Genomic DNA, 288,358 nt, shown 5'->3' on the forward strand with positions numbered 1-288,358 from the left:
CGGCTCCCAACGTTCACCTACAAGAGCCAGCTCTTAGAGCCGACTCGTTCGCGAACGACCCATCACTAGTAACAGACTGCCTCACTGCCTGACAGTCAGCAGCAGGTCACAGTGAAATATATATTTTTTAAGAGAAATTACATGGCAGCTGCGGTGCAACTTAGAAATAGCCCAAAAACGTGCAACCCGCGACCAATACATTTTCCCTAGCGACATTATTTTCAAAGTAGCCCAATTTCCCTGAGCTCAATGTATGCAATGTTGTTGATCCCTTTGTATTTTCAAGTATTGTGGTGGCAGCATCATGTTATGGGTATGCTTGTCACTGGTAGGGGCTGGGGAATTTGTCAGGATCAAAATAAATAGCCCAGATAAAAAGTTAGAGGAAACGCTGCCTCAGTCTTCAGAGGAAACGCTACCTCAGTTGTATTTTTCATCAGGACAACAACACACTTTTTCATGCCAAAGACACACCAGAGAGATGTTGAGTGTTCCTGAATTATCCAGTCTTACTGCTGGCGTACATTTGCTTGAAGATCAGAGACAAAGTTTGAATATTCCATCAATGACTCCCAACCAAATGTACTGAGCTTGAGCAATTGTGACAAAAACAATTAATAAATGTTGCCCTAAGACTTGTGCAAAGCTGGTAGAATCTTATTCAAAATAATGTACAACTAACTGTAATGGCTGCCAAAGGTGCTTCCACCAAGTATTAACTCTGGGATGTAAAGACATACACAATCATGACATTTAAAAAAAAAAAAATATTTGTATTAATTTGGAAAAGGTTCTACAATTTTTCTTTCACTTTGAAAATGTGGAGTTGGTTTTGCAGATCGTTAGAAACAAAACCCTTTGTAGATTTAATTAAGGCAGCAAAAATGTGAAGGCTGTGCAAGGGGACTTTCACAAGCGAGTGTATATCACTAAAGTTGAAGTCTTCCTCCATGTGAGGTTTGCTTGAGGACAACCACGAGTAGAGGCTCTGAAAAAAGGCCTGAGGCATACATCTTCCTCTCCTCATACCCATGACTGTCAATACCCAACTACTCACATGGCTGCCTGTAAGGCCCTCAGTGGCTAGAATAAAGGAGGGTGTGATAAGATGTTGAGAGGAAGATGAAAATAAACTGGTGTTCGTAATTGACTGGGACGACAGGTTTCTTTGTCGATACTTTACAAAAGGTTGCAGCATATGTTGTGTAAATGGTGAACTCATACAGCTGTCAACTCTTGTCATTTTAATCCGTTTCACATTTGCTAGCTACCTTTTATATCAAAGCCCAAATAGAATGATTGAAGATGATAGAAGCCCATCTCCTACTGTAAATAACCTACACACTGTGTGTGTGTGTAGCCAGCCAGCCAGGTAGAAAAATGGCAGAAAAATAAAAGACGGACATCAGAGTATTTTTCAATACACCAAAACACATAGTAAGAACCCTAGTAGCCTAATATGTCAAAGACTAGTTGATAAAATGTTCATAAGAAAGAAATGAAATTCTAATGGAAATGTTTCACAATGATGTCATTAGGCAGAGCAGGGAACAGATGGCACACAGACAGCAGAGTTGGGGACAGATATGCAGGGACAGACTGGCAGAGACAGGGAGTCTCAGGTAAGTTTGTTGAGTCTTTGTTTGGCAACATTATGAAAGGTTCTCATTTTTTTTTACTTGTAAAATAGGAACATAATTGGAAAATGCCATGGATACCCCCACTCTCAACTTAAACTGGTGACTGAACTAAGATTTGTTAAAGGCAATGGTATTGCTGTTGTGATTAGTTGTGTAGTTTTGGGTACCGGTAGTTAGGAGGCTATGTGTTACAGCACTACTTTTGGTGTCCCCCTCAGGAATTGCTCTTGAGAAAATTTCATGTAATTGTCCCCTCCAAAGTTGATATCAAATTTTCGCCCCTGACTGTATCTCAATAACAATGGAGTAAAACCCTATTCGCACGGGACTAGTATTACTGGAGAACGTTGGTTATGTAATTATTACCCCAGAATGTCTGTTATTACAGAGGACGATTCGGACGGGATTAGTTTTTTCCAAACTGCCCCCTGTAATTCTTTATATATTTTAAAATAAATTGACATTTATGACGGAAACCTGGAGTTTTTTTTCTAGGCCTGAAGTTATTTCAACAAGTCCAGGCGATAACAGGGCTACACTGATCACACGAACTTGGTTCCCAAGTTTCTAAACCATAGCGTCGCCATAATATTTGTATTGAAGAAGTGTGATCATAATCATTAGGATATTTTTGCGATCCGCTGTAGACGTCCTAAATGCCCCCAACCTTGAGATGTGAGCTAAACAGTGCACTTGCACTTGAGATGCGTTTTAAGGCTATGGATATGAAAGTGAACATATCATTTCCAAACGTTTAGGTCAGTTGTATGCTGCTTTGAGATCTATTGACAGCAAGGGTTACAATAAATAGGCGCAATAGTTTTTACTGATGCATTTGGAAATATTCAATTCATACGCACTAAACATATGAACAAAAGCATTCACTGTGAAAGTTGATACATGTAGGACCTTCATGTATAGGCTATGCGCAACACCTCATTCAATTGATCGAATCAGTTATTGTTTTCTTGCTCAAAACGTGAGAAACATCTGTCAAACGCAGACATCGATTCGCACGGGATTGGTATTATCAGAGGACCTTAGAGTTCTCCAAAAAAAACAGTAGGTTATTCTGGCTGGAATTGTTACTCTCTCGCCATGTAAAAAGTACTGACATGGAAGATTTGGGCGGGGACTACAACTACAGATGTGTTGTTTTGTGCTCGTGCACAGAAGTACACTACCGGTCAAACGTTTTAGAACATCTACTCGTTCAAGGGTCTTTCATTATTTTGACTATTTTCTACATTGTAGAATAGTGAAGACATCAAAACTATGAAATAACACATATGGAATCATGTAGTAACCAAAACAGTGTTAAACAAATCCAAATATATTTTATATTTGAGATTCTTCAAATAGCCATCCTTTGCCTTGATGACAGCTTTGCACACTCTTGGCATTCTCTCAACCAGCTTAATCTGGAATGCTTTTCCAACAGTCTTGAAGGAGTTCCCACATATGCTGAGCACTTGTTGGATGCTTTTCCTTCACTCAGCGGTCTGACTCATCCCAAGCCATCTCAATTTGGTTGAGGTCGGGGGATTGTGGAGGCCAGGTCATCTGATGCAGCACTCCATCACACTCCTTCTTGGTAAAATAGCCCTTTACACAGCCTGGAGGTGTGTTGGGTCATTGTCCTGTTGAAAAACAAATGATAATCCCACTAAACCCAAACCAGATGGGATGGCGTATCACTGCAGAATGCTGTGGTTGCCATGCTGGTTAAGTGTGCCTTGAATTCTAAATAAATCACAGACAGTGTCACCAGCAAAGCACCCCCACACCATAACACCTCCTCATCCATGCTTTACGGTGTAAAATACACATGCAGAGATCATCCGGTCACCCACACCGCGTCTCACAAAGACACAGCGTTTGGAACCATAAATCTCCAATTTGGATTCCAGACCAAAGGACAAATTTCCACCGGTCTAATGTCCATTGCTCGTGTTTCTTGGCCCAAGCAAGTCTCTTCTTCTTATTGGTGTCCTTTTGTAGTGGTTTCTTTGCAACAATTCGACCATGAAGACCTGATTCACAGTCTCCTCTGAACAGTTGATGTTGAGATGTGTCTGTTACTTAGCCCAAACAACTACCTCTTCCCCTACTGTATTTATTTATTTATTTATTTTGCTCCTTTGCACCCCAGTATTTCTACTTTGCACACTCATCTACTGTCAAATCTACCATTCCAGTGTTTTAATTGCTATATTGTATTTACTTCGCCACCATGGCCTATTTATTGCCTTTACCTCCCTTAACTCACCTCATTTGCTCACATTGTATATAGACTTATTTTTCTACTGTATTATTGACTCTATGTTTGTTTACTCCATGTGTAACTCTGTGTCGTATATGTGTCAAACTGCTTTGCTTTATCTTGGCCAGGTCGCAGTTGTAAATGAGAACTTGTTCTCAACTTGCCTACCTGGTTAAATAAAGGTGAAATATATATATATTTTTTAAACTTGAACTCTGTGAAACATTTATTTGGGCAGCAATTTCTGAGGCTAGTAACTCTAATTCACTTATCCTCTGCAGCAGAGGTAACTCTGGGACTTCCATTCCTGTGGCGGTCCTCATGAGAGCCAGTTTCATCATAGGGCTTGATGGTTTTTACGACTGCACTTGAAGAAACGTTAAAAGTTCTGAATTATTCCGTATTGACTGACCTTCATGTCTTAAAGTAATGAAGGACTGCCGTTTCTCTTTGCTTATTTGAGCTATTCTTGCAATAATATGGACTTGGTCTTTTGCCAAATAGGGCTATCTTCTGTACACCCCCCTACCTTGTCACAACACAACTGATTGGCTCAAATACATTAAGAAGAAAAGAAATTCCACAAATTAACTTTTAAGAAGGCCTAAATGCCCCCAACCTTAATTGAAATGCATTCCAGGGGACTACCTCATGGTTGTGAGAATGCCAAGAGTGTGCAAAGCTGTCATCAAGGCAAAGGGTGGCTATTTGAATAATCTCAAATATAAAATATATTTTGATTTGTTTAACACTTTTTTGGTTACTACATGATTCCATATGTGTTCTTTCATAGTTTTAATGTTTTCACTATTATTCTACAATTTATAAAATATAAAAAAAATAAAGAAAAACCCTTGAATGAGTAGGTGTTCTAAAACTTGACCAGTAGTGTATATTACCTAACCACCTCAGTAAAACTAATCCCGTCCGAATAGGGCTTTTGGGTTTGGGAAAAGTTTGCCATGTTCTCAGCCCAATCAGTAAGTAGTTATGTTGCACCTACCTGCATGCAGGCCATGGGAAAGTAAATGTAGTGATCTGTTCACTACCGTATGTTAAAGTTGCAAGTGCTTGGTATCAACTGGAATTTTGAGACTGGCATTTTTTATTTAGTCGTAGATAGAGCACCATCTAGAGGATAGTAGTAGAACATCTGTGACAGGTAATTCTCAATAGGCAGTGATTGATGATTACTTACTAAAGCATCGCACGTAAACCAAAGATAACATTATTTCCAGTCTTCTGTGGACTGACAGTGAAAATAACTCCACACCTGTTTGATGTATGCAACATTGTATCCACCAGAAATAACACTGTCATTATAATGAAATCCACTGCATCTGGGAATTTTAAAGGAATGCTGTCTCGATGTGAACGAGTTTCTACGACATTACTGACCGTTTCTGAAACATAATTTCACGAAAACTGTTGTTACAAAAGTTGTATTTACTTTATGGTTTATTCACTCAGATGTAATTACTTATACAAACAAAACCATCACTTACGTTTTGTATTATTTTCCATTCACCAAATTTTAGAGCAAAGTTAGACAATTTCCTGTACTTTTATTTAGCACTGCGATACTTTATTCACGTTTTTTTGTGTTATTATTGTCTGTCATGCAGGTGTCAAAGCATTTTATTTGACAATGGTACTGACAGCGTACAGTTAGCGTCACTGGAAGAAGTCGAGCCTTGTGCGCGGCGGAGAACGTGAAGTGGAATGTCAGTGTTTTGTCGGCTTGTCAAGTGAATGTTGAAGTGAGGGTGTGTTCGCCATTTACCTGGACGGCCATCAGTGCTCTTGTGACTACTTTACTAAACGAGGACACAGATACAACTGTACATTTGTATTTATTGTGTTAACGCTGGCTACTCTTCTGAAGAAAGCAGGGTCCGAATTAAAGGTATGCTTGTGAAGGAAGGGAGGGAGTCGTAAAAACGGCTTTTGTCGTTCGGGAAAACCTTTCCTATTTCCTGTATGATCATGTTTGGCTTTCAGCTAAAATAGTTAGCTAGCTAAAGTTAACTAGTTAGCCACAGACAGAACGTAGCTACTGTGGCAAACCAGGCATTTCCAAATGATTTCGAATTAAGATAATTTAGTAAAAGTGGAGGGTCAGTCTCACCATAAGAATTAACATGTCAACTGCTGGCTAACGTAACAGCAAGTGTTGTTACATTGGAATCTTCAGCAGCATCGTTTTCTATTACCATCACTGACATATTTTTTTTAGCTTTACTTGTTTGACAAGTGAGTTAACTAGATATGATGATTTGCATTCATTTTTCATAGAGCTATGTGGGAATTATTGGCTGGAAAAGTGACTGGAGAGCAACTAGTTTGCCTAGCTCACTACTACCACCACAGTACAAGCCATTGATCACAGATATTTCTAACATAGGCCAAGTTATGCGTGTAGTTAGTTGCACCTCCTTCCAAACCAATTTTCTCTTTGAGTGGTATGGTAATGTTATTGTAGCAAATAGAAGTTGAGGCTGACCAAACTGTATGATTGGTTCAGCAAAGATGATCAATACTGAGAATGAGTTGGTTCAGGCACCCAAACAAATCCATTGTCTAGCTTGATAAGATCCAATCATGTTTGTAGACTGTAAGTTACTGAGTTTGCAACATGTCTAACTAAGTGTCTTGCTCAGCTTTATGGAAAATTAAATTGGGGCATAAACATGTAGTCAGTTCCTCCTTATCCTTTTCCATGGGCCAGTATTGAAGGAATCCCTGGGTGTTGAATGCCTTTTTGTTTGGGTGTGGTGTGTGTGTGTGCATGAGTATCACTTGATGACAACGTGACATTCCTAAGAATAATGGACTCAACTGTCAAAGTACATCATCAAATTAGTTGTGTAAATAGATCTGGAAAGACTTGAGTTGTTGGTTGTCCAATTGGTAATGTAGTCATATAAATAGTTGCTTGGTTAGTTGTGCAGCCACCAAAATCCCATTCAGTGGATTACGAATTTAAATCACAATTACTGTGAATGTGGTGACAACAAGAATCTACTGCTCTACGTGTTGTCCCCTCCCAGGATGTGAAGAAGGCTCTGAGTCGGGGCTCCAAGATGAGTGTGACGTCATGGTTCCTGGTCAGCAGCTCAGGTACAAGACATCGGTTGCCACCAGAGATGATCTTTGTCGGCCGGGAGGAGTGCGAGCTCATGTTGCAGGTGTGTACGACATCTACAGCACCTTGTGTTTACACACCAGACACCATCAATCTGTCATGTGACCCTTAGACAATCAGCTGTCCATTCACCCTCTTGTGAAAGGATGTTGCCTATATTAGGGTCATAACTCAAAGAAAGCAAGTTAGGTTAATGTACTAGAAATCTGGTAGGAGTTGACCTGTGTGTACATGAGAAGTGTGTATTTGTGAGTGTTTGTGTTACGAGTGTTTATAAGATTAGTGCCTGCTGGGAGAATTGCCTCTGGCAACTGTTCAATGTCAAAGCAAAATGCAACTGATGCTTTCCACCCTGCTGTTTTTCCCCAAAAAATCCTGGTTCTAGTTACTGTTTGGAATTCTTTGGGAGTTTCTCCCTGTACTTCTTTCTTGCTTTATCTCTTTATTTATGCCACTGGGAAAAAAATAATGCTTCCTCAGTCTGTGGTTTGTTCAAAATGTCCTTCCCACCACATCTGCTTGCAGATTTGAAAAGCTGCTCTTGTCCACATTCAGGCATCATTGGAAATATTGCTTACTTACAGTGCATTCAGAAAGTATTCAGACCCCTTGACGTTTTCCACATTTTGTAACGTTACAACCTTATTCTAAAATGTAATAAATAAAAAAAGTATTTACAGTGCTGCTACTCGCTGTTTATCATCTATGTATAGTCACTTTACCCCTTCCTACATGTACAAATTACCTCTAACCTGTACCCCCGCACATTGACTCTGTACCGGTACCCCCTGTATATAGCCTCATTGTTATTTTATATATATATATTTATTTATTTATTTATTTATTTATTTTAAATCTTTTCTTAACTGCATTGTTGGTTAAGGGCTTGTAAGCATTACACGGTAAGGTCTATACCTGTTGTATTCGGCGCATGTGACAACTAAAATGTTATTTGATTTTAACCAGTGGTTACTATAAGCACCAGGCTTGCATTGGTTAATAGTGATTATTTGCAGGAATGTAAGCAAACTCAAAGGCCTATTCGTTCGGCTATGAGCACACTGTGTATCTACTGTACATGCATGTAGCCTTCATTGCAGATATTTTGTTGCACTGCTTATGACAGTATCCAGTCTGAGGTTTGTTAGCCCGTCAGTATGAGATTCTCAGCTTTGTTCTCTGTCTTGTTTTACAGTCGCGCAGTGTGGATAAGCAGCATGCTGTCGTCAACTACAACCCAGCCACAGACGAGCACATGGTGAAGGACCTGGGCAGCCTGAACGGGGTGAGTCCATGTCCCCTGCATACAAGTTGAATAAAGGATCCAGTCAGCCACAGCCCTCCCTGGAGGGTCCAGAGTCCCACTACCAGTCCCCCAGGCCCTAGCACAAAAGAGCCCCCTCTCAATGCCAGAGATGGTTGTTAGAGCATCAATGAGCACTGCATTTTCTGCTGTCCTGGTCCCTTTCTTCTGGTGTCTCTCTCCCGTCTTCTTCTTCTGGTGTCTCTCTCCCGTCTTCTTCTTCTGGTGTCTCTCTCCCGTCTTCTTCTTCTGGTGTCTCTCTCCCGTCTTCTTCTTCTGGTGTCTCTCTCCCGTCTTCTTCTTCTGGTGTCTCTCTCCCGTCTTCTTCTTCTGGTGTCTCTCTCCCGTCTTCTTCTTCTGGTGTCTCTCTCCCGTCTTCTTCTTCTGGTGTCTCTCTCCCGTCTTCTTCTTCTGGTGTCTCTCTCCCGTCTTCTTCTTCTGGTGTCTCTCCCTCTCTTTGTACTATTGCCACTTCATTGCACTGTTATTCCACAGGAATGAGGAGTGGGAAAGACTGCATTTTTCCCTGAAGTGTGTGTTGTGGCACCATCTATTAGAACACCCCCATCTTAACAGACCAGAATATTAGATGTTACTGACATGTATCATGGTGGCTGTTTCTTTTCTTATTTGTACTTTACTGTACAAGCACTGATAGGCTGTTTACCCACGTATCCCCTGACTGCCTTCCTGAGCCCTACTCAGCATAGATGGCCATTACATAACTGCATAATCTCATTAATGCCTTAACGTACAGGTAGGATAGCTTAACTTTCACTGGGAAAACAGCCAACTGCAAAGCATCTTAGCTTTGGCAAACCCCAGAGGCTGTGTGTGGAAGGGAAGGACCTGTTGCCAGTGTGACAACTAACTCATTTATCATCAGTATCTGTTATTAGTCCGATGGAATTGAACTAATCAGGATTGTTGTAAAAACAAATCATTTCTGTGTATACATTTTTCTGATGCTTTCAATGTAAACACACAAAAACAAACTGTTTATTTTCTCCCCAGACTTTTGTGAATGATCTGAGAATCCCAGACGAGACTTACATTACCCTGATGCTCTCTGATGTCATCCGCTTTGGATATGATATCCTTTTGTTTATCTGATTATGATTTTGTAATTCTCTCATTGTTTTATTGATTCTTCATTCATTAGGGATTTTCTTGATCGGATCAATAGGATGCATACTTTTTAACCTCTGAGTGCTCTGTTGTAATTATTTCTTACAAACAATTGGATTTCATGAAGTTTTGTCTACACTTGCCATTTAAAACACACATTTTCTTATTCCTCTATGGTTTGTGTGCCAAACTCTCCCAGCATGTTCATTTGAGTCAGGGGTTTTAGATTGTTTTAGATGTTCAACTCTGGACTGAACATTTCTTGGACTCAAACCACAAGGAATGAACATGCTGGGAGAGTTTGGCACACAAACCACATGAATAGTTAAATTGAGTTTAGATAACAGGGGAAAAATGCTGCATTTGTTATTTATTCTAACCCAGTGGCTCCTGTCAGAATATGCCTTCTTTAACTCTGCTTCCACATTCTCATGTGTACATCCTGGAGAGGAGTCAACACAAGGTGCCAGAGGAGGCTCTCAAAGTAAGTGAGAACTTCCACACATGAACATATCGTCTATGAATATGAGTGATAGTCAGGTAGAGGCTTCTTCATATCCTACTTTCCTCTTGTGTGTATTAGCATGAGAAGTACACCAGCCAGCTGCAGATGAGTATGAAGGCACTGGAGGCCAGGAAGAAGGAGAAGGAGAGGCAGCATGCTAAGGAGAAGACCAGAGACTCATCCTGCTTCCAACAGGAGAAAGTCGAGCATAAAGCTGCCCTCGCAGCAGGTAAAACCCTGTTTAACTCGCAACTTCAACTCTTCCCCAGTCCACCTCTTGTTGTCCTTTTCTTCTAGAGCCCACCCACAGTGTATGTGCTATCCTACATTTTAGACCAGGCCTAGGCATTTTCTCTGCAAGGTCAAAAATGATGGCAATTACAATTGATGAACTTAACTGTTTGTCTTGCCACAAACAGTACCAGCAAATACCAGTCTGTTATGCCTTAGGTAAAAGATGGCTGCTGATGTCGGTTTCAATATCTCATTTACATGAGGAAAAAGAAGCCTTTTATACCAAAAAGTGTTACAGGATCTGTAGATGCGAACCCCTAGTGTACGATCAAGTTACCTTTGGAGGGGATCAGGTCAAAGGTTCAATCCAGTAGGGTCAGACGAGCAGCATTACTAGTGTGGAACTCCAGTTGGCAGGAGGAGTGAAGTGATATTGGCCTGGCCTGTTGAGCTGGGACACATAAAGCCTTATGTCTGCCTGCCATGCCTCTGGACTGGGGCTCCAGATATGGGGAGTAGTGCTGAACCTACTCCTGGTGGTGCTAGCATGTGCACTAGAAGGATTAGAAGTGTATGTATGTGTGTGTGTGTGTGTGTGTGTGTGTGTGTGTGTGTGTGTGTGTGTGTGTGTGTGTGAGGCTGTGTTTTTCGTGCCAAGCGGGCACTGCTGTTAGGGAGGATTGTGGATTTGCTGTCTCACGCACCGCACAGTTACAATACTTACAGGTGTCCCTCTGTCCTCAGCTCTGCTCAGGGCTACTTCTTTTTGGATTGTATAGGATTTACAGTGCAGTTAAGTTCCTAAAGCACTGAGGGATGTTCTCAGCAGGGTAATGCAGGGGTGGACTAGTGGCTTTAACTACTGACAGTCACAAGGTTATGACACGACAGACACCAGCAATGAACACTTCCTTTAGAGGTTTACATTCAGCCTCTTCCTCTGCCTGTATGTGATGGGTTAATATAGCTTCTGACTGATTCCTTATTTCCTACTGAAGCAGCTGGACTGGTGAGGTGACCACAGTGACAGTACAGTGGCAGGGTCCGCACCCTGTTGACAGTTCAGACACTGAGGCTGTGAGCAGGATATGTCTGTTTTTCCTGCTGCCTTGCAAGGTGTGGACTGTGGAGCCTGACCTCTCCTTCTGCTTCCTGTCTGTAAAGCAGTCTGCAGGCTCTCTGAGTGTACAGTATGCCTGGGTGTGACTAGTCTAACCTGACAGGACCTAGGGCTACTCACTCTTTCCAACATAGACGTTACAGTAACTTTCCACTGTTTCCAGATTTCTATGAAATATGACCAATAATCAATTACAATATGAGTAAAAGAGTTTCCTTAATTAAGTATGTTAAAAAGCAGCTTTTCTGTGTTGGAATGGTGTGTGGGTGTATAACAGTCATATACAATATTAATGAGAATACACCGCTGATTGACATCATCCTCTATGAGGAAATAGCACATTTTTTAAACGGTCTGTTTGAGTAGTTTGAGGTGGGGGGTTTTTTCATGTTTTTTTTTCTCCAGTTTATACTTTATACTTGGTCACATACAAGTATAGGATGAGTCAACAACATTTTCATGTAGATGGACTTAGAAGCTCAGTTTTGGTGACTTTTTAAAAGAACGTTCTACTCCAAAATGAATTAAAATAAAAGTATGCTGACACCATGTAAAATATCATTTCCACATCCAGAAATGAACCCAATAACACATTGTAATTAACAAAAATGTTTTTTTTTTTTTACATATTTGGCCATATGTATATAGCCTAATCATGGTCCATATTATCAGGTAGCCTATGCCTGTGGCCCAACTGATGTAGCAAAGTGCAAATAAATAGGCTGAAGCATGGTGTTGCCTTTCTGCTTTTACCCTATTTAGCTAATCATTAGCCAGATCCCAAATGTGATCTTTTAACTATTGTAGTTATTACTCTATTGATCCCAGAAACCACTTAATGTCACAATTCCCAGGTTGCCACTACTCTTGCTCAACAAAAAATATCTATCTCATCACAAGTTAAGTCACTCCCCCAAAATTATTTTGAGGTAGAGTGGCGTTGTACTTCAAGCTACCCTAGAATTGACCGGTGTTCCGGTCCCCACTCTCCGCTATGCACGCACTGCAAATTGCTGAGCAGTAACATACTTAACCATTCTGCTGCTAAAATCTCTGGGTTTAAAATGGTGCAGTTTGCATATTTAGGAGTTGAGAAATAAATGAAGTAGGAATGGAAAGGCCATTAACTACTGTTTCCGCAATTGCAAGAATGGTTGTGCATTGACTGCTTGTTAGAATGCATGTTAGAATGCATGTTTCCCTCCCTATGGCACTTGTAAGTTGACTGTGCCACGAGAGGAATATTTATCTCATGTAGAACGTACAACAAGACGACTAGGTACGTAGATAAACTATTCTGCTATGGGGTTGTCTGATTTTTCTGTTCATTACTCATTTTGTTTGCAGAGGAAAAGTAAATGTGGACTGTTCTAGCATCTTCAAAGTGCGCGTCAGCATAAATATTTTTCAAGCTCCAAAATGAGTGCAGCAGAAACACTGAATCAGCTATTCCCAGGCCCTAGACCAAGCAGGGAGAGGGCCCTTCTGATATAAATGGGGTCATGTGATACACAATCCTTCTGGGAGGAGAATGAGACTGGACACTGCTAATCCTAATCTTCAATAAAGGGAGGAGATACGGTAATGAAAGTAAAATGTGAAGCTTTTCAAATAACAACACTGGCCTGCAGAGTTTAGTGACCCATCTCTCCAGAGCAGAACATTAAGACAAACTGCTATAACCTTTCATCTACAGTACACTGAGTGTATAAAACATTAGGAACACCTGCTCATACACAAGACAACTTTTTGGACAAGATGGGTCACATTTATGTCTGATGATAACCAAACACTGCATTCCACAGTAAGATCCTCCATACCAACAGTCAAACATGGCGGTGATGGTTTTGGGATGCTTTGCTGCATCAGGACCTAGACGACTTGCCTTAATAGAAGGAACCATGAATTCTGCTCTGTATCAGAGAATTCTACAGGAGAATGTCAGGCCATCCGTCTGAAGCTGAAGCGTAGCTGGGTCATGCAGTAAGACAGTGATCCAAAACACATAATCAAGTCTACATGAAAATGGCTTGAAAGCAACACATTTAAAGTTTTGGAATGTCCTCGACATAGTCCAGGCCTAATCCCAATTGAGATGTTGTGGCAGGACTTGAAACAGTAGTTCATGCTTGAAAACCTACAAATGTTGCTTTAGTTAAAGCAGTTCTGCATGCAAGAGTGGGCCAAAATTCATCCACAGCGATGTGAGAGACTGATCAACAACTACAGGAAGCATTTGGTTGCAGTCATTGCAGTTAAAGGTGGCACTACCAGTTATTGAGTGTAAGGGGGCAATACCTTTTCACACAGGGGAACTGGGTGTTGGAAAACTTTTTAAATACAATGTGTAAGATTTTTTGGGTTATTTGTAAACTCAGGTTCCCTTTAATATTAAGTATAACATTCAGTATCAAAAATATGCAAAAATTTAGAAAATCAGAATGGAAGCAAATATTTTTTCACAGCACTGTACATACATACATACATACATACATACATAATCATTTTGATCCATATTGTTTTTATCCATCTGACCATTAAGGGCATTAGGGCAGATTTCCTGTCACCTTCATTGCTGTGATGACGTTTAACAGCTGTCTGGCCAGCCCGGGATGCTAGCCTATGTGGCATAAATCAGATTATCCACATGCCTGGTGTCTGTGTGAAAACTAAACCGCTCCATTGGGGCTCACACACTGGTCTAAATAAACCAAAGCACTACAGCTCCAAAGTGCTGTTTCCCAGGACACACAATAAGACATCAACAGAGAGAGGAAGAAACAGAAGGGCACGTCTAGGGCTGCTGTTGTGACCGTATTACCGTCAGACCGGCGGCCACGAGTCATGAAGGCAGTCAAATTCCACATGACCGTTTAATCACGGTAATTAGGCTTCTCCAAGCTCTGATTCTGCTGCTGGTCATTAGTAGCCTATCAAACTTGCTAACTGCTTGGTACTCAGAACTCTATTGTCCCTCTAATCACTCTGACATCAATCCAAATGTATTTGGAAATCGAATCAAACACTTCATGAGAGCCAATGAGCTCATGTTGCACAACATTTCTATAGGCTATGTAATTGTGGGAGAAAACAGTATGATGGCTGCTAATAAAAAATTTAAAAAACGAGGATCCCATCAGCTTTCTATAGGCTAGGCCTACTATATTTATTTCTCAACTTTCCTAAAATGAAGCACATTGCTTATCTTTACAACAGGAGTATAGCCTACCTGGCTGGCATGAAAATAAACTATGGGGAAAAGCTTCCTCCATTCACTATTTAAGTGCATAGATTACATGTATTTTTTCCCCCCACTGCCCCTGTTTTGATACAGGTGCATGTTAATGGTAAATTCTAAATCAAAACAAATGTCACATATTATTTAGTATATGTACAGACAAGATTAAATCAAGAATAGTCTGATGCGTGACAATATTAGCCTATCACTTGTGAATTATATATTATCACTTTTGAATGATGCCCAGCATAAGAAATAATGGCTTTTTTTCCCCTAAACTTTTTCTAATCATAGTCGCACAGCTCGTGTAGCCTAGCCCATAGGCCTGTATGTTTAATGTTTGTATCACAACTAAAGTGGTCAAATAACTTCTTAATTAAGCACATTAATCCACTTTACAAGGGGTGTAGAGCCTAACTGGCATATATAATATATATATATATATATATATAACATGTGAGTTTCAAGTTTGGGGAAGATCATTTTCACCATAAATGTTCCTTTTATAATAAAAGCATTACATGCATAATTGCATTTGTGGTCACTTTTGATAATTGTGTGTCCCACTATGGAACATTCAGGCTTATAGCCTACTACCATGTTGCATTGCTGTGCTTATAATGTGAAGAAATAGCCTAATAATTTATCAACATTTTATGCTAAACATTCTGATATGTTGGGTCAGCTACACTGCATAATTCTTTATTTTTTTTATGCTAGTGGTTGAATTAATTTGGGATCTATCACATCCCACAACTGTCCCAGACTATGTTTGGAATATTTATTTATCGCACAGAATAGGTTGACGTTTGTACTATGAGGGATAGTAGATTGACATAGGCTAGTGCTTTTGCTGTTCTTTAGGACTACTCATCTTGTTGACTGACAAAGTAAATGTGGACAGTTCTTCAAATATCATCAATATGCACCTCGGAATTGGATAAGGACGTGCGCAGTTGCGTCCCCGATGTGTCGGTCTTCACTTGTAGCCTGTGAGAAAGACCCGATCACGTGACAGAGAGCTGTGTGAGTGAGAGACGCTTTGGATTGCACAGCACACACATGAAAGGCATGGATTTTTTTCAGGGTGCATTACGGCCACCGTGAAATTCGAGGCATTATCAAGTGCTTGTCAAATTGTGAATGAGAGACTACTGGAGTGTGTACAGCCTGCACAAAAAAAACTAAGTAGAGCTCGTGCCTTTTCAAGCGACTTTTTTTTCCAAATCATCATTAGTCTCATCTTGCAGCATTACAGTGTATTAAAAATCAAAACATATAGCCCAACGTTTGTAGAAAAACTGAAGTTACATTAGTAACTCTAAATTAAGCATAGAGTACCTATTTCTTTGTTAAATGCTCAACACAGAATAGCTGCATGTGCGCACTCCCTGAAATCGTTTGGAGAAAATATTTATATTTTATTCAGCTTTGTTCAATTATGTTCTTCATACAATAAAATAATGCCACGGAATTATAATCATATCTTGTCTGCTAAATGAACTAGTGTAGCCCACAGCCATTTGGCATAGCCACATCAGGACCTAACATAAGGACAACTCAGTGTATGCTATTCTTTTCTTCAGAAATAGACTACGTTTTCTTCATATCATGCTTCTTTAGTTCTGTCTAAAATAAATAATGGATTTATTGTGAAGGTGTAGGCTATATTACATGGATTTATTATACTTTTTAATTGGCTTGTAGGCTATTTGTGAAAGCCAGGAGATGCTAAATCTGTTTGTTAATTAACGGTCAATTACCGTGAGACCGACCGTTATTTGCTTGACAATCACCGGCTGACTACATTTTGTGACCGCCACAGCCCTAGATACTCCCCCCCCCCCCCCCCCCCCCACCAAAAAAAGTGTGTGGTAGGGTGACTTAACATTTTTTGATTAAACATATTTTTGTTGCGCAATAGTAGTGGCAACCAGGGAAGTGTTGCGAGAAATTGTGACATTAAGTGGGTTCTGTGAGAAGTACAGGCAGGGGTGTGTTACCCTAACAGGTCGGCCTACAGTACATTATATTCACTGTGTTTATGTACGTTTTCTGTAGCAGAAAATTCATCAATAGGATAATAACTAGTTAAAAGATCACATTTGGGATCTGGCTAATGATTAGCCAAATACGGTAAATGCAGATAGGAAACACCATGCTTCAGCCTATTTATTTGCACTTTGCTGCATAAATTGGGCTACAGGCATAGCCTACCTGATAATATGGACCATGCATAGGTTATTTACTTGGCCCAATATGTTAAAATAATTAAACATATATAATTTTACCAATGTGTTATTGGGCTCATTTCTTGAGGTGAAAATTATATTTAAAATGGTGTCGGCATACTTTTATTTCCATTTATTTTCTAGAATGATGTCCTTTTTAAAAAGCCACTAGAACTGAGCTTCTCAGTCCTTCTACATAAAAGTTATAGGAGGGACCCCCCCCCCCCCCCCCCCCCCCCCAGTGCTACACATTTTTCCAGAGGAAATGCTGAGCGGGTTCTTATCAAAGTTAGAAACATTTTCGTAGGACAAAATGCATTATATTATTCCTAATGTTATCTACTGTCACTGTTTTTGCTACGCTGTTTTGTAATGCTTTTGCATTGTACAGATGTTATGGTGTTTAGGCCTAAAGCTTTTGTGCAATCATTCTGCCATAAATAGTAGGAATAACAGTTACATCATTCAGTTGGCGCTATACTAATTCTGTTCTCTGATTTCTTTCACTCTCTGTCCGTGTGTCTGCTTCTGTTAGTGGCCAGCGAGGCTCCAGTGTCCAGACCCACTCCTCTGTATGGGCAGCCGTTGTGGTGGGGGGAGGATGATGCTGAACACAGTGAAGGACAGCAGCCAGCGGAGGACCCTGCAGGTCTGGAACAAACATTACTCTACTATTACTCTATCAATGAATTTGTTGATCAGGATATGTGAGAGTGAGTGTGTCACTTTGAAAGAGGCCTGGTATTTCAGTTTTCTTATTAGCTGTGCTGGCTCATAAAGGTTACAGCTCTTGTATTTGATTAGAGTGGCAAACATAACACTTTGTTATGGCACCACATCAGTGTTGGATGCAGTGTACTAAGAGATGAATGGTGTTTAGCTCTGGGCAAGCTCTGTAGTGCAAACTGGGGACAGGGAGCGGCCAATGTCCCACTGAGCCAAGCCAGTCCTGGACCATGTCAGGCCAGCAGCCAGCGCCTCGTGATGGATTACCCTGTAAGCCCAGGGGACGGGGTAGAGGAGGGAGGGTGACTGTCAGCCTCATGCTGCCCAGCCTGGCTGGAACAGATTACCTCTCAGCCGTTCTCCTTTGGGACACCAAGCTCCCACAGTGACATTTTTACATGTCCAGCTGGCCTGACACCCACTGATTGGCTGATGTATCTGTTTGTTTGCTCAGTCTAGCTGCTGGAGCTGTGTTGTTATTTGTGGCTTCAGTTTAAGAGTGAATACTTGGCAGAGACAGAGTTTAAAAAATCTGTTTTCCTTGAATGGTGTAGTATGCCACAGTTGTTAATACTCCCTTGTAATATTTCATTACAGTAGTGTCTGTGATTCTTACCCACCTCACATACTGCATGTCCTTTGTGCCTGCAATTTACAGTATTGGCCTATATAGTATTGATCTATATAGACCTACTGTCTTCCCACTGTGTCTGCCCTAACAGAGAATACTAAAGAGGGCTCCAGACATGAGGTCAGCGGCTCCCTGTCGGACAGCCAGGCCAAGACGATCTACTCACACCACAGGGAGCCCAGCTACTTTGAGATTCCCACCAAGGAGTTCCAGCAGCAGGAGCTCCATGAGGTTCCCACTAAGGACACTGACCCCCCTTCTGTCCCTGTTTTCCCTCCAGTCCCCACCTCCACACCCCCTGTGGTGCAGAGCCACGCCTCCTTCACCATTGAGTTTGATGAATGCACACCAAGCAAGATCAAGATCAAGGACCATGTGACCAAGTTTTCTCTCCGCCAGCAACGCAAGCTCCCGGGTAAGGAGGTGGTGACAGCGCCCACTGAGGTGATATCAGCGGAGTGCAAGGTGGCTGATTGGCTGGTCCAAAGCGATGTGAGCATGATGAGGTCGTCTCAGACAGAGGACATGTTCAGCTCAAAGAGTGGCCTGCCCATCTGCAACGAGGCTTCCACAGGTGAACTCTGACCATTTATTCACTGAATCCACGGTTACTATCCTCTGTTGCTGTCTGAGAGCTAACGTGTTTGTGTTTTTATCATCAGGCCACCACCATGAGGATGGGACTCGGCGTGACTCTGAGGATCCTGTTGTAAACGGGAAACAGGCTATCCAATTAAAGCCACCGATGGGCCCTCACACGTCTCTACCACCCCAGCTGGCCCTCCCTAGACCCTTCACCAACCCTGACTCAGAGGAGCCTCAGTCTCACTCCCCTCCTCCGAGCCAGGACATAGCAGACCCCCAGCAGGGCTTCGTCATTGAGTTCTTTGACGACAATCCACGCAAGAAGCGCTCACAGTACTTCACCAACAACACAGGCCAGCTCGACAGCCCGGCCCTCAGGAATAAGCCGGAGAAAAGGTGCGGCCCCAGCACCCCCACCCAGCAGTACACCATTCCCTTGAAGGGCCCGGGTTCTGGAGGCCCCCAGAGGGCCGGCTCCCTGAGGAGGGAGAAGATGGAGGATCGGACCAGTAACGGCATCTCCTCCTGCTCCGTCCCTCCCAGGCCGTTTAGAAGTGTGGGCCGCAGGTCCAAACTGGCCCAGGACTTCACGGCTGAGTTCCTGAGGGAGTCCAGACAGGAGTCTAGGCCGAGCATGAACACAACCTGGGAGAAGAATACGTCACCTGTGTCTCCTACCACCAGCCCACCACCAACAGTAGAGGCAACAGCCCCTCACCCCCACCAGACCACACCAAGCCCCCCTCAGCCCCCTGTCCCATACCTGACTCAGACCTCATCCCGTGCCCACCAGTCTGTGCCCCTGAAAGCCCCTCTGATTCCCATGGACCCACGCAGCCTGGAGGCCCCACGCAGCCTGGAGGCCCCACGCAGCCTGGAGGCCCCACGCAGCCTGGAGGCCCCACGCAGCCTGGAGGCCCCACGCAGCCTGGAGGCCCCACGCAGCCTGGAGGCCCAAAGCAGCCTGGAGGCCCAAAGCCCCAAAGGCCTGGGGAAAGAGGAGGATGATACCTTGAGTGAAGCAGGCACCTACACCATCGAGACAGAGGTCCAGGATAAAGAGGTGGAGGAGGCACGCAGCAAGATAGAACAGGCAAGTCTCTTTGCCTTACTTTCTGTAGTCGTCTGTCGTTCTCTGTAGTCGTCTGTCGTTCTCTGTAGTCGTCTGTCGTTCTCTGTAGTTGTCTGTCGTTCTCTGTAGTCGTCTTATCTCTCCAAGTTTGTTTAATATCACACCTTGTCATGCCATGTGCTTCACCATGAGATAGCATCATTGTCGCATACTTGACAAGGCAGGTTATCTAACACAAGCCAACACGAGTGTCACACAGGAGAGCCAGTGGATGTGGCAGCCTCCAGCCCTGCAGAGACAGCGTTCACACTCACACATCATGCTTTGTTTCTGACAGGTGTTTGGTGTTGTTGAGGGGCCAGAGCAGCCCGGCCAGACTGCAGCAACAGCAGCAATCGCAGCATATAAGCCTGTTGAGTTTCAGGACAGGGAGGAGCGTAGGGAGAGTAGCTTGGTGGATCTGACGCCAGGGCAGGGACAGAATCTGGTGCAGGTAAACCTCCCCCCGGGCTTAGTGTGGTGACACATTCCTACAGCTAACCAATCAACAATCAGTCTGCTGGTTCAATCAGCTATCAGCCTTGGAAACACAATTCTACTTGTTCTGATCTCATGATTCTCCATGGTTCACCTCATATCCCTCTTAGATCTTTAGTTGTCTCTGTTGGTTTCTGGGGGTGTTGGTGTGGTAGTTCTTTACTTCCGAATGGGTTTGGGTGTGTCCAACTGGTTTTCACTGGTGGTGTCCTTGGTTTCTATCTGGAGAGTGGAATGGGTTGGATTTTTGCTGTCATAAAATGTCATTTTCAGATATAAAAAATATCCCAACATCCTAAGCTGTTAATGTGTTTCTTCGCCTAATCGGTTTGTCAATCATCAAATATAATTTCTTGAACGTGATTGTGTTATTTTTTTCCTTTTATTTTAAGCCTGATTTGTATTTATTGACAGCTGTCAAGACATGTGAATAACTAGTGTGATCCTCCCTGCAGGTACCGGGTGGCTCTAAGTGGGTGTCTCGCTGGGCCAACCTGGCAGACAGCTACACACACTCTGGCCCTGCCTCAGGCCTCTTTGAAATCCCCTCACAGATGGACCTGTCAGGAGGAGGTAAGATACCTGATGGGAATTTGCACATAATTTAAAATGATAATGAGTTATAGTCCTGATTATCAACTTGAATAAAAATGTATCTTCCTGTTTCCATTCAGTTGGTGGGAGGACCGTCCATCAGGCGACGCTCAGTCGGAAAATCAATAGTGTGGAATCGGAAGGCCAGAGTTCCAGAACACAGCGTATTCCTTCTCAGGCACCATCGATGGAATATAATGAGACGCCAACTCCCAGCATTCTTATCCATGAGGACACTTACTCTACCTATGATATCAAAGAGAGGAGCTCCAGAGTCCTTGGACCACAGGAGGACCTCCACAACCTGTCTGTACAGGACGACCTTGACCAAGACAGCCTGAGTGATGCCAGTAAGTCAGACGACGGCTCCATCGTGGAGCAGAGGAAGATGCCCACACCAGAGAGAACAGACAAGATTACATCTCAGAGCAGTGAAAAGGAGAGGCCCACACTCCCAGCCAAGTCTACATCATTCTACATTGGCTCTAAGGAGACTGTGTCCAAACAGGAGCGGGGATCCAGACCCAATACACCCAAGATTGAGAGAAAACCACCACCACCTGCCAACACACCACAGTTCTCCACAGCCACCCTGACCAAACAACAGGGTGGACAAGACTTTCAGAAGACAGTCAAGCTCAACTCATCAGCTCCCAAGCTGGACTACCAGGGCAGAGTCAGCCCTCAGCCCAAGGAGATCTCAGTGTCTCTGGTCAGGCAGGAGAGCTTCATTAAGGACCAGCCAAGTGATGCTGCCCAGGTCACCAGACTCCCACACATCTCCAGCCAGCCTGCTCTGAGTGACCCTGACCCTGCTGAGGCGTTCCAGGGTGTTTGCAGCCAGGACACCCACTCCTACCTCAATGGGACCGAGGACTCTCTGGCTGCCCTGGAGGCCAAGCTCCAGGCCCAGCCACCTGATGTTGCTCCTCGCCCCATAGAATACTCTCTGTCTGGGGAGTCTGACATGGATTCAGCCAGCACTGCCAGCCTGTGCAACAACCAGACTGCCCCCAAGACCGGATCCAAGAAGCCCTTTATCACTAGTGGCCTTCAAAGGGAGAGGTCCTCTACCAGCTCCTTCACCCAGGAGCCCAGTCGCCAGCAGACAACCCTCGATCGCCTGTCAGAGAAGCGGCGGTCCCAGGGAGTGGACAGCAGCAGGAAGCCTGAACAAGACAGGAGGCTGGGGATGAGATGCTGTGTTGTAAAACATGGCACCATGGACCTGAGTGATGACCCCCAGAGCTTCAGCTTACCCTACTGGCCTGAAACCATCTCCTCAGACCAGGAGGGCTCCCGGCCCGCTGCATGCAAGAAGTACACCGTCCCCCTGCAGAAGGTAGATCCCACTAAGTCCTCCAAAGTGGCCCAGGCCCTAAGCCGATCCAACAGCATGTCTGCCCCACGTCCCACAAGAGCTTCAATGCTTCGCCGGGCTCACCTGGGCGAGGCATCCGACAACGAGGTTACAGAGACGGACAGAATTTCCCTGAACTCCCAGGATACCAGTGGGACCACCAAGGTCTCCCAGGACAGTAAGAAGCAGCTCTCCAGGCTGGACATGCTGGCTCTGCCCCGGAAGAGGACTAGCTCCTTCACCACTCCCAGTGATACAGAGTCCTCAGCACCCAGGACAGGCTTCTCCAACCGTAGCACAGAGTCCAACAGCGGCTCTGGCCTTAAGGCCTCCGTGGCCGGGCCCAGCACTAAACCTGCCCTAGGCAGGGCCTCTGGAGCTCCAGGCAAGCTCATCACCCGCTTCCGCTCCAGCAGTGCCAAATACACCAGCAGCACAGCCAGTGAGTAACAGACACGCATATCAGTCTCCCCTTTGCCTTTAAAATGTAATGTAATGTAGTACTGTCTTAGTAATCATTTATTACAGGTGTAAAAACCTGAAAGGTAAAACTGTTTAAATATGTCTCAGCCGTTCCTGAAATATTACATAAATGTAATGAACCATGAAAATTACTTCTTCTGGATTGGAGGCATCACAATTTAGGTCTGCGTAAAGGTGTCACGTCCTATCAATTATCTAGATGAATTGGTTCTGAGTGAGTTTGAGATAATTAGTTCAACTAACAAGTTATGAAGGTGCAAGCCTTGGTTTTATTCTTCTGGAGATTTGGCTTTAAGGGCCTCCACTAACTACACTAATGCTGTATTGCTATTTGCAATTGAAATATAATCCCTTCAATCATTTCTACTAGAATACCTGTGGTGAAGGTGGATACCATCTGCACAATGTTCTCATAATTATTATGCAATCTTCAATCATGATAACATAACTGTGTAGAACAATGTTGTGAGAATATTGTGGGTCAGATGTGGAATACCGTACTCTATCCTTTGAGCGATAACCGGTGGTTTAACTACACTTCACTACGTTGTGACTATATGACTATGGTCTTCAACAACATGACTTTGTGACAGTAGCCATTACTGTTGGGTTGAGTGCTCATTTCTGGTTGTGAATGTTTTTGTATCAAAGAAAATCCTAATGAATAGGATATACAGAAAGACTCAGTATATTTACCATCTGAATGAGCACAAAACTACAAAACCCTTCTATATGGGTCTATGGGGTATAGTTGGGTGTTTTGGGATATGTGGGGTTTGTAGTGTTTTATGGTGTCCTTTCATGGTGTCTCTGTTTTTACCTTCCTTCCTTTTCCTCATCACCCTAACTTTCTAAAACACCCTTGAAACCAATTCATGGCTGAAAGGCTCTAGACGACGACAGAAAGGCTCTGACTACACCTCCACCTCCGAGGAGGAATTTGACTCTAACCAAAGCACCCTTAAACACAAACGCTCACACACCCCCTCAGCTTCCCGCTCCCAGCCTCTCATCCCCCCACGCCCCAAACCCCGCTCACGAGACTCGGACCAGGAGAGTCACGAGGGAGACGCCTACCAGAACTGTTCCTCTCACAGTGCTGAGATAGCAAGGTGAATTGAGATGGCAAGGACACAGCATAAGCCAGTTCATGCTATTGCTGAGTGCTTTAATTATCTGCACAGTAATTGAAGTGGTTATTGAGTTCACAACAGTAGTGAGATCATTTGAAACTTCTTGACTTTTTTGCTCTTGGTAGTTTTCCTGAGGTATCCATCCCTATTTTGGTCTGTTCTCCCCTTCTAGACTGAGTCAGGGCCTGGCTAAAGATCTGTCCGTCCTGGCCAGGGAGATCCATGATGTGACTGGTGATGCTGATCCTCAGAGCTCTTCTGCAGTGGAAGCCAATACACCTGTCTCTACCATCACCGCCAGGGAGGTGGTATGTTAACCACACTGCCCAGTCACACTGATATTTCCCTTAGCACACAATGCAGTATATCCTCAGCTGTGTTCACTGATTCCTGTTACAATGGCTGGAGAAGACATACACAACATATCAACCAAGAGTCTTCATTATCTCCATGCTGTCAGACAGCGCTGCCATCTCCTCAGGCTGCCCAGCCTTCTCAGTTGCACATTTATCAATTAGTTGCTGTCATATCTGTGGCCAATGCAAAACATTAATTTGACTGTCATTAATGGGGTTGTATCCATGAATTCATCTTGATTGCTGTTTCTTCCCTGTTTCCGTATCAGCTACCTTATGATTGGCACATATGATAACCATCCTTAACTGTTGAGACTGTCTGACTCATGTTGTATTGCAGTTGGTCCATCCCATCCCAGAGGCTGGTGTGAACTACCTTAGAGTTCCTCCTGGATCCACTGCAGCCAGGAACCCCGACCAAACCATTATGAATGACCAGGAATACAACTCCAAGGACAGAGGATGGAACCAGGAAGTGGTTAGACCATACTATTATTTATCATACCACTTCAAGCCGTTTTGAGAATGTTGAAAATTATAAATAGATTCTGTCTCTTTTATAAGTTGCTGTTCAGCTTTGTTTTTGTAAAATTGAGAGTTGACTGATTGTTTTTGTCTGGGATCTCTCTCTCCAGGTTGTTGTGGATGATCTGATGTTGAATCCAGTGTCCCAGATCTCTCTGGCTATTCGAGAAAACACGGAGCAGCTTGCTGAGAAAATAAAGTATGAATTTATACATAAATGTGAAGCATGTTCAAAAGTTCACAATACCTTTTCTGTCCATTCTCCTCACATCTCATATCAGAACCAGATGAGAAGTTGTATTAGTCCTCTGATATGTAGTAATCTCGTTAGCTTTCCGTGACTGTCTGAGTGAGCTCAGCCACTTAGCATGGCTAATGGACTGAGACTGAGTGAACTGTGCTGGGCAGATAGCCTAACCTTAGGTCCTATGGGACCTTAAATATTCAGTATAGGAATTCCTCATTTGATATGTGGTTGCTCTGTCTGTACTCTAGAGTGTGTTTTTGTGCTTGCAGGGTACTATTCCACAACAAAACTGACGTTTGGGGGGAGATTGAATCAAAGCTCAATACTGAAAATGACATCCCCGTCCTGAAAGGCTCAAACAAGGTTGGTATTTCCTCAAGTTCCTCCAGTTAGTTTATAGTTATTTGTGATGATTTGCTGTATGTTTATTTCCCTCAGCAGTGTGGAACATGCCTATTTGTATTTCAGGAAATCACAGCTATTCTGAAAGAGCTCAGAAGAGTTCAGAGACAACTTGAAGGTAAGTGCACATTCATCACAATAATCGAGTAAAACCTCCATGTAAACAAGCATCACTTAAAATGTATTTTTTTTGCTTTTTGTTAAATCATTTTTTTCCCCTCAGCATTTTAGATGTGTTGACTTATGCCTGATTTCTCTGTCCCCTCCACAGTCATCAACACTATCATTGAGCCCAGTGGAAATCTTGAGCCAGCCAAAGCCTCCACTCCTAGTGCCCCCTCCTCAGCCGGGTTGAAGCCATCCAGGGCCCCTTCGAGATACTGGAGAACCTCAGGTTCCCAGCGGGGTGGGGTTCCCTCTGCCAGCTCCAGGCCCAGTGAGAGTGTCAGGAGATCAGTTGTGGCCTCTGAGGCAGAGAGCTACGTGGTCTGAGGTTTTGGAACACAGTGCCTCCCCTTCACTGCTGCACCACAATTCCAGGTGTTGAGAGAGAATTAGAGAGGGGGAAATAGGCACTGCTAGAGAGAACTGTGGCCCCACCGCACTAAGACACTACTGTACTGTGTGTGCACTACTAGACAACTGGAATGCGCATTGAACTGCCATGGTGTGAGAAAGGGGTTGTACGAGACTCATAAAGCCATGCAGTGGTTAGTTCAGTTGAAAATCCCTTTAAAGGCCCAATGCAGCTGTTTTTATATCAATATAAAAAGCAATCTGAATAACAATTAAGAACCTTACTGTAATAGATTTATATTCAAATTGACAAAAATAACTTTACACAAACAATTTCTCAAGCAAGAATTTTGCTAGGAGTGTCTGTGAGTGGTCTGAGAGGGGAGGAAAAACTGAAAACTAGCTGTTCTTAGCAGAGGTTTGGAACTCTGTTATTGGTCTATTAACCAATGTACCGCATGGTGATGTCACCATGGAAAGCCGAAATGTCCGCCCATGCAAACCTGCTGATTTAGAAGGACCTGTGTAGATTGTATTTTCAACCAGCAACTACCAGGATTAGTGTTAGTTTCATCAGCTGTTGAACAATATGATACAAAACACACAAACTGAATTTTGACTACACTGGGCCTTTTAAGACGAGGTCATTATTCTGCCATATACCCTTGTTGATCTCCCGTTCAGGAAACTTAAGCATACTTGCATTTGATTGATTGATTTCTGTAATTTTATTAATTGGGGAAATTTTGCCACAATCAGCTTAGAGCACAGTATATTTAAAAACAGCTTGAGTATATTTTATTTAAGGAAGTGTATATATTACTAAAGTAATTAACTAATACAGTTAAAGCATATTTTGACTTTAATTGATTAATTGTATAAGTAAAGAATTTATATAAAGGAATTCTCCAGGATTCCTTGATAGGTTTATTCAAGATTTCATCACTGCTTTCTTTGAATACTCACTTTCTTTTGACCACTTTCTCCCTCTATGGACCAGACCTATTGAAGAATGTCTAAAGTATTTAATTGTAATGATTTATATATTATTAAAGAGTTTATAAACTGGCACTTGGACACTTGCTTTTGAGCCAATAGAATAATGTTATTTTTTCTGGTCACTTAAGACACTGGGGCATTTTTTAAATGAAACGTAAGAATGGCTCTAGGAGTCATTCCTTTACATGGTATCTCATGTTGCCAGTAGAAACTTGTGCGTATTTATTCTCTAGAATCAAAGGTAGACATCAGGTCTGCTTCCTCATGCACTATCTGACACTATAGATTTCCTTGTTCTCAGAACTGAAAGTCTGTGTGGAATGTATGGTTGGGGGGGCAGGGCTGGGGGGCTTAGTGCTGGGGTAGAACGTTAGTTTTAATCACCTAGCAACAGCCAACTTTCTGGAGTATCTGTGTAGCTCAGCCCAGAGATTGTAGGCTTTGAACAGAATAAAACAAAGGACTCATTCAGGGCTTCTACCAGCTAGCACCATTTGGAAAGTGTGTTTGTATTGCTGATAGGTTTGATTGTCATAACTGGTCAGTTGATTGCACAGCTCTCAATAATGTGGTCAGACATACAGTGAGCTCTAAAAGTATTGGGACAGTGCCACATTTGTTTTGGCTCTGTACTCCAGCACTTTGGTTTTGAAATTATATAATGACTATGAGGTTAAAGTGCACACTTAACTTTAATTTGAGGATATTTTCATCCATATCGAGTGAACCATTTAGAAATTACATCACTTTGTACATAGTTCCCCCCATTATAGGGGACCAAAAGTGTTGGGACAAATTCACTTGTGTATTAAAGTAGTCAAGTTTAGTATTTGGTCCCGTATTCCTCGCACGCAATGGCAATGATTATATCAAGCTTGTGAATCTACAAAGATGTTGGATGCATTTGCTGTTTGTTTCGTTTGTGTTTCAGATTATTTTGTGCCAATATAAATGAATGATGAATTGTCATTTTGGAGATACTTAAAGAATATAATGTTTCTAAACACTTCGACATTAAATGTGGATGATACCATGATTACTGATAATCCTGAATGAATTGTGAATAATGAGTGGGAAAGTTACAGATGCACAAATCATCCCCCCCCCCCCCCCCAATGAAAATGCTACCCTCCGCTGATATTGTAATGGTGAGAGGTTAGTGTGTCTTGGGGTATGATATTATCATGGTAGCATCCACATTTTAATGTAGAAGTGTTTAGAAACATTATATTCTTATTTACAACAAGTGACAAAGCAAAATGACACCGTACATTATTTATCATTAATTTCTATTGGGCACAAAATAATCTGAAATGCAACCAAAATGAACAGCAAATGGTTTTGGTCCCCTAAAATGGGAGGACTATGTACAAAAAGTGCTGTAATTTCTAAACGGTTCACCTGATATGGACAAAAATACATTCAAATTAAAGTAGTCAGTCTGCACTTTAACCCCATAGTCATTGTATCATTTCAAATCCAAAGTGCTGGAGTACAGAGCCGAAACAACAACAAAAAGTGTCACAGTCCCAATAATATTGAAGCTCACTGTATCTCAGGGCTGTGTACTTTCTGTTCCCTTCTTGATTCCCCTTTCTTTGTTAAAATCGTCATCTGTGGCTTCAATTTTGCCAAAGAATACCAATGATACTTGTCTTGTAGAAGTTATTATTAACACTTTACTGACTCAAATTCCCTCTGACAGTTTTCACTGTCGCTTTCTGGAGATATTTTCTCCAGTCTCATTGCTGTACACTCCTTCATTCCATCAATAAGCACACCACACTACATGAACTCCTGTGATGTTGATGCCAGTTTTAAAGGACTGTATCAGGTGTCAACAGCAAGATGCACTTGCTGTTTCTTGTTTTGTTCTAGTCATTCATCATAATTGTGAGCAGAAATGTTGTGCAATTATACATTAAATCAAAATGTCATGTTATATGTACATATCTACTAAGACTTGTGATCTAGAGATGACCATTCCATCCTGTATTTTGCACTAGTGTAGTACCATTGGGACCCTTTAACCTTATGCTGAGAAGCTACACATTAAGCCACCTTTTTTACTAAGGGGGTTGCTTTCAATCTGTTAGATTGTATAAATTATATCCTGTCCAGAAGGAAAGGAGACTGAAAATGCAATAAAATAAAGGGACTACAGTCCACCACAAGTGCTTCTCCTTTTCTCAACAGTTTGTGTAGATGTATATGAATATGTAAAAGGAATTTCCCTCAGTGCCACAAAGCCTTTGGGGATATATGGTTTCATACCACAAAGTACAGTGCTTGTTTACACCCATGTGCTCAGTTAAATCTGTCTCTTTTTGAGCTTTTGATTGCTATGGCACGAAGTGCTGCTGCTATTCTGCTTTGTGAAAGTTTTATTTCTTCCATTTCTCCATCAAAAGCTCCAGTTAAACACTTTCATTGAGAAATATCTTGATGTCAAATGTTGTATACCTAGCTCATGGTTTGTTTTTTGGGTTGGTTGGCTCTTGCACCCTAATCAAAGTAATGTTAAGTTCCACATCCTTCAGCATCTGTTATTTATGTTTTCCAGAATGAATTTCTTGGAAAGGTTATACATTTTGTGCATAATTTAGAGAATGTGATAACATGTTGTAATAAAGAGATTTGTAATCAATTATTGTACTGTCATCTTCATTATTTTTATTCCAAAGCCACTTGTTTGATATAAGCCTAATATTGTAGCACTCAACAGAATCATGTTTTGCATGTACTTTTATTTATACTGTATATCCTGACCTCTCAAAATGGGAAATGAAAGAAAAAACAGGAACTGTGTGTTTTTTCCGGTGGACAGTAAATGTCATACCTAGTTTCATATCAGTTTCTGGGGATTGTAACGACAAATCACTTGTAGAAGCCGAGCCGCTTTACTCTGTTTGCGTAAGTTGTTGTTTTATGTTAAAGGTATGTTTAAAATGATATGCATGACCAATAACATTTTAGGTCTGGATTTCAGCAGTACATCAGGAACACCCATGCCAGAGATGTCCTCTCCTTACAATACTTTACATGGTAGCGATTTTCCCAACGGAAGGGTAAGAATTGCTTATCAGACTTTCCAGTAGATTCCCATCTATGTTGATACAACGGAAGTCTGTTCAAACTTCTGTTCACAGTTATATTGATCACATGGCTGTGTTCATGTTCTCAGGGCTCCAAACGGCTTGTGTCAATTGCTGTGGCAGTGGGATGTTTGACTGCATTCGGGGCACTGCTCTCCTTTTCTATGTATGAGAAGAGCACAGAAGAGCATTTCCAAAACTACAAGATCTTCCAAGAAATAAACACTGATCAAAATAACATTTCTGAAGAGCAAAGCCGGTGAGCGTCGTATACGTTTTTGCTTTAATACATCGAATTGACAATATAAAACAGTCAAATTAAGTTTTGGCAAGGGAAATGGATGTGTTGTCTCCAGTTTGTAATCCTCCCCAAAGACTAGAAATTGAACAGGTCCTGTTGTGAATTCCTCAGTATAATCCTCGTAGAGAGCATTCCCCTGTATATGAAATATGACGACAATGCAACCTTTGGGACCCCAGTGGACAAAGCCTGGAGAGATCTCCTCTCCATGGCAACCTACCAAGTCGATGTGGCTTCCTTCTACTGGACTCTTACTGGTGATGACATCAATATCAACTCTTCCACTGACTTGCCTGTGAGTTTAAAAAAATACATTTGAAATACGTTTGACAACTGCTGTCAACTAGTCATCCCTGTGAATTTGCCTGCACTTTATCTACTGTTATCAACAGGGAAAGAACATACTGGAGCAGTTTGGAGCTTTACCTTCCAGAAATGTGTCAGTGAGAGTTGTGACAAGTATTCCCTCGGTGCTGACAAATTCCACAGATCTTCGTGTTCTGAGACAGAAAGGTCTGAAATATTAGGAAGGTGTTCTTAATGCTTTGTACACAGTATATTATCCTACTGTATGTTTTATCCTCTAATCTCCTCTCATTGGTTATCTGTACTGCAGGAGTCCAAGTAAGAAAGGTGCCCTTTGGGCGTTTGACTGGGGGTGTACTCCACAGCAAGTTCTGGATTGTTGATAGGAAACACATTTTCCTGGGAAGTGCCAACATGGATTGGCGGTCTCTTACACAGGTAAAGGTCTAGTGATGATATAATAGAACTACCTTAAATAATCTCACTCGTTTTGCTCCTACATAACGGGTAACAATGCACTATCACCTTAGGTAAAGGAACTGGGAGTGGTGATCTATAACTGCTCCAGTCTGGCTGAGGACCTCCATAAGATCTTTGAGTCATACTGGGTGATGGGTCATCACAACAGCTCCATCCCAAACCCTTGGCCCTCCAAGTATGACACTGCCATCAACAAAGAGCACCCACTGCTGCTGAAGACTGATAATGTTTCAAGCAAAATCTACATCACAGTGAGTCCTTTCTGTTTCACTTCCCATTCATTGCTTTCAGAGTGCCCCGGATCATAAAACTATTAGCATCTGAATAAAACCTGAGAGAATTAAAGAGTGTCTATTGTCATAACACATTGACTGGATATTTTTTTCTCATCTAATGACCATCTCATCACAGTTCCACTCATCACAGCCCTCTCTTCCTTGCAATGTGATGTCTGTACTCTGTCTCTCCCAGGCCTCTCCTCCCTCTTTCTGCCCCGCCTCTCGGACGCAGGACCTTGATTCTATCCTCTCAGTGATCTCAGGGGCACATCACTACATTGATGTGGCAGTCATGGAGTATTTCCCCACCACACGCTTCATACACCCTCAAAGGTAAACATACTGTCCTACCAGACTCATAGCCTTTTTCAATCCACCATTGAGTTTTACTTACTTTGACTTCTTGTAATATTGAAAGATTAATTGAGTATACACTACCGGTCAAAAGTTTTAGAACACCTACTCATTCAAGGGTTTTTCTATATTTTTACTATTTTCTACATTGTAGAATAATAGTGAAGACAGCAAAACTATGAAATAACACATATGGAATCATGTAGTAACCAAAAAAGTGTTAAACAAATACAAATATATTTTATATTTGAGTTTCTTCAAATAGCCACCCTTTGCATTGATGATAGCTTTGCACACTCTTGGCATTATCTCAACCAGCTTCATGAGGTACCCCCCTGGAATGTATTTCTTAAAAGTTAATTTGTGGAATTTCTTTCCTTCATGCATTTGAGCCAATCAGTTGTGTTGTGACAAGGTAGTGGGGTATACAGAAGATAGCCCTATTTGGTAAAAGACCAAGTCCATATTATGGCAAGAACAGCTCAAATAAGCAAAGAGAAACGGCAGTCCGTCATTAGTCAGTCAATATGGAACATTTCAAGAACTTTGGAAAGTTTCTTCAAGTGCAGTTGCAAAAACCATCAAGCGCTGTGATGAAACTGGCTCTCACGAGGACAGCCACAGGAAAGGAAGACCCAGAGTTACCTCTGCTGCAGAGGATAAGTTCATTAGAGTTACCAGCCTCAGAAATTGCAGCCCAAATAAATGCTTCACAGAGTTCAAGTAACAGACACATCTCAACATCAACTGTTCAGAGGATACTGTGTGAATCAGGCCTTCATGTTCAAATTGCTGCAAAGAAACCACAACTAAGGACACCAATAATAAGAAGAGACTTGCTTGGACCAAGAAACACAAGCAATGGACATTAGACCAGTGGAAATTTGTCCTTTGGTCTGGAGTCCATATTGGAGATTTTTGGTTCCAACCGCCATGTCTTTGTGAGATGCGGTGTGGGTGAACGGATGATCTCTGCATGTGTATTTCCCACCATAAAGCATGGAGGAGGAGGTGTTATGGTGTGGGGGTGCTTTCCTGGTGACACTGTCTGTGATTTATTTAGAATTCAAGGCACACTTAACCAGCATGGCTACCACAGCATTCTGCAGCGATACGCCATCCCATCTGGTTTGGGCTTAGTGGGACTATCATTTGTTTTTCAACAGGACAATGACCCAACACACATCCAGGCTGTGTAAGGGCTATTTTACCAAGAAAGAGAGTGATGTAGTGCTGCATCAGATGGCCTGGCCTCCACAATCCCCCGACCTCAACCAAATTGAGATGGTTTGGGATGAGTCGGACCGCAGAGTGAAGTTAAAGCAGCCAGCAATATGTGGGAACTCCTTCAAGACTGTTGGAAAAGCATTCCAGGTGAAGCTGGTTGAGAGAATGCCAGAGTGTGCACAGCTGTCATCAAGGCCAAGGGTGGCTATTTGAAGAATCTCAAATATAAAATATCTTTTGATTTGTTTAAACCTTTTTGCTTTCTACATGATTCCATATGTGCTATTTCATAGTTTTGATGTCTTCACTATTATTCTACAAAGTAGAAAATAGTAAAAATAAAGAAAAACCCTTGAATGAGTAGGTGTTCTAAAACGTTTGACCAGTAGTGTACCTCTAACTTATCCTTTAGGTACTGGCCAGCCATTGATGATGCATTAAAGAGGGCTGCTTTTGAGCGGAATGTTAAGGTCCGTCTGCTGGTGAGCTGTGGACGGGATTCTGATCCAGCCATGCTTCCTTTTCTTCAGTCTCTAGCCTCCCTAAATTACCCTGCCCAGCACATCAGCATTCAAGTGGTAGGAAGACACATATAGCCCACTGTTATTATTATTCAACCAATGTGATGGTCTTTTCTGTACTGTAACGCCAGATTGTCTTCTTTTTCAGAAACTGTTCATTGTGCCAGTAGGGAACCAGTCAGAGATACCCCACTCTAGAGTAAACCATAATAAATACATGGTGACTGATAAAATGGCATATATTGGTAAGGGATAGATAGCTGTATCAACAGAAAATAGTTGAATATTATAATACTTTGATGTGAACAGACACAGTTGTCTACATGAAAGCATTACAAGTAATGAATAACGTGAATTCCCAATCCTTCTGCCCCTCAGGGACATCTAACTGGTCAGCTGACTACTTCAACACCACAGCTGGAGTGGGGCTGGTGGTTTCCCAGCATGCACCACACTGGGCCTGGAGGACCCAGGCTCTGCAGGGGCAGCTCAGAGCAGTATTTGACAGGGACTGGCAGTCTCAGTTTACTGTACATCTCGCTGACTTGGGTCATCACCCTGACTGTGCCCTCTCAAAAGGATAGGCGCTCTACTTACCATCCGTACACTCAGTTATAACAATGTTTACTTTAGAAAAGTCCCCAAAGTATTCAGTTATGGCTTAGGGAGATAACAGTAAGCCTGTTGGACTGCTTTTTTTGTTGTCTTTGGTTGTTTCTATGAGGGACGTTGCAACTGAACACTCATCATTTGCTTCATTATTTGTTTGTACTAGTTACCTTTTTTCCCCCAGTGAAAATGTAATTTTGAATGTTTAATATTTCACTGTCTATTAGGGTAAAACGGGGGGGGGGGGAAACGTACCTTAATACCTTTTACAAGCAAATAAATACTATTTCATGATATATACTTGATTGCTCATTATTTTTGCAACAAAATACTTTATTATACAAGATAATTCATTTAAAATAAAAGCTGCAAAAGACAGGTCTCGGTCTCGTCTATTCAAGTGTTTGTTTGATTTTCTCTACATTAGATGGCAGTAATGTAAATATTCATTGTGGATACTATAACATTAGGACATCGTCGTAAGACATTGGATTAAGGACAGACCCGACGAGGAAGTTTCCTTGATCGGAAATGGCTGCGAGTAGTGTGGACGAAATGGAGGAAATTGAGAAAAAGCTGGTGAAGCAACAACTCTGCTGGAATACGAACAATATGGGTGTCAGTTCTGATGGTGTGGAGAGGGAGGATGTGGGTCAAGGACCGGAATGGTCAGTAGTGGAAAGACATAGGAAGAAGAGAGGTCATGAAACAGAAAGAAGTGGGGCGTCTAGTAAAGAAAGCATTAAGAGGGCCAAGGTAGGAAACAAGAGTAATGATGTGTGGAGGGGAAAGTGGTGATAGTGTTTGATGAGACCGCAGGGCCTCACTTATCTGACTAACTAATGCTGTAGAGAAAAGTGAAATTAGCCTGATTTATTTGAAATGTTAGATTGTTAGTATTGTGTGGTAGCCAGGCTCAAGATTCTGCAAATGGAAAAGCTTAATGGGAAGAAGATTAAAAGCCATGTCCCTGGTGCTTATGCTAGATTGAGGGGAGTCATCCCTGGGATCCCGATATCTATGTTCACAGATGATGTTAAAGACAATGTGAAGGAAGGCAGTGATTGAGGCCAAAAGGTTGATCAGTAGGAAAGAGGGTCAAAGTGAAAGCTTATCAGAGATGCTGAGGTTTGAGAAAGTCTTGCTGGGAAAAGTACAGATAGGATTCCTCAGTTTCAATGTTAGAGGATATGTCACATATGCACTGCAGTGTTTTAAATGCCAAAGAATGGGACATGTAGCTGCTCAGTGTAAAGGAAAGAAAAGATGTGCCAAGTGTGGAGGGGCACATGATTACGGTGAATGTGGAAGCAATGTGAAGGTTAAGTGCAGTAATTGTGGGGGAGAACACAGGGCAGCATTTGGTGGATGCCAGGTACAGAAAGAGGCTCAAAGATATAAGATCAGTTATGATGTATCATTTGCAGAGGCCGTAAAACAGATTGGTGGAACTATAGTGCGGCCCATTGGAGCTGACATGGATGTACCTGTAGTAAGGACCTACTGTCAGACTGATGGATCTGACATGGATGTACCTGTAGTAAGTGGACCTACTGTCAGACTGATGGATCTGACATGGATGTACCTGTAGTAAGTGAACCTACTGTCAGACTGATGGATCTGACATGGATGTAGCTGTAGTAAGTGAACCTACTGTCAGACTGATGGATCTGACATGGATGTACCTGTAGTAAGTGAACCTACTGTCAGAGTGATGGATCTGACATGGATGTACCTGTAGTAAGTGAACCTACTGTCAGACTGATGGATCTGACATGGATGTACCTGTAGTAAGTGGACCTACTGTCAGACTGATGGATCTGACATGGATGTATCTGTAGTAAGTAGACCTACTGGTAGTTCAGAATTGGGTAAATCATGATTTACACAGTAGGTGGTGGCATGCACTTTAAATGTTTATTTGCAGACTGCCATGATATCATAGAAGAAGAATTAGAAGAAGAATATTCTGTGAGTGATGTTAGGATGTATAAGTTATCCTGTACAAGCTTTTATGCCGAATACATTGTTCTTACAGGTGTCAAGCTTATGGGCATGTGACAGCAGTGTGTAGGAGGGAGGTTCCTAGGTGTGAGAAGTGTGCAGAAGGGCATGAAACAAAGAAATGTGCAGCATTGAGGAAAGTAGAGGTTAATTGTAGGGGTGCCCATGGGGCTGGGGATCAGAAATGTCCGGTGGGAGAGAGTCAGGTTGAGTTGTCCAAGGTTAGTGTGTGCAAAAGTTTAGACAGTGAAGAAAGTAGAGGAAGATGTGTCAAGGGGCAGGGATCCTGAGAGGAGTAGTGTGAGTAGTAGATCTATACCAGTACAGAGGGATGGCCCAACAAGGTATGCATGTTTCAGTAAGATTGGATGTTTTGCATTTATAGCAATTGTTATCAATTCTACTGCAGGGATGGAACGTTGGCCTAAAGTAGGACTAAATACATTTAAATAGTGGAGTAGGGTGGTCGTTTTTTTGTGTGGTTTTTTTGTGTGACTGCAGTATTTAGAGTGTGTTTATTTTTTCAAGCAAAGTATAAGGGAGTTATACTCCAGTCTAGTAGGTGGCGGTAATGCAATATTTATTGGATGCCAACCGCCGTTAAACCTCATCGAAGAAGAAGTGCGTACTTGCAAGTTGAAAGGTCACGGGGCGGTATTTCATGTCTTACTAGCTACGTGTGCTTCTGACGGGCTAGCCAGCAAGCTAAAGCGAAGTAATTGCAGTGAACATCATGGTACTACTTGAAAACGACTCGGTAAGTTAATTCTACATTAGTCGATGGGGTTATCTTAGAAATTGACATTATTAGAGGACTGGTTTAATTTGCTAGGTATTGTGCATTGGCATCAATCACTGCTGCCTGTTCGCTGACCATACCCAGTAACGTTAGCTAGATAGCTAGGCACATTCGGCTGGCATTTGCTAACTAACGTTATTCGTTTGAATTGCTTCTGTGGTCCGCGTGATAGAAAAAGAAATCCATCTATAAATATGCCAACATTTATTTAGAAGTAACTAACAAGATAAAAAATATAGGTCGTATAGCTAACGTTATCTATGAACTACACAAACGGAGACATGTTGGCTAGCTAGCTCGCTCATTAGCCAGATGGCTACCACATTGTATCCTTTTATCTACATACCTCAATCGGATTATTTTCCTTCTAGTTTTTGACGGAGCTGACACGGCTGTTCCAGAAATGCAGGACATCAGGCAGTGTTGCCATCACGTTAAAGAAATGTAAGTTCGCACATTTTGTCAACTTACTTATTTGATGGCTACTGGGTGTTCTCTCCTTAACTAAATTATTCCAGGATATGTTAATAATCGGTTTATGTACTGTTTTTAGATTTCTGATTACCTGTAATGCAGGTGTCTCCAACCCTGTTCCTGGAGGGTTAACCTCCTGTAGGTGTTCACTCCAACCCCAGTTGTAATTTACCTGATTCAGGCTGTCAACCAGCTAATTATTAGAATCCGGTGTGCTAGATTAGGGTTGGAGGAAAAAATCTACAGGATTGTAGCTCTCCAGGAACAGTGGTGGAGAGCCCGGCTGTAATGTGTTGTCACAAACCTTACAGATGATGGGAGAACCAAACCAGTCCCCAGGAAAGGTCACCCAGGGAATTATGAACCAGCAGACAACAAGTGTCTACTCAGAGCGTCAGATGGCAAGAAGAAAATCAGCACAGTGGTAAGTCTACAGCATCATGTGGCGATGATGAGGTTTTATGCATTATAATACAATTGCATGACTATTTCCTAGTCATGCAATTAGTCCATCTCTACTTAGTAATCCAAGGTTGTCCATTGCTCTAACATTTTAGTAATTTAACAGATGCTCTTATCCTGAGCAGCTTAGTTTGTGCGTTCATCTTCAGATAGCTAGGTGGGACAACCACATCACAGGCATAGACGATGTACATTTTTCCTCAGAGTAGCTATCTATGTTGAAATAAGTCCATAAAGGAATTAACTGAAACATTATGTTGATATGCTATACTCTGCAGACAGTAGTGCTAATCAGGGGTTTCCTTGTATCTCCAGGTTAGTAGCAAAGAAGTAATCAAGTTCCAGATGGTAGGTACTCAGACATTGAGGTTTGGTTTTTCTAACAAATGGGTCACTGGAGCACTGAATGCACATTGTATTGTTTGTTTAGATGTATAATAAAAGGTATTATGCAAATCATTTAAATACTCTCCTCTTGACTTGAGAAATGTGTCTCAAAGTCTGCTCTCCCTCTTCTCAACATGCCAGGCATACTCTAACCTCCTGAGAGCTCACATGGACGGGCTCAAGAAGAAAGACAAGAAAAGCAAAAGCAAGAAAACCAAAGCCACCCAATGAGCAACAGACTCTTTCATAGCATACTGGGGGAACCCAGACTGGCCTGTACCACCTCCAAGGAGCTCCAACTATCACCTCTACCTCTATCCTTCCTGCTCTATGTTCCCTGAGGCCCACCATCCTCCACCTGGGGACAGCTTTGACATCATGCCATTGTTTACACAGCAATGTCTCATCCCTGGCCAGTGAATGGCATCGGTCTATATAGGAAGGGAGAGCTGAGGATATTTAACACTCAGAGGATACTACAAGGGAGCTGCCTTTTGATTCAACCCCCCCCCCCCCCCCCCCCCCCCATCATCTATGGTGTGGATCAAGGTTACACAGAGCTGCATTCATTTATGGAGTCACCGAAAGGATGGAGCACGTCGATGAAATGCCTTTCAAATCGTTTTAATTTCAACTACTAGGCCCTGTCTCTCTTTGTTTGAATTGTCCCTCAATTTGATTTGCTTGTCAATTTGATTACATTTTCACTAAAGTTCTGATTTACTTTCCAATTGGACCTTGTCTTAACCATTTGTGGATAGATTATTACTGTGTACTGTGAGTGAATATGCCATATACATTTGTTAAGGTTGGGGCCAAATGCTTTTTCTTGCTATTCAAATTAATATTATTTTTATGAGGGAAAGTGAGATCCTGAGTTTTTGTCTTAAGAAATACCAACAAAATTATTAAATGGTTGAGTTCCTTATTGGTCCAATTAAATTTTAACAGTCATGTCTGTCCACTAAATGAAGTTGGTAAATTCATAGTTGTAAGGCAGGCTGTAGAGGAAGGGCCCCAAAGTAAGCTGACACAATGCTGCTTTGGTACTTAGATGTGTCGTTGTTTCCTGTGTTTTATCATCTAATTTGTGGGATGGATATGTCATGATGAAATATTGAGTGAGGGGAAAGTATTTTGAAACTTAATGATATAGTATATTTACTGGCAGCTGATTTATGGATACAGAGAGAACCTTGTACGTTAGTGTTTGAGGTTAAACTATCACAACACCTAACCAGGGAAATGCTCTGTAAGGATTATAATTACTTTCCAGTGAATGTGACAAACGCAGAGCTGCCACTTTTGACATTCATCTGCCATTTATGTCACTATCAGAATGTCATTTGTGAGGAATACAGCTGATGTTACTGTAAATTGATCTGGTTCTTTTTCAAAATAAATTACAATATGGCAGTGGTTTGTTGATCTAAAGACAAATAGATTTTAAATAAAATAACAAGGAATGAACAGTTTGACTTTACATTGTAGGCTGATCACATGAGCAAAGTAGAAAAAGGTCACTATAAGTAATAAATACACTATATAAACACAGCTAAGCAACACGTCTGTGTGCATGTTCAACCATCTCTTGAGTTGAGGCCAGCCAGGTCTCTTATAAGACTGTTCCTCTCCTTGGGGGAGGCTCCCACCTGCTGATGTCTGGTCCTCTCCTCCTGGTAGCCTCGGTTCATAAGCCTGGTTAGGTACAGGAATAGGGTCTGGTTCAGAAACACAAAACAGGGAATTATGAGGACACCTGTAAATGTTGAATTATAATCAAGGTTTGTGTGTCTAATGTAAACTCAGTAAAAAAAAAAGTCAATTTTTCAGGACCCTGTCTTTCAAAGATAATTTGTAAAAATCAAAATAAATTCACACATCTTCATTGTAAAATGAAGTTACACCAGGAACACCAGCAACGGCCCGAGTTACACCAGGAACACACAATCCCTCCATCAGTGCTCAGACTGTCCGCAATAGGCTGAGAGAAGCTGGACAGGGCTTGTAGGCCTGTTGTAAGGCAGGTCCTCACCAAACATCACCGGCAACAATGCCTATGGGCACAAACCCACCGTCGCTGGACCACAATACAATGTATTACTAGTCTAGTGTTTGGTTGGCACTACAGCTGTAAGTACAATGTATTAGCAGTCTAGGTTTAGGGGAGTGCAGAGATGCATTATACTAGGAAATAAGTAGAGCCTGGAATGTTCCTGGTCAGGAAATACTGCGCACTCCACATAAATGATAAGTAGGGCCAGTAGTTTATCCTAGGCACAGGACTTGATCCCAGAAATAAGGTTGGAGTTGTAAGGGTAGTTCTCCATGAATCCACTAGAGGGCAATACGGACAGTTTCATTGGAACGTTAATGGTAAACTACAGAGCTTCCACTCATTTCATCTAATTTACATTAAACAAAAATATAAAAGCAACATGTAAAGTGTTTGTCCCATGTTTCATGAGCTGAAATAAAAAGAATCCCAGACATCTTTTATACGAACAAAAAGCTTATTTCTCTCAAATTTTGTGTGCAAATTTGTTTACATCCCTGTTAGTGAGTGTTTCTCCTTTGCCAAGATAATCCATCCATCTGACAGGTGTGGCATATCAAAAAGCTGATTAAACAGCATGATCATTACACAGGTGCACCTTGTGCTGGTGACAATGAAAGGCCTCTTTAAAATGTGCAGTTTTGTAACACAACACAATGACAAAGTTGTCTCAAGTTTTGAGGGAGCGTGCAATTGGTGAGGAATATTTATGTCTGTAATAAAGCCATTTTGTGGGGGAAAACTCATTCTGATTGGCTGGGCCTGGCTGCCCAGTGGGTGGGACTAGCTGCCAAGTGGGTAGGCCTATGCCCTCCAAGGCCAACCCATGGCTACACACCTGTAGAGTCATGTGAAATCCATAGATTAGGGCCTAATTTATTTATTTAAATAGACTGATTTCCTTAAAATCTTTGAAATTGTGACATTTTGCGTTTATTTTTTTCTTCAGTATATTTAACTTGGATAGTGCACTCAGTAAAACTTGCCCTGATTTACCAGAGTCCTGTGGTGCATAAAACCAATTTTTTAAAAACACAGTGACTGTCTAAAACACACTATTTACATCATACACACTAACACACAGTTAAATCTATGTGAGCGCAGTTTTACATTTTATTCAAACTGATATTTCAGTTGATGAGTGTAGTAATACTTTGCAAATTATGTCAAGTAGGGTTACCACACATGATGCTAACATGTAAAAGATCTTGTAGTAGCCATGATGTGACAGAGCCATGCCATTCTCAATATGGTCATTTCTGGTTCATTTTCATGTCAGTCACCTCTCTCTTCCACTGGTGACCATTTCCATCTTGACATGTGTCATTGGATGTGGAAAACTCTGGCACTGCAGAAAGCCAATGGACCTCTGGGACAAGAATTGATTTCAGATGTATTTCTCATGATTGACACCCACGTATTAAATCAAAGTGGTCGCCGAAAAAGATTGAACTGTGTACCTTCCACGCCTCCTCAAGCTCAGGGGTCCATCTCTCTTTGAGAATGGGTTGGACAGCACAGATGAATTCTGCTCCTACATACTGGAAATAAATCACATCAGAACAGGAAATGATCTATATCAATTTCTATAGAAATGCAAACTGTAACTTTGCTTAACATGCATTGTCAGTGTGTGTGTCTTACGCTGTAGTATTTGGGCGGGGCGTTGGAGCGGTAGTGGCTCCTCCCCAGCTCCACAGCCAGAACCTCCAGTCTCTCTAGCTGTTCCAGTCTGGCCACACTCTTCTCAATAAAGGACATCACTCTGAGAGAAAAGGAAGACAGGCCTGGTTATGAAAGACAGCCTGACTGACAAGCATACAGGCATACCTTGGACCATCACTGATCATACAGCAGACACCTATATGGTCCAATTTATTTTGTCATCTTTTATCCTCTCTGCAAACAATTGTTCTACAACATTGAATGCTGAACATGGTTTAACTGTTGCCTACAGGCCTGTATTTTACATTAAAGAGCATTTCACTGTAAGGTCTACACCTGTTGTATTCGGCGCGTGTGACAAATAAAATGTGATTTGATTTGAGGTTAAATGGGTGCGCTCCCTCTTAGCCTGGCCGCCGGTGAGGACATTTGTACTAATGTCCGTGTGAGTGGTTTGAGGGCCACTTGGCCTTCTCCTGGGAGGATGAGTGCAGAGGCTGTGTGGAGATGTTGTGTACATATCCCTGTCTTTCTCCTGTAATGCCACTGCAGCCTCCATACCTTAGATTTTAAAAAAAATCTCAATCATGTAGAAGCATTTTTTGGAACAGTGTTGTTGAGTTCAGAAGACACAGAGTTCACAAGACACAGAGTTCACAAGACACAGAGTTCACAAGACACAACTCTGTGGCCTTTTGCAAAACAGTAAATGTGTTTTTAAAATGTAGTTGCTTTCAAGTCAACAGTAGCTATATTAGCATTTTTGCGCTTCATATTCAAATCATCTATAAGTAACATCATTGAGTTACACAATGCATTTTTAGATACGTTAGGATGATTTGGACATTAAGTGTGAAAATGCTAATATAGGTACCATTGACTTGCATTGGATTTGTGGCACAAATGCTAAAAAGTTTGTATTTGAAACAGTGGCAAGATAAACAAAACCAAAGCATGGGTTGCTGTCATACCTTGTACATAAACTGCTTACAGGGTAAGGAAACCAATATGTAATTTTTCAATTTGGGTGAACTATCAAACTAACAAATTCAATAACTAATTTCTCTGAACAGTGGAAAAAAAAACATCAACAAATTCGTTGAGAATAGATTATATAGGATGAAGAAACAATACTTAGAGCCGCAGCTCCATACTACTTGTCAGACATAGAGAACTGATACTGTAAACTCAATGTTGGGGTGGGATTGGCCAATTTGGGTGCAATGAATTAGCATCATTTCTCAGAGATCAAATTGTATTTCAACAAAATAATGTTGCAGGAATGCTAATCTTATCTGTTTCTAACTACAGAAAGTATTTCAGAACAATCTGAGATGGTGGGTGTTATGGCTTGCTGAAATGACATGGAACGACCCTCGATCTTTCCTTATATTGTACATGGTATGACACTGAGGGGATGATTTAGACTTCTGTACAGTAGTATTTATTGATTGACAGAAACAGAGAACACAGTTGCACACATTTGTTTTCTGATGAAAACAATGTGTTATATTCTGTGAACAGAATTTTGTATTCACTGATGACAGTTGTATTGAAAGTTTTGCAAAAGGTGGTCTGATGCAAGTCACGTACTAAGGTAAGAAAAAGATCAGAAGTTCTGTAAATGTATTTCAGCATTTGATCATTTCTGTTCTGCTGTAGGTACGTTTCAACACAGATCCCAAAATTGCTTGTACGCGATTGAGAAAAACTGTAGGTGGAGACCTCAGGCTTAATTAGGTTTATTGGCCTTGGAGAAAAATCAAAGAGACTCAGAAAACCCAGTGACACAACAGAATGGAGTAATCACACCATTGGAGAACTGCATATGGAGGATAAGAGTGTTCTTCACTGGCAGCAGTGTATGATAATAGCCAGCCAGACATTGGATATGACAGCTCTTCAGTCTCAGCGAGACAAAAGCTCCCTTGACATTAACACTTATGTGATTATGTGATGTTCATTGTAGTTTGTTCTCATGTTACTGTCGTTTTTACATCTGATATAGGGACACAAACAGTGTTGACAGATCTTTGAAATAGGAAACAAATTGTACAGCATGTCATAAATTCCTTTGTTTCAATAAAATCAGTGATGCTCCATTGTAAGATTTTGACATCTGAAATGTAATAATACCAAATGGCTGTAGTGTATGGAACTTGAGAGTTGTGCAGTGTAGAGACTTCAACAGACTGCTGAATGGAGAGCTGGATGAAAGAGGAACCTCACATTGATATCAATGCAAAATGGACAGAAAAACAATCAGTGTAGTGTGGCGACTGACCGTAGGCCGTGTGCCCTCAGCTCCCGGCTGGTCCGTAACCTGTCAAGGTCCTCCACGTCTCGGAACAGGAAGAATACATCTTTGCATTCTGGATGGGTCTCAAACAACCTGTTACCAAGACAACAGACATTCATGAGCCTCCAAGAGCCAGTTTCATAAAGCCTGCCTTAAACCAAACTGACATATTCATTCCCTCACAAAAAAACATCCCTCCGTCCTCCAAGTTCTCCGACTGACTACATAACAGAGTTCAAGCAAGGCTGTAAATAAGGTGTTGAAAGTAATTATTAGTGTTGTAATGTAAGTGTTGAATCATCTGTTGATATTGTGATTTGGTTAAGCCTTGCCTGTCTCTATCCTTGTAAATATCTGTCTTCAAGGTGGCATTACAAGTCATCCCATCTGAGCCACGCAGTGATTTTAAGAACTTCTCCATTAGATGTGATTGTGCCACTGAGCCCCTTGTAGTTCTCAGTCCTGGCTGCGCTCTCATCATCAGTCCTTCCCTGCTGGGCTCCAGGCCTACTACGGGCTGCAATCACACACAGCATCAAACCACTCAGTGTCAGGGGTGACCAGTATAGCCTTCTCTCCTTCTCCCCTTACAGAGTTGTAATGACTTCCTCTGCCTTCTCAGACCCAGTCATACAAGAGTCAAATGGTACATAAGTTCCAAAAGCCCACAATAAGCTCAGATACAGTGCAGGCACAGAATGTATGTGTGTGTGTGTGTTTGTGTTTGTGGGTGCGTATAGGTATGTATGTGTATGTGTGCCCCATCCCTCCTCCTCACAGCCTCTACCTCAATCACCTCCAGCTCCAGTTTACCAAGATATTTCATTCATGCTGCAGTCCTATCAGGTAGCTATTCCAGCAGAGGCGTCTATCTTCAAATAGTCATGTAATCACTAAACCCAATGCCCTGCTGTGGCTTCCATAAAGCATACATCACTATATACAGTACATACCATTAAAGCTCTGTAGAATCTATAGGATCCATGCATGAATAACTTGGCTTTATATTGCTAATTATCTCCTCCCCCTTCCCATGTTTGTGTTTCCCCCCCAGCCCTCTGGTCCATCATGTTATGAAGTGGGGTACAAGAGCTTGCACCTACACTTCCATTTCCACCTCTTACTGCCTCTGTGTGAGAGAGAAAATGACCTTGTCATATTCACACTCACAGTTGTATCACAGCCAATTGCCACTGTCATAAACACAAGGCCCATGAAAGACAGATGAATAGGAGCAGAGAAGAGGTGTGTGAGAGGTGATTTCAAAATGGGTCTCTGAATGGTTGCTATGTTTTCCTAGCATTAACAATACATTATTTTCTGAATTTTGGCTGATGATACAAGAGACATGTTTCAGGGGACTTAAAATGACACATTCATTACACGGAATTATGTCAAAATTACTAGAACCTTAAAATAATATAATTAATGACAGAAAAGAAAAGTAATAATGCAAAAGAAAATAAACAAAAACATCTTCATATTCTAGACATATGCTGCACTGAATGTAGACCTGAATACATTATATTATAATTCTGTTACTAGGTGAGATGGATATCAAGATAAGTAGATTTCTAGATGAGCCCTATTGTTATAGGACCCAGAATATTCTTCACCGTGAATGCCGTTCTTCATTTATAGTCACGATGTAATTCATACCACACCTCATTGATGTAAGGGAAATTACCCTTGTCTCTGTTGCTCCCACACAGCTACAGAAAACAATAGTTAAAGAGCTTCACACCTCAAACTACAGTACATTTAAATCATAATAATAAATACACAATGATTAATGATAACTTGGATATATACAAGGGGTACCAGTACTGAGTCCATGTGCAGGGTTATGAGGTAATTGAGGTAGATATGTACGTATAACTAGGAATAAAGTGACTTGGCAACAGGATAGACAATTAGCAGTAGCAGCAACGTATGTGATTAGTCAAAACAAGTTAGTGCAAAAAGGGTCAATGCAGATAGTTAAATAGTTAACCAAATAGCTACCCGGACTACCTATTTAGCAGTCTTATGGCTTGGGGGTAGAAGCTGTTCAGGGTCCTGTTGGTTCCAGACTTGGTGCATCGGTACCGCTTGCCTTGAGGTAGCAGAGAGAACTGTCTATGACTTGGGTGGCTGGAGGCTTTGGCAATTTTTAGGGCCTTCCTCTGACACCGCCTGGTATAGAGGTCCTGGATGGCAGGGAGCTCAGCCCCAGTGATGTACTGGGCCGTACACACTACCTTCTGTAGTGCCTTGAGGTCAGATTCCAAGGAATTGCCATTCCAAGTTATGATGCAGACAATCAAGATGCCCTCAATTGTGCATCTGTAGAACTTTTTGAGGATCTGAGGGCCCATGCTAAATCTTTTCAGCTTCCTGAGAAGGAAGAGGTGTTGTCGTGCCCACTTCACCACTGTGTTGGTGTGTGTGGACCATGATAGATCCTTAGTGATGTGGACACCGAGGAACTTGAAGCTCTCGACCCGCTCTAGTACAGCCCCATCGATGTGAATGAGGGAGTGCTGGGCCCTCCATTTCCTGTAGTCCACAATCAGCTCCCTTGTCTTGCTGAGGTTGAGGGAGAGGTTGTGGTCCTGGCAGTCTCTGACCTCACTATGGGCTGTCTCATCATCGTCGGTGATCAGGCCTACCACCGTCATGTCGTCAGCAAACTTAATGATGCCGTTGGAGTCGTCCGCGGCCACGCAGTCGTGGGTGAACAGGGAGTACAGGAAGGGACTTGGCACGCACCCCTGATTGAGGGTCAGCGTGGCAGATGTGTTGTTGCCTACCCTCACCACTTGGGGGCAGTCCGTCAGGAAGTCCAGGATACAGTTGCAGAGGGAGGTGTTCAATCCCATTGTCCTTAGTTTAGTGATGAGCTTGGAGGGCAGTCAGGGCACTAAGGTGTTGAGCACTGAGCTGTAGTCAATGAACAGCATTCTCACATACAGTGCCTTCAGAAAGTATTCATACCCCTTGACCTGTTCCACATTTTGTGTTACAGCCTGAATTCAAAATGTATAAAATATATATTTTTCCTCTTACCCATTTACACACAATACCCCATAATGACGTGAAAACATGTTTTTAGATTTTTTTTTCACATTTATTGAAAATGTAATACAGAAATCTCTCATTTACACAAGTATTCACACCCCTGAGTCAATACTTTGTAGAAGCACTTTTGGCAGCGATTACAGCTTTGAGTCTTTCTGGATAAGTCTCTAAGGATTTGGCAACATTTGTACATTATTCTTTTCATAATTCTTCAAGCTGTCAAATTGGTTGTTGATCATTGCTAGACAACCCTTTTCAGGTCTTGCCATAGATTTTAAAATAGATTTAAGTCAAAACTAACTCAGCTACTCAGGTAAATTCACTGTCTTCCTGGTAAGCAACTCCAGTGTAGATTTTTGCCTTGTGTTTTAGGTTATTGTCCTGCTGAAAGGTGAATTCCTCTCCCAGTCCCAAGCCTTTTGCGCGTATGACTGTACATGTAGTCTACAGCATCCAGGCATGAATGGGATTCAGTGACATCCAGAGTGCCCGAGCACGTCATAAGAGTTAATCCTCTGTAACCTTGAGGGGCGGGGAACCATTTCTTTCCTAGAACAATCGCTAAAAGCGCAACGCTGCCCAGGCCTACTGTAGTAGGCTATGCATATAGATCTAACCGATTTTCCATGTAGGTGAATGACAATTAAAACAATGTGAAGAGATACGATTAATCAATGGCATCAAAATGAAGTTTTATAATATGTTTATCATATTTGTCACAATTGTCCAATAACTAGACTACAACCTTGTGTTTGCACCAACTGGGAGTCTTTAAATCCTCAGGGCAGCTAGGGACTTGCTATTATAACATTCAATTCAACCAACCAAGGGATTGATGATTGGTTGACTCGATCAGGTAGTTGAATCTGTGCTGGAACACAAGGCTACACACCCTGTGGGTCTCCTGGACCAGGATTGAAGAACCCTGCATTAAGTCAGTAGTCCTGTAATAAACTATTGGGTTTGATATATCCTGTTTATAATTTCTTCTGAGAGCAGCATTAGTTGTTCCGTTGTCATGTGTTACTGCTGAAACGTCAGGAACAGCATAAACTACCAAGTCTGTTAAACTTTAACCGTTGGTCACTATCAGATAAAGGATCCTCTATAAACATCTCTGCCTGAATTTCCCCCCTAATATGGTTATACATTATTTCCGTCATTCAGTTATGACCTAAAAAGGGTTTTGCAAAGGGATGTTAGGATATTGCAATAGTAAGACCCAGTCATTCAGAATAACTTAACTCAGCAAGACATGGAATCCATTTTTCATTTGATTATTTTTCCTACTGACATTAACCACAAATAATGATGTACTGTAATTTCAATAGCTCAGATTTTATTGAGCATATTTGCCATTTCAAGTATAAAATTATTCTGTGCCGTTTCTGGAATGCAAAGGTCTACGAAGATGAGGATCATTTTATAAATAACAAGAAAATAGATCAGAAAACAACTCCAGTGATGTATGGAAACAATCATAGTACTGAGGAGTAGCTAAATATGGCACATTTGGCTGAATAGTAGACAGCGCAGACATCTCCCATTTTAAACAACTGAAGGAAAAACACTTTGACCAAAGGTCAAACAGGGTTGAGTGAATCCTAATGGCTGTAAATCCGCAATAAATAACTTAAAAATGGTGGCCCAGCCTTCCAGATTTACTCCCATTTATATATTAAGTCGCATATCTCTTTTCACTATTTCCTTGCTTATGACCCTCACAATTGAATCACAAATAGAGGATGACCATTGCATCATTACATGGGGGGGGGGGGAAAATTGGGTAATCTGGACAGATCTACTTCAATATGCTGATGTTTTTTCTCCAAACCATTTTCCTTATATACATAGTCATTCTCTTCATGTAAACACATTTCATGATGGTGTAAGAACAAGACACATTTACAACTATTTACACATTTTACAAAGTCACAACATATTCTCTCATGGGGTGCTCTTGATTATCCAATATCCCTAGTAGGTAACATCAGAAGTGAGAAAAGAGACTGGATGTGCGATAAGGTGATAATACAGACAAAAAGTAGAAAATGAACATGAAAATGGTACTCCTAACACAGTAGCAGTAGTTACTGCCTAATAGACAGTATTTATATTCATATTTCTCAACGTCAATTGCATATATAGGTAAGAAAAGGCTTATTTCATTACAGAAAGCGATCAAATAGGCGTGGCATTTACAGTGTTTGACCCCAAGTTCTGGAATTTTGCTCGTAGTTTTTTTACCAGACTACTCTCAATCTTTTTGTCTGAAGTCAGTGCAGACCTCTTGGCACAGTACTGGTAGTCGAGGCTTTTTGAGATTTTAAGTTTGGTCTTTCCTTTAGCTCCTTGCTCCTCCACTCTCGTCTTCCCTCCAGTCTCCTCTGGCCCATCGCCAGCAACCCTCTCCACTATAATAACCTTGTGCTCGTTGGGCAGGGTAGCCTGACCAGCCATGTAACAGCTCCTCATTGTCTCCTGAAGGTTCTGCAGCTCCTGTAGAGGCAGTGTTCCTAGCAAGTGATCAAAAGAGTGCCACCTGCAAAGCCGTGGCTGAGCCTCTCCCACAGAATCCCCACCCTGGTGGTCCATGGATGACATAGTCTCAAGTGAGTCTGTTAGTCCACTGTTAGTGTCTGTGGAGCAGTTGCAGCTGGATGAGTAGCCATCGGGGCTCCATGAGGTACTGAAGCCCTCAGTGCAACTCTGCATCCTCTCTGGGACGGAGCAGCTATGGCTGACAGGTGATGGGTGGGAGGAACCAGGGTCCAGCCTGTGGTTAGTGTATTTGGAGCGCAGCTCCTGGACATCTGGCCAGTGGAAACTCTGTGTCTGCACTGGGTTGTGAGGACTGTTGGGACAGGGGGACGTGACCCGTGAGCTAGCCCCAGAGTTGAAACTTGGGACTGGGCTTGGGGTCCTCCGCTCATGCACGACCACCTGCTCATAGGATTTGAGTGACAGTGTCAGGTTAGGCCTACCTGCATACACAGAAAGACAGGGCAGAGATCAGGGACAGCAGTTTGATCATTTTAGCTTTGCAGATTAGAGTATCAAATCATAATGGGTCAGCAAAACATTAAAACAGATCCCTGACAGCTTACCCCAGTCTCTCCTTTGGACCTTCTCCTCATAGACAGCTGGCAGGTTCTTAAGGGCAAGGTGGTTCTCAGCCTCCATGTTTCTCTGCCTCACCACGGGCCTGCTTTTCTTGATGCGCTGGCTGTACTGGCGGGCCAGTTGGAAAACCTTGTTCTTCGTCTTCTCCATATCCTGCAGAATCAGGTCCTCTTCCACCCCTGAACGCAGGCTGATGATCCTGGGGAGGGGAGCTCTACTGACTGTGCCTCTCTCCCAGGACTTGGGAGTCTTATTCTGGCAGGACTCCTGCCCTGAGAAGGGGTCTGGGGAGGTTGTGATGGGTGATGGGGATTCCTCTGAGACAGCACCCATGTCTGACTCCTCCAGGATCCTCAGGGGCTCGATATACTCAGCTTCAGGGCTCTCGCTGCTGGTTCCCCCCTTCCGGGATAGATGTGATCTGGGATGGACAATGTCCTCTGTACCCTGGATACCATTGGGTTTCCCAAGGCTCCCATAAACCTCCTCCATCTCTATGTCTTGCCACACTTGGACCATGTCCAAGGATGGTCTGAAGAACTCATCCTCGTCTCCAACAGGAGCATCATTGACACTCTGGGACCTGGGCTTGACGTCTGCAGCTTTTTGTGGCTCCAGCACAGGGGTATTATTAGTCCTCTGCTCTTTTTCTAAGCCAGGAAGGTCGAACACTGACCAGGATGTGGGCCGGTTGTTCGGAGAGACCTTCCTGTGGCCTGGAACTGCTTGGTCCTGGGGTTTGCTGTTGAGCTGCCGGCTCAGGTGTCTGACCAGGCCTGCAGGAATATAGGACAGGCTCTCCCTGCGCTTGATGCTGAAGCTGGCATCCTGGTGCTCTGCATGCTCATAGTACCTCCTGATCTTGTGGATGAGTATCCGGTCCTGCTTGGAGAGAGTGGATCTGCGCTCCACCTCCATGAGGTGGTCTGGTCTAGGGGCAGGCGTAGAGGTGTTGCCTTTCAGGAGCAGTGGGTGCTCTGGGGTGGAGTTAACCAGGGTCTGGACCTCCTCCTCGAGCTCGGTGTTCAGACAGGGTGTGCTGCTGCTCTTGCTGCCTAGCTGAGGTGAGGGGCAGCCCAGGGAACACAGATCCTCTGAGACCACCAGGCTGCCGACAAAATGCTCAGTGATTACACTGCCCTGGTCCAACACAGAGGCAGGCAGGATGCGGCTGGTCTCAGTTCCCACCGCCGCACCAAACTCTGAACACACTCCATTTGTCACTGATGAGTTCATCTCGTCCTGTTGGACAGAGCAGTCACTCTCCTCTTCCTCCCCTCCCGCTTCCTCTACTCCTCCCCCCCAGATACCCCTCTCAGGCTCCAGTGTCTGAGACGTCTCAGGCTGTCTGGGAGGCAGGGTCGGCGAAGCATCAGGCTCTGTGTATAGGGGTGGGTTCGCCTCACTCTGTTCCATCACTACTACCGTAGGAGCACTGCTTTGAGGAGGCACCTCCTCCACATACACCTGGATAAGGAGGAAGGAAGATGAATATTAACATCAGGATGGAATAAAGCAATATGGATATGATAAGCCAACAGGTAGTTATAAATCACCAGTCATTATCTGACATTGGCTCAATGAGCCAAGTCAAATGATCAGGTTAAATCTGCTACAGCAGCCATGATCTCTGATCCATGTCTGGTAGTGCATGTAGTCGAATATTCTGACAACATGACAGAGTCACAGTAGAATGTGTAATAAAACGATCAGAGCATTTTGATTCCATTTTTATCTTTATAGATAATTCCTCACAATTGCCACCGGCCATTTCATACGCCCCTGCTGAACTCTGCTGTAAAATGTAGCACTTTAAAAAACAGTATAACAGTTTTAATTTCACAGATTTGACCCCAGTGTGCAGTTATAACAGACTCATTTCCAGCTGCAGTCTGGCTGTGGCAGAGTGTGTGTGTGTGTTGGGGAATGCAGTGGGAGCTGCGGGTAAGAAATAAGGGAGGGATCAAAACAACTTGTTACACTCGGCTTGGAAGCAGACAGAGCACCCAGGATCTATCAAAATGTTCCCTGTCCATGAGAGATGACAGGGGGCAACAGCACGGAGGGGACATTCATTTACAGGGCATAAATACACAACCGCAAAGTTGTATTAGATCAGAACCATTTTGGACCACCTACCAGTCTTCCAAAATTCCCATCCCCTCAAAAGATTAAGACTTTTCTGTTAGTATCCCCTGTATTTGAGATATACAGTACGACAAAAGAAAACATTAATCTGTTCAGAATCTCTTGAAGCCTAGTCTCATGTGACAGATTTGGTTCTGGGTGCCAAGCTCACCTTAACTTTGACCCAGCCAGTCCAAACTCTTCATACCTGGTCAGTGAAGGTCTCCTCTGTAGCCAACTCGCTGATCTCCTGGGCTGATGTCTCCATCCTCTCCCCCTTTGGTCCCTTCTTAACTAGAACCTCATGGTGTTCTTCATCCTGGGGTAGCAGAACACAACATGAAAGGGACTGCAGCATGCTCAGGGTGAACACTGGGTCTTAGATGGCCAAATCCATACAGCGGAGTATCACAAGACTTCTCTATCATCTGGTTCCAGACAGTCACAAGCTGGGCAGCACTGATTTGCATTTGGTTTTAAAGCACCTGTGTGACAATACATACATTATATAGACAGCTGACATTCATATTACAGGATGGTCAACACTCAAGCCATTTTAATGCTATTATAGCAATTAACCTTAATAAAGCTCCTCTATAGTTTTGGGAAAAATCAAAAGGGAAACCTTTTAACTAACGTGAAGACCAAAGCACATATTATCCTGACTCCCTGATTTGACAGCCAAATTCACCTTTGAAGTCATACATCAGCTCTGTGGATCCACTGACTCAATGCAAATGCACCCATCAAATAAGCACTAGGCTAATTGCTAACTTGTTTCCTCTATAATGTTGATTTTCAAAGCAAATTGTGTCACATGCGCTGAATACAACAGATGTAAACCTTACCTTTTAATGCTTCCTTACAAGCCCTTAACCAACAATGTATATCAATGATGTATGTATAGATCAATGACGGCGCTCTTGCTGCGGGTGATTCTTTGATCCACCTCTACGCAGACGACACCATTCTGTATACATCTGGCCTTTCTTTGGACACTTAAACTTTAAAACGAGCTTCAACACCATACAACACTCCTTTCTCGGCCTCCAACTGCTCTTAAATGCATGCTCTTCAACCGATCGCTGCCTGCACCCGCCTGCCCGACAAGCATCACTACTCTGGACGGTTCGGACTACAAATATGTGGACAATTGTAAATACCTAGGTGTCTGGCTAGACTGTAAACTCTCATTCCAGACTCATTAAGCATCTCCAATCCAAAATTAAATCTAGAATCGGCTTCCTATTTTGCAACAAAGCCTCCTTCACTCCTGCTGCCAAACATACCCTCGTAAAACTGACTATCCTGCCAATCTTTGACTTCGGCGATGTCATCTACAAAATAGCCTCCAACACTACTCAGCAAATTGGATGCCGTCTATCACAGTGCCACCCGTTTTGTCACCAAAGCCCCATATACTACCCACCACTGCAACCTGTAAGCTCTTGTTGGCTGGTCCTTGCTACATATTCGTCGCCAAACCCACTGGCTCCAGGTCATCTACAAGTCTTTGCTAGGTAAAGCCCCGCCTTATCTCAGCTCACTGGTCACCATAGCAGCACCCACCTGTAGCACGCACTCCAGCAGGTATCACTCACTGGTCATCCCCAAAGCCAACACCTCATTTGGCCGTCTTTCCTTCCACTTCTCTGCTGCCAATGACTGGAACGAATTGCAAAAATCACTGAAGTTGGAGACCTATCTCCCTCACTAACTTTAAGCGTCAGCTGTCAGAGCAGCTTACTGATCACTGCAGCTGTACACAGCCCATCTGTAAATAGCCCATCCAACCACCTACCTACCTCATCCCCATATTTACTTTTCTGGTCTTTTGCACACCAGTATTTCTACTTTCACATCCTCATCTACACATATATATCACTCCAGTGTAAATTGCTAAATTGTAATTACTTTGCCACTATGGCCTATTTATTGCCTTACCTCCTTACCACACACTGTATACAGATGTTTATATTGTGTTATTGACTGTACGTTTGTTTATCCCATGTGTAACTGTTGTTTTTGTCACACTGCTTTGCTTCATCTTGGCCAGGTTGCAGTTGTAAATTAGAACTTGTTCTCAACTGGCCTACCTTTAAATAAAGGTGAAATATTTTTTCTTTTATGCAGTTAAGAAAATATACATAGCCTCGTTATTGTTATTTTACTGTGTTACTTTTCATTTAGTAAATATTTTAACCAACAATGCAGTTCAAGAAATAGTTAAGGGCTTGTAAGTAAGCATTTCACGGTAAGTTCTACACCTGTTGTATTTGGCGCATGTGACAAATAGCATTTGATTTACTAAATAAACTAAAGTAAAAAAAGTGTCACAATAAAATAACTAAGCTGTATACAGGGGTACCAGTACAGAGTTAATATGTACATGTAGGGGTGAGGTGACTATGCATACATAATTAACAGCAAATAGCAGCAGGGTAAAAAAATGGCTCTTATGGCTTGGGGTTAGAAGCTGTTAAGGAGCCTTTTGGACCTAGACTTGACACTCCAGTACCGCTTGCCACGCGGTAGCAGAGAGAACAGTCTATGACTTGGGTGTCTGAAGGCTTTGACAATTTTTGGGGTCTGTAATGCCCCGCAACACACGAGAAAAGCATGGTAGTGTGCGTGTTAACCATTAGGACTGGGAACTGCCAGAGACCTCACGATACAACATTATCACGATACTTAGGTGCCGATACAATACGTATTGAAATTGTCACGATTCTATATGTATTGCGATTCAAAACTGTGATATGATGTTCCAAACATATTGCTCACTATATATCTGCTGCAGAGAGACAAGAGAGCATGACAACATTTGGTTTGATCAGTCATGGAAATAAAAGTGCTGATAACATGTTGGCTCTACTAAAAAAAGAGATGGAGAACAAGCTATAGGATGAAAAATACCAGAGTTTTGGCGCAGGTACAACCGACTAGCGCTAGCTAAGGCTACCTAGCAACAAAACAACAATTTAATTAAATCGATACTGAGTCAAGTATCAATATAATATCATCCAAAATTCTATTACGATGTAACTGTTGATTTTTCCCACCATCACTATTACCCATTCCATTCTAAAAACCTCAAATTCAAACAATAACAGACCTTTTAATAGTCACATTTTCCCCAACATTCAATGAAGTCACAAACATGATGATTTATAAATCTGATCTGTAGTGACCAGTCCATGATACTGATTGTTGTTACCATTCCTGGAAGGTTTAGTCCATGCAGTTATTATGTGAGTGTGAAAATCAGAATCATTCCATGATTATGGCAAATGGTAGCTGGGTTTTAGTGAATTGCATCAAGGCTGAGGTAAACAGAGAGGGAGATGGCTGATTGGCAAGCCAGTGAAATTGCAGAGGAAATGGGAGACCCATTGGTGGCAGTGAGCCTCACCGTTGTGAACCGAGCAGAAAGTAAAGCCCTGGCCCTATAGTACCAGCAGGAGATGGCTGCCAGCTTGGAGCTGGCAAAGTCGGCTACCTGGTTATCCTCCATCAGAATATCTGTGTTCATCTCCCCCTTCTCCTCCTCCTGCTGCTCAGTGCCCCCCTGGCAGGGTAAGGACCCTGGCTTAGGGTCCTCACTGGGACTCAGGCCGCAGGAGGGCATCTCCTCCGGGGCTCCCAGCACACCAGGCCTCTCAGCCTCACCTAGACTGGATCCCAGCATACTGACACTAGCAGTTGGCTGCAGGGAACGCCTGTCCCCCAGAAGAGCACCTTCACTGTCTGCGTGCTGTAGCTTCAAGTCACAGAGAGTTGAGGTGTTATTGCAAGGCCAGCATAGAGATGTTCCTTTTTAATGTAATTGCAAGGTGTTGAAAAGAATGGTATCAATGTGACTGCTTTAGCACGGCGTGAGATATGAAGGTACAACAATGTGATCATGCCAAGCCAGCATGCTGTGTGCCCCACATTGTGAACACATCACTAATCAACACAATCCTGAGACAGAAACCTCTGCCTTTATTAACACAATATGGTTCAGCCCAATAAGCTTAGAGTAGCAATTCCTCTATTGGGGTTAATTTCTCTCAGCAAGGTTTTTTCTGCATTTCCTTTCAGAGTCAGTGTCAAACCTGTGAGAACAACATCTCACTGGACCACATTGAACGGAGTCAACCGATTTCCCTTTCCTGCACAGAGGAGAAGAAAACATGGCAGGGAAAAATGTACTTTCATCATTGGGAAGCTTACCTTCAGAATGGCTGCAAGTCAGGAGAAGATAATGAAGAGGAGAAAATATGAGAATGTCAACAATGATGCCACAACAAGAAAGTAGAGTTATATCATACTGTAAACACACTAATAATATCTGAAAACTGGCAAGTTAATTGGATAAACTGAATGAGAAATGCCTCCTTTCAGAGACTCAGAAATGAGGCAATTCACAAGGACAGTCCTCTCTGAGGAAGATGAAGAACAAGAAAATCACAACGTCATTAGGTTTGTAGCTAAATTGATTTGAGAGGGCGTAAAGACGCCAGAGAGACAAGACAGAGGTACTTAGTTTATCCCTTTGTTGCTCTATATTTAAAAATCAGCAGAGATAACGAGGCTGACTGCACAGTCATGGCAGACTAACTGGGGAAGACACATGGAGACAATTTCCTCCAAAACCCATTAGTCTTTAATAGAACCTAACCACACTTATTTATTTCCTAACTTATTGCTGCGGTTCATATAACCATAACCACCTCTATCTCCCCTTCCATTCTCTCCCATCACTGCGGGTCAATTAGAAGGCATGAGAGCAGTGCGAGCCACAGATCTAAAGCCAGGACTGAATTTGACTATTGAAAAGAGCTCCTGCATGACAAAGCCTTTCAGTAATATGGCCCATAATTAACATCATTATGGGTGATCTAGGGCAGAGGAGGGTGTTGGGTTGAGAGAGGAGTAGGGGTCTGGCCTTTTGATCTGGCTGTCCAGGGGTCCAACTACAGCAGAATGACAGCATGGGGTGAATACTGAGACTGAGTATGGGCGACAGGGAACCTGAATCACAGCAGCAGTGGCTCCAGGGTTATGAGCCAGGCCAGCCTGTTAATCTGGTCTCAATCTTCATTTAACATACAAATCTTATCATGATAATGAATAGCCTCTAACAGGGACCTCTTTAACAAGATCGCAATGATAAGTAAATTAGTGGCATCCCTGTGGCCTTACCTTTGGTTGTCCTTACGATCTGTTTCCCTGGTTCTAAAATGTAAAAAAGACAGTTGAAGCATAGTGAATATATTTGTGGCAAACATACAGTATTCTCATGGACTGATATCACAAGCAATGAGCTTTTGAGACGCAACCAAAAACAAAGGAGTCCCGTTAAAAATAGCTTCAGACTGTAGAACTGTGGGGTAAGTGGAACCAATTGAGCCTGAAGAGATGGCTTTGGTGTTGTTTTCCATAAAACAAAACATTGGTTTTACTATGTGCAGGGGGGAGGGAACTAACTCACCTGATGTCCTGCGTCCGGGTCTCCCCTCTGCGGAAAAGTCTTCAGCCCGGCAGGATCCAGCCTTCTTCAGCCTCTCTGGGCTGTAGCGGTACTTCCCAGACCCTGGGTCTGCACACAGCACAGCAAGCAACACCATCACTCAGTCACTACCGCTCGCTCACTCAAAACCAGGTCAGTGAATTAAAGAAATCGTTCTCTACTCTTCAAATGGGGACGCAACAGTTAATAATTGTTCCAAATTTCCAGTGAAGTGATCCTCTTGCACTCAATGACAGCCTTTTCTGTTGCTTTGTCAACAGCCACGTTTAGTGCCTTTACCTTTTATTCATATTAACCATATTTATCTGGAATACTCACAGAGAGAATCCATTTCGAGGATGGCCTCTTTTACCTGGAAGACAGAAATCAAAAGAAAACGGTAGAGTAATTTTTATTAGACTTCAAATTTACAAATGCAGCATTGATACGTTTATTTTTTATTTTTAAACAAAGAACAGCCACCCTTCCTATAAGGTGCATAGGCCTACATGTAAACAACGAACATTAATTTGTAAGTCGCTCTGGATAAGAGCGTCTGCTAAATGACTTAAATGTAAATGTAAATCATCATGTCATAAAGGAGATTAAATGGAGATGCACACAAAAAACATTTATTTTATGCAGAAGTGTGTTAACAGACTAATAGTATTTGTCATAATATAAATGTATAATAAAAAAATGTAGGAATAAAAAAAACAAGAGATAACAGTAGTAGATAATTTAATGAGAATAATTTCTTTGGGTAATCTTAGTCAAATTAGAAGGAATAGTATATAGCGCCATAGATGCAGTCTAGGTCAACATCTTAAAACTGTATGGGAGTCAAGTCAAAGGTTAAAGCTAAATGTAATTGTTTATATTTAAGCGTGGTAACTTGTTCATTCAGTAGGAAGGGTAGCGAAATCTTCAAAGAATGAAATAAAGGGTTGTCAAAGGGACAATTTATCTGTATATCCTCTTAAGGTGAATTTGATATTTCCTAATTTAATAAAAAATATATCTTAGAGCCATACAGCTAGGGAGGAAGGGGCTGTGGATTTCCAATTCAGCAGAATCCTGCCACGAGCCAGAAGAGTTGTGAATGGAATAATATGAGCGCTTAGACAATATACCAGGGGGGTCTTCTACAGTTCCAAAAATAGCAACATAGGGAGATGGTTGACGTTGAATAGCTAAGATACAGTGACAAGATTTCAAAAGACGGAAGTCCAGAAAGCTTATCCATTTGGAGAAAGACCAGGACGGTTGTTAGGTTTGCAGGAGACTGAGCACAGCATTCACATTTGTCCTCTATAGATCAGGGTATATGTCTGCTAGTCTGGACTTGCTCATAATGAACTCGAAGGAGCACCTTGAACTGGATGAGTCCGAGTCAAGCACAGGAAGAAGACGAGTTTACCCTTTTTAATAGCGCTTTCCCACCAGTTTAAGTTCTATATTCAGCAGTTTATCTCATGGCAATGCCTCCGGCAGGTTGGGGAAGATCCTTCAAAGTCAACTCTGATTGATCTTATTTTAACGAATATGACAGATAAATATGTTTCTACTGGCGTCTTCGTCCAAGAGATTAGTGATCATTGCCCAGTTGTGTTAGAGATGTGAGAATACAAAAATCTAAGCCTCGCGCCATTACAAAGAGGAACGTCAGTCAACACAATCTTTATTCTAGTGACCTTGATTGTATTTCAGCTATCCCTGAACCTGATTTAGCTTTGCGCCTCTTTGCAGATGTCTTCAATACCCTTGTGAATAATCATGCTCCCTTCAAAAAAATGAAGGGTTAAAAAGGTAGATCCAATGCCTAGTACACGCCGGAATTATCAAGTCATTCATAAAAGGGATGATGCTTGGGTCAAGGCCAGAAACAGGCTTAGGCCCGTCAGACAAGCTTTTAAGCAACTGAGGAATCATTGTGTAAAATCTAAAAGGCTAAATCTGATTATTACAAAACTGCTCTTTCAGATTGTAATGGGAACCCGGCTAAATTCTGGAAATCTGCCTCCTCTCTGCCACAACAAATTCATTCATACACTGGCCTCATTACAGAGGAAAGAAATGCTGTAATTGATGCATTTCAATCAGCGGGCTCTCTTTGAAAGAACATCTAAGCCTATTTACAATGATATTGGGCTGGATACTGATAGGGAAAACTTGCTGAATGATCAGAGAAATGATGCTAGCAATAGACAAGAAATCTACTGAAGCCAGCAATTGGATTCTGGTCTGCTTAAGTGTGCAGCGCCCATCATTGTTGGCTTAAAAAAAAAAGTCATTATTTAACATTGTTTTCAGGAAATATTCCAAAAGTATGGAAATCACCTCGTGCCGCCATGCCATAAGGGCAGGGATCGTAGTGATTTTAATAATTAATTATCGCCTTATTTCAAGTCTTCCTTGTCTAGCTAACATTAAATATTTGGTAAATGCCCAACTTTGCAAAAACAAATCTGAGAAATGTACATGACACCTTTGTTTACAAGGCCCTACTTCATAAACAACTGTTGAAGTATAGACACCTGAGTTGCCTAACCCAGTCACAGGATTGGTTAACTCAAGGTTTCTAGGGTCTCCACAGAGCTAGGTAAATTTGCTTTTAAATTTAATGCACTGTATTGCTGGAACAAAATTCAAAATCCATTTTATCTTCTGGTGCCGTTTGTGCAATTTAAAGTATTGATTGGGGACTTATTTGCAGAGGAATGCAACTGTTTTTCTGGTTGATTTGTGATGTTTCTTGTGCTTACCATGATTATAAAAGTACACAAAATATTTAAAAATAGTATTATACAGGGCACATTTGGAAAGGAGACCTACGTCTCAATGTCTTCTGTCAAAATAAAGGTTAAGTAAATACAAAATAAATTAAAATAAAAGTATAAGCAATATAGAAGCTTGTATAAGTGGAAGGGAACCATTTGCTCAGGAATCACTAAACATCTACAAAAAAGTAGCCAGTTTATCAGATAATGTTTGGTAAAATTCTGGGGTAGCCGTCAGGTCCCGGAGCTTTGCTACTCTGCATTTACCAAAATTATTCTCGTAATTCTTGCAATGTTTTGCGTCAGATGAGCTGATTGTAGGGGCATTTCAGTTTGCCAAGAAGGAGTCCATTTTAGAGGCAGTGAGTTGGGGATTCAGACGTGTAAAGAGATGAATAGAATGACAAAGGTTTTGTTGATATCGGAAGGGGTCGACAACAAAGTACCATGGGCATCTTCAATATGTGGAATGAAACGAGAAGCTGCATTGCATTTTATCTGATGGGCTAATAGTCGACTGTCTTTGTCACCATCCTCATAGAAATAACCTTTGGATTGTAACAGATTTTCAGCTTTGGATGTAGCCAAATGATCAAATTGTGCCTGAAGATCATTGCTTTTTGTATAGCTCAGGATCTGGGTTCATAGCATATTGGTGATCTAGGTCTGAAATATATGTGGTTGTATATATGCGGTGATCTCCATTAGAGATCTTCATGCTTTATTAAGAGTGGCAGAGTAATAGTGGATATTTGGAGACTAAAAAAAAAACCCTCGACCTTGTGAGATATATATACACACACACACTACTGCTCAATAGTTTGGGGTCACTTAGAAATGTCCTTGTTTTTGAAAGAAAAGCTCTTTTTTTGTCCATTAAAATAACATCAAATTGATCAGAAACACAGTGTAGACATCATTAATGTTGTAAATGACTATTGTAGCTGGAAACGGCAGATTTTTTATGGAATATCTACATAGGCGTACCGAGGCCCATTATCAGTAACCATCACTCCTGTGTTCCAATGGCATGTTGTGTTAGCTAATCCAAGTTTATCATTTTAAAAAAGGTTCATTGCGCATTAGAAAACGCTTTTTCAATTATGATTGCAACAGTTTTCAGCTGTGCTATGATTAAAGAAGCAATAAAACTGGCCTTCTTTAGACTAGTTGAGTATCTGGAGCATCAGCATTTGTGTGCTCGGTTACATGCTCAAAATGGTCCGAAACAAAGTACTTTCTTCTGAAACTCGTCAGTCTATTCTTGTTCTGAGAAATGAAGGCTACTCCATGCGAGAAATTTCCAAGAAACTGAAGACCTCGTACAACGCTGTGTACTACTCCCTTCACAGAACAGCGCAAACTGGCTCTAACCATAATGGAAAGAGGAGTGGGAGGCCCCGGTGCACAACTGAGCAAGAGGACAAGTACATTAGAGTGTCTAGTTTGATAAAGACGCCTCAAGTCCTCAACTGGCAGCTTCATTAAATAGTACCCGCAAAACACCTGTCTCAATGTCAACAGTGAAGAGGCGACTCCGGGATGCTGGCCTAGGCAGAGTTGCAAAGAAAAAGCCATATCTCAGACTGGCCAATAAAAAAGATTAAGATGGGCAAAAGGACACAGACACTGGACAGAGGAAGATTGGAAAAAAAGTGTTATGGACAGACAAATCTCAGTTTGAGGTGTTCAGATCACAAAGAACATTCTTGAGACGCAGAAAAAAATGAAGATGCTGGAGGAGTGCTTGACGCCATCTATCAAGCATGGTGGAGGCAATGTGATGGTCTGGGGGTGCTTTGTTGGTGGTAAAGTGGGAGATTTGTACAGGGTAAAAGGGATCTTGAAGAAGGAAGGCTATCACTCCATTTTGCAACGCCATGCCATACCCTGTGGACAGCGCTTAAATTGGAGCCAATTTTCTCCTACAACAGGACAATGATCCAAAGCACAGCTCCAAGCTATGCAATAACTATTTAGGGAATAAGCAGTCAGCTGGTATTCTGTCTGTAATGGTGTGGCCAGCACATTCACCGGATCTCAACCCTGTTGAGCTGTTGAGGGAGCAGCTTGACCGTATTGTACGTAAGATGTGCCCATCAAGCCAATCCAACTTGTGAGAGGTGCTTCAGGAAGCATGGGGTGAAATCTCTTCAGATTACCTCAACAAATTGACAACTAGAATGCCAAAGGTCTGCAAGGCTGTAATTGCTACAAATGGAGGATTCTTTGAGGAAAGCAAAGTTTGAAGGACAATTATTTCAATTAAAAATCATTATTTAGAACCTTGTCAACATCTTGACTATATTTCATATTCATTTTGCAACTCATTTCATGCATGTTTTCATGGAAAACAAGAACATTTCTAAGTGACCCCAAACTTTTGAATGGTAGTGTACATGGAGGAGACAATCAAGCTAGTCATCTTGACTACTTTGTCTCTTTCTCTCTTGCATCAAAGGTTAAAAAACTTTTAATAGGAGAGAATGCAATCGGATCATCATTGGCCTTCACATAACTCTTACAGAATTTCCATGTCGATGGGGATATTGGAAATGTAATCAAAGTTTATTGAGGACAAAATAATTAATAACTGAATTTTTCCAGTATAATATAGGTTCAGCAAATATTGTTTGGGATACCTTTAGGGTTGCACATTTTGGGGAATATTCAGAGGTGAAAACTTTTTGTGGGAATATATGGGAATTAATATTAATACCATTTTGCATTGATATATTTACCATATCACGTGGAGACAGAAACATAAACCTTTTCATAAGTAGACAATAGCAAATGATTAAATCCTTCAAACAGAAATAAAACCAATTTAGTTACGAAGTGAACTTTAATTAAATGAGTTGACTCTTCACATGGGATGACTTCACTGAACAACAAGAGAGTATATTGAATGATCCCAATGAGCCAGCAAATCTCCCCAGAAAATGTTTAACATACATCTGTAAAATGATTGTCTAGAAACTAAAGCTTTGGTTGTCTTCCCCTCAGGCTTCCATGTCTTCTCCCTGGACCTCCTCAATGTTGACCTCTTGAACATCAGACTCTGAGGCCTCATCTTCACTGTCACTTTCCAACCTTGTTGAGGATGGCTCATTGTCAGGCTCAAAAAGCCTCAAATTTGCCCGGATGGCCACCAATTTTTCAACCCTTGTACTGATCAGCCTGTTACGTGCATTGGTGTGTGTGTGTTCCCAAACAAAGACCAGTTGCGCTGAGGCGGTTGATGTTGGTGGGATTTGGAGGATGGTGGCAACAGGGGCTCTTTCCCCTCAGATCCACAAAGTCCCTTCCACCAGGTGGCTGATGAGATATGTTGGCACGACTGCCATATTCCATCTCCATCCCAAAGCCCTTGCTTGGAAGTGTACTTCGCCAGACTGCCAAGAACCTTGCCTTCATCCAGGCCAAGGTGGCGAGACATGGTAGTGATGACACCATAGGCCTTGTTGATCTCTCCACCAGACAGGATGCTCTTGCCAGCATTCTTGGGGTCAAACATGTACGCTGCGGCGTGTATGGGCTTCAGGCAGAAGTCTTCATGCATTTCAGTACTGCAGTTTCCTCTGCTTGGAGCAACAGTGAAGTAGGCAGGGCAGTATGGATTTATTCTCTTACATCTACAAGCAGTCTGAACATCAGACAGGATGGCATTGTCTCCCTCAATCCGTGCAATGGCTACTGCTATAGGTTTCAGGAGTTTCAGGCTGCTTACTACTCTCTCCCAAAATACCTCATCCAGGAGGATCCTCTTGATGGGGCTGTCCATATCGACAGACTGATATGGCCATTTCTTGGAGAGACTCCTTCCCCTCCAGGAGACTGTCAAACATGATGACAACACCACCCCAACAGGTGTTGCTGGGCAGCTTCAATGTGGTGCTCTTATTCTTCTCACTTTGCTTGGTAAGGTAGATTGTTGCTATAACTTGATGACCCTTCACATACCTAACCATTTCCTTGCCTCTCTTGTAGAGTGTATCCATTGTTTTCAATGCCATGATGTCCTTGAGGAGCAGATTCAATGCATGAGCAGCACAGCCAATGGGTGTGATGTGAGGGTAGGACTCCTCCACTTTAGACCAAGCAGCCTTCATGTTCGCAGCATTGTCTGTCACCAGTGCAAATACCTTCTGTGGTCCAAGGTCATTGATGACTGCCTTCAGCTCATCTGCAATGTAGAGACTGGTGTCTGTTGTCCCTTGTGTCTGTGCTCTTGTAGAATACTTGTTGAGAGGTGGAGATCATGTGGTTAATTATTCCTTGCCCACGAACATCCGACCACCCATCAGAGAAGATTGCAACACAGTCTTCTTTCTCTATGATTTGCTTGACCTTCACTTGAACTCTGTATCCAGCAAATGAGTAGATAAAGCATGTCTGTTTGGAGGGGTGTATGCTGGGTCGAAGAACATTCAGAAATCTCTTCCAATACACATTGCCTGTGAGCATCAGAGGTGAACCAGTTGCATACACAGCTCAAGCAAGACATTCATCAGCATTTCTATGACTACGTTCCGCCATTGAGTAAAAAAAACAACTTCTGATTCGAGGACCATGAGCTGCTACTATCGATAAGGTGTCCGAGTCATCTTCACCTCGATAGAAGTAGAGGGACTTTTGTCAGAGGTTGCTTGTTGTGAGCACTGAGGGAACTTTATGCACTTAGCCAGATGATTATATATTAAGCCAGATGATTATATATTAAGCCAGATGATTATATTGCATCTTTGTTGCATTCTTCACATATGACTTGGCACAGTACTTGCAAATGTACACAGCTTTTCCTTCTACATTAGCCTCAGTCAGATCATGCCGGTGGCATTTTTCTGTAAAGATTAGTAAAAAAATTAGTAAAAAAAAATAAAAAATACAATTCCATGTACAAATAGATAACCAGTTAAACAACTCCTTTCTAAGATAAATGTTTTAAAATGAAACATGTATGGAAACGGGTGAATTAACACTCAGTTAGCAGGCTCAAGCAAGCTAAAACCCACATGGTAGGTAGCAAAAACTAACTAGCAGAAATTGTTAACAAGTTAGAAATGATTTAAACACAATTTGCTGTAGGCTACTATTTACTAGTTAACAAAAAATCATGTATGTCATATATAAAATATATTCACCCCACCCAGTATTGTAATCAAAACTTACCAGAAAGCATGTAGTCCTTGGCTCAGACAGTGTAGTAGTGTGGGCTCAATAGCACCTCAGTGTGCAAGATCCTAAGAATCAGCTGTACATGTGATGGAAGAATGCACTGTGCATGCAAAGGGTTGGAATTCCATTGAATTTGGGATAGTTTAACCAAAATATATCACAAGACCTAGAATTGCCTTGTGTATCCCACAAAAAAAGGTTCACTGTTATAAGCTAATGTTTTTGATGAATTTATGCAAAATGACCAAAATTCCAGGGCTTAACTTCCCATGGAAAATTTCCGCAAAAAGTTTCCAACCCTAGATACCGTTAAATGTACCTTCAATTCAATATTCATCAATAATAAAAAAAAGCTGTTTCTAGCTAGAGACAAGACTAAAAAGGGAAATGCATTAAGTAATATTACAGGTAGATGCAATAAAAATGATACTATAGACATACAAAATAAGTTAGAGGATAAACAAAAAGAACTGGAGGAACTTATTCAAGAACGATCTAACGTAATCTATTACACAAATAAAGCAAACTGGATGGAATATGGAGAAAAATGCACAACATTCTTCCTGAATCTCCAACACAGGAACGCTAACAAAAATAATTTGCAGAAACTCCTTAATGAAGACGGAGTCAGCTGATTCTCCGAATTATATTTTAAAAAGAGGAAGCTAAATATTTTAAGCAGATGTTCTTTTCCTTCTCATCCTCAACCACTGAATGACTATTTTAAACAACTCTCCAAATAATACAAAAAAAATGAAAATTAACAAAATGTACAGAAATATCTGTGCCAAGGCCAAATTACAGAGGAATAACTTTGAGGCTATTAAATCCTTTCAGTCTGGAAAAACCCCAAAACCTGATGGCATACCGGTAGAGGTATATCAAGCCTTTTTGATATACTCAAAGCTCCATTGCTAGCTTGTTTTAACTACTCCTATAGAAATGGTAGTCTGTCAGGTACTCAGCAGGAAGGTCTGATTTTACTATTATTAAAACAATGCCCAGATGGCAAATATAAAGATCCAGTCTAAAAAAAAACCAAAAGGCCTCTTACACTTCAATTTTGTGATGGAAAAATACCAGCGAAATGCATAGCACTCAGAATTAAAAAAATGTTTTACCAGGTATTGTTCATCCTGATCAGACAGTTGTTTTTACATGGATGATACATTGGAGATAATATTGGACAACTACTAGAAATAATAGAACATCATGAAACATCTAAGAAGCCAGGCCTGGTATTTAAAGTGGATTTTGAAAAGGCCTTTTTATAAATAAAATCTGGTCTTTATCAAATGCCTGGATCTTTTCAATTTCAGTGATTCTCTTATAAAAATAGGTAAAAGTAATGTATAACAACCTCAGGTGTAAAATAGTAAATAGCGGCTATTTCTCAAGAGAGTTTTGAATTGTCAAGAGGAGTTAAAACAAGGGTGTCTGCTGTCACCATATCTATTCCTTATGGCCATCGAAACACTAGCTATTAAAGTCAGATCAAATAACAACATTAGAGGATTAGAAATCCAAGGCTTTAAAAAAAAAAGGTGTCCATGTATGCCAATGACTCAAGTTTTATATTAAGTCCGCAAACTAGATCCCTGCAAGTCTCATTGAAGATCTAGATAACTTTTCAGGACTCTCTGGACTAAAACTTAATTATGATAAAGTGTACAATCCTTCCGGATGCTGGAGTGAGTCGTCGTGCTGCAGCTCGCTCCGTGGGTAATATTACATTTCATTACATTGGAACGATTTGATTAGTGTATTGTTAGCTAGCTACATAGTTGTCTCTGCTGTCTTTGTATCAAGGATAAAGGTGTAGCTCTGAGGAACTAACAAGGTTAGCTAGCCAGCTGTATTCGTTCGTGCCGTTTTCGAAACGGTGTCAACACCATAACACCACAGCTAGCTAGCCAACTTTACCAATTAGCAGTACTGTAGAAACTATATACATTACAACGGAATGATTTGACTAGTGTAATGTTAGCTAGCTACATAGTTGTCTTTGTATCAAGATAAAGGCGTAGTACAGAGTAACTATCGAGGTTAGCTAGCCAGCTACATTTTCTAACATAGTCAACAACGCGCCCACTGCTAGCTAGCTAACCCTACCAGCTAGCTGTATCATTTTTTGTCAATAAGATTTTTGCAACGTAAGCTTAACTTTCTGAACATTCGAGATGTGTAGTCCACTTGTGTAGCTAGCAGGACTGACTTAGCTAGCCAACGTTTAATTACTTCTGCGTTATGAACTAGACACGGACACGAATGATCCATTGGTAGCTTGTTGTTACCAAGTATTGGTGCTAACCGTGTGTTATAGGATGCTAGCATGCTAGTTAGCTACGGCGTCATAGGACACGGTGCACTAGGTGGGTTTTCACGGAAGAATACTGTACCAAGTTAACTAGCGGATTAAACTAAGTTTGAGCCTATTCCTGGAAACATTGAACCACTGTAGTTTACATCAATTTTAATTTCTAGTGGTAGCTAGAAAAGTTATATTTTAGCATTTTAGTGAATTGTTAGTGAGGGAGGCCCTGCTCTCTCGCTTCCCCAGTTGTTTAGTTAATTTTCATGCCAATCTCCTTTGCATTAGCGTAGCCTCTCCTGTAGCCTATCAACTATGTATCGGCCTATCCCTGTTCTCTCCTCTCTGCACAGGCCATACAAACGCTTCACATCGCGTGGCCGCTGCCACTCTAACCTGGTGGTCCCAGCGCGCACGACCCACGTGGAGTTCCAGGTCTCCGGCAGCCTCTGGAACTGCCGGTCTGCGGCCAACAAGGCAGAGTTCATCTCAGCCTATGCTACCCTCCAGCCCCTCGACTTCTTGGCGCTGACGGAAACATGGATTACCACAGAAAACACTGCTACTCCTACTGCTCTCTCCTCGTCTGACCACGTGTTCTCGCACACCCCGAGAGCATCTGGTCAGCGGGGTGGTGGCACTGGAATCCTCATCTCTCCCAAGTGGACATTCTCTCTTTCTCCCCTGACCCATCTGTCTATCTCCTCCTTTGAATTCCATGCTGTCACAATCACCCATTCAAGCTTAACATCCTTACCATTTATCGCCCTCCAGGTTCCCTTGGAGAGTTCATCAATGAGCTTGACGCCTTGATAAGGTCCTTTCCTAAGGATGGCTCACCCCTCACAGTTCTGGGTGACTTTAACCTCCCTACGTCTACCTTTGACTCATTTCTCTCTGCCTCCTTTCCACTCCTCTCTTTTGACCTCAACCTCTCACCGTCCCCCCCTACTCACAAGGCAGGCAATACGCTCTTCACTAGATGCATTTCTTCTACTAATCTCACTGCAACTCCCCTCCAAGTCTCCAATCACTACCTTGTATCCTTTTCCCTCTCGCTCTCCTCCAACACCACTCACTCTGTCCCTACTCAGATGGTATTGCACCGTCGCAACCTTCGCTCTCTCTCTCCTGCTACTCTCTCCTCTTCCATCCTATCATCTCTTCCCTCTGCTCAATCCTTCTCCAACCAATCTCCTGATTCTGATACTAACTTAAATGCACTTAATAAATAAAGATCTTTAGGGTTACGGTATATTTTGGAGTGTTATACATTTTCATAAACAATGTGGGATGGCAGTATCAAATGTATGTCAACTGGAGAATATTTACACAAATGAATCCGTCTCCGCACCACGTGCTCTCACCACTGGTGTCCCCCAGGGCTCAGTTCTAGGCCCTCTCCTATTCTCGCTATACACCAAGTCACTTGGCTCTGTCATATCCTCACATGGTCTCTCCTATCATTGCTATATGCAGACGACACACAATTAATCTTCTCCTTTTCCCCTTCTGATAACCAGGTGGCGAATCACATCTCTGCATGTCTGGCAGACATATCAGTGTGGATGACGGATCACCACCTCAAGCTGAACCTTAGCAAGACGGAGCTGCTCTTACTCCCGGGGAAGGACTGCCCTTTCGATGATCTCGCCACCACGGTGGACAACTCCATTGTGTCCTCCTCCCAGAGTGCTAAGAGCCTCGGCGTGACCCTGGAAAACACCCTATCGTTCTCCGCTAACATCAAGGCGGTGACCCGATCCTGTAGGTTCATGCTATACAACATTCGCAGAGTACGACCCTGCCTTACACAGGAAGTGGCGCAGGTCCTAATCCAGGCACTTGTCATCTCTTGTCTGGATTACTGCAACTCCCTGTTGGCGGGGCTCCCTGCCTGTGCCATTAAACCCCTACAACTCATCCAGAACGCCGCAGCCCGTCTGGTGTTCAACCTTCCCAAGTTCTCTCACGTCACCCCGCTCCTCCGCACACTCCACTGGCTTCCAGTTGAAGCTCGCATCTGCTACAAGACCATGGTGCTTGCCTACGGAGCTGTGAGGGGAACGGCACCTCCGTACCTTCAGGCTCTGATCAGGCCCTACACCCAAACAAGGGCACTGCGTTCATCCACCTCTGGCCTGCTGGCCCCCCTACCTCTGCGGAAGCACAGTTCCCGCTCAGCCCAGTCAAAACGGTTCGCTGCTCTGGCACCCCAATCGTGGAACAAGCTCCCTCACGACGCCAGGACAGCGGAGTCAATCACAACCTTCCATAGACACCTGAAACCCCACCTCTTTAAGGAATACCTGGGATAGGATAAAGTAATCCTTCAAAACCTTTTATATAAAAATATAAAAATAGCATAAATAGGAAAGTGTACCAGTTTCATATGAGGATCAGGATGTTGACAGCTGTGCCATACAGATTGCAAAATAGTTGGGATGAGCTTTTTGATGTACCGATTCCATGGTACAGGGTGTATGAGTTGATATATAAAACGACGCATGACTTTGTGCTTTTCAGCTAAAATTATTAAATAGAATTATTGCCACCAACAAAATGTTGAATATTTGGGGCATTCAATCATCAAAGCTCTGCAGATTTTGTTGTGAGGATACAGAATCAAGACCATTTATTTTGGTATTGCCCTCAGGTAGCCCGTTTCAAGTCTCAGATTCAGGAATGGCTGAAAATGCAGAAAGAACATTGATCTAAAATTGACCCTAGAAATAGTACTGTTGGGAGATCTGGAGAGACCAGGTCAGTCAATTAATGATAAATACTTTTACTAAGAGTATTAGTATATCTTAAACTCGCAATCTGTAGATTCTATTCGATAGTTTCAATCTATGTTAAACATCACTGCATAGTTGAAAGACGCATGTTGCGTAGAAATCCGAAGAGGGTGGCATGCAGAGATAGGTGGGAGGGACTGAGGGAAGCTGAGGGTTGGGATGTGGAATTGGAGACAAGTGGGAGTGGAGTTGCTGTGCAGGAGATTGACCGTCATTCTAAAGATAAAAGTATTTTTTTTTTAAAAGTATGTCAGAATGACACTGAGGGGCAGTGTTTTTACAGCTAATGCCAGTTTGCCCGAGGCTGATGCGGTGCAGGTGTTTGTACACATGCATATATACACAAATTCTCTTTCAAATGCACACATAACACAGACACACAGGTAAATAGTGCCATACATGCACACAAACAGTTGGCCTTGCTGTTGTGATTTTTGTTGTCCTTTTGCATTTTGTTTTCTGTTTTTCTTCATCTTTCTCTTTTGTTCATTTTGTTGGTGCATGGGGGGGGGGGTCTAGAGGAGGGGAATGGAATATTTTTTAAATAGTATTATTTATTTGTATTTCTTCTGGGGGGGGGGGGCTTGGAGGGCTGGCGGTTAGGAGCTTGGGCCGGTGGATCGCTGGTTCAGGCCCCTTTTTTTTTACCTTGTGGGTGATCTGTCGACGTGCCCTTGAGTAGGGCGTTGACCCTGGTTGCTTCTGTGTGTCGCTCTGGATGGGAGTCTGTTAGATGACTAATGTGATGTAGTTGAGCGGTTTCACTGCAAGTATATTGTATGTTTTAAGCATTCAATAACAAAAAAATTAAAGAGTGGCAGAGTAAGAAATAATTTGAACTCTGAGAAAAAACATTAAGGTTGCCCAAAGGAGAGACTAAGAAACAGTCTGACTTATTTGTTTCAAGAAAATGAGTAAATAGATTGAAATTAAGATGCAGAATGTTTCATCAGAAAGTAGGAAGTCTCCAAAATGGTCGATCCTTTTGACATAGCAAAAGTTTTTATCCAAAAGTAGAGGTGCATGGTCCGAAATGACAATAGCTAAGTATTCGCACAAGTCAACTGCTGGCATGAGTGCGTTATCAATGAAAAAGTAATTATACAGAAGGTGGTGGACATAAAAAAAATTGAAAACTCCTTTGCAAGAGCATTCTGTAATATCCAGGGGTCAGTGCAACCATTACATTGAAAACATGTGGAGAACGCTTTGGACATCATTGACTGATGGTTCTAGGATGTGAGCGATCAAATTTTCGATCTATGAAAGTTAATATCTCCTCCGAAGATCAAATAGTGACTGTCCAAGTGGATAAAAGATTGTTAGTAAAGTTTACATAGTCCCAGTTGGGAGCGTAAACATTCAGCAACACCACAGGTGTTTCACAAAGTGTACGGGTTACAATAATGCATCTTCCTTCTGAATCTGCTATGACGTCTGACGGAATGAAGTGTATCTTCTTATGATTAAGAAAGGCAGGCCATCTGGCCCTAGTGTTGATATTTGAATTATAAAAACTGAACCACCCATGTGCTACGGAGTCTATATATCAGTCTGTAGATGTTTAAGATGGAAGAATCATTTGGATCTCTTGATTGGTCCATTTAGCCCTTCGACATTCCACGAGGTGAGCCTCACTGAGGCACCACTTTTTAAATGTTTTTTTTTATTGAACCTTTAACTAGGCAAGTCAGTTAGGAACAAATTCTTATTTACAATGGCAGCCTACCCTGGACGACACTGGGCCAATTGTGCGCCGCCCTATGGGACTCCCAACCACGGCCGGTTGTGATACAGCCTGGAATCGAACCAAGGTCTGTAGTTACGCCTCTAGCACTGAGATGCAGTGCCTTAGACCACTGCGCCACTCAGGAGCCCTTTTGTGTTGGTAGAGTGATAAGTAATTCATTAATGATAGCGAATTTGAATTATCAGATGTCTCACAATCAGTTGTGATGTATTTCACAGAAAATAACTAGGCCAAACCTCAAAAAGTATGTCTATCAGAACATGACATCTGCCTTCTCTTAGCGTTCAGGCTAGTACGTACCTTGCCAATTCAATGTGCCCAGGCTAAAACCGGTAGTGAGGGGAAAACTTGCCCCAGATTCTTAGTGAAAAATTCAGACATGAATTTAATGACAGAGCCCTCTGAATTTTCTTCAATATTTGTGATTCGTATATTTGAACGGTGTGAAAAATTCTATCCTATCTATGGTTTCGGAGAGGAGCTAGTTTTTTTCCAGCGATGTGCACCTTTCTTCCAGTGCAACAATTCTGTCACTGTAGCCAGATGGATGTTGAACAAAATCTGTTGGCCATGGCCATCTATGGTTTTGCAACGCTATCGAGAGAAGCTGATATTGAGGCCAAAGCAGCGTCTATTGTCCCTTTGAGTTCTGAGAATCATGAAGCAAAGTTTGTCAAAGACGGTAGGTAGGCCTGGTGCAGAGTTTTCAGTCATCCTAGTCTCTCCGCCATAGGTACTGTGGGTGAGTTTCGTTCGGTTTTCTCTTGTTTTTTGGACGCAGTTTATGAGCTATTTTCAAGTAAGAAGTTGCGTTAGACTTTAGAAAAAAAGTTAGTGAACTAGAAAATGTATTTTTTGACTTCGTTGAAAAGAACAGAAGCCACCCTCACATATAACCTTCATTCACATGTTAACCCGGAAGCCAGAGCATTTGTTTAGAGGGAGGGATTAGAGTTGGCTGGTGCAAGACTGTGGGCTACTTGACAGGAGTGGAGAGGAAACACTTGTCGCTATAGGTTTACCTTCTGTGGGACAATGGTGTGGTGGTTCTCTAGAATCAGTTTCTTGATATGATGAGCCCAGAGGCGCTTCTCCTCAACAGTCTTGGCCTGAAAACGACACTTGTCAATTATACTGAGCTCATACAGAACTACTCTTATTACAAGAGAGGACAGGCTTATGATCCACACTCACCTGCACAGTGTGAGGCTGCTTGGGATGCTTGAAGTGGATCACACTGAAGTGCAGAGGGTCCTTGGCGCTGTCAAGCAGCATCAGGGTCGAGCACTGAAACCACAGGGAGCAACGTTATGCCAACCTAACAGAGCAAGCTCATGGCATTTGGGTTAAGTTCCTCTACTTTTTGCTCATTACCAATATGTGTGTCTTGTAGACATAGTGCTCTCCTCTCTTCTTGGTGATGAGGAGCATCTTGTCAAAGAGGAACAGCATCCTGGTGTTCTTGGCACGTTGGACCTGGAAGGTTCCCTCCAGCACCAGCTCTCCATACGTAGTGAGGTCAGGACCCTTCCAGTTGATCAGGAGAGACTGGATCTCCTGCACACACACGACACAAACACTCCTGATTGTATCTAGGTCTCCTAAACATAGTCTGGGTACACAACACTGACAAAACTGTACATGAAAGCATGCACAAGGGGAGCAAAGTCTGAAGAGAACAGTATTTTTTTTAATGCGACAACAGAAAACAACAGGTAGGCCAGGAACCAATGGGCAGTGAACTCACCATCTAATCGAAGGCATAAATTGAAACAAATAGAAAACCCAGCAGACACTGTGGCCCTGTGGTAGATTTATTGAGTCCCTACGAGGCCCCAAATCCCTGACCAAACTCTAAATAGCATTTAAACAGAGGTCGGGGAGACATGGAGCTTTGAGCCACCTCGGAGGCTTAGTGATCAATACCACATGGAGCAGGTTCACACATTTGCTTTGGACAATTTTTTTCTAAAGATTTAGGCTTCAGCAAACGTCTTAAGGTTGATTATGGAAGTTAATGGGCTGCTTTATTGGACCAACAAAGACTGTGCAACTAAACCAAATCATTTTTGGAATAGCCTGCCCCCACACAGTACAGTAAACTCAGTCAGGGAGTTACTGTGGGAGCAGCAGGACAGTAACCTGGAACAGTTGCTGGGTGACTAACAGGATTCCCCATCAACACAACCTCTGGCAAGTCAGTGAAACAGCATAATAAAGCTATGGCCATGACAGACAGGATAAACTATGAGCAGAGCAAGAGTAGCTACACTTCATTAACTGATATAAAACCTATTGAGAAACATTCACATACAAAATTAGCCCAATTAGATACACTATAGTGGTAAGTGGAAAGGGGTGGGCCAAATTCCATTCATCTCTCCCTGAGAGTAGCCACACTGACCTGCAGCCTGACAGCGTGCTCGTGTTTCCTCTTCATGTCATTGATGTACCAGGCCACCCCGGTCATGGTGTCAATGGCCTCCTGCACCACCTCATAGCCCTCCTCCTCAGGGTCAAAGTGCTTGGCGATCTCCTGTTAGAGGGCAAACAGCCAGAACATGAGGAATCAAGACCACTGGAATGAAGTTGAATGTGTTGTTGTATGCTATACAATGCTCCACCATTGCCATCTTACCAGGTAAAAAAAATAAATGAATTGGCCTCCTGTCAAGGGACCCCACAATCAACCTGCAATTGCAGAAGTACAATTCTATACAGCTTACTTAGACCATCTCTACCCATAGAAAAGGTAGTATGCAGTGAGGACCAGTGTACCTGCAGAAGCAGGTGGTATTTGAGGATTCTCTGGACGGGTTTGAGCAGGTAGGACCCCAGGGGGAGAGAACGCTTGAGGAAGGCCTGGCGATCCCTGAAGAACTTGGCCAGAGTCTTACTCCTCATGCAGTCGGTCAGTGTACCCACAGAGCTAGAGGGAACACAAGTCAGTCAATGGATCGTATCATATAACTTCCATTGTTATTTAAGGTTACAGATTCTTAACATGTCCCCCAAAGGTTTCAGAAAACCTTTACACTCTTCTACTTACTTGGGGTAGTTTGTGCAGTACTGTGTATAGATTTCAAAAGCGTCACTCTATAAAATCACAAAGGGAGGAAAAACACAAAACCAGATCAATAACACTCCAGCCTGTCCAGCTTCCCGATGATGGGTATCAATTCAGTCTGTGGAAGTGGCCTCCTCTCACCTTGTCCACGAAGCAACTGGCCACAGCAACCGGGTCATTCTCACACATGTCCAGAGACTGCAGCAGCTCACTGTGGAGAAAGACAAACCGACGCAAGACTAGAATAAGGTCTACGTCAGAGACCGCAAGAGAAATTCAGTGTAAACTCCATTCAGGTACTATGTTAGGTATGAAAACATGTTTATGTTTTGCATGGCGCTATGCATTTGTTCTGGTTAACTTCATTCTGCCCAAAGACTCAGCAGGGTCAGGTTTCCCACAGCAGAGTGGACACAAGGAGAGAGGGGTCACCATGCAAAAACATAAAAGGAGTACAAAACCAACAAAAGTTTTTTTTTTTTTTACATGGTCACACACAAAATCAAACACTTTCATAACTTACAAACACCCTTCAGCTGCATGGGCTGACGAAATAAAGGAACATAGCAATATGTCAATATGCTGAGTACAATGGTATGTCTTTATACTTTTTTGTTTGAGGTTTATTTTTGCCTGAAGACAAACATTTGCTTGACAAATCATGAACATGTTCCCAGACATTATTTCATTAAGCCAATATGTGGCCTACAGTGGCAGGGAAACATTGTTTGTTTTGAAATGGGAGCAGTACTGTAGCTTTAATAATAGCATGACTCAGAGGCAGTCACTAGTCAGTCATGCACATCTCTAAACTGAATGACAAGTCTAGGACCGTCTGAAAACCCTGTGTATGAAAATTAACTGTATTAAGGTCTGCTGCGTGAGACATTCATTCTCCAATACAATGACAAAAGAGAATGCCATTTCACATCTCCTCAGAGGTTCATACAGTTTCTGCTTGAATTAATATGTCCTCCATCACCTGGGAAAAGTGCAAGAGCTGCACATGTTATCAAACCAGTGCTTTAAAAGTATGCTTGGCTCTTGCGGATCAGCTCACCCTGGGCACTTCCTGCTAATTGGCACGACTCAGTCGCAGCGTTTAGCCGAGATGATGGGAAGTGTAACGCTGGCAATGTCACGCATCCCCAGGCTGTAGCAGCCATGTCTGGTTCAGACTTCATCTTAATAATCCAGTCTAACTTCATTTACTTTATAAAAAGAAGAGCAAACTCTCCACTCCAGTGTAACACATTGTATATTGATGCTGTAGGAGAGCCAGAGGGATGTACATGAACTCCCCCTGCTTTAGATGTAACAATCACTAATCAAAACCACTATTTTAGTAGTCTACACTGGTGGAAATCCCATACAGTTGAAGTCAGAAGTTTACATTCACCTTAGCCAAATACATTTAAACTCAGTTTTTCACAATTCCTGACATTTAATCCTAGTAAAATGTCCCCGTCTTCGGTTAGTTAGGATCACCACTTTATTTTAAGAATATGAAATGTCAGAATAAGAGTAGAGAGAGAATGATTTATTTCAGCTTTCATTTCTGTCATCACATTCCCAGTGGGTCAGAAGTTTACATACACTCAATTAGTATTTGGTAGCATTGCCTTTAAATAGTTTAACTTAGGTCAAACGTTTTGGGTAGCGTTTCACAAGCTTCCCACAATAAGTTGGATGAATTTTGGCCCATTCCTCATGACAGAGCTGGTGTAACTGAGTCAGGTTTGTAGGCCTCCTTGCTTGAACACGCTTTTTCAGTTCTGCCCACAAGTTGTCTATAGGATTGAGGTCAGGGCTTTGTGATGGCCACTCCAATACCTTGACTTTGTTGTCCTAAAGCCATTTTGCCACAACTTTGGAAGGATGCTTGGGGTCAATGTCCATTTGGAAGACCCATTTGCAACGAAGCTTTAACTTCCTGAGGTCTTGAGATGTTGCTTTAATATATCCACATTTTCTTCCCTCATGATGCCATCTATTTTGTGAAGTGCACCAGTCCCTCCTGCAGCCAAGCACCCGCACAACATGATGCTGCCACCCCCGTGCTTCACTGTTGGGATGGTGTTCTTCGGCTTGCAAGCCTCCCCCTTTTTCCTCCAAACATAACGATGGTCATTATGGCCAAACAGTTCTATTATTTTTGTTTCATCAGACCAGAGGACATTTCTCCAAAAAGTACGATCTTTGTCCCCATGTGCAGTTGCAAACCGTAGTCTGGCTTTTTATGGTGGTTCTGGAGCAGTGGCTTCTTCCTTGCTGAGTGGCCTTTCAGGTTATGTCAATACAGGACTCGTTTTACTGTGGATATTGATACTTTTGTACCCGTTTCCTCCAGCATCTTCACAAGGTCCTTTGCTGATGTTCTGAGATTGATTTGCACTTTTCGCACCAAAGTACGTTCATCTCTAGGAGACAGAACGCGTCTCCTTCCTGAGCGGTATGACGGCTGCGTGGTCCCATGGCGTTTATACTTGTGTACTATTGTTTGTACAGATGAACGTGGTACCTTCAGGCATTTGGAAATTGCTCCCAAGGATGAACCAGACTTGTGGTCTACAATTTTTTTGAGGTCTTGGCTGATATCTTTTGATTTTCCCATGATGTTAAGCAAAGAGGCACTGAGTTTTATGGTAGGCCTTGAAATACATCCACTGGTACACCTCCAATTGACTCAACTGATGTCAATTAGCCTATCAGAAGCTTACATTTACATTTTAGTCATTTAGCAGACGCTCTTAGCTTCTAAAGCCATGACATTTTATGGAATTTTCCAAGCTGTTTAAAAAGGCACAGTCAACTTAGTGCATGTAAACTTCTGACCCACTGGAATTGAGATACAATGAATTATAAGTTAAATTATCTGTCTGTAAACAATTGTTGGAAAAATTACTTGTGTCATGCACAAAGTAGATGTCCTAACCGATTTGCCAAAACTACATTTTGTTGAAAGTGGTTGAAAAACAAGTTTTAAATGACTCCAACCTAAGTGTATGTAAACTTCCGACTTCAACTGTAAACCAGAACCATTATTTTCAACCATTTGGTTTTTATGGCATTACGCCATCATTGGGAATCATGTGGGAGGAGCCTTACTGTGAGAGGATAAGGATGTTTATTTTTTCTCTTTTGGCATGAGGCTTGGTGAGCATATGCTGCACAACAGCTTCATATCTCCCATCTAAACATCCAAATGGGTGCACAGAGCAGGTGATCGTCCTGATAACGTCTGGAGCAGAATTGACACATACAGCCATATTGTAATTTGTCTGTTTCTTTACTGATCCCAATCTGCTGTATTGTTCTAGGCCAATCTGCGTTTGGTGTTAGTTAGTCAGTAATTTTTTATTTGTCCTCAAAACAGATTTAGACAGATAAACTCTCCAACACAGCCATAAAACAGATGTCCTGCCAGGAAGCCTTTGAATCTTTGTCAAAAGAGCATTCCACTAAAAAGGTCAATATGTCTTCTCAATGTCTGCTCCAAGGTTTGAGTGTTAGGTTGAGTTGTTTTTGTGAAGACTGTCTGGAAAAATAAAACAATTACATTTGCAGCTTACCTGTTGAACTCATATATGTCCTCTATATTCCCAAACAGGGAAGAAACCTGGTCTGGACGAATGGGAAGGTTGTCCATGTCTATGATGTGAGCCAGGTAATCCTAGAGAAACAATAACACTGGTTATACTGCACCTAAAATCTGCCTAATGAAGAACCATCCTGGCGTGAGTGTTCTGTAAACTACAATTTCTGATTATTTGCAGTAGAGGGAGCTTGTGTATCGATAAAGTTGAACATGCTCAAGTGGTTGCCTCCTTGGTGGATTCCGCTTCAATGTTGTTTCAATTTATTACACATCCTGTTCGCAGGCTAAAAAGACCACATAGACAGCAGATAGACTTCATCCTATTACAACAAAACTGTATGACTCATGATCAGTGTGTTCAAATCTAAGTGGTTGAAATGGTCCTTAAGGATTTATTACTTGTTACTGTGAGGTCAGTAGCTCTGTAAAAAACAGTCAGACCAGCACAGTGTTCTCCCATGACCCCTCTCTCATCAGGCTGCAAGACTACTCTGGCGTAGACAATATCAACTAAAAACAGAGGCACAGTTGCTCCTCTCACCTAATTACACTCATGTTTGTATACAAACATACACACACCCAGTCAGTGCAGAGTAAAGTAGTCTTCACACACAAGAACGTTTCGCATTCGTCTATAGCCTTCCAGACACTTGTAGAATCTATGCCAAGGTGCATTGAGGCTGTTCTGGTGGCACATCGCCCTATTAAGACACTATGTTGGCATTTCCTTTATTTTGGCAGTTAGCTGTATGTACAGCCTACTATTAGACTGTCAGCACAAGGTTAGGTCTAGGCTTGTGGTTATGGATGGGTAACCCATAAAGGGTAATGCCCTCTAGGGGATGGGAGGGGAAGAGGCATTTAAAGGGTTACAATACTTCTGGGCAGTTAAGTGACAGAGATGGCCTAGTGAGAAATGTTTGGGAAGAAGGCTATGGAACCTAGTAAATAGATATTGACCCTCAGAATTTCAGGACATCTGTCGAGGCAGAATTGGAGGTGTGAGTCCACCTGTCACACAGCTGTCTTAGAGCTGAGATTAAAAGGTTTCTGCTTTCATGATATGGTGTGGATGAGCATGTTCCTGGATAGTGTCTGCTCTACACATAAACTAACAGCTGTCAACTTCATAAGTGACAGTAACAGAACAAAACCAAAAAGATGCATCATCAAATACATCACTGAAGTGACAAGTTTAACAACGCTGCTACTGTAACTTCGCACAAGATGCCACTGCAGAGCAAGTCATTGGAATGCTGCATTTAGATTGGAGAGGTTGAACTTTTTGGGGGTTGAGAGAATTGGAGATTTTGTTCAAATTGTTATTGAAAAAAATGGGCCAGCTTTTTCCCACTACAACAGTATGTGGAAAAAAAGTTGCTACTCTATGTTTCTTCAGTTGGCATTGTGATGATTGTGTTTTTGTTGGCCGTTGCCTTCTAGGGGCCGGAGGGCTCCGTATCCTAGTTTGGGTCGCAGTGCAGCAGGCAGCTAGGCAGGGCTCACGGAAAAGTTGGAAGTCCAGTGGAAGTGTGAGAGTGTCTGGGGAGCAGGACTGTGTCATTACTCTGGCGGATGCTGTAGCGAGGGCTCGGTAAGGGCAGATCTCCCTTCAACACCTAGGGAAGGCGCCAGCAGCCCAGTCAGACAGAGACTCCGTGAGGAGTGCCAGAAACACACTACCTCTGATCTGTCTGCATCATGCGTTAAAGACATTATAACCTGTACTTAACAGGACTTACGCCACCATGCTCCTGTCAGTACTCATCCAAAGAGGATAATTATTCCAACCTGAAGGGTGCAATAGGTGAGGCTGATCAATCTGCACAGTTGGTAGTTGTTTTCAGACTACAAAGGCAGCAGCCATAAGAGACCAGTTGACTTGATTGCAGAGCGGATAATTAGCTCGGTCCCATTTGCCACAACCAGAAGATAAAATCAGTAGCAGCTGTTCACATCTCTGACCAAGATCATCAGGGGAGAAGTTTCTGCCTTGAGATGCTGTGTCCTGGCCCTGATTCTGCTTTAGAACTAAATACGTGAAAAGATCACAAGATCCCAGTCTCAGCTCTGTATGCTTTCACAGTAATGTAAACATATAGAAAGCATTAACCTACATACAGAAGCTTAACCACATATCAGCTACTCTACAATTCTAATCCGCTGGTCTTACAGGCTATAATGGTTACATACTATGGCATTTTCCATCTGATTATGAGAATGTCATTTAGAGAAGAAATGCAACTGCTATTGTGAGTTACGAAATACACAGGGAACATTTGTCTGAACCACATCTGTAAAAAAAACAGGAAATCAAACTAGATCCTGGTAAAACAAATCAACCCTAGAATATTTTATAGGTACCAGAGACACGTGGCTTCAAAGGCAAGCAGTCACTTGAAAAATTGAGAACCTTATTTGCTCTCTAAACCCATGAAGCCCATTCCTTTGTCTCATTACTGGCCAACTCCAATAAATCACCTCCATATAAGAAGGTACAGACATTAAGTCATAACTACATACCATTCCAAAAGAAACACTGAAATTACCTATTAAATGACACTAATCATATGGCCTATAGTGAGAAGATTGCATTGATTAAGATCACGTCCTAATAACCAGAACTGATTGGATGTAACCCTCAAAGCGACTCACCTCCACGATGCTGCGAAGGTCCCTGACGTACATGCGCTCCGTCTCAATTATCTCCATGACTACACGGTCCACGTAGCTGAGCTTAGGGTTGGGAGACATGGCTTCAGTGGCAAAGGGTGCGGTATGGGCCTGAGGTGCATTAGTCCTCCTGTTGGTGGTGGCGTTGTTGTTGCACTGGGACCTGGTCTGACTGTGGTCCAGCCACTGGTCTCTGGTCCCCCCCTGGCTGAGGCCCTGCATCTTGGTCTGTGGCTGCTCCCTGGCTCCCTCTGCAGGGCTGAGCTCCAGGTCAATGTCCGTTCCACTGGGGGGAGGTGGTGTGGAGGGGAGGGCTGAGGTACTGCCGTAGAGGCTGTGGCTGTCCCGGGAGGAGACTGAGGACAGAGTAGATACCAGGCTCACTGGACGCTCAGCCTCTCCCGCTGAGGGGTCAGTACAAAGCCGACTGTAGCTGTCTTGTCGCTCATGGCCACCACTGATGGAGAGGGCAGAGTACAACTGAGGAGATTCTGATAGAGAGGAGAGAGAGAGCGAGAATTTAGTCTCAGGGCACATGGGCAGAAACAGATTGTTAAAATTGGCACATTCCACTACATTTTAGATCCATTTAATCAAATACTGTAGTCAGATGATATGACAGTATGTCCCCAGTGTTCAGCATCCCAGCCTGAGGAAGAGTGCTCTACTGCAAAAGGGGCTCTCTCAAATCCTACGGACATGCCCCAATTACAGCGCTCCACATTCTCTGGAAAACCCAGACATTTCCTCCAACCTCCCTTACTGGTACTGGCGAAGTCTTGGAAAAACAGAAGGAAAACTGAGGGGGAGACAGGTTGGGAGAAGAGAGGGGAGTCAGAACCAGAGTCCTGTTTATACATTAATTTATTGAGCTACTTTTCAAATCAAGAGAAATTGATTCCATATTCAGTTTCACATCCTTCCTGCCCAGACGGGGAATGTTCCAAATATATGAAGTCAGAAAGTATTCTGAAGGTCAAAAGGTCAAACCCATTTTGCATTATTAAAAAAATACATATTCTTGCCAATAAACTGCACCTTCGAGAACAAATCCCTTAATTGGCCACAGCAGTGACTAAGCCAGGTCAGGGATATTGCCAAGTGAGGACAGAGTTTGAGAGATGGCAGTGGTACAGACATTTCATGGAGCACTCTTCAAAATAGTTTCCAACTACAGCAGTGTTGACACATTCTTAATGAAATCAGTAAGGCAGTCAGAAAATGTGCGTCGTTAGCAGACACCCCACAACTAATAACATGGACCTGTCACTAGGCAGCTTGGCCAGTTGACTGGACTTGGAAAGCGGGACAGAAATGTCATCTGTCAGCAATGACTTCAGAAGAACGGAGGCCCTTTCTATATAGTAAAGAATCACAAAAGTGATTAGGTATAATGAATGTAAAACAAAAATGATTAGAAATTGTAGATGAAAGATCTTTGAGGTCACTGGTCAGTCATTTGTAGAGTCAACAGATACAGGAAACAAAACAAGTGTCTCTCCCTCTACAGACCGGATGATGTCAGTGATCTCAGTCTGGGCTACAATCCACTGTAGAGCTCGTCTGCAACAACACCAGACTCACACATGTCAAGTCAGAGGAAGCAAGGGATGAGCCTGCAAGCAAAGGTTGACCTTGACCACTTCTTAGAAGCTGTTTAAAGTAGTTCCAAAACCATGTAATAGTACTACTTACAGGGAGTAATAGTACAGTAGGCCGTTGGTCTCTGCTGTAGTATCTGCGCAGACAGAAGCTCCTCCTTTTCCCATTTAATTTTGGCTGTGAAAATTACTACCTCGCCTGCTCTGAGCGCCAACCGCCAAGGCCTCCCCCTCCCTTCCTAGAACCGCTGTGCTGACGTCAATGCCCAGCCATTGGGAGGTGATACTGGGGGAGTAAGGACAGTTCAAACATACACCCTGATCTCCCGGTCTCCTAACAAACCCTAATGAAGTCTCAAAGGCACTCAGTTCTACAAGTGGAGAGCAAATTATATAACCTGTCCTAGGCTAATAAAATCGTAATATAGTTTTTACAGAATTCTGAAATGCATGGTGTGACTCACTCAACATTAGGATCACCACCATCAGGACAAGTCATGGCAGTGAGATTGGTCATAATCCAAATGCTGTAAGGGATGGGTAAGGCAGGAAACATAACTCATGAAGGCCTAAGGCACTAGCACCCAGACATGATATGGGACAAAAACAGCAATCGTAAACCAACGCTACTGCAACTTCCCCACCCCTTTCTTTACTCAGATTACCCACTGAAGAGAAAGTACTCTTCTTTGCCTGATACCACACTCCATTGGTTTGAGATCCTCTATGATTTCGTCAGCCACACATGGAGTGGCTTTGTTAGATTACTTGTTAGATATTACTGCATGGTCGGAACTAGAAGCACAAGCATTTCGCTACACTCGCATTAACATCTGCTAACCATGTGTATGTGACCAATAAAATTTGATTTGATGTAGCAGGCAATGCTAAGGAATGCAAATTAAATGCCCTGGGCCAGGTTTCCCGAAAGCTTCTTAAGGCTAAGTTCATCGTTAGGACCTTTGTGTGAGCGATTCTTTGGGGAAAACCATCTTTATTAACGTTGCACTTGAAAATGGTCGTAATCTAATGCCTGCCTCAGACCAAGTGCATTGTTAGATGCTTTTCTGCCCTCCCGTGTCACTTTATACACAGAAGCTTTCCGCTTAACATTGATAAACCATGTAATTCTGTCTCTGCGACCACCGATAACATCAGAACAAAGAGGACTACAAAGTTGTCAATGTCTTAGCAATTGAAACAAAACAAGCAACATAAAAATATGCTTAAAATGAAAACCGAGAGGATTCCATTAAAATAAACAGTACGCTATAGGCCCATTTCAAGCCGTGAAATAAATTTCCTGTTGAATCAATTGAGTTCTATTTGGCTATTTGTAGGCTACTGTCTAATTTGTCTCAACATATCCATGTGTAGCCTAACGTGCCAAATTGGTGATTGTGAATTTTTATTGGTTAAGCAGCCGTAGGTGGTAATATCTCTATAGGAGCTGAACCGTTGTCAGTATTGTGAAATAATTAACTGTTGTTAAGGAAAGATTTGAATGGAGAAAGCTGATCCGAGAGCAGCGGTCCCATTTCCGATCCTTTTAGTATCAACATCCTTCAACAACGCACTTAGCGACAATTCGCTCTTCGTGGTGTTTTGGGAAATGCATGTTACATCTTCGGCCGTTGCAGGAAAGATGCATCGTTAAAACACCAGTATGCCTAAATTCCATCACTATCAGGAAAATACTGTAGGCCTAGGTAAACATGTGGCACTGGCAATAAGGTTAGCACTAAGTTAGCTAGCCTACTGTGATGCAGGGCAGAGTTTCTATTGGGTCTCTGTGAACAAGGAAGTCAGACGCAGGATAAGCAGAGAGGAAAGTACACCGAATTATAAGTTCCATCTCTGGTACGTCAGTCATTTACCATGACGGACAAAATAGCAAAACAGAAAAGATCTAGACCTACTCTATATCCACAATATTATTCAATCCAAGTGACACAGCAACGCAATCAAAACTCAAACCCTCCAGCTTTAGCTCAGTCACAAACTAAAAGGTTTGGTAAAATTGTTTTAGTCCCATGTCAAGCTCTTTTTGCGGCAGCCATTTCAATACAATCATTAACCCAGCCAAACAGAAGTATTATCCAAGTCAAGGTTACAAAGACCATAGTATTTGGAGTACATTTTAGCCTACACTGCAACTTTAATAACTTAGCGTTACAAAGTATGTTTTCGGTTTCAAATAGTTACAGTATGACAATGGAATAGGTTAAAAATAAGTCACATTGTAAAGTAAGGTACATGCTCAGGGATTACATCAGATCAACTGCTAATGTCTGAACACAGTACTATGGGCTGTTTTATTAATCACCTTGTTGTTTAGGAAGAATAGTTGGGATTCCTGCTGTATTCATTCTGAACCCTTAACTGTAATTCTTTGAATTCCTAGTTGCTGCTGCCTGTTAAACTTCAGACAATGTAAATTCCACAAGCATGACTACTTCTGTTAGTTCACAGCCCTCCGGCCCTCTGGGAAGCTATAGTTCACCTTAGATTATACTGTTGAACAATGTTCTTCAATGTGAATGGGGCCTGCATGTTTTGGACCACTGAACAGACAGTGTCAGACAGTTAAACGAATGAGAACTCCAGGTCTATGGGCCTTCCCTTGAGCCAAGCCAGGTCTAGTTGGAAGAACAGAGCAGGTAATTAACGGAAAGTACATCAGCCCCTGGCATTGAGCAATAGTATAGCATTTCCACAGCCTGAGATGAAGGAAGCAGAGACATTCTAAAGGGTCGCTGAGTAATCAGACAGTTTAGAACAGATGTAATCTACAGACTTTTACAATTCAGCCATCATTTCTTTTGAAGTTGACAACATAAAACTGATATTACCATGTCTGCCTATGATGACATGATTGATGTGAACTACATACAGTACAGTTGACGTAAAGGATGTTCCACGATCATAAAACATCTTGTCTTCTCCACAACAACCATGATGTCCATCTCAGACAGTCTACTGGAATTAGTGACATGTCAAATCAAAGTTTATTGGTCGCGTACAGAGATGTTATCGCAAGCGCAGCAAAATGCTTGTTTCTAGCGCCAAAAGAGCAGTAATACCTAGCAATATACAAAATCCCAAACTATCAGAATGAGCAATGTCAGAGTCCGGCACACACACACTTTTTCTAATTTAGCACTCTTATCCAGAGTGTCTTACATTAGTGAGTTTTTGTACTGGTCCCCCATGGGAATTGAACCCACAACCCTGGCATTGCAAGTGACATGCTCTACCAACTGAGTGACACTGGACCAGGTGAAAGCTATGATCCCTTACTGATGTCACTTATTAAATCCACTTAAAATCAGTGTAATTGGAGACCGGTTAAAAAGGATTTTTAAGTCTTGAGACATGGATTGTGTATGTGTGCCATTCAGAAGGTGAATGGGCAAGAACAAATAATTAAGCTTCTTTGAACGGGACATGGTAGCAGATCGGGCTGTGGCAGTCAAAATGTTGTCAGCCGGTGATTGTTAAGCAAGTAACTGCCAGTCTCACGGTAATTTACCATTAGAAAGTGTAGTCCATTTCAGAAGAACAGAATAGCATACTCTTTGTCCTTATGTTAGGCCCTGATCTGGCCTACACTAATTTAGCAGACAAGATTTGCTTAGAATTTCATGGCAATATTTTATAGTATGAAGAATACAATTGACATACAGTTGAAGTCAGAAGTTTACAGACACCTTAGCCAAATATATTTAAACTCAGTTTCACAATTCCTGACATTTAATCCTAGTAAAAATTCCCTGTTTTAGGTCAGTTAGGATCACCACTTTATTTTAAGAATGTGAAATGTCAGAAGAGTTCTATTTCTTTCATCACATTCCCAGTGGGTCAGAGGTTTACATAGTATTTGGTAGCATTGCCTTTAAAATTGTTTAACTTGGGTCAAACGTTATGGGTAGCCTTCCACAAACTTCCAACAATAAGTTGGGTGAATTTTGGCCCATTCCTCCTGACAGAGCTGGTGTAACTGAGTCAGGTTTGTAGGCCTCCTTGCACGCCCTTTTTCAATTCTGCCCACAAATTGTCCATAGGATTGAGGTCAGGGCTTTGTGATGGCCACTCCAATACCTTGACTTTGTTGTCCTTAAGCCATTTTGCCACAACTTTGGAAGTATGATTGGGGTCAATGTCCATTTGGAAGACCCATTTGCGACCAGGCTTCAACTTCCTGAGGTCTTGAGATGTTGCTTCAAAAAATATACAGTGAGGGAAAAAAGTATTTGATCCCCTGCTGATTTTGTATGTTTTCCCACTGACAAAGAAATGATCAGTCTATAATTTTAAAATGGTAGGTTTATTTGAACAGTGAGACAGAATAACAAAAAAAAAATCCAGAAAAACGCATGTCAAAAATGTTATAAATTGATTTGCATTTTAATGAGGGAAATAAGTATTTGACCCCCTCTCAAATCAGAAAGATTTCTGGCTCCCAGGTGTCTTTTATACAGGTAACAAGCTGAGATTAGGAGCATACTCTTAAAGGGAGTGCTCCTAATCTCAGTTTGTTACCTGTATAACAGACCTGTCCACAGAAGCAATCAGATTCCAAACTCTCCACCATGGCCAAGACCAAAGAGCTCTCCAAGGATGTCAGGGACAAGATTGTTGGTCTACACAAGGCTGGAATGGACTACAAGACCATCGCCAAGCAGCTTGGTGAGAAGGTGACAACAGTTGGTGCCATTATTCGCAAATGGAAGAAACACAAAATAACTGTCAATCTCCCTCGGCCTGGGTCTCCATGCAAGATCTCACCTCGTGGAGTTGCAAGGATCATGAGAACGGTGAGGAATCAGCCCAGAACTACACGGGAGGATCTTGTCAATGATCCTAAGGCAGCTGGGACCATAGTCACCAAGAAAACAATTGGTAACACACTACGCTGTGAAGGACTGAAATCCTGCAGCGCCCGCAAGGTCCCCCTGCTCAAGAAAGCACATATACATGCCCGTCTGAAGTTTGCCAATGAACATCTGAATGATTCAGAGGACAACTGGGTGAAAGTGTTGTGGTCAGATGAGACCAAAATGGAGCTCTTTGGCATTAACTCAACTCGCCGTGTTTGGAGGAGGAGGAATGCTGCCTATGACCCCAAGAACACCATCCCCACCGTCAAACATAGAGGTGGAAACATTATGCTTTGGGGGTGTTTTCCTGCTAAGGGGACAGGACAACTTCACCGCATCAAAGGGACGATGGACGGGGCCATGTACCGTCAAATCTTTGGTGAGAACCTCCTTCCCTCAGCCAGGGCATTGAAAATGGTTGGTGGATGGGTATTCCAGCATGACAATGACCCAAAACACACGACCAAGGCAACAAAGGAGTGGCTCAAGAAGAAGCACATTAAGGTCCTGGAGTGGCCTAGCCAGTCTCGAGACCTTAATCTCATAGAAAATCTGTAGAGGGAGCTGACGGTTCGAGTTGCCAAACGTCAGCCTCGAAACCTTAATGACTTGGAGAAGATCTGCAAAGAGGCGTGGGACAAAATCCCTCCTGAGTTGTGTGCAAACCTGGTGGCCAACTACAAGAAACGTCTGACCTCTGTGATTGCCAACAACGGTTTTGCCACCAAGTACTAAGTCATGTTTTGCAGAGGGGTCAAATACTTATTTCCCTCATTAAAATGCAAATCATTTTATAACAGTTTTGACATGCGTTTTTCTGGATTTTTTTGTTCTTCTGTCTCTCACTGTTCAAATAAACCTAGCTTTAAAATTATAGACTGATCATTTCTTTGTCAGTGGGCAAAATCAGCAGGGGATCAAATACTTTTTTCCCCCCTCACTCTGTGTGTGTGTGTGTGTGTGTGTGTGTGTATATATATATATATACACACACACACACACACACACACACACACATATAAATAACACTGCTCAAAAAAATAAAAGGGAACACTTAGTCATTTATTTTAGTAATTTAGCAGACGCTCTTATCCAGAGCGACTTACAGTAGTGAATACATACATTTCATTTCATGCATTTTTTTTGTGCTGGCCCCCCGTGGGAATCAAACCCACAACCCTGGCATTGCACACACCATGCTCTACCAACTGAGCCACAGGGAAGGCTTAAACAACACAATGTAACTCCAAATCAAATCACACTTCTGTGAAATCAAACTGTCCACTTAGGAAGCAACACTGATTGACAATAAATTTCACATGCTGTTGTGCAAATGGAATAGACAACAGGTGGAAATTATAGGCAATTAGCAAGACACCCCCAATAAAGGAGTGGTTCTGCAGGTGGGGACCACAGACCACTTCTCAGTTCCTATGCTTCCTGGCTGATGTTTGTCACTTTTGAATGCTGGCAGTGCTTTCACTCTAGTGGTAGCATGAGACGGAGTCTACAACCCACACAAGTGGCTCAGGTAGTGCAGCTCATCCAGGATGGCACATCAATGCGAGCTGTGGCAAGAAGGTTTGCTGTGTCTGTCAGCGTAGTGTCTAGAGCATGGAGGCGCTATCAGGAGACGTGGAGGAGGCCGTAGGAGGGCAACAACCCAGCAGCAGGACCGCTACCTCCGCCTTTGTGCAAGGAGGAGCACTGCCAGAGCCCTGCAAAATGACCTCCAGCAGGCCACAAATGTGCATGTGTCTGCTCAAACGGTCAGAAACAGACTCCATGAGGGAGGTATGAGGGCCCGACGTCCACAGGTGGGGGTTGTGCTTACAGCCCAACACGGTGCAGGACGTTTAGCATTTGCCAGAGAACACCAAGACTGGCAAATTCGCCACTGGCGCCCTGTGCTCTTCACAGATGAAAGCAGGTTCACACTGAGCACATGTGACAGAGTCTGGAGACGCCGTGGAGAACGTTCTGCTGCCTGCAACATCCTCCAGCATGACCGGTTTGGCGGTGGGTCAGTCATGGTGTGGGGTGGCATTTCTTTGGGGGGACGCACAGCCCTCCATGTGCTCGCCAGAGGTAGCCTGACTGCCATTAGGTACCGAGATGAGATCCTCAGACCCCTTGTGAGACCATATGCTGGTGCGGTTGGCCCTGGGTTCCTCCTAATGCAAGACAATGCTAGACCTCATGTGGCTGGAGTGTGTCAGCAGTTCCTGCAAGAGGAAGGCATTGATGCTATGGACTGGCCCGCCCGTTCCCCAGACCTGAATCCAATTGAGCACATCTGGGACATCATGTCTCGCTCCATCCACCAACGGCACGTTGCACCAGACTATCCAGGAGTTGGCGGATGCTTTAGTCCAGGTCTGGGAGGAGATCCCTCAGGAGACCATCCGCCACCTCATCAGGAGCATGCCCAGGTGATGTAGGGAGGTCATACAGGCACGTGGAGGCCACACACACACTACTGAGCCTCATTTTGACTTGTTTTAAGGACATTACATCAAAGTTGGATCAGCCTGTAGTGTGGTTTTCCACTTTAATTTTGAGTGCGACTCCAAATCCAGACCTCCATGGGTTGATAAATTGGATTTCCATTGATTATTTTTGTGTGATTTTGTCGTCAACACATTCAACTATGTAAAGAAAAAAGTATTTAATAAGATTATTTCATTCATTCAGTTCTAGGATGTGTTATTTTAGTGTTCCCTTTATTTTTTTGAGCAGTGTATATTTTGATTTCTTTAAGACTCTTCAAAGTAGCCACCCTTTGTCTTGATGAAAGCTTTGCACACTGTTGGCATTCTCTCAACCAGCGTCACCTGGAATGCTTCACGTACTCTGCTTCACAAAGACAAATTTGGACTCATCAGACCAAAAAGGACAGATTTCCACCAGTCTAATGTCCACTGCTAGTGTTTCTTGGCCCAAGCAAGCCTCTTATTATTGGTGTCCTTTAGTACTGGTTTCTTTGCAGCAATTCGACCACGAAGGCCTGATTCACGCAGTCTCCTCTGAACAGTTGATGTTGAGATGTGTCTGTTACTTGAACTCTGTGAAGCATTTATTTGGGCTGCAATTTCTGAGGCTGGTAACTCTAATGAACTAATCCTCTGCAGCAGAGGTAACTCTGGGTCTTCCTTTCCTGTGGCAGTCCTCATGAGAGCCAGTTTCATCATATCGTTTGATGGTTTTTGCAAGTGCACTTCAAGAAAATCTGGAAAATTTCAAGAATTTAAGTTAAGACATGAAGGTCAGTCAAAGTAAAGGACTTGTTTCTCTTCGCTTATTTTAGCTATTCTCAACATAATATGGACTTGGTCTTTTACCAAATAGGGCCATCTTCTGTATACCAATCATACCTTGTCACAACACAACTGATTGGCTCAAAACGCATTGAGTGTGCGGAATTCCTGATCGAAATTCCACACACACACCTGTAAATTGAAACACTTTCCAGGTGACTACCTCGTGAAGCTGGTTGAGAGAATGCCAAGAGTGTGCAAATCTGTCATCAAGGCTAAGGGTGGCTACTTTGAAGAATCTCAAATATAAAATGTATTTTTGACTGGTTTAACACTTTGTTACTACATGATTCCATATGTGCCATTTCATAGTTGATGTCTTCACTTTTATTCTACAATGTAGAAAATAGTACAAATAAAAGAAAAACCCTTGAATGAGTAGGTGTCCAAATTTGAATGGTACCACCCACACACAAATAATGTGTATAGACAGTATATGCCTAGAAAAAGGCATGTACATCAGTAGTTATATAGGATGAGCCATGACTAGAATACAGTACACACACACACACACGCACGCACGCACGCGCGCGCGTAAAACAGTATGTAAACATTAAAGTGACCAGTGTTCAATGGCCCTGTACATAGGGCAGCAGTCTAAGATGTAGAGTAGAGTACCGGGTGGTAACCAGCTAGTAACAGTGATTAAAGTTCAGGCAGGGTACTGGGCGGAGGCCAGCTAGTCATGACTGTTAAACAGCTTCCATCTCCAGGCCATCAGACTCTTAGACTCTCGGTCCCAGCTTTGATGAACAGGCCGTGGCTCGGGTGGCTGAGGTCCTTGATCATCTTGGCCTTCCTGTAACACCGGGTGCCATAGATGTCCTTAGAAGGCAGGCAGTGTGCCCCCGGTGATGCGTTAGGCTGACCCTCGAGAGCCCTGTGGTTGCAGACGTCGCAAATGAAGTACCAGGCGGTAATACAGCCCGACAGGATGCTCTCAATGGACACATCTGTAGAAGTTCGTGAGGGTCTTAGGGCCAAGCCAAACCTTTTCAGCCTCCTGAGGTTGAAGAGGTGCTCTTGAGCCTTCACCACAATCTGTGTGAAGGGACCATTTCAGGTAGTCAGTGATTTGCATGCCGAGGAACTTGAAGCTTTTGACCCGCCCACTGCAGCCCCGATGATGTGGACGTGTGCTCTCTGCTGTAGTCTACGATCAGCTCCTGTGTTTTGTTGACATTGAGGGAGAAGTCTTTCTGGCACCACTCCACCAGGGCTCTCACCTCCTCCCTGTAGGCAGTCTTGCCATTGTTGGTAATCAGGCCTATCACTTGTATATTCAGCAACTTGATGATTGAGATAGAGACGTGCGTGGCCACACAGTCATGGGTGAACAGGGAGTACAGGAGGGGGTTGAGCATTCACCCGTGGGGCCACCATGTTGGGGATCAGCATGGTGGAACTGCTGCCTACCTTCACCTCTTGGGGTTAGCCCGTCAGGAAGTCCAGGACCCAGTTGCACAGGGAGGGGTTCAGACCCAGGTCCCTGAGCTTAGTGATGAGCTCGGAGGGCACTACGGTGTTGAAGGCTGAGTTGTAGTCAATGAACAGCATTCTTACATAGGTATTTCTCTTGTCCAGGTGGGATAGAGCGGTGTGCAGTGCAATGGCGATTGAGTCATCTGTGAATCTGTTGAGGCGGTATGTGAATTGTAGTAGTCTACGGTGTCGGGTAAGGTGGAGGTGATATGGTCCTTAACTAGCCTCTCAAAGCACATGATGACAGAAGAGAGTGCTATGGGGCAATAGCCAAGGTAACTGAACTAAATTACTTTATTGGGTACAGGAACAATGGTGGACAACTTGAAGTGAGGCCAGACATATGGAGACATTGAATATATCCGTAAACACTCCACCCAGCTGGTCTGCACATGCTCCTAGGACGTGTGGGCAGGCAGCCTTGCGAGGGTTAACTGGCTTAAATGACTTACTCATGTTGGCCACAGAGAACCAGGGTGCACACAGTCCTCGTGAGTGGCGGGGGCCCGCGTCAGCAGCTCAATGTCATTTTCCTCTAAGTAGTCGAAGGTGTTTAGCTCATCCGGGAGAGAGGAGTCTGTGTTCACGACCTGACTGGCTTTCCCTTAGTAATCAGTGATTGTCTGGGAGTCCTTGACACATACCTCTCATATCCTTGTCCCTGTACTGTCATTTTTCCACCATTGCCTTAGAGGTCATAGCTGGTCTGTTTGTACACATCCATGTTCCCAGTCACCTTGCCATGGTTAAATGTGGTGGTTCCCGCTTTGTTTTGCAAAAAAGCTCCCATCTATCCACCGCTTTTGGTTTGGATAAGTTCTAAAATCATCTCCATGGGAACATCTTGCACATACTGATAAACCCAGTCACCAAGTCAGTGTATACATCAATACTATTCTCAGGCGACCTGGAACATTTCCCAGTCCATGTGATCAAAACAATGTTGTGAAGACATCCCTCAACTGGACCTTTTCCTGACATGACATTTGTGTGGTCAACGAGTGGCAAATCAAAGACAAATAATTTCTCATTTCCCCACCATCCCCCAACTTTGTCTCGTGTTCTCTACAATAGGATTACATCTCTTCATCAGGAAGCTATATTCTTTTTCCAACATCAACTTTTCTTCATAAGACAGAATATGACAAGCAAGCCACAATTGTGTAACTTTTCAGTTGCAAAACATTGAGAGATGTTTCGAGATTGACATGTTCAGGTGGGGGTATGCAAACCAACCTGCCCTGGCTTCCATGTTCATATGTAAATTTGACACTGGACAAAGGGTTGTTGTTTTTGTCCTAGGCTATATTTATGGCCCAGTCAGTCAAAGCAGTTGCTATGGAGAGACTCAGTGCTTAACAGTTCTGTCTAATGCAACACATCCTGCTTTCAATAGGAGGAACTGACTACATGAGCTAAGGACTTCAAACCAAAGTTGAAAATAATTGTAAAACATAACAGCAAAGGATCTAAATCCATCCATAGAGATGTTGAAACATGAAAACCCAGCAACAAATCAAATTTGTTGAAATGTTGGTAATACTACCATACATTAAAACTACACCTTGGAATAAATACTCCAATAAGAAAACATTCTTAAATCTCGCCCATACTTTTAATAAAAGAGTGCAGTGATGAACATGGCCTTCGCCACCCAGGTGCTCACTATGACAAAAGGTGAGAAATTCCAGATGTTCTCTTACTTAGGTCTGAGAAATCCTTCCCTTGGGATGTACTGTACGTATAAACCTCCTCACCTAAAATCTACGAACACGCAGTAGAGTTTAAGAAACTCAGATTTTTTTAGATGCATGCCTGCAAAGCCACTACACATGAATTGCACTATAACAATGAAAAACGGTGCCCACAAACTGTTAGGGCCTAAATAAAGCTGTCACAACAGCAGAGCTTTCTTTTCAGCACCATAGAGTGAATCCTTACCACTGCTATACCTGGCTATCAGCGGAGCCTTGTCTGGTAGCGAAACAGTTCATTCAGCCCCCCCCCCAGAGTTTCCAGTTGTCTGGACCACAGCAGAAGTCATGCTGGATTGACAGCATGGCCAGTGTATTCAACCTTTTTTGGACCATGGTGTTGCATGTGAATGGTTATCCTTAAGCTTGGAAAAGAGACCCTTAAACCCAGACGACACACCCACTCCACTAAATAGCAGGCTTGTGATTGCTTTGCAATGCTTGCAGTTCGCCTCGGATTCCTTCAAAACCACTCATTGTTAAAATTTTGATTTCAGACTTGTGTAATGTTTATGTCCAATGGCCGATGAGCACCGATACGTTTTATCTATAATTTCTCTTCATAGGACAAGGATTGAAAAGGATTTTCCAGTATATTGTCAACGTGATTGACAACTGCTTGTATAGCTTGCTAGCGAAGATTGAAAGTATGATGTTGACATGATCAGTCCAATCAAAGCTACTGTAGATAACATGATTTGGTGTCATTTTATCTGTGGCCAATGACCTTTAGCCTTCTTGGATGGGCACTTCTAATGTAACTCTATGCAGCACCCAAGAGGCTAGATTTTGAGCTCTACCCATAGACTTGGCGGGGATGTAGTGTCCCCCATGAGTGACAGAACACTGAGCCAATCACGGCACAATGCTCCATATTTTCTGCTGGCTTGCCCCACCATAGAAAGCACTGAGCTAGGCTGAAACACCTGCATTTTGGATCCACCTTACTCAAGGCAAAATAATAAAAAAAAAAAAAAACATGTATGCGGCTTTATTGACTCAACGATATATATTTTTTGTTAGCAAACTGATAGGACACATTCAAAATGCAAAACAGGCACCTATGACTCCTGCTGCAGCTTATGCCCTGACATTTCCTTATGAACAAAAGGTGGACTGTATCAAGGGTACTTGGTAGTCTAACCATAATCCTCATCTGTTTGACATGAAACCCTCTCCATTAAAAAGTGACTGGTCTTCATCCTTTATATGATCCTTGAATGTTTCTAACCAAATCAGAAACTAGCAGAGAAACAAGACTACCTGTCTCTAACACCCAGCTTGCAAATCCCTCTCCCTCCTATAGTTGCATGGACACTTATGAAAACAAAGGATCATGAATACATCCTCTTTAGAGGCTGAAAGCCAATGAAAGACGACAACCACAGTTCTCCTGAACCCTGGACTTGTTTCCTGTTGCAGGTCTGATATTGGCATTCAAGTGGCATGTGTTCACCAGGATGAAAATGAACCATGTATCACGTCCTTCACTGTGTGAGCAGTGTCCTTCCTCCTAAGCAGGCACCAGCATAGTATAGCCCCACCCATCCTGTTAGTACTGCTGGACATAGCTGTTCTATTCACACAGACTCATGAAACAAATGAAGCTGAGTGATTACTTAAGACAGAATCATTTATATTTTACCAGACATATGATCTACTACAGAGCACTCTGCTGGACACAGAATGAATCTTGGATCTCATTCACACTGTTGTGTCAAACAAAAAGGTATTTAGCCTTTTATCGTAAAATTCCAAGAATTAGACAATTGTATTCCTTTGTCTTGCCTTGATTCATAATAGGTATAATCAAAAGATCATTTTGAAAGCAACCTGTAGGAATACTTGAGAAATGTACAGTCACGCTATTTACTTTCCTGATTAACTGCTACCAGGGCATTCCTGGTTTCTGTATGTCTCGACTGTGCATCCGCAAACCTCAATATTCCTTCTAGCAATAAAGCTGACTTTTTCTAGACACATTTAAAAAAACACACAAGCTGGAAGATCCACCGATCTAATTGGATGATTAGTACTTTTTGTATATATCCTTCACTTGCATCAAACTCCTGTGGATGCGAAGGCGCCCCTTAATAAGTTAACTTATCCTTTGAGCCAAAGGCTTGGCGTCATGCCGTTGGGGAAAGCCAGGACTTGCACTTTGCTCTACATCTCAAATGAGCGCTTCCTCTTCCCAACATCCCCTCCATTCTTTCTCCTTAAGATAAAATATAAAGGAACAGAGGGTGTAGTCTGGAGTTTATCCCCTTGGGAAAGACTGCTCCTCAGGAGGCAGACGCTAACAATTAGTCAGAGACTACATTATCATGCACCTTACAACCAAACACTGCCCCTAGTCACAAGGTCAGGAAAACCAGCTTCTCAGCCATGAATCGTCGCTAGCGACAAAAACACTGATTATGGTATTACAAGAATCTCGCTTCTAGCCTGTGTTTTATTTACACTTTTCTTTGACAGTTTTGAACATTGAAGGCATTTAGCTTAGAGGCCAGTAAATAAACCTGAATGGCAGCAGTGAATGAAGCTGAGCACACAACCTGAATTCCACAAGATATGTCAAGATCTAGCTAGGTGTCCTGTCCACAAGGGAAACTTTGTGGTTGACTTTTTTCTAAATAGACAGCTTAGTTGCCATAATGACAATGTGATTGTTGAATATACTGTATAGACGTGTTCTTAATACTTTGTAAGTTCAGCTGTGCACTTGCTTAATGTGCCTTCTGCCATTTCCGTTACCTTGTTTCTGAAAAGGAATTCATAATGGGGGGGGATTAAGTTTTAGAGACCTGATCAACAATTGTGTTAATGAAAAAAAAACTTGTAATTTACAGTGATTAAAAACTAAAATTGGGAAACATTTATCTGCACATACAACCTATTGTACCATCATTCCAATACTAATGAGGGGAAGAAAGTGGTTGAACAAGTGAAAAAGAGTTCAACTTTTTTAAGATGCTTATCTTTTCAAAGACCCTGATTTAATCCTGTAAGTTTCTACAAAGCAACATTTGAGTGCTGAAGGACCCAGCAGTGCCAATTGACCTCAGTGCACAGGCATGTGATGATCCACTTAAGTCTCCATGCAACACACCCCCCAAAGAGCTTTTTCAAAGGTCCATTTCCTCATGACAACACGCCATCTGACAGCAGTCCAAGCACATTGTAAACTTTACCACCAGGCTGTGTGTCCACAGATAGGCCAAGGGCCCCGTTAGCACTTCCCTGCAGAGTGAGTCCCACTGAGGAGGGAGGGCAACACTGGGGGACAGCTGGGCAGTGAGGTGGTGTTGAGTCTGGGGACTTCCGGAGTCCATCCAGGATGGCGTATCTTAACTGAGGGTCACTGACAAAGGAACATTTTTTTTTTTTTAAACAAGCAGCATCGTATCCAAGGAAACTAATGTGGGGGTTTCTAAATGGAAGGAGATTATCAAGAGCTACTTTTAGACAGGTAGCACAATAAGTGGATCCTCCCCAGATCTGGGAATCAGACTCAAAAGAAAGTCTGACTAATGTGTGTAATCCACTGGAAGAGTTCTGGGAGGAATGTCATTGTAAGAGACAGTAAAATCATTCCTACTAACCAGGTTTCCATTCAACCATTTAACACATGGAGAAAAAAAAAAAAAAAAAAAAAAGTCAACCAGGCTGATGGAAACAATTTAATAAAATGTTAACACAATTTGTTCGTTCGACATGGTGGAATCTGTGGGTTGGTAAAATTAATTATGCGAGAAATGGCGGTGGAAATGCATATATATAATAATCATCATATCGAAGTAAACTTTGAGACAACGATATGTTGTCTGGTCCTCCCATTACGACTGGTGAACGCATTCAGTTTATTAGGCTACAGATTCATTCATTTAATGTGAACTTCACAGGGTGCCGAGTGTCATTCTTTCCAATAAATATTGAGGGTCTTATTCTAGTGACACGATTGATGCTTGGCTGCCGTTTGACAAAAGAAAAATTCTCGCCCTTATCCATAATAATCTCATCATCATTAGCCTACCCACACCATCTGCGAGCTGTTGGCTAGAGCACACATGCCAAGACTAAAGTGAGCATATTTACCATATAAAATGAAAATGTGATGGAAACTGTACCAACTCTTAACTTATTTGGCACATGGAAATAAAATACAACTTTTTTTAAATGTACACTGTCATCACGCACCACCTTTAATCCGCAATAAGTCAGTTTGACGGAAACATCTCTGGTGGGAAAAAGAGCATATTGTTTTATGCAGATTTTTTAGCTATAGAAATGTATCAATGTGACTGTGGGGAGTGGGAGGCAGGGTACTGAGCAATGCAGTATAAGGCTGAATGTTGTGCTGTATAAAGGCATTGGCAACAAGAGCTTTGAGCTGATCCCTTTCACAAGTTGAAAAACATGAAAGTAGGTTTTCTGAAAATGTTGAAGACATGTCAAGTGACTACCCTACAGTTTCCTACATTGTTGCTCAACCTGGTCCCAAAACAGTAAGTTCTTCAGCCAACAATAGAAGTTCACACATACCGTAAAACTTCAATTATAATGCCTAAACGCAGAGGCTCAAATAGCAGCTGTTCCCTTTAAATATAAAACACCCATTTCAAATAAACATTGGGTCAAAATTGTTTGAGGTTTAATGTTTGATTTGTTACATGAAATAATCCAGTATAGACCTGAAAAAAAGTTATATATATATATATATATATATAAAAGTGGCAGTAAGAAATTGCTAGTGATTGGCTGCCAACAGCTGAGAACGGCTAACTAACTGGCAAACATAAAAACAGGCAACAACTTCAGGAGTACAGACCTTTAGTGGTGAAAATAAGAACTGCCAAAAATGAGCAAGGAAAATAATTCTGTCAAGGATAAAAAAAAACGTTTTTTTTTTTTTTTTAAATAGAGGCATACTAAAAGACAAAATAAATATGACAGTGCAGAAAATTAAAAGTATTAAAATGCTAGAAGTGAATGCTTGAATTAAACAATTAACTACGCAAATGAGCAAAAGTTGTGTGCTTTAAGAAAGACGCCTGGCTCAAATAGAAGGCAGTCTATAAAAAGTGCCTGTTGTGTTCAGTGATTTAAGCAAAGAAACGCCCGGGCTATTGTTTTACGGTACATACTGATCGGCGTTGCAGTCAATGGATCTAATGACAAGAGCATTAAAACCCTTACTATGCAGTCTCCACATGCACCTAGAGTGCATGTGACTGGATCTGGTGCAGCCAACCAGCCTATGACTGATAGAGGAGCAGAATGAGGGGTGAAAGAGTAAAGGTCTGGAGGTTCACTTAACAAGCAGCACTTAGAGGACCAGTCATTCCTGCTTGGCAGGGGCAAACTCAGACCAGAAGTCACCTGTGGCATTTCTAACACACCATCACATTTTTAACACAAATGCCAGATTGCCCCTACTGCCTGGCCAGATCACCATAGTCTGGAGCCCCATTCCAACACTCGGCTGGAACAGCTGCTGCTGGACTGGGTGGATCCCTCAAATTAGTACAACCCCTTTACAGCGCCATACATTCTGCAAGCACAGCTACTTTCCAATTTCAGCACTCTCGACTAAGTAGGTCAGGGGTAGCGCTGATCTTTGGCACCCTGGTCCCGAGGTTTGTTGGTACTGGGTTCAGCCAGTTTGCATGAATGGACTCCTAGATGCAACATTTATCAAAAAACAGAACATAAAACCAGAGAAAGGATTTACTTCCTCTATTATTCAGCCAACAGTCATTTTGATTAAATGACTCTAGGGGGTACTAATCTATCACAGCCTGCTTATTTTAGAATACTTTTTGTACATGTCTTTATAAAAAAAAGAATTTCAGCTGATACATCAAATGAAATAAAGCCCTCTTGGAGCAGTGCCAGACTATTTGACAACCATAGGTAGACAAGACCTGTCCCATGTTAGCCGTGTCTGATGTTATTGTAACGCTGTTGGCAGTAAAACAAATCCCCTGGCTTTTCTTTCAGCTGAGTGGTCACTTCAAAAACCTTTGGGTCTTTTAACCCCATTGATGCATTTGAGCTGGAAAGTCACGACAGCGTCATAGTTTTGTTTACTTTCACACAGAGTGGGGTCTTCCTTTCACACATTCCTCTTGGTTCTTCACTTCGACCAATTACCTCAGAAAGACAACATTCCCAACTGCCCGTTAATTTGTCTCCTGTGGCTGGATAAATGTTGACAACGTGCTTCTTTAACTCCTCTGGGTTCACGCGTTAGTTCAAATAAGCCACAAAATGTTAGTTTAACTTCAATTTGAGGGTGAAAACAGTTGGGAGATTTGTTTGAGGCTTCAATTGCTAAAGGCACCTGAATACAGACTGAGCTATACAGTCAGAGGAAATGAGACAACTCATGAGGACGGCACACGTCCCCCCTCCAAGCCACTGGCCTCTTTTGGCTGTGGTGGTGGCTAAAGGACGGGTGGAGAGGAAAAAGGGAGCCATTGACACATTGGCATTCTTCATCCAGAGTGGAAGCTCAGCGCCAAATGTGTTCAGTGGAGAAGAGAGGTTGGGGGGGGGGGGGGGACAATGTGGACACAGGCACAAAGGAGCACTGTGTAGAGTTCTTATTAAATATTATTTGCGAAGAAATGCATACTTAACAAAAACATAAAACACAACATTTTCAAAGATTTTACAGAGGAAGTCAGTCAATTGAAATAAATTCATTAGGCTTCAAATTTATGGATTTCACATGACTGGGCAGGGGCACAGCCATGGGTGGGCATAGGCCCACCCACTGGGGAGCCAGGCCCAACCAATCAGAGAGTTCCTCCACACAAAAGCGCTTTATTACTAACAGAAAAACTCCTCAGCAAACCCTCTTCAGACGATCCCGCAGGTGAAAAAGCCGAATGTCGAGGTCCTGGGCTGGCGTGGTTACATGTGGTCTGAGGTTGTGAGGCCGGTTGGACATGCTGCTAAATTCTCTGAAACGATGTTGGAGGCAGCTTACGGTAGAGAAATTAACAATTCTCTGGCAACAGTTCTGTTGAACATTCCTGCAGTCAGCATGCCAATTACACACTCCTTCAAAACCTATGACATCTGTGGCAGTGTTATGACAAAACTGCACATTTTAGTGGCCTTTTATTGTCCCCAGCACAAGGTGCACCTGTGTAATGATCATGCTGTTTAATCAACTTCTTGATATGCCACACCTGTCAGGTGGCTGGATTACCTTGGCAAAGGAGAAATGGTCCCTAACAGGGATGTAAACAAATTTGTGCACAACATTTGAGAGAAACAAGCTTTTTGTGCATATAGAACATTTCTGGGATCTTTTATTTCAACTCATGAAACCAACACTTTACATGTGGCTTTTCTATTTTGTTCAGTATAATTTAAGGAAGCACCCCCCCACCATGCAGGTCAGTTACACTGGCCAGGTAAAGCATAGGAACGGTTTTAGATTCAGACACATCCTGATCTTTGTTTGGGTTTGCACATTAAAGGGTCTGAGCAATGCAGAAGGGGCAGTCTAGCTCCAGAATCAAAGTTTTTCTGCCAGGCCAGCTCTGTGACTGTGGGCAGGGAATTCATGAGTTTGAGCTCTACTTTTCCAGATGTTTTTTATTCTGCAGTTGCCAGCCCTTTTCCACTTACCAATGCAGGACTCTGGCTGAAGGCAAATAACCTGTACATTAGAAAAACCCATCACTGTTACATTAGTTTGCCGATGTGACTGTAGGACGCCAAACAAACATTACTGCAAAAATCAAGTCAGAGGTTAGCAATGAACTTTCAGCTGTAGACTACCAAGTGATCATTGTTTACCAGTGCATCGGAGAATTCAGATCACACAGCATATAGCCTACTGTCCGACTAACTACATAGTCAATAAGATGTTAAAAAGGGCTGGTCTTACCTTCCCCCATTGGGCCCTTATGGAGAGCACTGTGGGACTCCTCTGGCATGGCACTCAGGCCTCAGGACCTGCCAAGACAACATATAAAAATGGGGTCAGTCTCAAGTCACATAATAATGCAAATCTGCTGAAGACAGCAAGAGGACAAAACACACGTTCCGCTGCAGTATGGCCAACGTTGTGATGCCCTGTTGTCAGTCAACTCAATCTAGATTCTGTACAGTATTGAGCTGCAGTACCTGCATCTCCCAGCAGATGAACATCTAGCTTCATCACAGCTTTAAACCTCTCCTCCTCCCATTGCTCAGCTTCCCCAGTGAACACATTTACCTTGTATTATTAAAATGTGCATGTTACACCATCTTCTGTGCCTACATTCTAGACGATGCTAAAGGAACTCATACATTCCCCACTCCTAAGCTTATGCATGAGTGATGGAAACTAGCTGGATTCTTATCAGCATGAGAAATTCCTCCCATTCCACTGATGACTGCATGGTTAGTCTGCGTTAGCTCGCACCAGCCACTCTCCGACATATGGAGCGCCATAGGCCTGTGTAGATATGTTGTAATCTCAGGACTGAGTTTATACCAGATCAGTGACTGGAAGTCTGCGGCAGTGACATGACAGAGCTACAGGGTCCTAGCTGGGATGAGACAATGGAATTCTGCAGCCACCTGAAGAGTGTGTGAAAGTAATGGTGAAATCCTGTCAAACTGAGGCCTTACATTAACCAAACTACCACAATCCACACAAATGCCATAGCTAGCTACCCTCTTCTATAATAGTTTCCAATTCAAATCAACAAGGGCTTAATTGAATCAAAAGCTGAGGCATAATTTTTCATAGGCTTCACATGTTGACAGGTCGGGGAGTTCAAACAGTGGCATGCAGTTAAGTTGGCCCTCATGCCAGAGTACTTTGGTCTTAATGATGTGTGTCACCTCCAGGCCCAGCCTCCCTGCCAGTTTCCCCACATCACTGCTTCTCTCCCTCAAAATTAAATTAATAGTGATGACTGGGCCTGAGAACTCATCTCCTGTGATTCTTAGCGAGCCTCCATCTTTCAGTTGCATTCTTCACACAGCTAGATCAGAGAGGAAGGAATTCTTCAGGGATTAGTGTCGGGCATTGTTCCCGAGTGCAATCTGTGGCCATTGCTACGAGCTGACAGGCTGGCTGGCTGAGGCCAAGCCAAGCCCACTGCCACACAAGGTTTGTCAATTAAGTTGCACAGGAACGCTGGGTGAAAACAAGAGCCCTGCTCAACACATTATGATCATTGGTTTAACAGCGAGCAGTGCTCCTGCAGCTGTGGAGTTGGTTGTGTATTAACACCATGGGGCCTGGGAACCATGCATCAGAGGCATTTTATTGGTTCTAAAGCATGAACACAGAATCTCACTAACGATAGCTACTCATCATAGTGAGAGGCTGTTCTTTCTCTGGCTAGAACAAAAAAAGCGTTACCTGCCAAGTGCCGACCAGGTAGCAACGAACCTGCCATTTCTACTTGTAGAATCGAAATACTCAGTGGCCAATAACTTTGAGCCAATCAGAGAACAACCCCCCACGTGGGGGAGCCATCAGGAGTGACAGATTTTAAAAAAAAATATATTCTGCCATTTTTTACATCCACGGTTAAATGTCATGAGCCAGTTACACTTTGGGATGGTAGCTAGCTTAGTGCACAAAACGAAATACTTCAAGCAAGCTAACCACTGTAGTCAGTATTGACAGTCAATTAGATCACAACAGATTCGTTGCCATGAAACAGCTGCCTGTGTTAGCTGTGGAATTAACTAGTTAAGGACGCTAGGCTGTTGTGCTAGATAGTGAATATGCTAATGTTAGCTAGCTAAACAATTGGTTATAAACTGGCATTGGGGGATTATAGAGAATGAATTAAATGTTTTTTTGTCTTCTTACTAGGTAGTCATCTAGGCATGGCCATCTGGCTAGTATCAACAAGGACTTTCTACAAAATAGCAACATTGGCGCAGCTAGCTAACATTGGAATCTAGACCATAAATTAAGCAACACACAAACATGCATTGCCAAACAAAGCTACTGCCACCTTTTGGTTTGGAATATTTTAACAAGGCTGACGAGATTAAGTTCTTTGCTGTGTGAACAGAAAAGTGTGACTGCCAACAACGTTCAGAGGTGCTAAGTACTATCAGCAGGCAAACATGTCAATCCTACTGGGGTGTCTGAACTATAAAAACATGAGTCGAAGAAATATAAATCAATTTACATGCTGTGTTACAGCCAGCTATCAAATTAGGTAACAGGTGCTACATCTAGAAATCATTGCATTGCAGTGAATGAAAGGCTGTAATTAGTCAAAAAAGGTTGCTAAAGCTCCAAGCCTCTTCAAAAAATACCCTTTGACCAAGTACAGCCAATTGATTTTGAAGTGGAGGACTTCACCAAGATTGTTCATGTCTAAGGCAAGACTTTGAACTCCTCCCCCAGTGCACTGAGCAAGTCCACTTCAGACAGGTTTGGAACTATGACATCAGAGCTATACCAGCTGAACGAGCACACTAAATCTCCAGTGATGGAAAAAGTACCCAATTGTCATACTTGAGTTAAAGTATAGATACCTTAATAGAAAAGTTACTCAAGTAAAAGTCAACCAGTAAAATACTACTTGAGTGAAAGTATTTGGCTTTAAATATACTTAAGTAAATGTATAAATACTTAATTCCTTATGTTAAGCAAAGCAGATGGCACCATTTTCTTGTTTTTAAAATTTAGAGAGCCAGGTTCACACTCCAACACTTAGAGATAATTTCCAAAAGATGCATTTGTGTTGTGAGTCAACCAGGTCAGAGGCAGTAGGGATGACCACGTGTTCTCTTGATAAGTGCGTGAATTTGACCATGTTCCTGTCCTGCTAAGAATTCAAAATGTAACGAGTACTTTTGGTTGTCAGGGAAAATGTATGGAGTAAAAAGTACAATATTCTCTCCAGGAATGTAGCGAAGTAAAAGTTGTCAAAAATATAAATAGTAAAGTACAGACACCCAAAAAAACGACTTAAGTAGTACTTTACACCACTGTTAGGCTCTCAGAACCCTTACTGGTCAATGAGCGACTAGACAAGAAATAAGAGCTCAAAAGGTAGTCCTCCATTAAAATGCCGGATCCACAAAATCATTTAAATAAAACTAAATCAGAAAACACACTTGAACGGAAAAAGAAAATGTATAAAAGGTTCTTCTAGCAAGAACAAGGTCAGCAGAGTAATTTATCACCCCCAACCTACAGATTTACGGTGTTTTAAACTTCTGTACCTCATTATCCATCATCACGTTTGCTGAGCTATGAAAACTGAAGTCAGAATCAAAACTTCCTTGAAATCCTTAGGTAACCACTAGCCAGGCTGACAGTTGTGGAGTTGGCCATTTGTGCTGAAGCCAGCCTTCTTTACACACAAATGGAGAGCATTTGTTCCCACAGCTGATAAGTGTGTTAGCCGCAACCTGAACCTCCCTTCTGGAGATCTCGACCTTGTTCTCTAAGTGGACACAGATGCCACCATGGATAATCTGAAGGTGGTTAAGTTAGAGCTGCAATAGATCACTTAGTCTGTAATATCCCTTTCAGCGAAGCAGATAACCCATAAGATCACAGGAACAAGGGTTTTTCCTGATCCAGACTGCCAGAGTTTAAATTCCAACAGGAACCTTTTTCTAACAAATGACAAACAGTTGTTACAGGCAGATGTTGCCATGAGATTATAAACTGTGCTCAGTTGAAGAGAGATTGGGAGATAAGGGAAATTCAAATTGGGTCATTGTGTCCAACGCCCCACCCCAAACGTACACAAACCATAACAAAAGGCTGACCCCGTCCTCCCTGTACTTCAGACCCAAAGCCTGGAATTCTTGACTGAACAGCTCCTTGGGGAGAGATTTGATTACTATCTGGGGAATATCATTCACCACTGACAGCTCCCAGTGTTACGAGGGAAGTGAAACCTTGAACTAACAGAGGGCAGACTATGGAGGGTAGTAAGACAAGCTCAGACCTCTCCTCTGGGGAGACAAGCCACACTCTGGGAAGATCTCAATTGCATATTCTTCACATCCCCTCGCAGTCTTATCAAAACCCATTGGATGAGAAAGCCAGAGGTCCCTCCCCTCTGATCTTCTCCGCCAATGGGTTTTGAGAAAGAGACTCGGAGAGAGGATGAGAGGATTATGCAATTGAGATCTTCCCTCTCTGGAGAGGGTTACACACAGAGGGCACAGACAGCGCAGGAAGGAAGTGACATTTACCAACCAGTGAATTTCCTATTGAGTGCCACAGATAATTATATTGCATTTGAACCCTAAGGAATCATTTGGTATGCCTTACTGACTCAGTAGTGCCTGGGGGAGATATCCATCAGAGATAACGTAAATGTGAATAACAGCTGAATCTGATGGTGAAATGATTGTACTTTTTGCTACCTCTGCATCAGAGCAATTTCATTGCTGCATATGCATAAGATGTGTGCCTTGTCATTCCCGTCTTGACTCAGCTGCCCAATCATGCAGAGAAGCCTGCTCCCCATTACATGCAACAGCTAACTTAACAAATTAACTGCTTCTGGGTGTGACATGAATCAATGAAGCATTAGATAGCGAGCAGGCTAAGAATAGTGTAGTAGAATATAAGCTGCTCCACCCCACAGTCAGCGAGAGACCACATAACCTTCTCTTGTCCCCAAACAGTCTACCCAACAAGACTCAAGGGATTCTGGGAATACTAAACAAGCCTCCGGGATGTCCTCATTCAGACAGGACACGGTCAGGATGTTTATATTCAGAAAGTGAATAATAGAAACCTAATTGAGCCGACTGACATCCAGGAGGTCTATAGACTGACAGACAAATGTTTTCCAGTGGTAGGGCTGTCCATCTTGTCGACCTCTCTTAGCCATAGACATTAAACCAGTAAATAGTGATAGGAATACGTGGATGATGTCAGCACTATGGAAAAATCCCAATGGTGCATAAAGTCTGAAGTATTTCAATTTGAAGCGTGCCATATTGCAGAATGGCACCATAAAACACTTAGGATCAAGTGTCCCCTTTCTTCACATGACTCCTGCACCATGTCCCTGACATAGCCCACAAGAAACCAACTGCCTTTCATTCATTGGAGAACACAATGAACCAGACACTCCAACTTAACTTCAATTAAACCAGCTCATTCTAGAATAGCATCTCCGCAACCTCTTGTGAGTCAGACATTTAACATATGAACTCTTCACTTTGGGCAGCTTTGTAATTACGATTCAGAGCTTGCTGCCGAGATGGGCCGATAAAAGAGCTGTCCCTCAACGCCCACGAAGATCGTGCAATGTGTGGGCACAGCACTTACACATTTTAGTCATTTAGCAGATGCTCTGATCCAGAGCGACTTACATTAGTGCATTCATCTTAAGTTAGCTGGGTGAAACATATCACAATCGTGGAAAGTAGTGATGTGACAAATGGAAGAATTCTGATAAAACTATAAGAAAAAAATGGTTCGGGTCTCAGTGTGTATTTTTCAGATGGTGAAGTAATGCACACGTACTACCATTACTGTACCTCAATTCCACCTGGAAAACGTGCATTTCACCACTTTCTCAAAGTATTCCATACAAGACTTCACTGCTATCACTTGCCTTTCTCTGCCATTTTTCCAACTGTTAATGACAATTAAGTAGTGGTGGAGTAGACAAATAGATTTGGCTCGTTCCACGTCTCACTCCCGGTGTCGACATCCATTTGTGTGTAAAGACTCCTAAGAGATTAAGTATTTCTGGAACGGGAGGAGACTAATTAGTTGTTGCACTTCCGAGAACAAACACTTTCATATCGAGCTAGTGAGGGACAGAGAGAGCGGAAGGGCACAGTATAGGCCGGTCGGCCACCAGGCAGAGAGTCAGAACCGTGCACTAGGCCCATCTATTGGTAAGCAAAAGCTGCATCTCACAATGGAATGCTATATCTCACACCTTCAGTAAAGCAGGGCCTAATCAATGAAAAGGCTAGGATATTCTACACGCAACAGACCGAAGACTGAACACACACTTGCATCATTAACGAAGAGAAAGAGCGGTTGAGCCGGCGTGAGGGAGAGGGTGCAGTCAGAAAGAACCATGGGCATTTCTTGGTAATCTCTCAATGTCGTCTTGCCTGACTCGCAAATTCAACTTTCCCCGTGCCTTTATAGTCCATCTTCTAGTTAGGCAAACATGGCAAAGAATCTGATTTATGATAACTGCAGTGGGATAATTCTTTTTTTTTTTATCCTAGCCGAATTAGCGATCCCAATTTTGTTTAAACGTTTACACCCCCTAGAAGCAAGCACATTTTCCCCCATAGTTATAAAAGGTGATTTAGAATGGTCAATTAAAACACCTAAGTGAAACGTGCCGTCTCCTTCATTGGCTATTGAGAAGTTAACCTTACAGTGCGTTCGGAAAGTATTCAGCCGTGACCTTTTCCACATTGTTACGCGATAGCCTTATTCTAAAATGCTTTAGTTTTCCACCCTCAATGACAAAGCAAAAGAAATGTTTGCCAATTTACAAAATCAAACCCTTTACTCAGTACTCTGTTGAAGCACCTTTGGCAGGGATTACAGCCTCCAGTATGACGCTACAAGCTTGGCACACCTGTATTTGGGGAGTTTCTCCCATCCTTTTCAGCAGATCATCTCGAGCTCTGGCAGGGTGGATGGGGAGTGTCACTGCACAGTGGGCTCCCAAGTGGCGCAGCAGTCTAAGGCACTGCATCACTACAGTCTGGTTCAAATCCAAGCTGTATCATATCCGGCTGTGATTGGGAGTCCCACAATTGGCCCGTCGTCCGGATTTGGCAGTCATTGTAAATAAGAATTTGTTCTTAACCGACTTGCCTAGTTAAAAAGGATAAATAAAAACATTTTAGGTCTCTCCAGAGATGTTCGATTGGGTTCAAGTCCGGGCTCTGGCTGGGCCACTCAAGGACATTGAGACTTGCCCCGAAGTCACTCCTGCATTGTTTTGGCTGTGTGCTTAGGGTCAATGTCATGTTGGAAGGTGAACTGTTGACCCAGTCTGAGGTCCTGAGCAGGTTTTCATCAAGGATCTCTGTACTTTGCTCTGTTCACCTTTCCCCTCAATTCTGACTAGTCTCCCTGTCCCTGCCACTGAAAAACATCCCTACAGCATGACGCTGCCACCCCCATTCTTTCCGTAGGGATGGTTCCAGGTTTCCTCCAGACGTGACACTTGGCATTCAGGCCAGAGTTCAATCTTGGTTTCATCAGACCAGAGAATCTTGTTTTTCATGGTCTGAGAGTCAAAGGGTCTGAATACTTACATAAGGTATTTCAGGTTTCTTTTTTATACCTTTGCACACAAAAAAACCCCTCTAAAATCCTGTTTTTGCTTTATCATGTTGGGGTATTGTGTGTAGATTGATTAAATTATAAAAATCCTCATCAATTTTAGAATAAGGCTGTAACGTAACAAAACGTAGAAAAAAAGGAAGGGGTCTAAATACTTTCCGAAGGTACTCAATATAGTTTACATGTCAATTTAAGCCAATCCAGTTTGTTTGGCCCCAAAGTTATACAGAACCAACCCAGAAATAGTAGGAATATTTCAGACTCGTTTCAAAGTTGCACTACACAGAAATCACACCGCCATTTCCTGGTTGCTAAAACAAATGTTAGCTTAATTTCAGTTTGTGACTAAATTAGCTAGTACCATCTAAACCGCTGTGAAATACACTGAACACATACATATAAAAATAAAATATTTTTTTGTTACAGTTCATAAGGAAAATCAGTCAACAAATACATTAGGCCCTAATCTACAGACTTCACATGACTGGGAACACAGGTATGCATCACAGATACAAAAGAACTGAAAAATGGTGACCATTTTCCTCATGCAGCGCGACACATCTCCTTCGGATAGAGTTCATCAGGCTTTTGGTTGTGGCCTGTGGAATGTTGTCGCACTCTTCAATGGCTGTGCGAAGTTGCCATCACATGTCAATCCAGAGCATTCCAAACATGCTCAACGAGTGACATGTCTGGTGAGAGTGCAGGCCATGTAAGAATTGGGACATTTTCATCCTCCAGGAATTGTGTACAGATCCTTGCAACATGGGACCGTGCATTATGCTGAAACAAGGTGATGGCGGTGGACAAAAATGGCACGACAATGGACCTTAGGATCTTGTCATGGTATAGCTGTGCATTCAAATTGGCATCGATTAAAATACCATTGTGTTCATTGTCCATAGCTTATGCCTGGCCATACCATAACCCTACCATGGGGCACACTGTCCAATGTTGACATCAGCAAAGCAATTCTCCCTCATTGCTCAGTTTGGCCAGATAGCCAGCTCTAGGAAGAGTCCAAAACCGGGTGGCTGGTCTCCAATGATCCTGCATGTGAAGAAGCTGGATGTGGAGGTCCTGGGCTGGCGTGGTTACATGTGGTCTGCAGTTGTGAGGTCAGTTGGACATACTGGCAAATTCTCTAAAACACTGGAGGCAGCTTATGGTAGAGAAATTAACATTCAATTATCTGGCAAAAGCTATGGTGGACGGGCCTCCCGAGTGGTGCAGTGGTCTGAGGCACTGCAGTGCTAGCTGTGCCACTAGTGATCCTGGTTAGAGTCCAGGCTCTGTCACAGCTGGCCGCGACTGAGAGACCCATGGAGCGGCGCACAATTGGCCCGTCGTCCGGGTTTGGCCGGCAGGGATGATCTTGTCCCATCGCGCACTAGCAACTCCTGTGGCGGGCCGGGCGCAATGGTCGCTGACATGGTCACCAGGTGTTTTCTCCAACACATTGGTGCCGCTGGCTTCCGGGTTAAGCAGGCATTGTGTCAAGAAGCAGTGCGGCTTGGCTGAGTTGTGTTTCGGAGGACGCACGGCTCTCGACTTTTGCCTCTCGAGTCCATACGGGAGTTGTAGAAATGGGACAAGACTAACTACCAATTGGATACCACAAAATTGTGTAGAAAAAGGGCAAAACTATTTTTTCAACTAAGCTATGGTGGACATTCCTGCAGTCAGCATGCCAATTGCACGTTCCCTCAACTTGAGACATCTGTGGCATTGTGTTGTGTGACAAAACTATACATTCTAGATTGGCCTTTTGTCCCCAGCACAAGGTGAACTTGTGTAATGATCATGCTGTTTAATCATCTTCTTGATATGCCACACCTGTCAGGTGGATGGATTATCTTGGCAAAGGAGAAATGCTCACTAACAGGATGTAAGCTTTTTGTGCGTATGGAAATCCTGGGATCATTTATTTCAGCTCATGAAACCAACACTTTAAATGTGGTGTTTATTTTTGTTCAGTGTATATTTTCCATAACCTAAAATATTGTTTCAGCTGGTGTACAAACCCGAAATTAAGACAAAAACCTGAACGGGAAACATAGAAATAGGTCACATAGAACGTATCTAGAGCTTGTTAGACTTGCTTTCAAGTAGAATGATAGGAATGTGAGTTATACTGTAGATCTGTGTACATTTGGTCAGGTTGCCCAAAAAAAGTTGCATACTGCCACTAAGTCTCAAAATATCAATCTAGTTTTTAGCCATATTTAGTCTCCCAGGCGACTATCCAGGAAAGGTGATCTCTGCAGCTGATCAAAGTTCAGTCATAGAATGTTCTTTTTTTAGAACACACACATAAATTATCAGTACCAAAATGTACTCTTAGCAGGGATCTAAGCTTTTAGCCTGACTCAGTGGAGTTAAAGACCTATGACGGTTTTAGATTATAGGTAATTTAATGGTCAATGCAATCCAGAATCCTTAAGGCATCCCTACCCTTAAACATTTCAACTTCAAAAGGGTAGGGAAGTCCCAAGGATCTCAGATCGCACACCGTTATTTAATCCACATGGAATTTTACTAAATCTCCACATGCAACAGCAGGTCCACCTACCTAGCAATGCAGTAGACTACCCTGTTGAAGTAGGGGAGCTTAATGGATATTTGACACTGCCATGTCATGGACAGGAACCCTAATTTTAACATGTTAAAGAAATAAAATGCCTAATAATATACCTACAGGCGACGTTTGTAATTTCAATAGTAAAGGTGCAAGAGCGGTGTGCTTTTTATAGCCTAAATAATACAACATAGCTCTTTAACCTCATCCTGTCAAAACAGGTTGGCAAATTTCACGTGTTGTGGTAGGTTCTGGGTGCAGAGTTTGATGGAGTTTCAGAGCAGTGAGGAACATCTCGAGAGGCAGATTTACCAAATCAATAACGGCTTTGACTGAATAAATTGATAGGCTCTACACCACAACGCAGCATGAACTCTTGAAGAAAAGCAGTGTTGTATCGACCATACATGCACATCATGCTGTGTAGGCTTTTCATAAGGAAAATCGAGAGTCGAACCGTTTCTGATTCACGAATGTTTCCCCGGTTATTAGAGTTCATTACAAACACTTACCAAATGTTTGAGTATGTAGTCGTCTGCCTGTGAACTTCCGAAAGTGTAGATCTAGTTTTTCTGTAGACTATAATTTCGGTTTTAGTTTTCCATAGATTAACTCACATTGTCAAACACATAAATCCTCCGCACAGCCCAGTTGTCGTCTACTGACTCCACAGCTGAGCCGCACACATATCAAAGTACAGCGAGCAACTGTCAAAGACCGCCTACTTCCAAAGCACGCAATCTAATCGAGTGGTAGAATTTTCTGGCTCAATTTGTCTAATTAAAGTCTGCGTTTAGACAGGCAGGCCAATTTTTATTTTTGTTTCACTAATCGGTATTTTGACCAATCAGATTAGCTCTAAAACAAAGATCTGATTGGTCAAAAGACCAATAAGTGGAAAAAATATCAGAAATGTGCTGCCTGTCTGGTTTATACTGCCTCAAATACTGTCTTTATTTGCCTCAAAGGGTGAGTGAATAATATCCCTGACTTTTTTCTTTATTGAAATAAATGTGTCCTTTTTCAGGTCATCACTGTGTATGGGCATCTGGAAAAATGTCCCAAATTCAAGTTTCTGCCAACCCCCTTTATTCAAATAAACACAAGCAAATATTTAAACTCAGCCCTTATCAGCCCATTGTAAACTAACAAACTTTAGAGCAAATTCAAAATCTTTCTTCCTCTCAATTGTGTGGATTACTCCTAGTCAGCCAACATGACAAGCTTATAAACCACTATCACAGTCTTTTTATTTAACCTTTATTTAACTAGGCAAGTCAGTTAAGAACAAATTCTTATTTTCAATGACAACCTAGGAACAGTGGCTTAACTGCCTGTTCAGGGGCAGAAAAACAGATTTGTACCTTGTCAGCTCTGGGATTCAAACTTGCAACCTCTCGGTTACTAGTCCAATGCTCTAACCACTAAGCTACCCTGCCGTCTTACAATCTATTGATGAGGGTCTCCGGCCCCTACACTGTCAAAGGTCCCTACAAAGAATGGCAAACAGATAACTGGAGTGAAATAATTGAAGGAACTGTTCACCTGTGGCTAGTAATAAAGGTAGACTACTATGCTCTGTATTCCCCTCAGAAGTCCCATTTTACTATCAATGGCAGTCACCTCACCTGTCAGACTTTCTTCTATTGATAAACATCACAGAGGCTGCTGCTGAGCTAACCTTCATGATGATGACTGAGGATGGCCGGTCCTAAAATGGACATCTTGCCAGCAGGCACTGTATTACGTGGATAATTATGGGGGAAATAGTTTAGGATGCTCTTGATTGACATGTATGACGGCAACTACGCACAGCCATTGAAGAGGAGTAGGACATTCCACAGGCCACAATCAACAGCCTGATCAACTCTATCCGAAGGAGATGTGTCGTGCTGCATGAGGCAATATCAGAAGTCTATGTTTTGCAGTGAAGTGTCAAAGAGTAATTTTATTCCATGGTGGCTGAGCAGTAGTCAATGTAAAGTCAATATTTCCATCTGCTGGTAGTGGTTGGTTAATGCATGGGAATAACAATATGCTGTAATGCAGGGCTCTCCAACCCTGTACTTGGAGAGCTACCCTCCTGTAGACTTTTGGTCCAAACCCAGTTGTAATTTACCTGATTCAGTTTATCAACCAACTAATTATTAGAATCGGGTGTGCTAGATTAGAGTTGAAATGAGAACCTACAGGATGATAGCTCTCCAGGAACAGGGTTGGAGAGCACTGCGAGCAGGGTTGCAAAGGGAGGGTATACAGTGGGCATCATAAATATTCATCCCCCTTGGATTTCTTCACATTTTATTGTGTTACAAAGTGGGATTAAAATGGATTTAATTGCCATTTTTTGTCTACACAAAATACTCTGTAATGTCAAAGTGGAATTTTTTGAGGAACATTTCCTACAAAATAATTAAAAAATGAAACATTAATATGCATTACCTAGATTTTAAAAGTATTTGTCCCCCCCGAGTCAAAACATGTTAGAAATACCTTTGGAAGCAATTACAGCTGTGAGGCTTCCTGGATTAGTCTATAAGAGCTTTGTACATCTGGATTGTGCAATATTTCTTCAAGCTCTGTCAAGGTGTTGGGTGTCCTGGCTAGATAGCAAATTTCAAGTCTTGCCGTAGATTTTTTTTAAACTGGAACATTCACTGCCTTCTTGGTAAACAACTCCAGTGTAGATTTGGCCTTGTGTTGTAGGTTATTGTCCTGCTGAAAGGTGAATTCCTTTCCCAGTGTCTGGTGGAAAGCAGACTGAAGCAGGTTTTCCTTTAGGATTTTGCCTGTGCTTAACTCCATCGTGTTTATTTTTATCCTGATAAACTCCCCAGTCTTTGCCGATGTCCAGCATACCCATAATATGATGCAGCCAACACCATGCTTGAAAAGGCAGTTACTCACTGATGTGTTGTGTTGGATTTGTACCAAACAGAAGGCTTTGCATTTAGGCCAAAAAGTGTATTCCTTTGCGGTATAACTTTAGTGCCTTGTTGCATACAGGATTCATGTTGTGGAATATTTTTACTCTGTCATTTAGGTCATTATTGTGGAGTAACTGCAATGATGTTGATCCAACCTCAGTTTTCTCCCTTCACAGCCATTGAGCTCTGTAGCTGTTTTAAAATCGAGTAGCTAATCTGCCATTGCCTTCCGTTCTGCTACCTAACGTTCAATCGCTGGAAAATAAATGGGACGAACTGAAAGTACGTATATCCTACCAACGGGACATTAAAAACTGTAATATCTCATGTTTCACCGAGTCGTGGCTGAACGACGACATTAAGAACATACAGATGGCGGGTTATACACTATATCGGCAGGACAGAACAGCAGCCTCTGGTAAGACACGGGGCGAGGGCCTATTCATAGTTGTAAACAATAGCTGGTGCACGATATCGAAGGAAGTCTCAAGGTTTTGCTCGCCGGAGGTAGAGTATCTCATGATAAGCTGTAGACCACACTAGTTTTCATCTGTATTTTTCATAGCTGTCTACATAGCACCACCGACCGAGGCTTGCACTAAAACCGCACTCAATGAGCTGTATTCCGCCATAAGCAAACAGGAAAACACTCATCCAGAGGCAGCGCTCCTTGTGGCTGGGGACTTTAACGCAGGGATAATTAAATCAGTTTTACCTCATTTCTATCAGCATGTTAAATGTGCAACCAGAGGGGAAAGAAATTCTAGACCACCTTTACTCCACACACAGCTCTCCCTCACCCTCCATTTGGCAAATCTGACCATAATTCTATCCTCCCGATTCCTGCTTACAAGCAAAAATTACAGTAGGAAGCACCAGTAACTCGGTCTATGAAAAAGTGGTCAGATGAAGCAGATGCTAAACCACATGACTTTTTTGCTAGCACAGGGATTCTTCCGATGGCATTGAGCACACAACATCAGTCACTGGCTTTATCAATAAGTGCAGAGGACGTCGTCCCCACAGTGACTGTATGTACATACCCCAACCAGAAGCCATGGATTACAGGCAACATTCGCACTGAGCTAAAGGGTAGAGCAGCCGCTTTCAAAAAGCGGGACTCTAACCCGGAAGCTTATAAGAAATGCTATGCCCTCCGACGAACCGTCAAACAGGAAAAGCATTAATACAGGACTAAGATCGAATCGTACTACACTGGCTCCGACGCTAGTCGGTTGTTGCAGGGTTTGCAAACTATAACAGACTACAACAGGGAAGTACAGCCGAGAGCTGCCCTGTGACATGAGCCTACCAGACGAGCTAAATAACTTCTATGCTCGCTTCGAGGCAAGTAACACTGAAACATGCATGAGAGCATCAGCTGTTCCAGATGACTGTGGGATCACGCTCTCCGCAGCCTGTGAGTAAGACCTTTAAACAGGTCAACAGTCACAAGGCCGCAGTGCCAGATGGATTACCAGGATGTGTACTCCGAGCATGCGCTAACCAACTGGCAAGTGTCTTCACTGACATTTTCAAACTCTCCCTGTCTGAGTCTGTAATACCAACATATTTCAAGCAGACCACATTGTCCCTGTGCCCAAGAACACTAAGGTAAACTGCCTAAATGACTACCGATCCGTAGCACTCATGTCTTCAGCCATGAAATGCTTTGAAAGGCTGGTCATGGCTCACATCAACACCATTATCCCAGAAACCCTAGATCCACTCCAATTTGCTTACCGCACCAACAGATGATGCTATCTCTATTGCACTCCACACTGCCCTTTCCCACCTGGACAAGATGAACACCTATGTGAGAATGCTATTCATTGACTACAGCTCAGCGTTCAACACCATACAGCCCTCAAAGCTCATCACTAAGCTAAGGACCCTGGCACTAAACACCTCCCTCTGCAACTGGATCCTGGACTTCCTGACGGGCCGCCCCCAGGTGGTAAGGGTAGGTAACACCACCTCCGCCACGCTGATCCTCAACACGGGGGCCCCTCAGGGGTGGGTGCTCAGTCCCCTCCTGTACACTCATGACTACACGGTCAGGCACGACTCCAACACCATCATTAAGTGGTGCAAGGACAACTACCTCTCCCTCAATGTGATCAAGACAAAGGAGATGATTGTGAACTACAGGAAAAGGAGGACAGAGCATGCCCCCATTCTCATTGACGGGGCTGTAGTGGAGCAGGTTGAGAGCTTCAAGTTCCTTGGCGTCCACGTCACCAACAAACTAACATGTTCCAAGCACACCAAGACAGTCGTGAAGAGGGCACGACAAAACCTATTCCCCTCAGGAGATTGAAAAGATTTGTCATGGGTCCTCAGATCCTCAAAAGGTTTTACAGCTGCACCATCGAGAGCAACCTGACGGGTTGCATCACTGTCTGGTATGGCAACTGCTTGGCCTTCGACTGCAAGGCAAATCAAATTGTACTAGTCACATGCGCCGAATACAACTGGTGAAATGTTTAGTTACGAGACCCTAACCGACAGAGGGTAGTGCATATGGCCCAGTACATCCTTCCTGCCATCCAGGACCTCTATACCAGGCGGTGTCAGAGGAAGGCCCTAAAAATTGTCAAGGACTCCAGCCACCCTAGTCAGACTGTTCTCTCTGCTACCGCATGGCAAGCGGTACCGGAGCACCAAGTCTAGGTCCAAGAGGCATATCTAAACAACTTCTACCCCCACACCATAAGACTCCTGAAAAGATAATCAAATGGCTACCCAGACTAATTGCCTTGCCCCCCCCCCCCCCGCTGCTACTCTCTGTTATCATCTATACATAGCCACTTAACTCTACCTACATGTACATCATTACCTTGACACTAGTGCCCCTGTATATGCACATTAACATCGACTCTGTACCAGTACCCCTGTATATAGCCCCGCTATTGTTTTTTACTGCTGCTCTTTAATTATTTGTTATTCTTATCTCTTACTTTTTTTTAAGGTATTTTCTTAAAACTGCATTGTTGGTTAAGGGCTTGTAAGTAAGCCTTTCCCTGTAAGGTCTACTACACCTGTTGTATTTGTGACTTGATTCTGGGAACAGCATTTTATTTAGGATTTGAGAGCTAATGGTAAAAGAGAAAACTGCATACAAAAGTGTTAATGAAAAGGCTGAGTATATAAAGAGTATATTTTCCTATAACATGTGACCACCATGATGAGGCACAAACTCACTGTTTCCCCTCTTCTGTTTCCTTCTGAAATACCAGTTTTAATAATCACAAAATAAACTACAAAAGTAAAATAACTTGCTCTAACTTCTACCAGTTAAGACAAAGGGTATCAATAATGTACAATATATTTCCAGCAACACATATCTTTTTTAAATGCCTCAAATATGATAAAACAGGATAAGAAGAATAACAAATCAATAGTTAGTTAGCAATATTGGAAGGTTTTCAGCTCCCACTATTCCAACAGTTTACATGAAGTCAGATTTGTGGATTTAATTGTAAGTCCATTATACACTGAGTGCAGAATTGCTGACTAACAATCTAAATTCTGACAGGTTACTGCAAGGAAGACAAAAAGGCAAGTGTAGTTTTGAAGAATTTCTGCCACTTTTGCTTTCCTGAGTGGAGTCAAACTCTAATAAAAAAGCTTAGGCCTACATTACAACAACAAGGTAAAGGTCTTATCAAACAAACAGGCCTATATTTGGGGAAAATAAAACATTATACTGGTACACAAAAACCCTCCAAGGTTCACATAAAATAGAATATTGATCTGAGTTCATGCAAGGATGATGGCTTGCACCTAGGCAGCTTCCGGGAGCAGAGGTTAGGGGTCAGATGGGCTTGGTGGTGGTGTTGTAGACCAGGCGCTCCGTGTCCTCCCTGGTGTAGACCTGGGAGCTGTTGACGGGTACCCGCTGGCGCTGAGTATGCTCCTTCTTGCCCTTCATGAAGCAGTAACACAGAACTACCAGCAGTATTATGATGGCCAGGCCAAGCAGTGCAGCTATCACTATGATTCCTGAGAGATGATGGGCATAAAGAGACACACACACACACACACACACACACACACACACACACACACACACACACACACACACCAGTAAGTCAATAACTATATGAAAGGATCCTGCATGTGCAGGGAAGCAAAAACTGGATAGACAGACAATCAATCATGTGCAACATTCAGTGTTTGAGCAAAGTGAGGAGAATGTGCAGGGAAAAACACAGCTTCATCATCACAAGATCTTTGTGACCAGCTTTGACCCCCAAGTCCCTTAAACTTGATGGGGTGGAATAATTGGTTTTAAAAAGGATTATTGTCAGGGTGTCTTTTCCATGGAGTCCTGAGGGACAAAAGGCTCCATCTTGCAAAATAAAGAAGAGCTAATTACCCATATGGCCGTCAGTGTCCTGGTATTCATATCGGTTCGTTATTTCAAAGACGTCCTTTTCTGAACACATGGTAAGGATAAGAGACAAGTGAGTTGTTACACACAGCTACAGTATTGTTGATACACACAATGTAGTGGTGCTGTCATAGGAACATACTTTAGCTCTGTAACATTTCATTATTATGATCTCAAAGGGTAATATAACAGTTAGGGATGCACTCTATATCAGTAAGCATATCGGAATCAGCCAATATTAGCTAAAAATGCCAACATCGGCTCTATGTATAGTTTAATGCCGATATGCAAAACCGATGTCAAAGCTCACGTGCATACCTGTATAACGTAGGTAGACGACGTAATGATGCATTCCTAACCTAGCCCACAATGTCTGCTGTGTGGATGTATTGAAGTTTCAAAGGAAGATGACAAAAAAGGCCAAATGCAACGTTTGTGCTGATATTATTTCCTGAGGGGAGAAAGTGCATCACCCCCAGGCATTCAGCGACTACTTAGTACAAAAGCAGAAAAGAAAAAAAACAAAACGCACTTTTCCAACAACGAAACAAGTTCAAGTCGAGCGCTCATTTGAATGAGTAAGAATATTTCTGCGAGATAACTCAAAGGCGAAATCCATTAACGCCAAGATAATGGAATTCATTGCCCTTGACAATAAACCGCTCTGTCGTGGATGTTGGCTTTCGCCGACTGGTCGAGCACCTCGAGCTCCGGTACACACTACCAAGTAGGCGCCAATCTACAGGTGTTGCCCTACCGGAGTTACACAGTATTGTTGAAACGCACATCCATGAGCTACTTGCTATGGGCTGCTATTAGCTTCACGATTGACATTTGGACCAGCGACATCAGCCCCATGAGCATGCCAATTCTGACAGCACAGTGGGTCGTCGAGGATTTCGTACTGAGGAAAGCCGTATTGCATGCTCAAGAATGTGCTGGGTCACATACTGCTGCTGCCATTTCAATGGCATTTGAGAACATGTTTGAAATACCCAAGAACAAAGTACACGCTGTGCTACGTGATAATGCACGTAACATGACAAAGGCTTTGGAAGAATGCGGAGTCGCCAGTTTGCCATGCATGGCACATACGCTGCAACTGGCTGTGAGCGAAGGTGTTTTGGCCCAACGCAGCATATCTGACACAGTGGAAACAGGTAGGAAGATAGTGGGTCATTTTAAACACGCAGCCGACTAGGAGTTACCTGCAACAGTCAGTACAAACTAGTGGACTCTCATTGAAAACATGAACACACTGCTAGCACCATTGGAACAACTGACTTGAGAAATAAGCTCATCAACTGCGTCTGCAGCAGACGTGATACTCTCTGTCATGGCATTGAAACGCCTGCTCAACAAAACTGCCGACAGACCGCGGGGTTAAAACTTGCAAAAGTACTCTACTAGAGGCTGTGAAGAAACGATTCAGTGGCATTCTCTCTAAGCCTCTTTACTGTGTTGCCACCATGCTGAATGCTAGGTACAAGTACCGCTACTTCGATGCAGACAAGAAACAGGGTTTAGGTGAAATGTTACAGACACAGCTGGACCAGATGGACACGGACACAGTGACAGTGCGCACCAAGGAAGAGAGGCCACGGACAGACAGAGCTGAAACTTCATTGCTTGACATGTATAATGAAATCCTGGTTGAGAATGAAAGGAATGAACAAATGATCAACGAAACAGCACAGCAAGTAAGTGAAAGAAATAGGTTTTGATTATGTTTTACCGGTAATGGGGACATACGTGGTCAGTGTGTGTGTGTGTGTTTCAACTGTACTAAAATTCTTAAAAGGCCGCTTTCTTTTTTATATCGGTATCAGGGGGTTTTTGGCAAGGAAAATATTGGATATCGGTGCATCCCTAATAACAGTGCAACAATTTTGAAAATCAGTTGAAAGTGTTGTAATGGCTAAAGCATGCAAACCTACCTGTTACCAGTTTGCAGGTACTCATACAAGCATCCTCAGTGTCAAATCTGTTCTCATTCCCGTAGCAGCCGCCATAGTTGAAACGGAAGCACTTCTGGTAGACAGGGTTGTAGTACCATTTGGTAAAACTCTCCCGACAGTTTCCTGTTTTGGGATGCTCTGTGCAGCGAACTGTGGTTGAAAGAACATGTGTGTGAGAGAGATCAGCGTTCGTAAGGAGAGCCAGAGTAGAGGTAGGCACCATATGTGACCAGTTAACTCAACAACAAAATCCTAGATTGATCCTGTTATTGTGAACATGTCTCAAAACAGTAAAACCCAACCTTTCTGTTCATCCACAGGAATTTGCAGTAGAATCTGGAAGTTCTCATTCACTGATGAAAGGAAGAAAGCAAGAGTTAAATGGATACTTCTGGATTTTGGCAATGAAGCCATTTATCTACTTCCCCAGCGTCAGATAAACTCATTGATACCATTTTTATGTCTCTGCATCCAGTATGAAGGATGTTAGAGGTAGTTTTGCAAGCCAATTGTAACTAACGTTAGCATTAACGCTAGTTACCAATTGCGCTAACGCTAATTAGCAACTTCCGTCAAACTGCTCGCAGAGAATGGTATCCACAAGTTCATCGGACTCTGGGGAAGTAGATCAAGGGCTTCATTGCCAAAATACCGAAGTATCCTTTTAAGCAACTTCACATGACAACAACTGAGCACCCCAATAGTATCACTTCATGACTGCACTTGTAATGTAAGGTCAGTGGTAAGGTAAGGCCAATGCAGTGTCGTATGTAAATTAGGGTTGGTTTGCATAGCCTGTACTCACAGTCCTCACAGTTCTCCTCATCTGAGCCGTCGCTGCACTGCTGCTCCTTGTCACACTCCAGGCCTCGGTCAAGGCAACAGCCGTTGGTGCAGGTGAACTGACCTGACCCACAGGGTACTCCACACACCTCTAAAACACAACAACACACACAGGTGAACTGGGGACCTCACACACCTCTAAACATAATACACAGGTGAACTGGGGACCTCACACACCTCTAAACATAATACACAGGTGAACTGGGGACCTCACACACACCTCTAAACATAATACACAGGTGAACTGGGGACCTCTCACACCTCTAAACATAATACACAGGTGAACAGGGTACTCCACACACCTCTAAACATAATACACAGGTGAACAGGGTACTCCACACACCTCTAAACACAACACAGAGGTGAGCAGAAGAGGTGAGGTAAAAGTGACTTGTACCCATAGATTCACCTTATAGGGTACACAAGTAATACAGGTAACTGATAAGTCTCAATAGATATGTATCCGCCAACAGATAGTTCAAATATACATATATTTGCTGTATGTCAATGACTGGGGGAGGCATAGCCAAAAAGCTGGAGCTTACAAGTACAGCTACTTTCCATAGGCATACACCTGAGGACAATAAATGAAATGTAAGTCAGTCTTACCTCTAGGGGCTGGAAGTGGTCCAGTTCTACCTCTGTGAATAACTACAAGAAAGGAAACACCAATCAACCAACCAATCTTCTCCAAAAACTGTTCTCAGAAAAACAAGAGGGATCTGTATAGTACCTGACACACCATCACAGGCGTTGGCACACTCCTGGAGGGAGAGGTAGTTGTTGAGGTTCTCTCTGCAGCCCCCAAACAGGAACTCCTCACACCTCTCTGAGGCAGCATTGTAGTGCCAACGGGGGAAGGATCCGCGACAGGGACCCACCTTCTTGGGGACCATGCAGTGATCTGAAGGATGAAGTATCAGAGAGTGGGGACACTGGCGATTAGATAAAACATTATGTAATAAAACAATACACACAAATGTCATGTGATTGTAATTTTATGTTGTGGTTCAGTGGTGGAAGCCCAGACAGAATCATGTGTAACACTTTTTGGGGAAAAACATTGCTTATAAACTGCTTACAGTGCTTATAAACTGCTTACATAATCATAGCTTCAAACAGCTCATTACTTCATGTGCAACGCTTAATTTTTTAAAACATTTTCTTATAAACATAACTCATAACATAGAAGTTTATAAACATATCTTCAAATAAAATGTTTAAAAAATTGTGTAGAATATTAGAGAGCCAGTCAATATTTATTTATTTTATCTTTAATTCTGCATTGTTGGAAAAGGACCCGTAAGTAAGCATTTCACCGTTAGTCTACACCTGTAGTTTACAAAGCATGTCACAAATAAAATAGTATTTTTGATTGGACGTGATGTGTTAAATAAAAAAAGGCTAAGTAACTTTCCCTAAAGCCAGGCCTACTTCATCCACTGAAAATAAATGTGGATGGTCTGGCTTGTGAACAGACACGTGGTAAACCCAAAGAAAGCAGACATAACTGTCAGAGGAAGTGGTTTCGCTTGTGCAATGCAAAGCTGGACGCCTCACAACAAGCTAGTTGATGCATCGGGACAACTACCCTGCATTACATTACCCAGCCATTACAACATTACAACATGACTGAGTTAATTGAGGCATTAAGAATAACCTTAGGTACAGAACCATGTGTGTACCACAGTCAATGGAAAACGCTAATAGCCATTCACAGTACATATAGTTTGCTGAGAGGGGGTTCATGTTGTCAGGGTATCTTTAATTGTGATTCTACTAGCATTATTCATTGTAATTCATCCAGCATTAAGGCATGCAGCCATTTAGCTGTACATGTGTTGTGTGACTCACATCAGGGGTCTCTATGCATTGGCCTTTCCACAGAGGAACATTCCTAGCACCATTCAGTAGAGACTAGTTAATGGGTAACTGGATCAATGAATGGTTAATAGTCTCTTCTCAGTCTGAGAGACCAACATGCTCCAAATTGTATAACTGACTCAGAAATAACTTCAAAGTGTTTGAGTATCAAGAGTCTGTGTTTACCATGACATTAAAAGGAGTTTGCTTAAGTTTGTGAAACCCAAGCTGAAACCAGACAGACAGGTTTCAAGGGGGAGGGCCGGGTGGGAAGGAAAGAGGGAGCAGAGTGTGAGGGAGGGAAATCACCACAGCTTTCCTGACTTCCTGTTTCTGCTGATAGCCCTGGAAAAGTGTCTATCCATTCCATACACACTCATGTAACTGGGCATGGCAGAGAAAACCCTTCCATTGTCTGATTTCTAAGTATTCCCTGTTACCCTAAAATGAACATCCAGGGAGCACTGTTGATCTACCAAGTATAAGCCAATGTGATAACGAGTTGTCATCCTGTTATGAGCCAATACTGTCATTCTTGGAGGACATATGGGTTTTTCAGTCTCACACAGCCATGGAGTAAACAGCTACTAGGAAAATAAGAATAATAAGCGGTTGTCTCTGGCGATTGAGCCCACATATAGATGTCCAAGCTGAGACAAATCTACTTATGAATGTGTTTTCTTAACTCTGGATATTTTGATTTCATTCTACGGGAATCAGAGGAGCTTGCCTGGACAGGTATTTTTGACAGTATTCTCATGCCATGTCACGTGGCATGAAAAGAAAAATGATTATGATATCAAGTCTTGTTGTAATCAACTGAACTTAAACCAGTACAACTGATAAGAGTCATCAGCAAGCATTTGAAAGTCATAAAAATGAGTTATGAACTTAACATGCTACATGTTTTCTGCTGAGTGCAGAAAACATTAGGAACACCTTCCTAATATTGAGTTGCACCACCTATTGCCCCCAGAACAGCCTCAACTCGTTGGTGCATGGACTCTACAAGGTGTCGAAAGTATTCCACAAGGATGTTGACTCCACTGCATTCCACAGTTGTGTAAAGTTGGCTGGATGTCTTTTGGGTGTTGGACCATTCTTGATATACATGGGAAACTGTTGCGAGTGAAAAACGCAGTAGCGTTGCAATTATTGACACACTCAAACTGGTGCGCCTGGCACCTACTACCATACCTGTTCAAATGCACTTAAATATTTTGTCTTGCCCATTGACACTCAATGGCACACATACACAATCCATGTCTCAATTGACTCAAGGCTTAAAACTCCTTCTTTAACCTGTCTCCTCCCCTTCATCTACAGTAAACTGATTGAAATGGATTTAACAAGTGATATCAATAAGGGATCAAGCGTTCACCTGGATTCACCTGGTCAGTCTATGTCATTGAAAGAGTTCCTGATGTTTTGTACACTCAATGTATACTTGTAATCGGGTATTTATTTTTCACATCAAAATTCCAACTGCAGAGACAGTTCCCTCAGTTTAGAAGGAAAACATTTAAGTGATTTATATTCCTAACATTGATTCACTTGCATTATGTGTTCAGTGGCCAATATGGTCAGAAGGGCATCAGTCCTTCTCACCTCAGTGACAAAGTTTCTCATAGTATTTCCACAATGTCCCTACTCCAAACATGACAGATCACTCGAATGTAGACCAATTCAAAGATCATTGTCACTTTAGTTTGATTTTATACACAGGCAACTGTATATAAGTGCATTGAAATTCAATAAATACAGCATGTCCCTTCACCCTCAAAACAATTGTGTTAAACTGTGTAGCTAGGTGTGCTTTGCAGGTGTTTCACATATACGTTCAGTATACTCACTCTCAGACTGCTCAGGGGTGAGCACCAGGACAGTGATCTGGGTTTGGTCGGACTGCCCACTGGAGTCTGTGACGGTCAGTTGGAACTTGTACACTCCAGACGCCAGGTTGGACACGATCACCTGGTCTTTAAATGTAGTTTTCTAGGAGACAAGGAAAGAAAATGTATCCATGTTTTCTTGTGTGGCAGAATATTGAAAATAGAGAAGCTTTAATTGTGATCCTCATCCTCTGGTGTTCCCAGGGTGACCTGTTCTTCTCATATATTTTTACACAGTGAAAGAGCATTCACGATTAACTATGATCAGGTAAACGCCCCAAACATCCCAATAAAGCCCGACCAGTGCCCCCTGATGCCCCGGTCATCGTCGCCCACCTCAATGACAGCAGAGGTGTTCCCTGACACTAGCTGCCACTGGTACGTGACATTATCGTGGTCGTCCTTGCTCTCGTTGCCATTCAGAGTTAAACTTTCCTGGGGCTGCACCACTCTGTCCGGACCTCCATTGGCCTCTGGAGGATGGTCCACTTCACCTGGAAGTTGAATACAACCTTCATCACGTTCAATACAACATATTCATACTGAAAATACATGGCGCTTTAAGATATCCCGTTAGGTTAAAGATACATAGATCATATAGCTGGTTCAAATTTGACTATGCAGAATATATTTTGAAGGGTTTTGAGTGTCAACACATTATCAACATAAGGTTCAGGAAATCTATTTGTTTGGTGGTGCTCATGCCCAATTGCTAACTACATCCTGTTGACATACAATATTCACTCAAGTCCGCAATCCATTACTTGACTCACAGCACATTACCAATCTTCCCAGTTAGAAGCTTTCTCAGCAGCAATGAGGTGAAAACTGAAACCTCAGACTGTGACAAGGGGCCTTATAATGAGCCATAGAATAAGCCCTATATTGAGCCATGGCGTGTGTGGGTAATGCTCTCCTCGAAGCAGGTGGTTTCATCTCCTCCTCCTTGTGATTCAAACCACAGACAGTCCAAGTGTAGTGGGTTGCTTTCTCTGCTCATAATAATATAGCTAAATGGTATGTGTGTTCATGTTACTTTAGCATGAAGTTCAATGGCAACATGAAGTTCATTGGAGACGTAATTAGTTAATTTGATGAGAGTGTCTATGTTGTGATGTGTGAGAGTGATACCTGGGTCTCCGGATTCAACCTGGACTCAAGGGTAGACATAACATAGTAAATGTAAATCCGGGACACTCCGTATGGTATGTATTCATTTGTGGATGTCCATTATCCATTTCGTATGTTTTACAAATTACAATTTGTATGACATGTTATGAAATGAAATTTGTACATGTTACAAATTGCAAAGACCATACCAAATATAACATATCATACTAATTTGAGTATCCCAGTTCCAATTCATCCCAAAGGTGTTCGATAGGGTTGAGGTCAGGGCTCTGTGCAGGCCAGTCAAGTTCCTCCACACCAATCCCCAAAAACTATTTCTGTATTGACTTCACTTTGTGCACAGGAGCATTGTCATGCTGAAAAAGGAAAGGGCCTTTTCCAAACTGTTGCACAGAATCGTCTAGAATGTCCTTGTATTATGTAGCATTAAGATTTCCCTTCACTGAAAGTAAGGGGCCTAGCCTGAACCATGAAAAACAGGCCCAGACCATTATTCCTCCTCCACCAAACTTGACAGTTGGCACTACGCAGTCGGGCAGGTAGCGTTCTCCTGGCATCCGCCAAACCCATCGCGTGATTCATCACTCCAGAGAATGTTTCCACTGCTCTAGAGTCCAATGGCGGTGAGCTTTACAACACTCTAGCCGACGCTTGGCATTGTGATCTTAGGCTTGTGTGCGGCTGTTCGGCCATGGAAACCCATTTCATTAAGCTCCTCGACGTACAGTTCTTGTGCTGATGTTGCTTAAAGAGGCAGTTTGGAACTCAGTAGTGAGTGTTGCAACCGAGGAAAGACGAATTTTACACACTACAGCACTCGGCAGTCCCGTTCTGTGAGCTTGTGTGGCCTACCACTTTGCGGCTGAGCCGTTGTTGCTCCTAGATGTTTCCATTTCACAATAACAGCACTTACAGTTGACCGGGGAAGCTCTAGCAGGGCAAAAATTTGAAGAACTGACTTGTTGGAAAGGTGGCATCCTATGACGGTGCCACTTTGAAAGTCACTGAGCTCTTCAGTACGGGCCATTCTACTGCCAATGTTCAAATGTTTGTCTATGGAGATTGCATGGCTGTGTGATCGATTGTATACACCTGTCAGCAACGGGTGTGGCTTAAATAGCCGAATCTACATACTTTTGGCCATGTAGTGCATCTTCTGACCTGGGGGAGATTTCTTGAGAGCCCTGACGTTTTTGGAAGCATAAGGAAACTGTTTCATACCAGCAATAAATACTTTTCAAAGAACTAAAGGTTAAATTCCTAAACACCTTTTTAGGGTTAGTGTACCCACACCACCATATGTCCATGTTACTTTGTGTATTTACAGAAGACAGAGGGACCACCTGTGCTAATTTAGCACGTGAACACATGTGTGTGTACCTGAAGGCCGCCAGAAGGCTGCAACTGTGATAAAGACAGTTTAAACAGTGCAGTAAGTGAATATTTAGCATTTGTGAAATTGTGATATGAAAGTAAAGCTTTATGTTCCTTGAACCGTATCGCATTTGAGAATAGATTCACGTTTATATGGAGTATTTGGCTGTTTTGGTTGCCAGTGCCAGTCTACCTCTGAAAATAGCATGTAAGGTCCTTGGACCTTAACGTAATGGTAAGCCCTTTAAAAAGGTACATATTGGGCAGTCTAAGTAAGACCAGTCTGTCTGTTTTACCTGGGAGGTTTTTTGTGGCCAGATCACTTTCATACACCGCGTCTCTGATGTAGTTCAGGAATCCCTTCTTCCTGACAAATCGACAGACGTACTTCTGCTTGTATAGACAGTCAAAGAGAAAGCATGACTTGATCCTTCCGTCACCGGACCCATTCTCCATGAAAGCGACATTACAGTTGGGATCTTTGCAGCACGAGCGTATACAATCATTGGTGCTCTCAACCTTCGGTTTAATGATGAAAGTCGCACCGTATTTCACCGAATCATCCGTGTCGAGAACGAAATCTTCTTTGCCCTTTTCGAAATTGTCCAAACACTGTTCCCCGAATGGCTGGGCCTCCGCGCGCCCCAGGAAAACAATCAAGCACACCAAAGCGACCAATAACAATCCAATTGGGAGAGTAGTCATTCTACAAAACAGTCCAGGAAAACTATTTCCCACAAATATAGGATAATCCAACAGATGACCTGAAAACAGAGCGATATATAGTAAACTTCAAATAACATATCATGGAATGCCTTGATTAAATATACATTATCATTCAAATAAATTGTCGTAACATGATCTAAATAACATACAAAACACCATGCAGCCTATCTTTATACTATACACACCAATCAATTGTATACAAACGTTCAGGACTTTTGTATATCGCAGTGTCTCTCTGTTCCTCTGATTTCAAAGGTAAGAATTACGTCAAACATACAAATAAATAATCAAAATCCAACTGTTCTGTAAAGATATAGATTCATATTTGTTCAAACAGCACTAGAAATGAACAAAAATGTGTCACCTGTAAAATCTGTATCTGTCGTCGATTATAAAGAAACGACCGAATTTCTTTACAATTCACAGGTGTGTCACTCTTCGGGTACCTGTTACATACAGGAAGTGAAATTCTACTCCCATCTACCCAAAGAGGTGACCGGAGGCGCAAAGCACATTGGCACTCCCATTTCGAGTTGTGTCGGAGTAGAAGACTTCATCAAACATGGGATAATGAGTTGCTTGAATCTGTAGAGTAACGTATATTTCATTGGTTATCTAAATTTCCCAATTCGTTATTATTTATAGGAGGGGACTTTAACATTACTATATATAATTCAACTGATAGATGGCCCCCAGGTAGGCCAACGAATCAGAATTTGGGTTAAATACTTTTTATGGATAAGTTTGATCTTACTGGCATATGGAGAGAGAGGTTTCTGGCTGACAGATCATTCACTTGGAATAATAAAACAGGTTCCAGACAGTCCAGAATAGATTTGGGTTTATATCGAAATGTGTCCAGGCTGTGTAAGGGCTATTTGACCAAGGAGAGGGATGGAGTGCTGCATCAGATGGCCTGGCCTCCACAATCACCCAACCTCAACCCAATTTAGATGGTTTGGGATGAGTTGGACCGCAGAGTGAAGGAAAAACAGCCAACAAGTGCTCAGCATATGTGGGAACTCCTTCGAGACTGTTGGAAAAGCATTCCTCATGAAGCTGGTTGAGAGAATGCCAAGAGTGTGCAAAGCTGTCATCAAGTTAAAGGGTGGCTACTTTGAAGAAACTAAAATATAAAATATTGTTTGATTTTTGATTTGTTTAACAATTTTTTTGGTTACTACATGATTCCATGTGTGTTATTTCATAGTTTTGATGTCTTCACTATTATGTAGAAAAATAGTAAAAATAAAGAAAAACCCTTGAATGGGTAGGTATGTCCAAACCTTTGACTGGTACTGTATATACAGGGGCAAGAAAAAGTATGTGAACCCTTATCTGGAGTTCTGCATAAATTGGTCCTAAAATTAGATATGATCTTCATCTAAGTCACAACAACAGGCAAACAAATTCTGCTTAAACTAATAACATACAAATTATTGTATTTTTCTTGTCTATATTGAATACATAATTTAAACATTCACAGTGTAGGTTGGAAAAAGTATGTGAACCGCTAGGCTAGTGAGTTCTCCAAAAGCTAATTGGAGTCAGGAGTCAGCTAACCTGGAGTAAAATCATTGAGATGAGATTGGAGATGTTGGTTAGAGCTGCCCTGCCCTATAAAAAACACTCACAAAATTTGAGTTTTCTATTCACAAGAAGAATTGCGTCGAACAAAAGAGATCTCAGAAGACCCAAGATGAAGAATTATTGACTTGCATTAAACTGGAAAGGGCTACAAAAGTATCTCTAAAAGCCTTGATGTTCATCAGTCCACGGTAAGACAAATTGTCTATAAATGGAGAAGTTCAGCACTGTTGCTACTCTCCCTATGAGTGGCCGTCCTGCAAAGATGACTGCAAGAGCACAGTGCAGAATGCTCAATGAGGTTAAGAGGAATCTTAGAGTGTCAGCTAAAGACTTACAGAAACCTCTGGAACATGCTAACATCTCTGTTGGTGAGTCTACTATACGTAAAACACTAAGCAAGAATGGTGTTCATGGGAGGACACCACGGAAGAAGCCACTGCTGTCAAAAAAAAACATTGCTGCACGTCTGAAGTTCGCAAAAGAGCATCTGGATGTTCCACAGCACTACTGTCAAAATATTCTGTGGACAGATGAAACTACAGTTGAGTTGTTTGGAAGGAACACACAACACTATGTATGGAGAAAAAAAGGCACAGCACACCAACATTAAAGCCTCATCACAACTGTAAGGTATGGTGAAGGGAGCATCATGGTTTGGAGCAGCTTTGCTGCCTCACGGACAGAACAGTTTGCTATCATCGGAAGGAAGGAAAAATGAATTCCCAAGTTTATCATGACATTTTGCAGTAGAATGTAAAGCTATCTGTCCGCCAATCGAAGCGCAACAGAAGTTGGGTGATGCAATAGGACAACGACCCAAAACACAGATGTAAATCAACAACAGAAAGGCTTCAACAGAAGACAATACGCCTGACCTCAATCCGACTGAGATGCTGTGGCATGACCTCAAGAGAGCAGTTCACACCAAACATCCCAAGAATATTGCTGAACTGAAACAGTTTTGTAAAGAGGAATGGTTCAAAATCCCTCCTGACCCTTGTACAGGTCTGATCCGCAACTACAGAACATCTTTGGTTGAGGTTATTGCTGCCAAAGCAGGGTCAACCAGTTATTAAATCCAAGGGTTCACATACTTTTCCCACCCTGCACTGTGAATGTTTACACGGTGTGTTCAATAAAGACATGAAAACTTATAATTGTTTGTGTGTTATTAGTTTAAGCAGACTGTGTTTGTCTATTGTTGTGACTTAGATGAAGATAAGATAACATTTTATGACCAATTTATGCAGAAGTCCAGGTAATTCCAAAGGGTTCACATACCTGTTCTTGCCAATGTATACATATATTTTTTATCATATTATCATATTTGTATGTTTTATCATACTTTTATTGTGTAATAGATCATAATGGGTTGAACAGGTTTTTCTCTCAGACTTAAATAAACAATTCCAGGTTAAAGCCAAAGGTCATAGCTTTCTAGGGGGGAACACTACTACATCAATAAAATATTGCCCTTTTGTTAGATTAATGACTTAAGCCATAGTGAAATAGTGCAAAACAGCTGTCAGCTCAAATCTGTCGTTCTGACCCTGAACAAGGCAGTTAACCCACTGTTCCCTGGTCGGCCGTCATTGTAAGTAAGAATTTGTTCTTAAATGACTTGCCTAGTTACATAAAGGTTAAATAAAAAATTAAGAAGTCCTGGATGCAATCAGTGATGAAACACAGTCTGGCTTCATAAGAAACAAACATATCTCTAACGATATCAGACTAGTACTAGATATACGTTATTTTATTTTTAGATATTTATAAAGCATTTGAACCAGTAGAGCATCAGTTCTTCCACTCCCTTATTAAGAATTACGGTAACTTTTTTTGCAGGGCTATTAAGTGTCTATATGAATTGTAACAGCTCTATCAAACTGAAACATGACACCTCACCTAGATTTGAGTTGAAAAGAGGAATTAGGCAAGGTTGTCCTATCTCACCATATCTGTTTTTATTAGTCACCCAACTTCTAACAAATTCTATGAATAATAGTCCTGTACAAGGTATTTCCATAGCTAGTAAAGAAATTATTATTAGCCATCTGGCTGACGATGCTACACTTTTTCTGTAAGACGCTAGTCAGATTCCCAATGTGATAGACAAGATGCTTTGGAAAAGGATTTTATGCCTTAACATTAATACATGCGAACTCATAGCTGTCAAAGATTGTGTGACACCCTCATATTATTGTATTCCAGTGGAAGAAGGACTTACATACAGTATTTAGGCATTCTCATTACTAAGGATCAGAAGTCTAGAGGCTTACTAAATGTTAACCCTGTTATTCAATAAACCCAGAAGAAGCTAAATCAATGGCTACACCGGGACTTATCTTTAAAAGAGTCCTAATAAAAGAGTCCTAATCTTTAAAAGAGTCCTAATAACCAAGGCTGAGGGTATCTCTAAACTAACATACACTGCTCTATCTTTTTAATCTTGACAGTAAAATAAGCAAAGAGATAGACCAGATGCTTTTCAACTTTCTGTTGAGAAACAGTACCCATTACATTAGGGAAACTGTTGTAATGAACACTTATGAATATGGTGTGCTTAATTTTTCTGGACTTTTCTACCTTTAATAATACTATTGAGATCAATTGGATAACACAATTCCTAAGAACACCCACTTCTATGTGGAAATGTTTTCTTCATCATGTCTTCTCTACTTTTGGTGGCCTTAACTTCATGTTGGTTTGCAATTATAATATTGACAGTTCCAGTGAAACTCTCTGCTTTTCATTGACAGGTTTTCTTGTCATGGTCCTTAATTTATAAGCATAATTTCTCTACATACAGATATTAACCTATATCTGGAATAATCAGGACATATTGTATAAAAATAAATCTTTTTTTTGTAGAATATTGGTTCCAAAATAATATCCTATTGGTAAGCCAACTTGTAAATGCAGAGGGTCTTTTACTTATCTATGAGGAATTATTATCACTTTACAAGATCCATGTAACACCTAAAGATTTTGCAGTCATTTTAGATACCATTTCCTCAGGTGTTGCTTTATTATTCAGGAACATGTCGAGACCTGACCCTCAGAATTTACCTTTGAATACCCCTGTTGACTCATCAGTAGGAACGATATGTATTTCTTTTGGTCCATACAACAACAATAGAACTACACGTGATCTGTTTCAACATTATGTTGTATCTATCTATACCTTATGTCATGCCTTATTGGAATTGTTTTTTGATAATATCTGTTGGAAAAAATATTGGATGTTGCCTCCCACATACTGTCACGCTCTGACCTAGGAGAGCTGTGTTTTCTCTGTTTAGTTAGGTCAGGGTGTGATAGGTGGGTGGGCATTCTATGTTTTGTTTTCTATGTTTTGGCCGGGTATGGTTTCCAATCAGAGGCAGCTGTCTATCGTTGTCTCTGATTGGAAGCCATACTTAGGCAGCCTGTTTTTCCCTTTGATTTCGTGGGATCTTGTTTTTGTGCAGCTGTGTGTGAGCAGCCCCAGAACGTCACGTTTGTTTCAGTTTTCACCTGTTTTCTTGTTTTGTTCACAAATAAAAGATGTGGAACTACCGGCACGCTGCGCCTTGGCTAATTTATGACAGGGAATACGAAGATAGCACTCGTGATACATACCTACTTATTAACAAAATTAAGGAAGTTTATTTTTAAATGATTCATAAATATTATCCTGCCAACCACTACATTAAGAAGTAAAAAAACAAAAACAAATTGTACCTTCTGTAAGGACCACCCAGAAACAGTGTTATTATATCTTTGGCATTGTATTCATGTAAAGCGGCTATTCCCAAGGGGTATGCGCAATGCCGTCGGTAGTACTCCAAATAAAAATGTGATTCACATTTTCAAACAGTCCATTTAGATTTTTCAAAGTGGCTATACATTTGGGTGATGTTTTTTTCTCACCTAAGTAGCCTCGTTTCACTGCCCAAAATAAAATTAAACCATCTAGTGTTCAGCGAAATAACAACACAGTGTTAAATACAGGTAATCTAGTCAAACAATTAACATCCAATCACATTAACCGTTACTCTCTCGCGGGAAACCTCCACTCTTGCGCAGACATTTAGAAATGAAACATGCCAATTTGAAAAATAAGCCATGGGAGTTTTTTGATCGAGAATTAAGACGACTTTCGAGTAGTAAGACATGTATGAAAGCAACATATACCATTATTAAGAAGAGGCTAGAAGCATCTTATATGGTGAGCTAACGATTGGCTAGGACATGCAAGCCCCATACTATCGTGGAGGACTTAATTCTTCCTGCTGCCGCGGATATGACTGGGACAATGCAGGGGGAAAAGGCCCCAAAAAACTATACAGGTGTGTTGGTATCGGTAATGATGGCACAAAAGCCATGACAGGGAGACATAGTGGAGTGGTAACGCGTGTGCAAGCAATTGCTCCCGATGCCACTTGGGTACACTGCAGCATCCACCGAGAGGCTCGTGCTGCCAAGGGAATGCCTGACAGCTTGAAAAACGTTTTGGCCACAGTGAAAATGGTTATCTTTGTTCAAGCAAGGCCCCTGAACTCTCGTGTATTTTCTGCATTACGCAATGATATGGGCAGCGACCATGTAACGGTTTTACAACATACAGAAGAAGTGCTCTGGTAATCAAGGGGCAAAGTATTGACACATTTTTTAATTGAGAGACAAGCTTAAATTTTCTTTACTGACCGTCATTTTCACTTGTCTGACCGCTTGCATGATGACGAGTTTCTCACACGATTGGCCTATCCGGGTGATGTTTTTTCTCGCCTGAATGATTTGAATCCAGGATTACAGGGACTCTCCTCAACTATATTCAATGTGCGGGACAAAATTGAGGCTATGATTAAAAAGTTGGAGCTCTTCTCTGTCTGCATTAACAAGGACAACACACAGGTCTTTCCATCATTGTATGATTTTTTGATTAACAAGTAAGGTTTTATATGTAAGATGGCTAAATAAAGAGCAAAATTATTGATTATTATTAAATTATTATTTGTGCCTTGGTCCTATAAGAGCTCTTTGTCACTTCCCACGAGCCCGGGTTGTGACAAAACTCATTCTTATGTTTAATAAATGTATCGTATAGTGTGTGTGTAGCAGACTTACAATGATGGCAAAAAACAACATTGGAGAGTGCGCTGACCCTGGTGCTAGAGGGGGTACGCAGCGGGAGGTTGAATGTTTGAAGGGGTACGGGACTACAAAAAGTTTGGGAACCACTGATATAAAGAATCTGTGGCAAGACATCAGTTGATTTACAATTGATCATATTTATGAAGATTTTACCCTATTATGGAGAGATGATGTAATGCTTGGATTCTTTACCTACAATATAAATAATTTGAAACAATTTCATGTAATTCATTTCATTATTCTTTTGGCCAAATTTCATATGCACAAATGTAAATTTACAAACAATACACCCATTTTTCTTACCTAACAAAATAAAATGTAAAACCCAAGATGTGAACAAGGTGTGAACGGAAGTAAGCTAGTAAGAATACTTTGACTTTATTACAAACTTTGCTATGATAACATTATATTTCAGTCAAAATGTTCTCACTTTTACCAAATGCTACCTGTTTATATCCACAAGATGGCAGTGTCAGACAGAAGATTATCCAGATCATCTGAATGATCAGTTTCTTGTGTGTGTTCTGAAATATTGTTATCAGAATGTCAATGACTCATGGCCCCTACTGTCTTATTCCTCTTTACATGAAGCTGATTCTGCATAGTGACTCCTGTACTGAGTCATTGCTGCTGCCTGAAACAAGTAATGTGAAAGTCAATAACCATTTAAGACACACAAACACGCGCACACTTTATGTTTGTTTTTGGCAAAGTGTTATGAGTAACTCACCGTTATATCCACAAGTCTAGTAAACCAGTAAAAACACAACAGCAGCAGGTGTACATACTACCTCAACTAACCAGTGCCCACACACATTGACTCTGTACCGGTACCCCCCTGTATATATTGTTATTTTTTACTGCTGCTCTTTAATTACTCTTATCTATATATTTTTTTAAACTGCACTGTTGGTTAGGGACTCGTAAGTAAGCACTTCACTGTAAGGTCTACCTGTTGTATTCGGCGCATGTGACTAATAACATTTGATTTGACTTAAAAACTCCTTTACTAGCTCATACTGGCTTACACAATAGTTGCAGTATAAAGAGAACCAATCAAGAGCCAAGTTCATGTGAGATTCAGCACTTATTTGAGGTGTGTCTAAAATGAAGTGACGGCCAGCCTTGGTCCCCTGATCCATTGGTCCCTAGCCCCAGTCCCCTTTCAGCCAGCCTGGCAATGCAGAACCAGGTTGCAGTGGATGTGATGAATGAATTTGTTTGTCTGGAAAGGTGAGCTGCCAGAGGTGCTCAATAATTCAGTGTTTGTAACAGACTGTGCATCAGCAAGCGAACACATAACGCTACGGCTGATTGATACACTGCCAAAACAAAAAGCAGCGTCTCATTGTTAATATTGTAATAGGATCTATGGAAACTCTATGGTGTACCCTTGTTAGTCCTCTAGTCTCAATTGTACTAGTTTGGCACAGAAAGGACAACTACGTAGTTTTGATCTTGACTAATTTAGTTGCTGATGATATTTGACCTTGTCAAATGAAATGGGTTAGTTCAGAGCCTTATCACTGGGTTTTGGGTTGTACCCTCTGAGTGATCATTAATAGCATTTACCGGCCCTCTATTTCTTTCATCCATCATTGATGGAGGTGTAACTGAGGATGCCAATTTGGCTTCAAGGCTGATTAAACGTACACCTGATAATAGCTGTTATAAATGACATGGAGGGGAGCTAATGAACACTGGATGAAGTCTGGATCACCTGTCAGGGAGACCCAGGTATTGTGATAAGTGTGGATAAACAGGGGCCCATAGTTTGAACACAGAGTAATACAGTCACTTCCTGATTGGGACACATGGGGAAATTTGAAGCCAAAAATCATTTGTTTGAATTTAGGTCAATAATTCATTTCTGGAATACAAAATTATGAAAATATAATTATTGCTAACAGCTGCCATACTCCTAGCTTTGGTTCCCTCCTCAACCCTTAGTCTTTATCACTCTGTAATTGACCTATGCTCTCCCACTTGAGAGAGAAGGATAGCAAGCACACCCAGACACACACCTACTGAGACACACACACACACAGAGGAGTATTTCATTACCATCCTCCACAGGCAGCGAGCTTGCAAAGGAGGGTGGGAGGGAGGGTGTGAGGGAGGGAGAGAGAGGGAAGGAGAGAACTAGAGAGAGAGACGAGCAGACAGAGCAAGCAAGCAAGATAGATAGGTACGAGAGCTAGAGCAAGAGAAGAAGAAATAGAGCGAGCACACAAGAAAGACCGCAAGAGAGAGGGTGGGAGTGAGAGCACCAGAGACAGAGGGAGAGATAGAACGAGAGAGACGGCTCTCTGTTTCGTCAGCTGTTTTCCCGAGGCCATGGCAGGCATGGCATCGGAGCCAGGCACCCAGTCCAGGGTGATGTTCCAGTCTGCAGACAAAACAGAGGAGCCTCCACATCGCAAACTGGGCAAGCTGACCGTCAAATACAACCGCAAGGACCTGCAGAGGAGGCTGGATATCGAGGAGTGGATCGACGATCAGCTGCACCTGCTCTTTGACTGTGAGGTAGGTCGTGCACGTCTGTTACAGGCACAGTTAGCTAGGTCCCAGGGGCTGTGTGGGTAGAGCGCAGGGGAGGTATGGAGCAGCACAGGTGCCTGAGGAGGGTTACACAACATGTGAAGCAAAAAGAGAGGGAGAGTGGAGTGTCTGTACAGAGGTGTGGCTGTGTGTGCATTGATCCAGGCTTCATTTACTGGCAGCAAATTATTTTCCCACAATGCTTTGGTGTTAAGCACAGAATATAGAGCTCTGATTGGTAGTTTTCTTGGGGGTTGTGTAACAAATTAGTGATAAGATACGCATTATATTACCATCATATTAGGATGATTATACATCATATTAAATTATTGTAAACCCTTTCCTGATCGCTGAATGGACATACATACAGCATTCAAGAGAACCAAACATTATGTAACATAAATATAGTCATTGGCAACCTCTGAAATCAGGAGATGAGCATCAACCCCCCCTGTGACATGGGTTCAGACAGGGAGGCAAATCCCTGTTGCCTCTGGCCAGTTTGCTATCAGAACACATCTAAGAACTTCAGGTTTACAGCCTAGATCTCGACAGAGAGGCTGCCTATATAACTACTTAAGGCCAGGACTGCACACCAAAAATGGAGACACTGTGCATTTGCATAATTGATTTAACAGATTATGACTGGGACACCTGTGTGGAGATCGTAGGACCCCCGTGTCATAACTGCACTGCTATTCGGAGGCTGCAACAATTTGCTGGGAATGCCATGGCAACAGAAGTCTGGCTCCCACATGAAGAGGAATGGTACAGCGGAGTCAGAGGGATGTCTTCAGGAGCATGGGCGTCCACCTAATGATGGAGATCATATGACAACACAGCAGTGGTGGAAAAAGTACTAAATCGTCATACTTGAGTTTAAGTAAAGATACCTTTAATAGAAAATTTGTCAAGTAAAAGTGAAAATCACCCAGTAAAATACAACTTGAGTAAAAGTCTGGAAGTATCTGGTTTTAAAATATGCTTAAGTACAGTGATAGAAAAAGTTCTCAATTGTCATACATTAAATTCCACATATTAAAGGCCCAGTGCAGTCAAAACGTGATATTCATGTGTTTTAGAAATATTTCCACAATATGAGGTTGGAATAATATTGTGAAAATTATGATAATGCCCTTTTTGTTTAAGAGCTGTTTGAAAAGACCACCTGAAATGTCAACCTATTTTGGTGGGACTTCAGCAGGTGGTAAATTAGTTAATTAGTTTCAAACCTCTCTGACAATGACAGGTAGTTTTCAGTTTTCCCCTCCCCACTCAGACCACTCTCAGACCATCTTAGCTAAATTCTGACTTGAGAAATTACTCTTTTTGTTTATTTTGGAGCATTTGAATTTAAAACAATCACAGGAAGGTACCTAATTGTTGTCCAGAAATGATTTGATATTGAGATAAAAACAAATGGCTGCATTGGACCTTTAAGCCAGCCAGACAACACATGTATATATTTTTAGGAACAGACAGTGGCACACTCCAACACTCAGACACAATTTAGAAATGTAGCATTTGTGTTTAGTGAGTCCGCCAGATCAGAGGCAGTAGGGATGACAACGTGTTATATTGATAGGTGCGTGAATTTGACCATATTGCTGTCCTGCCTGAGCATTCAAAAGTACTTTTGGGTGTCATGTAAAAAGTACATATTTTCTTTAGGAATGTAATGGAATAAAAGTAAAAGTCGTCAATATAAACAGTAAAGTACAGATACCCCAAACAAACGACTTAAGTTGTACTTTAAAATATTTTTACTTAAGTACTTTACACCACTGTAACAGCCTCTGTTTGAAGCTGGATTGGGGTAGGTGGGGGTGGAGGAGGGTGATGTTTCTCATTTTACTGTCCTGATTGAGGACAAACTGGAGGAGAAACTTGGGCTGGGGCAGTGAGTGACCACAGATGGTCTGAGAGCCTCCAACCAAAACATTCTCCTCCACTGCCAAAAAATACTCTGCATATGGCTTACTGATACTTCAGGGCATGAGACAGCATCACATGTGAGTGGTGTCCTCATGAAAGTTTTAGTTCCTGGGAATAGCTATATGTAGGGTTAAGAGTTTTTCCTGCCCATACTACTTGACCTGGAAAAACCTATAGTCTAGCAGAGTTTTTCCTGGTCAGGTCATGTGGTCTGGAAAAACTCAGGATCTTAGCTATAAAATTGAGATAAGAGGAGGGGAGTCACGGTAATATAGTGACCTGTTGAGTTTATGGTGAGGTCTAAATGAACATAGACAGCAGCATATCCTCAGTAGCAACACATTTCCAAATAAATGCATCGAAAGTGTATAGTTAGAGGGCAGTAACTGGGGCCTGTGGGCCAGGGCATCAGGTTCAACCAGATCCCATTCAACACATCATTCAATATACTACCCACCACTGCGACCTGTATGCTCTCGTTGGCTGGTCCTCGCTACATATTCGTCGCCAAACCCACTTGCTCCAGGTTATTTATAAGTCTTTGCTAGGTATAGCTCCGCCTTATCTCAGCTCACTGGTCACCATAGCAACACCCACCCGTAGCACGCGCTCCAGGAGGTATATTTCACTGGTCATCCCCAAAGCCATTTGGCCGCCTTTCCTTCCATTTCTCTGCTGCCAATGACTGGAACGAATCGCAAAAATCACTGAAGTTGGAGACTTATATCTCCCTCACTAACTTTAAGCGTCAGCTGTCAGAGCAGCTTACTGATCACTGCAGCTGTACACAGTCCATCTGTAAATAGCCCATCCAACCACCTACCTCATCCCCATATTTGTTTTTGTTTTTCTGCTCTTTTGCACACCAGTATTTCTACTTGCACATCATCATCTGCACATCTATCACTCCAGTGTTACTTTGCTAAATTGTAATTACTTCGCTACTATGGCCTATTTATTGCCTTACCTCCTTACTTCATCTGCACACACTGTATACAGATTTTTCTATTGTGTTATTGACTGTTCGTTTGTTTATCCCATGTGTAACTCTGTTGTTGTTTTTGTCGCACTGCTTTGAATTATCTTGGCCAAGTCGCAGTTGTAAATGAGAACTTGTTCTCAACTGGCCTACCTGGTTAAATAAAGGTTAAATAAAATAAATTAAAAAACACTGATATGGGAGGGAGAGACATTTATTACAGCCAGTCTGCACAGGAGGTTGGTGGCACCTTAATTGGGGAGGACTGGCTCATGGTAATGGCTGGAGTGGAATAGGTGGAATGGTATCAAATAGATCAAACACGTGGTTTCCGTGTGTTTGATGCCATTCCATTTGTTCCGTTCCAGCCGTTATTATGAGCGTCTCCTCCCAGTGTCTCCACCAGATCTGGCCAGTAGAGAGCCCATGCCTGTGAGCTAAGCCTGGGTGATTTTAATAAAACCACTGTAATAGTGGTTGGCATTTTGTAAGGTTTGCATTACCCTTATTCCTAAATATATATATATTATATTTGAGAGTCTTCAAAGTAGCCAACCTTTGCCTTGATGACAGCTTTGCACACTCTTGGCATTCTCTCAACCAGCTTCATGAGGAATGCATTTCAATTAACAGGTGTTCCTTGTTCTTTGTTTCTGGCCATTTTGAGCCTGTAATCGAACCCACAAATGCTGATGCTCCAGATACTCAACCAGTCTAAAGAAGGCCAGTTTTATTGCTTCTTTAATCAGTACAACAGTTTTCAGCTGTGCTAACATAATTGCAAAAGGGTTTTCTAATGATCAATTAGCCTTTTAAAATGATCAACTTGGAATAGTAATGGTTGCTGATAATGGGCCTCAGTATGCCTATGTAGATATAATAGTCATTTACAACATTAACAATGTCTACACTGTATTTCTGATCAATTTTATGTTATTTTAATGGATCAAAAACAAGGACATTTCTAAGTGACCCCAAACTTTTGAATGGTAGTGTATATATACCAATATAATAGTGTCATGACGTTGGCCTGTGGATAAGGTTTATGACCCCCCCATAAATACCTTTCCCCCTTCCCCTCTCTCTCTGACCCTACTGAAGGACTTGAATAGCCTGTGTTAAATATAGAGAGTCTGGGAACATCAAACAAATGGGGAAAAGGAACCATCTTTTGATAATAAAACCAGTTGGAAATATGCTTGATAACGTAATGAGTAGGTATGTCAGTTCATTGTTGTCTGAGACATTATGATTGATGACAGGACGACATAAACTGCACCTCAGAAAGTATACACCCTCTAGTTATCAGAGTCACATGGAATTGTTATGCAATTGAAATGTTTGATATTGAAATTGTTTGTTAGGAGATTAAATGTAATTTTAGCTTCCAAATGAGAGAATTGGGTTTTCATAAGGAAAGGGCCCTGCCCGATCAGTGGCCAACCCTGTGAAGAGACATGGGGTTATAAACGATGAAACACCTCCTTCCCTCCTCTCCACTATATAAGTCTTTGACGAAAAGACATTCACGTGTTCCAGTACGTGAGGACTGCAGCCTCTACGTTAGAAGGACAGACACATATCAAGAACAGAACTAAGCCAACCTCGGCGTGAGCTATGGTATGAACTGGTATGAACTTTGAGCTTATTCACTACAGAAGTGATACTTCCTAGCCGTTGAGTTAGCGCTGCTAACGTGGGCTAGGAAAGGACGGACGACGGATCCAGTCTAACAACCAGACGAAGATACCACCACCATTGACATTCTTCCACACTACAGGAAGATCTGTTGGCCAACCCGGCCAGCATCTACGACCAACCTACCGAAGCGCAGCTCAGAGTAAATATTTATTGCATTTTCCTTTTCCAAATGGGCGGTAATTTAGAATGCATAAGATAATGTATTTACGATAGCATAGCTGCTGTTTCTTTGTTCCTAAGTCTTCCCGCCCTTTCATTCAAGCCCAACCCCCTTCCTTTGTGTAACCAGCCATGATACAGGCTCCGTCCACCAGGACGTTTTCTGTATGACATCAATTGTATTCTGTGTATTTGTAATTCTGTGTGATTAGTTAGGTATTTAGTAAATAAATAATTAAACACAATTTTTGTATTGCTGATTCAACTTGTTAGCCAGGGTTCGTGAAGATAACCAAGAATTTACAACTTTCATGATGAGACTGAAAATAAGATAAGGGTTAATATTGACTGCTATCGATGTAAAATATTACTAAGTATTTTAAGAGCTTATTCGGAAGATAACTGCTCTATAAACGTTCTTCTGTGGTGCCACGACTTTCTAGTTCATTACATTTACATGATTAGCTTAATCAGGTAATATTAATTACAGAGAAATAATTTTATAAGTTAGCATGTCATATCACTTAATCCGGCATAGCCAAAGACACGACATAAGTATATATATATATATATATATATATATATATATACATACAAAGATCCCTGAAATGGGTCATGGTATACTGTTGTGGAATCTCAATGAAGTCAGTCTTGCCTGCTATTTATCATTTTCATGCCAATGTATAGAGTTATTATTATTGTTATTATCATACCATTATCACAAGTATCACGTACAGCAGATGTTTTGAACATATAATCAGTACAAGACCAATGTTATTAGGTTTAACTGTTTGAGTTCCAGACTGTACAAATTCGTTTGGGGGAATCCCTGAGAGAGAAGGCCCTTCATGACTGAGGGATGGGATCCCTGCATGATTGATGAGATGATAACAGACAGTAGCAGTAACAGTACCTTGACAGTACTCCTTTGTTATTGTAGTTATGGGACCTGCCATATGAAACAGACCTGTTGTCTGGTAGATACAGTCTTTCTGGGTTTGTATTTAAATTGTAGCACAGCCCTGTATGGATAAAACAACATTTAAACAGTATGACTAGGGCCAGCAAGGTTTCCTGGGCAGGTCACACAGTCAGAAAAAAACTCATGACCCTAAGTATGTCCTAACTCTATGAGGATTTAACCAGCTATGGTTTTCATGTCGGATTTCAGTGGTGTCTTGACAAACTCCAGTCTATCTGAGGTGGATTAGTTGTTTGGTAGACACCACCCACTGGTGTGGCCGGGGGAGACATGATTGGTCCATGTGCCTTGGCAAATGGCATTAATTTCGCATGAACTCAGGGTAAGGCAAGTTTCGCTGTGGTTGGGTACTCTGACTCTTCCGTGTAGAAGCATTTACTGTCAGCCCCCTGTGTCAATAGCTGAGCTATTTAGAGACATCTCTAATGTATACAGGTAGCCACCTGGTTGGGTCTGAGTGGCAGTGGCACTGAACCATATTGCTGACTTCACACCTTTAAAAAATATATATTTAATTTTTTTACTTTGTTTATTGGATTTTCAACACCAGCATTTACAAAATAATCGCACTTGTAAGTTATTTGGTAGTAATATAAAACAACAAATCAAAGACAACAATACAGCAAAACAAAGAGTGAGACAGAAATATAACAACACAAGAAACTAAGACAAAAAATATATTTGATACAGTTGTTACAGGTCAACTAGCACAGATAATACAGTCCTCCTTAACATCAGAGATACCGTATATACACATACTAGGCCTCTTACATCACTGATTTATAAATATAAATATATATCACTCTGGAACTGCAGGGAAATGTAGTCATTTAACATATGAAAAAAAGGGAGCCCACATTGCATAGAATCTGTCTATAGACCCATTGAGTGTGTGTTTAATTTTTTTCCAACTTTATGCAATTCAAAACAGATTTAATCCAAACCGCATTAAGAAGGGGGTACAGAGGATTTCCATCTAAGTAAAATTGATCGTCTCGTTAACAAAGTGACAAAGGCAATTACAACCTTATTCATTTTGGTCAGTTGTAATGTGGGTAAGGAAACCAGAAATAATGCAATAAAAGGGTCTGGTTCGTTCTGTGTCCCGCTTAATTCTGAAAGTGTGTTAAAGATGTCTTTCCAGAAACCAACAAGAGATGGGCAACACCAAAACATGTGTACATGATTAGCAGAAGACTGGTTGCATCATACACAATTAGGGTTCACATCCTTGTAAATGTTGGATAATCTTGCTTTGGTCCAGTGAGCCCTATGAATGAGTTTGCATTGAATAAGACTGTGCCGAGCACAAATAGAAGAGGTATGTACCCTTTTGAGTGCCCCTTCCCATAGTTCATCAGATATTTCCTCACCCAGTTCCTCCTCCCATGATGATTTAATATTGTTTAATGAGGTGGTTTGTAGTGAGCAAATTTGACTATAGATTATTGACAAGGTGCCTTTCAGAGTAGGAAGTGGGATAAGAAATGTGTCAAACTGTGTTTCACCAGGAAGGGTGGGGAATCGGGGATCTTTGCTTTGGACCTAACTCCGGATTTGTAAGAACCTAAAGAAATTATGTCTGCGGAGACCACATTTAGCTGATAATTGTTCAAACGTACTAAATGTATTGTTAATATAAAGATCTCTAAATCTTTTAATACTAAGACTAGACCATTTCGAGAAAGCACCATCAACCATAGATGGGGGAAAAGCTGGGTTTGAGGCTACTGGAGCAAAATAGGAGGTTGTCTGAAACCCAAAGTGGCATCTAAATTGATTCCAGATCTTCAATGTTGTTTTGACACATATATTTTCGGTGAAGGAGGAGGAGTAAGGGCCTGTAACGGAGGAGTGAGGGAAGACAATGATGCCGGTATAAATGAGGCGGCCTCCATCTCTAGCCAAATTGGGGGTGGGAATATCTCTCTGCTCTGCAACCAGTACAGAATGTTCCTAAGGCTAGCGGCCCAATAATAGAATCTGAAATCCGGTAGAGTTAGACCGCCGTCTTGTTTGGGCCTCTGCAAAAGCTGTTTTCGTATCCTAGGGGGCTTTTTGTCCCATATAAAAGGAAGAATTAGGCCGTCGATCTTTTTGAAAAACGTTTTGTGAAGAAAAATCGTTAGGCACTTATAGAGATATAAGAATTTAGGGAGAGTATTCATTTTAATATAATTATTTATTGTGACTAAGGAGAGGTGTAGCAAAGACCAGCGTTCCAAATCACCCTTAGTACGGGTTAAAATAGGAGCAAAGTTGGCCTGATAAAGGTTTTCAAATCTGATTGTGACGTGCAGCCCAATATAAATAAAACTACTGTGAGCAATTTTAAATAGCAAGTTATGTAAAGGGACATTTTTGGCAGCCACATTATGCTGCATCAATTTGCTTTTACTGAGATTCAGTTTTTACCCTGATAAGTGACCGAAGGATGTGAAAGTGGCAAGGGCAGCAAGAACAGAAACAGAACGGTCGGATGTGTATAATAATAAATAAGCTGCATATAAAGACAGTTTGTGTTCGTGTCAGTATCTGACAATACCTTTGATGAGGGGGTTGGAGCGAAGTGCTACTGCAAGGGGTTCTATGGCGAGGGCAAACAGTAAGGGACTTAAATGGCAACCCGATCGTTGCAAAGGGAAGCAATCTGATTGAGAGTTATTAGTCCTGACAGAGGCTTGAGGGGATGAGTACAGAAGTCTTATCCAAGTAATGAATTTGGAGCCAAAGCCGAATTTATTTAGAGTGCAAAAAAGGTATTTCCATTCCAACCGGTCAAAGGCTTTCTCTGCATCCAGGGATATAATGGCTTCAGAGGCATTGGTGACAGAGGGATTAGATATAATATTAAATAATCGTCAAAGATTGAAGAATGAGTGTCTATTTTTAATAAATCCTGTTTGATCCAGAGAGATAATTGATGGGAGGACTGTTTCCAGACTCGTTGCCAGAAGTTGGCTAGAATTTTGTAGTCGACATTTATCAGGCTAATTGGATGGTATGATACACAGTCAAGAGGATCTTTGTTTTTATAAAGAATAAGACAAATGGTTGCCTCAGTGAGAGTCTGTGGGAGAGCAGCATTTACAAATGCTTCATTGTACATTTCAATTAGAATAGGTGCTTTTTTGGAGAGAAGCTTTTTATAAAACTCTGCTGAGTAGCCGTCAGGCCCTGTGCTTCTCCCGGATTGAAGGGATTTGACAGCATTAGACAATTCTTCAACAGTGATCAGTGATTTTACCAAATCACAGAAGGCAGAAGGCACAGCAAGTGAATGGAAGATGTCATCCAATTCCAACATATCCACTTTACTTTCAGAAGTATATAAAGACTGGTAAAATCTCTTGAACTCATCACTGATCCCCCTAGGATCTAATGATATCCCAGACGATTTACGAATTTTAGGAATCTGGTGTGATGATGATAATTGGCGTAACTTGTGAGCTAATCATTTACTGGCTTTATCTCCTTGTTCGTAGTGCTCCTAGACTTGACAAGCAGTTCAGTAACCTGGTCTATTAAAAATGTGTCAAATTCTGCTTGCAAAGTTAAACACTCCTTATAAATATCTTGAGATGGTGAAATGGCATAAATGTCATCTAATTGGGCAATACAGCGTGTTTGTTCTCATGTGCGGTGTAGGAAATAATTTCACCTCTGATATAAGCTTTCAAAGTTTCCCAGAGAGTAGACGCAGAGATGTTTTGGGTTCTATTTGTGCTCATGAAAAAGTAAATTTGACCCAAAACAAAATTGACAAAGTGTTCATTACTGAGCAGTTGAGCATTTAGCCGCCAAGGCGGTCGCAGGTTGTCAACAGTTTGAAAGACCACTTCCATAATAACAGGGGCGTGGTCAGATACATTGGATTATATGAACATGAAGACAAGGAATGGAGAAGTCTGTCATCTACAAGGAAGTAGTCTATGCACGTAAAATTGTGGTGAACCGTTGAGACAAAAAGAGTATGCTTTTCCAAATGGATTAAACATTCTCCAAGGGTCTGAAACTGCGAATTCAGACATAAAGGTTCGGACAACTCTAGCTGATGTTGACAAGGTAATAGGTTTAGTGGAGGATCGATCCAAATGTGGGTCTAACCAACAGTTAAAGTCACCACCTAAGATCAACATATGGGAGGGCATGTCGGGAGTGTAGACAAGACTGATTTGAAGAAATCACCATTGTCCCAACAAGGAGCATAAATATTAACAAGAAGTACATTCGTATTGAGCAGCCTACCACTGACAATTATGTATCTACCATGTGGATCTGCGATCACATTAGAACATGTAAAAGGTACCGATCTGTGAAGTAAAATAGCCACCCCTCTTGCCTTATTCTGAAATGAGGAATGGAACATCTGACCCACCCATCTGCACCTAAGACTTGAGTGTTGTGATACCTTCAGATGAGTTTCTTGGAGAAAGATGATTTGAGCTTTCAGTTAATGAAGGTGGTATAGCACCTTACTACGCTTAACTGGGTTATTGATGCCCCTTCAAATCCAAGTAAGAAAATTAAAACCATTCCCTCCAGCTGGATGGGCTACACTAGGCTGAGTCATGTCTTAAGAAAGAGAGGACGTGTAAAGGACAAGGTACAGTGTAAACTAAAGATCGTAGTTGACCCTAATAGCGCATATTTAAAAAACAAAGACAAGCGACGAAGCGCAAAAAAACATTCAAAACTATATACAACCTCCCTTGCCGAAGCATCTCCCCAACTGAGATGCAAGCAAAACTCTAAATACAAAAAAAACGTTTAGAGCAAAGCATGAGAACTCTTACTCTGTGCTACCTGAGATTTGTGACCATTTAACCAGAGTAAACCAAACATGCATAGATTGGTCCCCAGTAGAGTGTAAGGAAAACTAACCTTGGTTAAGAGAGGTTTAAGACCAATAAAAGTGGTAAAACTGTGACTGAACCATGAAAACAGCCAGATATTGGTAATAGATAAAAAAAAAAGAATAAGATCAAGGCTTAAGGCTTAGATGAAAATAAAATAGTAATGATACAAATTAAAAGCAATAATGTGAGTGGAATAAAGAATATATGTATGCATATCTGCATTGTATCACATTATAGTAGGAAGTCAACTGTATACTCACCAACATGGGTTGGAAATTAAAAGAAAAAAAAGAACGACTTTCAAGTGTCAATGAACCCAGCAAAGTTGGCTTCGCTAGCCAACCAGTCTGCCAACCGGCCTGCTAACTAGCCTGCTAACAAGACCAGCTAACCAACCATTTGTTCCACACCATGCGGTACAACAGCCGCTTTCACGTTCTTGTTGATGAAATCGACCGCTAGAGCTGGGTCCTCGAATCTGTGCGTGGAGCCGTCCGGTAAAGTCAGACTCAGAACTGCAGGGTAGATGAGGCCGAACTTCACGCCCAGGCAGGCGCGTAGCTGGTGCTTCACAGCTCCGAAGCTAGCCCGCTTCTTAGCCACAGCCGTGGTGTAGTCCGCAAATATCGAGACTATTTTACACTTGTAGAGGAGAGGAGATGCTTCTCCCGATCTACTCAGTATGTCATTGTAGATGTGAAAGAAGTGCAACCTGATGACAAATGGTCATGGGGGTTCTCCATCCCGGGGTCGGCTACGCAGGGTGCGGTGGGCCCGGTCTAGCAGCGGCTTCTTCTCCAGGCCGAGCAGCTCCTGAAGCAGCTGGGCCATGAACTCTGTCGGTCTTGGGCCCTCCACTCCCTCCGGTATTCCCAGAAGACGAATGTTGTTCCTCCGCATTCTACTTTCCATATCTTCGCATCTATTGTCAAGGTATGCCACTCTAGTTTTTAATGAGCCAACTGTCGTGTCTTTGGCTATGCCGGATTAAGTGATATGACATGCTATTCTATAAAATCCTTTCTCTGTAATTACTATTACCTGATTGAGCTAATCATGTAAATGTAATTAACTACATTTAAGTACTAGAAAGTCGGGGCACCACGAAAGAGTGTTTATAGAGCTGTTATCTTCCGAATAAACTCTGAAAGACCTAGTAATATTTTACATCAATAGCAGTCAATATTAATCGTCTCCTTATTTCAGTCTCATCTGAAAGTTGTAAATTCTTCACGAACCCTGGCTAACAAGTTGAATCAGCAATACAAAATTGGGTTTAATTATTTATTTACCAAATACCTAAACTAATCACACAGAATTACATATACACAGAATGCAAATTATGTCATACCAAAAACGTCCCTGGTGGACGGAACCTGTATGATGGCTTGTTACACAAAGAGATGGGGTTGGGCTTGAATGAAAGAGCGGGAAGACTGAGGAACAAAGGGAGAAGCTGTGCTATCGTAAATACAGTATCTTATGCATTCTAAATTACCGCCCGTTTGGAAAAGGAAAATGCAATAAATATTTACTCTGAGCTGCGCTTCGGTAGGTTGGTCGTAGATACTGGCCGTGTTGGCCAACAGAGATCTTCCTGTCCTCGGAAGAATGACTCTGGTGGTAAATTGGATACGTTGTAGTATCTTCATTGTGTGTTAGACTGGTTACGTCATCCGTCCTTTCCTAGCCCACGTTTACAGCTGCTGTTGCTAACTCAACGGCTAGGAGGTCTCAGTTATTTAGTGAATAAGAGTTCAAAGTTCATACCATTCACAACCAAAGCTCACGCTGAGGTTGGCATAGTTCTGTAGTTGACATGTTAGTCCTTTTTAACGTATGGACCGTCATCCTATCGTCCTCGGAACAGGTTACATTTTCGTCAAGGGCTTATATAGTGGAGGGAGAGAAGGGTGTGTTTCATGGTTTATAACCCATGTCTCTTCACAGGGGCGGGCCACTGATTGAGCAGGGCTCTAACCTTATGAAAACCCAATTTTCTCATTTGGAAGCTAAAATTACATTTAATCTTATCACAAATAGTTTCATATTCAAACATTTAATTTGCACAACAATTCCATGTGAATCTGATAACTAGAATGTGTAGACTTTCCCAGAAACAGTTTATGTTGTCCTGTCATCAGACATAATGCCTCAGATGACAACCGAACAGACATCATATACATTAAGTACCAATGCATATTTTCAACTGGTTCTATTACCGAAATATGGTTCCTTTCCCCCCACTTGTTTGATGTTCCCAGACTCTCTATGTTTAACAAAGGCTATTCAAGAGTCCTTCAGTAGAGTCAGAGAGAGAGGGAAGGGAGAAGGGTATTTATGGGAGGGTCATAAACCTTACCCACAGGCCAACGTCATGACACAACGTTAGCCTCTCGCTCGCTAATGCAAGTGCTGTGGTCTGTAGCACCGCGCTCCAGCTCCGATAAGGCAGCTCTGTAGGCGTCAAGCTTATTCTGTATACTCTCTATAGATTTTTTAAGTTTGTCTTTGACCATTGATATCTCTGACCTGAGATTGGTAGATAGAGTCAATTTTGAGGCTGCCCATCACGGATTGTAGCAGCTCCACAGTCAGTGTTCCCGTGGGGCTGACATTAGCCGTAGCATCCGGTGGCGGGGGTGAATCAGGAGAGGGTGCGTGCTTGCTGCGGCCTGCTCTTGCATACTCCGTTTTTGGCCGGGTAGATGACATTACAAACTTACATTTCTCAGACTTGATCTGAATTGTTTAGAGGTCTCTTCAGATGCCTGACCAAACAGAAATATATAACATTTTGCAAGGTTAAATATATACATTTGGTCACTAACTCAGGAACGATAGGGAAACGCGTTCTACATTCTTGGCTTCCAACAGCGCCCCGAAATAGTTGCTATTCTTATAGGTGTGACAAAACACTCATTCAAGTGTAGGGAAAAAGATACTGAAACACACTTCAAATGAACATATTGTCCTTTACTCTTTATAAATATAATTCAGAGTGCAGTTGGGTCATTACTAATTTACAAATGTAAGTCAATATGGCTTGTATTTCAATGTATACAGTACTAAATGCTTGATGCCTCTTTAACTCGTTACAGCCTCTGCACAATGCAGATGACCTCAGATTAACAATATGCGTATGACTTGTGACCCCTCTGTTTTGGTATATTTTGATTGGTCGGCAGCACAAGCCTCTTAAATCAGTCTTGTCTGACTTCCACATCATTCTCTTTTCAGAACAACTTGGTTCCTGGGAAAGGTTTCCTTTAGATCTCTGAGTATTATCAACTAATAACACTGATTGGTTTAGGTAACCTAGTTCTGTCTAATAACGATATGAACATTGGTTTGTGATGTGGTCATAGTGTTTCTGGGATCCAAGCAAAGTGGAAAATGTAACTTGAATGAGTACTACTGGACTATGATGTTTCCTGTTGTCAATGTTTACTTTAAATGGTAATGAATCCTCAATTCCACAAATTTTTTCATTAACAACGTAGCTACCAACATTCATTTTAATGTCAGACGAGTTTTACTAAATTCAAAAGTGCTGTCGAGGCATTTTCAGTCCCAGCTCCAGTCCCAGATAAAACATTTCTTTGACTATAAAAAATGACTCTATCGAAAAGCATCAACCACACACAATATGAAACATTAAAGAACTACTAGAAAGGTTGCAAAGGCATTCTCCTGACAATAACAAATGTATAATTTTTCCTTCCCTCTGACGTTTTTGCACTCATTGATATTCTGTTGTACTGTTCGTCTCCCTGTAGTCTCAAGGCAGTCAGACAGAGGGAGGATCACTGCATCAGTGGTTTGCTGGCCCCGCACGGCACGGCCCTGCTTTCGTTGAATAATGCCAGTCTGCAGCAGAATCACAAACAGTCAGACCTGGCAGCATTTATCAATTAGAGGGACACACAGGGGACCCTGGTCTGGGCTGTAGATCTCTTCCACCACTCAGCAATAGCCTCATTGATGAGCTCTCTCCTCATCCAGAAACCTGCCATCCTCAACAGTCCTGCCTTTAAAACCCCCAACTGGAAAATTATAAAGGGCCCCCACACTATACCTGCTGACTCCAGATATTTTCTTGCTCAGCCATCCGTGGCCTGAAGTGAGCCATCATCATTTCCTCTCAGTAAATGGTCTTCAAAGGGGAGATATCAGCCAGAATATAGATTGATTACCATTACATTAGTATATGTTTTAGTTATTTTGGTCTGAGAGTGGATTTGCAATGTTTCTCAAAGTTGGCAGACACTCGTATATATTGGGTCTGAAATTTGCATTGCTAGGAGATTACTGAATTACATTTTGGAATATTTTAACACAGTCTACTGAGTTAATAAGATAATTATATTTCCAGATAAGCGTCAAGTTACATTAATCTAAGACAAATAAGGAAATCTGTAATTAATTTAGATGTTTTTGCAGAGGAGATCATAGTCGTGCAATTTTACATCTAGCTAAGGTGTTTGTGCAGTATTTCTCAAGTAAAAAAATATGCATGAAAAACAAGTCAGTGCACTGCATAGTCTATCGAGTCGGGAAAGTCTGGCTGTGCACTCAGGACTGATTTCGGAACAATAACATGTCTTCAACTTCATAAAATTGCAAGCTGTCAAACTATCTTAAATAAAGCACAAGCTGCACACTGTTTATCAGGGGCGGCAGGTAGCCTAGTGGTTAGAGCGTTGGGCCAGTAACCAAAAGGTTGCTAGATTGAATCCCTGAGCTGACAAGGTAAAAAAATCTGTCGTTCTGCCCCTGATCAAGGCAGTTAACCCACTGTTCCCTGGTAGGCCGTCATTGTAAATAAGAATTTGTTCTTAACTGACTTGCCTAGTTAAATAAAAGGTTAAATTAAAATTAAATTATTAGCAGGGTTGGTTAGTTTACTTTCTAAATGTAATCAGTAACATAATTTTGTATTACCCAAACTTAGTAACGTAATCTGATTACATTCAGTTACTTTTAGATTACTTTCCCCTGAAGAGACATTAGAAGAAGACTAAAAATGTATGTTACCAATTGAACGACATCTATTGCAGGATAAATCAATGTTAAAGTTTACATAGCTGGCCATATATGGATGTTACATTTGCTTTATGGGTTGGTTATGTAGGCTTCTTCCAACCCATCACTTCTACTACACATGATAATACAATAAAATGATATTTTTACATTAAAAACCAAAGTCTATCAGAATTCCAGTCATTCCAATAAATGTTATCGCCCTTGATCTTCAAGAATAGGACTTGGAAATATAGAAGTATAGATTAGCCAAATTGTTTTACCTGAGCATGACCCCAAAACTAAGGATTTATTAGCCAGCCCCTACTCTGCTGATTATGATTTTGTTGTCATGGAGGACTGACTGGGCTCATGGAATGCCATGCTTTGAGCACTACTGAAAAGTGCTATTTACATGTGAAAAGGGAATGCCATACGCTGCATTTGCTGTAGGCCTATTGTTTACCTTTTTGTTGGTGACACTTTGATATCTTGAAAATGTGCAGCTGTTTAAAGGGCAAATCCACAAATGAAACAATAACAAAATGGTCGCCCTGCCTCCGTTTTGGTAAAAAGCTGAGGGATGGTACTGGATAAATGTAACCACGCTCAGACTAATAGACAGAGCTATGGATGCAAGGACTGCCCATCCATGATATCAAAAGTATTGTTTTAACCATGGTATGAGGCTATACCGTGTTTGTTTACATTTACAATGTTTACAAACATTGGAGAAAAACAAGCTTATATTTTGGGTTCTCATGGAGTGTGACAGTTGGACTAAGCTCATGAGGCATTTAGAAGTTATATTCTAAAAGAATCAATGGATATATACAGCACCAGTCAAAAGTTTGAATACACCTACTCATTCCAGGGTTTTTCTTTATTTTTGACTATTTTCTACATTGTAGAATAGTGAAGACATTAAAACTATGAAATAACACATATGGAATCACGTAGTAATCAAAAACGTGTAAAACAAATCAAAATATATTTCATATTTTAGATTCTTCAAAGTAGCCACCCTTTGCCTTGATGACAGTTTGCACTGTGATGCAGTGTCTTAGTCCGCTGCGCCCTCGGAAAGTTCCATCCACAAAGTTTTTAATGCTTATCAATTGCCTTGCACAAAGTATGAAAAAACAAAAATACTACACAGGACTCTTAAATAATTTAAATGTGAATTATATTTTTTTTATCACAGAAACAATAAGGAAAATATGGAAAAAATAAAGAAATAATGAAATGTTAATTATATAAAGCAGCCCGTATAATCATCTGCCAGAGAGTAGCCCCAATCGGCCCGAGCCCCAAGTAATATATTCGGGCCAGATAACTCTCACTGGAATCGGCCCGAGCCCCAAGTACAGTAATATATACATTTGGGCCAGATAACTCTCACTGGAATCGGCCCGAGCCCCAAGTACAGTAATATATACATTTGGGCCAGATAACTCTCACTGGAATCGGTCCGATCCCAAGTACAGTAATATATACATTTGGGCCAGATAACTCTCATTGGAATCGGCCCGAGCCCCAGGTAATACATTTGTGCCAGATAACTCACACCGGAATCAGCCCGAGCTCAATGCCCACATCCTAGCCATAAGTAATATTGCTAGAAGGTGGCCCAGACTCGGGCCACTTGACGTCGGCCGAGTCTGACTCTCAGCCGAGTGCCCTGACTCTCAGCCGAGTGCCCCGACTCTCAGCCGGAATCGGCCCAGATCCACTGTGCAAGCTGGGTAGCGATTCCTGTGGCGGGCCAGACGCATGCACACTGACACGGTCACCAGGTGTACGGTGTTTCCTCTGACATTACCTTTTTTTGGGGGTGAATGGGTATAATTTGAATGCATAAAATGTATAATAGTAATATTTAAAATTACTAAATCGGGTAATTTTGTATACATTTATTTAAATTTGCATCGGGCCGCTTTTGGGGGGATTCTGGTAGATGCCGGCAAAGCCGGCTGAATTCCGGTAGACTGAAAGGACCCGATGTACTTGGGCCGATTATGGGCAGTCATTCATTTTTCTTTCCAGGCCGAGTCCGACACCCGATTCCCGGACGATTTCAATCAGAGGGCTGCTTCTGGGCCAATTCTTCATTGCTAGCTGGGATCCCCAACCCTGTTCATCAGTGCCCAAAATCACTTGCTAGCTAGCTAGATTTCAACTTTGTGTTAGTAAATGAAGCTAGCAAGTAGTAATTTGCTAATCTGATATGATTGTATAGCGCGTGCACAGCTGATAGAGCGCAATCAGCACAGCTGCTTCTCTTGTGTCAGTGGGCACTGGATAAGTGGGCATGATGGTAATCTGTATCCAACCCTCTAGTAAATCGAGACAAACTCACTTACAAAACTGTGTTTTGGACGAGACTGACTTATGACCACAATTATCCTATTTACACTTTGTTGTCAATTTTGACACTAGAATTAATGTTTCTGACTCGTATAGATGCCACATAGACAGTTTAAAACCAGATAAGTTGCGGGCAGTTGACCTTAAATACACCATATTATTTCCCATACAGTGCCTTCAGAAAGTGTTCACACCCCTTGACTTTTTCCACATTTTGTTATTTTACAGCCTGAATTTAAAATGGATTAAAATGGATTGTCACTGGCCTAAACACAATACCTCATAATGTCAAAGTGGAATAATATTTTTTTTTAATTTTTACAAATGAATTAGAAATGAAAAGCTGAAATGTCTTGAGTCAATAACATTCAACCCCTTTTTATGGCAAGCCTAAATAAGTTCAGGAGTAAACATGCTTATTTACAAGTCACATAATAAATTGCATGGACTTACTCTTGTCACGCCCTGACCTGAGAGAGCCATTTTTCTCTGTTTGGTTAGGTCAGGCTGTGACATGGGGTGGGCATTCTATGGGTTATATTTCTATGTTGTGTTTTTTCTTTTCATTGGCCGAGTATGGCTTCCAATCAGAAACAGCTGTCTATCGTTATCTCTGATTGGGAATCATACTTAAGCAGCCCTTTTTCCCTCCTTCTGTGTGGGATCTTGTTTTTGTCAGCTCAGTAAGCCTGCAGAATGTGACGTTTATCTTTCCTTGGTTTGGTATTTTGTTTGAGTGTTCTGAGTTACTATAAATATGAGCACTTTCCACGCTGCACCTTGGTCTACTCATTATGATGATCGTCACAACTCTGTGTGCAATAATAGTGTTTAACATGATTTTTGAATGACTACCTCATATCTGTACACCACACATAATTAAGGTCCCACAGTCAAGCAGGGGAATTTCAAACACATATTCAACCACAAAGATCAGGGAGGCTTTCCAATTCCTCGCAAAGAAGAGCACAAATTGGAATATGGGTAAAAAAAACAGACATTGAATATCCCTTTGAGCATGGTGAAGTTATTAATTACACTTTGGATGGTGTATCAATACACCCAGCTACTACAAAGATACAGGCATCCTTCCTAACTCAGTTGCCGGAGAGGAAGGAAACTGCTCAGGGATTTCACCATGAAGCCAATGGTGACTTCAAAACACTTACAGAGTTTAATGGCTGTGATACGAGAAAGCTGAGGCTGGATCAACAACATTGTAGTTACTCCACAATACTAAACGAAGGAAGCCTGTACAGAATAAAAAATATTCCAAAGCATTTATCCTGTTTGCAGCAAGGCACTAAAGCAATGCTGCAAAAAATGGGGCAAAGCAATTCACTTTTTGTCCTGAATACGAGGTGTTATGTTTGGGGCAAATCCAATACCTTACTGAGTACCACTCTCCATATTTTCAAGCATAGTGGTGGCTGCATCATGTTATGGGTATGCTTGTAATCAGTAAGAACTGTGGGCGTTTTTCAGGATAAAAAAGAAACAGAATGGAGTTAAGCACAGGCAAAATCCAAGAGGAAAACCTGGTTCAGTCTGTTTTCCACCAGACACTTCACCTTTCAGCAGGACAATAACCTAAAACACAAGGCCAAATCTACACTGGAGTTGTTTTTCTGTGTTTTTTTTACCTTTATTTAACTTGTTTACCAAGAATATTCCTGAGTTTCAACTTAAATCTACTTGAAAGTCTATGACAAGACCTAATCAACAACCAATTTGACAGAGCTTGAATTATTTTGAAAATAGTAATTGGCAAATGTTGCACAATCCAGGTGTGGAAAGCTCTTAAAGACTTACCCAGAAAGACACAGCTATAATCACTGCCATAGGTGCTTCAACAAAGTATTGACTCTGGGGTGTGAATAAGGTATTTCTGTTTTTCATTTTCAATACATTTGCAAAAATGTCTAAAAACATGTTTTCACTTTGTCATTATGGGGTATTGTGTGTAGGTGGGTGAGAAAAAAAAATATTTAATCAATTTTGAATTCAGGCTGTAACACAACAAAATGTGGAATAAGTCAAGGGGTATGAATACTTTCTGAAGGCACATTAGGCCTAGAGACTAATCTGCGCAGGACATTTGCCATATAAAGGAATGAGCTGTCACGTCCTGACCAGTATAAGGGGTTATTTGTTATTGTAGTTTGGTCAGGACGTGGCAGGGGGTGTTTGTTTAGAGTGTTTCGGGGTTTGTTGGGCTATGTTCTTATTTAAGAGGGGTGTTTGTTTAGAGTGCTTCGGGGTTTATTGGGTTATGTTCTTGTTAGTCTATTTCTATGTTAGTTCTAGTATGTCTATTTCTATGTGGTGTTTGTTGGGTTGACCTTCAATTGGAAGCAGCTGCTCCTAGTTGCTTCTAATTGAAGGTCCTATTTAAGAGGGGTGTTTTTTCTATGGGATTTTGTGGGTAGTTGTTCCTTGTATAGCTGTGTGCCTTACAGGACTGTTTATCGTCGTTGTTTTTGTATACGTGTGTTTTGTTTTTGTTTTTCCTTCTTTCTGCCTAATAAAAAGAAGATGAGTATACACACTCCCGCTGCGTTTTGGTCAAATCCATACGACACCCGTGACATGAGCCCAGTATAAGGAAGCTGGAACTCTTGCAATCTTATATCATAAACATTTAAACCAGAGTGATTCTTACTTTATTGGTTGAGCAAAATGCCAGCTGGGTAAATCATCCATGAAATTAGATGGCGGTTGCCTACCCTTCGCCCCTGGTCTCTCATTCTTGTCTGAATGCTTCTATCATCAATCTCATCATTGTTAGTAATATAATCATTATTATTTTTATACCACTATGTAATACCTATGTAATAACATCCACAACTAAGTCGTAGGCTTGTTGACTATAGTCTTGTAGATCTACTTAGAATACATTGAAGACCTTTAAATGTGGAAAAATTACAATTTAACATAATTTTAGGTTACACGTAAATGATTGTTGTAGTGGTACATCATAAATGGCTTTTAAACATGGTACTTGGAGACTCATTCTCTTTGGTACCGTTAAGAATGAAATATGTTAAACTGGTTTGTAAACACTGTGGGGTGGCAGAGAGCACCAGTCATCTATGTCTGCATGGCTGGTAAAAAAAACAATGTTCCAGTGTCTGTGGTGGTATGTGTGTGTGTATGATGTGTGTGTGTATGATGTGTGTGTGTATGGGGCTCCAAAGAGGTTCATTGTCTCTGACCACTTGTGTCTGTCCCTCCCTTCCCTCCCTCCCTCCCTCCCTCCGTCTGTCTATCTGTCTGTCCATCCAGGAGGAGGAGATGCCAGAGTTAGAGATTGACATAGATGAGCTGCTGGAGCTGTCAGACGTGGAGCAGAAATCCAGACTGCAGGTCAGTACACTACAGACAGGTTGCCCTGGGAGGAGCTCAGCTCAGGCACCAACACAGTGTTGTCAGTTAGCCCTGCCCATCATTTACTCCAGAACACAGAGACATCCAATCTGACAAATCCAGAGTCATAGTTATCCAATATGAGATAAGATATTATTTCAGTAACTTGTTTCCGCATACATTTGTCTTGAGCCATATAAAGCAATCTCATTTAAAGAAAAACATAGACAGAGAAAAGATACTGTAGACATTTTCCAGTCAAGAGGCCATTTTGTGGGTCACAGTATGAGCCAATACTTACACTTCAGCCATGCCCTTGTTTATACTTTACACATAAACCCAGGAATATTCAACAAAGTAGGGTAATTGCTTTACAAGCACTTGACCCCAGTTGGTGTGCTTGCACAATATTTGATGTGAAAGAGCAATGTCCACATCAGTTACTGAGGCCATGTTTGTTTCTGACCATTTACAGGAGTTACTGCAGGAATGTGGCAAGCCTAAAGAGGTGAGACAACAATCAATCGTTATAGCCTTGGTCATGTACTCGAAAACGAAACAAAAGTCTGCTAAGTGTACATTTGTTCTCTACAAAGAAATAGTTGCAATTCAATGGTTCACTGCTCCTACACAGTCTCAGAAAGAGTTTTACAGTCAACTGCTTAAACATGTAGCGTTATCTAGTTTTTTCTTCCTCCCCTCAGGACTTTATTAATGGGCTGCTTTATCGGATTAAGGGTCTACGCAAAATGTCAGGACCCCTAAAGAAATAATGAGAGGTCAAATCAAGAATCAAGACAATGTAAAGCTCCCTCGCCATTACCTTGTATTCTGGATGTCTGTCCGTGCAGTTACATGTTGATGGGACCCTCTCTCTGCACACGTGGGTCAATGTTGGTCTGTAAAGAGAACAGTGGCTTTTGATTAGTGTTTTATATCACTTTTTTTTTTTGGACCGTTTTAACATTTTTGATTCCCCTCAATACAAATAATGCACCAGTAATAAAATGTATTGTCTATTACCCACATGGAAAGTTTTTGTGTAAGACTGTATATTTTTGGTTGCCTATTTATGTACATATATTTTGGTTCTGTTAACAGTGTTGTATGTCAATAAAACTTAACATTTTCAAGACAAGGCTTTGGATGTCAACCTATTGTATATGGCTGACTTGTCATTTTGTAGAAGGATAAAGCTAGTCAGTGTATAATAAACATCAAAACAGCATTGTTCTAAAAGCTACATGCTTCACATTGAAAACTCCATAAGAGACGAGAGAAAGAGATTGAATAGTCAATGGCAGCAGAAGTAGGGCAAAGGGAATGGCAGCCCCCACAGCCCTAAGGCAGTTTTGCTACACGATGGTACTGCCAACCTTTCCAATACTGTTTTCACCCATCAAAATATAATTCCACTCAACACCCGTGGAAAAATCAGCATTATTGAGGGGCAATGTTACGTTTTAAGCACTCTAAAATCGCTCTAACAATTCTGCATGTTTGCACCTTAACACACCAATGTTTCTACACATATTACACATAAATTCATGTTTTTTTTGTTAAATTACATCACTCTCCCTCCTACGCTTATGAAGTCATATAGATTCTCTTTCTCACTGTGAGTCTGAAATTCCTTTTTTGTGATCAGAGGTAGTGTCTAATTGAAACATAGGACTTGACTGAAAATGACAGCATGTCAGCAGCACAGGCAACAACTAGCATAGAGGTGGTCCATTATCTCTATCTGCATCCATTATGACTGTCCATTTCCTTCCTGTGGTCACTGTGTGGGATAACCAAGGTAGGCAAACACAGAGCGGGCCTTTATCTGGGCCTTAATGGACTAAATCCCTGGAGGTGAGCTTCATTATGGCTCTCCAGAGTGAGCCAGACAGTAATGCACCCTGATAAAACTGCACTCTGCCCCTCTCTCTCTCTCTGTCATACACTAAAGGTAATTTGGCAAAGGGCTCCATTAAAGTAATTCTCCTGATTTTTCATCCTCCTCTCCAACCTTTCTGAAACTGTGGCTGTCCTAGTATATGATTGGAGAACCCCTAGAGGGGTAAGCCCATAGAGATCCTATTAAATTCCACTGAGTATACCAAACATTAGGAACACCTTCCTAATATTGAGTTGCAACTTGATACACACAGGAAACTGTTGAGCGTGAAAAACCCAGCAGCATTTCAGTTCTTGCCACAAACCGGTGCGCCTGGCACTTACTACCATACCCGTTCAAAGGCACTTAAATCTTTTGTCTTGTCCATTCACCCTCTGAATGACACACATACACATTCCATGACTGAATTGTCTCAAGGAATAAAAAATCCTTCTTTAATCTGTCTCTTCCCCTTCCTCTACACTGACTGATGGGGATTTAACAAGTGAGATCAATAAGGGGATCATATTCTCACCTGGATTCATCCCGGTCAGTCTGTCATGGAAAGAGTTCTTAATGTTTTGTATACTCAGTATTCTAATTCTATGGGTATGCCAAAAGAGTGACAACGTTTAGTGGTTATATTAGTGGTGGGAGAAGTAGGCCACACAGCAAAAAAGCCAACAGGAAATCACTTTTCATCAAATCAAACTTTGTCACATGCGCCGAATACAAGTGTAGACCTTACCGTGAAATTCTTACTTACAAGCCCTTAACCAACAGTGCAGTTCAAGAAAGAGTTAAGAAAATATTTACCAAATAAAGTAAAAAATTATTAAAAGTAAAATAACGAGGCTATATACAGGGGTACCAGTACCGAGTCTATGTGCGGATGTACAAGTTAGTTGAGGTAATTCACTTCAAATCTCTCAGACATTGTTCACATCCCTTATATCTACATTACATGCAGCTACAGGAAACAACAATAACGTCTGAGACTACCCTGCCTGCCAAAAGAAAACAAAGCCTTCACTAATCCTTTTATACTAACTCCTCTGTGGGCCTCTAGTGAGAAGCTGACATCATCCCAAATGAGAAACTTGTGTTTCTGCGACATGTGTGCATGTTGTTGTTGTCGTGTTATTGTCCCCAACTCAGCATCTATCTCAGTATCATGACAACAAATAAGATATCTGCAAGCCAATTAAAGTGCATTATCAAATCAAACTACACTGCTCATAACTATGCCTCTGAGACAATTGAGGTAGCACAACAAATAGCCCAAACACCTTTATTTAATTGGACCAAAATCCAAAGGGTTAGGGTAACATTAAAATACAATAACGTTTAACAATTGTGAGAGTAAGTTAGACTTAGACAACATATTAAAGGGAAATTGATATTACACAGATCCTACATATTATTGGCAACAGTCCACATGTGAATGACTGACATTACATCACATCATGTGAATCTACAATAGTTATTCTGTTGCTATCTTAAGCATTGAATTATGCTGCTGCAACCCCATAATGTTACCCCCTAGAATAGCTACTTTGAAGCAATCTTTAACTACACTTGATAGATTGCTGTGTATTACACTAGATTAGCAACATAATCAGGGTTTCTTCTTGGTCTCTTTGTAAGACAGGTAGTAATGTTTGGATCAGCCTTCGCTTTGTGATCTTGCAGAATTCCAAGAAAGCTGTCCAGCCTCTTAAAGATATAGTACACATCTCTCAGGAGTGACCATCCAGATAGTAGTGGTGCCAGCCCCTGCAGTCTCACGTCGTCTTCTTCTTAGGTGCCGTGTAACTAGCTGTGCGGTGCTCTTTCCTGACATTCTTATCATGGCCCTCCCTGGGAAAAAACATTACAAAAACACCAGGATGAATCGCAGGCAATATAATTTTCTCGTAAATCACTGCATAGATGTCAATGCAATGATTTGCTTGAGTTATGTGGCCATAGTAGTAGTATTGTGCAGTACCTGAAGCAGCGGTTGCAGTACAAATCCCCATCACAGGTGTGACAGCGGATGGAGGCGTCCTGGTTACAGATGCAGCACCAGGGAAGCTCATCCTCGTCACTGTCTGAATCCTGACAGGTTACGACAGCCGCTGGGGTTCTCGACGAATTTGAAGGAACTGGTGTCTATAACATAGATTAAACAAATATATATTTAATTTTGTTCTTTTACTATCTGCAATTTATTTGTGGAATTCTATGAAGTGTGTGTATTCAAGGAGGACTGCAGGTTTAGTACCGGTTTCTTGCGAGCGTCTGTCTTCTCTATGTTCCTAGGGCCACTGTGCTCAGGAGGTATGTTGTAGCCACTGGCCTCATCTAATGCAGCTTCTTCCGTGAGCTGAGAATGAGTAAACAATGACCACAGTTTGCTTTATCATTCATATTCACCTTTACCAGATCACAGCTTCAATTGTCTCTTTCAATTATGACTATTATAAGTAAAATGGTAAAACAGCAGCCCCATGTGGTTATGAAAAGTAGCACTATCTTAAAAGAGGTTGATATGCATCGCCACTATGGGTAGGAATGTAAAAGAACAAGGACTCCGTTGAGATAAAGTACATATTCAAAGTAGGTTCTGCTTTTAGTTGCAGACCTTTTTCAGTATCCTCGTCATGGCCTCTTCCTCAGTCTCGTCCTCGCTGTCAGGGTGTTGGAAGTCTTCCATTGTGACTGAAACAACATGACATAATACTGTTACAGCACAACATTACAACACAGATGACACATCACATAAACAAGAACACAGATTTGACCACACTGAAGCATTCCAGTGACTGTTGAAATATGGTTTCCTCTCCTCTCTTTCTCTCATAGCTATGGTGTGATTCTGTATGAAGTATTTATGGGGGGGGTTAATATCTACATTTAGTAATTTACCCTTGTCAGGGTCCTGTCCCTTGAGCTGGGCCAGCCTCTTGGCCATCTGTAGAACCTGTTCCTGGGAGCAGCGGTCCCGTCTCAGGTCCTCCATGGTGTCTGCCAGCAGGCGGTTCTTTTTATCCTCCAGCTGCCTGGCTGCATCCTGCAGCCCACTCCCATTATCTAGGTTCTCCTCCAGCCTGTCCCCCTCCTGCTTATTCAAGTCGTTCATGGGGCCATCCACACCTGGAATGGAAACATGGTTGGAAAATAGATTCAGCATTTACAACAGCTTGAGTAGGAAGCCATTGAATTGTTATTTTTCAATAAAGACTAATCTACAGTAATATCTCACATAAGACACAACACTTTTTCATTCAAGTTGGTACAGTTACAGATGGGAAGAATCCAAATACCTTCAGGATTTGGTTGTTGGGTATCTATGACAACTTCCTCTGACAACTGAGTGATCAGGTCATTGGCTTGTTCTGTTGGAGTCCGAACATCAGGGGGCTGGTGTACCTGCACAGAGCCACAAAACTGACTTATTGCAATAATGGGACTTCACTAAGACCTGAAGGATTTGGATCCAGTATGAATATGAGGTCAAATAGTAGCAACACATAAAGTGTTTGCCTAATATGTATAGTCTAATGCTCAGACTCACAGGTAGAAGGGCTTGAGAGGGAGGAGGTCTTCCCTGTAAGGCTGCCAAGCGGTCCTCCATCTCCCCTGCAGAGGGTACAGGCTGGAGAGGAGCCTTCAGGGCAGCCAGACGGGATTCAATCTCTTTTTCCGACGGGATGGACTCTAAACAAAGGTTGGCCACAGATATAATTTCAGGTATCAGTAAAGATATAGGCCTATTGGAATATAGTGTCTTAGACAATGCTCACTTGGTTTGGTGTCCTCTTTCAGCTTTTGCAGCCTCTCAGCGATGGCCAGGTCCTCTTTACTCAGACGTTTGGTTGGAATGAGGCCTAGTTTGGCATTTCTGCTGCCCCCTGTTTCAGGGGGTGGTATCAGTTGTCCTTGTTTGGCCTCAAGAGCAGCAACACGTCTGCGCAAACACAATATAAAAGGCGTTATGATATCTACCAATAAGCAACACATAGCAAACAGTCGACTGACTCATCAACCCACCTGTACTCACTTTTTGTAGTTTTCAGGAGGGGACCATCTTGCGGCAATATTTTGGTTTTCTCCACTGCCAAAACAGTATTCAGAGAGCAAGCAAAACCAGTGCATCAAATAAAATGTTATTGAATAGGCATAATGTTTTGGTAGAAAAGCAAAACTACATCATCACTCCACCTTGTGAGATTCCCATGACATTGCTTGCAGACCTTCTGCTGGATGTTGCCACAGCGAGGCACCACTGCGTTGAAAGTCAGGCAACCCGAGCAAAATGAACGCCCACAGTTCTTACAGCCCAACTGTAAAAGATGACAATCAAAACATAAAACAAGGAGTTCGAACCTGTACCAGATGATTTGACAATTATAGGCAGTAAAATATTCAGATAACTACAGCAACTGAAAATGAGTAACGTTACTAGGGGGTAGACACATACCTCCTTCCTGAAGAGAGTGAACTTTGATGCACAACAATAGCAACGGTTGTCCATTTCGCCGCATTTAGAGGAATGTAATCTGGTTGAACAGCCACTACTGCTATCGTCTTGCCATCTACGTATGATACAGTCATTTGTCAAATAAACATAAAACTAACTATTTCATAGCTAGATTTATTTAGACTATCCCGGAAAAAATCCATTGATCAATCAGGAAGTCCACCGGAAGTTGCCTGTACATTAAGTCTAGGTTCAAAATATAACTGGCCATCTTCAACCTAGCATTCCGTATAAATGTAATGCAAACATATTTTTTTATGGAAGATATTATATTTTAGTGGTTTTCGAGTCCACCGTAAATAATATACTATCAACGAAAAATACATTTAATTTTTCAAACGAGTTTCTCGTTTACTAACGTCGTTGGGTGTGACCATCCAATCAGCTTTGTCCAAATCTTCTCGCGGTTCGAGTTCAAAATACACAGAGCAACCAGCATGAGAAGGACAACGACCCAGTCCACTGTTGTTTAACTTCGACAAAAAATATACATATTTTGTCAAGAAAGTTGTTGAAGAAAAAATATATATCTAGCGATCTAACAGGGTAAGATATTTTTGATATAACGTTAGCCTAATCCGATTTGGAAACCTAGCTTTGTAGTAGCTAGCTAACTTGGCTAATGCTAGCCACCTAGCTAGTTATTGTTATGTAACTACTGTAGCTTGCGCTTTTGCAAAAATATTTCAAAGCGTGATACCTTGCTTGTTACTTGCCTTGTAAAACATTAGAAGTTGTTCAAGATATGTACTTGTGTGGCTTGTTTGTGTCTGCTGTTATTGTAGCTAGCTAGCTGACTTACAGAACCAAAATGGCAGAAGGTGGAGAGGCAGACTGGGAACTTTGCAAAGAGAACATCCAGCCCTTGAAGAAAGGTCGGACCATATCAGTTTTACACCAGGCACTCAGTCAACAGCAAGAGGGTTCGAGCTCTGCCACCAACCAACACAAACAGTAAGGATGCCTTTGTTAAAGTACTTAACTATCTACAAACAGGGATTTGAGTGCCGTGCTTAGGCTGGGAGGGAGAGACAGCATAAAGTGGGACTTTTGCTTACTAGCTACCTAACGTTAAATAACCCATTTTGGGGCAGTTCCAAAAGGCATTCTGGTTCTTGGCTGAATGGTGTGAATTTACAGTGTTGCCAAATATGCAAACAGGCCTATTGTTTTGTGTTCAACCAATGTGTTTGTTGTCTTCAGGGCTTTTGAGTCTGAACTGAGAGTGTATGATGGAGATGACCCCCTTGATGTTTGGGATCGGTAAGATGAAGGATTACTCTGGCCAAGACTGTAATCATACCTGAAGGAATATTACATTGTGAATGTCTTAATGTTCATTGATAATGTTATTATTGTAGCCAGATAACATGGTTCCTTTTGAACAGGTATGTTAAATGGACAGAGCAGACCTATCCACAGGGAGGAAAGGAGAGTAACCTTAATGTGCTTTTGGAGAGAGCTGTGATGCGCTTCACAGAGGAAAATAAATATCACAATGACAGCCGTTATGTTGACCTATGGATCAAATTTGTAAGTAACCCGTGTCCTTTTTTCATACAGCTTTATCATGTGACAAGTGTCAATCAAACAAGTTGTATTCATGACTATGTATGTACTCTGTCTGCCTGTATTAGGCGGAGAGCGGTCACGAGCCTTTGGATATCTACAGATATATGCGAGCCCAGGGAATAGGAGTACAACAGGCTTCCTTCTACATTGCCTGGTCTGAGGAGTATGAGAATCAGGGTAACTCTCGAACAGCAGACAGTGTCTACCAGGAGGGCTTCAAGCGTGGGGCTGAACCTCTGGAGAAACTCCTGCAGTTTCACAAGTATGGATCTACTTTAATATTTTTTTTTACTGGATCTACTTCCATGCTGTTTGAGGTGGTTTTAGTTTTCCTACCATAATTCAATGTTTTGTGTCATCTGTTGCAGGGCTTTGCAGGCGCGTGTGTCCCGGCAGGTGTTGTCTGGAATGGTGAATGACGAGGAGGAGGAGGAAGCTGAGGCAGCAAAGCCTGAGCGGGTTTCTCTAGTGGATCTAAAACACAGGGGGAAGAAAAAGGCTGTTGCACCCATTAGTAGAGTTGGTGCAGCACTGAGCAGTAAGCACATGTCTATTTTCAAAATGATAAGTCATTCCAGGTTAAAGTGTCATTTTGGGTTGTGTAATGTCATAAAGAAGAATTTATTTATGATTTTTGACTCTATATTACTTGTTTGTTCACAGGTAATTCACGAAGCCTACAGTTAGAAGGCCCACCAGCTCTGGCCAGCAGTGGTCAAAACAGTCACCTTGTGATCTTTGATGAGAACAAGGCTGTCAGTGCTGTGCCCTCTGAACCAAAGTTGGAATCTTGGATGGCCCCACCCCCATCAAGATCCAAGGAGAATGAGCAGAGGCCTGAGAAATGGAGCAACGTAAAGGTATGAGACACACGGTAATGGGACTTAAGGCTTGTTATAATTTATGACTGAATTTGTGTGTGTGCTCTATTGTAGATGCCAATGAAGTCCAGGTTTGGTCACAGTGTTGTGGCTCTGCCCAGCAAGCCAAACTTCCAGCCCTTTGTGGAGGAGTCGGATCAGCCTCCAGCTATGTGAGTGTAAACTGAGATCATCTTAATCATAACTAACTGAATTAACTACTGCGGCTGGAACAGAAATTTTTCTATTCAAAGAAATGTAGTTCTAGCAATAAGTTATTTCACAATTGTGTGACTTAAACCCAGCAGTAACCCTGAGCTGTATGCCTTTGGCATAGTTTGTTTCTGCTCCAGCTGTGTTTTAGTTATTTGTTCTGACACCTTATTCCTCCAGGACACCGTGTAAGATCAACCCAGCAGTGAATTCAGTGTTGTCTGCACGGAAGCCCTGCAGGGATGAGACTCCTCTGAAGAGACTGCAGCAACAGCAGCAGGAAGAGGGGAAAGCTCTGGAGCAGAGCATGTACTGCAAGGAGCTGCTGCTCAGTGGCGCCTCTGAGTTCTGCTTTGAGGAACTGCGGGCTGAGCGCTACCGACAGAAGAAGGCATTGGAGTCAGGGGGCAGTGGCAAGGAAGAGCAAGCGGGCTCTGGTCTTCCAAACTGACACATTTCCACAAGGACATGTTCAGTGTTTTATCATTAGGTAGCAGACTATCAGTGTTATCATGTATGTATTTTAGCGTTTGTGTGTATATAAACCGTTTCAAACTTATCCCCTGTGGGAGTCAAACCCACAACCCTGGCGTTGCAAGTGTCATGCTCTACTAACTGAGCCAGACGGGACCACTAATAACACACTATGTATCTGTCTTTCTTTCCTCTTTATTATTTATTTGCCTACTTCATGTAACCTCCCAGTGGAATTAACCTTTCAGTGGTGTAGGCAGGGTGTGAGAATGACAGGGAGAAATCCAGAGGTGAGAATGACAGGGTTCAATTCATATCGATGCATAGCTGTGTGTATACGTACGTACATACAGTACCAGTCAAAAGTTTGGACACGCCTACTCATTCAAGGGTTATTGTTTATTTTTGCTCTTTTCTACATTGTAGAATAATAGTGAATACATCTAAACTATGGAATCATGTAGTAATCAAAAAAGTCAACATACACAACAAATCAACATACACTACTGTTCAAAAGTTTGGGGTCACTTAGAAATGTCCTTGTTTTTGAAAGGAAAGCACTTTTTTTTCCTCCATTAAAATAACATAAAATTGATCAGAAATACAGTGTAGACATTAATATTGTAAATGACTATTGTAGCTGGAAACGGCAGAGGTCCATTAGCAACCATCACTCCTGTGTTCCAATGGCACGTTGTGTTAGCTAATCCAAGTTTATAATTTTATAAGGCTAATTGATCATTAGAAAACCCTTTTGCAATTATTTTAGCACAGCTGAAAACTGTTGTCCTGATTAAAGAAGGAATAAAACTGTCCTTTAGACTAGTTGAGTATCTGGAGCATCAGCATTTGTGGGTTCGATTACAGGCTTCACAGAACAGCGCAAACTGGCTCTAACCAGACTAGAAAGGAGTGGGAGGCTCCAGTGCACAACTGAGCAAGAGGACAAGTACATTCATGTCTAGTTTGAGAAACAGACGCCTCTCAAGTCCTCAACTGGCAGCTTCATTAAATTGTACCTGCCAAACACCAGTCTCAACGTCAACAGTGAAGCGGCGACTCCAGGATGCTATTTCATATTTTTAATGTCTTCACTATTATAATGTAGAAAATAGTCAAACTAGAGAACCCTAGAATGAGTAGGTATGTCAAAACTTTTGACTGATTCTGTCGGTTTAAATGTACCCCCACAGCTATGTGGTGACAATTGTTTATAAATTAGAAATAATGGTTATGCTGAGTCCTGTGATAATTGTTGCCTGATGAACTGGAGCCTGTCGTATGACTCACTGTCAGTAGAGGGCATGCATGAGGTCTAGACCGCAGAGTTCAAATATGGGCTACTTTGCATGTTTTTCATCTGAGGTTATTTGAACCTCTAATTGAATATGAGACGAGTATTTGTATTTATTTGTTATGGATCCCCATTAGCTGCTGCTACTCTTCCTGGCGTCCAGCAAAATTAAGGCAGTTATACAATTTTATAAACATTACATTCATAACAGATTTCACAACACTGTGTGCTCTCAGGCCCCTACCCCACTATGACACAAAATCCATGTGTACATGTGTTTATAGTGTGTATATTATCATGTGTATGCATGTGTCTGTGCCTATGTTTGTGTTGCTTTACAGTCCCCGCAGTTCCATAAGGTGTATTTCTATTTGATTCTACTGCTTGCATCAGTTACCTGATGTGAAATAGAGTTCCATGTAGGCATGGCTCTATGTAGTACTGTGTGCCTCCCATAGTCTGTTCTGGACTTGGGGACTGTGAAGAGACCTCTTGTGGCATGTCTTGTGGGGTATGCATGGGTGTCTGAGCTGTGGTAGTCGTTTAAACAGACAGCTTGGTGCTTTCAACATGTCAATAGCTCTCACAAATACAAGCAGTGATGAAGTCAATCTCTCCTCCACTTTGAGCCAGGACAGATTGACATGCATATTATTAATGTTTGCTCTCTGTGTACATCCAAGTGCCAGCTGTGCTGCCCTGTTCTGAGACAATAGCAATTTCCCTAAGTCCCTCTTTGTGGCACCTGACCACACGACTGAACAGTAGTCCAGGTGTGACAAAACTAGAGCCTGCCTTGTTGATAGTGCTTTTTAAGAAGGTAGAGCAGCGCTTTATTATGGACAGACTTCTCCCCGTCTTAGCTACTGTTGTATCAATATGTTTTGACCATGACAGTTTACAATCCAGGGTTACTCCAAGCAATTTAGTAATCTCAGCTTGCTCAATTTCCACATTATTTATTGGGAGATTTAGTTGAGGTTTAGGGTTTAGTCAATGATTTGTCCAAAATACAATGCTTTTCATTTTTGAAATATTTAGGACTAACTTATTCCTTGCCACCCATTATGAAACGAACTACAGCTCTTTGTTCTGTTTTGCAGTAATTTCAGTTGTTGTAGTAGCTGAAGTGTATAATGTTGAGTCATCCGCATACATCGACACTCAAAGCCAGTGGCATGTCGTTAGTAAACATTGAAAAAGTAAGGGGCCTAGACAGAATTCCTGATTCTACCTGGCTTACATTAAAGAACACCCTCTGTGTTTTGTTAGACGGGTAACTCTTTATCCACAAAATAGCAATGAATGTTAAGCCATAACACGTATTTTCTTTTAGCAGATAATGTCAAAAGCCGCATTGAAGTCTAACAAAACAGCCACCATAATCTTTTTATCATCAATTTCTCTCTGCCAATCATCAGTCATCTGTGTGAGTGCTGTGCTCGTTGAATGTCCTTTCCTATCAGCGTGCTGAAAGTCTTGTTAATTTGTTTACTGTAAAATAGCATTGTATCTGGTCAAACACCATTTTTTCCAAAACTTTACTAAGGGTTGGTAACAGGCTGATTGGTCAGATATTTGAGCCAGTAAAGGGGCCTTTACTATTCTTAGATAGCGGAATGACTTTTGCTTCCCTCCAGGCCTGAGCACAGTAGGCTTGTAGTAGGCTTAAATTGAAGATATGGAAATATCGTCCGCTATTATCCTCAGTAATTTTCCATCCAAGTTGTCAGACCCCGCTGGCTTATCATTGTTGATAGACAACAATTTTTTCACCTCTTCCACACTCACTTTACGGATTTCAAAATTACAATTCTTGTCTTTCTGAATTTGGTCAGATATACTTGGATGTGTAGTGCCAGCGTTTGCTGCTGGCATGTCATGCCTAAGTTTGCTAATCTTGCCAATGAAAATATCAATAAGGTAGTTGGCAATATCAGTTAGTTTTGTGATGAATGAGCCATCTGATTCAATGAAAGATGGAGCTGAGTGCCTTTTTTCCCAAAATGTTGTTGAAGGTGTTCCAAAGCTTTTATCTTTGTCTCATAGTGTAGTTTCTTCTTTTTATTCAGGTTAGTCACATGATTTCTCAATTTGCAGTACGTTTACCAATCGGTTGTGCATCCAGACTTTTGCCTCATCCCTCTCAACCATAAAATTGTTCAATTCCTCATTGAGTATACTGCTCTACACAAGCCCTTGCTGGAGGCTAAAGGAGTAAACACTGCAACGAGCTGCACTGTCAAACTGTCATAAACTAACTCAGTTCACCATATTTGATGCGGCCACATATCTTAATTATTCAAATGAAATTATTACATTCTCTAACTGGAGGATGTTCTTGTATTTTTCTATTATGGAGAATGCCCACAATGATATAGCTACTTGTCATATTGTATCACAGCCAGAATCTTAATTTTAACTTCATATTTTTTTAATTGTCTGAGGGAGGTCCAGTCTGACCCTACTGATTTAGTAACAAGTAATCCACTGTGATGATGGGATACATAGCTGCTCAGAGGGCAGATTTGATGACTGGGTGGGAGATCGGTGACTAATTAGCAAGTTAAATCCAGCCTCCTTAGTTGGGTTGTGTGAGCAGCAGAGCAGGCCTAGTCACTCCCCTGAGACCCCTACCACCAGGCTGCTGCTGCTGCTGCTGCTGCTGCTGCTACACCAAGGAACTAGAGGGAAGGACATCCTAAATCACATTTACTGCTGGAGGAATTCACATAGAAACCCACCCTCAAAACACTGTATGGACCTCACCCTTCATTTTGACTGGATCTGAGTGCCTCTCAACTGGTGAGTCCCCGAAAGTAAAATGTTGATTTTGTGAGAATAGATGCACATACAATGTTTAGTGTTATTGCAATTCTGTATCTTAGTTGAATCATTTGTATTCTTACTGGCATGTTTGCTGCAGGACTTATTAAACGCTTATTCCATGAAAGCAGCTACCTACTGATCCAGATAGTTCTTGATGCAGAAAATCCATACCTCTCTCTTCTTAAAGCCAGCTGTGGAGAGGCTACTATCTATTGCTTAATAGGGTTTTGCAAGGCCCTAGGAGGAGGACTTTTGTCTGGCCCGGTTATTTTGATAGGCAAACACAGTCAGGCTATTTTGACCATGTCTCACAGCTGGTGCTTTTAAGCTACGTCTGGTTTTATTTACAACAGCAGTTAATAGCAAAGTTCCTGCCCAAGCCATTACTTCACTTAGCAGAAGTCCTTGCAAGACCTGGCGTAGCTCATTGTAGGGTTATGCTGAACTAGCCCTAGAAAAGGGACAGGCGAATGACAGCTAATCATTTCAGAATAATGCCATGTCATGCTTGACAATGCCATGTTAGGATGTGGGCTCAGAGGCTGCTGCTCAGGTCCTCAGGTCATAGAAATGATGTGGGCTCTGACCACTCACCACGGTCAACACTAAAGTCCTAAGGCGCTCTACCCCATTCTTGAATATTGCCCAGGCCAAATCCTGAGTAACCCTACTAAATGTAATTGAAATTGAAATGCAAGCAATTTAACTTGTCTCTTATGAAGAGAAAGGATTCCTTTGAATTACTATACCTACAAAAGGTTAAAAAGGCCTACTTTGTAATGCGTGTATCATTACCCCCAGTTTATCTGGTGACTCAATATTTTAATCAGAAGCAGTAGCAGCCTCCATCAAGCGTGACAATGCATGACAAACAACAATATATGTGTACTGTTCAGCCTCTGGCTAGCACAGCAAGTCACTATCGTTATTGCTTAAATGCAATGTGTCAGTCTCTTTGACGAAAGTCACATTTTGAGGTTTGTATTGCCTCGTGTTTGATTTTGAATTATATTACAATCTTAGCCAGATAAATAACATAGAGGCCATAGACAGAATGCATATTGTTATAAATAAAGGGAGGATTGCTACTCTCTGACTTTTTTTTAACCCAATCAAGCCAGGTCCCTCACACTATGCAAGATGTCACACAGAAGGATAAGGGGAACAAGCAAACAAACTGGTGTCTATTAACAAGCAGCAAAAGGACCAGAGACCTCCAGATAGCCTAAGCAAACAGAGGCATTTATTTGTGTTATTGTGGGATATTAGTAGGAGACCTATACTATGGGATAAGGCTGTATAACTGCCCTGCCCACCCAATATGACCAAAAGCACCACAATAGTACTAACAGAAGAGACCCAGCAGTGGGCAGGCCAATCAATATCAGCAATAACAGCGATGACAACAAAGAGAACAGCAAAGGGGGTCACATCTGCCAAGCCCCCAAGTGGCCATAATCTGGATCATTGTTATGCAAATTGTTGAGTCTTTTGCCCAGGTTTATTTGATGTGGGGTTAAATAACATTATTTACGGTTGTTATATAGCCTGTGCAAAGGTATTTTCGAATCAAATGACCATGTATTACAGTGTTCTAAATGACCATGCATTACAGTGTTCTAAATGACCATGTATTAGTGTTCTAAACGACCATGTATTACAGTATACTACATTTTTTATTTCACCTTTATTTAACCAGGTAGGCCAGATGAGAACAAGTTCTCATTTACAACTGCGACCTGGCCAAGATAAAGCAAAGCAGTGCGACAAAAACAACAACACAGAGTTACACATAAACAAACGTACGATAAAATGACCATGCATTACAGTGTTCTAAATTACAGTGTATTTTGTGTTCCAAATGACCTTGTATTACAGTGTTCTAAATGACCATGTATTTCCGTTTTCTAAATGACAGTGTATTACTATGTTCTAAATGACCTTGTATTACAGTGTTCTAAATTACCATGTATTACAGTGTTCTGAATTACAGGGTTGTAAATGACCATGTATTACAGTGTTGTAAATGACCATGTATTACAGTGTTGTAAATGACCATGTATTACAGTGTTGTAAATGACCATGTATTACAGTGTTGTAAATGACCATGTATTACAGTGTTGTAAATGACCATGTATTACAGTGTTGTAAATGACCATGTATTACAGTGTTGTAAATGACCATGTATTACAGGGTTGTAAATGACCATGTATTACAGTGTTGTAAATGACCATGTATTACAGTGTTGTAAATGACCATGTATTACAGGGTTGTAAATGACCATGTATTACAGTGTTGTAAATGACCATGTATTACAGTGTTGTAAATGACCATGTATTACAGTGTTGTAAATGACCATGTATTACAGTGTTGTAAATGACCATGTATTACAGTGTTGTAAATGACCATGTATTACAGTGTTGTAAATGACCATGTATTACAGTGTTGTAAATGACCATGTATTACAGTGTTGTAAATGACCATGTATTACAGTGTTGTAAATGACCATGTATTACAGTGTTGTAAATGACCATGTATTACAGTGTTGTAAATGACCATGTATTACAGTGTTGTAAATGACCATGTATTACAGTGTTGTAAATGACCATGTATTACAGTGTTGTAAATGACCATGTATTACAGTGTTGTAAATGACCATGTATTACAGTGTTGTAAATGACCATGTATTACAGTGTTGTAAATGACCATGTATTACAGTGTTGTAAATGACCATGTATTACAGTGTTGTAAATGACCATGTATTACAGTGTTGTAAATGACCATGTATTACAGTGTTGTAAATGACCATGTATTACAGTGTTGTAAATGACCATGTATTACAGTGTTGTAAATGACCATGTATTACAGTGTTGTAAATGACCATGTATTACAGTGTTGTAAATGACCATGTATTACAGTGTTGTAAATGACCATGTATTACAGTGTTGTAAATGACCATGTATTACAGTGTTGTAAATGACCATGTATTACAGTGTTGTAAATGACCATGTATTACAGTGTTGTAAATGACCATGTATTACAGTGTTGTGTTGTAAATGACCATGTATTACAGTGTTGTAAATGACCATGTATTACAGTGTTGTAAATGACCATGTATTACAGTGTTGTAAATGACCATGTATTACAGTGTTGTAAATGACCATGTATTACAGTGTTGTAAATGACCATGTATTACAGTGTTGTAAATGACCATGTATTACAGTGTTGTAAATGACCATGTATTACAGTGTTGTAAATGACCATGTATTACAGTGTTGTAAATGACCATGTATTACAGTGTTGTAAATGACCATGTATTACAGTGTTGTAAATGACCATGTATTACAGTGTTGTAAATGACCATGTATTACAGTGTTGTAAATGACCATGTATTACAGTGTTGTAAATGACCATGTATTACAGTGTTGTAAATGACCATGTATTACAGGTTGTATTACAGTGTTGTAATGACCATGTATTACAGTGTTGTAAATGACCATGTATTACAGTGTTGTAAATGACCATGTATTACAGTGTTGTAAATGACCATGTATTACCGTGTTGTAAATGACCATGTATTACAGTGTTGTAAATGACCATGTATTACAGTGTTGTAAATGACCATGTATTACAGTGTTGTAAATGACCATGTATTACAGTGTTGTAAATGACCATGTATTACAGTGTTGTAAATGACCATGTATTACAGTGTTGTAAATGACCATGTATTACAGTGTTGTAAATGACCATGTATTACAGTGTTGTAAATGACCATGTATTACAGTGTTGTAAATGACCATGTATTACAGTGTTGTAAATGACCATGTATTACAGTGTTGTAAATGACCATGTATTACAGTGTTGTAAATGACCATGTATTACAGTGTTGTAAATGACCATGTATTACAGTGTTGTAAATGACCATGTATTACAGTGTTGTAAATGACCATGTATTACAGTGTTGTAAATGACCATGTATTACAGTGTTGTAAATGACCATGTATTACAGTGTTGTAAATGACCATGTATTACAGTGTTGTAAATGACCATGTATTACAGTGTTGTAAATGACCATGTATTACAGTGTTGTAAATGACCATGTATTACAGTGTTGTAAATGACCATGTATTACAGTGTTGTAAATGACCATGTATTACAGTGTTGTAAATGACCATGTATTACAGGGTTGTAAATGACCATGTATTACAGTGTTGTAAATGACCATGTATTACAGTGTTGTAAATGACCATGTATTACAGGGTTGTAAATGACCATGTATTACAGTGTTGTAAATGACCATGTATTACAGTGTTGTAAATGACCATGTATTACAGTGTTGTAAATGACCATGTATTACAGTGTTGTAAATGACCATGTATTACAGTGTTGTAAATGACCATGTATTACAGTGTTGTAAATGACCATGTATTACAGTGTTGTAAATGACCATGTATTACAGTGTTGTAAATGACCATGTATTACAGTGTTGTAAATGACCATGTATTACAGTGTTGTAAATGACCATGTATTACAGTGTTGTAAATGACCATGTATTACAGTGTTGTAAATGTTGTTCGGCAGGCTATTTCTGCTATGCATTTCATTTTCTCATTCTTCTGCTTTTTTTTTGTTACTATAGTCTTTCTCCTTTTTTTCCCAGATATGTTTTGTTTGATAAAAATAGTCGATCTTTATGCTAATATATAGCTGGGGCTGAATGTGTATTATTAAATGCAATGGAGTCTACAGCTAGGTTAGAAATTGTGCAGAAGGGAATAACGATAATGGTAATCCTAAATGATTATGCTGACATGAGGATTTCCCTCAGCGTAAATTTAATGTTAACATGTTAATCCTTAGGTCATAAATTCAGAGAGAAACGGAGATTGGATCATATTTGAGATTAGGATGAGTCATAATAACCAGCCACAGAAATAGCCCTCTCTGGTCACGCTCCCATCTCTGACCCTGTCATTAACATGAATAATGCATCCGTTGACCAGGCAAGGAGAAAACATCACCTTCAGTTACTGCCACTGTTCTCATATCACCCCCTCATGTGGGGCAAAAGGGCAGGGGGCCAGGTGGATGAAATGTATCCCAGATGATATATACAGCAGCTCTCCTTTCCTTTCAGTCATTGGAAACCAGCCTAAACAGACACGCACGGCACACTGCTATCAATTTAGGGCCACTGCAAAGACAGCCCAATGAGAGGGTGGGAGGAGGGAGGGAGGTGATAAAGGGAGCGAGAGAGAGAGAGAGAGAGGGAAGGGATGTGTGTGTGAGAGAGAGAGAGAGAGTGGGAAGGGATGTGTGTCAGAGAGAGAGAGAGAGGGGGGAGGGATGAAGCTCTCTGTATGGCTGTGATAGTCTCTCATCCTGGATACTGCCTTTCCTCTCTTGTTTTGTCTCTTTCACTGGCCACTCTGTGTCCCCAGGAGCAGGCAGCGGTGTAGCGGCACACGGACAAGTTGTTAGCCACGGAGGAAGCTGGGGATGAATTATCCACCAAAAAGAGCCATTGAGATGGCAGTGTGTGCGTCTGCCTGGAGGGAGGAACGCATCATGCTTTCTCAAGCAAGCAGCAGCCTGCAGTGTGTGCCTGCTTGAGAGCCAGCCCTCCTCGGCTGTGTGTGTGTGTGTGTGTGTGTGTGTGTGTGTGTGTGTGTGTGTGTGTGTGTGTGTGTGTGTGTGTGGGAGGGTTTGTGTGACGGAGTGTGTATAACAAGTGCTTGTGTACAGTGTATGTGTGTGTGCGCACTCTTGCTCGCAAGTCTCTTCCCTTCCTGGAGGAGAGGCTCTCCTTTTCAGCGAACCGCAAGGTAAGGAGCCTGACGTTTTTACAGCACTAATTTCTCCCTCCACAGACCCTGTGTATTCCCTCTGGGGAGGGGGGATGGGGGAATGGGGGAGAAAAAAGGAAAATAAGCTTAGCTCCATTGATAAAGAGCGGGCTAGTGTGTGTGTGTGTGTGACGTCTGCAGGCAACAGCGCTGGTGGAGGTGATGCAAATACAGAGGGAGAGAGTGACAGAGAAAGAGAGAGGGGGAGGGAGATATATATATATATATATATGAGAGAGAGGGCAGAATGCAGTATGCCCAGGTGGTAATAAGGGAGAGAAGAAAATACTATGAAAAGCTGATTGGGTGACGTGCTGGATTCTGGGAAAGGCTGCATCTCAGAAAGGAGCTGCTTTCACCTTCTGCCCACCCGCCCCACGTCCTCTCTCTCTCCCTCCATCCCTCTCTCTGTCCTCAGCTTCTGTTGAAACGATGTAACCTCAGTTTAGCTGGTGAGCAAAGAGAGTTTTGACAGAATTAATCATGTGAAGATAATACAGACAAAGCTATAGCATTTAATGCTGATTGCATGTATGCACTGAGAATAGAGGTACTTATTGTTGTCACTATGCATCTGTCCTTATCTGTGACTGTGAGCTGAGTGCTCAGGTGAACTCTATAGCTTTATATCAGACGAACACTGAGTTGAATTGGACCAAGTTCTGTATGTATAGTTATGCTTACGTGGATGCCGAGGGAGGGCATACATATAAGCTTTTTTCTTCTGCTCTGTGACAACATGCACAAAACGTGTTCCTTTTGTGAGTCAGGATGGTTGTACTGTACACAGTGCTTGACTTGGGCAGGAGCTCTGCTGAGGACCGGCACCTCAAATGTTATACTGCTTGAGCTCCTGTTCCTCTTGTAGAATATTAGCTCAAAAGTATTGTGGAGTTCCTGCACCTAAATATAAACTGTACCGGCACCCAAAATGAGTCCCGGCACCTATTTCATTCTAAGACAAGCACTGACTGTACTGTACTCTGTGGAAGAGATGATACAGAGAATACATGTTCAGGGAATAGCAGAGACCCAGTGGCAGACTGACAGTTAAACAGTCATGTCATTTCACAAGGTCTTATACTGTAGATTGCATTATTGTAATAGTCTACGCCATACTAGTCTTGTTTTAAGTAATTAAATCAATTCGAGAATATAATGGTATATAGTTTTCATGGGATTGCTGGTAAGGTCAAACATTGATGGATTTCTCTTTACTGTGACCAGTGGTTAGGACTCTAACTACATGCCCTGGAGGGACACACTGCCAATTATGTCTTAAAGTAACTGTCCAGTGTTTCCAGATTTCTCTGAAATATGACCTATAATTAATTACAATATAGGTTAAATATTTTTTTACTTTTTATTTTATTAAGTATGTTACAAAGCAACTTTTCTGTGTTGAAATATTGTGGGCGTACCCAAACAACAGAATGGCGTGGGCATATACCGGTCATTCAAAATATTAATGCAAGTAGACCACTTATTGGCTTGCTTGTCTTCCTCAGGAGGATGACATCATCCTCTATGAGGAAATAGCAAGCATTTTTTAAACAGTCAGTTTGAGGTTGGTTTTATGAAGTGTTTTTTTTTTTGGCCATAAATACATTATTTGGGTATAAGTTAACAGAATATGAACTTTTAAAGTGAGATTTTCACTGGACAGTTACTTGCGGCTAGGTGTCCCGCTAGCGTTCCACTACGACAACATCCTGTGAAATTGCAGAGCGCGAAATTCAAAATACATAAATCGCAATATTAAACATTCATGAAAATACAAACGTCTTACATCATTTGAAAGCTTAACTTCTTGTTAATCCAACCGCGTTGTCAGATTTCAAAAAGGCTTTACGGCGAAAGCATACCATGCGATTATCTGAGGATAGCACCCCACATCAAAATACTTTTTCAAACCAGCACAGGCATCACAAAATCACAAATAGCGATAAAATAAATCATTTACCTTTAAAGATATTCCTCTGTTTGCAATCCCAAGGGTCCCAGCTACACAATGAATGGTTGTTTTGTTTGATAAAGTCCTTATTTATATCCAAAAAGTCTGTTTAGTTGGCGCCATTGATTTCAGTAATCCACTCGTTCAACATGCATACAAACGAATCCAAAATGTTTCTGGTAAAGTTCGTCCAAACAAGTGAAACGATGTTTCTAATTAATCCTCAGGTACTGTAATATCTAAATAAATGATCATATTTAAGACGGAGAATAGTATGTTCAATAGGGAAGATAAATAACCAAGAGCGCGCACCTCATTCATGTGCGCAACAAGACTACTTTTCTAATGAGGGACACCTTGGATAAACTACAACTACTAAACCTTGTCTAAAGACTGTTGACATCTAGTGGAAGCCATAGGAACTGCAATCTGGGTCCTTTTTTTGGTATATCCCATAGGCTAGCATTGAAATGGCCTGTGACCTCAAACAAACAAAAAATCTGGATGGATTTTCCTCTGGTTTTCGCCTGCCATATCAGTTCTGTTATACTCACAGACATTATTGTAACAGTTGTATAAACTTCAGAGTGTTTTCATTATTATTATATGCATATCCTAGCTTCTGGGCCTGAGTAACAGGCAGTTTACTTTGGGCACATCAGTCATCCGGAATTCAGGATACTCCCCTCTAGCCTTAAGAGGGTGTATTCCCGTCTGACTGCAGTAGTATGACATACAGCACTTACCTCTCACACCATTAATAAAGTTGTGAGTAGTTGACCCCGTTTGACTCAGCTGAATGGCCCCTGTGCACCTGCAGCACAGCACAGGTGTCAGCGTGTGCGCAACTGGTCGAAATAAGTCAGGTGCAGGAGAGCAGAGATGAGTGAACAGGCACACTTTAATCAGGCATAGGAAAATAGCCGGACGCAACTGCGTCACAACACTCTGGCCCAAGGAAAAAAGCGAATGCGCACAAGTAACACAAACTGGTACAAAATACAAAACCACGGGTTACAATAATACCCGGCGCAAAACCAGCCTTTGGCGTCACACACCGACAGGTGCGACCATGGCCTTTGTGGAACGGGTAAGGGGTGTAGCTTACCTCTGGGCAGGTGCCTAGGAGCCTTACACTGGGCACACACTGAGCAGGAGGAAACATAAACCCTCACGTCCTTGGCCAAGGTAGGCCACCAGTACTTCCCACTCAAACAGCGTACCGTCCGACCGATGCCTGCTCCATAGGCACGGGAGCGGTGGTGCTGATAGAGGGAACCGACAGAGCCCTCTCTGAACGTCCGCGGGTGGCCAGCAGGTTATCCAGCCGGATGGACAGGTCCACCAGCTGGTCAAAGGTGAGGGGGGGATACCCTGCAGGCCAATTCCCGACGGACATCCTCGCGCAGGCTGCAGCGATAGTGGTCGATAAGGGCCCTGTTGTTCCATCCCGCTCCGGTGACCGCTCCGGAGTCCGAAAGTCCAGGGCCAACTCCTGGGCGCTCCTCATCCCCTGCCTCAGGTGGAAGAGACGTTCACCCGCCGCTCTACCCTCGGGCGGGTGGTCGAAAACTGCCCGGAAGCGGCGGTTGAACTCCTAGAAGTGGTCCAGCGCCGCATCACCTTCTACCCACATGGCGTTAGTCCACTCCAGGGCTTTCCCCGAGAGGCACGAGACGAGGGCGGACACCCTCTCATGTCCCGAAGGAGCCGGGTAGACAGTCGCCAGGTACAGGTCCAATTGCAGCAGGAAACCCTGTAAGCGTGCCGCCGTCCCATCATACTCCCTGGGAAGGGCGAGATGAACCCCACTGGGACCAGGTGCAGGAGGGGCGAGTAGTGACGACCCCTGTTGTGCTGGTGGAGGCGCTGGAGGGACTCCCTGTCTCTCCCAGCGGTCCATAGTCTGAACTACGCGGTCCATAACGGCGCCGAGATGGTGGAGCATCGCCGCGTGTTCTCGGACGTGCTCCTCAACCCCTACACCAGGGGTACCTGCTCCTGCTGACTCCATAAGGTGGTGTGGTATTCTGTCAGCGTGTGCGCAACTGGTCGAAAGAAGTCAGGTGCAGGAGAGCAGAGATGAGTGAACAGGCACCACACTTTAATCAGGCATAGGAAAACAGCCGGACGCAACTGCGTCACAACACTCCAGCCCAAGGAAAAAAGCGAATGCACACAAATAACACAAACTGGTACAAAATACAAAACCACGAGTTACAATAATACCCGGCGCAAAACCAGCCTGTAGCATCACACACGTAACGACCGAACAATACCACACACAGACATGGGGGGAACAGAGGATAATATACACGAAGAGTAATGAGGGGATGTAAACCAGGTGTGTGGGAAAACAAGACAAAACAAATGGAAAATGAAAGGTGGAGCGGCGATGGCTAGAAGACCGGTGACGTCGACGGCCGAAAGCCGCCCGAACAAGGAGAGGGACCGACTTCGGCGGGTGTCGTGACAACAGGGATGTGTCTGTTACCTAGCAGGCTAATGGCCAGTTAGAGCCATCAGACAGGGAAGCGCTGCTCTGGGACATCCTGGATCAACAGATCTATAGAGCTCAGCTCCCCCAAACCAGAGAAGGTTAGGAGTGGCAGAGGCTCCACCCCTAGATGCTGGAGGATTAATTGAGGTTAATCAATAATCAGCACTCATGCAACTTGATCAGTCATTAATTTACCCCATTTCTACATTTTGTAAGTATGTTTAATTAATTGGTGGGGGAGGCTACAGCTTGGTCACTCTGTATACCACACCCAGAGGTAACGAACACGCCATGTGTTTGTGTCTCAGGTTTCTCACTGATATTCAAGAAGGCCAGGTAGGGAGGGAGTGAAAGAGCAGAGGAAAGGAGAGTTTTAATATTCCACACAGAGCCAGGTGGACATAGAGAATGTTAGCTGAGGGTGAGTGACGCTTCATGCACACTCATGGGTCCTCTTCTCACTTCATTACTTCTTTTGGAGCCTTTTTTATCATTTTTTCCTTCACGGTCTAGCACTGCATTAGAGTGCTGTCAGAGCGATGACAAATGATCTGGCCTGTCTCAGGTACAGCTGGGATGGTGACAGACGGACCCCATGGAGGAGCACATAGGTGCTGCTGGGACACTTCTTCTCATACTGTATATATCCTTACCATACAGCCCAGCTCTGTGTGCACGTTGGCCTGCCAGAGGAATGCTTGCTTAGCAGTCATGTCCGCTAGGGGTGAGGAGAGGAGAGCTGAGGAGAGGAGAGTGGTTATTAAAAGCTTACTGTGGCCAATGTCCATGACCAAGTAAAATGAGGACAGGGTGCCCAGCAGTCACATTGCGTGATGAGACAGCGGTCATACTGGATGAAGGAAGAAGAACTGAGCTGCCGCAAATTGACAACATGGGAGATTAAAAAATCTTTGTCATTTTGTCTCTGGGAGAGGCGCGCTGAGGATGGAGCGGCGAAAGATGAATCATGGCTTCATAGGGAGAAGGGTGTACAGTGAAGCTCGCTAGGGAGGCCCAATGCATCAATAAATTAGACCCCTGAGAGGCCATTTGACCTGTTTCATTGATCCGGCCAGATGATACGTCTTTATCTGCTGAGAGTCAGATTGTTTAAAGGACTGGTGGAAGCCAGGAGCATCATAAATTAGACAGAGTGCGGGTTAGTAGTACACTTCACTTCCCTACTGCCTATAGGCCTGTGGTACAGTTAGAAGTACAATATATGGCCGGGCGGTTTGGGGGCTAGGACTCATTAGTGCACTCATTTGGTACAGGCATGTGTCAGCAGCATCCCTGTAGACATGCAGTGAATAGCACATCAGAGATGACGACTTGAGAGGTGCTGCATTTACAATGTCATTATGTCAAAGTTCTTGGGGTAGATACGAGCTAACTTTTAATGTACATGGCTCGTACATGTTAGTGTTTCATCGACTCTGGCCTAGTGGAGAACAATGATATTTTCTCTCACACTTACTGGGCCTGGAGAATCTGTGCCAATGTAATTCAGGAAGAATGATGTATGTTCTTTGTCAAGCTCCCCGTCCTCTTCTCAAATCCCTCTTATCACGGCTTGTTTACAGCCAGCGAAGCCAGTCAAGGTTGACATATAAAGACATTGAGTCTCTTGGTGTTGAGGAGGGATGACAACATGCGGCAAGATAATAAAGTGAGACAGCAAAACAAGTGAAACGTCAGTGGCAGGCAACAGTGACAGCCCTCACTCAATAACCCCCTTCCCCTCTCTCTCTCTCTCTCTCTCTCTCTTTGGTCTGTTCCTTCTCTTAGACTATTCCTCCACTCCATACTATAAACATTCAACCAAAAGTGATGTGCAGTCATGCACTGTGTCTACCCTACAAGCTCAGAAAGGGCAAAGTTGTCGGATAAGGACATTTATGTATTGTCCTGTCTCTGGCTCCATATCCGGGGCTGTTTTCTGTTCACTGAGTGACTAAAAACATGATGAATAATCATTCAGGTTTTTTTTCTAACCAGAATTTCCGTGGTTGATGCAGTCTAATGACTAGTGACCTCATGGGTGGAATGTTTTTCATATGTTTCATAATTAATAAACAATAAAAAAATATTTCTGTCTTCTGTGATGTATATAAAGTGTAATATTGGGATGAAAACTCAAAATGTAATACATTTCAACTCTATATCTGACATGGTACAGGTGTCTTATTTGTTTTAGACCCATAACCATGTGTGTGAGGTGTATACTTTTGTTTCAAAGTAGATTTGTATAGGACTACCAAGAAACACTGTGTGACCCTGATTTAGCCCACTGCAGAAGAAGGTTGAAACAGTTCTGTCTTTCTTACTTTACAGGAGTCTATATCTCTTGCAGAGACAGATGACGTAGTTCAGTGAATTTTACATTCTCACTTTTTAAAAATATTGTTCTGTCACACCCTGACCATAGAGAGCCCTTGGTTATCTATGGTATAGTAGGTCAGGGCGTGACTGGGGGTGTTCTGTTGTTTTTTTCTATGTTGGTGTGCTTGGTATGGTTCCCAATCAGAGGCAGCTGTTTAGCGTTGTCTCTGATTGGGGATCATATTTAGGCAGCCATTTCCCCACTGTGTTTTGTGGGATCTTGTTTTTGTGTAGGTGCCTGTTTGCATTTCACTGTCTTCACATTTCGTTTGATTCATTTATTTACGTGAAGTTTCACGTTATAATAAAGATGTGGAATGCTACTCACGCTGCGCCTTGGTCCAATCATTACGACGAACGTGACATGTTCTTTTTAGAGCCCCCAAGACTTTACTTTAAGAAACTGCAGCGTGAATGTGAAATTAATCTGGTTCTGCTCCCAAGTGTGATCTTTATTTGAGCTAGCGATCCAATAATACGGTTGGGAAATGCTGTTGTTGTAGCACTAACTCAAATAAAGACCACACTTGGGAGGGGTAAGCAGCAAGCACAAATTAACCTTCTTTATTTTTATAGCATTTTATTTTTGTCTAGCTCTTATACCACATTTGATGTGTGTAATTCATCTCCTTGAATATGCTGTATTTTATGTGTCCTTGTCACGTCCTGACCAGTATAAGGGTTATTTGTTATTGTAGTTTGGTCAGGACGTGGCAGAGGGTATTTTGTTTATGTGGTTCGGGGTGGTGATTTATTTAGTAGGGTGTTGGTTTAGTTAGTTCCGGGTTTTTGGGGTTATGTTCTATGTTTGTATTTCTATGTGGTCTCTAGTCTTTTGTATTTCTATGTCTAGTTTATTGGGGTTGGACTCTCAATTGGAGGCAAGTGTTTTCTAGTTGCCTCTGATTTAGAGTCCTATATATGGGTATGTGTTTGGTTAAGTGTTTGTGGGAGATTGTTCTTGGATTGCTGTGTTGCCTTCGAGACTGTTATTTTGTCGTTCATCGTTTTGTTATTTTTGTATACGTGTTTGTTTGGTTTTTTCCTTCTTTTCCCATCAATAAAGAAGATGAGTATACATGTCCCTGCTGCGTTTTGGTCCTCTCCTTACGACATCCGTGACAGTCCTGTGCCCTCTGCTCAAGTAGCTCCTGTTATATTGAGTAATTGTAACATGATTATTGATTATCAGCAAATAAAATCAATTTTCCCTCTATGAGGAAGGTCTGTCCCTAGTGCCTCTACTGTCTAGCATGCTATAACACTGTGCTGGCAGCACAGTCACACAGTCACACTCTGGCAACGATTAACTTAGTGCAGGTTCTATAGCGTGTCTCGCTTTTTGCTTGCACACGACTTGCATGATACATCAGACCACCTATTAATGTAGGGAGTGTGTCTTTTTGTCTCATGAATCTAGCTTCATTACACCTGTTTAACACAATCATCACGCTATTGCATGTTGACTCATCTATCTCTGTTATTGCCTCTAGAAGTGACTTTTTAGAGAAAGCAGGCAGTCCTGCTGAATGAAAGGACAGCATCAACCACAGTCATAAACACTGAAATTGTCACGTCCAGTTCTTGTTTACCTTTCTCTTAGTGTGTGTGTGTGTGTGTGTGTGTGTGTGCGCACGAACGTGTGTGTGCACTGAGAAGACAGACCCCTCCACCCCCGGTCCCCTTGAGGGACAACACAGTCTCATTACACTCAAAGGGCAAAATGGTCATCATAGTGAAGCTGATAGAAGGGCATAGCACAGATCCAGCTGTGCTATTTAGCCTTGCATTATGCTTATTTCTGCATTGACAAACAGAAAGAGGATTACCTTCTGTCCTTTCTCCCACCCACACCTCACAATTTGACACAAATATTGTGCACAACAAACATGCGTCAGGAGAAACTGTAGCCTAAAATTGGACACGCGGACAAGCAACTAATCCTACAAGCATAGTTACCTACACTCTCCATACATCAGTACAAGCCTGCCAAAACAAGATAGAAATGGAATCGGGGCAAAATAGGGAAAATGTTCACTTGAGCTTGGCGGACTCAAATCCAATACTTCTCTTATCTCTCTGTATCTCTTTCTACCCCCTCCCACTCAACATCTCCAAATCTGGCTGATATAACTACGGTAGGTGGGTGCATAAGCTATCCCTCACCAGTCCTGTCCATAATGGATTGACGGGATAACTGAGAGGCTTGTCTGCCTGTTAAAGCTGTTCACAGGGAGTATGGCTGTTGTTAGATCTGGAGATGAGCGTAGGGTGTGAAGGCATGTTTGGGCTCTGAGGTATGTTGTTTACAGGGCCACTGACATACTAGAATTATAGGCTGTCTGTTTGAAAAATGGGGCTGTAATTCATACAAATTAGAAGTGAGAAAGGCTAAATCTCAGGAGTGATTATTGGTCAGACTGTCACTGTACTACTAGAGTAAGTATGCCTTCTAACCAAAGTAGGCCACTACGACTGATAAAGATTTTGCATGTGTCCCTTTGACAAGTGATTTTAAATGATTGTTTGTTCTGAGCCATCAATCGTTTAAAATTAAATTGTCAAATGGACACATGATTGGTTCTGTGTTCATGGCAGATATTTTGATACATGCTATATTGCTGATGTGTTCATGGAGTTAGAAAGAAATAAACCAGTGTAGCACAATTTACAATTGCCTCATCCTCTTTGGCTTTTGATATCCTTGACAGCATCTGCCCAAGTTTTGCTTCAGCGCATTGTTAGGATTCAAGCCAAGCTGCTGAGGCATGGGGTCAAGTCCCTGTAGTTCAGATGTATGTGAGCAGAAACCATTATTACAGCAAGTGCAAGTTTAGCTCCACATGCATGTATACTTCTTTTCCTATGGGCTGAGAAATCTAGAAGATATTGTTATCTGGACATTCAGAAGTTTAGTAGATTTGTGAGAGGTCGGTATAAGTGCAGATACATGTTATTACAGCTTGTAAACCAATATCCAGCTCCTACTTTTCAATGAATTTTGTTAAACATGAATCAAGATACTGTGTTTTTTTATTTGGGTCCAAATACTTGGTTCTTTACTTTGTAATGTCCATGTATTCGAATGGAAACACATAGAAGGAATACAGTGATGTATAATGAATGCTGTTGTGTTCTGTTATCTGCAGGCCTGCATGGCAATGATGCCTCATAGAATAGCACAGAGCAGTAAGAGCAGCTATTCTGTTTGTGACGGTATCATCCCATTATCACTGGCATCGGATGACTGTAGCAGTTTGCATTTCACTCATGAGTAAATATTGATTGATCTGTTTGTACAGGAAACACAAGCGTAGTGTATAAATATTTGGCTCAGTACTGCCAACATCTGCACTTCACAGTACTGAACAGACACAGAACCAGAGAGCCGGGCATATGGAGTGAAAAAAACAAAAAAAACAGTAGTGTATTTTCTGTCTATTTCGAGCCTTTCGTTACTCAAACTCAAAAGACAAACAGGCCTTAAAAGCCTTTTCATGTTTTAGAGTGAAGAACTAGGTCCATGTCTGAAACCACAGCCAGGTTTACCCTGCTCTGTGGTCCCACCTCCATCTCACCCACCCCCACCTCCCGACAGCCTCCCTCACGCCATAGTGTCCCTGTCAGATGGAATTCAATTCAATTCCTTCTCAGCTCCACATTATGTACATAGGGAGAGCACAGAATGATACGCTTATGCAACACTTAGCACATTAGCCTTGAGATGGAATTATCCTTGGTGGGGGACATGTCCCTCCCAGCATTGCTACTCTACTCCCCCAACCTTGTCCCCACCTTCCCCCCCCATCTCTCCCTTTATAAATCAGGTTTATCTGAAGTGTGACTGGTGCCAGGGTGAAGACAGGGCTGTTGGCATGCAGTGGTTAGTCATAACAGGGGTCACTACAGCTGATTAGAGGGCTGTCTGGGGGAGGAGAGCAGAGGAGGCTGCCAGGGTGATTGCATGCCGACTTGGAGAACGCTGCAGTAGTGATTTCCTCAACTCCCACAACGCATCATGGCAGATGTTGCGTATTCGACTGATGGCATCTTTGTTGTGTTAAATGTGATGGCGTGTCATGTGAACTTGTTACAGTGGGCCACCAGCCATGTTCCCATTTGATGTTCTGACAAACATTCATCAGTTCTCCAACAAGACTTTATCAAAGAGCAGCTCATATGCAGCATTATATTTTCAACTAGTTATGGACACATAAATGTGGGTGAATTATGTCCAAGTACAGCTAAGGAAATGATATGTAATATAATTGATTACTGTATCGTGGTACAGTAGATACAGTGGAGTCCGAAATTATTGACACTCTTGATGAAGATGAGCAAAACTTATGGTATGAAATAAATCATTCAAATACTGAGCTCTTTTGTATGCTCCAAACAAGTATTTTATACTAATACAAATGCTCAGAGAAAGAGATTTTGTTGAAAAAGGAATAAAACATTTTCTCAAAAATGTAGGGGTCAAAATGATTGACATTCCTGTTTTCGATACCTTTCATTTACATTTACATTTTAGTCATTTAGCTGACGCTCTTATCCAGAGCGACTTACAGTAGTGAATGCATACATTTCATACAATTTCAACAACAAAAAAAATTCTGTGCTGGCCCCCTGTGGGAATTGAACCCACAACCCTGGCATTGCAAACACCATGCTCTACCAACTGAGCTACAGGGAAGGCTACTGAGCCTTGCGAGGATAACAGCACTGAGCCTTTTTCTAAAATGTTTTATGAGTTGGAGAACACACTGGGAGGGATCTTTCAGATCCTTGATATCCTTCGTCTGCACTTATGGACTGCTTTCTTCAATTCAAACCACAGGTTTTCAATGGGTTTCCAGGCCAGAGACAGAGATGGCCATTGCAAAAGGTTATTGAAAGGTATGTCAATAATTTTGACCCCTACCTTTTGAGAAAATAAAATGTTACTTGTTAAACAAATCTCTTTCTCTGAGCAATTATATTCGTATTAAATAACATAATTTCCGATTTGTCTTGTTGTATACAATATAGCTCAGTATTTTTTATTATTTATTTTATACTGTCATATTCACTCGTCTTTATCAATGGTGTCAATAATTGCAGACCTCATTGTACATATAAGATTCATGACAGCAGTGTCCCTAGCTTACACTATGCCACTCATTTTACACTAATATAATTGCTCAGAGAAAGAGATTTTGATTAACAAGTAACATTTTATTTTTTCAAAAGGTAGGGGTCAATGCAGTGCAGAGGTCTTTATAAACAAAACTTGAGAGGTCACATTCCTTAAAAGCCAGAGAAAGTTCTGCTTCTTCATTAGCATAAGGATGGGGATGAGGTTATAGTGGACTCTACCAGTATGGTGGGTAGACTCCAGCATATGGACTAGGGGTTATGGTGGTAGACTCCAGCATAGGGACAAGGGGTTGTGGTGGGTAGACTCCAGCATAGGGACTAGAGGTTATGGTGGTAGACTCCAGCATAGGGAAGTTAGAGATTATGGTGGTAGACTCCAGCATAGGGACTAGGGGTTATGGTGGTAGACTCCAGCATAAGGACTAGAGGATATGGTGGTAGACTCCAGCATAGGGAAGTTAGAGGTTATGGTGGTAGACTCCAGCATAGGGAAGTTAGAGGTTATGGTGGTAGACTCCAGCATAGGGACATTAGGGGTTATGGTGGTAGACTCCAGCATAGGGACTAGAGGTTATGGTGGTAGACTCCAGCATAGGGACATTAGGGGTTATGGTGGTAGACTCCAGCATAGGGACTAGAGGTTATGGTGGTAGACTCCAGCATAGGGACATTAGGGGTTATGGTGGTAGATGCCAGCATAGGGAAGTTAGAGGTTATGGTGGGTAGACTCCAGCATAGGGAAGTTAGAGGTTATGGTGGGTAGACTCCAGCATAGGGAAGTTAGAGGTTATGGTGGTAGACTCCAGCATAGGGACATTAGGGGTTATGGTGGTAGACTCCAGCATAGGGAAGTTAGAGGTTATGGTGGTAGACTCCAGCATAGGGACTAGAGGTTATGGTGGTAGACTCCAGCATAGGGACTAGAGGTTATGGTGGGTAGACTCCAGCATAGGGACTAGAGGTTATGGTGGTAGACTCCAGCATAGGGACTAGAGGTTATGGTGGTAGACTCCAGCATAGGGAAGTTAGAGGTTATGGTGGTTGACTCCAGCATAGGGAAGTTAGAGGTTATGGTGGTAGACTCCAGCATAGGGACATTAGGGGTTATGGTGGTAGACTCCAGCATAGGGACTAGAGATTATGGTGGTAGACTCCAGCATAGGGACTAGAGATTATGGTGGGTAGACTCCAGCATAGGGACTAGAGGTTATGGTGGTAGACTCCAGCATAGTGACATTAGCGGTTATGGTGGGTAGACTCCAGCATAGGGACTAGAGGTTAAGGTGGGTAGACTCCAGCATAGGGACTAGAGGTTATGGTGGTTGACTCCAGCATAGGGACTAGAGGTTATGGTGGGTAGACTCCAGCAAAGGGAAGTTAGAGTTTATGGTGGTAGACTCCAACATAGGGACTAGAGGTTATGGTGGGTAGACTCCAACATAGGGACTAGAGGTTATGGTGGGTAGACTCCAACATAGGGACTAGAGGTTATGGTGGTAGACTCCAGCATAGGGAAGTTAGAGTTTATGGTGGTAGACTCCAACATAGGGACTAAAGGTTATGGTGGTAGACTCCAGCATAGGGACATTAGGGGTTATGGTGGTAGACTCCAACATAGGGACTAGAGGTTAAGGTGGGTAGACTCCAGCATAGGGACATTAGGGGTTATGGTGGTAGACTCCAACAAAGGGACTAGAGGTTATGGTGGTAGACTCCAGCATAGGGACTAGGGGTTATGGTGGTAGACTCCAACATAGGGACTAGAGGTTATGGTGGTAGACTCCAGCATAGGGACTAGGGGTTATGGTGGTAGACTCCAACATAGGGACTAGAGGTTATGGTGGTAGACTCCAGCATAGGGACTAGGGGTTATGGTGGTAGACTCCAGCATAGGGAAGTTAGAGGTTATGGTGGTAGACTCCAGCAAAGGGAATAGAGGTTATGGTGGAAGACTCCAGCATAGGGACTAGAGGTTATGGTGGTAGACTCCAGCATAGGGACATTAGGGGTTATGGTGGTAGACTCCAGCATAGGGACATTAGGGGTTATGGTGGTAGACTCCAGCATAGGGACTAGAGGTTATGGTGGTAGACTCCAGCATAGGGACGTTAGGGGTTATGGTGGTAGACTCCAGCATAGGGACTAGAGGTTATGGTGGTAGACTCCAGCATAGGGACTAGAGGTTATGGTGGTAGACTCCAGCATAGGGACTAGAGGTTATGGTGGTAGACTCCAGCATCAGGACTAGAGGTTATGGTGGTAGACTCCAGCATAGTGACATTAGCGGTTATGGTGGGTAGACTCCAGCATAGGGACTACAGGTTATGGTGGTTGACTCCAGCATAGGGACTAGGGGTTATGGTGGTAGACTCCAGCATAGGGAAGTTAGAGGTTATGGTGGGTAGACTCCAGCACAGGGACGTTAGGGGTTATGGTGGTAGACTCCAGCATAGGGACTAGAGGTTATGGTGGTAGACTCCAGCATAGGGACTAGAGGTTATGGTGGTAGACTCCAGCATAGGGACTAGAGGTTATGGTGGTAGACTCCAGCATAGGGACTAGAGGTTATGGTGGTAGACTCCAGCATAGGGAGTAGAGGTTATGGTGGTAGACTCCAGCATAGGGACTAGAGGTTATGGTGGTAGACTCCAGCATAGGGACTAGAGGTTATGGTGGTAGACTCCAGCATAGTGACATTAGCGGTTATGGTGGGTAGACTCCAGCATAGGGACTACAGGTTATGGTGGTTGACTCCAGCATAGGGACTAGGGGTTATGGTGGTAGACTCCAGCATAGGGAAGTTAGAGGTTATGGTGGGTAGACTCCAGCATAGGGACGTTAGGGGTTGTGGTGGTAGACTCCAGCATAGGGACTAGAGGTTATGGTGGTAGACTCCAGCATAGGGACTAGAGGTTATGGTGGTAGACTCCAGCATAGGGACATTAGGGGTTATGGTGGGTAGACTCCAGCATAGGGACGTTAGGGGTTGTGGTGGTAGACTCCAGCATAGGGACTAGAGGTTATGGTGGGTAGACTCCAGCATAGGGACCAGAGGTTATGGTGGTAGACTCCAGCATAGGGACTAGAGGTTATGGTCGAGACTCCAGCATAGGGACTAGAGGTTATGGTGGGTAGACTCCAGCATAGGGACTAGAGGTTATGGTGGGTAGACTCCAGCATAGGGACTAGAGGTTATGGTGGTAGACTCCAGCATAGGGACTAGAGGTTATGGTGGTAGACTCCAGCATCGGGACTAGAGGTTATGGTGGTAGACTCCAGCATAGTGACATTAGCGGTTATGGTGGGTAGACTCCAGCATAGGGACTACAGGTTATGGTGGTTGACTCCAGCATAGGGACTAGGGGTTATGGTGGTAGACTCCAGCATATGGAAGTTAGAGGTTATGGTGGGTAGACTCCAGCATAGGGACGTTAGGGGTTATGGTGGTAGACTCCAGCATAGGGACTAGAGGTTATGGTGGTAGACTCCAGCATAGGGACTAGAGGTTATGGTGGTAGACTCCAGCATAGGGACTAGAGGTTATGGTGGTAGACTCCAGCATAGGGACTAGAGGTTATGGTGGTAGACTCCAGCATAGGGACTAGAGGTTATGGTGGTAGACTCCAGCATAGGGACTAGAGGTTATGGTGGTAGACTCCAGCATAGGGACTAGGGGTTATGGTGGTAGACTCCAGCATAGGGAAGTTAGAGGTTATGGTGGGTAGACTCCAGCATAGGGACGTTAGGGGTTGTGGTGGTAGACTCCAGCATAGGGACTAGAGGTTATGGTGGTAGACTCCAGCATAGGGACTAGAGGTTATGGTGGTAGACTCCAGCATAGGGACATTAGGGGTTATGGTGGGTAGACTCCAGCATAGGGACGTTAGGGGTTGTGGTGGTAGACTCCAGCATAGGGACTAGAGGTTATGGTGGGTAGACTCCAGCATAGGGACCAGAGGTTATGGTGGTAGACTCCAGCATAGGGACTAGAGGTTATGGTCGAGACTCCAGCATAGGGACTAGAGGTTATGGTGGGTAGACTCCAGCATAGGGACTAGAGGTTATGGTGGGTAGACTCCAGCATAGGGACTAGAGGTTATGGTGGTAGACTCCAGCATAGGGACTAGAGGTTATGGTGGTAGACTCCAGCATAGGGACTAGAGGTTATGGTGGTAGACTCCAGCATAGGGACTAGAGGATATGATGGGTAGACTACAACATAGGGACTAGAGGTTATGTTGGGTAAACTCCAGCATAGGGACTAGAGGTTATGGTGGTAGACTCCAGCATAGGGACTAGAGGTTATGGTGGTAGACTCCAGCATAGTGACATTAGGGGTTATGGTGGTAGACTCCAGCATGGGGACATTAGGGGTTATGGTGGGTAGACTCCAGCATAGGGACTAGAGGTTATGGTGGGTAGACTCCAGCATAGGGACCAGAGGTTATGGTGGTAGACTCCAGCGTAGGGACTAGAGGTTATGGTGGGTAGACTCCAGCATAGGGACCAGAGGTTATGGTGGTAGACTCCAGCATAGGGAGTAGAGGTTATGGTGGGTAGACTCCAGCATAGGGACTAGAGGTTATGGTGGGTAGACTCCAGCATAGGGCCTAGAGGATATGGTGGTAGACTCCAGCATAGGGACATTAGGGGTAATGGTGGTAGACTCCAACATAGGGACTAGAGGTTATGGTGGTAGACTCCAGCATAGGGACAAGAGGTTATGGTGGTAGACTCCAGCATAGGGACATTAGGGGTTATGGTGGTAGACTCCAGCATAGGGACTAGAGGTTATGGTGGTAGACTCCAGCATAGGACATTAGAGGTTATGGTGGTAAACTCCAGCATAGGGACTAGAGGATATGGTGGGTAGACTCCAACATAGGGACTAGAGGTTATGGTGATAGACTCCAGCAAAGGGACAAGAGGTTATGGTGGGTAGACTCCAGCATAGGGACTAGAGGTTATGGTGGGTAGACTCCAGCATAGGGACATTGAGGGTTATGGTGGGTAGACTCCAGCATAGGGAAGTTAGGGGTTATGGTGGGTAGACTCCAGCATAAGGACTAGGGGTTATGGTGGGTAGACTCCAGCATAGGGACTAGGGGTTATGGTGGGTAGACTCCAGCATAGGGACTAGAGGTTATGGTGGTAGACTCCAGCATAGGGACTAGGGGTTGTGGTGGGTAGACTCCAGCATAGGGACTAGAGGTTATGGTGGGTAGACTCCAGCATAGGGACTAGAGGTTATGGTGGTAGACTCCAGCATAGGGACTAGAGGTTATGGTGGGTAGACTCCAGCATAGGGACTAGAGGTTATGGTGGGTAGACTCCAGCACGGGACTAGAGGTTATGGTGGGTAGACTCCAGCATAGGGACCAGAGGTTATGGTGGTAGACTCCAGCATAGGGACTAGAGGTTATGGTGGGTAGACTCCAGCATAGGGACTAGAGGTTATGGTGGGTAGACTCCAGCATATGGACATTAGGGGTTATGGTGGGTAGAGTCCAGCATAGTGACATTAGCGGTTATGGTGGGTAGACTCCAGCATAGGGACTAGAGGTTATGGTGGGTAGACTCCAGCATAGGGACTAGGGGTTATGGTGGGTAGACTCCAGCATAGGGACTAGAGGTTATGGTGGTAGACTCCAGCATAGGGACTAGGGGTTGTGGTGGGTAGACTCCAGCATAGGGACTAGAGGTTATGGTGGGTAGACTCCAGCATAGGGACTAGAGGTTATGGTGGTAGACTCCAGCATAGGGACTAGAGGTTATGGTGGGTAGACTCCAGCATAGGGACTAGAGGTTATGGTGGATAGACTCCAGCATCGGGACTAGAGTTTATGGTGGGTAGACTCCAGCATAGGGACCAGAGGTTATGGTGGTAGACTCCAGCATAGGGACTAGAGGTTATGGTGGGTAGACTCCAGCATAGGGACTAGAGGTTATGGTGGGTAAACTCCAGCATATGGACATTAGGGGTTATGGTGGGTAGAGTCCAGCATAGTGACATTAGCGGTTATGGTGGGTAGACTCCAGCATAGGGACTAGAGGTTATGGTGGGTAGACTCCAGCATAGGGACTAGAGGTTATGGTGGGTAGACTCCAGCATAGGGACATTAGGGGTTATGGTGGTAGACTCCAGCATAGGGACGTTAGGGGTTAAGGTGGTAGACTCCAGCATAGGGACTAGAGGTTATGGTGGTAGACTCCAGCATAGGGACTAGAGGTTATGGTGGTAGACTCCAGCATAGGGACGTTAGGGGTTTTGGTGGGTAGACTCCAGCATAGGACATTAGGGGTTATGGTGGTAGACTCCAGCATAGGGACTAGAGGTTATGGTGGTAGACTCCAGCATAGGGACAAGAGGTTATGGTGGTAGACTCCAGCATAGGGACTAGAGGTTATGGTGGTAGACTCCAGCATAGGGACTAGAGATTATGGTGGTAGACTCCAGCATAGGGACGTTAGGGGTTATGGTGGGTAGACTCCAGCATAGGGACATTAAGGGTTATGGTGGGTAGACTCCAGCATAGGGACTAGAGGTTATGGTGGTAGACTTCAGCATAGGGAAGTTAGGGGTTATGGTGGGTAGAGTCCAGCATAGGGACTAGAGGTTATGGTAGGGAGACTCCAGCATAGGGACTAGAGGTTATGGTGGTAGACTCCAGCATAGGGACTAGAGGTTATGGTAGGGAGACTCCAGCATAGGGACCAGAGGTTATGGTGGTAGACTCCAGCATAGGGACTAGAGGTTAAGGTGGGTAGACTCCAGCATAGGGACTAGAGGTTATGGTGGGTAGACTCCAGCATAGGGACTAGAGGTTATGGTGGGTAGACTCCAGCATCGGGACTAGAGGTTGTGATGGGTAGACTCCAGCATAGGGACATTGGGGGTTATGGTGGTAGACTCCAGCATAGGGACTAGAGGTTATGGTCCCCCTAAGACAGGTTATAAAGCACAAAAGCAAATGACAGACAGAAAGCCAGTCTGGAAGATGGACATATCACGGAGAGAATATTTTTTAGACAGACAGATTGGAGTTTATTCACTTATATTTTGTTTTCAAATGGAAGTGTCTGATGATGGCCTTCCCTGTGGCTCAGTTGGTAGATCATGGTGTTTGCAACGCCAGCATGGCGTTGATGGATAATTGATGGATAATTGACTGTTCATAGATTAAAGAAGCTGTAAGTGACTTTATCAATGGGAACAACAGTAGCTGCTAATTTAGAAAAATCATGTCTTGAATGTGTCTATTTCTTGTCTTTGCAGGGCCGTCTTGAGTTTGGCAAGCTGTCAGTCTTCTGGACCTGACGATGTTTCGTAAGAAGAAAAAGAAGAGGCCAGAGATCTCAACACCAAAGAACTTTGAGCACCGGGTGCACACCTCGTTTGACGCCAAGCGGTGCTGCTTTGTGGGCCTGCCAACCCAATGGCACAGTCTGATAGAGAACCTCCGTAGGCCCAAGCCTATGGTGGACCCCTCCCGGATCACCTCCGTGGAGCTCAAGCCAAAGAAGGTACTGGACCTTATTCTCAGCTCACTTTCCTGTTTGCACTGAGTTTTTTTTCTCTGAACGTATTATCTAACAGACATAAAGAGCTGAGAATGTATAGGATTTTATTTCTGAGAATATTCCAGTTTTAGTAAGCCTCAAAACCCTCCATCAAAAGTGTTTTTATCAGAGGCTATAACGCCCTTTAGATCTTCAGCAGAGTTACCCTGCTTTTGTAGTCTAAAGTTTCCCTAGTCCAGCAGAGTTACCCTGCTTTTGTAGTCTAAAGTTTCCCTAGTCCAGCAGAGTTACCCTGCTTTTGTAGTCTAAAGTTTCCCTAGTCCAGCAGGGTTATCCTGCTTTTGTAGTCTAAAGTTTCCCTAGTCCAGCAGAGTTACCCTGCTTTTGTAGTCTAAAGTTTCCCTAGTCCAGCAGAGTTACCCTGCTTTTGTAGTCTAAAGTTTCCCTAGTCCAGCAGAGTTACCCTGCTTTTGTAGTCTAAAGTTTCCCTAGTCCAGCAGAGTTACCCTGCTTTTGTAGTCTAAAGTTTCCCTAGTCCAGTGATGGCAGTGGGGTTGACAACACTTGCTGTTCTCCCTGTCATATTGCTTTCTTATCTATCACGGGGCTCAGCTAATGACCCTGCTGTGCACATTGACTCTCCAAGATTTATTACTCCATGCAGGAAAATAATAACGATCCATGGCTGAGGGATTGAAAGTGCAGGTACAGCAGTGGAAATGCCAGTGAGCGAAAAAGCCTGCAAATCTAAGGCTTTCTGCACTAGGCTGAATACTCATGCCGATACGCCCCTTATAAAAACACAACACATTTTCATTACCACCATTGGATAAATTTCAGTTTTGCATTTCAAAATCCCAGTGTCAGCTTCTGAAGCAAGGTCATGGTTTTATCAGGATCATCAGGATTGAATTGGTAGTACAGGGGAGACTTGTGTTCTGTAAATAATGTAGCGTTTACGGCAGAGGCAAAGGTTGGAGAGGTTACAAAAATAATTATTACATTTGAGACATTTGTACAATAATTCTCAATTTTGTCATTTGTAAAGAGTTTGCAGTGGGATGTTAATTAGTTTGATTAAGTTACCTGTGCAGCTGTGAGAGCTGACCAGAGCACCATTCCAAAGACAGAGAAACATAGGAGACTCTTGTGATGATGATCAGAACTTTACTTTAACCAGAGATTGAGTAATCAGCCAGTTAGCCTTTTCTCTAATAGGTTCAACTGGAAGGCCCTTTGCCCAACACATTTTTTAAGTCTGTGTCATCTTGTTCTGTCAGGGCAAGGTAATGCTCTTTTTCTACGCCACTGCGATGTGTGCTGCTTGAGATTTCACTCTTCAGAAAGAATCTATCCTTTTATTACAGTTTTTATACAAGCCACATTTCAAAATAGAAGTGTCTGTGTGCAGTATGTTACAATCATTCCAGGTCAGCTGAACATTACTGCTTTCCTTTCAGACCATCGTGCGTGGGAGTATGATCGGTCATGGAGACTACATCTCAACCATGATCTCCGACATGAGCAGGTTGTCTGTGACCAGCTCCAACTCCCTGAGTAAGAGCAGCCCTTCAGCTAGGAAAAGGGCCCAGTCCCTGGGCAGGCTGGGGGAGGTGAAGGAGGGGGACACCTACCAGTACGAAAACCTGGGAGAAGATGAGCTGGAGCAGCATCAGTGGAGAGACAGGGTGAGAGTGGGACGACAGGGTGAGAGTAACATCCACAGTGAGAGTGGGACGAGTATCACCCTACAGCCGAACGGAGTTCTCCCCAGGGCCAAGTCCACCTATGAAGTGAGCATCAGCTCTCTGGAGGGACCCCTGGCTCCATCCCAGCCAATGCAGGTGCCGATTAAGGGGGCTTATATCAGCTGTAAGGTGGGTAGCCCCACAGAGACACCGATGGTTAAGAGAGACTTCCAGGTGCCCAGGGTTATGCCACAAAAACAGAGGCCCATCTCGTTCTTCTACAGCCCAGCCATGGCTGTCCAGCATACCGACCATGGGGATCACCCCCCTCCGGAGTACAGCACCAAACTCTACATCCACTCCCACAACAGCCCTGGCTCCTACGACCTGAAGGTGAGCATATCACTTAATCATAATCTCTCATCTATATTTTAGATGGACATTGTCATAGGCCAGCCCGTTTGCTGCCATAACAGCCTCCACTCTTCTGGGAAGGCTTTCCACTAGATGTTGGAACATTGCTGCGGGGACTTGCTTCCATTCAACCACAAGAGCATTAGTGAGGTCGGGCACTGATGTTGGGCAATTAGGCCTGGCTCGCAGTCGGCGTTCCAATTCAACCCAAAGGTGTTTGATGGGGTTGAGGTCAGGGCTCTGTGCAGGCCAGTCAAGCTCTTCCACCCCGATCTCGACTAACCATTTCTATATGGACCTCGCTTTGTGCACAGGGGCATTGTCATGCTGAAACAGGAAAGGGACTTCCCCAAACTGTTGCCACAAAGTTGGAAGCACAGAATCGTCTAGAATGTCATTGTATGCTGTAGCGTTAAGATTTCCCTTCCCTGGAACTAAGGGGCTTAGCCCGAACCATGAAAAACAGCCCCAGACCATTATTCTTCCTCCACCAAACTTTACACTTAGCACTATGCATTGGGGCAGGTAGCATTCTCCTGGCATCTGTAAAACCCAGATTCATCCTTTTGACTGCCAGATGGTGAAGCGTGATTCAACACTGCAGAGAACGCGTTTCCACTGCTCCAGAGTCCAATGGCGGAGAGCTATACACCAGTCCAGCCGACTCTTGGCATTGCGCATGGTGATCTTAGGCTTGTGTGCGGCTGCTCGGCCATGAAAAACCCATTTCATGAAGCTCCCGACGAACACTTATTGTGCTGAAGTTGCTTCCAGAGACAGTTTGGAACTTGGTAGTGAGTGTTGCAACTGAGGACGCGCTTCATCATTCGGCGGTCCCATTCTGTGAGCTTGTGTGGCCTACCGCTTTGTGGCTGAGCCATTGCTGCTCCTAGACGTTTCCACTTCACAATAAAAGCACCTACAGTTGACCGGGGCAACTCAAGCAGAGCAGAAATTTGAATGAACTGATTGGTTGGAAAGGTGGCATCCTATGACGGTGTCACGTTGAAAGTTACCGAGCTCTTCATTAAGGCCATTCTACTGCTAATGTTCATCTATGGAGATGGTATGGCTGTGTGCTCGATTGTATACCCCTGTCACCAACAGGTGTGGCTGAAATTGCAGAGTCCACTAATTTAAAGGGATGTCCACATACTTTGTATATATAGTGTAGTCAACCAATTTCACATTGGCCAGTAGCTAACCTCTCTGGGCTAGGGGGCAGTATTTTCACATCAGGATGAAAAGCGTGCCCAACCAATTTCACATTGGCCAGTAGCTAACTGTGGTATAAACTGTAACTTCCTTTTGCATAATATGGACAGTGAGTTACTTCTTAAACAGTTTTTTTAAGGTAAAACATCTTATAGCAGCCTGCATTCCTGCATTCTACAGTTGATTGCTCAATTAATGCTGTTGGTATTTTCGGGATGCTAAAATATGATTTGTGACTTTATTGCTTCAATGTGCTTGTAAACATTGAGAGATGCTATGTTTGGCATAATCTCAAGGGTACATTGAGGTACCTATGGCAACGTTTTAGCAGGGAGCGCACCAGGTGAAGTCAATGCATAGTGTGAGAGTGAAGCACTGTGATTTACATCCAGTAATAAAGCAAGCCAGGGACCCTGGGAAGACAGCCAACTCTACCCCCCCCCCCCCCCTCTCTCTCTCTCTCTCTCTCTCTCTCTGTTGTCGTCCAGGCAGAGTCGGCTCTCAGGCACCACCAGTCAGGCTTCCTACCCAGCACCACCAGTAGTCCCTTCATGAGTGGCATCAGACCCCACAGGACGGTACGCTCCTCAGCCAGCTACACCCTGGGACTGTCTCCCAACATGGGCCTGAGACCCAACGGCCCTGACCCCTTTCTGAGACACTCAGGCTGCCCTAATGCTCCCTTCCCCGGGCAGGACAGCCCTTCCCAGCTCCGGCCTTCCCCCACCGGCTCCCTGGCCACCAGCCCCCCGGGCACATGTTCCCCTGCCTTCAGACCCCCTCAGCACCCACAGAGGCCGCCACCAGACCCCCCCAAGGTGACCCATAAACAGTTTAAGGCTGCCCTGAACATGGTGGTGGACAAGGGAGACCCTCGGTCGTACCTGGAGAACTTTGTGAAGATTGGAGAAGGGTCCACAGGGGTGGTGTGTATCGCTCGGGAGAAACACAGCGGCAGGCAGGTGGCCGTGAAGATGATGGACCTGCGGAGACAACAACGTAGAGAGCTGCTTTTCAACGAGGTATGACGACCTCCAGTCAACACTATCCTCAATGACCCCACTCAAAACACCACCCGAATCACCAATAAATCATGCTGGCATACATCATATAACAGAGCCCAGATGTTATGTATTTGTTGCCGGGTTTAACATGTTTATGCATTTTAAATACTATAAAATACATTGAATCTGCTGGGTCAAATGCCCCCTTAGATCCATCTAGTTCTAGCGTAGAGATAGATAACATGTAGTCACTGTTTTGGGACACTGTAAAGTCCATGGAGAATAAGAGCACCTCCTCCCAGCTGCCCTAAAGATTGGAAAGCTGCCTCGGTCATTCCCCTCTTCAAAGGGGGTGACACTAGACCCAAACTGTTACAGACCTATATCCATCCTTCCCTGCATTTCTAAAGTCTTCTAAAGCCAAGTTAATAAACAGATCACTCACCATTTCGAATCCCACCGTACCTTCTCATCTGTGCAATCCGGTTTTCGAGCCGGTCACGGGTGCACCTCAGCCACGCTCAAGGTATTAAACGATATCACAACCGCCATCGATAAAAGACAGTACTGTGCAGGCCCTTCTGTGGACACTGTGTTAACAAACCTCCAAACGAGCTTCAATGCCATACAACACTCCTTCCGTGGCCTCCAACTGCTCTTGAACGCTAGTAAAACTAAATGCATGCTTTTCAACCGATCACTGCCCACACCCGCCCACCCGACTAGCATCCCTACTCTGGATGGTTTTGACTTAGAATATGTGGACAACTACAAATACCAAGGTGTCTGGCTAGACTGTAAACTCTCCTTCCAGACTCTCCAATCCAAAATTAAATCCAGAATTGGCTTCTTATTTCACAACAAAGCCTCCTTCACTCACGCTGCCAAACATACCCTCATAAAACTGACTATCCTACTGATCCTTGACTTCGGCGATGTCATTTACAAAATAGCCTCCAACACTCTACTCAGCAAACTGGATGCAGTCTATTACAGTGCCATCCGTTTTGTCACCAAAGCCCCATATACAACCCACCACAGCGACCTGTATGCACTAGTCGGCTGGCCCTCGCTACATATTCTTCGCCAGACCCACTGGCTCCAGGTCATCTATAAGTCTTTGCTAGGTAAATCTCCGCCTTATCTCAGCTCAATGGTCACGATAACAACACCCACCCGTAGCAGGTATATCTCACTGGTCATCCCCAAAGCCAACACCCCGTTTGGCCGCCTTTCCTTCCTGTTCTCTGCTTCCAATGACTGGAACGAATTGCAAAAATCGCTGAAGTTGGAGACTTATATCTCCCTCACTAACTTTAAACATCAGCTATCTGAGCAGCTAACCGATCGCAGCAGCTGTACACAGCCCATCTGTAAATAGCCCATCCAATCTACCTACCTCATCCCCATATTGTTTTTATTTACTTTTTTGCTCTTTTGCACAACAGTATTTCTACTTGCCCATCATAATCTGCACATCTATCACTACAGTGTTAATTTGCTAAATTGTAATTACTTCGCTACTATGGCCTATTTATTGCCTTACCTCCTCACTCCATTTGCACACACTGTATATAGACTTTTTTTCTATTGTGTTATTGACTGTACGTTTGTTTATTCCATGTGTAACTCTGTGTTGTTGTCTGTGTTGCACTGCTTTGCTTTATCTTGGCCAGGTCGCAGTTGTAAATGAGAACTTGTTCTCAACTGGCCTACCTGGTTAAATAAAGGTGAAATAATATATATATTTTTTAATTAAAAACTGTTTCCCTGACAATAATACCCAAATAACCTTTTTTTCCCATGAGTACCCTCTCGAAATCATCAGGTACGTTACATGACACCTCTGTTATCAACTGTATGTGTTTGTCCAGGTGGTGATCATGAGGGACTACCAGCACAGGAACGTGGTGGAGATGTTTAAGAGTGCCCTGGTGGAGGAGGAGCTCTGGGTCATTATGGAGTACCTACAGGGTGGAGCACTAACCAACATCGTGTCTGAAACCAGGTATGGAGACACTGCACAGACTTGACCTACACATCCAGAAATAACTGCTGTCATACAGGGGGCAAATTGTATTGAGGGGTCAATATAATGTCAAATATAGGCATTTTCAAGAGACAAGACTTCAAGGACATGTGTGACAGAAGGATGGAGCAAAATTCTTGTTATGTCTTCAGTACCTATTTTCACCATTAAGGGGTAGTGTGGTACTAATTAGTTGAGTGGACAGGCAACTACACACAGTCACTCATTCTCACTGCCACTTTAGCAAAACACTGTCCTCCTATGGGAAAATATAATCTAATAACATAATTTGATTTGTGTATGTTCAAATGAAATGTGGTGAAATGAATTTAGTCCCAATACACAATTTTATCTATGCTCTCATCCTGTTCAGTACTGTATATCAGATACTCTAGAAATGCATAAACAAAAGCAAGAAAATGGCTCACTCGATATCAGACATGAGGAATTGTGAGGGAATTTTAACTCTACCTGTCAATGTATTTTAAATTCCAAACTGAAAGTTGGCTCATTCACAATACAGAGACAGGAGTTGACCTCAGAGCCTAGAGACATGGGGACTGAGTGCATTTCCAACTGACATATAAAAATGGGCCAGATCACATTGGCTGTCATTTTCAGTTTTTGTCAGCAGTACTCAAGATTTGCTAAATTATACCTCCATCATACTCCAATCCAACCCCAAATAAGTTGTATTAAACAATCAATAAAGCTATTAGCCATAACTCTTTGCTGGGGTGTTTCTGTAACACAGTTCTTCAGTGTTCAAAATCAGCTAGGCTATATTTTCATAATGCAAACACGAGATACTGTGAATGCATGTAGTTGTCTGAACCTCCCCTATACCACCCACCACTACACTCTTCGAAAAAAGGTTATTTCTATTACCTAATAGGGTTCTTCGACTGTCCCCATAGGATAACCTTTTAAAGAAACCTTGTTGGTTCCACATAGAAATGTTTTGGGTTCCATGTAGAACCCTATCCACAAAGGGTTCTACATGGAACCAAAAATGGTTCTACCTGGAACCAAAAAGAGTTATCCTATGGGGACAGCCAAAGAACCCTTTCAGAACACCATACATCACCTGGGTGATGTAACAGCAGCCATTTTGCAGTGCAGGGAAATACATTCTCCCAAACAATTGTGCTATTTTGTTAGTTTTTTTGTGTTTTGTGTAACTTATTTTTTTACTTATTTTGTACATAATGTTGCTGCAACCATCTCTTATGACCAAAAATAACTTCTGGACATCAGAACAGCGATTACTCACCGCGGACTGGAATAAACTTTTTCCTTTAACGAGTCTGACGACAAGGATATACTGCTTTCACTGGAACAGGCCCAGATTCCTGTAATTTGCTTGAAGAAAAGACGCAGGAAAAGGGGCCGCAGATCGGCTGCCTTCTGAGAATCCATAGGCGAGCGAGTAAACTCCCACTACTATCCATTCTTCTTGCTAACGTGCAGTCATTGGAAAATAAAATTGATGACCTACGATTAAGATTATCCTACCAACGAGACATTAAAAACTGTAATATCTTATGTGTCACCGAGACGTGGCTGAACGACAATACGAATAATATAGAGCTGGTGGGATTTTCCATGCACTGGCAGAACAGAGAAGCTACGTCTGGTAAAACGAGGGGTGGGGGTGTGTGTCTATTTGTCAATATCAGCTGGTGTGCGATGTCTAATGTTAAAGAAGTCTTGAGGTATTGCTTGAGGTAGAGTACCTTGATAAGCTTGATAAGCTGTAGACCACACTATCTACCAAGAGAGTTCTCATCTATATTATTTGTTCTATTTACCACCACAGAACAAAGCTGGCACTAAGACCGCTCTCAATCAACTCTATAAGGCCATAAGCAAAGAAGAAAATGCTCACCCAGAAGCAGCGCTAGTCCTAGTGGCCTGGGACTTTAATGCAGGCAAACTTAAATAAATGTTTACCAGCATGTGACATGTGCAACCAGAGGAAAAGAATCCTAGACCACCTTTACTCCACACACAGAGATGCATACAAAGGTATCCCCCGCCCTCCATTTGGCAAATCTGACCATAATTCTATCCTCCTGATTCCTGCTTACAAGCAAAAACTAAAGCAGGAAGTACCAGTGACTCGCTCAATATGGAAGTGGTCAGATGACGTGGATACTACAGTACAGGACTGTTTTGCTAGCACAGACTGGAATATGTTCCGGGATTCATCCCATGGTATTGAGGAGTACACCACCTCAGTCATCGGCTTCATCAATAAGTGCATCGACGACGTCCCCCCCATAGTGACCGTACGTACATATCCCAACCAGAAACCATGGATTACAGGCCACATCCGCATTGAGCTAAAGGCTAGAGATGCCACTTTCAAGGAGCGGGAGACTAATCCGGACGCTTATAAGAAATCCTGCTATGTCCTCAGACAAACCATCAAACAAGCAAAGCGTCAATACAGGATTAAGATAGAAACCTACTACAGCGGCTCTGACACATGTCGGATGTGGCAGAGTTTGAAAACTATTCCATACTACAAAGGGAAACCCAGTCGCAAGCTGCCGAGTGACGTGAGCCTACCAGACGAGCTAAATGCCTTTTATGCATGCTTCGAGGCAAGCAACACTGCCTCTTGATGACTGTGTGATAACACTCTCAGTAGCCGATGTGAACAAAACCTTTAAACAGGTCACCATTCACAAAGCCGCTGGGCCAGACGGATTACCAGGACGTGTACTCAAAGTATGCGTGGACCAACTGTCAAGTGTCTTCACTGACATTTTCAACCTATCCCTGACTGAGTCTGCAATATCTACATGTTTCAAGCAGACCATCATAGTCCCTGTGCCTAGGGAAGCGAAGGTAACCTGCCTAAATGATTACTGCCCCATAGCAATCACATCGGTAGCCATGAAGTGCTTTGAAAGGCTGGTCATGGCTCACATCAACAGCATTCTCCCGGACACCCTCACCCACTCCAATTCGCATACCGCCCCAACAGATCCACAGATGACGCAATCTCAATCGCACTCCACACTGCCCTTTCCCACCTGGACAAAAGGAACACCTATGTGAGAATGCTGTTCATTGATTACAGCTCAGTGTTCAACACCATAGTGCCCACGAAGCTCATCACTAAGCTAAGGACTCTGGGACTAAACACCTCCCTCTGCAACTGGATCCTGGACTTCCTGACGGGCCGTCCCCAGGTGGTAAGAGTAGGCAACAACACATCTGCCACGCTGATCCTTAATACTGGGGCCCCTCAGGGGTGTGTACTTAGTCCCCTCCTGTACTCCCTGTTCACCCACGACTGCGTGGCCAAACACAACTCCAACACCATCATTAAGTTTGCTGATGACACAACAGTGGTAGGCCTGATCACCGACAACGACGAGACGGCCTATAGGGCTGGCAGTGTGGTGCCAGGACAACAACCTCTCCCTCAATGTAAGCAAGACAAAGGAGCTGATCGTGATCTACAGGAAAAGGTGGGCTGAACAGGCCTCCATTAACATTGATGGGGCTGTAGTGGAGCGGGTCGATAGTTTCAAGTTCCTTGGTGTCCACATCACCAATGAACTATCATGGTCCAAACATACCAAGACAGTCGGGAAGAGGGCACGACAAAACCTTTTCCCCCTCAGGAGACTGAAAAGATTTGGCATGGGTCCCCAGATCCTCAAAAGGTTCCACAGCTGCACCATCGAGAGCATCCTGACCGGTTGCATCACAACCTGGTATGGCAACTGCTCAAGATCTGACCGTAAGACGCTACAGAGGGTAATGTGTACAGCCCAGTACATCACTGGGGCCAAGGTTCCTGCCATCCAGGACCTATATAATAGGCGGTGTCAGAGGAAAGCCCATTAAATTGTCAGAGACTCCAGTCACCCAAGTGTGACTGCTACCGCACAGCAAGCAGTAGCGGAGCGCCAAGTATAGGACCAAAGGCTCCTCAACAGCTTCTACCCCCAAGCCATAAGTCTGCTGAACAATTAATAAAATCGCCACTGGACTATTTACATTGACCCCCCCCTTTTGTACACTGCTGCTACTCGCTGTTTATTATCAATGCATAGTCACTTCACCCCTACCTACATGTACAAATTACCTCAACTAACCTGTACCCCTGCACACTGACTCGGTACCGGTGCCCCCTGTATATAGTCTCGTTATTGTTATTCTTATTGTGTTACTTTTTATTATTATTTTTTACTTTAGTCTATTTGGTAAATATTTGATTAACTCTTCTTGAACTGCACTGTTGGTTAAGGGCTTGTAAGTAAGCATTTCACGGTAAGGTCTACACCCGTTGTATTTGGCGCATGTGACAAATAAAGTTTGATTTGATTTGATATATCAGTGTCACTCTCCTATGCAGGCTGAGTGAGGAGCAGATAGCCACAGTCTGTGAGGCTGTGCTGCAAGCCCTGGCCTACCTTCACTCCCAGGGGGTTATCCACAGGGACATCAAGAGTGACTCCATACTGCTAACACTGGATGGGAGGGTAAGTCTCTCTCTCATAAGTATTTTTAATTCAGTTGAGAAAAACACACCTGTTTATAATTTCATTTTAATGTCCCTGTATAGATCAAGCTGTCCGACTTTGGGTTCTGTGCTCAGATCAGTAAAGACATCCCCAAAAGGAAGTCTTTAGTGGGAACACCCTACTGGATGGCTCCGGAGGTCATCTCTAAATCACCATACAGCACTGAGGTGAGAAAGAAGATATTCAAAACAACTTTGTATCCTAACAAACTGTACATGTATATTACTGCATACTAATGACATACTAGCTGTATCCAAACAAATACTCATGTTGTCCAGTATTCATGTGCATGTCAACACTGACTGAAGGTGAGGTTAGAATATACTGGTTTGTTGTGTCTGCCAGGTAGATGTGTGGTCTCTGGGTATCATGGTAGTTGAGATGGTGGATGGAGAGCCCCCCTACTTCAGTGAGACCCCTGTTGCAGCCATGAGAAGACTGAGGGATGAGCCAGCTCCCACTGTACGGAACGCAACACAGGTCAGAGGTCAAACAGAATATATACATAGAGGGCCTCCCAAGTGGCGCAGCGGTCTAAGGCACTGCATCGCAGTGTTGCTGCGTCACTACAGCCTGGGTTTCGATCCCAGGCTGTGTCATTACCGGCCGTGACTGGGAGTCCCATAGGGCGGCGTCCGGGTTAGGGGAGGGTTTGGCCGGGGGGGCTTTATTTGGCTCATCGTGCTCTAGCAACTCCTTGTGGCGGGCCGGGCGCCTGCAGGCTGACTTTGGTCATCAATTGAACAGTGTTACCTCCGACACATTGGTGCAGCTGGCTTCCGGGTTAAGCGAGCGGGTGTTAAGAAGCGTGGTTTGGCGGGTCACGTTTTGGAGGATGCATGACTCGACCTTCACCTCTTCCGAGCTCGTTGGGGAGTTGCAGTGATGAGACAAGATCGTAATCATGAAATTATGAAAAAGGGGGGTAAAAAAATATTTAAAAAATAAAAGAATACATACATGGAGAGATACACACCTTTTCTCTATTTCAACATGTCTGCTGAATTAACTTGGACTTTACACTTTGTGTAGGTCTCCCCGGTGTTGAAGGACTTCCTGGACCGTATGTTGATCCGAGACCCAGTGGAGCGGGCCAGCGCCACAGACCTGCTAGAACACCCCTTCCTCCTACAGAGCGGCTCCCCGCAGTGCCTGGTGCCCCTGGTGGAACAGTACCGCAAGCGCATGTCCCGCTGCTGATTCTCCCCCCCTTGATGGACTCTGATCTCTGATTACTACTGTACCCTGAGTGTGACCTGCCCAGGCCCAACCCAGCCAGCACCCATCCCAGTGAGGGAGCAGCACCAGAGAGCAGACCCAGAGAACCTGGTGCTGCTACAGAGCTCATGCAAGCAGGCCGGTAGGCTTGGTAGACAGTGACACAGCCTGGGCCTGCAAATCTAAGAAGCACTTTAGCAGTGAGTTGGCGTAGTGTTACGGCAGCATGCAAATAAACAGTAATCCTCACTCATCTCAACAACGTCTGGTCCTACCTGTGATAGACGACATCCAATGGAATTCCTCTCGACATAACACCAATCTAGCATTGGTGCATTATATAAAACTTGAAATCCAAGGGAACTGTAAACTGTAGCCTTATTGTGAACCTTTACCGTAATTGAGCAGTTTCCCATCGTAGTGTTTGGATATTAGTTGTGTATTTTCAGCTTGTGCTATAGGCTCAAGCTATGGTAGCTCATGACTTGGAGAGAAGCGTGATGTTACATACCTCTACAACCGTATGGGACTCTGACTGAAGTTCAGTGAAACCTTGCACCTTGTCAGTGAACAATTTGCATGGCCAAATGAAGGCACACCTGGCCTGATCGGAATGTTTAAAATGTGCTGCTGAGAAAAGACATGAGAGAAATTCCTCCAACATCACCATGACAAATGTGTAGATGAAGGGTTGGCTGTTTGTTTTTATTGGCCTCAATGAATCATATTCCTTTTAATATTTATTCTATTTTGCTTTTCCGAAAAGGGTTGTGAACTGTTTGTAGCCTAAGATGTGAAATTGCAAATAAGTTTAAATTTTAGATTATCAACTTGAAACGTAGCAGTTGAACAAATAATGTAAATACAGATACTGTATATTAGGACTTACTACTTGCAGAGCCATTGTATAGTTAGTTATATGGGATGAATTTTACTTAATTTTGAAAGTGTGTGTGTGTTTACGTTTGGATGCTGTGTTAGTGTTGCCTCAAACATCCCTTCCACTGTGTTGTGACTGACTTTTGAAACTACAGGATGTGTGTGTTGCTACTGAACGTGTGTGTGTGTGTGTGTGTGTGTGTGTGTGTGTGTGTGTGTGTGTGTGTGTGTGTGTGTGTGTGTGTGTGTGTGTGTGTGTGTGTGTGTGTGTGTGTGAAGTATTTGCATTGGTTTGAATAGACAAAGCACACAGGCTTGGCATGTGATGCTGAAGAACGTCCACCAGCTGAGAACACATTGTCTTTGTATTCTTACCAGTGACACAACATATTTCATGTATTTGTATTTCTATGTAGGACATTCATGAAAAAGAGAATTATACATTATTTACATTTTCTAAAAATCAATAAATAATGCATATTGACTCTTGATCTTGATAATCTAAGCACTGCAATTTTGTTCCAATTCAGTTTGATGTTTAATTAATGCCCCCTTTCACACCGTTGTATCTCTCCCTCTCCTAGCTCTCTCTCTCCCATCTCTCTCTCTCTCCTAGCTCTCTCTCTCCCATCTCTCTCTCCGAGCTCTCTCTCTCCCATCTCTCTCTCTCACATACACACATCATATCAAATGCAGAAATTAGAATTCTGTCACATTTTTTATATTTTAATAAATATATGACAAGTCATATAGCATAGCTTGTGCATATTAACATCATGATTCATTGTAAATAATTATACATGACTGGCTTACCTAGAATATAGGCTACATATTCCATAGTATAATAGTATAATATAACATTATTTTTGTCAAATACAAGCGACACTGCCATCATTACGATTGATGCATATAGCACATGACTGAATCGACAGACAAAGCAATGGGCTATGTTCATTAGACTGAAGAAACACGAGTTTAGCTAGAGCTATAGGATTATCGTTATTTTACAATCTAAGAATAAAGGAGATAAGTTACCACACTGCTTGAACATGTGGAATCTAAAGTGCTTTATCAAATCAACTTCTCCTAATTCTTCAAATTGAACAATTGGTTTCCCTGTTACTCCAGGGAGACAACTTGGGAAGTGCTCTCAAATTCACACTTCACCCCGCTAATGCTGTCCACGCTTGGCTGACTGTTAACTCTCTGGTGCGTGTGTGAAAAGGGAAAAGTCTCGGACCGGGACATCCTCCCTCTGCCCTGTGAGGAACCGGAGGAACAGTCAATTACCAGTCTCATGAACTCGGGGGCAGTGAATCGCCGCAGTAATCTGGTCCCCAACCCGGTGAACCCCGGTGGACGGACAGGAATCTTCTCCGGCTCCATCTCTGCTCTGTGGAAGAGGAGTTTGTTGAGTCGCCCGTTCGGCGGGAGGCTGCCGCGCTTCTGACTCCCTCTCCTGCTTGATTGAGCGACGTCATTATTATCATTTTTTGGCGCCCTGATGGAAGCCTCAGGTGCTCTCTGAGATTTATTTTTACCGATTAAAAGTGCTTTTGGTGCCGTGACGGTTTTGTCAGTGTCGTTTGTCACCTCCCAGGTGCTCTTTTGACATTCAATCTTGGCTATCAGGGATCTCTCGTCCTGCAGCGAGGCTCTCTTTAATTTACTGCCTGATAGGCTCATGTCACACACATCACCCTGATAGGACTGCTTTCTGCTGCTCAGGAGGTCCAGGTTAAATGGCTTTGCTTTGTCCCAGAGTGGAATACTCTCTGGCTCCTCCTGTTTCATTCCTCTGTGTCTGCTGACATCTTTCTGGCATGGCTCTGGGTGATGGCTCAGTGTTTTAACCCCCCTCATGTCCCATAGCTTATGGTTCTGTATCTGTTTGGCTGTGAATAAGTCATCCTGTTCTTCTTCTGACTGGGCCCTCTCAAGGTGATTTCTATCTAGAGACTGATTCTGGCATCTGATGCGTGCCCACAGTTTGTTACTGTCCCCGACCCTCAGCTGTCTCTGGAACACACCAGGGAGATGGTCTTCATCCTGGTTCTGGAACTGTTTAGAGAACCTCTCCAGAACCTGCCTGGGGAGCTTGTTGGGCTGCTGCCGCTCTGTCCCGGCCTCCATCCCAAATCCGACCTCCCCTAGTGGGTCATCTGACACGACCCCCCTCCTCCTAGAGTTCAGGGCCTGGACACAGTGGTCGTGCCCAAAGAAGTTGGCCACCTGGATGGCAGAGTGGCCAGCCTGATTGGTGCGGTCCAGTCTCAGGCCCATTCTTTTGAAAGCCCTGACCAGGAACTCCAACACGTGGCTGTGGCCGGTGTAGGCTGCGTACATCAGGGCGCTGTTCCCCCAGGCGTCAGATACATCAGGGTCGGCATTGAACTGCACCAGGAGTTTGACCACGTCCAGGTGGCCCAGCTCACAGGCCAGGCTCAAGGAGGTACGCCCGTGCTCATCCTGGCAATTCACGTCGGCCCCTTTTTCCAGCAGCAGGCGGGTAAACTTGGCCCTGCCCCCGGGGTCCTGCAGGCAAACGGCGAACATCAAAGGGGTACGGCCATTTTCCGTCTTGGAGTTGATTATGCGGTTGTCCAGCGCATCCAGGATGAAGCGCGCCAGGTGCACTTTGCCATCGTGCATGGCGTCCAGGAAGGTCTTGGTGCCAGAGCCCTGGCGCAGATCCTTAGGTCTCATCATGCTTGACGGTAACTTCTGGAGGTGAGCCTCAGACTGTGTTCTGAGATAGGAAGGGAGAATGAATCAGGGCCCCCTCTGTGTTGACAGTGAGTGTATTTACCTCAGAGTGAGCCTCAGAGAGGAGCTGCATGTGCTTTTATACCTCTCTCTCCACACACCCTCCCCGCGTTGTCAAGGAAACAGCCATCTGAGGTCCATTATGCTGCTGCAACATCCATTCAGAATAACCTCCCTCCGCCGGGAGGAAATATATGCTATTTGAACTGAATAATTACTCAAGGAGAAAAACATTGCTGCGTTTTTGATGTGTGCCAGGTTAAAACGGCTGAGAAAGAGGTGCTTAAATCACTCTTTTCCCCCCCAGGTTTAATACCATTCTTTCACATACAGCTCTAATTAAATTTAGCAGCCTCTCTCACATGGGTCAAAATAGAAAGCTTGGATTTTCTATGTATACCATTTCGTTGCTAAAGGTCAGCTAATCCTGCATGATATGAAAGGTTTAAATAATGTATTATATTATGACTTATACATATGCATGATTATAGTTTCTTCTCTTACCAAAGGTTTCAGAGAATAATATAGTATAGTCAGGTTTGGAGCACTGATTTAGCTTTTTAAGACAGAATGGAAATGTGATTATTTTCAATGAGTTTTCATCACTGCACAGGTGCCAAAATCACCATCCCACCCCTATGATACAGCTCCAGTGAATTGAGGTATTATTTACATACTGTAGCGACTCCCCTCTGCTTCCTTGTGCCAGGAAACCTGGCCCTCTCACTGCCTTTGATCCCTTTGATCTCTGTAATCAGTGACAAGAACTCTGTTTGTACGACAACGTCTATTATTTTCCCATGTAACCTGCTGCATGCTGTGATACTAATAATGTGCCATGTTCTGTCCACGTGACAGGAGAGAGGTCTCTGAACATGTCTACTGTGATGAATACTGTATTGAGGAAAATGTTTTTTCAATGCTTTATTTGTCCTGTTGAAGTGTTTTGCAACCAACTGTTTTGTAAATCACTGTTATTTTTTGTTTTTCATATACACTGAGTTTAAAAACATTAGGAACATCTGCTCTTTCCATGACGTAGACTGACCAGGTGAATCCAGGTGAAAGCTATGGATGAATGGGCAAGACAAAATATTTAATTGCCTTTGAACGAGGTATAGAAGTAGGTGCCAGGCGCACCGTTTTGAGTGTGTTAAGAACTGCAACACTGCTGGGTTTTTCACGCTCAACAGCTTTCCGTGTGTATCAAGATGGTCCACCACCCAAAGGACATTCAGCCAACAGCAGGCCAATGGTAAAAAAATTGTAATTGATGAAAGAGGACAAAGAAGGCTGACACAAATTGTGCAGCGCAACAGACTTGCTACAGTTAGTCAACTGACAGTCCAGTACAACATTAGTGCCCAAAGACCCATAAAAGAATGTACAACTCGTCGTACCTTGACATGAATGGGGTATGGCAGCCGACGACCTCGCAGAGTTCATCTTCTTTCAGCAAAAAACAAGAAATTGCGATTGCAGTGGGCTAAGGAACGAAAACACTGGACACTGGAACATTGCAAAAACATTGCCTGGTCTGATGAATCCCGGTTCCTGCTGTTTCACGCTGATGGGAGGACTAGGGTATGGAGAAAACCACATCCATCATGCCGCGCGTCGACATTGCAGGCTGATGGTGGTGGTGTGATGGTGTGGGGTAGTTTCCATTGCACACATTGGGCGCCTTGATAAAAGTGGAGCAACATTTGAATGCCACAGGATATCTGAACATCAGTGCCAATCAGATGCATCCCTTCATGAGAGCAATATATATTTTTTGGGGGATAATGCCAAATGTCACAAAGTTAGGATTATCCAGGAATGGTTCTGTGAACATGATGGTGAATTCCGCTTACTGCAGTGGCCTGCCCAGTCACCAGATGTCAATACAACTGAGAATCTGTGGGATGAAATGGAACGAGCTATACAGTATAGAGATCCACTGTCGGCCAACTTGTGGGAAGCTTTGGAGCATTGGAAGCATCGGAGTCAACATGAGCCAGCATCCCTGTGGAACGCTTTCAACACCTTGTAGAGTCCATGCCCCAACGAATTGAGGCTGTTCTGATGGCAAAAGGGGATGCAACTCAATATTAGGAACATGTTCCTAATGTTTTGTACACTCAGTGTACATAGTTAATTCATTTGATGGTGCTGTTCAAAAACCTTATTCACGTTCCCCTCAGCAATTCCTTTCAACAAGTTTATTGTTTCAGGTTCAATGGCATTGACCTGTAAGAGAGCAGCAACCAGGCTCCTGGAAGAGGAGATTTAGAGGAGGGAATGGGGATGAATCAGCCCATTCTCTCAGCCCCACCAACATCACCAGACAAGCTCTTTCCTCGAACCTGCAAAGCCAAAGGAAACAAGTGTGCACGCTGAATACCTAGTAAAGGGAGCGAGCATGAGGCAGACAACACCAAAAGAACCAGGCATGCTGAGGACTGCCCAAATTAGGGTGCAATGGAGAGTAGCGATGGGCCCAAGTAAAGTGAACTTTCATTATACTGTGACCATTCCAAAAATGTGTCAACTGCTGTAGCTAACCACCCGCAGTATAACATGTCTCCAACACACTAACACAACTTGTCCTGAATTCTAGTTAGTAGAAAATGCTTAAGGTAAAAAAGGCCATTTTTAACATGTCCAGCAGCACCCCCCTCCACGCCTTCTGATGATTTTAATGAGATTTTAATTGCTAATATAAAAGACAGCAGGAGCAAAGCCGGACCCAGATAGTGTAGGTGAGAGAAGCAGCACTTCCTTACTGTTCACCAGCCGGTCAACATGTCTCTTCATCAAAACCCACAGCAGGTCTCTGATGAGCCAGATCCATTATCTCACCATTACAGCTAAGATTTCCCTTCAGATAGATTTGATCAGAGGCAATGTGATACAAATAGGACTGAAGCTTACTCATGCAGCGACTGACAGTAAGAGTTTATATCTGGTTGTATTTGTATTTATTATGGATCCCTATTAGCTGTGTATAGTGCACATGCTATCATGTGTGTGTGTGTATGCATGTGTCTGTGTCTATGTTTGTGTTGCTTCACAGTTCCTTTTTCAGATGGAACTGTTAGCAGGTAGAGGTGTGTCTGTGGTGGCCAATACAGCACGGCTTGGAACTCTGCTTGTCCAATCCGTATCCAGGATCAAACAACCCGTTTTATAATATATCATTGTAGTGCAGGTATGTAATAATGTGTTCTTAGCAAATATTTGTATAAATATTTGAATTATGGTTCTACATTCACCCTCTTGATTTCAAGGATATATTTCCCCGTCTACCCTCAAATATTTTAGGCTTTTCCCTTCAAAAGAAATCCTCAATAACCGATCCCAAGGGGTAACTTAACTCCAGAGGACCTTAGTTGTATTTTCTGGTAAAAGCGCAGACTGAGTGGTGTGTCAGCGCTGAATGTCCTCAGAGACAGCTGATTTATCCCTTTAGCTCCAGGACAGCCAGTGTCTCCGCTTCTCTTCACCATCCTACTTTAATTACTGATAACGCACGCTCTCCATACCAACAAGCCATTGTGTTTATGATGCACCTCTGTCTCCTCCAATGCTGATAACCACTCTTAAACTCATAGACAGAGCTATGGATGCAAGTACTGACCAACCATGATATCACAATTTATAGTTTTAACCATGTTTTGAGGCTGTAGAGTGTTCTTTTTACATTTTCATTGTTTACAAACATTAGAGTAAAACAAGCTTCTATTCTGGGTTTTGATGGGGTATGACAGTTGAACTAAGCTCATGATTAATTAATAAATTATATTCTTCAATAATCAATTGGTATATAAACTGTATCATTAATTAGTAAGTCCAAAAATAGATTTAGCAACTAAGGTAATTAAGGTAATTATATGAGTCATTGATAAACCATATATACAAAAGTATGTGGACCCCTTCAAATTAGTGGATTTGGCTATTTCAGCCACACCTGTTGCTGACAGGTGTATAACATTGAGCACACAGCCATGCAATCTCCATAGACACACATTGGCAGTAAAATAGCCTTACTGAAGAGCTCAACCTTCAACGTGGCACCGTCATAAGATGCCACCTTTTCAACAAGTCAGTTCGTCAAATTGCTGCCCTACTAGAGCTGCCCATGTCAAATGTAAGTGCTGTTATGTCTAGGAGCAACAACGGCTCAGCCGTGAAGTGGTAGGCCACACAAGCTCACAGAACGGGACTGCCGAGTACTGAAGCACGTAGCACGTAAAAATCGTCTGTCCTCGATTGCAACACTATTGAGTTCCAAACTGTCTCTGGAAGCAACGTCAGCACAAGAACTGTTCATCGGGAGCTTCATGAAATGGGTTTCCATGGACGAGCAGTCGCACACAAGCCTAAGATCACCATGTGCAATGCCAAGCGTTGGCTGGACTGGTGTAAAGCTATCCGTCATTGGACTCTGGAGCAGTGGAAACGCGTTCTCTGGAGTGATGAATCCCGCTTCAGCATCTGGCAGTCCGGATTATGAATCTGGGTTTGGAGGATGCTAGAAGAATGCTACCTGCCCAAATGCATAGTGCCAACTGGAAAGTTTAGTGGGGGAGGAATAAAGGTCTGGGGCTGTTTTTCATGGTTCGGGCTAGGCCCCTTAGTTCCAGTGAAGGGAAATCTGAACGTTACAGCATACGATGACATTCTAGACATTCTATATTCTGTGTTTCCAATTGTGTGGCTACAGTTTGGAGAAGGCCCTTTCCTGTTTCAGCATGACAATGCCCCTGTGCACAAAGCGAGGTCCAAAGCGAGATCCATGCCCGACCTCACTAATGCTCTTGTGGCTGAATGGAAGCAAGTCCCCGCAGCAATGTTCCAACATCTAGTGGAAAGCCTTCCCAGAAGAGTGGAGGCTGTTATAGCAGCAAAGGGGAGACCAACTGCCCATGATTTTGGAATGAGATGTTCGATGAAAAGGTGTCCACATACTTCTAGCCATGTAGTGTACAAACAAGCCCACCTTGTAGATTATGACTTAGTGGAAAGTTGCACAGTAGGCTGCTTGATAAAAGTTGTGCTCTCCATGCTCTTATCTGGTATTCCAGTGGAGTGCTTGCAGCCCTTGGCGGCTATTTCAGAGCTGGGTTCCTCCAGAAATAGACTTGAGCTCTCAGACTAAAGTGAATCCTAGCAGGGAGTCTGCAGGCTGTGCTTGAGTTACTGTGTTGGCTCTCACACTTCTCTCCAACTCCAGATAATCTGTAGGCCAACTTGTTGATGTTTCCAGCTGTGCCTTTTGAGGTGCATAATATCACAAATATATTTTAGGAGAGGTCGAAATGTACACAATAGTTACCTGGAGGAAAATGGGGGAGTTTCATGCTTTTTCAATTTCAGACAGGGAGGGTTTAGTATTTATTTTTTTAGTCTAGGGGAGGTTCATGTAATTTGTAATGAATGAAATGTCATATTGCTCAGGGTTTGATAATTAGTTGCTTATTGTCTCATGTGTGCTCGATGATGCCCCTAATCCCTGATTCTCTGCTGGGCGTGCAATATCAAGTGCGCCTAGTGTGGTCTCAATAAAATTATCCATAGCCTATAAAAGCCCTTCTCAAACCCCGGTCCGTGGACCAACACCAATCTGTTGAGGAATGCTTGCTGGTCTGCAGCATACAGTGCATTCGGAAAGTATTCAGGCCCTATTGGAGCTGTCCTGTGACCAAGGCCTGCACGCTCGTTTTAATGAGATGCGCCTATCAACATTCTAGCCTTTCAGCAGCGGAGAATACCAGCAACTCTGCGAGATGGCAGTGAAGACGTTAATCCCCATTCATTCTACCTACTTATGTGAGACCAGTTTCTCCTCTCTTGCTGCAACAACATCTAAATATCGCAACAGACTGGCTGTTGAAAACACCTTGACACCTCTGGACTGTCCCTAGCACAAAAAAGTTTGAGAAAGGCTGGCCTTATACTGTAGATAAGCCATATTCAAATAATTTACATGAAGCGGCCACCGTGGAGATGGACAGCACATTGGTGCTGAAGGTAGGCTAATTCGAGAAGAGTCTTCATTTTAATTTGACAACAAGACGGCTTTGTGTTGGACCCTATTTCTTCCTATTCAAGAAATAAGAGGTAGGCCTACCTGTTTGACAAATGAAATGATAATCTACTATCCAAAGATTTTGTCAGCCAATTCAGTCACCAAGAACTCCTTAAATATCTCAGTGTCAGTGAAGAGCTTGGTGTGTTAAGTTAAAACCAGTGCTCGAATTGAAGGAGTATGTGAGGGTATTGTGTCTTTTGTTAAAGAAAATGGCTAAAAGCATAGGCCTACCCCTTGTTAACTTAACATTTTGAAAAAAATGTAATGGACCTGATTATATAAAGTGATCTGTAACGACGCTTTAATCCGCAATGCTTTATGCTAGAAACAAGTTGTAAAATGCTGGGGAAAGATGTGATTCTGATGAATATGGGATATATTTGGTTTGTTTCTATGACATTCAGAGCCTTCTATAGCCGATGAGGAGACAAAACATGTACATTGTATGGGAAGTAATGATTCTGTTTGACATTGATTTTCAACATTGACGTTCGACCTTTCAACAGACTGTTAAACAACATACTAACTCTAAATCAGTCAGGAGCAAGCCAGGTGGCCTAAGGAATGACAAATAATTATTTAGGCTATATTATTATTATTTCAAGGCTATAGCCTGCCATTTAAGAAATCAATTGTAAAGCATTTGTGACACGCTACAGGCTGGCAGGAACGCTCAGCCTTTCAACAACACATCAACAACAGCACTTTAGCAACATGCCTATATGTTTAGCATTTATGCTATATACAATGACATTTAAAAAAATAGAATTACTTAGAATTAAATAATAATGAAACGGAAATGCCTTAATAGGCTATACAGTCATTCAACAGTGCCTATTAATTCAGTTTTAGAAACTCGAGTTTGGCCAGTCTTTGGTTTGAGGATCATGTGGTGAGCTATGCATGCCTAGTTTGTTCATTTAGCCTAGCAGATGCTCTTAAATTCCCATGGTCTAATCACAGTCAACGCACATCTATTTTGTAATAACAATGTCATGGTATAAAATAGAATAAATTCAAAAATGAAAGTTTCCCAAATGATTTTTTTTTACAAGTCAATATAGGCCAACCTGATGATATGTGGCTGCTGTGTTAAACAATTACTAGCTTTTTCATTGATGATCAGATACTTCAGTTGTAACTGGTTCTGTTGCGCTACATTTTTACAGCTGATAGACAACTTTAGCACTGTCCCAAACTTAGACTATCCTCTTTTTTAACAATATCTTGTATAGAAATCACAACTTCTCTGGTGCTGCAGCATGCACTCATTCGTTGTCATCCTCTGCTGTGGTATTAAAAAAGATTCCGCTTGTCTCCAGTCATGTAAAATGAATTGCATGAAATGCGTTTATAAAAGGCATGATTGATTCATGCAGTGCTTTTATTATAATGTATATCTTTTCACCCTTGTCCGCGGTGATCTGCAAATCCACAACCATCTGGCTACTTTGTCATGTAATGCTTACAAAACGAAAAACAGTTTCTAAAACTGTGATTAGACCATGGGAATTTCACACCCTGATCTGTTTCACCTGTCCTTGTGCTTGTCTCCACCCCCTCCAGGTGTCACCCATCTTCCCCACTTATCCTCTGGGGATTTATACATGTGTTTTCTGTCTGTCTGTGCCAGTTCGTCTTGTTTGTTCAAGCCTACCAGTGTTTTGTGTCTCAGCTCTTGCTTTTTCCAGTTTCTCTTTTCTCGCCCTCCTGGTTTTGACCCTTGCCTGTCCTGACTCCGAGCCTGCCTGCCCGACCATTTTTTACATTTTAGTCATTTAGCAGACGCTCTTACTGCCCCCCCCCCCCCCCCCCGTGGGAATCAAACCCACAACCCTGGCGTTGCACACACCATGCTCTACCAACTGAGTCACAGGGAAGGCTGGACAGCCACTCTGCCTGTCCTTGACCCTGAGCCTGCCTGCCGTCCTGTACCTTTGCTCCTACTCTGGATTATCAACCCCTGCCTGCCTTGACCTGTCCTTTGCCTGCCCATGTTACAATAAACATTTTTACTTCGCACAGTCTGCCCTTGGGTCTTACCTTGATCCCTGAAAAAGCGGCATATCTAAGACTCTGGTCTGTCCTAAGCGTGAGGATAAGCAGTAGCCATGTTATCTGCTATCCATTTTATGTTTTAATAATTATTTAGGGTATAGGGGAGGGTCAGATGTTTTTTTTCAAGCACTCAGGGAGGGTGGGGTAAAAATATATTTTACTAAAGGGAGGGCCATCCATTTTCATTTTAGAGGGATCTGATTTTTTCCAGGTATTCCTTATTATAAATAACGTACAGTCCCTAATACAGAGATAGCTCAGTATCAGTGCGTGGCATGTCATTCTATATGTACATCATTTTCATGTATCATTTTCCTAGGCTTTGACAAAAAGTGCAATTGCATGTGGTTAGAATTTTAAGTGATCCAAAAGAGTGCAGAATAAGAATTGTCATTGAATATGTTTAGAGATGACAAAAATGCACAGGGATTGCATTTGTCATTAAATACACTATACCTTCCATTCAGATAATAGAATGGAAGGGATATAGTTTAAATATGCAGAGTCTGAACGAGCAGGACCCATGAGGCTGACTAATTGAACAGATGTATGCGGAGAAAGCAGAGATGCCAGGATAAATACTCTATCTCCCATTCCCTGCTCGCTCTCACCCAGCTGCAGCCCCCTAGAATGGCTGATCAAAAATTAAGGCTCATGTAAAGCCAGTTTGTTATTATCATTCATAATGACTGAATTAGTCTCTAGGGAGAGGACACGTCCACAGATACTGAATCAACAAGTCTCTCAAGGCACAGCAGAGAAAAATAATATAGCTACTTGTGGATGGTAAAGAATCCTCACACAACTTGTATGATCATTTTTTTTATAGAATTCATGAACAGGAGTTAGTCTGGGACCTGATTAAACCAGACCTTTTCATTTTACCTGTAAATTCCAAAAGGCACACAGCCCATTAGGAGTGTTTCAACATGTCTGTCCTAATTGGAGCACACCTGAGGATGCCTGCCTGGGTCTGGGATTACTCAGATCACACTGAGGAAAACAAGATGTACTCCTTCACTATCATTATTCTGCTTCTCCCTCGACAACTTCCCGACGAGAAAAATAAGACAAGCCGGGCCATAACGAAGGGTCCTTCAGATTAATTAACTAAGCTTCCTATTCAGACATGGTACAGTATTAACTCCCTGGGATGCATATAACCATCGCAGTTCTGCAGATTTTGTTGCGAGGAAACAGAATCAATAGACCATTTGTTCTGGTATTGCCCTCAGGTAGACTGCTTCTGGTCTCAGGTTCAGGAATAGCTGAAAAAGAATAACAATTATCTAAAATTAACCCTAGAAAAACACTACATGACCAAAGTATGTGGACACCTGCTCATCGAACATCTCATATTAATGGGAATTAATATGGAGTTGGTCCTCCCTTTGCTGCTATAACAGCCTCCACTCTTCTGGGAAGGCTTTCCACTAGATGTTGGAACATTGCTGCGGGGACTTGCTTCCATTCAGCCACAAGAGCATTAGTGAGGTCAGGCATGGACCTCGCTTTGGACCTCGCTTTGTGCACGGGAGCATTGTCATGCTGATACGGGAAAGGGCCTTCCCCAAACTGTTGGCACAAAGTTTGAAGCACAGAATTGTCTAGAAGGTCATATTATAGTGCATTCGGAAAGTATTCAGATCCTTTACATTTTCTACATTTTGTTACGTTACAGGCTTATTCTAAAATTGATTAAATAAAAACAATTCCTCATCAATTTACACACAATACCCCATAATGACAAAGCGAAAACAGGTTTTAGATTTTTTTCAAATGTATAAAAAAAAACTGAAACACCGTATTTACATAACTATTCAGAACCTTTGCTATGAGACTCGAAATTGAGCTCAGATGCATCCTGTTTCCATTGACCATCCTTGAGATGTTTCTACAACTTGATTGGAGTCCACTTGTGGTAAATTCAATTGATTGGACATGATTTGGAAAGGCACACACCTGTCTATATAAGGTCCCACAGTTGACAGTGCATGTCAGATCAAAAACCAAACCATGAGGTGAAAGGAATTGTCCGTGGAGCTCCAAGACAGGATTGTGTTGAGGCACAGATCTGGGGAAAGGTACCAAAACATTTCTGCAGCATTGCAGGTCCCCAAGAACACAGTGGCCTCCATCATTCCTAAATAGAAGAAGTTTGGAACCACCAAGACTCTTCCTAGAGCTGGCAGCCCGGACAAACTGAATAATCAGGGGAGAAGGGCCTTGGTCAGGGAAGTGACAAAGAATATATTTATTTATATTTATTTAACATTTATTTAATTAGGCAAGTCAGTTAAGAACAAACTCTTATTTACAATGACGGCCTACCCCGGCAAAACCCTAACCCGAACGATGCTGAAATGTGAAAGATTAACAGAGCAAAGTACAGAGCGATCCTTGAGGAAAACCTGATCCACAGTGCTCAGGATCTCAGACTGGGGTGAAGGTTCACCTTCCAACAGGACAACAACCCCTAAGCACACAGCCAAGACAACGCAGGAGTGGCTTTGGGACAAGTCTCTGAATGTCCTTGAGTGGCCCAGTCAGAGCCTAGACTTGAACCTGATCGAACATCTCTGGAGAGACCTGAAATTAGCTGTGCAGCAATGCTCCCCATCTAACCTGACAGAGATGGAGAGGATCTGCAGAGGAGATTGAAACTCCTCAAATACAGGTGTACCAAGCTTGAAGCGTCATGCCAAAGAAGACTCAAGGATGTAATCGCTGCCAAAGGTGCTTCAACAAAGTACTGAGTATAGGGTCTGAATACTTACAGTTGAAGTCGGAAGTTTACATACACTTAGGTTGGAGTCATTAAAACTAGTTTTTCAACCACACAACAAATGTCTTGTTAACAAACTATAGTTTTGGCAAGTCGGTTAGGACATCTACTTTGTGCATGACACAAGTAATTATTCCAACAATTGTTTACAGACAGATTATTTCACTTATAACTTACTCTATCACAATTCTAGTGGGTCAGAAGTTTAGATACACTAAGTTGACTGTGCCTTTAAACAGCTTTGAAAATTCCAGAAAATTATGTCATGGCTTTATAAATTTCTGATAGGCTAATTGACATAATTTGAGTCAATTGGAGGTGTACCTGTGGATGTATTTCAAGGCCTACCTTCAAACTCAGTGCCTCTTTGCTTGACATCATGGGAAAATCAAAAGAAATCAGCCAAGACCTCAGAAAACAAATTGTAGACCTCCACGAGTCTGGTTCATACTTGGGAGCAATTTGAGAGATGAACGTACTTTGGTGCAAAAAGTGCAAATCAATCCCAGAACAACAGCAAAGGACCTTGTGAAGATGCTGGAGGAAACAGGTACAAAAGTATCTGTATCCACAGTAAAACAAGTCCTATATCGACATAACCTGAAAGGTCGCTCAGCAAGGAAGAAGCCACAGCTTCAAAAGTGCCATAAAAAAAGCCAGACTTCGGTTTGAAACTGCACATGGGGACAAACATCGTACTTTTTGGAGAAAAGTCCTCTGGTCTGATGAATCAAAAATAGAATTGTTTGGCCATAATGACCATCGTTAAGTTTGTAGGAAAAATAGGGACGCTTGCAAGCCGAAGAACACCATCCCAACCGTGAAGCACGGGGGTGGCATCATCATGTTGTGCGGGTTGCTTTGCTGCAGGAAGGACTGGTGCACTTCACAAAATAGATGGCATCATGAGGGAAGAAAATTATGTGGATATATTGAAGCAACATCTCAAGACATCAGTCAGGAAGTTAAAGCTTGGTCGCAAATGGGTCTTCCAAATCGACAATGACCCCAAGCATACTTCCAAAGTTGTGGCAAAATGGCTTAAGGACAACAAAGTCAAAGTATTGGAGTGGCCATCACAAAGCCCTGGCCACAATCCTATAGAAAATTCGTGGGCAGAACTGAAAAAAGTGTGTGCGTGCAAGGTGGCCTACAAACCTGACTCAGTTACACCAGCTCTGTCAGGAGGAATGGGCCAAAATTCACCCAAATTATTGTGGGAAGCTTGTGGAAGGCTACCCGAAACATTTGACCCAAGTTAAACAATTTAAAGGCAATGCTACCAAATACTAATTGAGTGTATGTACATTTCTGACCCACTGGGAATGTGATGAAAGAAATAAATCATTCTCTCTACTATTATTCTGACATTTCACATTCTTAAAATAAAGTGGTGATCCTAACTGACCGAAGACAGGGAATTGTTGCTAGGATTAAATGTCAGGAATTGTGAGTTTAAATGTATTTGGCTAAGGCGTATGTAAACTTACGACTTCAACTTTATGTAAATGTGATATTTATGTTTTTAATATTTAATACATTAACAAAAAATTCTATAAAGCTGTATTTTCTTTGTCATAATGTGGCATTGTGTGTAGATTGATAAGGAAAAAAACTATTTAATCAATTTTAAAATAAATCGGTAATGTAACAAAATGTGGAAAAAGTCAAGGGGTTTGAATACTTTCCGAATGCACTGTATGCTGTAGCGTTCAGATTTTCCTTCACTGCAACTAAGACATCAAACCCGAATCATGAAAAATAGCCCCAGACCATTATTCCTCCTCCACCAAACTTTACAGTAGGCACTATACATTCGGGCAGGCATTGTTTTCCTGGCATCCGCCAAACCAAGATTTTTCCGTCGGACTGCCAGATGGTGAAGCGTGATTCATCACTCCAGAAAACGCGTTTCCACTGCTCCAGAGTCCAATGGCCGCGAGCTTTACACCACTCCAGCCGACGCTTAGCATTGTGCATGATCTCAGGCTTGTGTGCTGCTGCTCGGCCATGCTCAGCAATAGCCGTTGTTGATCCTAGGCGTTTCCACTTCACAATAACAGCACTTACAGCTGACCGGGGCAGCTCTAGCAGGGAAGAAATTTTTATGAACTGACTTGTTGGAAAGGTGGCATGCTATGACGGTGCCAAGTTGAAAGTCAATGAGCTTTTCAGTAAAGCCATTCTACTGCCAATATTTGTCTATGGAGATTGCATGGCTATGTGCTCGCTTGTATACACCTGTCAGCAACGGGTGTGGCTGAAATAGTCTAATCCACTAATTTGAAGGGGTGTCCACATACTTTTGCATATGTAGTGTAGCATTTTTGGAAGATTCGAGACCTGGTCAATCAATCGATAATATATTAATACTTTTAGCAAAAGTATTTATCTTTAACTCACAATCGGTGGATTCTATTCGATTAGATACATTAAAATTGTATGTTAAAAATCACAGCATATTTGAAACATATATGTCTCATAAAAATCAAAAGAGGGTGGCCAGCGGAGATAGGTGGGATGGGTTGAGGAAAACCGAGGGTTGGAATTTGGAACTGGAGATGAGTGGGAGTGAAGTTGCTGAGTGAGCAACCTGGTCTCAGAGCATTTTAGATTATTATGTTCGTAAATCTGAGACGTGTGGATGTCTATCACCCATTTCGTATGATATGTTACGAATTTACAAAACGTACAATATGTTACGAATTTGCTAAACTTAAGATATGCTACGAATTCTAGCTAGGCTGTTAGTCTAGAGGTTAGGGTTACTGGTTAAGGTTAAGTTTAGGAGTTAGATTAAAGGGTTAGGGTTAGGGGAAGGGTTAGCTAAAAGGGTTCAAGTTAGGGTTAGGGGAATGGTTAACTAACTTGCTAAGTAGTTGCAAAGTAGCTATAAAGTAGTAAGTAGTTGAAAAGTTGTTAATTAGTGAAAATGCTAAAGTTGTCCGTGATGAGACATTTGCGTTATAAGCCCACCCATCCACCTTGACCAACCACCCTACTTTCGTTTTTTGCCTTAAGTAACCATCTGTTTTATGTAACCATACCAAACGGAACACACTGTATTCACATCCTACCATACCTTTGTCTGTACATTATGCCTTGAATCTATTCTACCGTGCCCAGAAACCTGCTCCTTTTACTCTCTGTTCTGAACGTACAAGACGGCCAGTTTTTTAGCCTTTAGCCGCACCCTTATCCTACTCCTCCTCTCTTCCTCTGGTGATGTGGAGGTTAATCCAGGCCCTACAGTGCCTAGCTCCTCTCCCGCTCCCCAGGCGCTCTCATTTCTTGACTTCTGTAACCGTAAAAGCCTTGGTTTCATGTATGTTAACATTAGAAGCCTCCTCCCTAAGTTTGTTTTATTCATTGCCCTAGCACAATCTGCCAACCCGTATATCCTGGCCGTGTTGGAATCCTAGTTTAGGAAGACCACCAAAAATCCTGAAATTACCATCCCTAACTATAACATTTTCTGACAAGATAGAACTGCCAAAGGGGGCGGAGTTGCAATCTACTGCAGGGATAGCCTGCAGAGTTCTGTCTTACTATCCAGGTCTGTGTCCAAACAATTTGAGCTTCTACTTTTAAAAATCCACCTCTCCAGAAACAAGTCTCTCACCGTTGCTGCTTGCTATAGACCACCTTCTGCCCCCAGCTGTGCCCTGGACACCATACACAAATTGATTGCCCCCCATCTATCTTCAGAGCTCGTGCTGTTAGGTGACCTAAATTGGGACATGCTTAACACTCCGGCCATCCTACAATCTAAGCTTGATGCTCTCAATCTCACACAAATTATCAATGAACCCATCAGGTACAACCCCAAATCCGTAAACACAGGCACCCTCATAGATATCATCCTAACCAACCTGCCCTCCAAATACACCTCTGCTGTCTTCAACCAGGATCTCAGCGATCACTGCCTCATTGCCTGCGTCCGTAATGGGTCTGCGGTCAAGCAACCAGCCCACATCACTGTCAAACACTCCCTAAAACATTTCAGCGAGCAGGCCTTTCTAATTGACCTGGCCCGGGTATCCTGGAAGGATATTGACCTCATTCCGTCAGTAGAGGATCCCTGGTTATTCTTTAAAAGTAATTTCCTCACCATCTTAAATAAGCATGCCCCATTTAAAAAATGAAGAACCAGGAACAGATATAGCCCTTGGTTCACTCCAGACCTGACTGCCCTTGACCAGCACAAAAACATCCTGTGGCATACTGCATTAGCATCGAATAACCCCCGCGATATGCACCTCAGTTAGGAAAGCAAAGGCTAGCTTTTTCAAACAGAAATGTGCATCCTGTAGCACTACCTCCAAAAAGTTTTGGGACACTGTAAAGTCCATGGAGAATAAGAGCCCCTCCTCCCAGCTGCCCACTGCACTGAGGCTAGGAAACACTGTCACCACCAATAAGTCCACTATAATTGAGAATTTCAATAAGCATTTTTCAACGGCTGGCCATGCTTTCCACCTGGCTACCCCTACACCGGTCAACAGCCCTGCACCCCTCACTGCAACTTGCCCAAGCTTCCCCCATTTCTCCTTCACCCAAATCCAGATAGCTGATGTTCTGAAAGAGTTGCAAAATCTGGACCCCTACAAATCAGCTGGGCTAGACAATCTGGACCCTCTCTTCCTAAAATTACCCGCCACAATTGTTGAAAACCCTATTACTAGCTTGTTCAACCTCTTTCGTATTGTCTGAGATCCCCAAAGATTGGAAAGCTGCCGCGGTCATCCCCCTCTTCAAAGGGGAAGACACTCTAGACCCAAACTGCTACAGACCTATATCTATCCTACCCTGCCTTTCTAAGGTCTTCGAAAGCCAAGTTAACAAACAGATCACGGACCATTTCGAATCCCACCGTACCTTCTCCGCTATGCAATCTGGTTTCCGAGCTGGTCATGGGTGCACCTCAGTCACGCTCAAGGTCCTAAACGACATCCTAACTGCCATCAATAAGAGACAATACTGTGCAGCTGTATTCATCGACCTGGCCAAGGCTTTCGACTCTGTCAATCACCACATTCTTATCGGCAGACTCAACAGCCTTGGTTTCTTAAATGACTGCCTCGCCTGGTTCACCAACTACTTCTCAGACAGAGTTCTGTGTGTCAAATCGGAGGGTCTGTTGTCAGGACCTCTGGCAGTCTCTATGGGGGTGCCACAGTGTTCAATCCTCAGGCCGACTCTTTTCTCTGTATACATCAATGATGTCGCTCTTGCTGCTGGTGATTCTCTGATCCACCTCTACCCAGACAACACCATTCTGTATACTTCAGGCCCTTCTTTGGACACTATGTTAACTAACCTCCGGACGAGCTTCAATGCCATGCAACTTTCTGTCCATGGCCTCCAACTACTCTTAAATGCAAGCAAAACTAAATGCATGCTCTTCAACTGATCGCTGCCCACACCTACCCACCCGTCCAGCATCACTACTCTGGACGGTTCTGACTTAGAATATGTGGACAACTACAAATACCTAGGTGTCTGGCTAGACTGTAAACTCTCCTTCCAGACTCACATTAAGCATCTCCAATCCAAAATTAAATCTCCATTCGGCTTCCTACTTCGCAACAAAGCATCCTTCACTCATGCTGCCAAACGTACCCTCGTAGAACTGACTATCCTACCGATCCTTGACTTCGGCGATGTCATTTACAAAATAGCCTCCAACACTCTACTCAGCAAATTGGATGCAGTCTATCACAGTGCCATCCGTTTTGTCACCAAAGCCCCTTATACTACCCACCACTGTGACCTGTATGCTCTCGTTGGCTGGCCCTCGCTTCATATCCATTTCCAAACCCACTGGCTCCAGGTCATCTATAAGTTGTTGCTAGGTAAAGCCCTGCCTTATCTCAGCTCACTGGTCACCATAGCAGCACCCAACCACAGCACGCGCTCCAGCAGGTATATTTCACTGGTCACCTCCAAAGCCAATTCCTCATATCTCCCTCAATAGCTTTAAGCACCAGGTGTCAGAGCAGCTCACAAATCACGGTACCTGTACATAGCCAATCTGTAAATAGCCCATCCAACTACCTCATCACCATATTGTTATTTATTTGATTTATTTTGCTCCTTTGCACTCCTTTGCACCCCAGTACCGCTACTTGCACATCATCTGCACATCTATCACCCCAGTGTTTAATTTGCCATACTGTAATAATTTCGCCACCATGGCCTATTTATTGCCTCACCCTCCTTATCCTACCTCATTTGCACACACTGTATATAGACTTTCTCTATTGTATTATTGACTGTATGTTTGTTTATTCCATGTGTAACTCTGTGTTGTTGTTTGTGTCGCACTGCTTTGCTTTATCTTGGCAGGTCGCAGTTGTAAATGAGAACTTGTTCTCAACTAGCCTGCCTGGTTAAATAAAGGTGAAATAAAATAAATAAAAATAAATATAATACTAATTTGGGTGTCCTGGATTTACATTTACTATGTGACATCTAGTCTATGAGACCAGGCTGGAGTGAGAGTTAAAATGAAGGTAAAACATTTACAAAAATAAAGAAATAATACAATATTTAAAAATTGCACAAAAACGAGAGTACATCCAATGCGTGTTTGCCTGAGGCTGATGCCACGCAAGCGCTCGTACGCACACACACATGCACTCTCATTCAAATGGTTTGAGGAGGGGGGATGGAGGGGGAGGATGGAGGGGGGACTGTGGGGGGGGGGTCTTGTATAGTTGAGCAGCTTCACTGCAGTTGCATTGTGTTTTAAATTCAATAATAAAACGAAAAACAAAATAAAAAAAACTTGTCGGGATGCTAATGTTGCACCATTATTTAACACATCCTCTAAGTCTTACGCCACAGAGCTCGGATGTTTTCAATGTGTCCGTCAACAACATCAGATTATACACCATCTTGTATAAATCAGTGTGGACAGGGCAGAGCACCAGTCCATATGTGCTTTGTGCACAGATCCCTGTGTCTCCCTGTATTTTTCCACTGCTACATATTAGTTGAACACTACCTCTCTGGTTGGGCGCTGGTAGATATCTGACTGGGGCTCACTAGATTGATCTCTCTGTATGCAGTGGAGAGGAGCCTGCTTGAGTGTCTTACTTTCATCATCTCCTTTTAATTCCACTAATGGCCTTTGATTTGGTACGAGGACACGACAGCTTGAGTTCAGGCAAAGTTTTCACACACAGGGAGGAAGCAGCAGGCCTCCTGTCATGGGGCTGGTCCATGTGTCTCTCTTTGAGGAGACTTAGTGGAGGTCAGTTCTACTGTCAGTTCAGGCAAACTTTTCACACACAGGGAGGAAGCAGCAGGCCTCCTGTCATGGGGCTGGCCCATGTGTCTCTCTCTGAGGAGACTTAGCGGAGGTCAGTTCTACTGTCGGCAGCACACAATAGAGAGAATGTCCTTTTCAACTGCACAGCCTTTCTTGTGGAAATGTTTTCCCAACTTTAATAAAGAAGGTTCACCTCTAGCATTCAGTGTTTACTTCACAGGAATAAAAGATAGAGGGAGTCAGAGTGCATTGTTGTTGTTGTTTAGGGTTATATTTTAGTGAAGGAACCCAGGCCAGGCTAGCACAGTGCTGACTGAGAGGACAATTACAGAGAGTTACAGGCTTTCAGCTGAGTAGCCTGGCAGCATGGTAGGACCTGTCAATCACAGGGGCCTCAGCATGTTATTGACCATGAAGTTGAGCCCCTCAGACCCCCGCTCCCTCTGCTCTCCCATCTATTATCGCCTCCCGTGTCCTCACCATGGCCAGATGGTAATTACAAGGCTGTGTTATCACCCTTCAGATTTAAGATAGCTAGCATCAGCTCTCTCACTGAGGCACTTTGGAAAACCAGGAATTAGACACCCAAATGCAATTTGTGCATTTCCTTGCATTCAGCGAGCAACATATAATAACATGATTAAAAGTATATTCAGAACATCATTCCAGACAGTATTATGTTTTTTGTTTTGATCACACACACTCCAATGGTGTCTGCCTTGATTATCAACATGTCTGGACATTTGTCTTCCTATTGTCTGTGTTAGAATCCAGCCTTGTCTGAAAAAAAAAACAGTTGTGTGGCTCTTATCAAGCGTGGTTTTATCAACATCCCTTACCATTCTCCAAATAACTCATTTTAAAATCAAATGATTGCCTTAAAGACAGGATTCTCAATGGAACATCTTGATTGGAGGATCAATTTGACACACCCACATTGTTCTAACAAGTCAGATCAATACATTCTGCATTTCTGTAGAACAAAAACACCTGAATCTGTTAGTATTATAACATCATTAACAACAAACACAAGGCCCTGTGTTCGATGATTCCCTGCCTGTCTTTGGATGCACTCTGAGGAGGAGACAGAGGCCCGCAGAGCCTCCTCTCCATCTCGGCCCCTGGCAGGCCCTGTTTCTGGCTTTCCAGTCTCGCTTGTCAGTGACAGCTCAATAAATTGGACAATTGGATAACAAATGTATTTCTGTGATGGCCACATCGTTGGGAGACGGGCCATGCTCGGCTGCACCTGGAGTAATGGCCTGCAAGGTAATCCCAATCACACCAGAAGATGCTGTGGCGGCTGGTGACAATGGCCCACAGTCTCTGGCTGGGGCAGAACAGAATAGACAACATTACACATCGCCTGGAGCCTTAAAACACTGCCTCGTGTAGCTCACATGTCTCTGCGACTAATGCCAGTAGACGCAGTAACATCCCCAGACGTTGTGGCCTGTGTACACACCCGGTCTGTGAAGGAGGTAGATGTTGAGCATGCTATGGTTGAATGCAGATCAGAGAGGATGTCACTCAAAAATGGATGAAACGTTATTTTGAATTGTCAAATGCAATGCTATGCTCATGGTAGCTTGGCAACATAGCAACAGTTCTCTATTTAAATTCGTAACAAAACTTTATTTTGATAAACACATAATGCAAAATATAAACATATTGAGTGTCTAAATGCTTCTAAATATTTCAGGTTTAAGGAAATTGACTGGCTTAGTAAAGGACTGGAATTCAGGATGGTTTAATACATCTCCCGCCCAGCCTGTGAGATGGAAACATTGCTATTGTATTGGCTGAAAAGGAAAACACATTTCTAGAAGAAAGGCTCTTCAGGTCTTTTTAATGACATGAATGAATCGATATATCAAGGGCCACAACAAGCATTGTACAGTATGCTGGCATGTTCATTTCTACAAGATAAATTCTGTGCAGTGCAATAAAACTCTGTTGATGATGGAAAGCAGTGATGTAGTCAAGTCACTAAACCTTGAGTCTGAGTCGAGTCTCAAGTCCCGAGTGTACGAGACTGAGTCCATGGCCAGGTCCTTTATACTCGAGTCACGAGTCCCTTGGTAGTGCTAAAAGTTGCTGTCCAACTATTTTTTAGCTAAATTTCATTACAGTGTTACACATTTCTAACATTTGCTGTTTTAGCCAGTATGTTGAATTATGAAAAATAGAGAGTTTGACAACAAAGTCACAAGTAGTTGAGTCCAAGTCCGAGTCACCACTGGTTGAGTCATTGTCGAGTCCTAGGCTCGAGTTCTACAACACTGATGGAAAGGTTTTTCAGACTACAACAGCACAAAGCTTAGTTAATGGCTGGAATACAGCTCTCTGAGCACTCTCTAGAGCAGTTGTCAAACTCATTCCACGGAGGGCCGAGTGTCTGTGGGTTATCGCCACACTCTTGTACTTGATTGATGAATTAAGGTCGCTGATTAGTAAGGACCTCCTCTCACCTGGATGTCTAGGTCTCAATTCAAAGGATTTTATATATGTTGCTCTTACCTGTCTTGTAACACTGTATTTCCTCTTGTAACAACATTCATTGCTTTGTTCTGGCATAGCAGTGGAGTTCAGTAAGTTGTGTTATTACATGAAAAGCTGAAATTCTCGTGTACAAATAGATTTCAACAAACATTTCTCTGCTTTTCTGACAGCTTGGAATCCTACTGTGGGCACTTGCAACAATAAAAGCTTTCAAGTGCTTTGAAATGGAGGCATGATGAAAATGCTTATTTTAGCCCCACTTCACACAGCGACTGAAAAGGCTTTTGACATTTTTGCTTGACATTTCTGACATTTCTTGCCAACTCTTTTTAAGCATCGACAGAACATTACTTTATGAGTATGCTACTAATATAATACGAAAACTATTATTTTTTTGTTTTAATGGCACGGATGTTTTTGAGTTTCACTTCTACGTCAGTCTCCATTTCCATTTGATCTCACCTGAGATCTGCACCTTTTAAAAAATAAAAAAATGATTTCACCTTTATTTAACCAGGTAGGCCAGTTGAGAACAAGTTCTCATTTACAACTGCGACCTGCCAAGATAAAGCAAAGCAGTGTGACACAAACAACAACACAGAGATACACAAGGAATAAACAAACACACAGTCATCGACAAAATAGAAAAAAAGATATATACAGTGTGTGCAAATGAGGTAAGATTAGGGAGGTAAGGCAATAAATAGGCCGTAGTGGCGAAGTAATTACAATTTAGCAATTAAACACTGGAGTGATAGATGTGCAGAAGATGAATGTGCAAGTAGAGATACTGGGGTGCAAAGGAGCAAAGAAAATTATAATAATATGGGAATGAGGTAGTTGGATGGGCTATTTACAGATGAGCTATGTACAGGTTCAATGATCTGTGAGCTGCTCTGACAGCTGATGCTTAAAGTTAGTGAGGGAGATATGAGTCTCCAGCTTCAGTGATCATTGGCAGCAGAGAACTGGAAGGAAAGGCGGCCAAAGAGGAATTTGGGGGTGACCAGTGAAAAATACCTGCTGGAGTGCGTGCTACGGTTGGGTGCTGCTATTGTGACCAGTGAGCAGAGATAAGGAAAATACTTATAGATGACCTGGAGCCAGTGGGTTTGGCGACAAATATGAAGCGAGGGCCAGCCAACGAGAGCATACAGGTCACAGTGGTGGGTAGTATAAGGGGCTTTGGTGACAAAACGGATGACAGTGAGATAGACTGCATCCAATTTGCTGAGAAAAGTGTTGGAGGCTATTTTGTAAATGACATCGCCAAAGTCAAGGATCGGTAGGATAGTCAGTTTTACGAGGGTATGTTTGGCAGCATGAGTGAAGGATGCTTTGTTGCGAAATAGGAAGCTAATTGGAGATTTAATTTTGGATTGGAGCTGCTTAATGTGAGTCTGGAAGGAGAGTTTACAGTCTAACCAGACACCTAGGTATTTGTAATTGTCCACATATTCTAAGTCAGAACCGTCCAGAATAGTGATGCTGTATGGGCGGGCAGATGCGAGCAGCGATCGGTTGAAGAGCATGCATTTAGTTAAACTTACATATAAGAGCAGTTAGAGGCCACATAAAGAGAGTTGTATGGCATTAAAGCTCGTCTGGAGGTTAGTTAACACAGTGTCCAAAGAAGGGCCTGAAGTATACAGAATGGTGTCGTCTGCATAGAGATGGATCAGAGAATCACCAGCAGCAAGAGCGACATCATTGATGTATACAGAGAAAAGTGTCGGCCCGAGGATTGAACCCTGTGGCACCCCCATAGAGACTGCCTGAGGTCCGGACAACAGACCCTCCGATTTGACACACAGAACTCTGTCAGATAAGTAGTTGGTGAACCAGGCGAGGCAGTCATTTAAGAAACCAAGGCTGTTGAGTCTGCCGATAAGAATGTGGTGATTGACAGAGTCGAAAGCCTTGGCCAGGTCGATGAATACAGCTGCACAGTATTGTCTCTTATTGATGGCAGTTAGGATGTCGTTTAGGACCTTGAGCGCGACTGAGGTGCACCCATGACCAGCTCGGAAACCAGATTGCATAGCGGAGAAGGTACGGTGGGATTCGAAATGGTCCGTGATCTGTTTGTTACCTTGGCTTTCGAAGACCTTAGAAAGGCAGGGTAGAATAGTGTCACGAATTATGTCGTGTGGCAGGCTCAATGAGCAGTGCTCACAAACAATCTCCCACAAAAGACAAACACAAACACACCCTAATATATGGGACTCACAATCAAAGGCAAATAGACAACACCTGCCTTCAATTGAGAGTCCCAACCCCAATTAACCAAACATAGACATACAACCAGCTAGATCAACATAGAAATACATAAACAAGGAACAGTGCCCAAAAAACCCCGGAATACATAAATCAAATCCCCTACAACAAACACACCACCCCGAACCACATACAACAAATACCTGCCACGTCCTGACCAAACTACAATAACAATTAACCCTTGTACTGGCCAGGACGTGACAGATAGATATAGGTCTGTAGCAGTTTGGGTCTAGAGTGTCTCCCCCTTTGAAGAGGGAGATGACCGCGGCAGCTTTCCAATCTTTGGGGATCTCAGACGATACGAAAGAGGTTGAACAAGCTAGTAATAGGGGTTTCAACAATTGCGGCGGATAATTTTAGGAAGAGAGGGTCCAGATTGTCTAGCCCAGCTGATTTGTAGGGGTCCAGATTTTGCAAATCTTTCAGAACATCAGCTATCTGGATTTGGGTGAAGGAGAAATGGGGGAAGCTTGGGCAAGTTGCAGTGAGGGGTGCAGGGCTGTTGACCGGGGTAGGGATAGCCAGGTGGAAAGCATGGCCAGCCGTTGAAAAATGCTTATTGAAATTCTCAATTATAGTGGACTTATTGGTGGTGACAGTGTTTCCCAGCCTCAGTGCAGTGGGCAGCTGGGAGGAGGTGCTCTTAACCTCCATGGACTTTACAGTGTCCCAGAACTTTTTGGAGGTAGTGCTACAGGATGCACATTTCTGTTTGAAAAAGCTAGCCTTTGCTTTCCTAACTGCCTGTGTATATTGGTTCCTAACTTCCCTGAAAGCATATCGCGGGGGCTATTTGATGCTAATGCAGTATGCCACAGGATGTTTTTGTGCTGGTCAAGGAAAGTCAGGTCTGCAGTGAACCAAGGGCTATATCTGTTCCTGGTTCTAAATTTTTTAAATGGGGCATGCTCATTTAAGATGGTGAGGAAAGCACTTTTAAAGAATAACCAGGGATCCTCTACTGACGGAATGAGGTCAATATCCTTCCAGGATACCCGGGCCAGGTCGATTAGAAAGGCCTGCTCGCTGAAGTGTTTTAGGAAGCGTTTGACATTGATGTGGGGTGGTCGTTTGACCGCAGACCAATTACGGACGCAGGCAATGAGGCAGTGATTGCTGAGATCCTGGTTGAAGATAGCAGAGGTGTTTTAGAGGGCAGGTTGGTCAGGATGATATCTATGAGGGTGCCTGTGTTTACGGATTTGGGGTTGTACCTGGTAGGTTCATTGATAATTTGTGTGAGATTGAGGGCATCTATCTTAGATTGTAGGATGGCCGGGGAGTTAAGCATGTCCCAATTTAGGTCACCTAACAGTACAAGCTCTGAAGATACATGGGGGCAATCAATTCACATGTGGTGTCCAGGGCACAGCTGGGGGCAGTAGGTGATCTATAACAAGCGGCAACGGTAAGAGACTTGTTTCTGGAAAGGTGGATTTTTAGAAGTAGAAGCTCTAATTGTTTGGGCACAGACCTGGATAGTATGACAAAACTCTGCAGGCTATCTCTGCAGTAGATTGCAACTCCGCCCCCTTTGGTGGCCTTCCTAAGCCAGGATTGCAACACGGCCAGGACATCTGGGTTGGCAGAGTGTGCTAAAGCAGTGAGTAAAACAAATTTAGGGAGGAGGATTCTAATGTTAACATGCATGATTCCAAGGCTTTTACAGTTACAGAAGTCAACAAATGAGAGCACCTGGGGAGTGGGAGTGGAGCTAGGCGCTGCAGGGCCTGGATTAACCTCTACATCACCAGAGGAACAGAGGAGGAGTAGGATAAGGGTACGGCTAAAGGCTAGAAAAACTGGTGGCCTAGTACATTCGGAACAGAGAGTAAAAGGAGCAGGTTTCTGGGCGAGGAAGAATAGATTCAAGGCATAATGTATAGAGATGGGTATGGTAGGCTGTGAATACAGTGGATGTGAACCTAGGCATTGAGTGACGATGAGAGAGGTTTTGTCTCTAGAGACATCATTTAGTCCAGGTGTGGTCACCTCAGGTGTGGGAGGTGAAACAAAAGGGCTAGCTAAGGCATATTGAGCAGGGCTGGATGCTCTACAGTGAAATAAGACAATAATCACTAACCAAAACAGCAATGAACAAGACATATAAACATTAGGGAGAGGCATGCGTAGCCGAGTGATCATAGGGACCAGTGGATAGCTAGGCGAGCTGGAGACACGGCGATTCAGACAGCTAGCAGGCCATGGCTATCAGGCTAGCAGAAGGGCCTTAGGGGGACGTCGCGATGGAAGAAGTCTGCTGTAGCCCCCTCGGACAGTTACGGCGGCAGACCAGTCGTGTTGGATCGGCAGGGCTCCGTGTAGGCAGTAAAAGCGTCCAGGTCAATTGGCAAAATAGGTATTGTAGCCCAAGAAATTGGTTGATGGTCTTCTTCAGCTAACAGTCTGATATGCTCTAGACAGCTGGCGGGCCGCAGCTAGAAGATGGGCCTTCAGGGGACGTCGCGACGGAGGAGCCTGTTGAAACCCCTCGGGTGGATTACGTCGGTAGACCAGTTGTGATGGAATCGGCGGGGCTCCGTGTCGGTAGTAAAAGGGTTCCAGGCCAATTGGCAAAATAGATATTGTAGAGTGGCTGATGGACCTCTTCAGCTAGCCGGGAGATGGGCCTAGCACGAGGCTAGTTCCAGGCTCACTGGTGCTTGCTTCGGGACAGAGACGTTAGCCAGGGGGTAGCCACTCAGATAGCATCTAGCTGCGATGATCCAGGTGAAAAGGCTCAGAGCTTGCGGTAGGAAACCGGAGATGTGGAGAAAAAGCAGTCCGGTATGCGCTGGGTTGAATCGCACTGTGCAGACTGGCAGGAGTTGATTGGGTTAAGGTTAGCTGAATACCGCTAGCAGTGGCTAACTGACTACTAGCTAATAGCTAGTTAGCTGACTATCTTCTGTTGGGGGGGTTCCGGTTCTAAAGTATAGAAAATAGCAGATTCATACCACATTGGGTGAGGCGGGTTGCAGGAGAGTATGTTGAAACTGAGGTTAAAAATATTTAAAAAATATATGAAATATATACAAAGGGAAAAAAATATATATATGCGGGACACGACAAGACAAAGACAAAGACATCTGAACTGCTACGCCATCTTGGATAGACCTGCCAGTCATATTCATTGGTTTCCCGCCATGAATTACATTACTTCACTCTTTCAAACCCCTACTATTTTTAACCATGCATCTCATGCGGGTAATGTACAGGTCTCCCAGATTTCCAAATGGCAATTGGCTTAGAGAACTAAACATGAGTTTAGAAAGAGCAAGAGCTCTCTGTAACTCTTTGACTGGGACTTCGTGCTATCGAAGTCCCAGTCAAAGAGCTACAAATATCACACTCTCGTTGGAATCATGACCTCACCAGGGCCACTGTGTGTAACTGTTGTTGTTTTAGCTACTCTGCTCACTGTGAGTCATGGGCCCATTAAAAAAGGAGCTTGGAGCCATTATGGAGGTATCACTAGGCAACAGTGTTTCCAGATGGTGCAGGGAGGCAGAGGTAGAGCAGAATTAATCACCTGGGCAGGTCTGAGGGTAAATATTACAGGGGAAGGACCTGCCTGGCAAACAGGTGGGAGGGCATTACGATTTAAACCATAGGTGGGACCAAGAAGTCACTCTTATTCTAGTCACAAGTAAAGGCTAAATCTTAAGGTCTGAGACCTTGCAAAAATGGGACAGACCCTCAGCATTTATTTGATAGAACTAGAGGAGATGGGCCTGTTAATATCCACTTATTTAACAATATGCCTTGGGTTGTTAATTTGATTGGACTTGAAAACCCCTTTTATTCTTGGGCTGTGAATGTATTGCCCTTTTGTGTAGGATGGTGTGGGGTGCTCATATCCCTCTCCACCCTACACATGGTGTTGTTCATAACCCGCCCCCTCTCAGCCCACACAGGCTAATACACATCTTCAGCGGGAGAGAGAAACCTTGCACCTTCTGTCATGTCCTTTACTCTCTCTCTCTCTCTCTCTCTCTCTCTCTCTCTCTCTCTCTCTCTCTCTCTCTCTCTCTCTCTCTCTCTCTCTCTCTCTCGCTCTCTCTCTCTCTCCCCCCCCCTCTCTCTCATTCACACTCTCCTTTCCTATCTGCTTTATTTCTCTCTCATACCACCCATCTATTCAGTCAACTGAAATGATCATGTCTTAGACGCTTTCTCTCTTTCTTTCTCTCTCTCTTCCTCTCATCATCGACAGAGAAATCAAATCAAAATCACAATCACCACAGATTATATTATTCTGACTGATTCTCAAAAGGGAGGTGCAATTCCAGAAAGGAATGTATCTGTCCCACAGTTTTTGATCACCAAAGCGGTTGATTGATACACCTAATCTAGTGCTGTGTTCCCTGGACTGTGAGCTGTCCACGGTGTTGACCAGACAGGACGCTGCCTGACTAGGGCCTTCGCCCTCCAGCTGGAGGGTGAGTTTCTGCTGGTCCTTATGTAACATTATGATAGAAGTGACTCAAGGCTGAGTGGTATCACACATTCAGCAGTATGTGAGGTGACAGTAATCTCAGGCTCAAGCTGTCCTGAGCAAATGGCCTGTGGACACTGATATCCTCTTTTTTTAAATGTCAAAGCATTAGAAGATGGGAGAAGTCCAATTGGGGCATGGAAGTTTCAACCTTCTGGACCTGGAGCATGGACATTAGCTACAGTCCCTTGGAAGTGCTTATAACGTGCATACCAAAGATAGGGTTTTTACAATACATTGCTTTCTGTAATAATGTAGAATTGCATTACGCCACATAATCTACAGTACAGTGCTTTCAGAAAGCATTCATACCCCTTGATTTATTCCACATTTTGTTGTGTTACAGCCTGAATGCAAAATAGATGAAATATGTTTTTTTCTCTCACCCATCTACACACAATACCGCATAATGACAAAGTGAAAACGTGTTTTTAGAAATTGTTGCGATTGTATTGAAAATTAAATACAGAAATATCACATTTACATAAGTATTCATGCCCTTAGGTCAATACATGTTAGAAGCACCTTTGTCAGTGATTACAGCTGTGAGTCTTTCTGGGTAAGTCTCTAAGAGCTTTCCACACCTGGATTGTACAATATTTTCCCACTAATCTTTTCAAAATTCTTCAAGCTCTGTCAAATTGGCTGTTGATCATTGCTACACAACCATTTCCAAGTTTTGCCATAGATTTTCAAGCAGATTTAAGTCAAAACTATAACTCGGCCACTCAAGAACATTAACTCCAGTGTAGATTTATCCTTGTGTTTTAGGTTATTGTCCTGCTGAAACGTGAATTCATTTCCCAGCGTCTGGTGGAAAGCAAACTGAACCAGGTTTTCCTCTAGGATTTTGCCTGTGCATAGCTCCATTCCATTAATTTTTTTATCCTGAAAAACTCCCCAGTCCTTAACTAGTTAAATGTAACTGAAAATGTCATCTACATAATACCCAAAATGTATTATTTATCATGAGAGGGCCATAAACAATAACTAGTAATGCTGCTCAAAAAAAGGTTAAAATCTCACCTTTCTGGTACAAATTGTTATAAATGACTGAGGTGTAGTCACTTTTGAGGACACAAGCTCAAGTACACAGTACAAATATGATGAAATATGAAATATTTGATATTTTCCTATTCAACAAAACTGTATGAGGAAGGCTTGCAATGACGTATATGCTTTCTAATTATAGCATAATTGTAACATATACGCAGGGAGTCTGGAAGCAGGTGCAGAAGGTGAGTTTCATAATAATACAAAACAGGAGATGCGTACTGAACGTACCCAAAAAACCAACACAGCCTGATGACCGAGGCAACTGAGGGCTATATGAAGGGAGAGTAATCAGGGTGGTGATGAAGTCCAGGTGTGCTTAATGATGGGGAGCAGGTGTGCGCAATGATGGTTGCCAGGTGTGCGCAATGTGGGTTGCCGGTGTTGTGCTGAAAAGCTCCCCCCTGCCAGAATCCCACCCCCCCTTCGTGTGAACGCGCACGCACTGAATTCTTCATTGCTGCAACTTGCTTGCTAGTTGAGATTTTGATCACGAATCGCGGGGAGGCACTTGTAATGTCTGCAGTTTTCGGTTTGGCTATTTGTTTCAAGTGTATTAGTCTATATATAAATCTCTTTGCCAAAATTCGTCATCTCTCCCATGTCTTACTTGACTACTAGTTGTTCTGAAATGTTTATTGCTTGCCTACATTTTACTCCCTCCTCTATGTTTAATATAACACACATACGTGAATTATTCATTTCAGTTGCCTATCCTGATGTGAAGTTTGTTCTATAGAAAGTATTTGACTCTGATGTGTGCCACAGAAAGTACTTGACTCTAGCTACAAAATTAAGGAAATTAGAAGGGGGGGATTTCTACCCCCCTCCCCCCCTTTCTATTTTGGGACTGTGTATTCAAAATTATAAAAATTCTCCAAAGTTCTTTAGTCTGTCACTTTAATAATTCAATGTTTAATTTAGGCCTATCCAAATAAAAAAATAGGCCTTCAACTTATAGGCACTATCATTTAGGCTATCATTTTGGGTACTGGTGTCTTGTGGAATAATTTTAGAACTCAATTTGTGTTTTATAACTGTTTCTATTATAAGGCTCCCCTTAAAAAGAGCCCATAGCTCACAGGCCTTTAAATATAGCCTCGAAATACATTTTAAACAAAATAGTTGAAGAAGCAAGTGCAGTGGCCGATAGGGAAACAGATCTGGCAATAAGAATAGGCTATAGATAGTCTTGACCATTTGGGACCCTTTGGCTATTTCAATCAGGACAGGTTATAGCCAAGACTTAATATTTTGTTTTGTCTCATTTATTGATATGGATATAGCCTCTGCGTGATGGGGTTGTGTAACGCAAATGGCTGTAACAAGCCTGTAACAAGCCAAGAGTGGAATTCACTAATACAGCAGTCAAATTGCCTAATATAAGGCCTACACTCTTTGCTCCCAAATACTGGAAAAAGTGTTATTCATTAGGTTACATGATCACCACAGTAGCCCCAAGAGGCTATACAAATAAATTATGGAATTATATGGCCATTAAATAACACACGATAGCATGGCATATTTAGATAGCGGAATAGGTCTAGCCTAAATCATATTTACTTTCTATTTTGCAGCTCAGGCAGTTATTCTAGACAAGGCTCTTCTGTGTCTTTATCATTCTCACACAAGTAATTTGCTGAAGGCCCAAGCCTATACTACAGCATAAAGCCCATCTACTGGTATAACATCATTATTGAATGCAGTTCTAAAACAAGCTCTAGACTTTTATTTTGGAAATGAAACCGGAAGCTGCAAAGCAACTCTAATGTCTGGGCTAGAGTTGCTTGATTGACTAGCTAATTTCAACTAGCTACAGTACGTTCGGTTCATGTCCTTTGCAGATGCCACATTACTGACAAAAGTTTGTACGCATAAAAAAGATCTGTAACCGAATAAAGGGAGATGTAAAGTAAGAATTGAACATGTAAATGTTAATTCATAGTCGTAACATGGGGTTTGTATATTTACAGATCTAATTTAACATTTATGTTTCATGCATGGCTTTTCTTACTATCCTAACAATTTACTTATGGATTTTCTTATGATCTTAACGATAGGTACGTTCAACCTTTTGGCAGCTATCTCGCTCCGTACGTGTGCTTTGTCAGTGGTTGCAAAGTAGGGTTCAGCCAGGAGGTGATGGACAGTCAGAAGAGAGAATTAAATTGTAGGAGGGACATACCAGCTTCTAGTGGTTTCAAATTTCACATACTATGTCACACGGGCTCAGATCTACTACTGTGTTCGTGGGAACCAGCGCTATCGCTCAATGCAAGCAATTTTGATCTATGGTGTCCACAGATCGATTTATAAGGGAAAATCTCAGTCAGAACCAGTACCAGAACCACGCAGGTCCCCAAATCAGGGGACCTTACATCTAGGAGTGATTAAAATCATACCCATAATATGATGCAGCCACCACTATGCTTGAAAATATGGAGCGTGGTTCTCAGTAATGTGTTCTATTGGATTTGCCCCGAACATAACACTTTCTATTCAGGACAGAAAGTTAAATCCTTTGGCACATTTTTTGCATTCTTACTTTAGTGCCTTGTTGCAAACAAGACTCATGTTCTGGAATATTTTTATTCTGTACAGGCTTACTTCTTTTCACTCTGTCAATTAGGTCAGTATTGTGGAGTAACTACAATGTTGTTGCTCCATCATCAGTTTCCTCCTATCACAACCATTCAACTCTGTAACTGTTTTAAAGTCACCATTGGCCTCATGGTGAAATCCCAGAGTGGTTTCCTTCCTCTCCGGCAACTGAGTCAGGAAGGATGCATATATCTTTGAAGTGATTGGGTGTATTATTACACCATTCAAAGTGTAATAAATAACTTCATCATGCTCAAAGGAATATTCAATATCTGCTTTTTTTTTTACCCATCTACCAATAGCTGTCCTTCTGACCTCCCTGGTCTTTGTGATTGAATCTGTGTTTGAAATTCACTGCTCGACTGAGGGACATTACAGATAATTGTATGTGTGGGATACAGAGATGAGGTAGTCATTCAACAATCCTGTTTATAACTTTAACTAGTGCACACAGAGTGAGTCCATGCAACTTAATATGCGACTTGTTAAGCACATTTCTGCTACTGAACTTATTTAGGCTTGCCATAACAAAGGGGTTGAATACTTGACAGAAGACATTTCAGCTTTTCATGTTTAATTATTTAGCAAAAATGTCTACTTTGACATTATGGGTTGTGTGTAGGTCAGTGATAAAATACCTCCATTTAATCCATTTTAATTTCAGGCTGTAACACAACAAAATGTGGAAAAAGTCAAGGGGTGTGAATAATTTCTGAAGTCACTGGATGTAAAGGTCTGATAAACGAGTCCCCATGCCTCTTCCTGATGTGACAGCCTCTCCCTCATCTAACTGCCAATGTGGATGAATGTCTCAACTCAGAGTATTCCTCAGCTCCTGACAACATATCCCCAAATGTGTGGCGTGAGACCTGCACCTTGCACGTGCCTCTCTCATCGCCTTGCCTTTGTGGAAATGAATTAGCCATTTGGGGCTAAAATCATAATAAACAGAGAGAAAGAGCATTGTAATTATGTGTAATTATGAATGAGTAAGCCCATTGTGTTCCAGATTGGTGGCCAGGACAGGCAGAAGAAGAGCTTTACAGCAGAAGATCTGCCAGGGCCCCAATCTCTGGTTTCCCTGTATTGAAAGTAGAGAGAGACAGAGGCACTCTGGCAATAGGAACCAGTCTTCACATGTGTCATCTGCTTAAATACAAAAGAGCCAGTGAGCTCAAACAGCATAGCTAGTTATAAATTGCGTAGTGCCTCTGCATGCTTTTACTAAATTGCTTCTCCCCGGTCTTCACTGTGTCTGTCATTCAGATGCACTCAGTTCACTCAGTAATGGACATTCTGCTGATGATTCACCCTGGCCTGTACACGCTTGTCATTTGGGCCTAAATATATGCCTGTATACAAACAAGCACACTCACACAGCTCTACAAGCTCACACACACACAATTCAACAAACAAGCGATGTGACTGAAAGTGTATCATCAGAAGGTACTGTAGTTAGCTAGCTGTATTACCGTAAACTCTGAAAACAAATGTGTTATAACAATACACATGATTGAGTATGAATTTGTATTTCACATCACTGCTACTAACTACAGAGACGCTGGTAAAGATAGTCTCCCACGGTGGGAGGAAGTCTGCCTAAATGCACATCAGTTCATCCATAAAAACAGAATAGAATTGACACAAAGCCTGCATAATGGTCGACTTCTCTGTTCTGATCTCCTACCTTTCCTTTATCTAAAGTTTTTCAGCAAATTACAACATGGATTCTGTGCTCTTATGCATAGAAAGCCATTATATGAAATATGTGTGGGAGAATGTAATTAATAAAACCGAGTCCAACTGAACTGTGACAGATCCCCTCGATTCAAGTAGACTGAGAGAAATGCAATTTCTCTCTCCTTCTTGCCACATTGTACCTCATTCGTCAATCTATTAAGCCAAAAAGAGAACTACTACAGGCTGTGACAATGACTTAGAGGCTTGTGTTTGAAAAATGCCTAACATTCCAACTTGTACGGACCTCTATAAACTCTAAGATGACTATCCAATTCATCAACTCATAGATAACCTTAATAAGCCCCTCCGATTTGTATTAGAGCACTGTGAAACAGAAGAATTCAAAAATAGTAATAAAAACATCCCATACTGTAGTATCAACACCTCTAACATGTTACGCCCAATATTCTCAGATATTGACCATACAAATCTATCTCCTATTGCTGAGGAAGAGGAAGGAGAGGTGATAGGTCCAGGAGCATGTCTACCACAGGAAGATATTTCCATAGAAGCCCACCCTGTCTTGCTGCTTTTCACCAGCCTGGTCTACCTGCTCAGGGAAGTGGGTCCCCACACAAACGTTCACAGCCTCCCGCAGATCATCAGGAAGTGACCTCATCTTCCTCTCGTGCTCCGCCAGGGCCCCCTGATAGAGCTGCAGACAGGTGGAGGTGAGAGGTCAGAGAGGGTGAGTGGGTGAGACAGAGACTCATGACCCAAACCGGTTCGTAACAAAGAGGGAGACAACGCGGAGATAAAGAAATAACAAACATATTTATTAATTACAGTATTAATTAAAAGTCAATATAATTAACCCTTATAGATGTATATGTTATCCAAAGGGCAAGGTGGAGGACCTCTCTGCCTTCAGGTCTGCATGATATTTAATTGTGGAAGCATGATCAACTGGAAAATCTATTGTGAAGCCTATACGTTCATCCAAAAAAATATTCCATATGATGTTCACACATCAGCATTGGAACTATTCTGTATCTAGCACATGTTGGAACACAAGCTAGAATTCCACATTTGTAATTTGTCTAACGGTAGGCATATAGTATCTGTACATGCTTAAGATTGAACTGTATGCATTATGCGTCATTACATGTGTTAGCTCATTTGCATATTGGATGGCCAAGGCCTGGAAGGGCAGTCTGTTGTAACAACATTTACAACAACCGGCTCTATATACCCATGCATGTGTACGGACATGTGCGGACAGTGTGTGTATGTGAATGTGTCAGACCAAGGTTCATATACATGTGTATTTGATTATTTGTTATTTAAAAAGTTACTTTCTGTGTATTTGAGTATTTTCAAATACCGGTACTTATTTCCAAAAACATTATTTAAAATACTCCTAGGACCTGGGTTCAAATGAATGGGAGTATTTATGTGCATTTGAAAATGCTCTGTGTATTTAAGTATTTTCAAATACATGCCAATGCTTTCCAAGTGTATTTCCAAATACATTCCAATATTCAACTACTTACTTCAAAATGTATGTGAAAGTAATTAAAATAATTGGTGTGTGTGTGTGTGTGTGTGTGTGTGTGTGTGTGTGTGTGTGTGTGTGTGTAGGGGTGCATGTTTGTTTACAGCACCTGATTGGCTAGGCCTTTTATCTCGTCCAGTGTGGCCACGTTTCTCTTCACCAGAGCATCCTACTGAGGACTGCTGTCTGTAGACTACAGTACCAATACGTTTCAATGAGAGCAGAGACTTTGTATGGCTGTCTGTGTGTGCCAAGCACACGTGAATGCCTGAAGGACACGAAGAGTATGTCTGTAAACAGTTCATCTGGTCAGTTACTCTACCTGTTGCAAATTAGATGGTACAGTACTGTACAGTGGCAAGAAAACATATGTGAACCCTTTGTAATTACCTGGATTTCTGCATAAATTGGTTATCAAATTTTATCTGAACTTCATCTAAGTCACAACAATAGACAAACATCGTGTGCTTAAACTAATAACACACAAATTATTGCATTTTTCTTGTCTATATTGAATACATAATTTAAACATTCACAGTGAAGGTTGGATAAAATATGTGAACCCCTAGGCTAATGACTTCTTCAAAAGATAATTGAAGTCAGGAGTCAGCTAACCTGGAGTCCAATCAATGAGACGAGATTGGAGATGTTAGTTAGAACTGCCTTGCCCTTTAAAAAATTCTCACAAAATTTGAGTTTGCTATTCACAAGAAGCATTGCCTGATGTGAACCATGCCTCGAACAAAAGAGATCTCAGAAGACCTAAGATTAAGAATTGTTGACTTGCATAAAGCTGGAAATGGTTACAAAACAATTTCTAAAAGCCTTGATGTTTATCAGTCCACGGTAAGACAAATTGTCTAGAAATGGAGAAAGTTCAGCACTGTTGTTATTCTCCCTAGAAGTGGCCGCCCTGCAAAGATGACTGCAAGAGCACAGCACTGAATGCTCAATGAGGTTAAGAAGAATCCTAGAGTGTCAGCTAAAGACTTACAGAAATCTCTGGAACATGCTAAAATCTCTGTTGACGATTCTACGATGCGTAAAACACTAAACAACAATGGTGTTCATGGGAGGACACCACTGCTGTCCAAAAAAACAAACATTGCTGCACGTCTGAAGTTTGCAAAAGTGCACCTGGATGTTCCACAGCGCTACTGGCAAAATATTCTGTGGACAATGAAACTACAGTTGAGTTGTCCTCGTGCTCCTAGATCTTAGTGCTGCTTTTGATACCATCGATCACCACATTCTTTTGGAGAGATTGGAAACCCAAATTGGTCTACATGGACAAGTTCTGGCCTGGTTTAGGTCTTATCTGTCGGAAAGATATCAGTTTGTCACTGTGAAGGGTTTGTCCTCTGACAAATCAACTGTAAATTTCGGTGTTCCTCAAGGTTCCGTTTTAGGACCACTATTGTTTTCACTATTTATTTTACCTCTTGGGGATGTCATTCGAAAACATAATGTTAAATTTCACTGCTATGCAGATGACACAGCTGTACATTTCAATGAAACATGGTGAAGCCCCAAAAATTCCCTCGGTAGAAGCCTGTGTCTCAGACATGGCTGCAAACTTTCTACTCTTAAACTCGGACAAAACAGAGATGCTTGTTCTAGGTCCCAAGAAACAAAGATATCTTCTGTTGAATCTGACAATTAATCTGGATGGTTGTACAGTTGTCTCAAATAAAACTGTGAAGGACCTCGGCGTTACTCTGGACCCTGATCTCTCTTTTGAAGAACATATCAAGACTGTTTCAAGGACAGCTTTTTTCCATCTACGTAACATTGCAAAAATCAGAAACTTTCTGTCCAAAAATGACACAGAAAAATTTATCCATGCCTTTGTTACTTCTAGGTTGGACTACTGCAATGCTCTACTTTCCGGCTACCCGGATAAAGCACTAAATAAACTTCAGTTAGTGCTAAATACGGCTGCTAGAATCCTGACTAGAACCAAAAAATGTGATCATATTACTCCAGTGCTAGCCTCCCTACACTGGCTTCCTGTTAAGGCAAGGGCTGATTTCAAGGTTTTACTGCTAACCTGCAAAGCATTACATGGGCTTGCTCCTACCTATCTTTCCGATTTGGTCCTGCCGTACATACCTACACGTACGCTACGGTCACAAGATGCGGGCCTCCTAATTGTTCCTAGAATTTCTTAGCAAACAGCTGGAGGTAGGACTTTCTCCTATAGAGCTCCATTTTTATGGAATAGTCTGCCTACCCATGTGAGAGACGCAGACTCAGTCTCAACCTTTAAGTCTTTACTGAAGACATATCTCTTCAGTAGGTCCTATGATTAAGTGTAGTCTGGCCCAGGGGTGTGAAGGTGAACGGAAAGGCTGGAGCAACGAACCGCCCTTGCTCTCTGACTGGCCGGTTTCCCCTCTTTCCACTGGGATTCTCTGCCTCTACCCCTATTACGGGGGCTGAGTCACTGGCTTACTGGTGTTCTTCCATGTCGTCCCTGGGAGGGGTGCGTCACTTGAGTGGGTTGAGTCACTGACGTGGTCTTCCTGTCTGGGTTGGCGCCCCCCCTTGGGCTGTGCCGTGGTGGAGATCTTTGTGGGCTATACTCGGCCTTGTCCCGGGATGATATGTTGGTGGTTGGAGATATCCCTCCAGTGGTGTGGAGGCTGTGCTTTGGCAAAGTGGGTGGGGTTATATCCTACCTGTTTGGCCCTGTCCGGGGGTTTATTCGGATGGGGCCACAGTGTCTCCTGACCCCTCCTGTCTCAGCCTCCAGTATTTATGCTGCAGTAGTTTATGTGTCAGGGGGCTAGGGTCAGTCTGTCACATCTGGAGTATTTCTCTTGTCTTTTCCGGTGTCCTGTGTGAATTTAAATATGCTCTCTCTAATTCTCTCTTTCTATTTCTTTCTTTCTCTCTCTCGGAGGACCTGAGCCCTAGGACCATGCCTCAGGACTACCTGGCTTGATGACTCCTTGCTGTCCCCAGTTCACCTGGCCGTGCTGCTGCTCCAGTTCCAACTGTTCTGCCCGCAGCTATGGAACCCTGACCTGTTCACCGGACGTGCTACCTGTCCCAGACCTGCTGTTTTCAACTCTCTAGAGACAGCAGGAGCGGTAGAGATACTCTCAAAGATCGGCTATGAAAAAGCCAACTGACACTTACTCTTGTGTTACTGACTTGTTGCGCCCTCGACAACTACTATGATTATTATTATTTGACAATGCTGGTCATTTATGAACATTTGAACATCTAGGCCATGTGCTGTTATAATCTCCACCCGGCACAGCCAGAAGAGGACTGGCCACCCCTCATAGCCTGGTTCCTCTCTAGGTTTCTTCCTAGGTTTTGGCCTTTCTAGGGAGTTTTTCCTAGCCACCGTGCTTCTACACCTGCATTGCTTGCTGTTTGGGGTTTTAGGCTGGGTTTCTGTACAGCACTTTGTGATATCAGCTGATGTAAGAAGGGCTATATAAATACATTTGATTTGATTTGAATATGGAAGGAACACACAAAAAGGCACAGCACACAAACATCAAAACCTCATCCCAACTGTAAAGTACGGTGGAGGGAGCATCATGGTTTCGAGCTGCTTTGCTGCCTCAGGGCATGGACAGCTTGCTAACATTGACAGAAAAATGAATTCCCAAGTTTGTCAAGACATTTTGCAGGAGAATATTAGCCTATCTGTCCTCCAACTGAAGCTCAACAGAAGTTGAGGGATGCAATAGGATAACGACCAAAAATACAGAAGTAAAACAATAACAGAATGGCTTCAACAGAAGAAAATACGGCTTCTAGAGTGGCCCAGTCAGAGTCCTGACCTCAACCCGATTGAGATGCTGTGGCATGACCTCAAAAGAGCGGTTCACACCAGGCATCCCAAGAATATTGCTGAACTGATACAGTTTTGTAAAGAGGAATGGTCCAAAATTCCTCCTGCAGGTCTGCAGGTCTGATCCGCAACTATAGAAGGTTATAGCTGCCAAAGGAGGGTCAACCAGTTATTAAATCCAAGGGTTCACATTCTTTTCCCACCCTGCACTGTGAATGTTTACACAGTGTGTTCAATAAAGACATGAAAACGTATAATTGTTTGTGTTTTTAGTTTAAGCAGATTGTGTTTGTCTATTGTTGTGACCTAGATGAAGATCAGATCAAATTTTATGACCAATTTATGCAGAAATCCAGGTATTTCCAAAGGGTTCACATACTTTTTCTTGCCACTCAGGAGGAGCAACCTGAGAGGAGATCAATACTGTTGGGTCACAATAGATTAGACTTGTCCAATTCCATCAAGTGGTCTTTTGTTGTGTTGACCATCACATTATAACCCCTCTCTGAAATGCAAACTACCGGTCAAAAGTTTTAGAACACCTACTCATTCAAGGGTTTTTCTTTATTTTTACTATTTTCTACATTGTAGAATAAAAGTGAACACATCAAAACAATGAAATAACACATGTAGTAACCAAAAAAAAGTGTTAAACAAATCAAAATATATTTTAGATTCTTCAAAGTAGCCACCCTTTGCCTTGATGACAGTTTTGTACACTCTCTCAGCTTTGGCATTATCTCAACCAGCTTCATGAGGTAGTCACCTGGAAAGCATTTCAATTAAAAGTTGATTTGTGGAATTTCTTTCCTTCTTAATGCGTTTGAGCCAATCAGTTGTGTTGTGACAAGGTAGGGTTGGTATACAGAAGATGGCCCTATTTGGAAAAAGACCAAGTCCAAATTATGGCAAGAACAGCTCAAATAAGCAAAGAGAAACAACAGTCCATCATTACTTTAAGACATGAAGGTCAGTCAATATGGAACATTTTAAGAACTTTGAAAGTTTCTTAAAGTGCAGTCGCAAAAACCATCAAGCGCTATGATGAAACTGGCTCTCATGAGGATCGCCACAGGAAAGGAAGACCCAAAGTTACCTCTGCTGCAGAGGATAAGTTCATTAGAGTTACCAGCCTTTAATGAGCCTAAATGCTTCACAGAGTTCAAGTAACAGACACATCTGTGTGAATCAGGCCTTCATGGTCAAATTGCTGCAAAGAAACCACTAATAAAGGACACCAATAAGAAGAAGAGACTTGCTTAGGCCGAGAAACACGAGCAATGGACATTAGGCCGGTGGAAATCTGTCCTTTGGTCTGGAGTCCAAATTGGAGATTTATGGTTCCAACCGCCGTGTGTTTGTGAGACGCGGTGTGGGTGAATGGATGATCTCCACATGTGTATTTCCCACCGTAAAGCATGGAGGAGGAGGTGTTATGGTGTGGGGGTGCTTTACTGATGACACTGTCTGTGATTTATTTAGAATTCAAGGCACACTTAACTAGCATGGCTACCACAGCATTCTGCAGTGATACGCTGCTTAGTGGGACGATCATTTGTTTTTCAACAGGACAATGACCCAACACACCTCCAGGCTGTGTAAGGGCTATTTGACCAAGAAGGAGAGTGATGGAGTGCTGCATCAGATGACCTGGCCTCCACAATCCCCCGACCTCAAACGAATTGAGATGGTTTGGGATGAGTCGGACCGCAGGGTGAAGGAAAATCAGCATTCAAGTGCTCAGCATATCTGGGAACTCCTTCAAGACTGTTGGAAAAGCATTCCAGGTGAAGCTGGTTGAGAGAATGCCAAGAGTGTGCAAAGCTGTCATCAAGGCAAATGGTGGCTATTTGAAGAATCTAAAATCTGAAATATAATTGGATTTGTTTAACACTTTTTTTTTGGTTACTACATGATTCCATATGTGTTATTTCATAGTTTCGATGTCTTCACTATTATTCTACAATGTAGAAAATAGTAAAAATAAAGAAGAACCCTTGAATGAGTAGGTGTTCTAAAACTTTTGACCAGTACTGTATGAAAGAGCAAAAGACTTCATAAAATCTACTTTTAAACCCTCCTTTGTTGAGGTGTTCAGATCAACCAGATTGAACTAGTGTGAAAGGAGCAGAGTAGACGTGATGTGCTGGTGACCCAGATGCAGTTGGGCTGAATCCTGATGAGCCAACATGGTAAAGAGAAGAGCAACACAACACAACACATCTCTCTCTCTCCCACTCCCCATGTGCCCTGTCCTCACTCTGTGTAAACATCCTATAACAGCCAGGCCAGCTCTTTGGTCAGGGTGCTCTGCTCTGCCCTCAACTCAATGTGAGAGTGACAGAGTGAGAGTGAGAGAGTGAGAGAGAGAGCATGCACGTGTGTCTGCGTGTGAGTGAACAGACAGGGTGGTCATGTGAATGAATCAGACACTTTTGTGTACAATACACTTCTGGAAAAGCTCTTTCAGTCAGTGTAACCATAGTTACTTACTCTCCCTGTCTACCACAGTAGATAATGATAATGAAAACCATGTGAATTTCCCAATGTGGATGTGGAAAGCATTGCAATAGTTACAGAGACACGTGTACATCCTGGTGTTGCCATTAAAGTAATTGACCTGAGACATCTATAATTATAATCTGTAATAGCAGGTTCTATTTTAACTCAAAAGGAATATACTTGCCACTGTATCAGTCTTGGCAGACTCCTCAGCCAGGTCCACGCTCATTGCCCTTTTCAGCCTAAGTATATATATACAAATGATCTAATTGATTATGTTACCATTAAACTATGTAGTCATTGTCTAAGATGAAGTTGTTCCAACTCAGAACACAGCAGCACTCTACCACGTGCAAACAGTTTCGCTTTCCAACCTGCATTTAAAGGTCTGAATACATGAGCTCTGTATTGTTTGTACTGTACCAGTACATCGAACAATGAGAGAATCAATGAGTTGAATGAGTGGTCTTTTATGTGATTCCATAAGTACACATTCAGCTCACCTTGCCTTGTCTGAACCTGAGTACTTTGACTGCCCTTACTTCTTTGTCTCCTTGGAGTCACTTGGGGAGGAAACAGAGAACACTCGTCACTGGAGATGATTTTGAGGCCATTTAAGTGAAAGCCTCACTCAGCCCATTATGAAACATGAAAACTACCATTCAAAAAATATATTCTGCAGCCAGGCTGTATGACCTTGTTCCAGTTCATATTTTGTAAGTGTAAGTGGTATTTAAAGGGGTCCAGTATCTGTTAGATAAGTAAAAACAGAAGCTATCTGTAACGGCTGTCGTGAGCGAGAGTAGACCAAGGTGCAGCGGAGTTAGTGTTCATCATTGAATTTAATAACAGAAAGAACACTATATGAAACAAAACAAGAAAACCGACAGCCAAACAGTCCTGTCTGGTGCAAAACACTAACAGAAACAATTACCCACAAAACCCCAACGGAAAAACAGGCACTTATGTGTGACTCCCAATCAGCAACAACACTCTACAGCTGTGCCTGATTGGAAGCCAAACGGCCAAAATCAATGAAACAAACCAACATAGAAAAATGCACATAGAACGCCCACCCAATGTAACACCCTGGCCTAACCAAAATAAAGAACAAAAACCCCTCTCTATGGCCAGGGCGTTACAGTACCCCCCCCCCCCCTGCTGTCTCCGACCGCAAAACCTGACTCTTAAGGGGAGGGTCCGGGTGGGCCTTCTTACGGCGGCGGCTCAGGTGCGGGATGTGGCCTCTGCTCCACCCTCGGCGTCGCCCTCTTTGGTGGCGCACCTGGCCGCGCCGAAGGTCTGGTGGGCGACCCTGACTGCGCCCGGCTGGCGGGCGATGATAGCTGCGCCCGGCTGGCGGGCGGCGATGGCTGCGCCCGGCTGGCGGGCGACCCTGGTTGCGCCCGGCTGGCGGGCGGCGATGGTTGCGCCCGGCTGGCGGGCGGCGATGGCTGCGCCCGGCTGGCGGCCGGGATGGCTGCGCCCGGCTGGCGGGCGGCGATGGCTGCGCCCGGCTGGCGGGCGACCCTGGTTGCGCCTGGCTGTGCGGGCGTCCCTGGCTGCGCCCGGCTGGCGGGCGCCATCCATCATTCCTTCAATTCTGACCAGTTTCCCCGTCCCCACAGCATGATGCTGCCACCACCATGCTTCACTATGGGGATGGTTTTCTCGGGGGGATGAGAGGTGTTGGGTTTGTGCCAGACATAGCATTTTCCTTGATGGCCAAAAAACTCAATTGTAGTCTCATCTGACCAGAGTACCTTCTTCCATATGTTTGAGGAGTCTCACACATGCCTTTTGGCAAACACCAAATGTGTTTGCTTATTTTTTTCTTTCAGCAATGGCTTTTATCTGGCCACTCTTCCGTAAATCACCCCCTCTGTGGAGTGTACTGCTTAAAGTGGGCCTATGGACAGATACTCCAATCTCCGCTGTGGAGCTTTGCAGCTCCTTCAGGTTTGTTGTTAGTGCCATATTCTTTCAATTTTTTTATAATGGATTTAATGGTGCTCCGTGGAAGTTTCGGATATTTTTTTATAACCCAACCCTGATCTGTACTTCTCCACAACTTTGTCCCTGACCTGTTTGGAGAGCTCCTTGGTCTTCATGGTGCCGCTTGCTTGGTGGTTCCCCTTGCTTAGTGGTGTTGCAGACTCTGGGGCCTTTCAGAACAAGTGTATATATATTGAGATCATGTGACAGATCATGTGACACTGAGATTGCACACAAGTGGCCTTAATTTAATTAATTATGTGATTTCTGAAGGTAATTGGTTGCACCAAATCTTTAGGGGCTTCATAGCAAAGGAGTTGAATACATATGTAAGCACCACTTTTCCAATTTTTTTTTAAATATGTTTTTGAAACAAGTTATTTTTTTCATTTCACTTCACCAATTTGGACTATTTTGTGTATGTCCATTACATGAAATCCAAATAAAAATCCATTTAAATTACAGGTTGTAATGCAACAAAATAGGAAAAACGCCAAGGGGGATGAATACTTTTGCAAGGCACTGTATAAGCACGCACACACACACAGTCTTTTCCTCTCTCTCATACACACATACATAAAAACCCACACAATCAAACACCCACACCCACAATACAGACCACCATAAGCTGGCCGAGGACCCTGAATAACCTGCATGGATGGCTGACTCATTTATTACTTCAGTTATTGTATTTGCAAAAGGTCAAATAATTTCCCTGTCTAATACACATGCGCTTTTTACAGACACACACAGGCACACGTGTTCCTTAATTATATTTAGAGGTCCTGCATAATATAGGTAGGCTATTGTGATGTGTGTTGGCCCACCTCTCCAGAGCATTGAGTTCACTGATATGTCTCTCTGTGACCATCTCTAACGGCTTGGCAAGTTGCTGTCTGCCACACAGGAAACAAGCAACAGGAAGTATCAGTAACAGAGCGGCAGCTTTTCCAAGTGCAAAACAGACCTAGCGGAAGTCTCCACTGAAATGTGTTAGAGATCTGATAAACAGCATGCGGTATGTGCTGTAAAACTTCATATATAGTTGAAGTCGGAAGTTTACTTAGGTTGGAGTCATTGAAACTCGTTTTTCAACCACACAACACATTTCTTGTTAACAAACTATAGTTTTGGCAAGTCGGTTATGACATTTACTTTGTGCATGTGTAGCGTGGTTCGTTCTGCGTTGTGTACTTTTAATCAGGACACTGCCACAACTGGAATTATGATGGTTGAATCATGTTTATTGGTCCTGCACACGAAGAGACAACACACAATAGGTTAGCCCTCGGTGCAGTCACAGCTCTCGGGCACCTTGCTAGCTGAAGGTCCGGCAAAAGAGCGGGAACTGCACACGAAGAGACAACACACAATAGGTTAGCCCTCGGTGCAGTCACAGCTCTCGGGCACCTTGCTAGCTGAAGGTCCGGCAAAAGAGCGGGAACTGCATACATACATTCAGTGCCCATCAGCACACTATACAATACAGTTAAAATTATATACAACATATTCGGAACAAAATAAAAGACATACCTGCACACGAAGAGACAACACACAATAGGTTAGCCCTCGGTGCAGTCACAGCTCTCGGGCACCTGCGTGACCACATAGCAACTCACTCAAACACGGTCCCAAATACTCCCGAGTTACAATAGGTACCCTAATTAGCGAGCTGGTGAAAGTTAACATAAATCTTTATAATTGTTCACATTGTAACAAACCCTATAATTGCGTAACAGCACTTTATGTAACTTTACCACAGTTTTATATTGCCAAATTACGGCGCCAAGGACAACATACCTTGCTAGCTGAAGGTCCGGCAAAAGAGAACGATAACAGGGTCCGCAAGTACGGATAACCCGCGATGGACCAAACCAAAATATACAAACTTTTACAATTAGGTGTATTTACAATATAGATATCAAAAAATGTTTGTACACTGAAAAATAACATTAACTATGCTGCTGTAATTAAATAAAGAAAACACATTGAATTATTATTATTGTTATTAACTTATTAACATCCCCTCTTGCCCTGGCCTACTTGAACTGTCCTTGCGTGCAACTTGGTGCATAATCTAGGGGAACAACATCACTCTACTACATTCACCCCCACTGTTTTACACTAGATTATAGGCACAAAACACATTACCTCGAAGGTAACAAAGCAAAGAAAGAAAAAAAAAAAAAAAAAAAAAGAAAAAAAATTCACACCCACAGAGCGACGGAGTAACCCAGTGTAGTCCCTTAAGTTTAGACCCACAAATGGTCGATCAGCTGGAAAGCTATCCCGCGAAGGATTAGGAAAAATAAGAGGTAGCTAATCCCTTATTCAACCGTATACAAAAAATGCCAAATACATTTTATGCCGATGAACTACACACAAAGTTACATGAATTGTCAAAAATATTAGACCAACCCACCAATCACTCTAAGACCCAGTTAGGTTACCATATACACACAAAAAAATGAAAAGGTAGACAATATCCTACCGTCACTGAGAAACCAAGAACGGTTTCATTTCCTGTGTAAACATAGTTTGGATTAACCTATTCACTGGCTTAATAAATCTACCTAGTCTAGTCCGAACACCCTCACCCAAAAACCTAGCAGGAATGTCACGGACAGCACTAACCGTGCTCAGAGGTCTAACCTCAGGTTGGGGAATACTACAACTCGGCCTATCCGGAGCCAGCACACTTTCAGTTACAGACTCAACACTAGTAGTGTCAGACGACTGATCAGAATCCTGGTAGATTGCCACAGACCACACTGACAAAGCATCTTCAACCAAGTTAACATCTGTCACAGCACCATCCCCACTGAATGGAGTTTCGCCATCAGAACTCTTGTAGGCTTTGGGAATCTCTCTCTGGTCCACTTCTACTGAGCACACCTCACTCAAGGGGACGTCATATGGCCGTTCCACTTCCCTTCCATCAACTGGGACTACACCATCTTCTTGGAATATCCTCCCAGAAGACTCAGGAAGGCTTGCTACCCAGTGGACAGTCCTTGCGTCACTCCCATCCATTTTGCTGGACGCTGCAGACATCTCAGAGAACACGTCACCACTCGATAGATATCCGTGACTCTCAGGTTCCTCCCATGAAGGCAAAGGCAGAAAGTTGACTGGCATAATCAGGTTCCTATGCACCGTCTTGATGCGTCCAGTGGTAGGGTGCTGTATACGATATGTGTTCAGTGAGCTGTTCTTCGCAACAACTACGTACACCGCACTGTCCCAGCGATCAGCCAGTTTCTTCTTGCCCCTCTCTCCCTTGTTAGCAAGTAGAACTCTGTCTCCCTTCTCTACCGAATGACCCTTCGACCGTCTGTTGTAGACCTCGGCTTGTCTCTTTTGTTGCTTACTTGCATGCTGCTGAGCCAATGTCATGGCTTCTCTCAGATCCTCACCCAAAGACTGGACATACTTATCCACATCGACCGTGTCCCCATCCAACAGCACACTTTCAAACATAACATCTACTGGCAGCCTAGGGGTGCGTCCAAACATCAAGAAGAAGGGCGGGAACCCAGTAGTCTCGTGAACAGTGCAGTTATAGGAGAATGTCAATGTGTTCAACATCTGAGGCCATTTAGCCTTGGACCTAGCTGGCAGAGCTCTAATCATCCCCCCCAGCGTGCGATTTAGACGTTCTGCTTGACCGTTCCCCATGGGATGATACGGTGTGGTGTGGGACTTTCCAACACCAGATAACTGAAGTAATTCTGCAATAAGTGAACTTTCAAAGTTAGCACCCCTGTCAGAATGGATACAATCAGCGAACCCATAAACGCAGAAGAAATTATTCCAGAGAACACGAGCCACAGTCTTAGCAGACTGGTTTGGACACGGATACGCACATGCCAGCTTAGTAAAGTGATCAGTCACTACTAACACATCAATAGACTTGTTGTTTGAATCTTCTGCAGTCCAGAAATCAATACACACAAGTTCCAAAGGTGCCGTTGTCACAATGGAGACAAGTGGAGCTCTTGCTTCAGGCTCAGGTGCTTTACTCAACACGCATCTCTTACAGTGGGCCACGTATTCCTTGACATCCTTTTCCATAGAGTTCCAGTAAAACCGCTGTCTCGTAAGCCACAATGTGCGCTGCTGACCCTGATGACCAGCATCATCATGAACTCCCTTCAACACAAGGCCTCTCAAAGACACAGGTACAACATACTGGAATATTTTCTTCTTACTCACTGGGTGTTTTGAGACACGATACAGAATCCCTAACCGCGTGGTGAGTTTTCCCCACTGTCTTAGAGTATGAACTGTTTCATTAGCTTCAAGGACTCGCTCTCTCCTAGATGGGCGCCGGCCTCTATCTACAAAGAACATGACTCTGCTGATGACAGGATCCAGTGACTAGTTATCATACAGCTCCTTGTGTGTAAAGACAGGTAAAGGGCTCTGACCCATGGACATCAACTTCTCAAGGTGCTGCGCATGTGAAATGGCCCTCACCGTGGCACCATCATCCCATCGGCGGTGAGCATGGAGGACAGCAGACACCTCTTCACAGGAAACCAACCCACTGACATCGTCTCCAGCTCTACTTAACTCACTCCCAGGAGCCATAGACGTTCCACAGCCAGCCTCGGGCTGTTCACAGGAGAGGCGGAACATGTCTTGAACATCATCCACTCGAAGACCTCTGGCTTCCTCCAGCAGGACATCATATGGAATTCTTGTCAGTCGGTGCAGAACTGTGGAGCGGACAAATGGCTCTCTGCTCAAAGCATCAGCAACGACATTCTTGGGACCTGGTATGTACTGGATATCAAAGTCAAAGGGTGCCAGCTTTGCAACCCATCTCTGCTCGCATGCATCAAGTCTCGGCTTTGTAAGAATATATTTGAGTGGATTGTTGTCGGTCCACACAGTAAACTTATGCCCTCGCAGCCAATGGCTGAATTTATCATGAATGGCCCATTTCATGGCTAGAAATTCCAGCCGGTGAGCAGGATACTTGGATTGTGCATGATTAAGAGATTTACTAGCAAAAGCTATTGGCCTGGCTATTGCCGTTCCATCTTGCACTTGGGATAGTACAGCTCCCAAACCACTAGTAGATGCATCCACAGAAAGTAAAAATGGCTGAGAAAAATCTGGATGAGCCAGCAGTGCCTGGTCAACTAGTGCTGATTTCAAAGCTTCAAAAGCGAGTTGACATTCGGCAGTCCAGTCTGCAGCAGTGAGCCTGCGAGAGGGACCAGGCCTCCTCCCACCCTTGCCTCTCCTAGGCTTCTTCTGACCTGTAGTTAGCTGAAACAATGGCCTAGCAACCATGGAACAATTCTCAATGTAGTGCTGATAGTATACTACCATACCAAGAAAAGAACGGATTTTGCTAGGAGACGGAGTGACACCATCAGCTTCCATCATCTCGCTCTCAGTCACATTCAAAATAGTTTGAACCTTAGCAGGGTCAGTGGCTACACCCTCCTGAGAAATGATGTGACCCAAAAACTTACCAGACCTCCTCAAAAACTTGCACTTAGACGGAGACAGTTTAAGATTGTTCTCCTGCAACCGCTGAAAAACCATCTCAAGTCTCTGCAGACTCTCTTCCTCAGTCTTAGCAAAAACCATCAGATCATCCAAATAACAAAGGAGACTTAGAAAGTTTTGGTCACCAAAAATGGTCAGCATCATTCTCATAAATGTAGCCGGGCTGTTGCAGAGGCCCTGAGGCAACCGATTGTACTCGTGCAGGCCTAAAGGAGAGGAAAAGGCCGTGTATTTCCTGTCCTCTTCATGCAGTGGCACGTTATAATACCCTGACGTCAAGTCCATTGTGCTGAAGAAGGCATTACCTCCCAGCGCGGCCAGTACATCAGCCTGATGAGGCAGGGGATGAGCGTCCTTTACAGTGCGGGCATTTAACCACCTAAAGTCAGTACATAGGCGCAAGTCCCCATTCTTTTTCCATACCAGCACCAATGGTGAGACATACTCACTGCTTGATTTTCTGACAATTTCCTTTTCCTCCATATCATCCAGTGTTTCCCTGAGTTTTTGGTAATGAGCTGGAGAAAGCCTACGATAAGGTAATCGAAATGGGCGGTCATCAGTCAGCCGTATGCGATGGCAGAACCCCTTTGCCTCACCACAATCTAGGCTATGTCTAGAGAACACTGTGTCATACTTCCCAATTAAATTGACAAGTTTATCCTTCCAGAACTGTGAAACTGGACACTCCTCAACAGACAGGCCTTGAAGTCCAAGATTGCTCAGTGTACTGTTGCCATGAACTACACTGCCACCAACTGAACTCTTAGCTGTCAGACTGCCGTGCGAGCTGTCACATTGAACTTTAGCCACGTTCTGGTAAGCTGCTTGCTGCTTGACATCATCAAAATCCTCTAATGCAATGCAAGGATACACATCCGCCACTTTAGCATTTCGTCTCAGGGTAACTGGTGATGTTGTTGGATTCACTATCTTCACAGGTAGCCATCCATCCCCCCATAGAGGCGTAACTACTCTCCCCACTAGTATGTGTCGATTCACACAACGAGACGTGCTGGGCTCGACAACAACAGTACTGCCCACAGAGAGTTTTGTCTTTGGGGGTAGGCGGCCCCACACTAGATGCTCACTCATGGGTTGGAGTGTTACTGCTCTCTTCAACTTAATGGTGCCTACTTTATCTGGGATAGAGTCTCCTCTCCATCTCTCCAGATTTGACAGGAGACGCAGGAAGTGGCTGTCATCGCACTGGCTAGAGGAACCTGGTGTACCCACCACCCGCCAGTAGCTGTCATTTGATTTGAACTGTCTAATCAAAGACTTCAACACATTAGTGCCCACAATGAGTTCATCAACCTGCCCATCTACAATAAGCACTGGGACTACATAGCTGAAACCATAAAGCTGAATTTTTAAATCACACATGCCCACTGGGCTAGTTTGCTTCCCACCACAACCCACCAGGATAATATCTGAAGGAGCTAGAAAGTTCCCCTCTACCACTCCTGCCTCCCTCAACCGAGGTACAATATCTGCGGTCAGAGTAGTAGCCATGGACCCACTATCTAACATCCCCTTCAGTTCAACTTTATCCTGTACTAGCACGGAGGTGTAAAACAAACTGTCATTCTGCGGAATTCTCATTGTGTTCTGAAAAATTACTGTGTTGTTCTTGGGTACTGACTCACAAAAGTAAGAATAAACAGATTGGATATCATCATCAGTGGAGGAAAAATAAGACTGCCCCACATTGCCCTCCTCAGAATGGAGGCATTCTAGTTTTCCTGAGATTTGCCAGTCTGTCCACATCCAGGGCTCTGTCGCTGCCCAGCCTCACTACAGTCAAAGCTCATGTGGCCCGGAGAGAAGCACTTGAAGCACAGCTGGTGCATCTGACAGTGAGCTTTGGTCCAGTGATTAGTGCTTCCACAGACGGCGCACTCACGCTGACGTTTGTGGAACTGTTTACGGGGCCCTCTGTTCACAGACTGAGTATTGCTGACCAGAGCCTTCTCTAACAAAGTCAAAACCTTCTCTAATGTCTCACCCTCAGATATAGATGGTGCCTGGTCTGGTTCACGGCCACCTTGAGAAAAGGATGACACCTTAGGTCTGTTCACAGGACCCACTCCCTCCTGTGGGGAGTCAAAGACGGCAGCCACCTGCTGTGAAAGTTGTGTTCCACATGCTTTACGTTCCCTTAACAGTTCATCCAACTGATCCTGTACCTCACTGGCTGTCCAGTCACGAATGGGTTTGCTCTTGAACACTTGGGCCAACTCTCTATCAGGACAGTTGCGTACAAACATGACTGCCAACTCTGAGCACTCATTGGGTAGGGTCCTGCCCTCACTCACAAGGTACTGTTTGGCTGCCTCTGCAGCTTTGTTAAGCCTAATCCAGAAATCTATTGGACCCTCATTAGCATATGGTTTGATTGAATAGAAATCAGCTAATGGCATACCTGAGCAGACAGTATCCCCAAAGTGTTGCTTGAGAACACTGAACACCGCCTTAACATCTGTGACAACAGGGTTGTTACGCATCCAGACTTTGGTCACATCCCGTGCCCTCCCCATGAGCCTAGACATCACCTCCCCAACATTCTCAGACCCAGTGTAACCCCTCTTCTCTAAGTAGACTCCCATTAACTCCTCCCACTCCAGGACAGAGTACTTATCTGAGCCATCACCCCTAAAGAAAGGTGGAGGACTAACATCGGACTTCACAACCAGATTCAGCTTGGACGCATCAATAAAGGTTGACCCACACTGCTCAGGCAGGGGAACCTGCTGGGGTTGGTGAGGGGGACAGGCAGGAGAAAGACTTGAAACCCCAGACTGCAGTAAACTTGCTCTGATAGATTCACCTATCTCTGAACCAATCTGCTTAATAATGTTACTAAGCTGACTCGGAGGCGTCCCATTATCACTGAGGATTGTGGATGATGGTACATCAAAAGACAGAGGTGGGATACCCTGGTCAGGTGGAACAAACAGCCTACCCCTCCCAGCGCTTGCAAACTCAGGACTAGCAAACGCTCTACTCCCAGGAGCTGACTGTACACTTGGTGTAAATGCAAGGACACCCCTCCCTCTACCCACACTAAAATCCCCAGCATAACTCAATCTATGGACTTGAGAGTTTTCCATGGCTCAGAGCACTAAAATACAATGTAATTTACTGCATTCAAATACCAAAAAAAAAATTGCAATAAACAAATTCATCAAAAACATACAAATACTCACGAATACCTGTATCTAATGAATATGCTACACTCACATTCACTGTTTACAGTATATATTAGCTTACAGCAAACCATCAACAAATGCGCATGCGCAGGTCGTGCGCCTCAGCCACATGCACAGCTCCCGGGGGTCGGCTCGAGCTGACCAGTCGGCAGGTCACGGCACCAGTTTGTAGCGTGGTTCGTTCTGCGTTGTGTACTTTTAATCAGGACACTGCCACAACTGGAATTATGATGGTTGAATCATGTTTATTGGTCCTGCACACGAAGAGACAACACACAATAGGTTAGCCCTCGGTGCAGTCACAGCTCTCGGGCACCTTGCTAGCTGAAGGTCCGGCAAAAGAGCGGGAACTGCATACATACATTCAGTGCCCATCAGCACACTATACAATACAGTTAAAATTATATACAACATATTCGGAACAAAATAAAAGACATACCTGCACACGAAGAGACAACACACAATAGGTTAGCCCTCGGTGCAGTCACAGCTCTCGGGCACCTGCGTGACCACATAGCAACTCACTCAAACACGGTCCCAAATACTCCCGAGTTACAATAGGTACCCTAATTAGCGAGCTGGTGAAAGTTAACATAAATCTTTATAATTGTTCACATTGTAACAAACCCTATAATTGCGTAACAGCACTTTATGTAACTTTACCACAGTTTTATATTGCCAAATTACGGCGCCAAGGACAACATACCTTGCTAGCTGAAGGTCCGGCAAAAGAGAACGATAACAGGGTCCGCAAGTACGGATAACCCGCGATGGACCAAACCAAAATATACAAACTTTTACAATTAGGTGTATTTACAATATAGATATCAAAAAAATGTTTGTACACTGAAAAATAACATTAACTATGCTGCTGTAATTAAATAAAGAAAACACATTGAATTATTATTATTGTTATTAACTTATTAACATCCCCTCTTGCCCTGGCCTACTTGAACTGTCCTTGCGTGCAACTTGGTGCATAATCTAGGGGAACAACATCACTCTACTACACATGACACAAGTCATTTTTCCAACAATTGTTTACAGACAGATTATTTCACTGTATCACATTTCCAGTGGGTCAGAAGTTTAGATACATTAGTTGACTGTGCCTTTAAACAGCTTGGAAAATTACAGAAAATAATGTCATGGCTTTAGAAGCTTCTGATAGGCTAATTGACATCATTTGAGTCAATTGGAGGTGTACCTGTGGATGTATTTCAAGGCCTACCTTCAAACTCTTTGCTTGACATCATGGGAAAATCAAAAGAAATCATCCAAGACCTCAGGAAAAAAAATGGTGGACCTCCACAAGTCTGGTTCATCCTTGGGAGCAATTTCCAAACGCCTGAAGGTACCATGTTCATCTGTTTATACGCAAGTATAAACACCATAGGACCTCGCAGCCGTCATACTGCTCAGGAAGGAGACGTGGTCTGTCTCCTAGAGATGAATGTACTTTGGTGCAAAAAGTGCAAATCAATCCCAGAACAACAGCAAAGGACCTTGGGAAGATGCTGGAGGAAACAGGTGCAAAAGTATCTATATCCACAGTAAAACGAGTCCTATATCGACATAACCTGAAAGGCCGCTCAGCAAGGAAGAAGCCACTGCTCCAAAACCGCCATAAAAAAGCCAGACTACGGTTTGCAACTGCACATGGGGACAAAGATCGTACTTTTTGGAGAAATGTCCTCTGGTCTGATGAAACAAAAATATAACTGTTTGGCCATAATGACCATTGTTATGTTCGGAGGAAAAAGGGGGAGGCTTGCATTCCGAAGAACACCATCCCAACCGTGAAGCACGGGGGTGGCAGCATCATGTTGTGGGCGTGCTTTGTTGCAGGAGGGACTGGTGCACTTCACAAAATAGATGGCATCATGAGGCTGTCACAAACGTTGTTGTAATGATCGGACCAAGGTGCAGCGTGGAATGGTTTCATCATCTTTATTCGAGTGAAACGCACAGAAAACAATAAAGAGCAAAACGAAACGTGAAGCCAATTTAGTGCTCGCAGGCAACTATACATAGACAAGATCCCACAACAAACAGGTGGGAAAAGGCTGCCTAAATATGATCCCCAATCAGAGACAACGATAGACAGCTGTCTCCGATTGGGAACATTACCAGGCCAACATAGAAATACAAAAACTAGAGTACCCACCCTAGTCACACCCTGACCTAACCAAAATAGAGAATAAAAAGGCTCTCTAAGGTCAGGGTGTGACAGAGGCAGGAAAATGATGCGGCTATATTGAAGAAACATCTCAAGACATCAGTCAGTAAGTTAAAGCTTGGTCGCAAATGGGTCTTCCAAATGGACAATGACTTCAAGCATACTTCCAAAGTTGTAGAAAAATAGTTTAAGGACAACAAAGTCAAGGTATTGGAGTGGCCATCACAAAGCCCTGACCTCAATCCCATAAAAAATGTGTGGGCAGAATTGAAAAAGTGTGTGCGAGCAAGGAGGCCTACAAACCTGACTCAGTTACACCAGCTCTGTCAGGAGGAATGGGCCAAAATTCACCCAAATTATTGTGGGAAGCTTGTGGAAGGCTAAGTGAAATGTTTGACCCAAGTTAAACAATTTAAAGGCAATGCTACCAAATACTAATTGAGTGTATGTAGACTTCTGACCCACTGGGAATGTGATGAAAGAAATAAAAGCTGAAATAAATCACTCTCTACTATTATTCTGACATTTCACATTCTTAAAATAATGTGGTGATCCTAACTGACCTAAGACAGGGAATTTTTACTAGGATTAAATGTCAGGAATTGTGAAAAACTGAGTTTAAATGTATTTGGCTAAGGTGTATGTAAACTTACGACTTCAACTGTATATAAAAACGACTGTAACACAACCTTTGCCATGCATTTGCACGCACTTTGACAGAAACGGATTCTGACTGTGACTGCCTGAGACCTGACTATGAGATGCTGCTGTCGCTAGCTCGATTGGCCTTCCAGTCCGGGGGGGGGGTCTATTCCCTAATCGGTGAGGTCACAACCCAGAGAAAATGACCTGATTGACCTCTATCTGATGCTGATCCAGAGCTTATGCTAAGAGCACCCCAGAGCACCTAGTTGTGATGGATAATCAATACTGTGCTACAGGCCTGGCTTCCAGCCATCAGCTGAAGGCATGAGGTGAGATATACTCTTGAGTTTAGGTGCATGGTGGGGCTGTGCACGTGGGAATGAGTCCCAGTTTTGGGTGAGTCCAGAGGAAATTAATAGGTGTGGTAAACAGAGCCAAGAGCAGTGTATGGTGCTCAGTAGTTAGGGTGCTCAGTAGTTAGGGTGCTCAGGTGAATAGAGTCACAGGTAGAAGTTCATTACACACTATTGGCTTTAAATAAACACACCTTACCTCAACTGCTTATCCAGTACATGGACGCAATGTAAAAATAAAAACATCCTTGAATAAGAGATACATTATGTTTATGTAAAGAACTATCAATAATATCCTTAATGTCGAATTGACTCTGGCTGTTAGAGTTTGTCTGAACATCACTGTACCTCTTCCTCTTCTTCATCTGATCACACTGCTCCACCCACAGAGCTCTGAGATCCACCTGCAGCCTTGCCTTCTGCTCCATCACCCTCTCCTCCCTGGGGATGGGCTCTGCCGTCTCACCATCAGAGAACAGGTTTTAGACATGACATGGCGAAGGGGACAATAGTCTGCTGCTGATCCCTACAGTAATACCCAGAGGGGGATGGATGATCCATAGAGATCCTATTAAATTACTAGAGGGGCTATCCCATAAACTCTCAATGTTCCATAATGGGGTGAAAATGGCAGCCATATTGATCAGGGAGAACTCCAAACCAGTCTAATTGGAATAAATGACAGTATAGGCATAATCCATATTTGATGTATGCATGATAATAAAAGTAAGGCATGTGATATATCATAAATTGAGTAATAGAATTATTGACAACTTTATACCAAATTTCTGTATAAATAGCCTCTAAAATATATGTAAACAGACCATAAAATGTATGTTTTCTTGGAAAGCTGTAAGCGCTATTATTATATGTTACAATATCAGTACTTGTTGCATTTACAACTTGTCTAAGTCCTATCATCAACAGATTTCAGCCAGTGTATGGCTGTGGATTGACTGCATTGTCTGAATGGAATGTTGGCAGTTCATTTGAATAAGTATTGGAATCATTCCTCTAAAACTGTCTGGCTAGCTAGCTAACAAAGCTAGTGCAGATACATTATTCAAATTCATTATTTTACACAATATCTTATCACATCGCTGGCAAACCATGTATGAACAACTCCCGGACCAAAATGTCTGACCTTTATCGCATCATAAGAAGGTTCATACCCATTCTAGTATTCTATTTTCTAATTATATGGGATGATCGTTGTAAACTCACGGGGCTCTATCAGCGGCTCCGGGGGCGTTATCAGGCCTCCACATCACTGCCTCACATAGAGGTCTGTTACTTCATCCTAGCAGCAGTATGCTGATTTAAAGTACAATCCTAGGGCCAGGAGGTTTTCCTGATAATGTAACCTGACCAGGAAATGGTCGGGTAAAACTCCTGGCCCTATTACTCAACAAAAGCATCCGGGTACAAGCCTAGAATTGTTCTTCCACAAGCAATAAATGTTTCTAGTTAAAAACATATCTTACATTTTAGTCATTTAGCAGACACATTTAGAGGATATTTTTATCCCTTCATTAAGTACCAAGAAAAACACATTAGCTGAGGAATATTCCAAATCTCCCTGAAGCTAATTATTATCAGTCTAAATATAACTGTTGTTAATTAAACTGGCCTAGAGAAAAACAACATTAATAAATTCTGTGTGTCTGCCACCACCCCTAGTGGATGAGATTAAAATAAAACATGAATTTGTTAAGTCAGAAAACTTTAACTACAGAGGGCTTAAAAACATCTAGGAGTGTATTCCATTAATATTTTTTCTTCATGGTGTTCTTCTTGAGCGCTTTGAATGAGTCGCTGTATTTTTGGATGAGCTCCTCTCCTTTCTTCTGGAACTTCTTCTCCAGTTCCTTCATGTCCTCACAGTGGACAGCTCTGAAAGAGGACATATTTGATATATGTATTTCAGAGGAGGCTCCTCAGAGCATCCTCCTTAGTGAATTTCATGAAAATAAAAATAGTGAAACATTAAAAAGTTATCCTTTTTAGATAAAACTATTCTATATACATATATTCACATGACCAAATAATTGATTAAACACACTGTTTTGCAATGAAGGTCTACAGTAGCCTCAACAGCACTGTGTAGGGTAGTACCATGGTGTAGCTGGAGGACAGCTAGTGTCTGGCCTCATCTGGGTACATTGACTTCAATACAAAGTCTAGGAGGCGCGTGGTTCTCACTCCCTTCCATAGGCTTACAAAGTAATTAGGACGTCCTCCAACCTATCAGATCTTGCATTATGAACTGACATGTTGTCCACCCAATCAAAGGATCAGATAATTAATCTAGTACTAAAAGCATAAGCTACAGCTAGCTAGCATTGCAGTGCATAAAATGTGGTGAGTAGTTGACTCAAAGAGAGAGAAAGACAATAGTTGAACAGTTTTGAACAAATTCATTTAAAGGAGAAGAAAGAGAGACAGAGAGAGATTTCATAGTATGCGAATGCAGCTAGCTAGTTTAGCCTACTCAAACACCCGGCTCAAACAGAGAGGGATGCTAAGTTAGCTAGCTGGCTATGGCTTTCCAACATCGGAACTCTTCCAAGTCAAGGTAAGCTTTTGGTTTTGTAATGATGCATGCTGAGAGTCGGGAAGCAAGTTCAGGGCGTGAGTGTTTTAATAAATAAACACAACATAATACAAAATAAGTGTCACGCTCTGAAAGGTATAAAAAAGAATATACAGGGAAGGTAATCAGGGAAGTGATGGAGTCTGATGACGCACATGTGCGGGTAACGATGGTGACAGGTGAGTGTCATATTGAGCAGCCTGGTGACTTAGAGGCCAGAAAGGGAGCACACGTGACAGTACCCCCTCCCCGACGCGCGGCTCTGCCGCAGGACGCCTTCCACTTTCACGATCCTGGGGATCAGGAGCGGACCGGTCACCTCTGCTGAGGCGTGGGAAACCAGTCAGTCCGGCTGAGACGCGGGAGCACCAACCAGTCAGTCCGGCTAGAGCGCTGGAGAGCGCCATATGTGATGGTACCTCCTCCCTGGCGCGTTCGGCTCCAGCTGCAGGACGCCAAACAAAGGGACAATCCCAGGGATCAGGAGCGGCCCAGTCACCCTGCTGACGCGTGGGAATCTGTCGCCGGCTGGGGTGTGGGAACCTGACAGGCAGGGGAGCCTGGTGATCCGGCTGAGGCCTGACGAGCCAATGAAAGCCCGACAAGCCGGCTGTGGCAGGGGAACCTGGAGATCCGGCTGAGGCATGAGAGCCTGACGAACCGGCGGAGGCAGGGCATGAGAGCCTGCAGCAACTCCCGGACCCGATGTCATTCCCTTAGGTGAGGCGTTATTCTGTAATGATGCGCGCTGAGAGTTGGGAAGCAAGTTCATTGAGTGAGTGTATTAATAAAAAAACACAACAAAATAACAAACACGAACAAACCACAGACATGACACAGAAACAATAACGCCTGGGGAAGGAACCAAAGGGAGTGACATATATAGGGAAGGTAATCAGGGAAGTGATGGAGTCCAGGTGAGTCCGATGACGCGCAGGTGCGCATAACGATGGTGACAGGTGTGTGCCATAACGAGCAGCCTGGTGACCTAGAGGCCGGAGAGGGAGCACATGTGACAGGTTTTATTAATTTATTGCCACCGGGACCCGCCGGTGTAACTGCTAAACTACTTGCTGACTGTACTTTGTACTGCATGATTGTAGTGGATTTACTAACGTTTTAGTTGCTATGTTGATTATGGCGTTAGCTAATATGATGACAACGATATAGGCTGTATGTAGCGGTTATGATTTGAAGGTTTGGCTTGGAAAGTTTTTTTTGCCTGGTCACAGACAGCTGATGTGTTGTGAACTGAAGTCCACAAGCGAAGGGAACAGGTGAGAGGAATTATACGATCAAAGGGATCATGCTGTTTATATGTGGTTGGTATGAAAGTGAACTGTGCTTGTGTGTGAGCAGGGGTGTATTCATTCTGCCGATTCTGTTGAAAAACGTTTCTTAAATGTAAGCAAGCTGAACGAAAAGAGAATAAACATACATGAACTCTTGTTTGCAACTGTTGGACTAATGATTACACCCTAGGTCAGCTAGATGCAGGCAAGAGTGTGAAAGGCGTTATTGAATGTGTTAAGATCAATCAACTTGATTGCTCAAATTTCTATCAACCTGTACACATATGTTGTAAACTTTCATTCATAGGCTAGGTTGTAGCAATCCCATGATGGGTATAGGGATAATTAGATTATCATGTAGTAGTCTAAACTTATCAATGTTACATTGAGCTGGGTGAATGGAATATGAATGACAGTCATCCAATATGCTGTAATATAAATAAGGGACAGGGGGATACCTAGTCAGATGTACAACTGAATGCATTCAACTGAAATGTATCTTCCGCATTTAACCCAACCCCTCTGAATCAGTAATCCTCATGAAAAAAAAACATCCTCCCTCATCTTAAATTCACCAACCGCCACTGATGTGCTTCCTTTTTACAACACAGAAGAGTCACTGGTGTTACCGTCATTGGCATCTACCGGAGTGGAGTCCTCATGTGCAGGATCAGATGAGCTGGGCTCAGATGGAGGGTCAGGAGCCACAACAGGAGTGGATTCCAGTGGAGGCTGCTGAGGGGAGAACGGCTCATAATAATGGCCGGAATGGAAATAATGGAATGGCATCATACACCATTCCACTGACTCCACTCTAGTCATTACCACAAGCCCGTTCTCCCCAATTAAGGTGCCACCAACCTCCTGTGGTGGATTCAACATCTGGATCAGGGGTAGGGACGACATCGGGTGAAACATCTAGGGTGGAATCAACATTTGGGGTGGGTTCGACATGACTGTTGGAAGCTGAACAGGTAGTGGAGTCAACCTTGGGGTCAGGAGTCAACTCTGTGGCTGGTTCAGCCACTGGGTCAACCTTAGGGAGGGCCTCAGGCTCTGGAAACTTCTCAACACTCTGGATGGGGTCAACAACATACGGCTGAATGAATGGGGCAGGTTCATCCTCCACACTGACAGTGTTTGGGGGTGACGTTGAATCCATGTTGGGTTCAGGCTCTGAAGGGGCCTCTTCAGGAGTAGGTGGAATATCCTGGGTACTAGTAGAAGTATCAGCTTACTTCACTGGAGAGGAAGCTTTAGTATAGTGAATTGAAATCTTGGCCCTACCCAACAGGAAACAGCCTTCTTACCTGTTTCTGCAAATGCAGTCTCCTTTCCCACAGTCTGTGTTATGTTGACAAGGGGCATCTCATAGGGGGAGACGTAGTCTGCTGATGAATGTGGGGACAGAGCACAAGACCATCAAATCCCTAACAAAGACACCATAAAACCAACCAGGCCAATCTCACTATGGAAATGTTTTGTTGTGAAAGGAGAACCTTAGGAGTGAAACATGTCATTTTCACGTGTTTCAATGAGCTCTGTCTGGGAATTGATTTACCTCTGTTGTCTTCTCAGAATTCTTTGTTGGATTGAATAAGGCATCTTTGAGATCTGAGGCAGAACAAGACAGTATAGAAGAAATCAGTCCCCTAGTGAAAATTTTGTTTCAAATCAATGACTCTTAAAACACCATCTATAGGTGTCCTACCTACACAATCATCCGAATTGAAATGTGAAAATTGAAATGTGAATACAAATTATTCTGTACCTTTCCTGAAAATAGAAACTGAAAGTGTACTGTACCTGCAAAAGCAGCAGGGATGTAGTCCTTGACCTTGATGTACACAAAGAGAGCTGTCAGAGTGAGCGGCATGTTGCCCTCGCTGCGCAGACAGATGTGCTGGAAGCCTGCAGGGCACAAACCCCATGAATCAATCAGACACTGGCAGAAGCCTTCTGACTCAAGGTCTACTTCAATCAGCCTCATTGTCGGGAAGACTGGGCAGAAGTGCAGTTTAAACCCATATAGAAATGCTGTAACGCTACATAAAGTTGCTCTTATATCTGTGTAGTAAAGCTGTAATTACTCAACACTGTAACAACACCATGTTAATACTGTGGTGTTACTAGATTAATAACAGTGTTACCTCACAGGTATAAGAGAAAGGTAATGAAACATGTTATCATACAGACCTGACTGAAGGGCCTCAGTGAGAATGATCCTGTGGCCCAGAAACTTCCTGCCCTCCTCGTGAACCACGATCCTGAGGGAGGCCCTGTCAGGCAGCAGGATCTGTCCACACAACAACAAGCTTGACCCTTCTGACGCATTCAACAAGGCAAAATTGTTAGCTTATAGAAATTATAGCTGAACGAATTGAATGAGTATATCTTCTCAAAAACAAATGGTTCCTCGTTCCACACTGGGTTAATGGTGTTCGCTATGGGATACCACTTGGTCGGGTACTTCTTACACGCCTGTCTTCACACTCGTGTCTGACAGAAACTGGCCTGAATAGATCTGTAAGGAATTATGATGGAGTTATGATAACGGATATACACTGCTCAAAAAATAAAGGGAACACTTAAACAACACAATGTAACTCCAAGTCAATCACACTTCTGTGAAATCAAACTTTGCACTTAGGAAGCAACACTGATTGACAATAAATTTCACATGCTGTTGTGCAAATGGAATAGACAACAGGTGGAAATTATAGGCAATTAGCAAGACACCCCCAATAAAGGAGTGGTTCTGCAGGTGGTGACCACAGACCACTTCTCAGTTCCTATGCTTCCTGGCTGATGTTTTGGTCACTTTTGAATGCTGACGGTGCTTTCACTCTAGTGGTAGCATGAGACGGAGTCTACAACCCACACAAGTGGCACAGGTAGTGCAGCTCATCCAGGATGGCACATCAATGCGAGCTGTGGCAAGAAGGTTTGCTGTGTAGTGTCCAGAGCATGGAGGCGCTACCAGGAGACAGGCCAGTACATCAGGAGACGTGGAGGAGGCCGTAGGAGGGCAACAACCCAGCAGCAGGACTTCTAGCTCCGCCTTTGTGCAAGGAGTAGCAGGAGGAGCACCGCCAGAGCCCTGCAAAATGACCTCCAGCAGGCCACAAATGTGCATGTGTCTGCTCAAACGGTCAGAAACAGACTCCATGAGGGTGGTATGAGGCCCCGACGTCCACAGGTGGGGGTTGTGCTTACAGCCCAACACCGTGCAGGACGTTTGGCATTTGCCAGAGAACACCAAGATTGGCAAATTCGCCACTGGCGCCCCCTGTGCTCTTCACAGATGAAAGCAGGTTCACACTGAGCACATGTGACAGACGTGACAGAGTCTGGAGACGCCGTGGAGAACGTTCTGCTGCCTGCAACATCCTCCAGCATGACCGGTTGGCGGTGGGTCAGTCATGGTGTGGGGTGGCATTTCTTTGGGGGGCCGCACAGCCCTCCATGTGCTCGCCAGAGGTAGCCTGACTGCCATTAGGTACCGAGATGAGATCCTCAGACCCCTTGTGAGACCATATGCTGGTGCGGTTGGCCCTGGATTCCTCCTAATGCAAGACAATGTTAGACCTCATGTGGCTGGAGTGTGTCAGCAGTTCCTGCAAGAGGAAGGCATTGATGCTATGGACTGGCCCGCCCGTTCCCCAGACCTGAATCCAATTGAGCACATCTGGGACATCATGTCTCGCTCCATCCACCAACGCCACGTTGCACCACAGACTGTCCAGGAGTTGGCGGATGCTTTAGTCCAGGTCTGGGAGGAGATCCCTCAGGAGACCATCCGCCACCTCATCAGGAGCATGCCCAGGCGTTGTAGGGAGGTCATACAGGCACATGGAGGCCACACACACTACTGAGCCTCATTTTGACTTGTTTTAAGGTCATTACATCAAAGTTGGATCAGCCTGTAGTGTGGTTTTCCACTTTAATTTTGAGTGTGACTCCAAATCCAGACCTCTATGGGTTGATCAATTGGATTTCCATTGATTATTTTTGTGTGATTTTGTTGTCAGCACATTCAACTATGTAAAGAAAAAAGTATTTAATAAGATTATTTCATTCATTCAGATCTAGGATGTGTTATTTCAGTGTTCCCTTTATTTTTTTGAGCAGTATATATGATACACATGAGGTTGGTGGTACCTTAATTGGGGAAGACGAGCTTGTGGTAATGCCTGGAGCGGAATGAAACACATGGTTAGCATTTTTGTGTGCCATTCCATTTGCTCCGTTCCAGCCATTATTATGAGCCGTACTCCCCTCAGCAGCCTCCACTGATGATTTGTTTTTATTTAAAAATTATCTTTAACCTTTAACTAGGCAAGTCAGTTAAATGACTGTAACGCCTTTAGAAACACATGTAGGCCTATGGTAAGGGTCTTTCTATAAACTAGGTTAACATTGAGGATTTCCTACACTGGACATCTTGTTACAACTGTTGATAAGTCATTGATAATAACCTTCCCATTTTTTTCATGTCATTACCTTAATATATAAGGGAGGATCACAGCTAGAATCAATCAAATTTACAAGTTGATTTACAACCTGTTTAACCCTTTATCATGGTTGCTGTATTGATGGATTTGTCCACAATCGTGTGGCATAAAACATTTATTTTCTGTCCTTGCATTTATGGCAGTGCAAGTTGTTAAGTATGAATCAGTTAAATTAGTCATTGAACTTGAACCCTGTAAGAATCCTGGATCTAGCTGTCGGACAGTTTTTTGTATAGAGATCTCAGAAGTGCAGTGTAACTAGGTAACATTTTCCGTCTTTTTATGTAATGGGGTGAAAACAGTTTGTAGGCACAGAAATCTAAAATAATGTATGCATTGCAAAATCAAATTCTTAAAGACCTTGATACTTAAAATGAATATCGACTACTTGAACTTGGAGCTCAGAAATTTAAGCAGCCTACTGGAAGAGGCCTACCTTGAAAATGTCCTCAATTTGGTGCTTGAAATGTTCTTGTAATTATTGTAGTCAATGTATAAGTTCTCATGCTCCCATATAATTATCTGTGATTAAATTTTTGATCCATTTTTGTGAGAGATGTGGGCATTTACGTTTGTTTCCCACCGCTTCAATTGAAGGGTATTGCGCTACTCTGTTGCGGTAAAACCACATTCGGTTATTATGAGGATGACAACATCTGATGTTGGCTTCAACTTGGCTTTCCATAAAAATCACTACATTAAAAAAATAACCTGGTTTTTGGTCACTTTCTCATCATAAAAACTGTGATGGTGAGATTCAAATGGTGAGATTCAAACGTTGAGATGAATGCTACCGCTATTCATGGGTTTATTATGCGTCTCTGTGTCGGCCACATAGGCTACAGAAAAATCAGCATGCATGCATCCAATCTATTTAGTCAGGCAATGTCCACGTTATTCTCACATATTTTAGAATGTAATAATCATTTGAATATCAATGCATTGGCAAGACCAAAAAGACATATTTATTCATAAACTGGTAATGGCCTACTTGTTTGACACTATTTGCATTCTTTTTTGGGGGGAGGGTTCTATATTAGGCCCTATATGTACAATTATATAAATGATATTATTGTATAACATTGAGGTCCTTGAAGATTACAATTAAGTGCTTGAAAATGTCCCTGAAAAACCTTGAATTGACTTGCCAAATGTCTGTATAAAGCCTGCTTAAAGGATGTATAGTCCTAGGCCTATGATGTTGTATAGGTGGAGTTATGGGCCAATTTGAATATATTCACTTTTATTCCTTTTAGTACACATGGGGAACTGCATAAAGACACAGCAGGCCTGTATACATATTGACTGTCCACTTACAGTAGACTATCACAAAACAGACAGACATATTCAACCAAGATGAACACACACACAGAAAGAGAGAGATGAGAGAGAGAGAAAGCCTGAGGGTATGCTACTCTGAAAAACAAGTGGGAGGAAAATAGCCCCCAGGTACAAACAGCCAGCTGCATCAGCTCTTCCAAAGTGGAACCGTGGATAATGATCCAGAGTGGTTTGATTATGACTAAACAGTCCAATAACTACATTAGAACTCACATGTTAGTCCTTTAACTTTTTTATGAGATGTTTCAAATGCCTGGCACAAAAGCCTGAAGCAAGAATACTGAATAGTGTCGATGTCTGCTGCTCTCTCTGAGATTGGAGTTAACATAATAATAACTACGTGCCTTCATGGTCAGTGTGTTGTCAACGATGGTGTCGATCCTGTCACAGTAGGGGTCAAACTTCTTTTACTACCGCAGAAGAGGTCATGATTGAGGAGGTAGTCTGTCCTTCTGTTGAATTCAAATAAAGACATGTTGTGCTGCATTGGGAAATCTGGAGAAAAAACAACAACATATTTTCAGAACATTTCAAAATCACATTCATGTTTCTTCACTACTGCATACAGCACAACATTTTCATGTGAGATGGATCTGCATTTTTGTGGCATGTGCAGTAGAGCAATGTGCAACTCAAAACAGTGCAACACTGACCTGCAGTGGTGAATATAAGAAACACTAAACATCAATAAAGAAACTATACAAATGTGCCTTATCATGACTAATAATAATGGAAACAATCATAAGTTATTACACCAGTTTATCAGCCATAAAACAATCCTAATCCCAGATAGATGTTATACAGTAGCTTTACCCATAGTTTGACAGTTGAGTGCCACCATCTGGCAGCCAGCATTCCAGAAGGGCTGTGGGCTGTAGTTGGACTAGTCTGGTTCCTTTAGGGTAGATTATTCTCATCTGCCTCTTGTTATACCTGGATTGACATGTTAAGGGATTTCGCATTCACAATGTGTGGCAGAAAATAATTAGGATTTGTTCGTATTTGAGGGTAATTCAATCAGGGCTAAAGTAACAGTTGAGAAAAGGATACCCCACAAACTCCACTGCAGTCTTGGATATCATATTCTCCCCTTTGGTCTCCACAAAAGATGAGATGAGGTAGCTCTTGTTTTTCTCTGTCCACAGGATAATGAGAGGGATCATGCAGAATATTAGTTTGTCAGCAACAACAACTAGATAAACAGGTTCTATATCATGTACTTTGTGTAAAGTTTTTTTTTTATCATATGACGTTATTATTTTAAGAAAAACTGCATCTCTCATTCCTATTTCTGTAGAGGCAAAAGTTACCCTCATCTAACTCCTGCCCCAACTTAACATCAGCAAATTTCCAGTCACTTCTGGAGTTATCCAAATAAATTAATTTGGTGGGTTGGATGTAATTGACAATGGCAGACATCTCATATGCTCTCACTTCCTGTCCCGCTGTGCCCTATAGAAGGATATACATAAATTAACCTCCTGTCTGAAAGATCTAGTGACATAGAAAGAGGCATAGAACCATCCTCTTTCTCTACCTTATCAGAGTTCTTCCTCTTCTCCTCATCTCGGTCCTCGTCCTCCTGCTGTTCTTCGTAGTCATCGATCATGGTCACCTCCTCCCTGGTCATGGTCACCTCCCCCATAATCTAGAAGAAAAAGAAACGCACACCTATTAAGGCGAGGTGCTGGCTAATGGAGTAGAAAACTTGAAAATAAGGGAGAGCCGCACACTCTAGGAGCTCAGATGCAAAAATGTAATATCCAACATTTCGACAGCCAAGCTGTCTTCATCAGGGTATGATCACAAACACTGCGAGATGACTCATTTATATAGTGTCAAAAGACACACAGGTGTCTGTAATCATGGCCAAGTGTGGCCTAATATCATTGGTTAATTCTCAAATATAAAAATGGCATACAAAGAACAGCATATAAAAAAACGAATGGATAGCATACGATCATGATTCATTTTAGACTATATATATTACATTTTTGCGTTCTGAGCTCCTAGAGTGTGCGGCTCTCCCTTATTTTCAAACACCTCCCCCATAAGACACATACAGCCTCTAAACTCACTACAACAATGTGACTGCAACATCATCTGTATAACAAGCACAGTACAACCACAATACAATGTCATTTGGTTTAGTTTGTGTCCACTATTACACTCCAGTCACACACTGGCCCTCGGGGTTAGCGGGCCCTTCCTGGTTGGGCTCCTGGTCAGTGCTAACTGTGACTCTACCAACTGAGCTACAGCCTTCCCTGTAGCTCAGTTGGTAGAGCATGGTGTTTGCAATGCCAGGGTTGTGGGTTTGATTCCCACGGGGGGCCAGCCCAGAAAAAAAATGTATGAAATGTAAGTCGCTCTGGATAAGAGCGTCTGCTAAATGACTAAAATGTAAAAATGTAAATGTGCTATGGGCTGCTCTGATCCTGCTGTCTCCTTGGGGCTGGCCTGGCTGGGCTTCTCATGGCTGACATTCTTGTTCTTGATCAGGATCTTCCCCATAAGCTCCTCTGGACTGGGGATCTGCAGACCTGGCTTCAGCTGCTGAGTCACCCACACACAGGGGAGAAAACACACTTCAGGGAGGGAGACAACACATGCACACACATGGCTTTACACAGCAATGAGTTTAGAAGGCTACAGAGGCCCATATGGGTAAAGTAATGTGAAACAGGAAAACGTGGTGAGGGTGAAAGTTCTGCCTCATTTCTTCTTCATAAGCACACAAACCAAGCGTGACTGCACTGGGAAATTAAGAATAATCTGACGATGTTAGATTAAATTCATACGCCTTAAAACTGTGGCCATAGACCATCTGAACTGCTCAGGTACAGTATTTTTAAGACTAAATGTAATGGGAGACCTGGCTTGTCTATGAAGGTATATATGACTGAGACAAAGGGACCTGTCAGTTCCTGACAGACAGTCCCACTCACAGGGTACTTGTCCAGAGGATCCGTTGGCAGCATATCTCCAAATATGCTTTTAAAATAGTTAGCCATTATCTCCTGCTGCTTCACCCTTGAAAACACAATATAGGTTAGGTAATGATCCCTTAAACTCTACATGCAGGTTACAGGCTCAATCATATTATATAAATAGTCACATCCCACTGGACACACACTGGTTGAATCAACGTTGTTTCCTCGTCATTTCAATGAAATGATGTTGAACCAACGTGGGATCATATTATGAATAGCATACAAATAAGTGTTTGTGATAGTAGCTGCTTTTGGTATGGCTAAAGTCAAACCATGTTTTTCATCTGAAAAGAAGAGTGAAATGTCATGGCTTACGAGTCTACATGGTTATCTAAGGAGAGGATCCTGTCACGCAGACAAACAGAAAGTCAGACCAATCAGGGCCAATCATCTACTGGACTCTGGGACATGCTAAGGAGACACAGCATGACTGGCAGTATCAACACAACTCTATCAGACCTAACTAAGGGATGGATTGAAATGTACATAATGGGTACCTGGAGGAAAATGGGGGAGGGACATGCTTTTTCAACTTCAGTCAAAGAGAGGGTGTAGTGTTTTTTCAATCTAGTCCAAGGGAAGGTCATGTAATTTGTAAGTTATGACATTTCAGTATTTCTCTGTGTTTTATAATTGCTTATAAGCCTATATATTGATGTGTGCCCGATGCCACCCCTCATCTCTGATTATCTGCTGGGCGCACAATATCAAGTGAGCCTATAGGCTATGAAGTGCATGCTTGGAAAAGCACAGAGCAAAGTACATTTTCTACGATAGCTGCTGGGATGGTGTAAATAAAACTAGGCTCAGTACACACTGCAATGGATATTCCAACCCTGAGCCCTGCTCTGCTCTTGCTGATCAAAAATGCTTGTGTGTGCTGCCTAACCAATGGCTGTGCTGTGTAGACCTACGGAGGCATTTCAGGAAGAGATTCAAAGACTTCTTCCGGAAATAATTTGGGACTTGGCCTAGTCCAAAAAATTCCCTATTTTCCCTAATTCCCTACTAGCCTATAGCCTATTTTCTGGTCAGTTTGAGAAGGAGAGCGTGAAGATGAGAAGGAGGACCAGAGGTCAACTTTGATAGCTTGTTACTACTATAATACTACTATAATTGATTTGATTAAAAACAATAATGTTTCTTGCCCATGATGTGGGCCTATTTACTAGAGCTATTGACCACACAATAAGACAGATTTGAGTAAGCCGTGACACAATCAATTGGAAATGGACAGCTCATGGTGCTGAAAGTAGCCAAATCCGAGTAGGCATAATTCATTTCAAGGTCTTTATTTGAATTACTTACTAACAACGAAAGGGCTTTGTGTTGGAGCCTATTTCTTCCTATTTAAGAAATAAGAGGTAGGGGTAACGAGTGCGCTGAGAGTCAGGAAGAAAGTTCAGGGAGTGAGTGTTTTAATAAATAAAAGAAACAATGAACACGAAACACAAACAGAGCACCGACATGAAAACAGAGTCAATAACACCTGAGGAAAGAACCAAGGGGAGTGACAGATATAGGGAAGATAATCAAGGAGGTGATGGAGTCCAGGTGAGTGTCATGAGGCACTGGTGTGTGAGATGATGGTGACAGGTGTGTGGGATAATCAGCAGCCTGATGACCTAGAGGCCGGAGAGGGAGTATACGTGACAGTAGGCCTACCTGTTTGACAGACAAAATTAGGCTATATGCTGCTATAGCCATTGATTTGTCGGTCAATTCCTTCACCCACCATGCACTCTTTAAATAGCCTACTTCCTTGTCAGTCATACCAAGACTCAAATTGAGGGGGTATGAAAGGGTATGCCATAGGCCTACCTTCTATTAAAGAAAATGGCAAAAAGCACAGGCCTACCCCTTGTAAACTTAAGATTTTGAGGAAAATAAAACGGATCCGATTATATAAAGTGATCTATAACAGCACTTTGGTCAGCAATGCTAGAAACAAGCTGTAAAATACCGGGGAAAGATGTGACTCCAATGCATATGAGGATATCGTTATTTTGTTTCTTTGACATTCAGAGGCTGAGCTACAACCTATAGCCTGGGAGACAAAACATTTACTTTGCTTGGGAAGTAATCTAATTCTGTCACTATCAATTGATTAAGCTATTCACTTTCTGTACAATAGAAGATTTTAAAACCCAGACAGCTTTTAAGGAAACACTTGTGACCTTCTCTCATTGCAAACAGGGACAGTTTCTGTAACGAGTGTGCTGAGAGTCGGGAAGCAAATACGGGGAGTCAAACATTTAATCGGAAACAGACATGGAACAAGACAGGAACAGCGTCAACACACGGGTAAACAAGAACATATGACAATCAGTGCTGAAGTGGGGAACAGAGCAGAGGAACAGACAGATATAGGGGAGGTAATGACAGAGGTGATTGAGTCCAGGTGAGTCTAATAATCTCTGATGCGCGTGACGGGGGAAGGCAGGTGTGCGTAATGATGGTGGCAGGAGTGCGTAATGCTGGGGAGCCTGGCGCCCTCGAGCGCCATGGGGGGAGAGCGGGAACAGGCGTGACAGATTCGTTGCAAACAAGACACACTGGCACTAGAGAAATATGATAAGATGAACACATAGGCCTATCTCTCTGTCCATTCTTAGCCTGAAATGTCAGTGATTTGTGTGGTATTAAAAAATATTCTGCTAATATGTGTAAAATGACATAGATTTGCATAATATGTTTATGGCCCGCTATCAAAATCCCTGCGTTGCCATGTAATGCTGACAGGATGAAGAACAGTTTCTAAAACTGCATATCCAGGCTCTGGTCTGTCCAAGAAGTGAAGGTAAACGGTAGACATGTTCTCTGTTTCCACTTTATCTTTTAATTATTATTTTGGGTATCAGGGAGGATCACCTGTTTTTTACAAATATATTTTGCTGAAGGGAGGGCCATCCATTTTCAATTCAAAGAGGTCCGATTTTCTCCATGTAATCCTTATTATAAATAACGTTCACTCCCTAAATGAGCTGGAGGCAGACCAAACATCATCAAGCCTGGAGGAAATCAGTGCGTGACAGTAAACTATGCTGAGGCGTTTGGTTTGGTCTGTGTACCAATTATAGTGAAGCTCTGGGTGCCCTTAAATGGCAGTGTTGAGTGAAGGGGCCATGGGATGTGTGGTGTGGTGTGGAGTGGAGTGGAGAGGCTGCTGTGCTGCACACATGCTCCAGTGCCCAGGCTCAATATGACACTCTGTATTGTGTCTCAATGGACACCTGCTGGCAGAGCCACAAAGGAAGCTGTCACTGTGAGATGTAAAGCAGGGGCCACTTCCTGGTACACTGTTTCTGTAGGCACTGGTGTCTGGACTACGGTTGTAACACTCTCTATCATTAGTAACACACTATCTCTGTTGTCTGTGAGTCTTAATGAATGAGGGATGTGTTTATGGGGACTACAAAGAGCGGTCGACAATGGGTCAATGGTCTACATTAGTTAGATGCTTTGTTTTTGTTGGCACACACCATATCGGATCAATAGGACTATTCTCTAGCATTAAGGTCCAAATAGCATTAGGGTAAGTGTTAGGACTAGGGCTAGAATCCTCCAACATAGGTTGCATATTCCGTTGAAAATGGGTGAATAATTTGTTTACTACAGCACTACTGCACTGCCTGGCACTGAGAGATGAGGACTGACTGACACCTGACTTTGAACAGGATCTCGGTTGTCATGGTGAATCCGTGGGTGATGATGGGTTCTTCATCCGGGGGTTTTCCCTTCCAGCAGTCCAGCTCCAGGCAACGGCAGCCGGCCAGCAGACACTGGCAGTACATCTCCGGAGACGACACGCCGGAAAAATGTCCCGCTGTGGCGGGATCACGGGGAAATATGTTCCATTACACTCTAGAGACACTCAAAGGCATAAGCAACAGTCTATACAATTTCCAGTCATTTTAATTAATGAAATAACCCAAAAAGGATTGTATAAATTATCATTCATCCATAGACTTTCTATTGCTTCTATTACTATCTCTGTGCTCACATTTACTGACAAGAAAATGCCTTTCCATTTTTATAGCTCTGAGTAGACTTTGATAAACCTTGTTTACCATAGCCGTGTTGAAATGTGTGGTATCAGGTCTAAAGGCAGTTCTCGTCTGACCTGTCAGGTAGGTGTTGGACTTGATTAGGCAATGTGGCAGCGGTTGGCTCATGTCCTGACACTTGGCCAGTTTGTCCAGTATGACCACAGATGTCAGATAGAACAGCTGACCTGTAGAATAAGACACATGCACATTATAGCAGTGTTACACATCTCTCTTCTATAAAACACTGGATTGAAAATACAGCAATGATTTGTAATAAAGATCAGTCAATGATGATCGGTTAGTTCTCCTGTCCTGTCTGTAGTAATCAGACTGCATCTATGTGTATCTCTCGTCTGTTGGCGTTGGAGGAGCAGGGCTCATACTTTTCGATGAGGGCCTTCACCTGGTCAGGTCCAATACGGGAGAAGAGCTCCTCAGTGAGGCGGGGGTCACGCTGCTTCTCGTTGACCACGCCAAACCCTGAGCCAGGGAACCACTGCATGAGCTGGACCCTCCAACCGAACAACTGTTGAGGGGAACATAATGACAATTACACCTGGCATCGCCTCATGCCTTTATTCTCTAATTAGTAAGAATCACACCGCTCGGTCAATTTCGAATTTCACTTACTAGGATGTGAATATCTCATATATCTCAGGCCAGGGGCAAAGACTCATCAGGAAGAGCTTGAAAGCAGCTTCAGGGAAGATGTCCAGCTTCATAGTGTCACCCTGAGAGAACACAATTTACCTCTCACATTATTACATTCCACTGGAAATAATTCATGATACACATTCAGAAAGGACTATAAGTACTGGAACTACATGTTTTTGTCATTTAGTAGACACTCTTCCCCAGAGCAACTAGGGTTAAGTGCCTTGTTCAGAGCACAGATTTTTCACCTAGTCTGCTTGGGGATTCGAACCAGCAACATTGCTATTACAGCCCAATGCTCTTAACCACAAGGCTACCTGCCGCCCTATACAGATGCAAAACTCAGAATTGTGGGGAGGTGTGCTGAAGCCAGGGCACTCTCCACCCTCTTCTTATCGGCTAGAAACATCTTGTAAATACTGAAGATGAAAATAAAGACAACGCATGAATCTAGTTTAAATTGATTGAATATGTTGAACTGTTGTGGGAGCTGTTCAAAAAATTCAACAAAATTGTCTGTGACTCACTTTTTGACAGGGATCTTAACATCCTTATTGGTCTGAAGGGAGATGCGGACATACCTAGGATGGAGAGGTTCATCATTTTATTACATTTCATTTTTACATTCAACATAAAGAGAGACCGGTCCTTGTCCACTCACATTTTCTCCATGAAGACATGCATTGT

General features: G+C 42.7%; 10 protein-coding genes and 1 pseudogene across 19 annotated transcripts; 6 read left to right on the forward strand and 5 right to left on the reverse strand.

The window, feature by feature from the left end:
* Nucleotides 1-5,433: 5,433 nt before the first annotated feature.
* LOC115172668 (centrosomal protein of 170 kDa protein B) lies at nucleotides 5,434-26,290 on the forward strand. Of its 4 annotated transcripts, none has more exons than XM_029730334.1 (19): nucleotides 5,434-5,809; nucleotides 6,954-7,091; nucleotides 8,244-8,333; nucleotides 9,366-9,444; nucleotides 9,905-9,963; nucleotides 10,063-10,213; nucleotides 17,343-17,456; nucleotides 18,256-18,738; nucleotides 18,827-19,842; nucleotides 20,159-20,314; nucleotides 20,814-20,931; nucleotides 21,033-22,754; nucleotides 23,682-23,907; nucleotides 24,101-24,236; nucleotides 24,625-24,762; nucleotides 24,920-25,008; nucleotides 25,326-25,419; nucleotides 25,525-25,576; nucleotides 25,730-26,290. In XM_029730334.1, the coding sequence occupies exons 2-19, from the start codon at nucleotides 6,987-6,989 to the stop codon at nucleotides 25,948-25,950; spliced, it is 5,049 nt and encodes a 1,682-aa protein (XP_029586194.1). In that variant the 5' UTR covers nucleotides 5,434-5,809; nucleotides 6,954-6,986; the 3' UTR covers nucleotides 25,951-26,290. The 4 variants fall into 4 exon arrangements, with proteins under 4 accessions (XP_029586194.1, XP_029586195.1, XP_029586197.1 ...); XM_029730335.1 differs by having other exon boundaries at nucleotides 23,787-23,907; XM_029730337.1 differs by having other exon boundaries at nucleotides 18,445-18,738.
* A 3,492-nt stretch (nucleotides 26,291-29,782) lies between these two features.
* Nucleotides 29,783-34,522, forward strand: LOC115172671 (phospholipase D4). Of its 3 annotated transcripts, none has more exons than XM_029730343.1 (11): nucleotides 29,783-29,886; nucleotides 29,963-30,041; nucleotides 30,158-30,327; nucleotides 30,481-30,664; nucleotides 30,762-30,882; nucleotides 30,986-31,113; nucleotides 31,206-31,406; nucleotides 31,627-31,766; nucleotides 33,427-33,592; nucleotides 33,684-33,780; nucleotides 33,914-34,522. In XM_029730343.1, the coding sequence occupies exons 2-11, from the start codon at nucleotides 29,982-29,984 to the stop codon at nucleotides 34,117-34,119; spliced, it is 1,473 nt and encodes a 490-aa protein (XP_029586203.1). In that variant the 5' UTR covers nucleotides 29,783-29,886; nucleotides 29,963-29,981; the 3' UTR covers nucleotides 34,120-34,522. The 3 variants fall into 3 exon arrangements, with proteins under 3 accessions (XP_029586203.1, XP_029586204.1, XP_029586202.1); XM_029730344.1 differs by having other exon boundaries at nucleotides 29,826-29,886; nucleotides 29,966-30,041; XM_029730342.1 differs by having other exon boundaries at nucleotides 29,832-30,041.
* A 2,244-nt stretch (nucleotides 34,523-36,766) lies between these two features.
* Nucleotides 36,767-39,740, forward strand: LOC115172672 (signal recognition particle 14 kDa protein). Its single transcript, XM_029730345.1, has 5 exons — nucleotides 36,767-36,905; nucleotides 37,319-37,391; nucleotides 37,733-37,845; nucleotides 38,199-38,231; nucleotides 38,412-39,740. Exons 1-5 carry the CDS (start codon nucleotides 36,882-36,884, stop codon nucleotides 38,499-38,501), a joined length of 333 nt encoding a protein of 110 aa, XP_029586205.1. The 5' UTR covers nucleotides 36,767-36,881; the 3' UTR covers nucleotides 38,502-39,740.
* Nucleotides 39,741-41,414: 1,674 nt separating this feature from the next.
* LOC115172091 (cytoglobin-1-like) lies at nucleotides 41,415-46,922 on the reverse strand. The gene is made up of 5 exons (XM_029729276.1): nucleotides 46,900-46,922; nucleotides 44,276-44,383; nucleotides 41,971-42,091; nucleotides 41,787-41,867; nucleotides 41,415-41,695 (listed from the first exon to the last, which is right to left on the reverse strand). The coding sequence occupies exons 1-5, from the start codon at nucleotides 46,920-46,922 to the stop codon at nucleotides 41,606-41,608; spliced, it is 423 nt and encodes a 140-aa protein (XP_029585136.1). The 3' UTR covers nucleotides 41,415-41,605.
* A 1,745-nt stretch (nucleotides 46,923-48,667) lies between these two features.
* Nucleotides 48,668-113,916, reverse strand: LOC115172670 (pleckstrin homology domain-containing family G member 3). 3 transcript variants are annotated; one of them, XM_029730338.1, is made up of 19 exons: nucleotides 113,663-113,916; nucleotides 103,193-103,260; nucleotides 82,232-82,740; nucleotides 79,551-79,651; nucleotides 76,120-76,189; nucleotides 75,961-76,007; nucleotides 75,690-75,840; nucleotides 75,316-75,447; nucleotides 74,286-74,468; nucleotides 74,106-74,198; nucleotides 73,934-74,020; nucleotides 58,434-58,467; nucleotides 58,077-58,184; nucleotides 57,788-57,820; nucleotides 56,816-56,826; nucleotides 56,013-56,360; nucleotides 52,809-52,919; nucleotides 50,458-51,940; nucleotides 48,668-50,334 (listed from the first exon to the last, which is right to left on the reverse strand). In XM_029730338.1, exons 2-19 carry the CDS (start codon nucleotides 103,239-103,241, stop codon nucleotides 49,532-49,534), a joined length of 4,353 nt encoding a protein of 1,450 aa, XP_029586198.1. In that variant the 5' UTR covers nucleotides 103,242-103,260; nucleotides 113,663-113,916; the 3' UTR covers nucleotides 48,668-49,531. The 3 variants fall into 3 exon arrangements, with proteins under 3 accessions (XP_029586198.1, XP_029586199.1, XP_029586200.1); XM_029730339.1 differs by having other exon boundaries at nucleotides 56,100-56,360; nucleotides 113,663-113,915; XM_029730340.1 differs by lacking the exon at nucleotides 56,013-56,360 and having other exon boundaries at nucleotides 113,663-113,914.
* Nucleotides 113,917-119,134: 5,218 nt separating this feature from the next.
* Nucleotides 119,135-130,741, reverse strand: LOC115172673 (kunitz-type protease inhibitor 1). The gene is made up of 11 exons (XM_029730346.1): nucleotides 130,625-130,741; nucleotides 129,831-130,298; nucleotides 127,366-127,523; nucleotides 126,991-127,132; nucleotides 124,008-124,178; nucleotides 123,884-123,925; nucleotides 123,237-123,365; nucleotides 122,734-122,784; nucleotides 122,411-122,581; nucleotides 120,459-120,518; nucleotides 119,135-120,082 (listed from the first exon to the last, which is right to left on the reverse strand). Exons 2-11 carry the CDS (start codon nucleotides 130,237-130,239, stop codon nucleotides 119,895-119,897), a joined length of 1,521 nt encoding a protein of 506 aa, XP_029586206.1. The 5' UTR covers nucleotides 130,240-130,298; nucleotides 130,625-130,741; the 3' UTR covers nucleotides 119,135-119,894.
* An 8,416-nt stretch (nucleotides 130,742-139,157) lies between these two features.
* On the forward strand, nucleotides 139,158-162,032 carry ppp1r14d (protein phosphatase 1 regulatory inhibitor subunit 14D). Its single transcript, XM_029730347.1, has 4 exons — nucleotides 139,158-139,509; nucleotides 160,814-160,894; nucleotides 161,370-161,402; nucleotides 161,599-162,032. Exons 1-4 carry the CDS (start codon nucleotides 139,321-139,323, stop codon nucleotides 161,665-161,667), a joined length of 372 nt encoding a protein of 123 aa, XP_029586207.1. The 5' UTR covers nucleotides 139,158-139,320; the 3' UTR covers nucleotides 161,668-162,032.
* Nucleotides 162,033-164,053: 2,021 nt separating this feature from the next.
* Nucleotides 164,054-167,477, reverse strand: zfyve19 (zinc finger, FYVE domain containing 19). Of its 2 annotated transcripts, none has more exons than XM_029730349.1 (11): nucleotides 167,242-167,477; nucleotides 166,983-167,104; nucleotides 166,812-166,875; nucleotides 166,565-166,728; nucleotides 166,336-166,478; nucleotides 166,085-166,190; nucleotides 165,687-165,914; nucleotides 165,403-165,479; nucleotides 165,043-165,144; nucleotides 164,767-164,930; nucleotides 164,054-164,636 (listed from the first exon to the last, which is right to left on the reverse strand). In XM_029730349.1, exons 2-11 carry the CDS (start codon nucleotides 166,996-166,998, stop codon nucleotides 164,561-164,563), a joined length of 1,140 nt encoding a protein of 379 aa, XP_029586209.1. In that variant the 5' UTR covers nucleotides 166,999-167,104; nucleotides 167,242-167,477; the 3' UTR covers nucleotides 164,054-164,560. The 2 variants fall into 2 exon arrangements, with proteins under 2 accessions (XP_029586209.1, XP_029586208.1); XM_029730348.1 differs by having other exon boundaries at nucleotides 166,822-166,875; nucleotides 167,242-167,476.
* Nucleotides 167,478-167,677: 200 nt separating this feature from the next.
* Nucleotides 167,678-170,530, forward strand: bub1bb (BUB1 mitotic checkpoint serine/threonine kinase Bb). Its single transcript, XM_029730351.1, has 9 exons — nucleotides 167,678-167,847; nucleotides 168,087-168,255; nucleotides 168,505-168,564; nucleotides 168,690-168,834; nucleotides 168,939-169,135; nucleotides 169,242-169,411; nucleotides 169,537-169,733; nucleotides 169,809-169,906; nucleotides 170,127-170,530. Exons 2-9 carry the CDS (start codon nucleotides 168,113-168,115, stop codon nucleotides 170,395-170,397), a joined length of 1,281 nt encoding a protein of 426 aa, XP_029586211.1. The 5' UTR covers nucleotides 167,678-167,847; nucleotides 168,087-168,112; the 3' UTR covers nucleotides 170,398-170,530.
* Nucleotides 170,531-180,259: 9,729 nt separating this feature from the next.
* Nucleotides 180,260-213,079, forward strand: LOC115172677 (serine/threonine-protein kinase PAK 6-like). Of its 2 annotated transcripts, XM_029730352.1 has the most exons (9): nucleotides 180,260-180,368; nucleotides 199,641-199,888; nucleotides 201,346-201,966; nucleotides 203,691-204,224; nucleotides 206,081-206,214; nucleotides 210,614-210,740; nucleotides 210,824-210,949; nucleotides 211,128-211,262; nucleotides 211,815-213,079. In XM_029730352.1, exons 2-9 carry the CDS (start codon nucleotides 199,685-199,687, stop codon nucleotides 211,980-211,982), a joined length of 2,049 nt encoding a protein of 682 aa, XP_029586212.1. In that variant the 5' UTR covers nucleotides 180,260-180,368; nucleotides 199,641-199,684; the 3' UTR covers nucleotides 211,983-213,079. The 2 variants fall into 2 exon arrangements, with proteins under 2 accessions (XP_029586212.1, XP_029586213.1); XM_029730353.1 differs by lacking the exon at nucleotides 180,260-180,368 and having other exon boundaries at nucleotides 199,590-199,888.
* A 58,922-nt stretch (nucleotides 213,080-272,001) lies between these two features.
* Nucleotides 272,002-288,358, reverse strand: part of LOC115172092 (1-phosphatidylinositol 4,5-bisphosphate phosphodiesterase beta-2-like) — an 18,988-nt pseudogene continuing 2,631 nt past the window's right edge.

This window comes from Salmo trutta, chromosome 33 (assembly GCF_901001165.1).
Source record: "Salmo trutta chromosome 33, fSalTru1.1, whole genome shotgun sequence".
In the NCBI taxonomy this organism is placed as follows: Eukaryota; Metazoa; Chordata; class Actinopteri; order Salmoniformes; family Salmonidae; genus Salmo; species Salmo trutta.

Bases quoted from the DNA above. Each gene is read 5' to 3' on its own strand.
- LOC115172668 (XM_029730334.1), top strand. From the start codon at position 6,987: ATGAGTGTGACGTCATGGTTCCTGGTCAGCAGCTCAGGTACAAGACAT. The intron at 17,457-18,255 runs GTCTGGAACAAA...CTGCCCTAACAG, and splicing joins GCCAGCGGAGGACCCTGCAG to AGAATACTAAAGAGGGCTCC. The intron at 18,739-18,826 runs GTGAACTCTGAC...TTTTATCATCAG, and splicing joins CTGCAACGAGGCTTCCACAG to GCCACCACCATGAGGATGGG.
- LOC115172671 (XM_029730342.1), top strand. From the start codon at position 29,913: ATGTTTAAAATGATATGCATGACCAATAACATTTTAGGTCTGGATTTC. The intron at 30,328-30,480 runs GTGAGCGTCGTA...TGAATTCCTCAG, and splicing joins ATTTCTGAAGAGCAAAGCCG to TATAATCCTCGTAGAGAGCA. The intron at 31,767-33,426 runs GTAAACATACTG...CTTATCCTTTAG, and splicing joins CGCTTCATACACCCTCAAAG to GTACTGGCCAGCCATTGATG.
- LOC115172672 (XM_029730345.1), top strand. From the start codon at position 36,882: ATGGTACTACTTGAAAACGACTCG. The intron at 36,906-37,318 runs GTAAGTTAATTC...TTTTCCTTCTAG, and splicing joins TACTACTTGAAAACGACTCG to TTTTTGACGGAGCTGACACG. The intron at 37,392-37,732 runs GTAAGTTCGCAC...CAAACCTTACAG, and splicing joins TGCCATCACGTTAAAGAAAT to ATGATGGGAGAACCAAACCA.
- LOC115172091 (XM_029729276.1), bottom strand. From the start codon at position 46,922: ATGATGAGACAGCCCATAGTGAG. The intron at 41,868-41,970 runs GTAAGACACACA...ATTTATTTCCAG, and splicing joins CCCCGCCCAAATACTACAGC to TATGTAGGAGCAGAATTCAT. The intron at 41,696-41,786 runs GTACACAGTTCA...TTCTTGTCCCAG, and splicing joins AGCTTGAGGAGGCGTGGAAG to AGGTCCATTGGCTTTCTGCA.
- LOC115172670 (XM_029730338.1), bottom strand. From the start codon at position 103,241: ATGCCAGAGGAGTCCCACAGTGCTCTCCATAAGGGCCCAATGGGGGAA. The intron at 75,448-75,689 runs GTACACTGGTCC...GCCCTCTAACAG, and splicing joins AATACCACCTGCTTCTGCAG to GAGATCGCCAAGCACTTTGA. The intron at 51,941-52,808 runs GTATGAAGAGTT...CTCCTTATCCAG, and splicing joins AGGAGACCTTCACTGACCAG to GTGTATGTGGAGGAGGTGCC.
- LOC115172673 (XM_029730346.1), bottom strand. From the start codon at position 130,239: ATGACTACTCTCCCAATTGGATTGTTATTGGTCGCTTTGGTGTGCTTG. The intron at 124,179-126,990 runs GTGAGTATACTG...TTCATCCTTCAG, and splicing joins CACCCCTGAGCAGTCTGAGA to ATCACTGCATGGTCCCCAAG. The intron at 122,582-122,733 runs GTTGGGTTTTAC...TTTCAACCACAG, and splicing joins TCCTGTGGATGAACAGAAAG to TTCGCTGCACAGAGCATCCC.
- ppp1r14d (XM_029730347.1), top strand. From the start codon at position 139,321: ATGGCAGGCATGGCATCGGAGCCAGGCACCCAGTCCAGGGTGATGTTC. The intron at 139,510-160,813 runs GTAGGTCGTGCA...CTGTCCATCCAG, and splicing joins ACCTGCTCTTTGACTGTGAG to GAGGAGGAGATGCCAGAGTT. The intron at 161,403-161,598 runs GTGAGACAACAA...TCCTCCCCTCAG, and splicing joins AATGTGGCAAGCCTAAAGAG to GACTTTATTAATGGGCTGCT.
- zfyve19 (XM_029730348.1), bottom strand. From the start codon at position 167,295: ATGGACAACCGTTGCTATTGTTGTGCATCAAAGTTCACTCTCTTCAGG. The intron at 167,105-167,241 runs GTATGTGTCTAC...CATCTTTTACAG, and splicing joins TCACTCTCTTCAGGAAGGAG to TTGGGCTGTAAGAACTGTGG. The intron at 164,931-165,042 runs GTACTAAACCTG...TCTATGTTATAG, and splicing joins CAGACGCTCGCAAGAAACCG to ACACCAGTTCCTTCAAATTC.
- bub1bb (XM_029730351.1), top strand. From the start codon at position 168,113: ATGGCAGAAGGTGGAGAGGCAGACTGGGAACTTTGCAAAGAGAACATC. The intron at 168,835-168,938 runs GTAAGTAACCCG...TGCCTGTATTAG, and splicing joins TTGACCTATGGATCAAATTT to GCGGAGAGCGGTCACGAGCC. The intron at 169,734-169,808 runs GTATGAGACACA...GCTCTATTGTAG, and splicing joins AGAAATGGAGCAACGTAAAG to ATGCCAATGAAGTCCAGGTT.
- LOC115172677 (XM_029730352.1), top strand. From the start codon at position 199,685: ATGTTTCGTAAGAAGAAAAAGAAGAGGCCAGAGATCTCAACACCAAAG. The intron at 210,741-210,823 runs GTAAGTCTCTCT...GTCCCTGTATAG, and splicing joins TGCTAACACTGGATGGGAGG to ATCAAGCTGTCCGACTTTGG. The intron at 211,263-211,814 runs GTCAGAGGTCAA...CACTTTGTGTAG, and splicing joins CTGTACGGAACGCAACACAG to GTCTCCCCGGTGTTGAAGGA.